The 243793-nt window shown below is 47.6% G+C and overlaps 9 protein-coding genes across 14 annotated transcripts; 6 read left to right on the forward strand and 3 right to left on the reverse strand.

Annotated features, from left to right (window-relative positions):
• The first annotated feature begins 1882 nt into the window (after nucleotides 1-1882).
• LOC102450081 (olfactory receptor 10Q1-like) lies at nucleotides 1883-3592 on the forward strand. The gene has a single exon (XM_006120892.3). The coding sequence runs from the start codon at nucleotides 1883-1885 to the stop codon at nucleotides 2837-2839; it is 957 nt and encodes a 318-aa protein (XP_006120954.3). The 3' UTR covers nucleotides 2840-3592.
• Nucleotides 3593-18353: 14761 nt separating this feature from the next.
• LOC102449836 (olfactory receptor 11L1-like) lies at nucleotides 18354-19304 on the reverse strand. Its single transcript, XM_006120891.3, has one exon. The coding sequence runs from the start codon at nucleotides 19293-19295 to the stop codon at nucleotides 18354-18356; it is 942 nt and encodes a 313-aa protein (XP_006120953.3). The 5' UTR covers nucleotides 19296-19304.
• A 21474-nt stretch (nucleotides 19305-40778) lies between these two features.
• On the forward strand, nucleotides 40779-45834 carry LOC142829358 (uncharacterized). Its single transcript, XM_075928953.2, is given in 5 exon segments — nucleotides 40779-40969; nucleotides 41186-41315; nucleotides 41976-42092; nucleotides 43813-45662; nucleotides 45665-45834. Coding segments are annotated over 5 exon segments (2142 nt in total). The 5' UTR covers nucleotides 40779-40945; the 3' UTR covers nucleotides 45686-45834.
• A 6983-nt stretch (nucleotides 45835-52817) lies between these two features.
• LOC102446922 (uncharacterized) lies at nucleotides 52818-60131 on the forward strand. Of its 2 annotated transcripts, none has more exons than XM_089778918.1 (4): nucleotides 52818-52985; nucleotides 53169-53298; nucleotides 54005-54121; nucleotides 55627-60131. In XM_089778918.1, the coding sequence occupies exons 1-4, from the start codon at nucleotides 52962-52964 to the stop codon at nucleotides 57909-57911; spliced, it is 2556 nt and encodes an 851-aa protein (XP_089635044.1). In that variant the 5' UTR covers nucleotides 52818-52961; the 3' UTR covers nucleotides 57912-60131. The 2 variants fall into 2 exon arrangements, with proteins under 2 accessions (XP_089635044.1, XP_089635045.1); XM_089778919.1 differs by having other exon boundaries at nucleotides 53172-53298.
• Nucleotides 60132-63776: 3645 nt separating this feature from the next.
• On the reverse strand, nucleotides 63777-97709 carry LOC106731292 (uncharacterized). Its single transcript, XM_075929067.2, is given in 7 exon segments — nucleotides 63777-64700; nucleotides 64703-65485; nucleotides 79232-79858; nucleotides 79861-80469; nucleotides 91378-92550; nucleotides 94312-94431; nucleotides 97177-97709. Coding segments are annotated over 6 exon segments (3495 nt in total). The 5' UTR covers nucleotides 94400-94431; nucleotides 97177-97709; the 3' UTR covers nucleotides 63777-64485.
• On the forward strand, nucleotides 71465-77540 carry TACO1 (translational activator of cytochrome c oxidase I). The gene is made up of 5 exons (XM_075929106.2): nucleotides 71465-71936; nucleotides 72543-72649; nucleotides 73689-73822; nucleotides 74818-74995; nucleotides 75748-77540. Exons 1-5 carry the CDS (start codon nucleotides 71675-71677, stop codon nucleotides 75946-75948), a joined length of 882 nt encoding a protein of 293 aa, XP_075785221.2. The 5' UTR covers nucleotides 71465-71674; the 3' UTR covers nucleotides 75949-77540.
• LOC149524388 (uncharacterized) lies at nucleotides 83705-88610 on the forward strand. The gene is made up of 3 exons (XM_089778943.1): nucleotides 83705-84013; nucleotides 84646-84748; nucleotides 85265-88610. Exons 2-3 carry the CDS (start codon nucleotides 84670-84672, stop codon nucleotides 86629-86631), a joined length of 1446 nt encoding a protein of 481 aa, XP_089635069.1. The 5' UTR covers nucleotides 83705-84013; nucleotides 84646-84669; the 3' UTR covers nucleotides 86632-88610.
• Nucleotides 97710-98351: 642 nt separating the features above from the next.
• Nucleotides 98352-101311, reverse strand: FYRD1 (FYRN and FYRC domains INO80 complex interactor 1). Its single transcript, XM_075929071.2, has 2 exons — nucleotides 101183-101311; nucleotides 98352-99943 (listed from the first exon to the last, which is right to left on the reverse strand). The coding sequence occupies exon 2, from the start codon at nucleotides 99902-99904 to the stop codon at nucleotides 98819-98821; it is 1086 nt and encodes a 361-aa protein (XP_075785186.2). The 5' UTR covers nucleotides 99905-99943; nucleotides 101183-101311; the 3' UTR covers nucleotides 98352-98818.
• An 11271-nt stretch (nucleotides 101312-112582) lies between these two features.
• LOC102448644 (E3 ubiquitin-protein ligase rnf213-alpha-like) lies at nucleotides 112583-243243 on the forward strand. Of its 5 annotated transcripts, none has more exons than XM_075928855.2 (73): nucleotides 112583-113024; nucleotides 115978-116097; nucleotides 119324-119457; nucleotides 121607-121691; nucleotides 122202-122338; nucleotides 124480-124576; nucleotides 126773-126850; nucleotides 128032-128103; nucleotides 128525-128634; nucleotides 130787-130966; nucleotides 135857-135920; nucleotides 138364-138403; nucleotides 140283-140462; nucleotides 142464-142684; nucleotides 144190-144443; nucleotides 145686-145906; nucleotides 150799-150993; nucleotides 154572-154770; nucleotides 156446-156519; nucleotides 158222-158417; nucleotides 161750-161872; nucleotides 161999-162097; nucleotides 168180-168308; nucleotides 169126-169330; nucleotides 170392-170571; nucleotides 172648-172779; nucleotides 174941-175524; nucleotides 176901-177066; nucleotides 178100-178317; nucleotides 180455-180592; nucleotides 181531-181722; nucleotides 183730-185200; nucleotides 186784-186977; nucleotides 187607-187762; nucleotides 188835-192467; nucleotides 196657-196790; nucleotides 196905-197000; nucleotides 201394-201509; nucleotides 202978-203109; nucleotides 204401-204465; nucleotides 205817-205967; nucleotides 207550-207691; nucleotides 208526-208699; nucleotides 210638-210771; nucleotides 212297-212454; nucleotides 213063-213266; nucleotides 214359-214552; nucleotides 215551-215671; nucleotides 216596-216696; nucleotides 218028-218201; nucleotides 218309-218484; nucleotides 218771-218867; nucleotides 218961-219075; nucleotides 220332-220518; nucleotides 221815-222020; nucleotides 223393-223494; nucleotides 223922-224137; nucleotides 224422-224503; nucleotides 225151-225185; nucleotides 225812-225906; nucleotides 227205-227355; nucleotides 227521-227686; nucleotides 228741-228832; nucleotides 229841-230089; nucleotides 230537-230678; nucleotides 231975-232058; nucleotides 232858-233026; nucleotides 234161-234356; nucleotides 235587-235664; nucleotides 236182-236382; nucleotides 237370-237459; nucleotides 238725-238885; nucleotides 240458-243243. In XM_075928855.2, exons 2-73 carry the CDS (start codon nucleotides 115992-115994, stop codon nucleotides 240624-240626), a joined length of 15618 nt encoding a protein of 5205 aa, XP_075784970.2. In that variant the 5' UTR covers nucleotides 112583-113024; nucleotides 115978-115991; the 3' UTR covers nucleotides 240627-243243. The 5 variants fall into 5 exon arrangements, with proteins under 5 accessions (XP_075784970.2, XP_006120949.3, XP_075784968.2 ...); XM_075928853.2 differs by having other exon boundaries at nucleotides 112584-113024; nucleotides 135854-135920; XM_075928854.2 differs by having other exon boundaries at nucleotides 112585-113024; nucleotides 130790-130966; nucleotides 135854-135920.
• Nucleotides 243244-243793: the final 550 nt, after the last annotated feature.

Consider the following 243793-nt stretch of genomic DNA (forward strand, 5'->3'; position numbering starts at 1 on the left):
GTTATGTAAGAAAACAAATCAACATTTGAAAGTTGTACTTTCATGATAAAGAGATTGCACTACAATACTTGTCTGAGATTAATTGAAAAATACTAGTTCTTTTGTTTGTCATTTTTACAGTGCAAATATTTGTTTTCAAAAGCAACATAAAGCAAGCACTGCACGCTTTCTTTTTCTGTGTTGTAATGGAAGTCAGTATATTTGAAAAAGTAGGAAAACATTCAAAAAATTTTGGTACATTTCAATTGGTATTCCATTGTTTAAACAGAGCAACTAATCACAATTAATTTTTAAAAGCACAATTAATTTTTTTAGTTAACTGTGCTTAATCAATGGCCCTAGAAAAACAATATGTGGACGGACCACTTTGAATCTAGATGCCTCTGACAGGGAAAATTTATTGAAAGTTAGAAAAGTGACGAGTTAATAGGGGTCATTATGATCTGTGTGTTTTGTAGAAGTTAGTTATAAAAAAGTTTAGATAATGGAGTGTATTTGGGAGTAGTCTTTGGGAGCTATCCAGAGAGAGAGATGTTTTCCTGACATCTTTGGTCTCCAGCAGGGAGGTGTTTGACCAGCAGTTTGTTCTGCCATTGATTACTCATTATCATATAGGTAAATATCTAGAATATTCTAACCTATGGCTTATAGCTGTGTGTGTTTATATGTAATAACCTGGAGTGTTAGACAAGAGCATGCTTATTTGCATTACTCCTCAGAAGGTAGAATTGCTTAAATCCATCAACTTATTCTTTATTCCACCTGGAGTGAAATAGTTAAGTTGCCCCTGTTGAGGGTTCTAACAAGTCCAAACCATCCAACAAAGGGCCCATCACTGCCCTTGAGGGGTGGGACTGGCTGATTTCCCTAAACTCACCATGAACTCCCAGATGTAGGGTGCTTGCTCCTGGCTAGCTAGCTCCATACACCCCTCTGTCTGTCTCTGCCAGCAGTGCCTGGGCGCAACTGATCTAGAGCTCTGCTTTCCCTTCTCATGCCACATTTCCAGAGCCTCAGAGTTCCCGCAGGCTGCTGTGAGCTCGAGGGGGGCTGCGTGAGGAGAGCGGGAGCCCCATTGGAATGCCACGTGGGTCAAGTGACGGGCTGATTCCGCTCGCACTGCAGGAAGGTATCTTTGCCCGGGGTTACCTCGGCTAACTCACGCCCGGGGCGCTCCGCTGGCCTTGTAGCTCTGCCGTGGGTGGGTACAAACGCAAGCCAAGGTGGAAGAGGAAATGCCACAGCGATGGGCTCCACGTTTTCAAAAGGGACTCGTGGTTTTGGGAGTCCAGCCTTAGACACCACAAGCGGGGGAGTGATTTTTAGCAAGTCCTGCTCCTCAAAGGTATCCAGGCAACTCATTCCCATTGAAATCAATGGACGTTGGGTGCCTTTGAGGGTCTGGCCCCACCCTCTAAAAACAAGAGGTCTCCACTTAGGCTACAAAACCAACAGCTGCTTTTCAAACTCTTAGCAGTGAAAGTTTTAAGTTGCCTTATGAGAGGAGGCAATGCCACTGGGCTCATAAAGCAACGCAGGGATGAGGACCCTGGTGTGCAGGCCTTATCCCGGTTGCAGTGCCAATGTTCCCTCTAGGTGTGGACTTTTTCCATCCATGTGTGGAATAATTTTTTCTATGAGCACTGAGGTATGTGTGCATGTGCACCACCAGTAGATACAAACACCTTGCTGTGGATGCTCTGTTAATTAGCTGGGCAGCATTTGAATCTCTCCCAGGCACACAGCTTATAGGGACACTGATGCACAGGGACAGGATTCAGGGTACCCTGCACTAGGAGTGGTGCACAGAGAGCGCTGAAGGATGCAGTGAGATACACATCCCCTGGGTAACTCTTGGTTCTCTTGTTTCCTAGAAGGTGAGATGCATCTGGGGTACATGGGCCACGCCAACCAGTCACTTGTCACCGAGTTTGTGTTCCGCCCCTTTTCGTCCGTGCCAACGACACAGCAGCTCCTCTTCGTGCTCTTCCTCTTGCTCTACCTCGCCATCGTCATGAGCCACGCCTCCATCCTCTGGGTGGTCTGCACTGACTGCGCCCTCCACGCCCCCATGTACTTCTTTCTGGGCAGCCTCTCGGGGCTGGAGGTGTGCTACACCACCGTGGTGGTGCCCCAGATGCTGGCCAGTGTCTGGGATGCCCGCACCACCATCCCCGTGGCCAGCTGCGGGGTCCAGATGTTCTTCTTCGTGGCGCTGGGCAGCGCAGACTGCTTCCTGCTGGCCGTCATGGCCTACGACCGGTACGTGGCCATCCAGCACCCGCTGCGCTACGCCCTTATCATGACACGGCGGCTCTGCTGGCGGCTGCTGGCCACCTCGCTGTCCCTCGGGGGGCTGCTCTCACTGGAGCTGACGGCTTTGGTCTTCGCCCTGCCCTTCTGCAGCCGCCAGATCAACCACTTCCTGTGCGATGTGCCGCCCGTGCTGCGCTTGGCCTGCGGGGACACGCGCCTACACCAGACCGTGCTCTTCAGCGTGGGCGTGGCTGTGCTGGCCCTCCCCTTCCTCCTGATCTGCCTCTCCTACGCCCTCATCGCGGCCGCCGTGCTGCGCATCCGCTCGGCCAAGGGCCGGCGCCGGGCCTTCCACACCTGCTCCTCCCACCTCACCGTGGTGCTGCTGCAATACGGCTGCTGCGGCCTGGTCTACCTGCGCCCCAAGGCTGGTGCCGCAGAGGATGAGGACCGGCACCTCGCTCTAATCTACACCTTCGCCACGCCCCTGCTCAACCCCCTCATCTACAGCTTGAGGAACAGGGACATCAAGCAGGCCCTGAGCAGAGCCCTGCGCCGGACACTGACAGCCCAGCCTCGCTGAGGAGCCGGACGGCCCGGTCTCGGCAGCCATCTCCACCCCCTTTCCCACACACCGACCATGGGCAGACCCAGGCCATGCCGGCCGGCCACATCTCCTGCCTGCCCCTCTGGCCAGGAAAATCCAGTTTCCTCACTGAGGCTCCACACTGCAGAGGTCGCCTGTTTCTATGCCACGGACAGGCAGCAGGGGTGCCCCGGAGGATCTGGGTGTGGTACGCATGGGCTCTGAAAGGGGGCAGCCCTAGTTGCCGCAGTGCACGAGATGCAAAGCTGCAGAGGCCAAGAGGAGTCAGAAGATCAGGGTGAAAACTAGTGTCAGCCTATTGGCTGCTGGAGGGAAAGAACTCTCTGCTGCCATCTCTTGGACGATTGGAGGAAAAGATACAATGTCTGACTTCATTTGCATGTTTGTTACCCACCTTCCCAATGGAAACATTTTGGTCATTCTGATTAAAACACTATTAACTCTGGTGGGTGATGACAATGAAATGTCCTCATCTTTACTGTCGGGCAACAGGCAGTAGGACTGTACTTAATGTGCATCGAGTGAAAAGTCACCCTAACCAAAATCTTCATCTTGCACCCCGTGGGAAGGGGAAAAGGGACATTTGTCCATCAGTCAGTCACACTGGCTTTAGGGAGACTGAGGCAAAGAACTATTGCCTAGGATGATCTATTTCACTTGCTGATTAATTATTGTCATGTTTTCCCAAATTAACACTGTGTTCTTTTCCCCCTTTAATAACATTTCCTTCTTCCCATGAACAGACTCATTGCTTGTGAGAAGGGTCAAGTGAAATGCTGACTGTTGAGGGCTCCTAGGGAAGTGTCTCTCAGGTTTGTTGAGGGCTCCTAGGGAAGTGTCTCTCAGGTTTCTTATGGGGTGCTTGAGCTGATGGGTTTGTTAATTTCAAGGGGAATCCCTAGCTATTTGTACGTGCTGATTCACCATCATTGTGTGCAGAGCCATGCACTCCCTCTGCATCCGATCAAACTGCTTCTACAATTCAATAAGCACCTACCAAAAATCGAGGTAAGCAAGTGCAGTGAGCAAAACTTCCCACTCGCAGGAGACAGTCCCAGTTATGACAATCTTGCAGCCCACTGAGATGAAGGAGGGTCACTCATGCAGCCCACTCACTAGCCTCAGTTCCCCATCACGGTGTCACTTCCAGATAGCAATTGCAGGGAATTGTCCCAGGCTGAAGGAGCAACCGCTGCTTACTTGGCACCCTGGCTAATAAAATACACCACAAATAATTCCCTGTCTCTGGCATCATGTGTTACTAAAGCCTGTGACAAAGGTGTCTGGTCTGTAGCGGCATGCATGTCAGCGCAGCAATGTGCCCTTTGGTGCACCACAGTAGCTGAAACTGTTAAAAGGGGCAACTAATATTGGGATTTCTCTAATTTTTGCCATCCATGAGCAGAATAAATTTTATTACACACACTGAGGCAAGTGCAGATGTGCACCACCAATAAAAACACACACTGCTGGTGGGGGCACTCTGCTAATCAGCTGGGCGGCATTTGACTCCTGGGTGGCCACCCAAGCACCCCGCTTACAGGGACCACTGGTTCCTATGTGTCTGGCCACCCAAATGGTGCTGGGCCTGATTTTCAGAAGCGCTCAGCTCCCGCAGTGCCCAAGGACAGTGAATGAAGTTTCTTTTCAAGTTGGGCACGAGCCGGGGAGGCACTCAAAGTTAGTGGCTAATACATAAGAATAATAAGCGGGGGAAAGCGGGTTAATTGGTACGTCCGTCCGGTGGGAGAGTCCCAATGCTCTGACAGTTGTTTTCATCCCCATTTGGGATGAAATATGAACCCATGAAAACTGTCCACAGAACAAAAACTACCCTCCACAGCTGATTCAGAAATGTCAACCAGTTTTGTTCTGAGTTGACGCTGATCTCTCTGGTTGCCCGAACCACTGCAGTGCCGCAGGCCTAGACATGCGCGTCTGCTCAGCACACGTCATTGTCACAATATTTCTTGGAGGGAAAATCCTGAGCCACACTGTCCTGGAGCAGGGCACCAGGAAATCCTCAGATGCTCAGCGCTGGGCAGTCTGCAAACGACCCCTCACAAAGAGACACTCACAGGCAAGGCATCATGTTCATCTGCAGCAATACTGAGATGGGCCAGGCTGTCCTCTCATTGACACAAAATGTTTGCGCTCACATTGCAGCTGCCTTCCAGAACATTGGTTTGGAAGCACCTATGGGGCACAACTCTTTGTGAACGCACTTGTCAACCTAGCAGCCAAAGGTCGGTCATGATCCAGTGACTGGAAGCTGATGCAAGACAAATTCAGACTGGAAACACGGTGCAAACTTTTCCCCGGAGGGTAATGAACCAGTGGGAACATTCCCCCACTGTTGGGATGGAATCTTCATCACTGGCAATTTTAAAATCAAGGTTGGAAGTTCTTCTTGTGCTTGTTCTACCAGGAATTAAGTCAGGGAAGTTCTCTGGGCTGCGTTATGCAGGAAGTCAAATCAGGGATGGATTAAGCTCTTCATAGGACCTAGGCACTCTCATAATTGTAGGATATTTCTCCCTAATTTAAGGGCCTGTCACCTCTACACCTAATATTACCCACTTGAATTTTCACTCTTGAAAGTGTCGCATTGTGTGAAAAATTCATGGTACTTCATTCTAAAATAGCATTCATTTTGTTGTATACTACAATTGCACTTAGGATTCATCTGATAGTTCATCGACTGACAAGGAGAAATGTAAGGTGATGTTCCCACTGCTACGACTGTAAAATCCACAAAGCAATGCGTTGCACCACTGAGCTAATAAGTCAGCAACATTGTGTCTCAAGATTGTTCAACATCCTTTACAAAACAACAGTACAATGTATGACCAGCATCAGACAATTTCACCAGAAACAGTATTTAGTAGTAGCCTAGGTTTCTGAAACACAACTGTGAAATGCAAACACCGTAGGAATAAGCAATGTTCGCTCTGTTTTCTATCCTAGTGCACATAAGAAAATTCAAACCGCACCGTCAGTACAAACAAAAAACCTAGATATAAATATTTAAAACAACTCATAGGTATGGAAGACAAAAAAATTTAAAATAAGGGATAATTAACAAGAAGCAATGCTTATGATATTTATTTAATATCAAATAAAAATAAAATTAACATTACCCCAGGACTACATGTATTTGAACATCCTTTCTAACAACTCAATCTAGTGAGCACACCAAAACGTGTATTATCTGCACATAGCTCAGTTTTAAGATGCTAAAGCAATCTATGAGTCAACTGGAAACAGTCATGCTTTCCTTGCAAATATTAATACAATATTTACTTATGCGAGAAAGGAGAGAAAAAGGCATGCACTCAGGCTTATACAGTTTCTCTGGGATGTCAATTCTTAATTTGATTAATAGTGCACAAACATAGAACAGTAAAAATAGGTAATTATGCAACACAGAAAGCAAATAAAGCATGAAACGTGAAAATAGGAAGAGAAGTAAAACATCAGGTGGTTGGAGATGGGTATTTTAAGTGAATGTTTAGGATCACGGTGCAAGTGAAACAGAGATCTGTAAACACAGATAAAAGTTATCCTTGTTTGAAACTCTCACATTGTGTGTGTCACAAACTCAAAGAGTAGCTCTAGAGCAGCACTTTAACACATGGCTTCAGAGTTTGTAGACAGATCCATTTTTTAAAGAGCTTGCAAATACGGTCTTCATCCTACAACACACCTAGCATGCCCATTGTCTCATAAGAGCCAGAACTATATCATATAGAAAAGATCTGGCCTTAATGCTCATCCCCCTAAAATTTTAAAATGTAATGGAAATTGCTTCTCTGGAATCCAACTCTAATTGAAAGGCCAAACAAATAAACAGGTTCCATGGCAAAGTTTGTCCAGTTTTAACAATTTACCATGTATTAATTAGTAACACAAGATATTTAAAAAAAAAAAAAGATCAGCTATCTATAACACTTCAAAAAAAATCTGTTAAAGAACTTTTCTTTCCATACCGTAAGCCATTAACACCTATGTAAACTTTCTTTGAAATGTAATCATGCAAATGTCATGAGCTAGGCCTATCCACGTAATCCTTATCTACAAAAGCAACCTGACTGCTTTACAACAGAAAAACACCAATACAAATGAAGTCAGATCCTGCATTAAGATCTGCTAATGCAGAATCTCTCCACCTTCTTCATTTGTCTGCTCTGGATCGGTCTCCCTCCAAACAAACTAATTTTTAGCTCAGGCTAACCTCTCCAGGCAGATTGCCTCCTGTTGACAAACTCAACATGGCCAAAAGCAAACTCTTTATCTTTCTCTCCTGATACAAGGTGAAAAATATTTTGGTCTTGAACTGCTGAGGCATCACTGTTTTGTGTTTGTTCTATAAATCCAACTGTGGGTGCTACATTATTCTGTCCCGCATCATATTTTCCTGGCATATTTAAGATCTTGTAATTATGTCACCAATCAGTTGGTATTTAATACCAATCCCTCCTAGGGTTGCCAGGTGTCCAGTTTTGAACCAGACACTCCAGTATTTGAGCTTTCTGTTTGGGAAACAAGTCCCCATCTCCCATATAGCCTCATGCCCCCATACTCCAGCATATCAGCACACCACCCCCTCATACAACCTGCTTCTCCACCCCACCCCCAGACCAGGAGAGAGTCCTATATCTCTCTCTCGCACCAGCAGTTGCAGCCCAGATAGGCGTGAGTCAGGGCACCCAACAAATTTCCCCTACCTCACCACACAGATGCCAACACCCACCCTCTTTCCCCCACCTACATACCCCATGCAGTCTGCTCCCCTTCAGGCCCAGCAGGCTGGAGAATGCTGGATTTCTCACATTAATCTGCAGCCAAACCCAGCTGCTGTAACCACACCAATTCTCTCCTCTCCAGACCTAGCCAGAATGTTCCAAACTCCTTCTCCCCCTCCTCCCACAGCCACTTATCACCCCCCCCCTCCTCCTTATATCCCCTTCCTACCAGCTAGAAGAGGCAAACTCCATCTCCAGCATGGAACTGCTGCTGCTGAGGGAGAAATACCCCTTCTCCAGTAAGTCAGTTCCTGGGCGGGGCTCATTAAGCAACTGCCAGGCCACACTGCTGCCCAGCTTACAGAGAACCCTGGTAATTAGGTGGCGAAAGGTTGTTTATTTAGACCTGATAATAAAGTGATAAAATAATACTTGGAAAGGCTTGTTTTTTAAGAAAAAGAAATATCAAAAACAGGTAAGATATCATTTTAATGTTTTATTACACAATAGAGTTAAGAGTGTGTTGTTTAATATCAAGTTTATTTTTTTTTCATTTTCAGGGTACTTTTGAATTGGATTGAAGGTGTCAGACAGCTGTAAGAGGACGCATGATTCTGGGTATGTGAAGGTAAAGAAAAAGGGGAAAAAGTAACAAGCTTTAAAAAGACGAAGGGTTCTCTGCTGAATTTCATGAGAAAAGATAGGAGTGACAGTGCAAGCTCTCCCATCGATCCATCTACATCAGACTTGGAAAACAAGGCTGCAGAACAGGTTGAAGCAGATGTCACTGGAAATGGTGTTGAACCTTCAAGATCAAGTGAGGAACAAGCAAGGGTCAGACAGGCTCTTTCAGAAGTGGCCATGCCAATACCAGCAGAAGATGTGAAGAAAACAGAGACACCAAAGAAAACATCAGATTTTGCCACAACATTAAAATACAGTTGTGATCCAGCTGAGTGGGAAATCACCCCATATTTCAAAAATATTGTGCAGGAAATACACCTTCCCTGAATTTGGATTCTGACTTCTCATTGCAGGGTAGACAAAACAGTCAATAGAAAAGATATGCACGCAAAGAATATTTTTTCAGGAGACTGGCAAACAGGGAAACTGTCCAAAGAGAATGGCTTATTTGTTCTCCCTCGGTTGGTAAAGTGTATTGCTACATTTTTGCAAACTATTTTGTGTCAGTGAGTACTCTAATCAATTTATAACAGGCTTTGATGATTGGAAATATTCAGTCACTAGAATTACTTCTCATGAGTAGTGGAAGGATCATCTTGGTAAAGATGTTAAGGACTAGTTGACTCCCCTAATCTTGCTGCCTCTATCAGATAGAGGTGACAAAGCGGGGGGAGGGGGAAGAGGGGTACTTCAAAGCGGCTCTGTGTAGCGCTGCCACTTTGAAGCACCGTGGTGGTGTTTCAGAGCAGCACTGCATGGAGCCTGGGGCAGCTTCCTGTGGCGCTTCCACTTTGAAACACCAAGGGGGGAGTTTCAAAGGGGCAGCACTGCACAGCTGATCCCCAGCTCAGCTATATGGAGCTGTCCCTTTGAAACGTTGCTGCGGCATCTCAAAGTGGCAGCGCTGCACAGCTGAGCTCAGGCTCTGTATGGCGCTGCCCCTTTGAAACGCTGCCCTGAGATTTCAAAGGGGCAGCACCGCATGGAGCCCAAGGTCAGCTCTGTGTGGTGCTGCTTTGAAACGCCAAGGTGGCTTTTCAAAGCAGGAGCACCGCACAGAGCCCGGGGTCAGCTGGAGACAACTGATCCTGGGCTCCGCACGGCATTTCTGTGGAACCCAGGAGTCCCCAGTTGACCCTGGGCTCTCTGTGGCATTTCAAAGCGGCAGCGTAGCATGGAGCCCAAGGTCAACTGGGGGCTCTGAGTCCCCCGCTGACTCCAGGCTGGCACTTCCGCTTTGAAATGCACAAGAGCCCCCACTGGGGACTCTTGTACATTTGAAAGCTGGCACCTGCATGTAGCCCAGAGTCAGCAGGACTTTCGCTGGCCTCAGGCTGCACACAGAGTTCCGCATTCCTCCTTTGAAATGTACAAGAGCCCCAGTGGGGGCTCTTGTGCATTTCAAAGCGGAAGCGCCGGCTTGAAGCCTGGGGTCAGTGGGGGACTCAGAGTCTAGTGAATGAATTGTTAGTTAACATCCCTACATCTTGGCTCACTGTCCGCCAGAACTGACACAGAACTGGAGAAGACAAAGGAAAGATCGTGTAAATACTAGATTGAAGTCTTCAAGTTGCTGTAATAAGATTCCTTGCTGAATGGGGACTAGCCTTTCCTGGGGACACTGAAGTGCACAGCTACCCTAACAACGGAAACTTGGTTGCACTGAACTTCAAGCACCATTTGATCCATTTCTCTCAGAACACATTCAAAGATGTGGCAATCCAGGAAGAGGGAACGTGCCTTGTCTTTTGTTAACTATATGCGATGAATGTATTGATATTCTGGGATCCAAAGTTATGGCGCAGATAATATCTGAAAGCAAGATAGCAAAGTATTATGGAATCAATATTGGTTCAGCCCCTGATATTAGTCACACTGATCAGCTTACAGTGGTGTTTCATTATGTATTCAGAGATGGAAATGTGGTTGAGCGATTTCTTCAGTTCATTCCCATTGAATAACATGATGGAAAATACTAATTCGGTCTTTTTCAGGACTCTCTCAAATTTCATGGTATTGGTATTGCAAGCTGCAGGTCACAGTCATATGACAATGCCAGCTATATGAGTGGCATTTATTCAGGAGTTCAAGTTGAAGTTTGGCTGAATGGGTTCCATGTGCTACCTATTGTCTGAATTTGGAGGCAGCAGTCAGATTTTTGGGGATTTTGCAGGCACTCTTTACGTTCTTTTCATCTTCATCCCAGAGATGGTCTAGATTAGTAAATAATATGAAGCAAAAAACCTATGTTGTGCAAAGCATATCAGAAACAAGATGGGCAGCACGGAGCAATGCCGCCAGAACACTTTATATGAACTTAGTCTTTGTTATCTCCCTCTGGGATCTCATATTTTAAATTTTTATATATATTTGTATTGTCGGGTTTTTTTGTAAGCCGCTTTGAATACTTTAAATAGAAAGGCGGGGTAAAATATTTAAATACATAAATAAATAAAATAGTCTTTGATAGACACAGCTGAAAGTGATCAACAACCACCAGCAACTATCCATGAGGCAAGGTCACTGACCAAGAAGCTGGATCAGTTTGAGTCGGCTTTGATGTGCATTATTTGGAATGACATACTACAAAAGACTAATCTTGTGAACAGAGCTCTATGGGAGCCTGGTATTGAGTTGCACACTGTCGTGAATTTATAAGATGGACTTTTAGCACACTTTTGAGATACCTGTGATAAATTTCACATGTTTGAGGCAACTACAAAAGCTCTCACACCATCCAACTACAATGAGACCACACAACGCAAACGATTGAGAGAGCAATTTTTTGATGAAGTTTGTATGGCTAACACTGTCTCGGATTGGAGTGCCAGGGACAAATTTCACACACAGTGCTTCTATCCTATCATGGATAAACGTATTGGTGAGATGGTCAGATGAAGAGCAGCATATGCCACATTGAATGAAAGGTTCAGTTTTCTTGTGGATAGATCAATGTCCAGTGCTGAAGTTGCCTCTAGAGCAGCAGTGGGCAATAATTTTTGGTGGGCGGCCACTCCAATATTTTGGAAAGTGGCCAAGGGCCACACTTTTCTGTGGAGGAGATGTGGTGAGGTCTAGGGTGGAAGTTGGGTGCAGAAGGGTGCATGGGATAAGGGACTGGGGTGCAGGAGACAGTGTGAGATCTGAGAGAGTGTTTGGGTGAAGGAAAGGAGGCTGTAACCTAGGTCAGGGGATTGGGGTGTAGGGTCAGAGAGGGAGCATGGGTGCAGTAGAGGATTCTGGCCTGGGGGAATGGTGTAGGAGAGGGTACAGGGTCTGAGAGGGAGTTGTCACCTGCGGCAGGGTGGTGCAGGAAGTTTGGATGGAGACCTGTGGGAGGGAGTTGGGATGCGGGAGGAGCAGGGGTGCCAGAGGCAGGCTCTAGCTGGGAGGGGCTTACCTAAGCCAACAGCCCTGCAGCACCCCCCAGGCAGGCTGGACTTCCTGCCTGCTGCAGCCCCAGATCACTTTAAACTGCAGGATTGTTCCCTCCATGTGGAAGAGACTTATGCTGCTCCCATCCCGCAAGCCAATCTCTCAGCTCCTATTGGCTGGCTGTTTCCAGACAATAGGAGCTGAGAGACTGGCTGGGGTCAATTCCTATTGGCTGGTTGTTTCCAGCCTATAGCAGTTGAGGATTGGGCTGGGAGATCACACAAAGCTTCTCCCTCCCTGCAGAGCAGAGAGCCTGAGGGTCCCGACAGGGTGGTCCGTGGGTGCATCTGGTGGCTTGGTGGGCCGGATCCAGCCCCTGAGCCATATTTTGCCCAGCACTGCTCTAGAGCAAGGGCATTAGTTCGAGATCTGATGGATAGATATCGACATGCATTCACAGATGAATTTCAGTTCTCACATATGTCTGCAGAGGAGAAATCTGCGGCAGCAGTGATCAGAGCACAAATTGCAGACACGTTGGTGACAAGTTTTCCAAATGTCAGTGTTGCTTTCAGAATGTATCTCGCCATCTTGGGAACAAAGTGAAGGGGAGCGCTCTTTTTCAAAGAAAAAAGAACTGTCTTCGGTCTGCCATGGGACAGAAACGACTCTCTTCCCTTGCACTTCGCTCGACTGAAAGTGAGCGTTTGAGAGAAACGACATTAGATGATGTAATCTGTGATTTTGCTAACAAAAGGAGTCGCACAGTAAATATTTAATTGTATGTTATTCCTGTGTGGTGTTTGTTGTCTTCAACATTTACATGTGTATTCTAATAAAAAATAGCAAATTATTGTGTGATTTAGCAGTTTTCTTTTCTTATTTTGAGTCATTTATGCTTTGTATAGGCCCTACATTTTTCATAGGCCCTAGGCACTGTGCCTAGTGAATGAGTGCTCTGGCCCTGCCCTAGGCCAGTCTCTCACCAGCTGTCCACTCGGAGCTGTCCATGGTGCTGCTCCAATTCACCTCTAGCACTCTGATTTGCAGCTGTCCTAGGCACATTCTGTTCTAGGGAAATTCTGCTCTTCCTCCTCTTCCTGTCTCACAGTTTCATCCCCTGGCTGAAGAATTGCACCGTTGCCCACAGGGTCTAAGGAAGGGATCTCAAACTCACGGCCTGCCAGCCATCTGCGGGCCCAAGCATATTCACAATTCAGGCCAGGAGTCGGCATGCCTGTCCCCACAAGCCCTGCCCCTTCACCCCCACTGCCCCATCCTTTCCCCCCATTGCACCCCATCAGCTTTGGTGATTACCAGGGGGCCTGGTGCAGGGAAGCAGCAGCAGTTGGGACCCCCTGCACTCCCCACAGCAGTGGGAGCCATGGGGAAGAGGAGCAAGTGTGTGCACATAGTGCAGTGGGGGGCCCCACTGCTGCTCCCACCTGGTTCCAGGTCCCCCCTCAATAATCCCCCAGGCAGCATCCCTTGGCGGATAGGGTGGGGAGGTGGTGGTGGTGAAGGCTTGGGGGATGGGTACAAGCACTCTCCCCCAGGCAACCAACCTCCATGCCAGACTGTAGATACATCTCATTGATCTCTGTATTAATCATTTTCTCATTTTTATTTTAACTTTGTATCAAGTCCTTTTAGCATTGTAATAAGTCTTTAGCTTTGTTTTATTAAGTCCTTTTATATAGAAACTTTGTATACTTTCATAGAGAACACAGAAACTTGGTATTAAGTCTTTTTATGTCGAAACCTTGTATCCTGTAGACTTTGTACTCCCTTTTACTTAATTGATTGTCCTGTTGAGTGAACGAGGTGTGAATGGATAAGGCATGAAAGGCAAGCACCTCTGGGCACTTGAAAAGGTTGGAGGGGGTGAAAGCCAGATCCAAGAACAATGGCACCTGTGAAGTAGGCTCACTGAAAGAACACTGGACGCCTTGTGAGTCAGCAGCAAGTGCCTGCTTTTGGAAGCCCCCTCTTTGAAGAAGAATGTGGCAGCTTTGAGACACCACCCAAATGAAGGTGTCACAGATGTCTAACTGCATATGCAGTTAGATAACCGGTCATCTGAAGAAGTGGGCTGTGCCCACGAAAGCTCATGAACATGTTTTCTTAGTCTTTAAAGTGCTACCAGACTATTTGTTGTTTTTTAAGTTTTTCCTGTTACAGACTAACTTGGCTATCCCTCTGAAACTTATGCATATGATGGCTCTCACAGATGTTGCATATGCATGTGATGACTAGTGGAGATCTGCAGGAGAGGGAAGACACTATAAATCTAAGGCATCTTGCAGAGGGACCCCGGGTTTTCATCTTGTGAACATGGGAGCACCGATCCAGATCGGCAGAAGCCCGGCTCCACCCCTCCCCCACCTAACTCACCCGTCCAGTGCAGTTAGGGGGAGCAACTATTGGTAACAACAAGGCTATGTCTAGACTGCAATGTTTGTGAGGAAAAAGCTATGCAAAATGTGCTCCACATTTTGTGTAGCTTTTTCCGCTTTTTTTTCCCCCAGAAGAGGCTTTTCTGCCATTTGATCCCATCTTTCAGAGGAGCCCTTATGCCTCATGAAATGAGATATACAGGTCTCCCCGGAAGTGCGTTTGCTCTTCCGCGAAAAAAAGCGGAAGAGCAAATGTGTTCCTTGGACATGGTGGGGTTTTTGCGGGATACCGCAAAAACCCTGTAGTCTAGACGTAGCCCAAGATGGGGTGTGATTGTGTGACAAGTGTTGATTGATATATGTGCTATCAGTAAATGTGATGTTCTACCTTTTCCCCCTGAAAAGATCCTGTGCAGTACTTTTAAGTACAACAAAGACCCCGCCCCTCCTCCATTAATATCAAGCAGCCCTTGACCACTTTCCAAATTCTTGGAGTGCCCCTCCCTACCCAAAATTATTGCCCACCCCATTCTGCAGGTTGGATTAACTATATAGGTGTTTTCATTAATTCCCCACTAGTGAGTCGTGATGCCACAGATAAGTAAGCCAGAAGTACTCAGGTCCATAAATCACTTAATACAAGGCACATGCCAATAGAGTCTACAACATAATAGTCTTTGATGTTCCATCTGTATAAGGTCTCACTCACTCACAGCTCTCTCCCACCAGTTAACCTCTTCATCCCCTGCCAGGCAGCAACACAGGGAGGTTAAAGTTCTCCCCACCTCTCTCCACATTATAGACAACAATATTCCTATTGTTTTCATAAAACTAGCTCAGATTTTCCCATTTCTCCATAGAGGGGGGCTGTAAGGGAGATGAGTGTTTCCATTGTTCTCAGTCAGGGAAACTGAGGCACAATGCAGCAACCACTTGACCAAAGGCACAGATGTCAATAGCATCAGCCAGCTTAGAACTCAGACTGATGCCTGACTCACCTCTTTCATCCACAAGGATTTTTAAACGCTAGCACACTCATCCACCCACTCCATCATGAGCAGGTGACAAAAATCCTCCTTGTGAAATGAGATAGGTATTTCTCAATATATTATGATCTGTCTGTGCACATGTGGCCCCCAGCACAAAACCAGTTGGAAGCTCTAGATAAGTCCGTAAAATAATCAATAGTAATAATTAATAACAGAAAAGTTCTGCTCTTAGAAAGGAAGGGGGACACTTTTTTAAATACATTAAGCACATTGGCTTTATTGCCTGACCTCCATCCCCACCTGGACAGTTCAGTCAGAAGAGCATCAGACTTTTAATCTGAGGGTTGGATTCACGGTCCAGGTCCAGCTGTAGCTTTTGCCATTAAGCTTGATGATTTAAAGGTTTGTTCTAGCCTAAAGTTCTAAGAAAACTCTCTGGAAATGAGTCCCAGATGGTGAGTCGGCACCATGAAGATCAATCCATTCTGCAGAGAGACAGTTGGCTTGCCCGTTCCTGATCTGACTAATGGGAGGTGATGAGGTTCAGGTCAGGACAGTAAAGGCAGCCCTGCAGAGACACCATTTCAAATTTTGGTTGGGGGGAGTAACTTTAGCCATGATTCCAGGGGCTATTTGGGCACCTGAAAACTCTAGTTTTCTGGCAGACAATTTAACAGTTACCTAACATAAGCACTGTATCTAAGTCCTATATAAAAGAAAGGCAAATATTAGACACACTCGGCTCTAATAATAGCAGGTTCTGATATGTTGTGGCAAGCCATTTAAGGGACAGATTTACATGTTTAATGTATATTCTTACTTTGTTACTAACTCTGCGGAGAGAGAAAGAGAGACCCTATCAGAAGTCTTGGGTTCTATCTCAGCTCTAGGAGGTGAGTGGGGTCTAGTGGGTTACAGCAGGGGCATTTACATCTGGGTTCTAAGTAAGAACTGCAGAATGGCCCTCCTGGGTCAGACCAAAGGTCTATCTGGAATAGCTCCTTATCTTCCGATAGCAAATGCCGGGTGCTTCGGAGGGAATGAACACAACAGGCAATTACTGAGTGAATTATCCCGTCACTCATTCCCAGCTTCTGGCAAACAGAGGGAGGGACATGCAGGGCATGGTATTGGATCTCTGCCTACTAATAGCCATCGAGGGACCTATTCTCCATGAACTTCTCATTATCCTCTGGCAAAGAGTTCCACAGGTTGGCTGTGAAGAAATACTTTCTGTTGTTTGCTTTAAATCTTCAGCTTATTAATGTCATTGAGTGACACCCAGTTCTTGTGTTGTTTGAAAGAGTAAATAACACTTCCTTTATTCAGTTTTTCCACATCACTTATGATTTTATAGACTTCTGACATATTTCCCCCTTAATCATCTCTTTTCCAAACTGAAAAGTCCCAGTATTTTTAGTATCTTCTCATATGGAATGTGTTCATGACTCCTAATAATTTCTGTTGCCCTTCTCTGAACCTTTTCCAAATCCAATATATCTTTGTTGAGATGATTTGATCAAATCTGCACAGCATTTCATATGTGGGATACCGTGGATTTATTCAGAGGCACTATGATATTTTCTATCTTATTATCTATCCCTTACCTAAGTCCCAATAACGTTAGGTTTTCTTTTCTTTCTTTTTTGGACAGCTAGCCACAATGACTCTTTATTGATGGGCTCGGCTAATTTAGACCCCATCATTTTGTATGTATATTTGGGATTATATTTTTCCTCTGTGCATTACTCTGCACTTTTTCAACACTGAATTCCATCTGCCATTGTGTTGCCCAGTCACCCAGTTTTGTGAGATCCCTTTGTAACGCTGGGAAGACTGCTTTGGGCTTAACTATCTTGAATACATTTTGTATCATTTCCAAATTTTGCCAGTTCACCATTTACCCTTTTTTTCAGACCATTTATGAATGCGTTGAACAGCACAGGTCCCAGTACAGACCTCTTGGGGACACCTCTATTTACTTCTCTCCATTTTCACCAGTTATTCCCACCCTTCGGTTCCCATTCGGGGAGATGATACTCGTCAGCCTAGGAAGGCAGTTCATCTAGGGGAAGGAAAACCCTGATTTTAAACCTCCGCTGCCTTGCGGCTATATTCTTCCATGGAAAAGGCTTCAGGAGTAAACCTCGAGGAAAAATCCGGAGTCGGAGTCCCTAAGACAGTTCGACGCTGCTTGCAGCCTCGCTCTGGCAACTCCTGCGACGGCGCCGATGCCAAACTGTAGCAGCCCTGCTGTTCCTTTGGATCCATCAACGACGTGGAGAGGGGGGACCCGCTACGTGGGCAATAGCCTGTTCCTCCATATTACATCGCCCTGGCTAGTATCCGACGATGGCAGTGTACAACGCCTGCGTCATCAGCACCCTGCTGTACGGGAGCGAGACATGGACCACATACGCGAGACAAGAGCGGAGACTGAACGCCTTCCATCTACGAGGTCTGCGCCGCATCCTGGGTATTACCTGGCAAGACAAAGTCTCCAACCTCGAAGTTCTGACTCGAGCCGGCTTCCCCAGCATGTACACCATGCTCTGACAACGTCGCCTGCGTTGGCTTGGCCATGTACGCCGCATGGAGGACGGGAGGATCCCAAAGGACATCCTCTACGGGGAACTGGCATCTGGGAAGAGAACCACAGGGCGCCCGAACCTGCGATTTAAAGATGTCGTGAAGAGGGACATGAAAGCTATCGACATAAACACGCAGTCCTGGGAAGACCTCGCAGCAGACTGCCCAAAGTGGAGGGGCACCCTGACCACACAGCTCAAGTCAGGCGAAACGAACATGATGCGTGCATCAGAAGAAAAGTGAGCCCGCAGGAAGTTACGCAACAACAACAGCCAGGGAACCACCTATAGCTGCGACTTCTGCGGCAAAGAATGCCTGTCCCGGATTGGCCTTTTCAGCCACCAACGACGCTGTCCACGACGCTGTCCCAGACAATTCTACACGAACCAAGATGAGAACTAGGATACGTCATCCATGGTCAACTGACCGACGGAGGCCAACACGGTTCCCATTTTATGACTGGAGTGCCTGACAATGCTTTCAGGATCCTTAGTTTACTTGAATGACAAACCTTTTGTTACTTTAATTACCCTGCCTCTGTTTATAAACAAACTCCCTGCCAGAAAGGCTGAATTGCTCCCAGCTTCTGAATTCATCATGTATCACATGCACGCTGTGCTGCAGTTCAGGGCTCTGTCTCTGGCTAGGCTAAGTGAGTAGACCTGGGGTACAAAATTCAGGAGGGGGAGGGGTGCTATGGCCTCCAGTCCTCCTAAATGGTGCTGCCTGCAGCCTTCACTCTCCTCAAGGCCTTCACCAGGGCTCTCTTAAAGTCCCTGTTCCTCAGGGTATAGATGAAGGGGTTCAGCAGTGGGATGATAATGGCATAGAAGATCGACACCATTTTGTCCATGTCAGAGGCCCGGCCAGATCCTGGACGAACATACATGAATATGACTGTGCCATAGAAGATGGTGACGACGGTGAGGTGGCTGGTGCACGTGGAGAACGCTTTGTGTCGGCCCGTGGCCGACGGGATACGGCAGATGGTAGAGATGATCAGGGTGTAGGAGGTGAGGGTCAGGAGAAAGGAGCTGAGCACCACCACCGCCGACACCAAGAAAACCGAGATGTTGGCCACCTGAGTGTCCCCGGTTGACAGCCTCAGCAGGGGCCCCGTGTCACAGAAGAAGTGGTTGATGTGGTTGGTGCCGGAGAAGGGCAGTTGGGAGATGAAGGCTGTGGGCAGGAAGGGAGTAAGGAAGCCACTCACCCAGGAGCCAAAAGCCAGCCGGGCACAGGCCTGGCCATCCATGAGCACTGGGTAGCGCAGCGGGTGGCAGATGGCCAGGTACCGATCATAGGCCATGGTAGCCAGGAGGAAGAACTCCGTGGAGCCAAAGAAGAAGAAGAAGTACATCTGGGTGATGCAGGCGTGGAAGGAGATGGCACGATGGCCGTGGTGGAAATCTCCCAGCAGCCGGGGCACTGTGACTGAGGTGTAGCAGATCTCCAGAAAGGAGAAATGGCTGAGGAAGAAATACATGGGAGTGCGCAGGCTGGCCTCCTGCTGGGAGAGGGCAATGATCACCATGTTGCCGAGCAGCATGAAGAGGTAGATGGCCAGGAAGATGGCGAAGGAGAGGAGCTGAAGCTCCGGTGAAAGAGTGAAGCCCAGCAGGAGGAATTCAGTGACAGAAGTTTGGTTGTCCATGCTCACGTTGGCCAACAGTGTAGCTTTCAGAGGAACAGCGAGCAACACTGGATTAAGGTGTAAGAAACTATGCTACAGCTGAGGAACTCGCAATACGAGGGGCCTTTAAAAAAGAAAAAACTGACTCCATTTCACATTGTATCAAAATCATTTGATAATAAAAGAGAGATTGAAGTTGGAAATTTTCATTCAACTATCACAAAAATATACACCTCTGGTTACACAGACACCTTTCCCCCATCCTTCCTCTTCACTAATTGTTCAATTATTGACAGGCGGGTGGTCAGGGGTGGGAAAAAACCCAATAATTGCACTTCTAAAATTAGCATTTCTATGAGTCAGTCTGATACCAGTCTCCTAAGGGCAGTGTTTTGTTGGCCAACTGCTAGTGGTAAAATTGTCACTGTGGCGTCATGGTTTATTTAAATAAATAAGCAATCTCATTGCTGATAAAATTGGGAAAAATGTGAGGTCGGAGGCAGCAGTGTCATGAAGCAGCCTTGCCAAGCTCAAACTTGTATGGGATTTGTTCTAGGAGTGACGTCATGTCCTTCTTCGCTGGTAATAGCCAAACGGCTGCCATCTTTTGTTTACCATCCAGCAGGCTCAGTTCTATAGTGCCTTCATTCCTGTTTTTCTTCGTTTTCCTAAGTGTTCGTGTGGTCGTTCTTCTTTTGATCTGTACAGACATAAAATTGTGTATTTCAGTGCACATGCCACTTTCTGTTTCATGCACTGTCTATGCGTTACATGAATGAGCGTGCAGGTGACCATCTTCTGGGCTTGGCTTGAGTGGAGCTTGAAGAGGATACATTTGTATTGGCTTCCTCCTCCCCCTGCCATGAGTTTCAGGAGCCTCCACTGTATTTTAATTGTATGACAAAAGAAAAATCCCAACAATTCATTGTTTCATAATGAAAATTAAATGGGAATAATATTTTATATATAGTCTGGATAAACTTTGTATTGCCCTAACAAACTTAATCAAACTTTTTTTCCCATTTATTCATATGAAAATGAAGATCATTTTCCTTAATCATGGTATAAAATTATGATATCCTCTCGTTTTGCTGTGAGACCATGAAAGCTTTCATGTTCAATGTCCAAGCTTTCAAAGCACGTTCAAGCTTTCATGTTCAAAGTCAATGTCTTTTCTGTAAAAATACAGAGTTTATTTTTTATGGTATGGGGCCTTTTGTACCATCCAATAGAGCTACAGCTGATTGAAACCAGCTGGGATTGGGTCAGTAGACGCATAGTTAATGGTATAACCATGGAGGATGGTGAGGAATTGTTTAGGAAGCCCTAAGGATGACACATATCTAGGATTATAGGCTGAATCTGAGGGAAGGAAAATGTAAGCAGATGAACAGGGATATTTCCTGATACCCTGGACAGCCAGCCTGTGTAACACAGAAGCCCTGGGAATCTCCTTCCTTGAATAATTTAAAACAAACTGCACAGGCATTGCAAGGAACATGCATGCAGGGTATGTTTGTTCTGCAACTAGAAATCTGCAGCTGGCCCTGTTGTAGGAAGAGAGCCTGAGACGTAAGCTCCTGTGTCAGAGCCTGGGATGAAATAGGAGCTACTCACAGTATCTGGCAAGAACAAGGCTGATATCCTCCAGCAATACACACTGCTAAGAAACACTAGGCACTGAGCCCTCTCACAAACATACCCAGTTATCAGGTGGTTCCAGAGCATCCGCATCGCAAGGGCAGTACAAAAACATTCCCCACGGGTCACAGGAACACACCCACCCCTTTGAAAAGATATGATCAGGAAGACAGTACGTAACAGGGATGCTTTGATCAAACCAACATGTACAAAGTGATGGGTGATAATGAGCCATGTCAGGAGGCAGGAACCACATCAAACTTGGTACTATCAAGTCATAGCTCTGGTCGATTCAAAATGGTATTTTTCATCAAATAAACAATTCCTTTGCCCAAGAGAGACACAAGGCTACGTACACTGTAGCCCCCAGGTTAGCATCAGATATTGAGTTGGAGGAAGAAAGACGTTTATGTTTCTAGCACCTTCTGCTGTTTCCGATGTCCACTGAAGCTATATCTAGACTGCAGAGTTTTTCCGGGATACTGTGTCAAAGGAACGCATCCACTTTTTCGGATCAGTTTCCGAAAAAGCGGGTGCGGTCTTTTGGAAGCCCTGGATTCCTCATTTTATGAGGAATAAGGGCTCTTCTGAAAGAAGAGGTTTTTCCAATATTTGGCCCCGTGTAGACGGGCCAAATGTTTGAAAAGCCTCTTCTGAAAAAACAAGTGGAAAAAGGTACATAAATTGCTGTTCGCAATTTGCGTATCTTTTTCCAAAGAAACTGGCAGTGTAGACACAGCCTGAGTGATGAACTCAAGGGGTTTGATCTCATTAATGTAGCAAAGGGAAGTATAAGGAATGCCTTGATTACATTTCCCTGTTTAAATCTGTGGAATAAACATTTGGTAACAATCTCTTCAATTTAGCAGACAAAGCAAATGTCCAATGGTTACAAGTTGAATTTCAATTCAGACCAACAATAAGGCATAAAAAATGAGGATAATAAACCATTGGAACAATTTACCAAGGTTTGAAGTGGATTCTCCATAATTGGCATTTAAAAAAAATCAAGATTAGATATTTTTCTAGACAATAAGCTCTAGTTCAAAAGAAAATTTTTCTGGGTAAGTTCTATGACCAATGTGGGACTGAGGTCAGTGTAGAGGATCATAATGGTGCCTTCTGGCCTTCGAATCTATGAATTTCAAGACACTAGAGCTTCCCTATTGCTCAACAGGGACTGAGCCCAATCCTGCGAGGTGCTGAGCATTCTCAAAATGTCCAGCAGCCGATGAGCATTAACAGCATTCAGCACCGTGTAGCTATCTACATGGATTTGGGAGAGAGAAGCTCAGATTGCAAAGGGAAGAGTTTGGGGGAGACACCAGGAAGTTAGCCTGTGTGCCTATGGCTGGAATGCTAGCTGCAGTTTCAGCATCTCTGTAAATGTACTCCTAATAAATAGTTGGTTTCGTTTTAGTAATATGTATTGTATAAAAAGAATAATAAAAGTTTAGGGCTGTTGAAGAGAAGAGAAGAGAAGAGAAGAGAAGAGAAGAGAAGAGAAGAGAAGAGAAGAGAAGAGAAGAGAAGAGAAGAGAAGAGAAGAGAAGAGAAGAGAAGAGAAGAGAAGAGAAGAGAAGAGAAGAGAAGAGAAGAGAAGAGAAGAGAAGAGAAGAGAAGAGAAGAGAAGAGAAGAGAAGAGAAGAGAAGAGGGACATGTCATGAGATATGTAATAATGAATGATCTTGAGAAGGTGGATCAGGTTTTTCTATTCACTTCCTAGCACCATAGTTCCAGTAACATGGTATTTATATAGTGCTGAAACTTGCAGATTTATTCAAATCTTTACTGTCTAAACTCCAGAAGTTTCCATAAACAGCTGTCTTAGAAAAAAAAGAAATCTCGGTATGAAATGGCCAGAAATGATTACAAACTAAGAACTATGGAGAAGGACAAAACAAACTGACAGGACAGGAAATTATGGAAACTAGGTGATTGGGCAACAAAATGGCAAATGAATTTTAATGTTGATAAATGCAAATTAATGCACATTGGAAAAAATACCTCCAGCTATACATACAAAATGATAGGGACTAATTTAGCTACAACCACTCAAGAGAGAGATCGTGGAGTCATTGTGGATAGTTCTCTGAAAGCATCCACTCAATGTGCAGCGGCAGTAAAAAAGGCAAACAGTGTTAGGAATCAGTTAAAATGGGAGAGAGAATAAGACAGAGAACATCTTATTGCTTCTATATAAAGCCATGGTACACCCACATCTTGAATACTGCGTACATTGGCCTTTCAAAAGGACAACAAAAATGACTGGGGTTTGGAACGGGTCCCATATGAAGAGAGATTACAAAGACTGGGATTTTTCAGCTTGGAAAAGACAGGATACTGGGCTAGATGGACCTTTGGTCTGACCTAGTACGGCCGTTCTTATGTTCTAATATGGAGATGGCTGGGACATACACAGAGGAATGATCTGAATAACACAATAAGGCAGGTATTCGACTGGGAACCCCAGGGAAAGAGGTGACCAGATAGACCAGCAATAGCATGGAAATGCACAGTGAAGCAAAACTGAAAGCTATCAAAATGGCTTGGGAAGGAGCTAAGACTACGGCAGGAGACTGGCAAAGAGAGAAGGGTATATGACCATGTGTGGTGGGGGAGTGAATGGGACTGCACAAATTTACATCAGCTGAGAATTTCATGTGAGAATTTTAAACACCGGGTCAGCTTTTCAAAACTTCTCCCTCCTTCCCAGTAACTTCCACGGATCTCAACAGGACTCGGGGCCAGATTTCCCCTGGTGCGTAGGCGACTAATGGTGCGCTTGGGCGCCTAGGAGGATTTTCAGAAGTGCATAAGCAGGCTAAGCACCGAATCTTCACTCTTGGCTCTCACACCAGGAAACTTGCAAATAAATGCCTGATGTGGATCAAAAGTTAGGGCGGGAAGGTTGGGGGCTCAGCAGAAGCTTTGCAACGGTTGTCCAAACTCAGGCCTCGCTATAGACTCCCGGTGACAACTGCTGTACTTCATGAACAAAGCTGCATGGTGAGATGAGAAAGCAGAACTATCCCCCGTTCCTCAGTCCCATGCCTAACTGCAAGACCGTCACTCCTACACGGAGACGCAACCCCTGCAAACACAGATAGTCCATACTGCACCTGCCAAACTTCCCTCCGTTCACTAAGAAAGGGATCACTCCCAAATCATGTTCCTCCCCAGGCCACATTCCTCTGGAAGAAGGAAAGATGCTCGCTTGTGTCTGGCTCTTCTAGAACCAGCTGCCAGATGCTTAGCAGCATTCCTGGACCTGAGCGAGTGGTTGGACATGCGTCTCCACACCCAGGGCTAGAACCGAGGTCCCATCTGCAGACACCGCACCAGACAGAAGGACACAGCAGCAGCTCCATTAAAATCTGTTAGAAACTGCTCCACTTTTAACTCCATCCAGAGACCTCGGGGAGCCCTGTTTTGCTGTCCGTGTGACAGAGCCCCAAAACAATTATCTTCTTGCTGACTAATTGGAAGGTAGAGCTTGTTCTTCCATACCAAGGGACTATTTTACAGGCTGGGCATGGTGGCTTAGGAGTCAACGCAACGGGGGGAGACCAGAAATAAAGCTACTTTCCTTTTGGAAATATTTTCAGCCCCCTAAAACATTTGTTCCCTCAGTAAAAGCCTCCATGGAGTTGGCACTTAAAGCCAAATGTTATCCTGGATTGCCCCTTCAGTGGCTGCCCTAGGACACAGGTGAAGACAAAAAGCAGCCCTAATAAGTATTGCATCTTGCTGCCCATCACCGCAGTCTGTGCGCCGCCATGTAAAATTAATTAACAGAGAAGTCTCTGGTCAATTTCATGGAGTTGCTGGCTCTTCTTCCTTTCTAGGATTAAAAACCACCAAGGGTGGTTGGTGAAGGCCCAGCTGGGGAAGGCAAGCCCCAGCCCCGTCCCTTCCACACAAGGCCTTGCTCCTTCCACAACCACCCCCATGTGGAGCCAAGCCCGGCCTCCACTCCAGATTACTGCTCCCAGCCCTGAACACCTCCAGGCACATAGTGTCTCTCATCCCAGGGGGTGGCGCTGCCACAGCTTTTCTGGGCGGTCGGAGAGCACAGGCAGTTTGGGGAAGGCAATGCCTTCTCTTGCCTGTGTTACCCGCTGCCCGAGAGTCTGCCTGGGATGGGATTTTTGCTTTGGAATCTGTCCTGGGGAGGAGGTCAAGATGAATTCTGCTTGAGTTCTAGCTACCGGCCTGGCCCGTATCACCGCAGCGCCCCAGCACTGCACCCATCGTTCATGTACGTACCTCACAACACGCCTGTCGGACAGGGGCAATGCTGCTATCCCCAGTGTACAGGTGGGGAAGTGTGGAACAGAGAAAACACTAAAGCCCAGACCCTCAAAGCCATTAAAACACCAGTTTCTATAGGAGTTAGGCACCTAAATTGCCTTTGATGATCTGGACCAAGGTGACTTGCCAAAGGCACACACAGGAAATCAGTGAATTGAACCTGGATCTTCCACCACCACTGCTAGGATGGTTCTCACCTTATATTACTACTGGCCCAGCTTTCTGTTCCTCTGTAGAATTAACGGGGGGAGGGAGTGTATCTGAGTACTTTGTAGTTAGCTACAGCAACTTACTATGTTCCGTTGTGTTCGGGAGACGTGAGTGTGTGACATCTGGGCCCAAGCCCTGAGTAGCCCTGCACTTTCTAAGTGGCCCCATGATAGAGAAGAGTTCATTTTAAAAAAGGGGGAGGAATTACGAATTGTATCCGCCACACATCTTCCTTTAAACCTATTGGGAGAGCAGATGATGAGCTGTCTGCTAGGTTAGCCCCTCGGTCCAGAGATGGTAAACGCGGGGATCGAAGTGAAGGCTCTGGATAAAGAGAGGCAAGTACCCAGCACTGCTCTCTAGGCTGTGTGGAGAAGGAACAACTGCATAGGGGCAGGCTAGCAGTCTCTGGTGGAGCACTGTTTCCTTGTTACAGAGAGAGCTGCGGAGGACAGGCTGCTGGGATAGCCAGGGGAATGGAGGGACTATCTTAGTGAAGAGGAGATTCAAAGAGCTTGTCTTGTGTAGCCTAGAAAAGATGGGGGGGGGGGAGGAAACACCTGATTGCTCTCTATAAATACACAAGAGCAGGGAGAAGAGCGATGAAGTTAAAAACCAATGCTGACACCAGAACAACTGGATTAAAACAGGCCATGAGTAAATTCAGGCTGGAAAATAGAAGGTTTCTAGAGAAACAAGGTGGGTGAGGTAATATCTTTTACTGGACCAACGTCTGCTGGCTAGTCTCGGAGGGGTGGCTGTGTTAATCTGTATCTGTAAAAACAACGAGGAATCCTGTGGCATCTTAAAGACTAACAGTTTTATTTGAGCATAACCCTTTGTGAGTAACAACTACTTCATCAGATGCATAGAGTAGAAATCGCAGAGGTTAATATGTATTAACCTATCAAAAGGAGGGAGTTACTTATCAAGTGTAGGATCAGTTACTTATCAAGGAGGCCAATTCAGTCAGAGTGCATGTGGCTCTCTCTCAGCAGTTGACAGCGAGGTGTGAATGCTGAGAAGGAAAATTGTCTTTGTAATGAGATAACCATTCTAAATCCTTATTCAGTCCTAATTTGATCATGTTAAATTTGCAAATGAATTGTAGCTCTGCTGTTTCTCTTTGTAGTCTATTTTTTAAGATTTTTTGTAAAAGGATGACTACTTTCAAATCTGTTCAGAAGCTCCAGGAGGTAGCTGAGTTAGTCTGTTACAGAAAAAAACAACAAATGGTCTGGTAGCTCCGGTCATCTGAAGCAGTGGGCTGTGCCCACAAAAACTCATGATACCATCTACATGTTCTGTTAGTCTATAAAGTGCTAACTTTTTTTTGGTGGTTTTTTTAAAATCTGTTTTTGAGTGTTCCTGGATGTTGAAGAGTTCTCCTAGTGTTTTTGTATGTTACCATCAGTGTTCCTGCTAACATTTTTCTGTCTTTGGGCAGGTTGAATTTCTTATGTGCAATACCAATATTGAGGTATCCATAGGTGTGGAAGAAAATATATTAAAACAAGGGATAGTTAACAAGGAGCAATGCTTAGGATATCTAATATGAAATCAAAGAAAAAAGAAAATTAACACTACCCTTGGAGTACATGTATCATCATCCTTTCTAACAACTCAAGCTAATAAACACACCAAAATGCATATTATCCACACATAGCTCAGCTTTAAGACGTTAAACAAATCTATGACTCAACTAGAAATAGTCATGCTCTCCTTGCAAATATTAGTACAATATTTACTGACACTGGAAAGAAGAGTAAAAGGCATTCACTAAGGCTTATACAGTTTCTCTGGGGGATGTTTAGGATCCATGCTATACAAAAACAAGTGAAACAGAGACCTGTAAAAACAGATAAAAGTTATCCTGGTTTGAAACTTTGACCTTGTGTGTGTCACCAACTCAAAGAATAGAAGCCCCAGAACAAATTAACATATGGGTTCAGGGTTTGTAGATAGATGCATGTTTCAAAGAGCTTGCAAATAAGGTTTCATCCTACAAAACAGCTAGCATCACGCCTAATACTTGTTACTTCTGACTCATAAGAACCAGAACTATACCATATAGAAAGATCTGGCCTTAATGCAATACAATATACCATGTATATTGTACATATACCATGTAGTAACACAGGATTTTAAAAAAAAATCAAGATCAGAATTTTAGATATCGGCAACACCCCAAAAAATCTGCTAAAAGAATCTTTTTCTTTCTTACCTTAAGCCATTGACACCCATGTAAACTTTATTTGAAATGTAGTCGTGCAAATGCCGTGGCACACACACACACACCTCGTGAAGCCTGCTTTTCCTTCCTTCCCTCCAACCCAGCCGGAGAGGACTGCAATCTGGACTGCAGCAAGTGAGTCAGGACACCCCAAACAAACTCCCCATTGCCTCCACCTCACTGCATAGATGCCAGCACCCAACAACCCCCTCTCCCCTCTCCATGCAATCTAAAATCCTGTTTCTCAGACTTGCAGACACCAGCCATCTAGCTGGCAGTCAGGATACAGCACAAACCCTCCACCTCTCTCCTGTCTCACCCCAAGACACAAAGCACAAACTCTCCAATTCCACCTCACCCCAGTGCTAGCACCTTACCCCCTCCCTATTTTCCCCACATACCCCATGCAATCAGCTTCCCCCCCTCTTTCCTTCCCAGACCAGGAAGCATGAAAAGAGAGCTGGGTTCCTGCTTCTGCCTCCCTTTCTTCTGGCACAGACAGGACTCCCCAAACTCCCTTGCACTCCGACTTCCTCCCAGCCAATTACTCCCTCCCTCCTCCTCTCCCCAAACTTCCCTACCCTACAACTCTCCCCCAACCACTTATTCCCTCTTTATCTCTCCTCCCTACCTGCTCTGGGAGCTCTCCCATTTTAAGCAGGCAGCTCTGGGACACAACCTTCCCCTCGCCGGTCAGCTGAGCTCCCTGACTGCCCAGGAGCTCTGAGCCTCTGTGCAAGGCTCATTAAGCAGCTTCATGGTCACCCAGCAGTGCAGCTTACAGGGAACGTAGCTCCAGACCCAGTGCCAGCATGGAGGTAGCTCCCAGACGCTCTCAGTTGACTCCCACTTCTCCCTGGGTACAGGGAGTGTTTCATTCCCATATTGCTAGACCTTTCTATGTAGGATTAGAAAGGACCTCCTAGGTCATCACGGCCAGTCTCCTTTCATGTAACTCTGTTCACAACTAACACTAATTAGGTTGCTTACTCACCTTTCTCCTCCTGCAAGGCTGTTCCAGAGCTTCCCTCCCAGGCGTGTCCTTACAAATGATGGGGCCCTACGCAACTGAGGGCCCCACCCATGCAGCTTCTGCCGGGAGCTGGGTGCTGCCTTTCCCCACTCCCTATGTGGCTGATGATAGCCTAGGCTTCGGGGCTTCCCTCTTTCCCCTTCCCTGTGCTGCTCCCCTTTCACAGCTTCTGCCAGGGTTTGGGGGTGTCCTTGGGGCCAGAGCAGAGCTGCAGAGGCTGGGGATCCTCTCTGTCTCCAGTCTGGTAGTAGGGAGCTGTCACTAGCTGGCTGCTGCTGCTGACGAAGAGGAACACATGAGGGCTGAGAGAGGGGGCAGGAAGAAGCCCTGTTGCAGACAGGAGATAGCAGCGGGGAGGAAGGGTTGGAAAGCAACCAGCAGAAATGGTCAGGGCCATCCTCGGGCACACACTGCTGCATAGGGGCACCTAAAAAAAATTTGGTGCCCCAATTTTTCAGGTGCCCTACATAGATGCATATTTATTGTATGCCTAGAGATGGCCCTGCTCTCTCCATGAGCATACAGTATAGGCAGATAGAAACCTTGTGTGCAGTGTTGTTGTAGCCATGTTGGCCCCAGGATAGGGGAGAAATAAGATGGGTGAAATAGCATCTTCTGTTGGCCCAACATCTACTGGTGAGAGAAGCAAGATTTGGAGCTTACACCCTTTGGCTTCAAAAGGGCAACATTTTAAATTATTCACCTACATGACTGCACAGAAACTCGTCCATTAATGAAGTCCCATGTCACCCATGTCTCTATCCCGGCCATAGAATTTGGCATCACAAATTTGCCCATTTGCCATGTAGAACTTTCCTTGCCAGAATGCAGGATAACCAAAAACCAACAATTAATTGGGTTAAGGATCTGAGCAGCACCAGGTAAATCTTCTAGTGATTTATATGAAAAGTTTTAGCCTGCCCCCCCCAAAATGGCCTTAAAAACCAACAAAAAAAACCAACCCAGAACCTTTTGTGACTTGAAAATTCACATTTTGGGGGAGGTAGCTTGGAGATTTCAGGAAATGCATGAAGGCTTCATCATAGAAAGTTATTCTTAGCAAACTTTTTGTGACTTGAAAATTCACATTTTGGGGGAGGTAGCTTGGAGATTTCAGGAAACGTATGAAGGCTTCATCATAGAAAGTTATTCTTAGCATCATGTAGAGGAGCTGAATCCTCAGTTTTTCTCCACATCCCCTACCCTATATTTGGAAAAAAATGAGACCCAAACAAGAGTCCAGGATTTCTGTGATCGGTGTCTGAAACAGTAGATGACATTCTCAGCAAGGCAGAATCCACTGAATATGGCACCTGGACCTTTTTCCAGTTTGCTCTGCAGCACAAGCTGCTGGAGGAGATGATCTGTGAAAGCTGTGTGAAGTAGATGATCAACCATGAAGAATCTGTCCAAACCTGGTTTCAGAGACATATGATGGATCATCACAGGGAGACTAAGAGTCTGGGAGAGCTGGAGAAATAGATTGGATCTACAACAGTAAAGAAAGTGAGGGACGTTCTGGAAAACTCCAAAAATAAAAAAATACCACAAGCCTTTAGCATTTTTAAACAGCGTTTGTGAAGGGCTGCAGCAGGACCCAGTCCTTTCCAGGGACAGTTTACAGCAAAACCAGATTAGTTTTGTGCTGATGATGAAACCCTTTCTTCTGGATCTGGATCAAGAAATCTTACCCCAGTGTGGTGGGCTGGATATGCATGAGTCATGACAAACTCTCCAACCTGTCATTCAAACCCTAGGGTGAATCTTTAAGCGAGTGGTTTGGCTGTGGGAGGCAGTGTCTGTTTCGTAAAGGCCCCCATGAAGCTGGAGGCAGTGACCACCAAAAGCATTTTGCACCTATGCGTCCTCCCCCACCCCACAAGGATGAAGCCATGTCAGCGATCTCGACACACAAAAACTGAAGTGGTTTCTAAGCACGTGTTCCAAAATTCAGAGAGAAAAGGGAAATTTCCACCCTACAAAAATCATCACATCTATTACCAAGACTGGCATATTCAGCTAGAACCCAGCACGGAGGCTTCTGATTACTGGACACTTATTTTTCAGAAGTTCAGTCACCAGTTAACTAAAAGTTTTAATGCCAACCCAGGAGGTTTCCCCAAGGGGTGGGAGGAATATAACCAAAACACAGGCGCACGAGGGCCTATATAGGAAGTCTTTAACATTAAATAAAAACATGGTGAGAGCCTGTTGAAAGGGAATATATTTAAATGTCCTTAATTTTTAAAAAAACACCATATTAAAATAATATATTCTGTACTGTGTTGCTTTAAGTCTTAGAACCCCATGTTCATTTTGTAGCTTCCAAATGGAACTGGAACTAAACCATCCAAAGGGAGGAGGGAGCGCTCTGTGGTTTGAGCATTGGCCTGTTAAACCCAGGGTTATGAGTTCAATCCTTGAGGAGGCCATTTAGGAATCTGGGGCAAAATCTGTCAGGGATGGTACTCAGTCCTACTGTGAAGGCAGGGGACTGGACTCAATGACCTTGCAAGGTCCATTCTAGGAGATAGGCATCTCCATTCACTTTTTTAAAAAAAAGTGTCCAAAGACAATTACAGTTACTGCTAGGAACATAAGAAATGCTACACTTGACCAGAGGAGAGAGGGCAATTGAGTGTAATATCCTATCTCTGAGAATGGCCAATACCAGAAACTCCATAAAAAGGTTCAAGGAACCCTGAATGAACTAGAAGGAGCATGAAGTCATGCAACGCTAGACAAATGAGCATACAGCAGAAAGCCCATGGAAAGTGGCTTGTGCAGGTGGGTTACTAACCGGATCTGCCCCAGCAGATGTTCAGGGCATAGCCTCACATGTCTGACGCCACCTGGGATGTCACAAAGTGTTTTACACAGGGATACTGGAGTTTTCCAAAGTTGCAATCGGCCTCAGATGGAATACATCACTATTCACACATTACACTACTGGAATAATCTTTGTACAAAATATACCTCATAAGATATAATTTCAAACCTAATAACTCACTGGCCTGTATTATCATAGTGAAATGTATGTAGCAACTTTGTATCTACAATTATGAACATACGCAGAAATCATGGGTCTGGGGAATGGAGTAAAACTTTCTCAAAAAAACAAAGGGAAATCATGTCTCACTAATCTACTAGAGTTCTTTGAGGGGGTCATCAAACACATGGACAAGGGGGATCCAGTGGATATAGTGTACTTAGATTTCCAGAAAGCCTTTGATAAGATCCCTTACCGAAGGCTCTTAAGTAAAGTAAATTGTCATGGGATAAGAGGGAAAGTCCTTTCGTGGATCGGTTAAAAGACAGGAAACAAAGGGTAGGAGTAAATTTTCAGAATGGAGAGAGGTAACTAGTAGTATCCTCTAACCGTCTGTCCTGGAACCAATCCTATTCAACTTATTTATAAATGATCTGGAGAAACAGTGAGGAGGAAACATTTGCAGATGATACTAAACTGCTCAAGATAGTTAAGACCAAAGCAGACTGTGAAGAACTTCAAAAAGATCTCACCAAACTAAGTGACTGAACAACAAAATGGCATATGAAATTTAATGTTGATAAATGTGAAGTAAATCACCTATCAACTGATTGTTCCTTGGAAAGAAAAGCCTTCGGGAACAAACAGATCTGCATCTCAGTATGAAAACCCTTCCACAACAAAGTTCATGTATCCCCAGTTGGCTGAGGAAAACTTTATCTATGGGTCACTGAGAAAAATGCATTTCAAAGGGTTATTGAGCTATGAAAGAATGGAGCAAAGACACTCTTTGATATTTCTACCTGTTCACTTCTCTTTTTCACCTAGAAGGACAAAACAACTCCACACTTCTTGGAAATGAGGAACCGTTACTGGGACCAATCCAATTCAACATATTAATAAATTATCTGGAGAAAGGGGCAAACAGCGAAGTGGCGAAAATGGCAGATGGCACTGCTCAAGATAGTTTAGTCCAAAACTGACTCTAAAGAACTTCAAAAGGATCTCACAAAACTGGGTAACTGGGCAACAAAATGGTAAATGAATTTTAATGCTGATAAATGCACATATTAAAAAAACTTAATCCCAACTATGCCTATAAAATGATGGGGTCCAAATTAGCTGTTGCCACTCAAGAGAGGTCTTGGAGTCACTGTGGTTAGTTTTCTGAAAATATCCACTCAGTGTGCAGCAGCAGTCAAAAAAATAAGCAGAATGTTAGGAATCACTAAAAATGGGATAAAGAATAAGACAGAGAACAGGCCCGTAGACAGGGGTGGGTGTGAAAGCCAGGAGCAGCACGCTGCCTGAGCCTCCTTCCCCCAAGCTCTGGCTGGCCGGGAGAAGAATGGGGCTGATTTCCCTGCTTACTTGCAGGACAACAGAGGGTGCATTCACACCCTTATGGTCCACATTTACAAAAAAAAGCACATCCCTCCCCCCAGAAATTCCTGTGTACTGAGCCTGGAGAATATCTTATTGCCACTATATAAACCCATGGTACATTGATATCTTGAATACTAAGTGCAGATGTGGTTACCTTATCTCAAAAAAAGATACGTTGGCATTGAAGAAAGTTCCCAAAAGGGTAAGAAAAATTATTAGGGGTTTGAAACGGCTGCTATATGAGGAGAGATTAATAAAACTGGGATTTTTCAGCCTGGAAAAGAGATGACTGAGGGGAGATATAGGTCTATAAAATCATGACTGGTGTGGAGAAAGTGAATAAGGAAAAGTTATTTACCTGTTCCCATAAAACAAGAACTAGGGGTCACCAAATGAAATTAATAGGTAGCAGGTTAAAAACAAAACAAAAAAGGAAGTATTTCTTCACACAGTCAACCTGTGGAACTCTTTGCCAGAGGATGTTGTGAAGGCCAGGACTTTTAACAGGTTTCAAAAAAGAACTAGATAAATGCACAGAGGATAGGTCTATCAATGGCTATTAGCCAAGATGGGGGGGAACTGTGTCCCTAGCTTCTGTTTGTCAGAAGCTTGGAACGGGGCAACAAAGGAGGTTCATTCCCTCTGGGCCACCTGGCTTTGGCCACTGTTGGCAGACAGGATACTGAGCTAGATGGATCTTTGGTCTGACCCAGTATGGCTGTTCCTATGTTCTTAACGCATATCCTGAGTGGATGTTCCAAGATTCTGCCACGAGTACAGGTCATTTCCTGATTGGCCCACGCCAGCTTTGGCCAGCAGCGTGACGTTGCTCAGCATGTCATGTCCTGAAGTAAAAAGGTCTGCAGGAAGGAGATAGGCACAACTTTTGCCTCCCCCCGTTACGAATTTCAGAAACTGGTTTCGGAGAACACAAAAACCAAGTATATTAACTACAGAAGATGGATTCAAGTTACTATAAGAGATAGCAAACAGATCCAAAGAGATTACCTGTCAAATAAAATAAACTCAAGCTAAATTTAATATGCTAAAGAAACTGGCTTTAAACATCAATTTCTCACCTTAAATGTTATTTTAGGAAGATTGCAGAGGTTCTTGATGGCAAATGGCTTTTGCCTGCAATTTACAACTTCACATGTTTCTTTCACAGGCAAGACTGCTTTCCAGCCTGGGCTCATCTCTTCTTTCCCACTCCCATCTTTGTTAGATTTTCACAGCAGTCTTCTTGGGCGGGGAGTCAATGAAGAATAAACACTGATTATGTCAATCCCCTGACTTAAGTACGTTTCACATATGGCCAGAATCCTTTGTCTTCCAGTGAGATTCCACCCCTCATCAATGGAAAAATGGTAATTTTATCAGAGGTTTCAGAGGAATAGCTGTGTTTGTCTGTTTCAGCAAAATCAAGGAATCCGGTGGCATTTTAAAGACTAACACATTTATTAGGGCATTAAGGCATAAGCTTTCCTGAGACACAACTCACTTCCTCAGATGCTTGAAGAAAAAAGAAAAGAAAAAAAGAAAGAATACAGAGATGGGAGTATGACATCAGTGCTAATTAAATCAGAGTGGATGTAGAATGTAGATCATCTCCAACAGTGACGAGAAAGGGAAAGTATCTGAAGGGGAAATTACCTATTGTCATGTGAGAACCACTCCGTGTTTCTATTTAAACCTTTTTTCCGGGTGTCAAATTTGCATATGAATTCCAGTTCACAGTTTCTGACTTACAAGCTGCCATTCTTAGGCAAAAACCCCCCAAAATATAAAAAACAGACTGCAACAAGAAACTGCTGTGCTGGAATTCATATACAAATTTGACACACTGAAAAAGATTTAAATATTAATCACATTATACATTACAGTAGTCTCAGAGGGGTACCATGTTAGTCTGTTACTTTAAAAAAGAGTAGGCCTGTGGCACCTTAGAGACTAACACAAATATATAGTATCATGACTTTTCATGGGTAAAACCCACTTCATCAGATGAGCTGGAGTGGAAGTTACAGAAACCAAGTTATTTATAACAGCAAAAAAAAAAAAAAAAAAAAAAAAAAAGTACCCGTCAACTGTAGACCAGTGTTCATGAGGCTAATTGAGTGGGCTGGAAGTGTCCCATTCTTAGATGCTAAGGTAAAAATGCAATTGTTAAAGACAGAAGATGGCTTTATAATGTGGAATCCAGTTAATGTCTTTGTTCAAGCCCAGGGAAACAGTGTAAAATTTGTAGATGAATAACAATTCCATACTCTCTCTCTCTCTCTCTTTCTCTCATTCTCTCTCATTGGCTCGTGAAATTCCTTTGTATAAGAATGGCTACTTTTAAATCCATGAGTGAGTGATCAGGTAGGTTAAAATATTCCCCTACAGGTTCATGTGTGTTACCATTTCTCATGTCTGATTTGTGTCCATTTACCCTTTGTCGTAGAGACTGTCCAGTGTGGCAAATATACATAGCAGAGGGGCATTGCTGGCACTTGATGGCTTCAAGCATGCACACATGAAGTTAAAGAAATGATAAAGAAGGTGGGACTGTAAAGAAATGTAAAACCACGATAATTGGAGATAAGGATTTAAATATCAAAATCAACGATGAACAGCCAGAGAGGGTCGATTGATTCAAATATCTTGGAAACACAATAAGACAAGATGGTACATGCTCTGAGGAAATACGTATAAGGATCAGCAAAGTGAACACATTCTTGAGCAAATTTATGCCCTAATACATTTGTTAGTCTTTGAAACCTGGCAACTTGTAAATGATACACAGTCAATATTCCTAACTTCAGATACCAAAGTGATACATGCATACAAACAGGATAATCATATCTAGTAAACTGTAACCTTTCCAATTAAACCTCACATCTTGCATAAAATACATCTTAGATATGTTATAATCATGTAACAGCAATATTTCTATGAAGAATATGGGACGTAGTGTCATGGTCACCTTTTACAAAACTATGCAATAGCAGACAGAGGTTGTCCTAAAAGAGAGCTACACATGAAGCAGCTCTGGATTGCACTTCCAAACTAAACCTCTGATATGATCTTTGGAAACTCTAATGAGAATATCAGCACTTAATAATTACGTCTGGAATCAGGTATAATTTAGCGATATTTAATTATTTTCTCTGGACATCTGAATCCACTCTCTCTGCTGGATTTACAAGGAACGTTTGGCCCTCTTGGGCATCGCAAGTATTCGAAAGCATATGCTAACCCTCTTGGTGACTTGGATGTCTCTCTTCTGGTACCTGCGATATCACAGAATGCTGAACCCACATGGCCCCCACAGTGCACCAACATTTTTATGGCCCCTGACTATAAGACAGGTCCAACAAGGGGAAAATAACAGAACACCACTGGCTCTCACCACTGGTTTTCACCTACAGCCCCCAGCTAAAACCTCTCCAGCACATCATGAATCTACAACCAATTGTGGAAAATGACCCCTCACTCTCACAGACCTTGGGAGACAAGCCCGTCCTCGCCTACAGACCGTCCACTCAACCTGAAACAAATACGCACCAGCAGCCCCACACCACACCACAGAAACTCTACCCAGGCACTAAAACCTGCAAAAAACCCTGTTGCCAACTCTGTCTGCGTATCTACTCAAGCGATACCATTATAGGACTTAACCACATCAGATACACCATCAAGTGCTGTCCCCTGATACTTCTGTATTTACACCATTTGATGTATATTTGTGCCTAGTAAGTTGTTTTGTAGTGATATTAAGGCTGTTGGCAAAAAAGCAGGAAAAGAGCTTGATCAGGTGATTACTAATCTGCCTGGATACCAGAGGGTATAAAAGCCCTCAGCGCGAACACTGAGCCGCTGTACTCTGTGGGGACAGACCACGTCCATATTCATGGCCTTGGACCAAGACCCTCTGAGAGAGCCTGAAAATATCTCAACTGCCGTGACAAACTGACTTACCTGATCCATTAGCAGCAGTGTCTGAGTTCCTCCTGTACCATTTCACCAGGTGCGGCTGTAGATCCGGATCCAGTTCTAGACTATCAGATCTTGGTGACCTGAGGAAAACTTACCTGTTACGTGTAGGGTATTTTAACCATCATCTGTGAGGGAAAAGGGGTACTGGGCTTTGTATCTAACAAACACAAAACCACCAAGCTGTTTTCCTTGTTAATTAAAATAAACACCCGTGAGTTTATTTTACAGTCACTCTCTCTCCATTCCTGTCAGTGACCAAACAGGTGATTTGGGGAATCCTGAACCTGCAGGATTATTAACAGGGGTTCTTTTATTATTTTAATTTTGAATTTCCCCTCATGACACTGCTCATTCACCTGCACATCTACTAATGTGATATATGTCATCATGCGCCAGCAATGCTCCTCTGCCATCAACATTCGCCAGACAGTCTCTGCACAAAAGAATAAATGGACACAAATCAGACATCAAGAATGGTAACATACAAAAACCAGTTGGAGAACACTTCAGTCTCCTTGGATACTCAGTAAGAGATTTACAAGTGGCCATCCTTCCACAACGAAACTTGAAAAACAGACTTCAAAGAGAAACTGCAGAACTGCAATTCATATGCAAATTTGACACTATTAATCTGGGTTTGAATAGAGATTTGGAATGGGCTCATTACAAAAGCAATTTTCCTCTCCTTTGATTTTTACACCTCCCCCACTAACTGCCGGGAATGGGCTACATCCACCCTGACTGAATTCAGGGTTTGAACTGACTGTAACTATTACAGACTAAGATAAGATCTAATGCAGGATGATTATCCCCAGATCTGCTACTGCAGGGTTCTTACACTCTCTGGCGCTGGAAACAGGACACTGGAGTGGACACACCTCTGCTCTGTGTCAGTCTGGCAATTCCCTAAAAATAACACAAGTGATTTGCCTCAGGTCACAAAGTGAGGAACAGAAACCAAGAGCCCTGTATCCCAACCTAGCACTGTAGCCACAAGCCTATCCTGGCTCCCTCATTCAAGGCACCTAATGCCCCTAGCATGGCCTTGCCTAGCCTCACCCAGAGAATGCAGCAAAGCCACAGCTTATGAGTCCCTCTACTCCATGAGCTGGGCTGCCAGGCCCCAGACCCGAACACCTACCTTGATGGCTCTCTCAGGCTCATTCTACACTACAGAGTTTTTTCACAAAAACTTGTGGAGCGTCCATACCTCAAGCACGTTTTCGCACAGGTAAAATGAAAAAACAGAGGGGTTTTTTCCGGTGTAGGTATTCCTCCTTCTACGAGGAATAACTCCTTTTTGCGCAAGAGTTCTAAGGTGTGTGTGGATGGGGAACAGGGTTTTTTTGCGCAAAAAGAAGCAATTGAAAAAAGCACAGGTGCCCTGGTGGCCATTCTGTAAATAGCAATCAGTTTCCTTTCAAGAGAGCGTCCATGCTTTTGTGTGTGGACATGCTCTTAAGCAAGAAATTTTTGCGGAAGAGTCCCAGCTGCCTGAGGGGAGGTTCTGTGGGACAGAGGCAAGGTCCAGCGGAGGAAGGATGATGTTCGGGTGCTTTGTTTATGTATGATGTAATTGTTCCACAGTCTTAAAATTAAATGTTATGATGGTGTTTATGTTAGTAATTGGAGCAACTAAGATGGAGTCTGTGACCCTTGACCTAGGAATCCATATTGGATCTCCTCAGGCACTGACTGCTCAGTGACCGGCCTAAACCGGGTTTTCCCGCCAAGCGATCATGAGGGTTCCATTCTGCTCAGACTTTTCCCGCCTTAGTGACTTTATAAGGGCTGCGTTGCCTCAGCTTCAGGGCTGTCCGCCCTAGTGGCAGCAGCGCATGGGCCCGTCTGCTCTACCACCGGACAACGAGGGACAAATACAGCAGCGCCTGCAGCGGAGGAAGAAGAAGAGGATTTTACCATCCTCACCCATTCACTACCTGCTTGTACTGTCACCAGCCTGCGATTCCTCTTCACCCACTTGTCCAGGGCAGGACATCATGGGACTCCCCAGTGTTCCTCCCCAAGATCGCAAATCAGCCTGTGGATAGCAGGTCCTGGGCACCTCCACTAGCACCACTGCCAGTCTGCAGGAGAGAAGGGTCACTGTACTTAGGGGTGTTATTCCCATTTTAATCACAGAGTTTGATTTAGTGGGTCTGGGCTTTGAGCCCCGTTTGTTGCTGTCACTATCACCAGTTTGTTTATGTCGGTCTCAGCTGCATTTCCCCATTTCTCCCTTTTGTAATCAATCGCTCAGTAACCCCTTACGTTGTTTGCACCTGAACATCGCCTCCGCTTCATTGCACCCACACCGGCGGGAGGAGACAGGATCTACTTCAGCACTTAATTAATTCACAGGTGACAGACACTGTTGGGGCGCTGGTCCTGTGTTTCTGGCAAGGGCACCAAGCGGCATTTGTAACCGTGTTTGCTACTGACACCCTGGAGGTAGCAATGAGAAGGGGAGAGACACTATCCCACGGACCAGCATCCACTGCTCCAGCAGCCAGGGAGGATGCTGGCCTCGGTAACAGAGGTTATGGGGTGCTGGGGTTAAGGGCAACAGGGTCAGAGCTAGTGGTCACTGCTGGGCTCGCAGGGATCTGTAGCCATAGTCTCTTGTTGGGACTGGGCCTTATCAGGTGCTGAGAAGTTTCTATAGTGCCCCCTCTAGCTGTGGTAGGACCTGTGGGGCACTGGGAAGTGGCAGGGCTCTGTAGCACTCCCTCCTGCTGGGGCTGTCACAGTAGCTCTCTCTCCTCCCCCCCAATACCTTTCACTGTGCAGCAGCATTGGCTAACTTCTGGAAGAGCCAGGTCCTTGATGTGCCTAACCTTAGACCACTTGTCGTGGTTGGCAGGGTGGTGGCACTTGAGCTGGGGAGGGTGGGGGGAGCAGGGGCAGTCAGCTTGGATACCAACTCCCTTAGCACCAGCCTGCAGGCCAGAATGTGGCATCTGTATGGGGCAGCTGCCTTCTGCCCCATGCAAATACCTCGTGAGCTCCTATAGGACTCACATGCTGCTCAGCACCCCGAAACCCACACAGCCTGCCAAGTGGGAGTTCCTGTAACGCTCATACAGCCACAGCCCCCCTCTAACACACCCACCCCCATGCCACAGCCACCCAGGCTGGGATCCCCTGTAACACACACACCAACACCATGCAGCCCAACCCTTCAGACTGCTGCGCAGCCGAGCCTGGGCCCAGGCGAGCCTATAGATGCACCAGACTCCTGGGCATGGAAGGGCCCGGCTCCAGGCTCTCAGAAGGGAAGGGGCGAGGCCAGAGCAGACAGCTCTCAGAACCGCTGCAGCGCGCAGGGCTCCGGGGGTGATTTAAAGGGACAAGGGCTCCATTGCAACAGTAGCCGAAGCCCAGAGCCCCAGGCCCCATTGAATCATCGGGTCCAGGGGCAGTGGATCCCCCCCCCCCCCAGCCCCATCGGCGGGGCTGCCTGGGTCCTCTTAGTCCCACCAGTCCCCACCCCCTTCCCAGGGCCGGAGAGAACCCAGCCCCCTCCCCCCCAGCCAGCGCCCCAAGCCCGCGCGGGGCCCCGCTCGCAGCCCGGGGCCGGGGAGCTGGCTGCCCCCTGACGGGCCCCCCGGGCACCAGCGGCAGCGCGCGCCCCCGGCGGCCGGACGCGGGACCCAGGCGGCCGGGGCTGGGCCCGTCCCCCTCCCCTGCTGGCGGCGGCGCAGGCGCGGGGCGCGAGGAGCCGGGCGAGCGGCGCGGCGGGGCTGGAGCAGGTGCTGCCCGGCGCGTCCCGCAGCGCCCCGCGAGCGGCCTCCCCGGGGCGGCGCGGCCCCTGGTCCCGGCCCGGCGCGCGGGCGGCTCCCGGGTGCAGCCCCGGCGCGCGCGGGGGAGGCGCTGCCCGGCCATGGCTGCAGCGGGGCCGGCGCAGGTAGGAGGCTGCGGGTCCCTCCCGCGGGGGTGGGTCCCTCGTGCGCGGGGCGGGGGCAGCAGCGGGGGGCTGGCGGGGAGGTCCCGGCAGAACAGAGCAGCCGGAGGCGGCCTGGCTGGGGGGGGGCCCGGGCTGGGGGCTGCGGGCGGGGCGGGGGCGCAGGCTCCTGTTCCCGGCCCGGGGCGGCGGGCGCTGAGTGCGGGTCGCTTGTGCCAGCAGCCCCCGGTGGCGTTCGAGGACGTGGCTCTGTATTTCACCCGGGCGGAGTGGGAGCTCCTGTCCCCGCCGGAGAAGCAGCTGTACCGGGAGCAGATGCTGAGGAATTACCGGGCCCTGGTTTCCCTGGGTAAGGACCAAGTTCCCTTTCACTCACTGCAGTAAAACATCGGGGTGCTCAGCTGCCATGTGGCACCCAGAGGCAGCAAAGTCAGCCCTTTGCAGGGCCGCTTCCTGTTAAAGGACAAATCAGGGGTAAAGCCAGGGGCTCAGTTGAGTGTGATTTGCATTAGGTACCTCTGTCCTAGCACAGAGGTGGTTGCAAACAGCCCATGAGCAGCAACCTCTCCTAGGAATCCCTGCACAGCCACTGAGGGCAACAACTGGGCCTCAGGAATTGACTTTAGTTAGGTAAATAAGGCAGGGAGAAAACTCTCTTGCTGCTCATAACCACTCCCCATCTCTGCCAAAAGAATGAAAAACATTAATTTTACTGCAATACAGTGGAACAATGTTTGTTCCAGAAACAAAAGAACTGGTACCGCCACTCATCAACACCTTCAATGACTCCGCTCCCAAGGTATATTGGGAAGGGTCATCGATAGATGTTGCTGCGTCAGAGTATGATGGGGAAAAATCTTTTCTAAAGAAGGTTTACTTCATTATTCTTCTGTTTGGGATGTCTTGTGGGATGTCTGAAGCACTGACAGACACACCCTGACTGAGGTAAATATGTAAGTCCCTGCCACCAAACTTTAGTAATGAAACTGATTCTTTCCTTCCCAAACAGGCTATTCAGGTTCCAAACCAGACTTAATCCACCAGATCGAATTAGGGGAGGCAGAGCTCTGGGTCAGGGATGCTGAGGACTCCAGGAAAAGTTCCAGGCTTGAGAGCCCCATCTCAGGTGAGTCATAATCATCCAGTCCCTTCTGATTTATCCAGGAGGAGAGGGCTACTTGATGTAGAACAGAGGTTCCCAATCTTTTCCAGATGGGGACCCATTTTGACAACTCAGGAAGACTTGGTGACCCAAGGCAATTCAAAAACAGGGGAAGGAGAAGAGAGAGGGTAAAGCCACCTGGGGAGACACTTGGTGACCCTTTTGAAATGTAATGGCGACCCATATTTGGGTCCCCTGATGTAGAAGCAAAGGCAGAGCAAGATGCTTTGGCTGGGAGCAAAAGGGAGACAAATTCAGATTGGGAATTAGAGGCCCTTGTTTATATAGGAGGGGAATTCGCCACTGCAACAGCTCTCCGACTGTGAGATGGATTCTCACTCACTGGGAGTTTATCAGTGGAGATATGCGCCTTCTCACATTCCGATCCCCTCAGCTTCCTCCCCACCTCTGCCACAGATTGTCCAAGCTCAGAATGAATTTTGTTACGAGTAGCAGTATGGAGGTGATATGTTGCATAGTATGCCCATTGATGTGAAAAGGAAGTTCATTCTGTACATAGATATAAAAAAAGTAGAGGGAACACTGTTGACTTTTCATCCGCTTATCCTCTTATCCCGCCTCTTGAGGATTTTAGTTTAGTTCTAGTTTTTCACAAAGAATGACACACAGGGCCCAGGGTGAATGACTTGAAAAGGAATTCATAGAAAAGGAATAAACTATGTTGTTCTAAGCAGCTTTAAACCAGTCTCACTGCGTCCCCTTGAAGGGTGGGTAGTGCCTCAGCTGAACTAGTTTAGAACCAATATAGTTAAAACAGCACAACAGCTGGTGAAAAGGCCTCACGCTATAAAAGAAGAGAGTGTAGAACCAGCACCTTGTAAGGTTCAGTTGGGGCTGGTCCTGCTTTGAGTAGGGGGTTGGACTAAATAGGTGGCCTCCTGGGGTCCCAACCCTGATCTTCCATGACAATAAAAACCTCTGATAGAAATAAAATGAAAATCAGACTGAAAACAAACCGTGGACCCATTTTGATCAGTGTTAGCACTTAGGGCCCCAGTCCTGGATCAGGACCCCGTTGTTCCAGGTGCTGCCCGTTGGCTGAATGAGTTAGAATTTAAGCATCAAAGGAGACCCAAGAGGTGCATGGTGCACGTTGGAGTGGGCGCTAGGCACTGCACAACCAATGTAGGGTAGAACCATGTGAGCCAGGCTGCAGACTTGTCACAGCACCTCCTTGTATGAACAGTTCTGGAGCAGTTGCTGTAAATATAGTGAAAGTCACGGGCCACTACATTTACTGGGACTGCACCATGATTTTTAATAAACCAGCCTTCCTCCTTGCACCAACCATTCAGCACCTCCCCCCAGTGCTGCAACCCAGCCCCAGCCTGGGGCAGAGGAGTTGAGGTGGGCCAGGTAGGATCTGGGTGGCAATGTCATTCACTGAAGAGTGGCCCGCTTTCCCCACCATCATGACAGGAAGTGGATGGTGGGGGGCAGATCTGAGGGGCCGTGTAACCCTGCAGGCCAGTTGTCAGTGCCCAGAGCGAGGTGTTGCGTCCAGCCCTGTGAGACAGGAGCCACCTTTGCAGGATGAGGCATCCAGCCAAAAAAATGTCCCAGACAGATGAGGCAATTGCATCACCCGGGACACTTTTTCCTCCTTGACAAATCTGTAGCCTTAATGGTGAGCTAACACTGTGGTGGCTTCTGCTCTCTCCAGCAGGGCCCGGCATCCTGGGAGGAACGAGGACACCATTGGAATACGGGGAGAGCGTAACAGGAAAGCAGGCTCCCACATTCCTCATGGGGATCCACGGACAGGACAGAGTCCATCCTCTGGACAGTTTCAGCCAGAGACCAGACCTGGCTACACACCAGAGACGCCCCATGGACTGGCGTCCCCACAGCTGCATCGACTGTGGCAAGAGATTCAGCAACCCCTTCGCACTGACCCAGCACCAGCGCGCGCACACGGGGGAGCAGCCTCATGACTGTGCTGACTGCGGCAAGGGCTTTGCAGAGAGCTCAGAGCTGGGAAAACATAAGTGCACTTCTGCCGGGCAGCGCCTCCAGTGCTCTGCCAAATCTGGTAGGCGTTTCCACAATGCCAACTTAGTGACGCAGAATCGGCGTGTGCGCACCAGGAAGCATCTGCATCTCTGCACCCAATGTGGTAAGAGCTTTACAGACAGCTCAAAGCTGAGAATACACCAGCGCACGCACACCGGGGAGCGGCCGTACCACTGTGCCGACTGCGGCAAGGGCTTTGCACAGATTGGACATCTCCGATCTCACCAGCGCACGCACACTGGGGAGCGGCCGTACCACTGTGCTGACTGTGGCAAGACCTTTGTCCAGACTGCACATCTGAGATTACACCGGCGCATACACACTGGGGAACGGCCATACCGCTGTGCTGTCTGCGGCAAAGACTTTGCAGACAGTTCAAGCCTGAGAGTGCACCAGCGCACGCACACTGGAGAGCGTCCCTATCTGTGCACCGACTGCGGTAGGGGCTTTCCAGATACATCAAGCCTGAGAGCGCACCAGTGCAAGCACACCGGGGAGCGGCCACACCGTTGCATTGATTGCGGCAAGAGTTATGTGCAGAAATCAAGCCTGAGAGTACATCAGCGCACACACACCGGGGAGAGGCCGCATCACTGCACCGACTGTGGCAAGAGCTTTACAGATGCATCAAGCCTGAAAGCGCACCAGCGCACACACACCAGGGAGCCACTGCACCACTGCACCGACTGCGGCAAGAGCTTTACACACAAACGAAGTCTGAAAGTGCACCAGCGCTTGCACACTGGGGAGTGGCCTCACCACTGTCCTCATTGTGACAAGGGTTTTTCACAGATCTCTCAGCTTAGAGAGCACCAGTGCATGCACACCGGGGAACGGCCACATCACTGCACTGATTGTGGCAAGAGCTTTGCACATAGCTCCAGTCTGAGATTGCACCAGCATGCACACACCGGGGAACGGCCGCACCACTGCACTGACTGCGGCAAGAGCTTTGCACATAATCGAAGTCTGAGATTGCACCAGCGCGTGCACACCGGGGAGTGGCTGCACAACTGCACCGACTGTGGTAAGAGCTTTAGAGATGCATCAAGCCTGAGAGTGCACCAGCGTGTGCACACTGGAGAGCGGCCACATCACTGCACTGACTGCAGCAAGAGCTTTAGAGATGCATCAAGCCTGAGAGTGCACCAGCGTGTGCACACTGGAGAGCGGCCGCATCAATGCACCGACTGTGGTAAGAGCTTTAGAGACGCATCAAGCCTGAGAGTGCACCAGCGTGTGCACACTGGGGAGCGGCCACATCACTGCACTGACTGCGGCAAGAGCTTTGTATGTAGATCAAGCCTGAGAGTGCACCAGCGCACGCACACGGGGGAGCGGCCACACCACTGTGCTCACTGCAACAAGAGTTTCACGCAGAGCTCAAGCCTGAGAACGCACCAGCGAATGCACACTGGGGAACGACCATACCAGTGCACTGATTGTGGCAAGAGCTTTGCAGCTACATCGGGTCTGAGATCACACCAGCGCACGCACACCGGGGAGCGGCTGCTCCACTCTGATTATTATGGCAAGAGCTTCAGCCAGGCCTTTATGCTGAGCTACCATCAGTGCATGCACACTGAGGCCTGGAGCGGCCATTCCAATGCACTGTCTGCAGGAACGACTTTGCAAATAGCTCACTCCTCACAGTGCACCAGTGCTCTTGCACCAGGGAGTGACCGTACAGCTGTGCTGACTTGGGCAAGCGCTTTTCTCAATTGGGCTGTCTTACCTGGCACAAGATCATGTGCACTGCCAGGGCCTGAGGGGCTTCTGGCAGCTACTGAGCCTGCAACAACATGGTTCTGTCCCCATGATGCCCAGCAGAGACTGTGGAGCAGAGAAGGGGACTTAGCTGAGCAGTGTGGAGAAGAGCAGACGGGCGGGGGGACTTTAGAGCACATGGTCACAACCTACTCCGGTAGGGACTCCCTGCTTGTAGCTGGGATCCAGCCAGATCTCTCTCTCTCCCATACACACACAGCTAGCAAGGATGCAGCCAAAATCCACACCCCACTTCCCCATTTAGATGGGAACCAGCCAAGAAAGCTTCCCCACACACCTGCCACGGTTCCCACCGGTGAGTGACAACTAGAGGTGGCATTTGCAGCCCTATCTCAGCCTGGATGGGGCTGAGGGACAGGGTGGGGACAGCCCAGTTCATGTGGTTGACGGAAGACTCAGGAACTGCTCATTCCATCTATTTTAAATAGAAATGTGTAGAATGTATAACACGTGTGTTTAATCAGGTGTCTCTTTTCTATTAAAGAAGCTGATGCATTCAGAGGGCATATGGAGAAGCCCATGTGAAATGTAAATCTTTAAGATGAACCAACCACAATATTGTACGGCCTCACTGACCACGCGGCCTGATGAAATACGTGACTGGCAGGTGCACAGAGTTTCCCAGGGCTCCTGAAGGAATTCTACACCAAAAAATTCTCAGTATTTTAAAATTCTGCATGTTTTAGTTGTAAAAATATAGTACAATATAATTACACTACTTTCAATTGTTTTGCTAATTTACTTCAAAATACCTATCCACAACTATACAAACAACAGAACAGATTGAGGAAGTAATTTTTCACAAATAGATTCCTGATGCCTAACTGGTTCGGTCACAGAGATTCTTGAGACTGTCACTTGATGGGCTGATCAAACCCCTCAGCCAGAGCCTCTGGTCTCCCCAAGCAGAGGCACAGGGCTGGGGGGTCACAGCCCACAGCACAGTAATACAGACACTTAGGCTACGTCTACACTGCAGGCTTTTTGCGCAAGAACGGCTGTTCTTGTGCAGAAACTTGCAGAGCGTCTACACTGCACACGCATTCTTGCGCAAGTAAATTTATAGTACAGCGTCGGAAAACGGGGCTTCTTCCGGAAGAGTCATTCCTCTCCCCACAAGGAATAAGCCCTCTTGCACAAGAGCACTTATACAAGAAGGCAGTGTAGACAGGCAACGTGAATTTCTTGTGCAAGAAAGCCCTATGGCTAACAGAGCTTTCTCACACAAGAGAGCGTCCACACTGCCATGGATGCTGTTGCGCAAAAGCACGTGGCAGTCTGGACGTGCTCTTGTGGAAGACCTTTTGCACAAGAACTCTTGCGCAAAACAGTTCTTGCGCAAGAAGCTGCCAGTGTAGACATAGCCTTAGAGTACCTTAGATCTGGGAAGGCTCAGTCACAGGGACTTGACACAGTGCCCAGGTGCACAGCCCCAAATAGGAACTAAACCTCTTAATAAATCCATCTTTCTCTGTATAAAGTTTATACAGAGTGAGCTCAGACGTTGTTCTTCCCCCTTTTCCAAAGGAAGAAATGATTTCCCCCCTCCCCAGAAAATAGTTATTTCCAGTGGGTTTATTAATAAACAGAAAGTGATTGATACATATTTTAGAGTGTGTCTGTCTGTCTGTCTCCATTTGTTCAACAACAACTCCTAAACCAGAGTTTCTCAAAGGGGTCCACGGATCCACTCTTGAGAAACCTGCTAGTTGGCCGCTGTGGTTTGTTTATTTACCAGCTTTGCAGCCATGGAGCCTGGCAGCTCCCATTGGCTCCAGTTCGCCGTTTGCAGCCATGGGGAGCTGCGGGAAGCAATATGGGCCTGCCCCCCCCTTCCTGGACCCCAACTCCCTCCCAAACCCCACACCTCCTCCTGTCCTGAGCATGCTCCCACACTGCCAGCCCCTTAGCTCCAGCATGGAGCCCCGGCTACACCCCAGATGCTCCAGTCTGACTCCAGAGCTTGCACATCTTAGCTAGAGCCCTCACCCCCTCCTGCATCCTCCCTACTTCAACCTACAGTCCCCTCCTGCACTCTAACACCTCGTTTTTGACCCCACCCCAGAGCATAGGGAGCCCCACAAAATCTAATAGTCCCAACCCCCAAAATGTGTTTATCTGGCCTTGGAAGGGAGTGGGGAGTAGTGAATACAAGAGGGCCCAGGCCAAGTTATGCTGCCAGTGAGTGTCACAGTAAAAGATGAGTTGGGCTGTGTGATGTGTTGGGGTGTTTCAAGAGACCACACCCCAGGCAGTGTATGGGTGTCAGAGAGGTCTGTGTGTTACAGGCAAGGTGCAGGACTGGAGCAGTTTCTATACTGGGGGTGCTGAGAGCCAGTGACCCAACCTGGTAACCCCTGTACGTACTGGACACCACTTCCAGCCAGAGGCTGCCGCAGCACCCCTAGTTCCAGCATCTGTGGTTACAGGAGAGAGAGAGAGAGAGTGAGTGAGTGTGTGTTACACAAGGTCTAACCCAGATCATAACTAGTGTGTGTTTCAGGAGCTCACACCCCTACCCCTGCCTAGCACCCTGGCAAGGGCAGCTGCCCCATACACATGCCATGTCCTATCCTCAGTGCTCGTGCCCCTGCTGGCCACCCCTGCCCTCTGAGCCAGACTGTACCACACCAATACCATCTACTCTGGCCACAACGAAAGGTCTAAGATCAAAGGCCTGTGGGATGCAGCCGGTTCTTCCACGTTCACCATGCTGCGCTTTGCCACAAAAGCTACAGTGGGGAAAGAAGGGATGGTTTATGTGCATGGCACAGCCCCAGCCAGAGGGGGTACTACAGAGCCCTGCCAGCCCCCACAAGGACTTCCAAGCTCCCCAGCACCCCTTGCACCCACATGCAGCCAAAGGGGGTGCTATGGAGCCTCCCAGCCCACCCTTCAGCTCCAGCACTGACTCTGCTGACCCTATCCCCAGCACCCCTAACCTGTTACCCAAGGCCAGCATCCATCATGGTTGCTGGAACAGAGGATTCTGGACTGTGCGGTAGTGACTCCCCTTCTCATCCTTTTTCCACTGGATCATTCCTCTGTCCCACAGCACCTCCCTTCAGGCTGCTGGGTCTCTGTCTAGCAGCTGCTTTGCTAGAGGTGGGAGAGCTCAGTCCCTGTGGGTCAGATGGTTGGAGGTAACAGCTAACAGTGGCTGAAGAAGGGAAGCGGATTGGGGCATGGAGGGTTACCAAGGGCCTCAGAACACATGGGTTCTACCTCTGCAGGGAGGGGAGCATAAAGGTTAAGTTCTTGGTTTGATTTTGATGTCAGTTCTGTTCACAAGGTAAAATGTGTGACTTGGAGGGGTGGAGACAGTGTAGCCAAAATGTAGCATTTAGTGTGGTACAAGAACATAAGTATAATAATAGTAATAAGTCCTATATAATGGTTTGCTTATATCGTTATACGTCTGGTATGCTTCTATTTCACCCTGATTAGACAATGTTGGCGGTAAGGTCTTCCTTCTTGTTAGTATTACAAATTAAGTGCAGACAAAGCAGTGTCCTTTAGCAACTGTAATAATCCTTTCTAAAATGTAATCCCATCTGAAACTCCCTGCAAAATCATTGAACAGGAAATTCTCTGTAACTTGTTTGGTGTGAAAGTCTCGGGGAGGGCAGGGGGGTTGCCTTGGGAGTCTCTAAGGAGCTACAGGACTATTCCCTGTTTGGTGAGTGGTGGATGGGTGTATCGTGAATAAGTGTGAAAGCCATCACCAATGCAAATGGTCAAGAAGTGAGAACCTCGAAGACAACCAGGAAGCATCTGTTGTGCTCTGTACTAGGCAGGGGGACACCCCGGGAGAGAGAGACAAACGAGACAAGGATGGCTTGATAACTGTGGAAAACTTGACATTAACACCACATAAGGATGAATGACTGCAGCATGACACTATAATACCCATAGACAACAGGGAACTTACATATATAAAATGGGGGGCTTTAGCCAGGGGCTAAAGGGGTTTGGTCCTACAAGCTTCAGAGGAGCCTCGAATCACAATCCACAGATTGATTTGAGCTAGGATACTCTAGTAACTATAAGACTATCTACAGGGTGTGCGTGCGTGTGTGTGAGAGAGAAAATGAATGCATATGCTGCCTTTTATGCTGTATTTTCAATAAACACAGCCCATTGCTCTTTTCCCCAAAAGAGATCCTGTGTGCTTCTTCTGTGAAGAAAGGCTGTGAAGTACCATCCTGGATTCAGGGGCTCTCCATCACGCTGCAGAGCCCAAGTGTCTGGCCTGAGCCCCACAAACCCCTCAGCTACCACTTGTCTCCCTGATGCTCTGGGGGAGCAGGCAGCTAATGGGGGGGACCTTTCCGCTAGGCGCTTTTGAATTTGTTGGGAGCTGAAGGCGCATCTCTGAGGAGGGGGAGTGTGCAAGGGTGCTGAAGTTTGAGCTCACCTGTATTTCATACTTTGAGATGTGCTTAAAATACAAGTCCTAGATCCAGGGGCGGGTCTTAACTGCAAGAGTTTGGCACCTTCCAGGTTTGCCTCTGGGGCAGGAAGTTTGTGTATAGAGAATAGCAGAGTGATTTAAGATAACAAAAGTAATCAAAAGCTTCAGAGGTGTAGCTGAGTTAATCTATAACTGGAAAAACTTTAGTCTAGCAACACCTAAAAGACTAACAAAACAAGATGGTATCATGAGCTTTAGTGGGTACAACCCACTTCTTCAGACGAAACTAATCAAGTAACTGAAAGGATTGTTAGATGATCATGAAAACATTGCCAGGTATTCCACTTTAAATAGAGGGAAAAACCTGCATTAGGACCCTGCAGTTCAACTTACTCATAAATGATCTTGGAAAAACAGTGAGGTGGCAACATTTGCAGATGATACAAAATTACTCAAAATAGTTAAGTCCAAAACTGACTCAAGAGTTACAAAGGGATCTCACAAAACTCAGCAACTGGGCAACACATAGGCAGACAGAATTCAATGTTGATACCTGCAGAGTCATACACATGGAAAAATACAATCCCAACTATATATTATACAAAAATGATGGGGTCTAAAATAGCTGTTGCCACTAAAGCAAGTGATCTGGGAATCCTTGTGGATAGTTCCCTGAAAACATCTGCTCAAAGTGCAGTGGCAATCTAAAAAGCTAATAGAATATTGGGGTTCATTAGGAAAGGAATAGTTAATGAGACAAAATAGATGGCCTCTATATAAAGTCATGGCATGAATACCTGGTTCCCCACGATTAGGGGCAAGGAGCAGCTTCCATATGAGGAGAAATTAACAAGACTGGGACTTTTCAGCTTGGAAAAGAAATGACTGAAAGGTGGGAGGATATGTTAGAGGGCTAGACAGTCATGAATGGTGTGGACTAATAGAATGAGGAAATGTTATTTATTCCTTCACTAACAAAATAAGAAGCTCACCCAATGAAATGTATAGACAACAGATTTAAAACAAATAAAACTCATTACTTCTTCATGGCCAGCCTATGGAACTGTTTGCCAGAAGCTGGGAATGGGTGACAGGGATGGATCATTTGTTGATTGCCTCTTCTGTTCATGCCTTCTGAAGCACCTGGCATTGGCCACTGTCAGAAGACAGGACACTGGGCTAGAAGAACCATTGGTCTGACCCAGCCTGGCCGTTCCCAAACTTGTGGTTCCCAAACTTTTCAGCATCACACCCCCTTTCTGATTTTTGAGAAACCCTTTCCTCCCCCTAAAAAAAATAGCAGCAAAACTTGTTGAGAAAAAAAAGGGAACTGACCAGGGACCAAAAAAAAAAGCAGCAAAACTTGGGGGGGGGGGCTGGGTCTCCTCATGCCCCCCTGGAATTTCTTCAAGCCCCCCCAGGAGGACATGCCCCCCCCCAGTTTGGGAACCCATGTTATATACAGACCAAATGTATCTGTCCCCTGCTGTAACCCACTAGACCGGGGTGGTGAACCTCAGGCCCGGGGGCTGAATGCTGTCCCCAGCTTGCCTGGATCCAACTCCCAAGGCTCAGGCCCCCCTGCATTGGGGAGCTTGTGCTGGTGCTCCAAACCCCCTGCTATCCCACCACAGGACTGGAGCACACAAAATATACTAGGCCAGGCATTCCTAGGCTCTGGTGTGTGAGAAAAATGGGAGTGTCTCTCCTTCTCAACTGGGCGCCATGTCAGTGAGGAGTTTTTTTGTGTGGCCCTCGACTGATTTTTCTGAGGGTCAGCGGCCCCCACCCAAAAAAGGTTCCCCATCTCGTAAATAACAACTATGCAAATAAAATGTTATCTGTCTGCTAACCCACTCACCCCGTCTTATCACTGTGCATTCTTCTACCTCCAACCCCAGAACCCTCTGTCCCTGTCCAGCCAACCCTGGTACCCTGACTCTCTGTATTATTAAACCTGCCAAACCCATCATCTGCTATCCCCTAGATCCCACTAACCCCCCATTACCTCACAAGTCTTGCCAAGCTTTGAGTTCCCCTGACCAGGACTGGCCTTACCATGAGCCGAACTGAGGCGGCCGCCGCAAGTGCCAGACTGTGGGGGAGCTCACTAGGACCCAGAGAATTTAGATCTTTCAAAGTTTTGGCCCAAGCGAGGCGGTATGGGGGGCTGTAACTGTTACCCCCTTTGTCCCTCCCTGAGTGGGGTCAAAACCCTGCACAGGGGCTGGCAACACCCCCCCAGCTAAACTCCAGCTTCTCTCCCCGCAGCCTGATTTCTCCCCTCCAGCCCCTCTTCTGCCTCATTCCCCCCCAGGCCAGTAAATTCCTGCCCCTGCTCATTCCCCACTGAGCCCCTTTCTCGTGCTTGCAAAGAGCCGGGAGCAGCGCCTGGATGCAGTGAGGGCAGCAGCCACAGTAGCTGCTACTGAGCATGCTCCGAGCGGGTGCGCAGGCGCAGTACGCCCCAAGTAGCGCATTGAGAGACGGAGCCGAGGGCGGGGCTTCCCCGGGGCAGCGCAGCGCCTGGTCCCTGCCCGGCCGCAGGCGGCTCCCGGGTGCAGCCCCGGCGCGCGCGGGGGAGGCGCTGCCCGGCCATGGCTGCAGCGGGGCCGGCGCAGGTAGGAGGCTGCGGGTCCCTCCCGGGGCGGGGGCAGCAGCGGGGGCGGGGGGCACGTCCCCGGGGGAGGTCCCGTCTGGGCAGAGCAGACCGGGGGCGGCCGGGCAGGGGGGCCTGGGCGGGGGTGCAGGCGCCTGTTCCCGGCCCGGGGCGGCGGGCGCTGAGTGCGGGTCGCTTGTACCAGCAGCCCCCGGTGGCGTTCGAGGACGTGGCTCTGTATTTCACCCGGGCGGAGTGGGAGCTCCTGTCCCCGCCGGAGAAGCAGCTGTACCGGGAGCAGATGCTGAGGAATTACCGGGCCCTGGTTTCCCTGGGTAAGGATCAAGTTCCCTTTCCTAAAAGCGGTGCAGTGTCTGGGTCCTCTCCAAGCTTCAGCTGCCAGGTGTGGCTGCAGCCCAGTGATGGCAAATGTCAAATGCCAGGCTGGCTCCCTGCGAACACACAGCTCAGGGCTGCAGAGCCTGGGGTTAACTTTTGTGTGACTTGCATTATGTACCTTAGTCCTGGCACAGAGGTGGTTGCAAACAGCCTACCAGCAGCGGGAATCCCTGTCCAGCCACCCAGAGCAGCAGCTTTGACTCAGGAATTAATTTGGGCAACTAAGGCAGAGAAACAATTATCCTACTGCTTGCAACAGCTCCACACCGACCCCAAAAGAATGGCAAACAGTGTTAATGTAGCCACCATACAGTTGACCAATGTTTGCACCCTAAACAAAAGATCTGATAGGTCTGTAACGGCCCCACCTGTCAACATCTGCCATGTCTCAGCCCCCCAGAAAGTATCAAGAAGGGTCATAGACATTACTGCTTCAGAGTATGGCCTGAACTGAGAGGGTGGGAGATGAGAAGAAATCTCCTCTAAGGGATTTATTTCATTAATCTCCTGCTTGGGGTCTCTTGTGGTATCATCTGAAGCAGCACCAGACATATGCTGACTGAGATCAGTGTATTTTGGTGCTGGGCTGTCCCCTGCCCCCAAAACTGTAGTAATAAAATTGATTTCCCCCCCTTCAAACAGGCTATTCAGATTCCACACCGGATTTAATCCAGCAGATTGAGCTAGGGGAGGCAGAGCTCTGGATCCGGGATGCTGAGGATTCCATGGAAAGCTCCTTACCTGAAAGTCCCTCCTCTGGTGAGTCATAATCTAGTCCCTTCTGATTTACCTAGTGGCTAGGAGAGGGAAACAAACAGAGCAAGATGCTCTGGCTGGGAGCAAAAGGGAGACCAATTCAGATTGGGAATTAGGGGGCAGCGTTTATCTAGGAGGGGAATTCACCACTGCAAGAACTCCCCTAGAGACAGGATGGGTTCTCCCTTCCTGGGATTCTGTTGGTGGAGATGGGGCATCTGTGTCTCAAAGCTTTGCTCTTGCTCAGTCATAAATTACTGGTTGGAGGCAGGAATAACACAGTGAGTTGTCTGGGCTTGAGGTCTATGAATCCTGGAAATGTAGGCCAAGACATCTAGTCCAGACGCCTGCAGCGAGGCCATAGGTGCTGGAACTAGAGCTGCAGCGTTGCCTGGCTTGCAGTCGGGATGTTAGCCTACAGTCATTCAAATGATTAACCAATAAGGGTGGATTTATTCGTTGATCCAAATGACTACATGCACACACAGACATGCCCTTGCTGCCTCTGTATCCTAGAAAAGGACTCACTCCCCACAGAGGAATAAACTATGTTGTTCTAAGCAACTTTAAACCAGTCTCACTGCGTCCCCGTGAAGGGAAGCTCAAACCAATATAGTTAAAACAGCACAACAGCTGGTGAAGAGGCCTCACGCTATAGAAGAAGAGAGTGTAGAACCAGCAACATGTACAGTTCAGTTGGGGTTGGCCCTGCTTTGAGGAAGGGGTTGGACTAACTAGGTGGCCTCCTGCGTTTCCAAACCTGATCTTTGGTGACTCTAGGACAATAAAAACCTCTGATTGAAAACAAACCATGGACCCATTTTGAACAGAGCACTTAGGGCCCAAGTCCTGGATCAGGGCCCCATTGTTCCAGGTGCTGCCTGTTTGCTGGACGAGTTAGAACTTAGGCATCAAAGGAGACCCAAGAGGTGCATGGCACTCATTGGAGTGGGCGCTAGGTGCTGCACAACCACTGTAGGGTAGAACCATGTGAGCCAGGCTGCAGGCTTATCGGGACATTTTGTATGAACAGTTCTGGAGCAGTTGCTGTAAATATAGTGAAAGTCACGGGCCACTACATTTACTGGGACTGCACCATGATTTTTAATAAACCAGCCTTCCTCCTCACACCAACCATTCAGCACTTCCCCCCAGTGCTGCAACCCAACCCCAGCCTGGGGCAGAGGAGTTGCAGGGTAGTAGGGAGCTAGATAGGATCTGGGTGGCAATGCTATTCACTGAGGCAGGCCACTCTTCCCCCACCATCATGACAGAGAGCAGGAGGCAGATCTTAGTGGCCGTATAACCCTGCAGGTCAGTTAGTGCCCAGTGCGAGGTGTTGGGTCCAGCCCTGTGAGACAGGAGCCACCCTTGCAGGGTGAAGCATCCAGCCAAAAAAATGTCCTGGATACATGAGGCAATTGCATCACCCGGGGCATTTTTTCCTCCTTGACAAATCTGTAGCCTTAATGGTGAGCTAACACTGTGGTGGCTTCTGCTCTCTCCAGCAGGGCCCGGCATCCTGGGAGGAACAAGGACACCATTGGAATACGGGGAGAGCGTAACAGGAAAGCAGGCTTCCACATCCCTCATGGGGATCCATGCACAGGACACAGTCTATCCCCTGGACAGTTTCAGCCAGAGACCAGACCTGGCTACACACCAGACACACCCCATGGACTGGCGTCCCCACTGCTGCATCGACTGTGGCAAGAGATTCAGCAACCCCTTCGCACTGACCCAGCACCAGTGCACACACACGGGGGAGCAGCCTCATGACTGTGTTGACTGCGGCAAGGGCTTTGCAGAGAGCTCAGAGCTGGGAAAACATAAGTGCACTTCCGCCGGGCAGCGCCTCCAGTGCTCTGCCAAATCTGGTAGGCGTTTCCACAATGCCAACTTAGTGACGCAGAATCGGCCTGTGCATACTAGGAAGCATCTGCATCGCTGCACCCAATGTGGCAAGGACTTTACAGACAGCTCAAAGCTGAGAATACACCAGCGCACGCACACCGGGGAGCGGCCGTACCACTGTGCCGACTGTGGCAAGGGCTTTGCACAGATTGGACATCTCCGATCTCACCAGCGCACGCACACTGGGGAGCGGCCGTACCACTGTGCCGACTGCGGCAAGACCTTTGTCCAGACTGCACACCTGAGATCACACCAGCGCACGCATACTGGGGAGCGGCCGTACCGCTGTGCTGTCTGCGGCAAAGACTTTGCAGACAGCTCAAGCCTGAGAGTGCACCAGCGCACGCACACCGGGGAGCGGCCGTACCTGTGCACCGACTGTGGCAAGAGCTTTGTACATCTCTCACATCTGAGAATGCACCAGCTCGGGCACACTGGGGAGCGGCCGTATCACTGTGGTGATTGTGGCAAGAGCTTCATCCATGCCAGTATGCTGTCGAACCATCAGCACACGCACACTGGGGAGCGGCCACATCACTGCGCTGACTGCGGCAAGGGCTTTGCACATAAATCGAGCCTGAGAGCTCACCAGCGCGTGCACACTGGGGAGTGGCCGCACCACTGTGCTGACTGTGGCAAGGGCTTTGCACAGATCTCACAGCTGAGAATGCACCAGCGCACGCACACCGGGGAGCGGCCGTACTGCTGCACCAAGTGCAGCAAGAGCTTTGCACATAGGGCAAGTCTGAGAGTGCACCAGTGTGCTCGCATTGGGGAGCGGCCGCACCGCTGTGATGATTGTGGCAAGAGCTTCAGCCAAGCCCACATGCTGACCCACCATCAGCGCACGCACACCGGGGAGCAGCTGTACCGCTGTGCTGACTGTGGAAAGACGTTTCGCAATGCCAACAAGCTGACCCAGCACCAGTGCACTCACAGTGAGGAGCAGGCACATCACTGTGCTGACTGCGGGAAGGGATTTTCACTAATTTCATACCTGAGAGCACACCAGTGCATGCACACTGGGGAGTGGCCACACCACTGTGCTCACTGCGGTAAGGGCTTTGCACAGATCTCACAGCTGAGAGTGCACCAGCGCACGCACACTGGGGAGCGGCCGCACCAGTGCACAGTCTGCAGCAAGAGCTTTGCACATAGGTCAAGCCTGAGAGTGCACCAGCGCACGCACACTGGGGAGCGGCCGCACCACTGCACTGACTGCGGCAAGAACTTTACAGATACTTCAAGCCTGAGAGTGCACCAGCGCGTGCACACTGGGGAGCGGCCGCATCAGTGCACCGATTGCAGCAAGAACTTTGCACATAGATCAAGCCTGATTGCGCACCAGTGCATGCACACTGGGGAGCGGCCGCATCAGTGCACCGATTGCAGCAAGAACTTTGCACATAGATCAAGCCTGAAAGCGCACCAATGCGCACACACTGGGGAGCGGCCGCACCACTGCACCAATTGTGGCAAGAGCTTTGCACATAGAGCAAGTCTGAGAGCACACCAATGCGTGCACACTGGGGAGCGGCCATATAGCTGTCACGACTGCAACAAGAGCTTCAGCAGTGCTAGTGCAGCCACTGACCATCAGCGTGCACACACCGTGGACTGGAGCGGCCAGTCCAGTGCTCTGTCTGGAGGAACAACTTTGCACACAGCTCACACCTCAAAATGCGCGAGTGCTCTCGGACCGGGGAGCGGCTGTACAGCTGTGCTGATTGTGGCAAGCTCTTTTCTCAATTGGGCTGCCCCGCCCAGCACCGGGTCACATGCACCGCTGCTCCCGACAGGGCCAGAGGGGCTTTTGGCAGCCAGTGAGCCTGATACAGCGCCGGCAAATGCAGAACAGGGAGTGGCTCTGTCTCCCTGATGCCCAGTAGAGATTGTGTGGCAGGGAAGGGGACTTGGCTGAGCAGTGTGGGGAAGAGCAGACAAATGGGAGGACTTTAGAGCACATAGTCACAGTCTGTTTTATTAAGGACCCTCTGTGGGGTTCCCTTGTAGCAGGGATCCAGCCAGCTCGTGCTCTCTCTCTGCTTCCCCCTGTCCCCCATTTAGCTAGGATGCAGCAAAATACACACTCTGCTTCCCCATCGAGACGCAGCCAGCCAGGAACATCCCCCCCCCCCCCCCCTACCATGTTTCCAGTCAGTGAATTACCTCTAGAGGTGGGATTTGCAGCCCTGTCTCATTCTGGGTGGGGCAGGACAACCCAGTTCATGTAGTTGGATGAAGGCTCAAGAACTGCTTGTTGCATAAATGGAACAGAAATGTGATTCAAGAGCTATGTACATAACGTGTAACAAGTGTGTTAACCACGTGTCTCTTTACTATTAAAGAAACCGATACATTCAAAGGACCTGTGGAGAAGCCAATGTGAAATGTAAAATCTTTAAGATGAACCAACCAACATGTTCTAAGGCCTAATTGACCATGAGGCCAGATGAACTATAACTCCTGGGGGAATTCTATACGAAAAAACACCCTAACGTTCTGCATGCAATATAATTTGTCAAAATAATACAATATCATTACACTCTGGCAGGTAACAATGATTTACACTGGGTTTATTAAACAAAAAGGTGATTGTATCAAGTATAAGAGTAGGATTTAAGTGGTTGTAAGGGATAACAGACAGATCAAAGTAAGTTACTAAGCTAAATAAAACATGCCAGCTAAGCTTAATAGAACTTGTTACATGTGATTTCTCACTGTAACAGTATTTTAATTATCTTTCTCAGATGCTAGTTTGGGCCTAATCTTTCTGCCTTTAAGAATGTAAGAGTAGTCATACTGGGTCAAACACAAGGTCCATCTAGCCCAGTACTCTGTCTTCTGGCAGTGGCCAATGCTACATATACCAGAAGGAATGAACAGAATAGGCAATCAGGTGGTCCATCCGCTGTTGACCATTCCCAGGTTGACAAACAGAGGCTAGGGACACCATTCCGGTTAATGGCATTGATGGACCTATTCTCCATAAATTTTTCTACTACTTTTTCGATCTCTGTTATAGTCGTGGCCTTGATGAAGACATCCTCGGGTAAGGATGTCCACAGATTTGACAGTGTGTTGTGTGAAGAAACACTTCCTTTTGTTTGTTTTAAAGCTGCTACCTATTAACTGCATTGGGTGACTCCTAGTTCTTGTATTATGGGAAAGAGTAAACTCTTTATTCACTTTTGCCACACCAGTCATGATTTTATAGACTTCTATCATATTCTCCCCCCAGCTATCCCAATTTCCAAGCTGAAAAGTCCCAGTCTCATTAATCTCTCTTCATATGGCAGCTGATCCATGTCTCTATTTTTGTTGCCCTTTTTTGATTTTTTCCCAGTGCCAAGATATCTTTTTTTGAGATGACATGACCACTGCTGCATGCAATGTTCGAGATGAGTGTACATCGCTCTATATATTTTAGAATGTCTGTGAATCCATCTGTAAGTCTGTCCAAGAAGTCCCACATAATTAGGGATCAGCTGCAGAGTGGGAGGATGGCTGGAGCCCGCCCACAGAATTACCCCCTCCTCCCATACACACACACAGGCTGCAAGACGGGGTCATTTCCCCATGCAAGGCCCCCCTTGGAGCAGCTGTAGGCTGGGGGCCAGCAACAGGCAGGGGGCTTTCTTCCCCACCCAGGCTGCAGAGGGGTGAGGGAGAACCACCAGCAGGCTGGAGAGTGGCTCACAGAGCCCCAACCTGACAAGCATGCAGACCTGGAGCTCCTGTCCAAGGAAGAGCCGCCCTCCAGGGAGTACTTTGGGAGGAGCTGTTGGCTGGGGAACACTGCCATGGCCTTCTGGGGTTGTGTTCATGTACGTGGCTGACAATTCTGTACTTTACTATAGTTACAACCAATTTGCCTGACGTTAAGACTTACTGGCCTGTAAATGCCAGGATCGCCAACCCTTTTTAAAATCTGGCATCACGTGAGCCATTCTCCTGTCATTTGGTACAGAAGAGGATTTAAAGGATAGACTACAAACCCCATCACAATTTTGCATTTGAGCACTTTCAGACCTCTCGGGTGAATGCCATCTGGTCCTGGTGACTTATTACTGTTTATCTCTTTGTTCCAAAACCTAGTGGGGATTAAATACATTCTGTTGTGAATCACTGTTCATCATTTCATAATGTTAATGGTTGGTTTTATACACTGCGATCATGACTTTGTGGAACCAAAATGGAGTCCAGAAACTGTGACCCTAAATTATTGTTATTGCATCAGCCACAAAGGGCCTTTCGGTCTGGAGGGTGCCGGCTAGAACCAGATCAATCTGATTCTTCCCGCCAGAGAGCAGCCGAGGGTTCCATCTCCTCAGCGTTTTTTCCCGCCAAAGACTCTATATAAGGCTCTGCGCGGCGGCAATGGTTGCTGGCCAGCTCAGTGAGGGTGCGGGCTGGGGCTATGTTCACGTGCTGCCGTTAGCCACCATTAGGGGTGTATGCTGGTTGGATCTCCTGGTGGCTCAGGCTATTGCTCTGGAAAACATCACTTTTTCCATCGCGGAGGAGGAAGAGACGTCTACTGACCATCTATATACTGCGAGGTGGAAGGAAGCCGGTGTGCCCCATTGCAGCGCTCTGCCGTGAAACTGCAATGGGGCACTTAGCTGCACAGGGAGAGGCAAGGCCTTCCCAGCTAGGCTTCCTGCAGGCTGCCGTGCTAGAATCAGGTGGCCTGGCATGTTAGAGGAGCTGCCTAGGGAGCATCTGGGTCTGCCCCAGCCTGGAGCCCCCCATTTTAAGGGGTGGGAGCCTGCAGCTGCACTTACTCTAGTTGCTGTTTTTTAAAATTTTTGTTGACTAGGGAGCGAGGGAAAATTCACAGCCTGCTCTTGCTCCTGGCTGCCCAGAGGAGGAAGGTGCTGTGTAAGGGAGTGTGAAAATGGTATTTCCCCAGGATGATCCTCTTGTTTATACACCACCTTGTTCTTACTAGATATTTTAGAAACGTGCATCTGTCTGCCAGCCTGGGAGCCCATTTGTTCCAGAACTCTCATATGGTAAGAGCTAGGACTGCCACATTGGGTACACAGCTTCCTCTGATCGTAACGTAAAGCAAGGGCAGGGTTTGGTTGTGCCAGGATCATGGGATGTGCCTGGAATGGATTGTTTCACATCACATGGAAAGGGGGGGGGAGATAGTAGGGACTGTTATACTCATAGACTTTAAGGTCAGAAGGGACCATTATGATCATCTAGTCTGACCCCCTGCTCAGTGCAGGCCACAGAATCTCACCCACCCCCTCCTAGAATAATCCTCTCACCTATATCTCAGATATTGAAGCCTTCAAATACTTTGAAGACCCCAAGATGCAGAGAACCCTCCAGCTGTGATCTGTACCCCATGCTACAGAGGAAGGCGAAAAACCTCCAGGGCCTCTGCCAATCTACCCTGGAGGAAAATTCCTTCCCCACCCCAAATATGGCGATCAGCTAAACCCTGAGCATGTGGGCAAGACACCCAGTCACCAGTGACCAGAGGGGTCTGGCCCCGGGGAGAAGCCAGTGGATGGGGTGTACAGCTCCTTTGCTCCAGACTGATCCCAGGGAGAAGCTAGTGGCTGGGAAGCAGGGCCCCCATCCCCAGGCTAGCCAAAGGGTGAAGCTGGAGGACAGGGTGCATGGGCCCCCTTGCCCTAGGGACAAGCCACCAAATGCAATGCACAGTCCCTCCCCACCCCCGATCCCAAGGAGAAGCCAGTGGTCACCCTCAACTCCTCTCCTGAGCCCCCCTTCTAACCTCCTGCCCTGACTCCCACATCACTACCCCCATCCTGAGCCCCTGCTCACTTCCTGCTCTGACTCCTGCTCCCCCCACTCCATGCTTGGAAGGACCCCAAACAATGCTGGGTAAGTCTCCTAGTTACATAGTGAATTACAGATACGTAGGGTATATCTGAATATTCAAACTAGTGGCGACTGCCCTGGGCTAAGGGAGCCCCACAAAAGTTCTGCACCCAAAACATGCTTGAGGCATTGGTATGCAGCTCCCTAAATCCCCTACATTAATCTGGCTCTGGACGCGGTTCAAAGTTCTGGTGCTCCTGCTGTAGTGTCATTTTCAGAAATCAGAAAGTTGGCAACGCTCTCCCGTGATCAACAGGAGAAAACAGGCTGCTGAGAGGTAGCCATGCAAGTCTGTTTCAGTAAAAAGAACAAGGAGTCTGGTGGCACTTTGAAGACGCACACATGCATTAGGGTATAAACTTTCATGGAGCTCCTTGCCTCTGATGAAAGGGGGGGGGGAGGAAGGATACAGCTAGAGGAGCAACACATCAGTGCTAACTAAATCAGAGTGGATGTGGCTTATCTCCCCCAGGGATGAGATGGGGAGACTACTTGAATGAGAAATTACCTATTGAAATGAGAGCCCCTCTTCATGAGTCTATTTAGACCTTGGTTCAGGGTGACAGATTTGCATATGAATATAATGAAAACACGAAGGCTGTGTCTAGACTAGACAGTTTTTCAGGAAAATCAGCTGCTTTTCCGGAAAAACTTGCCAGCTGTCTACACTGGCCGCTTGAATTTCCGCAAAAGCACTGACTTCCTACTGTAAGAAATCAGTGCTTTTTGCGGAAATACTATGCTGCTCCTGTTCGGGCAAAAGTCCCTTTTGCGCAAAAGGGCCAGTGTAGACAGCTCAGATTTGTTTTCTGCAAAAAAAGCCCCGATCGCGAAAATGGCGATCGGGGCTTTTTTGCACAAAAGCACGTCTAGATTGGCCACGGACGCTTTTCTGCAAAAAGTGCTTTTGCGGAAAAGCGTCCGTGCCAATCTAGACGCTCTGTTCCGAAAATGCTTTTAACGGAAAACTTTTCCATTAAAAGCATTTCCGGAAAATCATGCCAGTCTAGACGTAGTCTAACAGCGCTACACTCCTCTGTCCCAGGGTTTGACTATTCCCTACACTTCAATGATATCATCAGTAGTGTTAGTTCATATGTGACTCTCCTGGAGAAATTCCAGGCTACTGGGTAAGCCCCAGAGTCATGTGCCCCACAGTTATTTTTCACCATAGAATAATTTTGATAGGGCACCTATTGTAATTGCCCCTTTTGCCCACAAGGGGGTGCTGTGGCACCAGAATAGGAGGACTCTGGCTTAGGGTACGTCTAGACTACAGGCTTTTGTTGACAGAAGTTTTGTCGACAGATACTGTCGACAAAGCTTCTGTCGACAAAGAGCATCTAGACTACATTCAGTTCTGTCGACAAAGCAAGCTGCTTTGTCGACAAAACCCTGTAGTCTAGACACAACCCTAGATGCAATAACACCTTCTGTCGACAGAACTCTGTCGACAGAAGGCGTTATGCCTCGTAAAATGAGGTTTACCAGCATCGACAAAACTGCTGAGTTCTGTCGACGTTATGTCGACAGAACTCAGCGATAGTGTAGACGCAGGTAGTTTTGTCAACAAAAGTCCACTTTTGTCGACAAAACTCTGTAGTCTAGACACACCCTTACTGTGAGAGCAGCCAGGCACAGAGAAAGGGGGAGGAGAGGCTGCATTGTCCACAGCACCCTACCTGCGGGACCAGGTGTTGCACTGGTTCTGAGGGCTGCAGGAAATCCATTTCTACACGGTAGTTTAAATGAATTAGTGCTCAAAGTTTTGTATTTCTAAGAATCTGCGTGTGAAAAACTCCATCTGCCATCTTTTTGGTTGTCTGCGCTGTTACAAACGTAGTTGCTGGCGGAAGCTTGAAATAAATTACCAAAATAATTGAAATTAGCATAATTATATTGTGTTATTTTGACAAAATATGCAGAACTGTCAAATCTGGTATGTAGAATTTTTAATTTTTAGGTGCGGAATTCCCCCAGGACCAAGTAAAGGGAAACTTTCTGAGCACCTGCCTATCATGCAGTCCTGGGGACGTCCTGGTTGGGTCCCACCTAGACACAGGGGCTGTGTCTACACTGGGCCACTTATTCCGGAAAAGCAGCCGCTTTTCTGGAATAAGCTGCGAGCTGTCTACACTGGCCCCTTGAATTTCCGGAAAAGTACTGATGATCTATTGTAAAATTGCCAGTGTTTTTCCGGAAAAACTATGCTGCTCCCACTCGGGCAAAAGTCCTTTTTCCGGAAAACTGTTTCAGAAAAGGGCCAGTGTAGACAGCCCAGTAGTCTTTTCCGGAAAAAAGCCCCGATCGCAAAAATGACGATCGGGGCTTTTTTCCAGAAAAGCGCGTCTACATTGGCCACAGACGCTTTTCCCGGAAAAAGGGCTTTTCTGGAAAAGCATCCTGCCAATGTAGATGCTCTTTTTCCGGAAATACTTATAACGGAAAAGGGTGCCAGTGTAGACGTAGCCAGGGGGTTCCTAATGGATCATGTTGTGACCATGTGCTCTAAATCCTTCCCCAACATCTGCTCTGCCCCACGCTGCTCTGCCAAGTCCCCTTCCTTCTCCCATAGTTTCTGCCAGGCATCAGAGGGACAGGACCCCTCCCTGATGTGCACTTGCAGGCACTGTGCCAGGCTCACTGGCTGATTGAAGCCCCTCAGGTCCTGGCACTGGTGTGAGTGACCCAGTGCCAGGGGTGGCTGCCCAACTGACAGCTGTGCGCGTGTGCTGACATGTGGTCAGTGAAATGGTGCTGCTGAAGCTTTTGCCGCAGTCATGACGGCTGCACGGCTGCTCCTTGCGTGCGTGCGCTGGTGACTTCTCAGGTATGAAATCTGTGCAAAGCCCTTTCTGCAGTCTGCACAGCGATACGGCCGCTCCCCGGTGTGCGTGCGCTGGTGGTGGGTCAGCGTACTGGCGTGGCTGAAGCTCTTGCCACAATCGTCACAGCGGTATGGCCGCTCCCCGGTGTGTGTGCGCCGGTGTACTCTCAGGTGAGAAATTTGTACAAAGCCCTTGCCGCAGTCGGCACAGCGGTATGGCCGCTCCCCAGTGTGCGTGCGCTGGTGCATCTGCAAGTCTGCAATCCGTGGAAACCCCTTGGCGCACTCCGCACAGCGGTATGGCCGCTCCCGGGTATGCGTGCGCTGGTGGTTGCTGAGCGTACCGGCATGGCTGAAGCCCTTCCCACAGTCAGCACAGCGGTACGGCCGCTCTCCCGTGTGCGTGCGCTGGTGTGCTCTCAGGGCTGACGACTGTCGGAAGTTCCTGCCGCAGTCGGTACAGCAGTGCGGCCGCTCCCCGGTGTGCGTGCGCTGATGCACTCTCAGCTTGTAGCTGTCTGCAAAGCCCTTGCCGCAGTCCACACAGCGGTGCGGCCGCTCCCCGGTGTGTGCGCGCTGGTGTCTCCTCAGCTTGTAGTTGTCTGCAAAGCCCTTGCCACAGTCAGGACAGCCATATGGCCGCTCCCTGGTGTGAATGCGCTGGTGCTGAGTCAGTGTGGATGTGTTACTGAACCTCTTGTCACAGTCTGTACAGTGGTAAGGATTCTGCCCCCTGTGGAGTATCTGGTGTGTAGCCAGGTCTGGTCTCCAGCTGAGTTTACTTCGAGGATGGACTTTGTCCTCTGCATGGCTCCCCATGAGGGATGTGGGATGCAGCTTTCCTTCTGTGCTCTCCCTACGTTCAGACAGTGCCCTTGTTCTTTCTGGGATCTCAGGCCCTGCTGGAGAAAGCGGAGAACACCCGGTGTTAGCTCACGGTTAGGGGTCACTAGCATTTTAGAGGACAGGATTGGAATTTGAAAGAACCTTGAAAAATTGGAAAAATGGTCAGAATTAAATAGGATGAAATTCAGTTAGATCATCAGCAAAGTGTTACACTTAGATAGGAATAATCCATTACACAAATACAGAATGATAAATGACTGCCAAGGGAGGATACTGGAGAAAATCATCTGGGGTTATAATGGATCTCAAATGAACAATGGAATAGTGTTGCAAATATCATTCTGGGATGTATTAGCAGCCACATTGCAAGCAAGCTGCAAGAAGGAATTCTTCTACTCTACTCAGCACTGAGTTGGCCTCAATTCTGGGCAGCACACTTGAAGAAGGATATAGACAAGTTGGGGAGGGTCACAAGAGAGCAAGAAGAATGATTACATAGATAGATTAAAAATTACAAAGAGTAGAGTGATAAACTGCTCTCTTTATGCACTGAGGCCAGGACAAGAAAGTAACGAGCTTAAATTGCGGCAAGGGAGATTTACATTGGATATTAGAAAAAACTTTTGAACTCTAAAGATAGTTAAACACCAGAACAAATGACCAAGAGAGGTTGCAGAATCTCCAATCCTGGAGGTTACTGTGAACAGGTTAGACAGATACGTGACAGGGATAGTTTAGGTCAGTGTTTCTCAACCTGTGGTACAAGTACCCTTCGGGGTACTCTAGAGAAGGGGGGGGGTATGTCAACACAATTGAAATTGGGAGAAAACTGAATTTTTGTTTTCAGTTTTACAGCGCTTTATTATTTTTGTACTTTTTACACTCAAAAATGTCATCGCCTGTCAGGCTATGATTAAGTTGTTTAAACAAATGTGTTGCAATAGTAGAAAAAAAATGTGTGTCTGAAAACTGTAGGTACTGGGGGTATTTAGAATTAAAATATATATATATATATAAAAAATACAATTTTGCCCAAGTATTTTTCTGACCCTCAAAGGTTGGTGATATTATTTCCATAGTTCTTCCTTACTTGGGTCTTTCCCCTTCTTCGGGGTTTGGAAACTTTTGCATGTTTTACGCGGTCTCTCGGGGGCTCATCTCTTGGTACTGGGGTATGTCTGTGCACTACTTCTAAATCATTTAGTTTCCAATATTCCCCATACGCTACTCCCTGTTAAGGCTGTTAGCCATAATTTCAGGCTTTGGTTTCCTTCCTTATTTTCTATTCCTTGCCATACCATCTACGCTGTTTATCTATGGTTATCATTGCTCGATCCCCTATATACTTAAATTGGATCAGCTCTCTGTGGTGCTGTTAATTGTTGTTGGGCTATTGTTGTGGGTTGATAAAACAGGAAAGAGATTCCTATGGCTGCAGCTTGTACATCTTCCTTCGTCTTTATGGAGCCCTCCGTTATGGCCCCTCCTTGCCCTGTGGCTGCTATTAATACGGGTACAGCGGCTGGTAAAGTTAATGGCCAGTCTTGGTTTCCTCGTATGGCACTCATTTTCATTAGACCGCCCAAGTACCCGGGATTTCCTGTTAATATGGTCAGTTCCGCTTGTGAGATTAACTCATTCATGTTTTCCATTAACAACCTTCCTACCCACAAAATCGGGTTTTCTCCTGATCCCCTTCGGGTTCGACTTATAAGATCATTCATTTCTATTCGGGTCCTATCCCTAACTTCAGTACTGGCCGTTGGTGGCCCTCCTCCTCTCTGTTTATATACTGTTTGTGTTATTGGGCGGGTCTCGATTGGGTCACTCCCTGATCCTATATCTTCTCCTATTCTTAACCCACATGTACATTCTTCCGTGCATATTCCTTCCGTTAGCATATCCCATGGGTACACACCCCCTTTGGCTACTTTTTTCCTTTCCCCCTTTTGATTTTCCTCTATGACTGATTCAGGATAAGGAGGGGGTGTGGCTACTGGTTTTATCATTTCTTTTTTTCTGTTATTTCTCCTCTTTCTCTCGCTCCTGACTTTCCTTTTTTAATAAGGCTTGTAGGGTATTTACTGTGCCTTCTAATCTAGTTATTGTATTTCCGGCTTTTATTAACGAGTCCCAAAGTACACAGACCCTTTTATTTGGATCCCATTTGTCGGCTGTTAATTTTTTCTTTCCTCTAGCATATCTTATAAGGTCCTCTAGTACCTCTCTCATCAATTTGTCAGTTGTTTGACTTGGCATTTTAAATATTTTCGGTATGGATCTGTCATATCAGCTGTTCTTTCTAATATGTTTTGTAGTTTTTTTATAATCTGTTTCTTTATATTGGGTTTTTTGCGTTACGTCTGGTAATGGTACTTTGCAATCTTTTAACTTCCATTTCACTGGATCATTATTAGCCATTAAACATCTCAACCCTGAATGTGTTACGTATAGGTAGGGTATATGTATGATTTTCTTCCGCTATTGATACTACTGCTCCTATTTTGAGCATGTGTTCTTCACCCTCATCCTTATGATATAACCAGTGGTTGAGAGGTTCTGTACCTTCCATCTTGTTTAACCCATCAAAGGGGCACCCTCTGTTCTCGTCAAATCCTGTTCGTTTTGCCATTTTGGTAACCGGTGTTTGGTTCTTTAAAGGATTTGATACCACAGACAGAGGAATACTTCCCTTTGGGGTTAACCAATGTGGAAGAATGTTGTCCTCACTCTGCGTCTGTTAGCAACAGGTGAGAGGCGGTTTATTGTCTTACAGTTGCAAGGGAAGCTGCAGCTAGCACATCTTTGAATACAAACAGTAAAGAGCCAGTATTATACTGTAACTTTCCCTTTATATACACCAATGGCTAACAAGTATTTCTTAGTTCCTCCCAGATGCTACCTTATCTTCAAGGTTCCTGCTGGAGTCAGCATTCCATCCTTATCTCCGTATGGAGGCGAGAGACGAAAGCAGTGCTTCTTACAGTTCTCGCGTTGTCAGACTCAGACTTAGCCTGAGTCTTGCTCTGCTACTGACACCCTAAGATGGCTGCGCACAAATCTTTGCTTCCACACCAAAGACTTTATTTCTATTTACTTTTATAATTAATTTTTCATTTAAATCAATTCACTATCTTTAATTGTTTAAGACAGCGTAACATACAAATAAAGAGTAGAAAAAGCAGTACAACTAAGACGAGAACAATAACCCCTCCTACAGCTATACCCTCCTAAGTTACCTTTGAACAGTTTGTGGAGTTATCAGACATACCTATATAATACTTATATTAAGACCGATAGAAGCGCTGTTTAATTCAGGAGAGATTCTTTTCTTTATGTCTTTCCTTTTGGATTTTTTGTTGCAACTTATGACCAGTGTTCCCCTTTCAGAGCTTACGAGCGGCAGCGAGATTCAGCACTGGGGAGGAAGCCCTGGTTGATCAAACCTGGCTTTTTTGGATTTGCAACCCATCTGCTTTTGGTCTGTTTAGTTCAACCTTTAATACCCTGTTTCGGTATCTTTCCTCTCACCTGACTATGCTGACGTTAGTTTTTGTTGTCTCATTCTGCCTTTTTAGACGTTGTATTTTACTTTTGTCTACTTCTTATTTGGGGTTATCAGCACTTTGTTGCTTTTGCTGTTTTTGTTACTTTTACTTCCCTAAAAGCAGGGTTATTATTGGACATCCAATCAAATTCTGGTTTTTCGTTTACATCTCCTCTATCTTGTGTGGAGGCACAGGGAATTGGTATGCAGCCATTTCAGGTTTGTTAGCAGTGAAGCAAGAGTCAAGCTAATTCTGACTCTTGACAACGGGAAAGCTGAAATAAGACACTGCCTTCGCCTCCATACGGAGATAAGGATAGAATGCTGACTCTGGCAGGGACCTTGAGATAAGGAGCATCTGGGTGGAACTAAAATAACTGTTAGCCATTGGTGTTTGTAATAGGAAGGAGACTAATTGTTTGTTGTTATTATATGTAATGGACAGTATATAAACTTCTTCATAATTGCTTGTATTCGAAGATCTGCCTCGGGGGGCTTACCCCCCCTTCCCCGATCCGAACCAGTTTTTCCCTTGCTGCAGCTCGTAATAAAACTGCCTCTGGCTACTTGTTGCTTACAAACGCAGAGCGAAGGCTTGTTTTCTTCCACACTTGACAATAGTGCCTTCCTTTTACACTTACAACTAAATTAGTGCTCATTTGACATACACAGGCCAGGCCCTAAAATATCCTTTTCATAAAGGAATACTTTATAAAAAAAAAGGTTGTGGAATATTGGTTTAGGTCATACTTAGCCCTGGCACAGTGCTGGGGACTGGATTTGATCACCTACCTATTTCCCTTTTAATCCTACCTTTCTAGGATTCATAGATATGAAGCCCAAAAAAGCCCATTGTGCCCATTCTGCTTGGCTTCCTGCCTAATCCAAGCCAAAGAATCTCCCCTAGCCATTCCTGCCTGCAGCACAGTAACTCCTGACAGAGTTAGAGCAGAACTTTGAGAGAGATAGGTCCCATCTCCACAGACAGACTCCCACGGAGGGAGCTCTCCCAATACTTCATTCCCCTCTACATAAACCCTGGTCCTTAACTCCCAGCCTCAATGTAACTCCCTTCTGCTTCCCACCCATGGAGCTCACTCTGCCTTTGCCTGCTACATTAATGAACCATCCGCTAGCAGATCTGTAAATCAGAAGGGACTGGATTATTAGAACTCACCTGAGGAGGGGCTCTCAGGCCCTGATCTTTCTCTGGAGTCCTCGGCATCCTGGATCCAGAGTTCTGCCTGCCCTCGCTCGATCAGGTGGATTAAATCTGGTGTGGAACTTGAATAGCCTGTTTGGGGGAAAAATCAGTTTTATTTCTAAAGTTTTGGTGGCAGGGACTCATACATTTGTGCAGCCCAGCACAACAGGGCCCCATTCTTGGTTAGGGTGCGTCTGTCACTCCTTCAGACGATACCACAAGCGATTCCCAAACGGGAGACTAATAAAATAAACCTTCCTTAGAAATGTCTTTCCACCTCCAAACAGGTCAGTTCAGGCTGTACTATGAAGAAGCAATTTGTATGATCCTTCTTGATAGTCTTAGGGAGATCTACCAGTTCTTTTGCTGGGGTTCAAACATTGCTCAATTGTATGGTGGTTATGTGAATGACGTTCTTCATTGTTTTCGGGGCGGTGGGGAGCTGTTACAAGCAGCAGGAGACATTTCTCCCTGCCTGATTTGCCTGAGTCAATTCCTGAGTCAAAGTTGCTGCTCCCAGTGGCTGTGCAGGGATTCCTGGAAGAGGTTGTTGCTCATGGGCTATGTGCGACCACTTCTGTGCCAGGACTGAGGAACATAATGCAACTAAACAAGTCACAGTAAAATTACCCCCAGGCGCCGTAGCCCTGATTTCTCTTAACAGGAAGCCGCCCTGAAAGGGGCTGACATTGGCCACCACTTGGCCACTCGGTGGCACAGATCAGTCGAGGTGTCCAGACAGCCGGGACGTGTTAGTGCAGTGAGTGAAAGGGAACTTGGTCCTTACCCAGGGAAACCAGGGCCCGGTAATTCCTCAGCATCTGCTCCCGGTACAGCTGCTTCTCCGGCGGGGACAGGAGCTCCCACTCCGCCCGGGTGAAATACAGAGCCACGTCCTCGAACGCCACCGGGGGCTGCTGGCACAAGCGACCCGCACTCAGCGCCCGCCGCCCCGGGCCGGGAACAGGCGCTTGCGGCCCCCCCGCCCCAGGGACGCGCCCCCCGCCCCGGGCAGCCCCGCAGCCTCCTACCTGCGCCGGCCCCGCTGCAGCCATGGCCGGGCAGCGCGCTCCGGGCCGGGACCCCGGGGAGGCTCCGCCCCGCGCCTGCGCCGCCTCCAGCAGCTGGGCGGCTCCAGCGCCTGCACCTTCCGGCCCGGCCGCCCGGGTCCCGCGCTGCAGCTGGGGCGCAGGAGCCCGTCGGGGGGCAGGGTTGGGGCTGTGAGCGGGGCCCCGGGGCGCTGGCTGGGGCCGGACTCCTGGCTCTCTCCCGGGCCGGGCCGGGCCGGGTGTGCGCGGGCAGCACAGGAGCCGCCCCCCAGCTGTGCAACCGGGGGGCGGGCTGCAGAGGCCCATGGCCCTGCCCCGCGCCGTGGGGAGGGCCGCTGCCCCGCACCGCTGCCGCCTCCTGGCCTCGCTGCTGGTGCTGAAGGAGCTGGCGCCCTGCCTGGCCGGCCCCGCCAGCTACCCGCCTGGCCGGGCCCTGCACGCGTCGGGTGCCACCCCCGCCGGCCACAACAAATGGTCCAAGGTCAAACACGTCAAGGGCCCGCGGGATGCTGAGCGCTGCCGGCTCTTCCAGAAGCTCACCATGCTGCTGCGCTTTGCCGTGAGAGGTACGGGGGGGGGCACAGCCCCCGTGCTTGACACAGCCCCCCAGGACCCCAGGGGTCTGCCACAACCAGAGGGGGCGCTACAGTTCCTGCCTGCCCAACTTTGACCCCTAGCACTGACTCTGTTGCTCCTAACTCCAGCACCCCCTAATCTCTGTTACCTGAGGCCAGCATCCCCCCTGGCTGCTGGAGCAGAAGATGCTGGTCTGCGGGGTAGTGTCTCGCCCCTTCTCATCCTTCCTCCACTGGACCTTTGCTCTGTCCCACAGCACCTCCTCCTAGGTGACTGGGTCCCCCCCCCCAGCAGCTGCTTCACGTAAGAGGGGGGCAGACAAGTCACTGTGGTTCATGCGGCCTGGGGTAACAGTTCATGGTGGCTGAAGAGAGGAAGGGCCTTGGGACAGGTGGTTTGGGGCAGAAAGGGTCACCAAAGGCCTCAGGACGCCTGGGTCCCATTGCCAGCTCTGGAAGGGTGGGTGGGAACAGGGGTGTGTGAGAATCTGGGAGGGGGCTGGAGGTTTATAGCGGTGGGGGCTGGGAGCCAGGACTGCCTTGGAAGGGGATCGCCACCGTGTCTCCCTGTGACTGCTGCTTTCTGTCCTGCTGCAGAGGGGGGACCCAACCCTGATCTCAACACCAACCTGGCCAACATCATCGAGCAGTGCCGGAGCAAGAGCATGCCCAAAGCATCCATTGAGGCGGCCATCAAGGGAGTTGTAAGTGGCCGCATCCTGCCAGCCCAGCTCGTGGGACAGAGGGACTCATTGGCCAGGCCCGGCGGTGCCAAGGGCTGTTGGGAGCCTTGAAGGAGGGAGCCAGGCTGGGCTTGTGGCTTGACGAAGGGGAACAGCCAGCAATGTTCCTATATGAATGGGGGGGGGGGGCAGGGGGAGCTTCAGCCCCTCCCTAAAGGGCGCCTGAGGGTTGGGAGTCTTGGGGCTGGGGCACTTCTGGATGGGGAGGGGGCGCACCGAGCCAGCCCCTTTCCTCTGCCTGGTGATTCTGTTTCTTTTCTGTACGGTTTTATGAGAAGCAATCCCATTCCAGGCACATTCTCTTGTCCTGGCACAACCAAACCCTGCCCTTGCTTTAAGTTAGGAGAAGAGGAAGCTGTCTACTGAATTTGGTGGTTCTAGCTCTTACCATTTAGAAGGAATTCTTGAACAGACAGACAAACTCCCTCAAACATACAGTAGATTAATATCTGAGCACAAAGACAGTGTGCGTTACTACTGCCCGGCCAAAGGGGTTTGCTAGTTCAATGAGAAGAGATAGCTAAGCGTGTTGCAGAGTATGGTGGGGTATAACACTCGAGCATGTGCTGGAAGGCTGCCTGCCTCATCTCTCAAGCCATGGTCAAGCAACCAGTTGGGAGGGGCAAGGGAGGACTGGCTGAGAGGCATAGGAAAAGCCTGCACATTCTCACTCCTTAACCCTCCCATGGAATACAAAAGGGGTGGGACGAAGACCCCAGATTTGTGACCCTCCGATACAGAACATGAGCATAAATGGTAAGGGGTAGGAGCAGGGTTGTGCACTGTAGGTCTGGTTGGGCCTGCTAAGGGGGAGGAGGTGGGAATAGGGAACAGGGACATGGATAAAGGCTCTGTGGTGTCAGAGCCATGGTTACGCTGGCTTGAAACTAACCCCAATGCCTGCACTTTGGACCAGGGCAGGGAGTGAAGGGGAAGTGCCCTGGCACCTCCCAAGACATGAGCCCAGCCACAGAGCTGAATCTGCCCCTTCCCGCTGCAGGGCAAAGGGAAGAACTCCTTGTACCTGCTCTATGAAGCCAGAGGCCCTGGCGGGTCTGCGCTGCTCATAGAAGTGCTGACGGACAACGCCAAGCGAGCCTACCAGGAGATCCGGCTCATCCTGAGCCGCAGCGGGTCAGTTCTTCTCTGCCGGGCCTGACGATCCTGCATTTCCTCACACAAGGGCCCTTCCTGTGCGCCATCCAGTGACCAAACCCGACACGTCTGGGTCTTAAAACATGAGTGTTTAGTGGTGGAGATGAACACACTGCAGGAATGCAAGGGCTGTAGCTGGCTACGGCCTTCTCTGCAGCTTTGCCAGAAGTAGGAGATATGAGAGATGCAATCTACGTGGGGGCCAAGGCTGTCTACAGGAGGCTGTAATAACTCAACCCCAGGCTTCATTTATCAAAAGCACCCAAGTGGTTTAGGAGCCATAGTCCCATTTTCAAAAGTGATGTGAGGCCTTTTAGGAGCCTACATCTTAGATAATTAATGGGATTCAGGCTCCTATGTCATGTAGATGCTTTGGAAAATGTTAGGGAAATGCTTTGGAAAATGCTGAAGGGAGATGAATTCATGTTGGGAATAAGAGTTTACCAGGGGAGGGAATTGATTCTTGGGACAGCTCCCCTCAGGATGAGGTGGAGTCTCCATCGCTGGGAGTCTGTCAGTGGAGATGGGGCGACCCTTTCTCAGAGCTCCTCTCTAGCTCAGCCAGGAGTCACTGGCCCAGGGCCAGGAATCCAGGTTTTGGGTGGGAGGGGGGGCGGGAGGGGAGATTCTCTGGTCTGGGTTAGACAAGAGGCAGGGTTGGATGGGCACCATGGCCCTTTGATGAATTCACAGAATCATAGAACCAGACAGGACCTTGAGAGGTCATCAAGTCCAGTCCCCTGCCCTCACAGCAGGACCAAGCACCAGCTAGACCATCCCTGGCAGGCATCTGTCTTCAATACACCGAGAGCCTTCAAGTTCTCTCAGTGAGGCAGATGAATTGTTCTTGTGGCTTTTTGAGCCCTTCCCTGCTCCTGCGAAACATGGAGCCCTTGGACTAGCATCCTGGACTGGTCTCTCATGCTGGATAGACATGACCCCCTCTCTCTTGGTGTCCCCTTTCTCCCGCGCAGCGCACAGATGTGTGAGGGGGCCCGGCACAGCTTCGACAAGAAGGGGGTGATCACGGTCAGCGGGCGAGACTCGCAGCAGAGGCCCGTGGCCCTGGAGCAGGCCCTGGAGCTGGCGATCGAGGCCGGGGCCCAGGATGTGTGGGAAGAAGAGGATGAGGAGGAGCGGGCGGTTCTGAAGGTGGGTGTGTGACGCGGCTCCCTGACTCACATCGTGGCAGGTCCACGGTGGCCCTTGCCACAGGGCAGACTGCTGGGGGACCGTGGGACTGCAGAGCGGGAGATACTGGCAGCCAATGGGGGGCAGCCGCCAGCTGATGTAACTGCTCAGGCACCAATCAGGATGTTAATCTGGCTATGGGGCAGGTCTGGTTGGTTCTGAGCCCACCCAGGTGAAGGGAGAGATATGTGAGGGTCTGGTGGGTGCAGATCTGCCCAGGGAAGGGAGGAATTCTGGAGAGCTGGCCCTGCTCTGGCCCGGGGAGAGGCAGATACGTGAGGGTCTGGCTGGTGCATCTCTGGCTCGGGGGATTATACACAGGATAGTTGGGAGGGTTCACTTAGCCTTTGTCCTTGGGAATGCTAGGGAAGCATAAGGAGGTTGGAAAAAGCCTCCCTCGGGGTCTGCCCTGGGCATCACACACTGCTCTGTCCCATTCCCTGCCTCCCCAGGGGGACGGTGTGGGAGAGAGCTGCCCCCAGGCCCTGCATTGCTGCCTCTGTGCCTGGAGTGGGAGGGTAAATCTCTGGGAGCCGCAGGGCAGGCACAGGTTGAATGGGGGTCACACAGTGAGGTAGATGGTAGCCAGCACCCGGCATTGAAGAGGCAGGACCCACACTGCATTCAGGGGGCACCCGCACGACTGTGCTGCGGCCGGGGGGGACAGGCAGGCAAGCTCGCAGCCACTCACAGCCCCTGTCCTCTCCCCTCAGTTTGTGTGTGAGGTGGCCTCGCTGCACCAGGTGCGGGCGAAGTTGGACGCGCGGGGGCTGCAGTCGCTGTCCGCTGCCCTGGAGTTCATCCCCAACACCAGGGTGCAGCTCTCGGAGGAGGCGATGGAGCAGGCGTCCCAGCTGCTGGCCACCCTGGGCGACAGCCAGGAGGTGATGCGGGTCTACGACAACATCGAGTAGGGGCCAGCGCTGGTGAAGACCTGCCTGGCTAGCAGGTGACAAGGCCTCGTCCTGGCCTAAGATCAGCCCGTATAGAGGGCGGTGGGTGTACGGTGGACAGCTCGGCCTGAGAGGCTCCTGTACGGACAGTAACCAGTGTGTGGTTCCCAGCCTGGTCTAGTTCCTTGGATCAGGAGCCCATGGGGCAACCAGTTCAGGCCTTTACCTCATCCAGCCTGGGACTGGGCCCCAGAGCTCCATTTGGTTTCGAACTCAGCACCCTCAGGCACGGGGCGTGTTCTCCAAGGCGCCTTATGGCTCTTAGGTTCGTCCCCTGGGATTTATGGCCTGAATGGCTCAACTCCCCTCATGAATCGGATCCAGCGGCTTCCCCGTGTGATGCGCTGGCACGTTCCCCTGACCCCGCCTCTCTCCCGCTGTGGTGGGCGGAGGGAGCGTCCGCTGCGTCCATACAGCACCGCGCACCTCGTGGATGAAGAGTAACACTGTGCCAAGGCCACGACAGCCTACAGACTTAAACCCCTCCTGCCCCCCAGTCTGTGACCCCGTGTGCCCTGCCCTCCAAATGCATTGCCCAAGGTGGGCTGCCTTTCCCTTCCACTGCTTAATAAATGTTGCTTGACGGTGCTGGGGAGACTCCCTCCATAGAACTCGGCGGTTGCCATGGTGTTGCTGCAGCCATTTTGAATGCAACCAAGAAGGGAAGAGGACCCAAGGAGGAGGCCTTTGGGAGGAAAAGTGGAAATAGGGATTAGGGAAGTAGGAGGCCTGCACACCACTCCAGCAAGTGCTACCACGCGCCGCAGGGCCAGCCTGTCCCACGGTGGGACCGCCCTTTGCGCTTCAGGTAGCCACCGCCGATCTAGGCCTGGGGTTAGTCACGGTCACAGAATGGAGCTTGACCAGGGGCATAGGCCTCTAAAATGGGTAGGATGAGGCTCTACTCCATGCAAAAAAGCAGTGTTAGCCTTCATCTCCAAGTGCAAGAGTGAGGTGAAACGTGGTGTTTTTCTCCTGTCACTGGCCCCAGCGGGTGTCACGTCCCGATGGAGCTTTGGGACCGGCACTGAAGATAAATCCTGCATCCAAATAGGACTGCCAATGGGCCACAGGAATCAGAGTGCCCCCTGCTGAGCCCTCACCCCACTCCATAGCCTTCCCCCCCCCCGTCCAGCACCACACGGGGTTACTAGGCTGAGCACCACTCTCCTTGCCTTCCAGGCTGTGTATTGTGTGTGTCTCTGGAAGCAGGCCAGGCTCAAAGGTCAGGCAGCCATGTAGGGGTGGCTGCATCTGCTGCCGCCTTGGATCCCTGCCACTGCATGTGCGCCTGGACCCTGCCCACGGGCCAAGCTAGCGTCAGTGTGGTATATGGGGTCCCACAGCAGGGGACCCACTGGCGAGCAGCTGGTGGTGTCCTTCCCTAGCTCCACCCTCAAAACAAGCTTGTGTTTAAAGACAGACTATACGCTGCGCCTTTTCAGCCACTGAAGATGTGGCTTATTGGCCATGGATGGGAATTCCTTGGACTTTAACCTCACTTACAGTGTTTGTGCCACTCTGTTTTAGTTAATAAGACAGATATAATGTGGGCTTTCGTGTCATGTCAATGCTCCTTGACCCTGGGCATTTTCCAAAGTTGAGTTGATTATGAAGACACAAACTATGCCCAGGCTATGGAAAAACTGGTATTTTGTTCTGAGTTTTCCCTTCGGTTTATTTGAAAAATCCCATCACAAAACAAAGGTTAAAAATATAAATAGAAGGAATGCAACATTGCCTTCACGGTCAGTCATCTCGATACAGGCTCCCCAGCTCAGAGCCTGGTAGAGGTTAGCCAGTGTGTTATTCACAACACAAATATGGGACGTGAGACTCTAACTCCCATTCCAGTGAGGGTATGTCTGCACCGCACCGTAACTCGAAATAAGAGACGCAAATTAAAAATACAAATACAGCTGATCTCTCCTAATGTTAATTTGTTAACTGAGTAATCGGGGTTTTACAGCCCTAGTTTAAATGTTTTGATTCTAGTGTTTCAAAGTTTTTTGCTCTCCCATTGCAAATCTACACAGGGAAGCTCCCAGCCAATGGGTTTCTTTCTGTCTTTGTAAGATTAAAGAACCCTCAGAAATTGAGGGAGATGAATCTATGTGACTAGTAAAGTGGACTATGGGATAATGCATCACAAGACCATCTGTTTGAAGTGTCCGGTTCACATCTAACTGGGTGCAACCATAGGTTGGGTTGGCTGGGAAATGCACGTTACAGATTGAACCTCACCGGTCCAGCACTTTCTGGTCTGGCAACCATGGTCCAGCATGGTTTTAGCTAGCTGGATGTCCACTTATCATGGGTGTTGCCAAGTTTCCCATGGTCCCATAAAGTTTGTTTCCAGCCACCAGTCCTAGCTCTCAGTGTTTTGTGCTGTTATTTAGCTCTCATTTACCCCTAAGTGTCTTCCCAGAGCCCAGTTAGCAGTGGACATGTTGGTGATGCTGCTAGATAATATTGACCTCCTGTGGTCCAGCAAATTCTCAGGTTCAGCACCAGTCTGGTCCCAGGCATGCTAGACTAGAGAGGTTCAACCTGTGTAGCCATTATTGAAAAGAGCCAGTTGGAACTTTTCTGGTGGCAGTGTCTGTGTCTAAAAAAGCCATTTTACTGCAGCGGCAATTTCATTGCATGGAAATGCAGCAATTGCAATAAAATGTCATTTAGGAAAAAAGAAAAGGGAACAAGATGCCTTGAACTTTAGCGGAACATTTTGGATTTTCCATTGCCAATGTTTCCTTTCAGTTGGTAAATTGCCTGTTTCCTATGTTTTACAAATTGTATATTATGTTATATAATTAGTCTAACCCAGAACAAATTATTTCGATACACATGGGATGATTTCGCCCTTACCCCCTGCCATGGGATTTTGCTTTAGGGGAAGTTTTGAATTTGTTTCTTTTCATTCTATTTTGGAATGGATGCCGCCTCCCCCCCCATGACAGAATTCCCCATTAAATGAAAATCAAGATCCCGCCCAGATCGCTCACTGTGTCTCTGCTTTAGCCCTAGCAGGAGATTCAGGTGAATTTCCCACTCTGTATAACCCTCTGCGGCCTGCTGTAGGCTGGGCAATATATTGTGCTCAGTAATTTCCATCATTTCTCTGAGTTAGCACAAACAAAGGAGGCTCATGATGCCAGACATATAGCTCCCTCCAGGGAGCACTGTTGTGTAAGTATGGTGGAGGGTTGCAAGGTTGCGTGGGTCCTTTGGTGCTGCAGATAGCCTGAGCTCTGCCAGAAGCTCTTGCCGCATTGGTGGCAGCGGTAGGGTTTTTCCCCAGTGTGGATGCGCTGGTGGGTCAGCAGACTGGAGTTCTGGCTGAAGGCCTTGCCACACTGCGGGCATTTGTATGGGCGCTCGCCAGTGTGGGTGGTCTGATGCTGGATGTAGGTGGAACTCTCGCTGAAGCCCTTGCCACATTGGTGGCAGAGGTAGGGTCGCTCCCCAGTGTGAGTTCGCCAGTGGGTAACCAGATGGGAGCTGCGCCTGAAGGCACGCCCACAGTCTGGACACTTGTAGGGCCACTCTTTGGTGTGTAATGCCTGGTTAGTGATGAGGTTGGAGCTCTGGCTGAAGGCCTTGCCACACTCGTGGCAGTAGTAGGATCTCTCATCTGTGTGGGCCCGGCAGTGCTGGGCCAGATCCGAGCTCTGCCTAAAGCACTTCCCGCACTCCCTGCACTGGTACGGCTTCTCGCCAGTGTGGATGCGGAGGTGCTGGGCCAAGGTGGAGCCCTGCGTGAAGCTGCGTCCGCACTCGGGACACTGGTACGGCTTCACCAGGTGCACGCCTCGGTGCTTGAGCAGGGACGAGCACTCCACGAAGACCCGCCCACACTGGGAGCACTTGTGGGCTTGACCCCCGCATGCATCCGCTGGTGGGTCAGCAGGTTGGTGTTCTGGCTGAAAGCGCGGCCGCACTGGGCACAGCAGTAGGGCTTCTCGCCCCTGTGGATGCGCCGGTGCGTGGTCAGGTTGGAGCTCTGGGTGAAGCGCTTGCCGCAGTCGGTGCACTGGTAGGGGCGCTCGCCACGGTGAATGCGCTGGTGCTGGCACAGGGCTGAACTCCAGCTGAAGCGCTTGTCGCAGTCGGGGCACTGGTAAGGGCGCTCCCCGGTGTGCGTAATCTGGTGCTGCCGCAGGTGAGAGCTCTGCCCGAAGGTCTTGCTGCACTCGCTGCACCGGAATGGCTTCTCGGCGGGCTGGTGGGTGGAGGGGAGATCTCTAAGCATCCCACTCTGCTGAGGGGAATGGGTGAGATCCCCAAACTCCTCTTCTTGGTGGCCTCCAAAGGGCTTCTTGTCCTGCTGGGGGAGAGAAGTGGGATCCCTGAGGACCTTGTCCCCACAGCCACTGGCGTCTGCCAGGTTCTCCCAGAGCGGGAAGGGGCACAGGAAGCTAGGGGCAGAATGCAACGTCCCTACAGTGTCGGCACCTTCCTTGCTCAGCATCCAGTCAACAGCTGGAATGAAGAGACAGTCCAGATGAGAGAGACATCCTGAGTCACTCTGTTGTTATAACTTCTATGGCTGGAGCATCTACAAATGGGAGGGTTCGGGGCTTGGGGTGCTGGCCTGGGAGCCAGGAGATCTGGGTTCAATATTCTGCTCTGAAACCGACTGAGTCATGCTGGTGAATCTCCCCAGGCCTCATTTTCCCATCCTTAGCCTGATCCTTCCTGGCCTCAAAGTGGGGTTGGGCAGCTAGGCTAAATGACTGTGAGGTGCGCAGACCTGACACTGGTCAGCCCAGATAAATAACATGGGGATAGGGCCCCATCATGCCAGGCGCTGTACAGATTCACAGCGACAGAGATCAGGGCCCTGCACAGACATGCAGTAAGGACGTGGAACTGAGAAGAGCTTTGTTACCAGTTTCAAGGGGGTCCCCTTTCATGTCACAAAGCAGCTCAGGTGAAGTCTTGAGGTCTCCCCCTTTGCCTCCTGAGATACAGGCTGGGGCTGGTCCAGCTGGGAATCAGAAGATTCCCATAATGCCCCAGGGGATGCCATCTTCTCCAGGTCACTGCTTTTACCCGGACCTGAGAAAGAGCCAAATGCGTCACCATGGAGGCAGGGCCAGGGACTTAGTGGCTAGCTAGTGTATCATGCTCTGCTTAGACTGGAGGTTAAGGAGCCCCTCTGCTCTTAGGAATCCTTTCTCTGGGTGGCTGCTTACGCTGGGATCACGTCTTAACCTTCTCTCGAGTCAGCTAAACCCATTGAGAGCTTCCCTTCCGTACCTCACTATTGGCAGGCTTGACAGAACTTTTTTTTTTTAAATAATTTTGATGGATCACATCTGTTTGGTTTGAAGCAACTTTTTTCAATATTTATTTAAATTTTTGCAGTTGCAGAAAATGATAGGGGGTCCAATGACGGGGCAAGATGTCAGACCATAATTATTTGATGACAACAGATTTTGAGATTAAAAAGCTAAAGCTTTATATTTGCTAAAACACTAATGATCAATGTCACTGTCAAAATACACAAGGCCTGTAGCCTGAGATCAAACTCTAGTTAGTTCTCAAGCAGCATGTTTCTTGCCTTACCTATCTGTACATTTTTTTTATTACAATGGAAATTTTTTCCCATCTGTGGGTGTGTGTGGATGGTGACACTGACATTCATCGACATTTATCAACACACCTAATCCTGACTAGCTTAACTAGAAAGCAGGTTTTCTAGCTCTCAGATAGCTGCTGTAGCTCTTCTTTAAACCCTTCTCCAATCATGGGAGAGCTTTGCTTTGCCACCAAAGGCCCAACTACTGCTCCCACTTTCCTGGGATGTTCCCCAGTAGACTTTTGTGAGAATAGTGCTGGGACACCAATAGACAAGATACCAGCTCAAGCCAAGGGTCCTAGGCTTCACTAAACACTGACAAATGCAGAGCTGGAAACCAGACTAGTTTGCCTGTGTGTTTGCATTGCTACAATAGCTATTAGCTGCCTAGAAATGTGTTCGGTGTATGGACTTTATGATACCTTGCTTCAGGCATTGATCTCACTTGTGATATCTGTACCCTCTGTTATAAAGTGATAGTTAAGTGTGTGCTCTGCAACGATTCAAGTGTTTGCTATGAAACCGGAAATCCCGAGTCGGGAGACAAGCATTACCTTACCCCAAGAGGCATCATCTTCCGTCCAACCATAGGAGGCCAAAGACAAAGTGTTGTGGAGAGGAACATCAGTGAACAAAAGACATTGTTGATCATTTCCCCCTCACACAAAGTGCAGAACAGGCTTGTCCCAGTGTAACTCACCCACCTACTGGGTGAGGTGCACAGTCTTGTGGAGTGGTACTTACAGGCTACGTCTACACTGGCCCCTTTTCCGGAAGGGGCATGTAAATTTCACCTATCGTAGTAGGGAAATCCGCGGGGGATTTAAATATCCCCTGCGGCATTTAAATAAAAATGTCCGCCGCTTTTTTCCGGCTTTTAAAAAAGCCGGAAAAGAGCGTCTACACTGGCCCCGATCCTCCGGAAAAAGCGCCCTTTTCCAGAGGCTCTTATTCCTACTTTGAAGGACCAGCAACTGTCACAACAATGCAACAGGTGTTCGTTGTGACCAAGGGAGCCAACTTTGAAGTAGGAATAAGAGCCTCCGGAAAGGGGCGCTTTTTCCGGAGGATCGGGGCCAGTGTAGACGCTCTTTTCCGGCTTTTTTAAAAGCCGGAAAAAAGCGGCGGACATTTTTATTTAAATGCCGCGGGGGATATTTAAATCCCCCGCGGATTTCCCTACTACGATAGGTGAAATTTACATGCCCCTTCCGGAAAAGGGGCCAGTGTAGACGTAGCCACAGAGAGAAAGAATGAGTGTGCTCTACAGCTTTAGCTGAGCGCCAGCTGGCTTTTAGTTCAAGTGTTAGGTTACATCTACGCTGCAACACTATTTCGAAGTAACTAGCGCTATTCTGAAATAATTTAGTCTGCATCTACCCAGCAATCAGTTATTTTGAAATAGTGTCAAAATACTGTCAATTTGGAGGACTTCTTACTCCGACTCCTGTAACCCTCATTGTACAAGGAGTAAGGGAAGTTGGAGGAAAAGTGGCTTGTTTTGAAATAAGTGCTGTGTAGATGCTCCTGACTGCAAAATAAGCTATTTCGAAATAAGCTATGCAATTGACTTAGCTCAATTTGCATAGCTTATTTCCAGTTAATCCCTGCAGTGTAGACACACCCTGGCTCATGCACAGAGGTCCCAGTTGCGCCCCTGTCACACCAGCAGAGTTTGAATTCTGGGGAGAAGGGAATAAAATCCCTGTCAAGAAGATTTGTCACACTGTGCTGTATGGAACCAGGAGAGAGCAATATTGCTGAGTTTAAGCAAGCCACTTAGCACCAAGGGACTTCATATTACCATGGCTTTTGCTAATTTTTGGAACCTAAGACTGTAAATCTTGTGTGGGGGAACGTTACCTGCTTTAACTTGGTGAATAACCCTCTTGTCGATTTTTTAAAATGTTAATCAAACTTTCATTACTTACAGGCTTGGCTACAAGTGTGGTCTTGGGCCTAAAGTGCGCTAACACTGGGGCAAGGCCTTTGGGGCTGCCAGTCACTTGAATATTGTTGTGACTCTTGCTGGGACAGACCGGGGATCACAAGAGCAGGGTTGCTGGGTGGCGAGCGAGACCGGCCTGCCCAGGGCGCCTGAGTTCCCCTTTGATGCTTGCTTGGTGAGGGGTGATCCCAGAACACGCCATGGCTTTGGGGCTTGTGCCTTGGTTCGCATCACTCCGCCCTGCGCCTGGCACCCCCGGGCCGCTCCCACCGGCGCGGCGCGCGTCCCTGCCCATCAGCTGGCTGCGACCTGTGCGGGTCCTGGCCCCGCCCGCAGCCAGAGGGAAAGGCCGGGCAGGAGGGGGTTAACCCCGCCGCCTTTCTCCTCCCAGCCCGCAGCCGGAGACGCCGGGACGGGGACGATATAACTGGAGGGACCTTCCTGCGCCCGCCCCGACCGACGCCCGGCTCCCGGCCTGCGGGTGCGCGCAGCCGGTGAGTCCGCGGGGGCAGCCCCGGGGCCCGGCGGGCGGGGAGAGGCAGGAATCGCCGCCTGCAGAAAGCGGCCCCAAGGGCGGCGGGGTGTGAGCCCAGAGAACCCCCCCCCCCGTCCCTACCCAGCTGGGTCTATAGACAAGATGTTGCCCCCGCTCCCCTCGCCCTGGCTGGGGCAGCGTCCTCACTAGAGACCTGTCTGGTTCCAGCCCCTGGAGCTGGGGGCATGTCTGCACCCCTGGGCACAGCTGCCTCCAAGCAGCGGGAGGGGGGTTTCCATCCACGCAGGTAAGGGGCAGTAGCTCTGTCCCGGGACCTGTTCTTCCACTGACCTCTGGCCACATCTGTATTGGGCCCTGTTACCCTGCAGCCAGGCGTAGATCAGCCCCCAGGCTGTGGAGGCTGGTTCCACTGGCCCCACAGCTCCCTCCTTTGGCCCCCATCACCTGCCCCATTCGCTGCATCCACCCAGGTGTTTTGCCTTCTGGACTCACCTGCTGGGCGGGTGAATGGCTTGGTCCCTTCCGCCATGTACCGCAATCAGCTGTTCCTCCAGATGTTCAAACTCACAGAGCATCCTTTGTGACAGCTGTTTCACCCTGCCCCACTCTCCCCACTGCTCTATTTCCCAGCCCCAAGCCAGCCGGGAGAGCCAGATGGAGCCGGAGGTAGAGCCGTGCCCGCGGGATCCGGGGTGCTCCAGTGACAGCTGCGGCCCGCCAGGAACATTGGCAGGTGAGAGACAGACACTTCCTAGTGAACCCCAGCTCCCCAAGATGTCCTGAGCTCTCATCAAAATTGGCACCGGAACCAGCAATTGTCACAACAATGCAACAGGTGTTCGTTGTGACCAAGGGAGCCAACAGCCTCTGCAGGCTCTGGGGCAAATTGGGATTTGGGGGAGAGAGGGCTGCTCTGTGCTCCCGGGACGGGTGCCCCTTGCCCCAGCCCGCAGAGCTGCGTTGAGTGCCACACTAGCAATTTCAAGGATCCTGGGCTCTAGGAGCAACTGCTCACCCACTCGCTCCCAGCTGCTGTCTCTGTAAACATTTATCCGTTTACACTGACATTCCTTCCTCATAAGCCCCTATGGGAGCTGCTCTCTGGACTCCCTGTTCTGGATTCCAGTCCTTCTCCATGCTTGGGCGTTGTGCTAGGACAGTGGTTCTCGGCCAGCCCTGTCTCTTGGGTGGGGGTTGGAAGACTGCTTTTCAGCCCAGCAAGGGATGATCCATTTCCATGTCGTTCCAGCTGGTGACGGGGCGCAGAGAGGGGACGAGGAGCGGAGTCCTGGCCTGGAGGATGGGGTGCTGTCGGAAGGGTCCGAGTGGGAGTTGTCCCCCAGCCCTGATCCAGAGTGGCTGCTCATGACGCTTCCCACCGCCAACTCAGGGAAGCCCTATGCCTGCGGGGACTGCGGCAAAGCCTTCACCTGGCCCTCGCACCTGGTGCAGCACCGGCGCATGCACACGGGCGAGCGCCCTTACCGCTGCGCCGACTGCGGCAAAGGCTTCGCCGACAGCTCGTCCCTTGTTAAGCACGGCCGGACCCACACAGGGGAGCGGCCCTACACCTGCCCCCAGTGTGGCAAAGGCTTTGTGGACAGCTCGTCGCTCACCAAGCATGCCCGTACCCACACGGGCGAGCGCCCCTACTGTTGCCCCAGCTGTGGGCGTGGCTTTGCCGACAGCTCCCGGCTGGCCCAGCACCGACGTATCCATGCTGGAGAGCGGCCTTACTGCTGCCCTGACTGTGGAAGGGCATTTGGCCGCCGAGCGCACCTGATTGAGCACCGGTACACGCACACTGGCGAGAAACCCCACCGCTGCCACCAGTGTGGCAAAGGGTTCAGCCAGAGCTCCAACCTGACGCAGCACCAGAAGACCCACCTGGCGGAGAAGCCTTACATCTGCCCGCAGTGTGGGAAGGGCTTCTGCCTGCGCTCCCAGCTGGTCAAGCACCAGCGGCTGCACAGCCCTGACAACCCCCACCGCTGTCCTCAGTGCCACAAGGGCTTTGTAGACCGCTCGCCTCTCCTCAAGCACCTGAGGATCCACACTGGGGAGCGACCCTTCCGATGCACTGAGTGTGGGAAGGCTTTCAGCATGAGTTCACACCTCACGCAGCACCAGAGAGTCCACACTGGAGAGAAACCCCACCGCTGCCACCAATGTGGCAAGGCATTTGCCCAGAGCTCCAACCTGACACAACATCTACGCACTCATACTGGGGAGCGCCCATACAAGTGCCCCAAATGTGGCCGGGCCTTCAGCGATAGCTCCAGCTTCTTGCGGCACCAGCGGCTGCACAGTGGGGAGCGACCCTACTGCTGCCACCAATGTGGCAAGAGCTTCGCTGATGGCAAGGTGCTGCGCAAGCACCAAATGACCCATAGCGGTGAGCGGCCCTTTGCCTGTGGGCAGTGTGGCCGTGCCTTTGCCCAGAGCTCCAATCTGGTGCAGCACCAGGCCATCCACACTGGGGAGCGGCCTCACCGCTGCCACCAGTGTGGAAAAGGGTTCTGCTTTCCCTCGCAGCTGGCGCAGCACCGGAAGCTTCATGCTACTATTATTGTGGTGGATGATGCTGATGATGAACTTTCCCCGCCTGCCAATTAAGCCCTTCCAGAACCTGGCTTCCCTGAGTGGGGTTTGAACCTGGGACTCCCCTGTTGCTTGAGTTGCAGGGCCAAGGGTGACACAGACTTGTAATCCTTTTTCCAGCCACAAGAGGAGGATAAAGGGCAGGTCTAGTGCTAGAGCTAACCAAGGGACAGACAAATAGTTTCACTAAGTCAATCTGAATGAGACACATTTTTATCTTTTCATTGACATTGTTTGTGATATTGTTCCAAAAAAGTCATGTGGCTATAGGAAAATTTCAGCTTTTTAAAATGTTATTTTCTGATCCTGATGGTGTGGGAGAAAATTTGGGAAAAATTACTCCAAGTGGCTCAGAACTATGAGTAAATAGATTCTTACATTTATGGTTTTCAACATCTCAGGATGTTTTAAAGCCATGTTTATACTGGGGACTCACTTGGGCTCTTTGATTGCTTACAGTGGCTGTGCTGCTGAGGTTACATTTTGGAAGCCTTTGTGAACCCAGTCCTAATGGCATTGATGGTATTTGTTCACGTGTTTCGGTTGTGAAGGATTTACGAATTTACCAGAGGCTGAAATTCACAGCTAGGATTCTGAGGCTCAGGTGTAAGTCATTGGTTTAATACATGTGGCCACATCTTCCTCTGGTGCACAGTCCTGGCTACTGCAACATCCAATTGATCACTCACAGCTGGGGGAGTTACCCATGTTCCCTGTAAGCTATGCACTTGGGCAGCTACCCAGGAGAGAGTCAGGTAGTAGATTAGTAGAGCACCCACAGATGGCAGCATGTGTTTCCACTGGTGGTTCAAAACTGCACATGCCTCAGTGCATACAACAAACTTTATTCCATACATGGATGAAAAAAAATTAGAGGGAGCACCCTGGAATTATCCCTTTAGCTCAAGGTTGCATGGGATGATGCATTTGGGTTGGGATTGGGTCTGACAGACTAGAGCTGGTCAGGAACTATGTATTTCCCCATGGATTGTTTTTAATCAAAACTTGGTTGGGAATGTCTGATTTCCTTGACATTTTTCCTCTGAACCAAATGTTCAGAGTTTTTGTCAACAAACCTAAAGTTGAGAAAATGTTGGTTGACCAGCTTTGGAAGAGAGTCATATGCCCTTACTGTTTCCAATCTTGTAACAATCATCTTTGGGGGCAGAGATCCCATGGATTGGATACACAAGAATAAACAGTGTGTCACAGTGGACTTGGCTCCTTGCTTTTCAAGCCCTTTTGCAATTGTCACCTTATTGCTTCTATTTGAATGAAACCTACATGGTGTTACATGTAATATGAAGATTAACATTTTCTTCCATTCTTTTCCCAAAATGTGTATGTATTTTTTTTTTTAGCAAACAAACACTTAAAATAGTACTGAGGAAAGATTAGAAATAATAAACTACATGTTTTGTTTGTTTTATTTGTTAAAACACATAGCAAGAAATAGAAACCAAGGAAAGACTTTTTCCCAGACAAAAAATGTTAACTACAAGATTCTAACAACAGTACCACAAATTAAAGGTATCCATTAATAACTGTAAGTTTGTCCTTAGTTAGTGTTTTGTTAGAGTGAACTATGCTTGTTAGGACTTTACCACTTGGATTTGGATGTTAGGTTTTAGGCTACCCAGCGGGATTTTTAAAGGATTAAATTAATTAGAGTGAATTGACATGTTGAAAGTAAAACATTTTTCTGGCCAAAAAATTAAGTTTAGTGACAAATGGAGTTTTTCCTCATGAAAACATTATTTTCAACAACAAAACTGGTGATTACAGCTTCTGTTTAATTTCAAATTGGATTTTTGCTTTGCTCTTTTTCCATCAAACACACTTTTTGTCCCATTTCAACTTTCACCCATCATTTGCTGTGGGGGAAAAAAGGAAGAGGGGAGAAGTAATTCCAAACCCTGAAATTGAAAACTTTTTTTGAAAATCCAGACCAAAGTTGTAATTTAAATAAAATCAATTTTTCTTTCTTTCTTTCTTTCTTTCTTTCTTTCTTTCTTTCTTTCTTTCTTTCTTTCTTTCTTTCTTTCTTTCTTTCTTTCTTTCTTTCTTTCTTTCTTTCTTTCTTTCTTTCTCAAAAAATGAAATGTTTTATGGTGAAACATTTCACTATTTAAACCAGTTCTACATCTGATTTCCTGAGGGAATTTCAAGATCATTTGTATGCTGGAAATCTGCCCCAATTCAAGACCCAGCTGCACCAATAGAAGTGACTTCCATAGTTTTCCCTAGAGGTTTACATTGGGACAGATACACGATGAGCAGCTGGAATAAGCACACATCCAGTTTAGACAATAGCTAGGTTAACATCTTTCCTGACCTCCATAACCATATTTATTAGGCACCACTTTAGAGGCACCTATGAAGATCTTCTCAGATGCATCCAGGACCTAGCTGCTGCTTGTGAAGTGCTGATAGAAGCTATGATGCTTTCAGCATTGGACCTGTGTAGCATAAAAAGTGACCCATTTTGGACATCTTTAAAAGGGCCTGATTCTGAATATGATGTTGAGCATCTTTTCTCCCCAAAGGAAGGCTGGTAAAGGTATCTAGCTGGAGAACATGCTCTTCCCCCCCAAATCTCCAGTCACTTCTGAAAATCTTCACAGATTTTGTTTGCATTTGTTGGCCAGAGTTTTCTGTAAGCTGAGCGCTTGGGAGGGCATCCAGGAGAGATTCAAATACCTCCCAGATGATTAGCAGAGTGTCCACAGCCAATAGCATGTGTTTCTACTGTGGTGCACATCCACACATGTGTCAGTGTATGTAACAAAATTTATTCTGTCCTCAGATGGAAAAAAAATTAGAGGGAACCTTGAAGAATGGTCCCGCATTTAACTGTATTAAAACACATGTTCAGTCGAACCCTGGGTTGTCTAGCAGTAAGCACAGATGACACTCAGATGACCTTTGCTATTCCTGGCCTTCCTAATGAACAGCTGGGTGCCTTTTAGGCAAGTCACTGTGGCCCTGAGCCGCCAAAGTCTCTATGCACCCAACTTCCTTGGATTTCTAAGAAAGTTAGGTGGGAGCCAGAGACTCCCCCAGATCACCACTTCCCTATTAAAAAACAGGTTAAGAGACCCTTGAGGCTGCAGGGGTAAGTCAGCTGTTCCCCTGAAATTGAGAGTGACAGCTGATTTCCCACAGCGAGGGAGCAGGCCCTCTGTTTCCAAGAGAGTCAAAATGGAAGGAGTTGCCCAAAGTCCATGGGAAGTGCCCTTCACTCAGGGAATCTCTTCCTGCGCCCATCCCCAGTGGGGCTCTGCTGTGAGCTTTGTGACTCGCTTGGGAGAGAGGATCTGAGTGCCCGGGCTCAGGAGCAGCCAGCTACCATCTGGCCCAGAGGCCTCTGGGTTCGAGGGCTTTGGAGTGCAGGCAGTGGTGCAAGAACATTTGTAAAAAATGAGGGAGGGCTAAGCCCTCTTACCCATGTCACCCCACCCCAAGCTGAGGCTGGGAGCAAACCTTCAGCACATGCAGCCAGCAGCAAAGGCCCTCAGCATACAGGACTCAAACTGGGACCCCAGCATGCAGGGCCCCTGCGGCATGGGGTGGCAGACGGAAATCTGGTACATGGGGCAGCAACAGAGCCCCCAGCATGTGAGGCCAGCAGCTGGGAACTCAGGCGCAAGGTCGGGAGCCCGGGGAAAGACCTATTGTGCAGGGTCCTTCCAGACATCAGAGCTAACCCTGGAGAGCCAACGTCTGATGAGCCTGCAGCCGGTGCCCGAGCCACAGTGACTCCAAGGGGAGCAATGTTTAGGACAACGTGAAAAGCGCGAGTAGGATGAATATGGCTCAGCATGCAGCTTCAGAGCTCAGTGTCGGCCCGCCCCACACTGGACTTGGTAACAACAAACCCCACAGCAATGGGGGAGGGGCGGGGTTTTCGTTTTTAGTCTCAATAAAGCTGGTACCCAATCCGCTGCCAGTGGCACAGACCCCTGGTCGAAGTGCAGTGCTGAGGGCTGGTCCTGCCCGCCTGACGCTGGTCTACACAGCAATGAAGGGCAGCTATCCTGGAGTGGGATTGCCCCAGGGGCGCCTCTGAGCCCTGAGAGAGAAGCTGACTGTTCCTCTCTTCCTCGGGACAATGACAGGAGAGGGCTCCGCCCCAGCAGGCCTGGCTAAGCTGGCAGTCATGGCGGGAGACGTATTTGGGAGGCAGCGCCTCCAGCTGGGCAGGGAATTCAGCACCATGGCAGGGAACAGGGCTGATGTGGCAGGATGCAGGAGCTGTCTTCCCTGAGGCCATCTGATCCTGCTCCTCGACTCAGGGCTGCCGAGAGACCAGCCACCAGTCACTTGCTCCTGCCTTGTCCCCTCACCAGCTCAGCTTATGCCCACCACGGCCCCAGCCAACACTCTCAGCCTTCGGCTCCACCTCGGCCTACGCCTGCCATGGCCACAGCCCCAGCCTCCACCTCGGCCTATACCTGCCATGGCCACAGCCCCAGCCTCCACCTCGGCCTATACCTGCCATGACCATAGCTCCAGCCCCAGCTCCAGGCTCTACCTTGGCCTGCACCTGCCACAGTCAACACCCCCAGCCTTTGGCACCACCTCAGCCTACACCTGCCATGGCAACAGCCCAAGCCTTTGGCTCCACCTCGGCCTACACCTGCTATGGCAACAGCCCCAGCCTTTGGCTCCACCTTGGCCTACACCTGCCATGGCAACACCCCCAGCCAACACCCCCCCGGCCTTCAGCTCCACCTTAACCCATGCCCCAGCAGTCCTAGCTGTGTCCTGCCCACCCCAGCAAGTGAGAATCTCCAGAGTTAGTGGCCGCCAGCCCCTGGTGGTGAGTCCTCTGGTGCCTGGCCAGGTTGGAGCTGACCCGGAAGGTGCGGCCGCAGTCCTGGCACGGGTAGGGCCGCTCCCCGGTGTGGATCCTCTGGTGCCGGAGGAAGTTGGAGCTGCCAGCGAAGGCCCGGCCGCACTCCAGGCAGCAGTAGGGGCGCTCCCCAGTGTGGGTGCGGCAATGCTCAGCGAAGGCGCTGCTCTGCCCGAACCTCTTGCCACACTCGGGGCAGCAGTGGGGCTTCTCACCAGCATGGCTCCGGCGGTGCCGGGCCAGGGAGGAGACACTGGCAAAGACGGCCCCACACTCAGCACACTTGTAGGGTCGCTCCCCGGTGTGACTCCTCAGGTGCTTGACTAATGCAGCCTGGAGCCGGAAGCGCTTGTCACATTCGGGGCAGCCATGAGGTCGCTCACCACGGTGGATCAGCTGGTGCCGGCTGAGGTGGGTAGCTCGGGTGAAGGCCTGGCTGCACTGGTGACAGCGGTAGGGGCGCTCCCCGGTGTGGGTTCGCTGGTGCTCCACCAGCAGGGAGCTGCGGTCAAAACTGCGCCCACACTGGGCACATGTGAACGGCCGCTCTCCCGAGTGGCTGCGCTGGTGGATGGTCAGGAGTGAGCGACTGGCAAAGCTTTTCCCACATTGGTGGCAGTAGTGGGATCTCTGTCCTGCCGCATGCATTCTGCGGTGCCTAGCCAGCCCCAAGCTCCCTGGGAAACTCTCCCCACACTCAGGGCAGCACCAGGGCCCCTCGCCCACAGCATGGAGGCTCTGGTGCCGGAACAAGTTGGAGCTCTGAGTGAACCGTTTCCCACACTGGGTGCAGCAAAAGGGACGCTCGCCCGTGTGGATCCGCTGGTGCTTTGTCAGATTCGACTTGCGGCTGAAGCCCTTCCCACATGTGGGGCAGGCGATGGGGTTTGAGGTGCCACCCACTGACACGCCGCTCATGTCCCTCGCCCTGCAAATGGAGCCCAGAGGTGTGGGATCCTGCCGCCCTTCCACCCAGCCATCGCCCCGCTTGGGTCTACAGGCCACGTTCCCTTCGCATCCGGCTGCTTCCGCTGCACACTGCGAAGTCTCTTCCTTGCCTCTCTTCAGGATCCCGCCACCTGTAGGACGAGCCAGAGAGGAGTCACTCCTGCACTAACACCTAGAGGAGAGTTCCTGGGGCGGATTGAGAGTGGCTTGGATTAATCTATGGCATTAATCTAGATGTTTTTCTGCTTAATGCATAGAGGGCCACTGCAGCATCTATTGGGTTAATTCAGTAGTTAATAGCCCAGGTAAGAGCTCCTGAGACATACACACACCACTGGCTATCTCTGCCCTCCCACCCCTGGTGGGCCCGACCCACCTTCCAAGAGCTTAGCTCCAGATCCTCAAAGGATCTGCCAACTCCTAACTTCCCCTGGAATCAACGGGGCCCTTTGAGGCTCTCTGTCTGAATCATGAAATTAAGGGAGAAGCGGTGGATGTTGAATACCTAGACTTTAGTAAGGCGTTTGATACGGTCTCTCGATATTCTTATCAATAAACTAGGCACATACAACTTAGATGGGGCTACTATAAGGTGGGTGCATAACTGGCTGGATAACTGTACTCAGAGAGTAGTTATTTATGGTCCACAATCCTGCTGGAAAGGTATAACTAATGGTGTTCCGCAGGGGTCTGTTTTGGGACTGGCTCTGTTCAATATCGTCATCAACGATTTAGATATTGGCATAGAAAGTACGCTTATTAAGTTTGCAGATGATACCAAGCTGGGAGGGGTTGCAACTGCTCTGGAGGATAGAGTCATAATTCAAAATGATCTGGACATATTGGAGAAATGGTCTGAGGTAAACAGGATGAAGTTTAATAAAGACAAATGTAAAGTGCTCCACTTAGGAAGGAACAATCAGTTTCACACATACAGAATGGGAAGCAACTGTCTAGGAAGGAGTACGGCAAAAAGGGATCTAGGGGTTATAGTGGACCACAAGCTGAATATGAGTCAGCAGTGTGATGCTGTTGCAAAAAAAGCAAACATGATTCTGGGATGCATTAACAGGTGTGTTGTGAGCAAGACACAAAAAGTCATTCTTCCGCTCTACTCTGTGCTGGTTAGGCCTCAGTTGGAATATTGTGTCCAGTTCTGAGCACCACATTTCAAGGTGTGGAGAAATTGGAGAGGGTCCAGAGAAGAGCAACAAGAATGATGAAAGGTCTAGAGAACATGACCTATGAAGGAAGGCTGAAAGAATTGGGTTTGTTTAGTTTAGAAAAGAGAAGACTGAGGGGGGACATGATAGCCATTTTCAAGTATCTAAAAGGGTGTCATAAGGAGGAGGGAGAAAACTTGTTCATCTTGGCCTCTCAGGATAGAACAAGGAGCAATGGGCTTAAACTGCAGCAAGGGAGGTTTAAGTTGGACATTAGGAAAAAGTTCCTAACTGTCAGGGTGGTTAAACACTGGAATAAATTGCCCAGGCAGGTTGTGGAATCCCCATCTCTGGAGATATTTAAGAGTAGGTTAGATAAATGTCTATCAGGGATGGTCTAGACAGTATTTGGTCCTGCCATGGGGGCAGGAGACTGGACTCAATGACCTCTCGAGGTCCCTTCCAGTCCTAGTATTCTATGATTCTATGAAATGGGGAGGCGGGGACAGTCAAAAGCCTGAAAGAGGAGGGCTTACAGAGACACACACAATCCCAACAAATCCGTGTGGGGTTATTTTTTGTTTGCATGATGGTTAAGGGAGAAAAACTGCCTCCCTGGGTCTCCAGCACGAGGTGGGTGTCAGCTGTGCTCTAGTGACTAGTCCCTCGTTCCCTGCCAGACTGAAAGCAAGGGAAGGTCCCTCTCAGATAGTCTCCGAGTACCCTCACCTTCCTGGGCGCCTCTCGGCAGCTCTTGCTCATTGGAGCCCTGGGGATCTGGGACTTGCAGCTGTTCCCACTGCTCCAAGTGAGACATGAGGTCGGGTTTGGGAACGGGGAGTCCTGCCCCTGGAACAGCACAGAGGAGGGATCGGAGATTATCACAGCACTGAGAACGTCTGACTGTCACCTGCAACCGCAGCACCTAGAAGCCCCAGCAGAGATCAGGGGCCCACTGCACCAGACACAGCACGCACCCCCAGTGACCAAGCTGGCAGCCCTGTGGCCTGGGGGCTGTATGGGCACGCAGTGGAAGATACTCCCTTCCCTGAACACCTTCCTGAGGACCAAAGAGAACATCACATAAAAATGGCCAGGCTGGGTCAGACCAAAGGTCCATCTAGCCCAGTGTCCTGTCTGCCTACAGTGGCCAATACCAGATGCCCCTGAGGGAATGAACAGAACAGGGAATCCTCAATTGATCCCTCTCTGGTCGCCCATTCCCAGCTTCTGACAAACAGAGGCTAGGGACACCGTTCCTGCCCATCCCGGCTAATAGAGGAAAGGTGATTTGCCCAAAGTCCGTAGCAGAACCAGGAATCAAAGCCAGGAGTCTGTAGCTCTTGCCCCGCACCTAGCCAGTGCCTGTATCACACATCTGGTCCAATAAAAGTAGGGCTGTTAACTAATTGCAATTAACACAAGCGATCAATGCAAACCAAATTAACTCAATTAAAAAATAATCACAGTTTTAATTGCACAGTAAAACATCAAATGTTTTATTAAAGTTCATTATGAATATTTTGGATGTTTTCCTGTATTTTCAAATATACTGATTCCAATTACAACACAGAATACAAAGTGTCCAGTGCACTCTTTATATCATTTATTATTACATATATTTGCACAGTAAAAAAGGCAAACAAAATAAATCATTTTTTTCAGTTTACCTCATACAATTACTATAATGCAATCTCCTTATTTTGAAAATGCAGCTTACAAAGGTAGAATCATTATTATTGCTCTGAAGCATACAAGTCAAAGCATGAAGGAACATACAACTGTTTACCATTTCTGGCACATAAATACTTTGCAACACTGACTACAGCAGTATCACATGAACACCAATATCTCACTTTCAGGTAACATTGTAAATAAGAAGCTGGCAGCAATATCTCCTGTAAATATAAACTAACTTGTTTGTGTTCATGATTGGCTGAACAAGAATTAGGACTGAGTGGACTTGTGGGCTCTAAAGCAGGCGTGGTGAACCTCAGGCCCAGGGCTAGATGCAGCCCTCGGCTTGTCTGGATCCGTCTCCCAAGGCTCAGGGCCCTCCACAGCACTGAGGAGTCCACTCTGGTGCACAAAATCTAGTAGCATGCCCACCCCCCTGGCTCTGGTGTGCAAGGGGAACATGTGGAATATTTTTCTCCTTCTTGGTTGGGGGCAACAGTGTTTTTTTTCCTGCTTCTCACTTGTGTGTGGCCCCCAACTAACTTTTCTGTGGGTCAGTGACCCCCAACCCAAAAAAGGTTCCCTACCAGTGCATGAAAGTTTGACATTGTTTTGTTTGGGGTGCAGTTTATGTAAAAAAAAATTTACATTTGTAAGTTGCACTTTCGCAATAAAGAGATTGCATTACAGTTCAGTATAAAGTGAGCACTGTATACTTTGTATTCTGTGATGTAATTGAAATCCATATGATCAAAAATCTAGGAAAAAAATCCCAAAATATTTATAAGAAGCTTAATTGCTATTCTGCTAGAGTATGACTACACTGCATGGCTATTTTGGGATACTTGAGGTATCCCAAAATAGCTACCCCATGTCTTAAAAAGCCACCTGTTATTTTGAAATATTTTCCAAATAATGGGTGTGTTATTTCGGCATCCCAGTAACCCTCATTCCACGAGGATTAAGGGATGTCTTGAAATAGTGCTTTATTTTGAAATTTGGCAATGTGTAGACGTGCCAAATTTCAATAAGCTATTTTGAAATAGATCTGAAATAAGATGTGCAATTTGCACAGTGCAAATTGTGTCTTATTTTGAGTTTAGGGTACAGTGTAGACTCACCCTTTTTCTTTACCAGTGTGATTAAAACTGTGATTAATCATAACCATTTAAAAAAATCTCACGGTTGTGATTTTTAAAATCGCTTGTTAACCCTAAACAAAAGTTATTACCTCACCCACCTTGTCTCTCTAATATCCTAAGACCAGAACAAGTAACATGATGTTTTGCTAAGCTGGCATTGCTTGGGCAGAGGATGCCCTGGGCGTCGTTAATGAGATGGGCATCTGTTTTTAGGTTTTAAGGGATAAACACCAACAAATCCCCACCATATGAAGAAAAGAAATCAAACACGGAAAAGGGCTATAAGGGTTTGTCTAGATCAGCGGTCCCCAACACGGTGCCCCAGGGCACCACGGCACTCACCGGGGCATTTATGTGTGCCCACCTAGTGACCGGGCTGGCCCGAGCCCTTCTTGCACCCTGGACGCCCGGCACATGCGCGGCACCCGTCCCGGGCACACAACGCATGCGCAGTGCTGCCCCCGGGCACGCGGAACATGCTCGGTCCCACCCCTGGGTGCCTGGCAGCCCCAAAAGTTGGGGACCACTGGTCTAGATACATGCACAACAGGAAGGTGAAGGCTGAAGTGAACTGACTTGTGGATGTGGACCCTGCTGGTGCGCACTAGAAGCTCCCTAGTGCGCTCTAACATAGCCCTGTTCGAAACAGTGTTAGAAAGCAGCACACCAGGAGCCACAGCAAAGAGATTACTCATTGCAATAGGGACAAAGAGAAAGGCTGGACTCCCCTCCCCTCCATTTTGGCCTATCTACACTGAGCTCGAAAATTGTTTACCCCAAAAGTCCGCCAGAAACCAGCCAGCCTCCTCCGCGCCTGGGTTCCCGCGCCGCTTCCTCTCCCCAGCCCCGGTCAGCCCACCCCGCGGATCATCGCTGGCACAGCTACCGGGGCCAGGCAGGGGCTCCCCGCAGCACCGCACGGGGGAGCCAGCAGCGCGGATCCCGGGGTCCCGGCCGCGGCTGGGCTCCGATCCCCGCGGGCCCTGCGGCCGCTTCTTCCAGGCGGCGATTTCCTGCAGCTCCAGCTGTTTGTGTCCCGCCGCTCGCAGCGCCCCGCCGCCGGTCTCCCGCAGCTGCAGGCGGGACTTGCCCTGCGCACACGCGGGGGGGAGCTGGGGACCCAGGTGTCCGGGGCTGGCACAGGAAGGTGCCTCCGCTATCCAGTTCCCCTCCCTGCTTCAGGATCCGCGCCAGGAGCTTGCTGGTCTTAACCCCTTCTTGCCCCGGCTCGCGGGGGAAACACGGAGGGAGATTCCTGGTGCGGGGATTTGGGGCATCAAACCAGTACCTTGGAGGCAGCCCGTGGGTTATGGCTGTCCCAGCTGGGAAGGGAACCCAGCCCCCTGCTGTAACCAATTAGACACCCCCCCAGAACCCAGGAGTCCTGACTCTTCCCCCCAATCTCCCCCACAGCCAGGAACAGCCTGGACAGCTAAGCCAGGGCCTGCCTGCCATGGGGCTTCTGATGGAATGGGAAGCCCACTTGGGGAGGGGCCGTGCCAGCTGCAGAGAAGCAAGGCACCAGGTTATATGTGGGGGAGAGGGGCAGCTCTGAGGGCATGGGTCAGGCTGGCACAGAGCTCTGGCACATCTACTCTGAAAGGCAGCGAGTGTATGTGAGACCCAGGTCTAAGCCTGCTCCAAAGCAGGAAGGGGCTGTTTGTGCCCCAGTTGGAGGAGTGGTTCGGACAGCCCCAGGATGCTGAGGAGTGGGGGGGTTAAGCTGCCCCATCCTGTACAATCCATCTGTCCAAACCCCACTGCTATATGCTGAGGGGCCCCCCACATGGCTGAACACACAGGGGTGAGGACCCAGCTGTGGCTTGCCCTGCTAGCAAGGGATAAGCCAGGGAAGGGCCCCAGGCATGAGGCAGGGGGAACCTCACTCATCTGGCTGCCCCTCTGCCCTCCCTTCCACACCCAGGAAAGGAAGCACAGAGAGCTCAGAGCCTGGCTACCAGCATCACCTTTATTAGGGACCAGAGCATTCATGCAGGGTGGGGACAGGCCCACCCTGGACCCAGCTGTCCAGGGTCCCACAGACAGCACCCTCAACTGGGCCAGCTGTGCTGGGGGGGCAGGGGTAGGGAGGGAGAGCTCAGTGGGAGAAGCCAGAGGGAGGCCCACCCTGGGAGAGCCAATGAGGAGGTGGGTGGGACATGCTGTGTTGCTGACAGAGGGGAAGCACAGTGGCCTAGGGATGCCCTGGATGGGGAGCTCAGTGGGAGGAACCACAGCAAGTGGGGGGGGGGGGGCTCAGTGGGAGGAGCCCTGGGAGCCAGCTACACTGGAGAACTCTGTATAGGCCGGAATGAAGGGGGCAGGGGGGGAAGAGCTGCAGAGGGTGTGATGGGGAGATAGTGGGGAGGGGGAGGGGTCTTTGCAGAACACACCAGGGAGGAGGGGGAGACAGAGTCTCAGTCGTCAGAGCCATCAGGGCTGCCTGGGCCAGGGGATGCAGGCGGGCGGCTCAGGAACACGTCCCCATAAGAGCGGGGGGAGGTGAAGGCCTGGGCAGGGGTCAGCCCCAGCCCATGCCCCCCAACCCCGCTCCCCCCACGGTCCCGTTCCTCCTCCTCCTGTGCTCGGCGGCGGAAGGACTGGAAGTCGATGGCGGCGCAGTTGTCGGGCAGTCCCTGGGGCACCTGCCCGTCACCGGGGCGACACACCTCAAAGCGCACCCAGCGATAGGCCCCGCACTTGCGGGCCCCGGGGCAGCTCTGGATCAGGTTGTGCACAGCTGGGTGGGAGAAGCCGAAGAAGTCAGCCCCAGCTGGCTCCAGCTCAGGGTAGAGCCGCCCCCGGGCGGCGCTGATGGCCGCTAGCAGCTGGGAGTGGCAGGTGTCGACCGTGAGGCCTGCCAGGGCACTGCTCGGTTCATCCTCAGGCACGATCTCAAAACGGGGGCCCATCCCGCCGTCTTTGATCTGGCAGGTGTAGAGGCAGCGCTGGTCAGGGCGCCGCATGCTGGCATAGACCCGGGTGCTGCAGAAGCCCACGGGGTAGATGGCTCCTTCATCATGGAAACCAGGCCGGTCAGCCACGATCTCCCCCAAGCTGTAGACCGTCAGCCCCCCCAGCGCGATGGGGAAGACAGGCCGACCGGAGGGATCCAGCGGGACCGGCTGCACCAGCCGCCGCACCCCCCTGTCTGGCGCTACCCGCCGCTTGGCTGCCCGCCCGTTCTCCTTGCCCTTCTTGGGTCGCTTCCCTGCAGGCGCAGGTTCCTCCGGGCCAGGCGTTGGTGCCACGCTGTACCCTGCCGAGATGCCTCCTGACGGCATTGCCGGGCTCTCCTCCTCAGCCGCCAGCGCCTGCAGCTGCAGCAGCTTGGTAAGGAGGAAGCGGCGTTCCTCTCTCGCCCGCAGGAATTTCTCCTCCAGCCGGGCGATCTCATCGCACAGCGCAGCGTTCTCGAACACCATGGCCTTGGCTGCCTGGCGCAGCCGGCTGTACTTCAGCCGGTACTTTTCATTCTGGCTCTTCCTTGACACCTTCTTCATCCTCAGCTCCCCACGCCTGGAGCGAGACCCTGTTCAGACCTGCAGGAGCAGAGAGCCCGGGCACCATCACCGCCATGGGCGCACACAGAGATCTGCTCACGCCATGAGCGCTGTGACTTTTCCCTTCCCGGCGCTCCCTCCCGCCATAAGCTCTGTGCCTGCAAAGGCCCCTGGCCTCTGCCGCCCAGCACATTTAATAAATGTTGAGGCCAGAAGAAAGGCCCGTTGTGTCCCCCACCAGGCCCAGCTTCCCATCCTGCCTGAATTAGCAACATTGCAATTGCAGGGGGTTGTTGCTTTGCATGTCCTGGGCTCTATATAATGAAGTGAAAGAGCATTACAGTGTTTGACTAGGTGCACCGCATCTCTCTATGTATGGTCCCCATATAACTACCGCTCTATCATTATATATAATACATTTCCCTGTATAGACAAGCCCAGGATTGCCAGACCTCCAATCGTTCTTGCAGGGCTTCTTTGAACCCTTAGCAATTTGGCAACATCCTGTTTGAAGTGTGGACGCCAGAACCGGGCGCCTTTTCCAGTAAGGGAATCACCAAAGCCCCGCACAGAGGCAAAAGAGACAGGTGCCTGTGGGGAGCAGGGATGCAAGGGGAAGGGCATCTAAAGGCTATGCCCCTTTTAGCAATTAAAATTTTGGCAAGGGGCAGCGCACCCCCGAGTGCTACCACGAGTCACCTGTGCACAGAAGTAACACCTTTCTACTGCTAGTCCATGTTCAGACAGCCTGGGATGGTGTTACTCCCTCCCAGCTACACCCTGACCCTAGGGAGTGGCCAGAAGCAGGAATTACTGGGGCTTCCATCCCAAGTCACTATTGCCACTGTCTGACGTGCTCTGACTTGGCATGAGGCTGGGGGGAGGCATGGGGCCTTTGAGGGTGGGGGGCTGCTTTGACCTAGCCCCAGAGGGACTGGTTGGTTGCATAGGCGCAGGAGCTGGGGGTGCTGCATCGCCCCATGGCTCCCAGCCTAGTGCTTGGGATCACAGCTACTGCTTCAGCGGGATCTGCTGCTGACCCGAGGTCCCAGTTATGGGCCCGCACACAGAAGGGGGGCGGGGATCTGCTGCCAGCCCCGGGCCCCGCAGCTTCAGCTGGGGAAGGGGGGGGCAGGGTTGGGGGTGCCACCCCCCACTTTTACACATGCTCCCGCGCCCCTAGTGGGGGCGGCCCCACGAGCCCCTCCCCGGCTCCTCGCTGCGCCGCTTCCTCCACGCAGCGAGTCCTGCCGCCGGCTCTGCCCGCGCCCCACTCACCGCCCGGCGCCTCCCGTACGCAGCGGCCCCGCTGGCTGGGCCCGGCACAGGAAGGTCCCTCGGTTATTCCGGTCCCGCCCCGCCCCCTGGAGCCATTTCTAGCTCCTCGGCCGGGAGCCCGCCCCAAACGGGGCAGCGCAGGCAGCGGGGGATGCTCCTGTTCTGCATAATATGGCTGGGTTGGGGGGACCTTTCTCCTATCGGGGCCACTAGCCTACAGAAAAGCAAGCAGCCAGGGGCTACGCACAGTCCCACAGGGAGGCTTGGGGCTCTGGGTGGGGGTCAGGGTGCGGGAGGGGATAGGGCAGGAGGTCGGGGTGAGTGGGAGGTGCAGGCTCTGTTGGGTCAGGGAGGGGGCAGGGTTGGGGTGCAGGCTGAGGCTTAGGGTGCTGGCCCTGGGAGTTTGAGTGCAGGAGGGGGCTCAGGGTGTGCAGGATCTGCCAAGGAGTTAGAGTGGGGGAAGGGGTTGGGGCAGGGGGGTTGGGGTGCCAGACTGGTGCTTGCCTCAGGTGATTCCTAGTCACTGGTGCAGCAGGGCTAAGGCAGGCTCCCTGCCTCTTGTGCAGGCCCCAGAAGCCACATCCAGGCCCTGTGTGGAGGGGCCAGGTGGCTCTGTGTGGTGCTCACCTGTGCCACCCCCACAGGTCCCATGGGCTGTGGTTCCTTGCCAATGGCACTGGGGAGAGGCGAGGAGCTTCCTTTATTACCTTTTTGCTTAGAGGCTGCAGGAACATTGCAGCAAGCCAGCTCCTGTGAGTCCAGCCCCCCGCATCCAGGCTCAGGATTTCCAATAGGATCAACTTAAAAAACAACAAATGGTCTGGCAGCACTTTCTAGACTAACAAAACATGTAGATGGGATCATGAGCTTTCGTGGGCACAGCCCACTTCTTCAGATAACTGGAGTTGCTCATGATACTATCTACATGTTTCGTTAGTCTGTAAAGTGCTACCAGACCATTTGGGTTTTAAGTTTATCCTGTACAGACTAACTCTGCTATCCCCTGAAGATTTCCAGTAGATTTGCCCTGGGCTGGATTAAATGAAGCAACAGCCCAGATACAGGCCACAAGTTCCCCAGCACTAGTATATGGGCAGTTGCTGAGTGAGGAATTTGCAGTGATAATCCATAGATTCCAAGGGTGGAAAGAACCAGTGTGATCATCTTGTCTGACGTTCTGCCGAACACAGGCCAGAGACCTGTCCCTAAATCATTCCTAGAGCAATTCTTTGAGAAGGGCACCCAATCTGTTACTCTGTAATTAATTTAGCCGTAACCTTCTCTTCGTGAAGCTAAATATCTGGAGCTCTGAGTCTATCACTCAGGGTGGATTTGATTTAAATAAAATTGATTTAAATCACTAATTAGGAAGACTCGAGTTAATCATGGTTTTCTACATAAAAATGTACTCTTGTTGGTTGTCACAACCTTAATTTATATTCTTCACAATTCAGAGATAAATGTAGGTTTCATTTTTAGAAGATACACAGTATACCATTTTTAAACAGTGATTTATTCTGAAAACTTTTCAGATTAGTTTTACAGCTATATTAGAAAATGAATGACTGTTTGGTTATTTTATTTACGGAAGGTAATTGAAATAGTTTGCCTCTCAATGACTTCATAAATACCTATCTCCAATTCAACAGGTTAATCATTAATATTTGTAGGATTTTCTTGCCATGCTATATTAGGAAGAGGACATCGCCACACAGATATTTAAATTAAATATTTTCTAAACAAAAGTTAAATTGACTGTGTCAGCCAGGTCAACATGAGAAGCTTAAAATATTGACTTCTATTTATTGAACTTTTTGGAAATTTTCCTTTTTGAGAGAAAGGTAAGGGATTGACTCTGTGATCACAAATGTGCAGAGAGACAAAAGAGTTGAGGTCTATTATTTCTCATCTCTATATCATTATCTATTTAAAAACATTTCTGTTATTAACAAACATCTTATCTCTGGAGACACAAATCCAGTTTGAGAACTGCAAAACTGAGCATCTGTGATGGTATCTTCTAGATAGACTGAGCACTGTGTCCCATGGAGTTGATAGAAAGATTAATTTAAATAATCTGTTCGGAAGCCTCTGGAATCCCATAAGATTGGGACCCTAATCCATTAACTATTGGAACTCATTTACAAAACTTTTCTGAAACATTACATGAATTAGAATCTCTAATCCCTCTTCCATGATGAGAGATCTTTGAGCTATGATTTATCTTAATTAAAACTATCTTTACATAGGCTTTTCCCACAAAAAGTATTTTATCAAATCGTCTGATCTAAATAAAAAAAATCTTTTTTATTTTAAAAAATTGATTTTTACCCACCGAGTTATCACTATAAGGCAGGTGGTCTACTCCTTTAATCATTTTCCTAGCACTTCTCTGAAACCTTTACAATTTATCAACATCTTTCTTGAATGCTGGACACCAGAAAGGACAGTTTTCCAGCAGTGACAGCACAGTTTATCAAGCAATCCAGCTTGCTGTGAATCAGTGAGCCGTCCTTTGCATTATTTACCATTCCCCCAATTTTTGTGTCATCTACAATCCTTACCAGTGATGGATGACTTTATGTCTCTTTTCAGGTCATTCATAAAAATGTTCAATAGCGTATCACCAAGAACCGATATAGTGTGGGACCCCACTAATGAACCAAATTTTGTAGTCTCATAAAAATTACATCTGGTTAGTTTGATAGGATTTTCCATAAATCCATGTTGATTGGTATTAATTACACTACTATTCTTTAATTCTTTATTAATCGAGTCCTATATCAGGTACTCCATTATCTTGCATAGGATCGAGACTGACTCCTATATATTGTCCAGTATCTCATTTACCCTTTCTAAATACTTCCAATCATCTGCAATTTTCCCAGTATTCCAAGATGTATTGAAAATCAACATTAATAGTCCAGCAAGCTCCTCAGCAAGCTCTTTTAAACCTTTTGGATGCAAGTTATGTACAAACCCCTTGATATAAAAATATCTGACATTAGTAACTATGTTCTAACTTCTTCTTGAGATACTAGTGGCATGGAAAATATGTTATCAAATGAGATGACTATATCATCTATTTTTCCCCAGATCAGAAGAGAAATTTTTCTTGAACACTTGGCATTTCTGCATTATTATTGCATAATTTTACCATTTCACCTAGTTATGGACCAATTCCATTGTCAGGATTCTTTTTGTTCCTAATATACTTTTAAAAGCCCTTCTATTTTCCGTAACTCTGCTGGTCATATATTTTTTCCTTGCATTTTTCCTTTGCTTCCTTAACCAGTTTTCTACAATTCCTTGCTTCTGATTTATATTCATCCCTATAAATTTCTCCTTCCATTTGTTAAAAACTTCCCCCATTTTCTACAGTTGTCTTCACTTCCTTTCTAAACCAGATCAGTTTTTTAACCAATGTGGCTTTCTTCTTCAATTGTGGGACTTTGGCTTTTTAGGCATCAAATAGAGTGTTATTAAACAATTCCCAATTATCAATCATATATTTTCTGTTTAAGTTTTTCCTCCCAGCTGATTTGGTTAACAGAGGGAAACTCCATCATGTCCCAGCGCCCTGGGAATCCAGCACACATGACTCCACCCCTCCCTCCGTCGAGGAGACCACGTCAGGTTAGTTGTTGGGAATCCTGCTTAGTGAAACACTCGGGGCTTGTTAGGTGTTTTGGAGAATGTCCCAGGACATGGAACCCAAATGGGGAGCTAGAGGACAGCTGGGCACGCTTTGTGGGCAGTACATGGATCTGTACAGCTCAGCCTGGAGTTATGGGGCAGATGCAGGAATTGCTAGGGCAGCTTCTCTGCCCTGGGTTAGGCGGGAGGCCAGACTGTATGGGTCTGAATGGCTCTGTTGGCCTTGACATCTATGAACATCTATGGACTCTGCAGAATTCAATGGTCTGAGCTAATAGAGGGAAGGCCTGGAAATGACAGGGAAATTGATCTCTGCCTGTGTGTGTGAATGCGAGTGCCTGAGGGTCTGTCTGAGTGCATGTGTGTAATGGTATCAGAATTAAATATAAGTACATGAGCACATGTGCGTCATGGCGCGTGAGCGTGTCAGGCTGTGTGCATGTGAGGGTACAGCGGCATGTTGGACTGTGCCAGTGTTACAGTGGGCCTGTTGGTGTGTGCACATTGACAAGTCTCAGGGGGTTGCCATGTTAGTCTGTATCCACAAAAACAATGAGGAGTCCTGTGGCACTTTGAAGGCCAACAAATTTATTATGCCCAAATATCTGTTAATCTTTAAGATGCTATGGGACTCCTTGGAGTGTGCATATGTGTCAGCATGTGCGTGTGTGAAGATACATCAGTATCTTGGCTTGTGTCGGTGTTATGGTGGGTGTGTCGGGGTCTGAGTGTCTGTGTGTCAGCATGTGGGCGTACACAGATACACCAACATTTTGGCCTGCACTGGTGTTAAAGCAAGTGTGTCAGGGTCTGCATGTCAGCCCTCCGTGCGCGTGCCATGCACCAGCATGGTGCTGCAATGTGTGTGCCACTGAGTGTGTCAGTGGTGGGGTGCTGGGAGATGGAGGTAGCAGATCCCCTCCCTCCCCAGCCAAGGCAGCTGCACGGGTTCCACAGATGGGCTGGGCTGGGGCAGGCCCTTTGCACAGAGCCCCACCCCTGCCCCTCTGTTACCTGCTCTCGGGCACTTGATGGGTCCTGCCACAGCCTTGGGCCAGCGGCCGCTGCCTGGCAGCTCCCGTCTGGATGCAGCAGCAGGGCCGGAAGCTTGCCCGGGACAGCCGAGCTGAGCTGGAGGAGCCTGGACCTGGACCAGAGCCCTCTGGTGGCTGCAGCTGCTGAGCCTCCCCCAGCTCCCTTAGGACAGACACAGGGCATGGGGTGGCCACCGGATGCCTCCCTGCGTTGGAACGGCCTGGGAAGTTGGGGGTCCAGTTTAAGTGCCCCATGCAGGGAGGGAACGGGAGGGGGACAGGAGTGGGGCAGGGAGGCACAGGAGATGGGAGATGTTGCAGCACCCCCATGTTTTACATGGGCTCCCAGCTGCTGCAGGCCCCGTGCCCAGGGTCCCCACTGCTACCCGGGGCTCTACTGCTGGCCCTGTGCCCAGGGTCCCGGCTGCCACCCACAGCTCTGCTACTGGCCCTGTGCCCCCGGCTATTACCCAGGGCTCCGCTGCTGGGCCTGTGCCTGGGGTCCCAGCTGCCAGCAGGGGTAGGGGTAGCAGGTTTGTAGAAATGTTGGTGATGCCCGGAATGAATCCAAGTCCCTCCCTGGCACCTGCCTAAGGCTCTGGGAGGGAGCAAAGTGCGGGAGAGGGTTTAGGATGTAGGTTGTAAGATAGAGGTTGGGTTCTGAGTGCAGGCTCGGCTGGGGCAGTGAATTGGGGACCGGAGGAGATGGGGTACGTATGGGAGGAGTATGGGGGGGTGCAATGCTTACTTGGGACACCCCCTCTCGCAGCCATTGGAAGTAAATGGATCAGAAGTAAATGGATGAGAATCTATAGTCTGAGCTATGCAGGCAGCTGTATGGGTGGAAAACATGGCTGGGTGGGACCACATTGGAATATGGAGAAGAGGCGTCAGAACCAAGTGATGCCAAAATGTTGCATTTGGATCTGTTTTTGTGTGTTGCACTTTGAAAGGAGAATTGCTAATTGGTTGATTTCTTCAGAGCTCTTCCTGAGTCACTCATCCATATCAGCAGAACAGATAAGGTGTTAAAATTTATCTACTCTCTTCAAATGGATGAAACTTGCCTCATTCATTTTTCACTTTGGAGTGAAAGCTCTTGCAATTTGATCGTGTGTTTCATAGCACCTGGTGTTTTTATTAAAGACCCAGGCATTGGAGTCATCAGGAAAAAGCACTGGACTCCTATTCCCAACTCTGCCATTGATCTTCTGGGTGGCCTTGGGCAAGTTACTTTCCTGCCTAAGCCTCAGTTTCCCCATCTGTAAAGTGGGGATAATTATACTTCCCTTCTTTGTAAAGTGCTTTGAGATCCACTTATGGAATGTATAGTATTATTAGCTTATTCTTTTTAATAAATAAATACATCTCTATCTGTCTTGTTTGTGGAGAATAGGTTGATGACCTCTGAAAGCTTCAACCCCCCAACAGGCAATTAGAAAGAACCCAAAGTCCTGGGGTTTTATTATGTTTAAAACATCTCATGATTTTTAGATTAATCTCAGGGTTTTTTTTGAACCCCAGGGAGTTGGTAATACAGTGAATTTCCAAAATGAAGTGACCATCTGAGCCTGGCTCAGTTATTTGATCAGAAAAATGCGGCAGTGTTGAAGGACAACCCCTTCGCTGCTCTCCATAAGTAGGGCTGAGTCTCATGGCCTGCCTGGAGTGGTACTTCAGAAAACCTGCTCACATGCAGCACTCACTGCAGGGCTGTCCCTAGACTTTTTGATGCCCTGTGCAGCCCCCTGTGGGAGTGGGTGCTCCTTGAGGGGTGGGGGAAACCTTCCACCGGGGGAGCTGCGCTCAGGGCTGAGGGACTGTGGGAACAGGAGCTGTGGGGGCCAGGCCCAGAGCTGGCTGGGGACAGGAGCGGGGCTGGGATGCAGCAGGGGTTGAGCCTAACCTCAAACTCACTAGCAGTGGCGGGAAGTAGAAGAACCCAACCTCAGGCTGCCCCTTTCCGCTGACTCCCAGCCACGTTGCACACTCATCAGCGGCAGGAAGTGGTGCAACTCAGCTATGAGCTGGCACAGCAGAGTGGGTTGGGTCTTGCTGCTTCCCACTGCCAGTGTGTGTGTGTGTGTGTGTGTGTTTGTGTGTGTGTGTGTGTTGGGGGGGGCATCATTTGAGCTCCCTGCCTCAGGTGTCAAAATGTTGTGGGCTGGCCTTAGGCGGGAAGAGGTGGGCAGTGTTAAGGAGAAAGGGGTGGAGTGTGGATAGGATAGGAGTGGAACAGGGAGGGACTGGGGATGTTCAAGGCTCTGCACCACTCTTGGTACGGCCCTGCTCAGCGCTGCTCGCAGGCAGGCTGGCTGGGGAACGGGACTGGCCGTCAGAGCTGGTGCCACCCATTCGCAGCACACAGCTTCCTAGGGCACCACGACATTTGGGGCATGTCTGTGTATTTTGCATATTGGCAGGGTTGGCCTTGACTCACTCCAATTAGCCACCACACACCTAACTGCACGGGAAACCCACAGTAAACGAGTAACAGAAAAGGAACTGGGCCATCCTATTGTTTATAAAAGGCAGCAGAAGAGGGAGAAAGATTGGCTAAACACCAAGGCTATGTCTACACTGGCGGGTTGTTGCGCCAGAAGTATGCAAATGAGGCTAATGTGGAATATCACTGAGCCTCATTTGCATACCTAATGAGCTGCCATTTTTGTGGAAGAGGCTCTTGTGCTAGAAGGAGCTGTCTACACTGCCCCTTCCTGCGCAAGAAAAACCCTCTTGTGCAATGCCGCTACGCTGATTATTTTCAGGAATAATGGCGTTGCGCAAGAGGGTTTTTCTTGCGCAAGAAGGGGCAGTGTAGACAGCGCCTTCTAGCACAAGAGCCTCTTCTGCAAAAATGATGGCTCATTAGGAATGCAAATGAGGCTCAGTGATATTCTACGCTTAGCCTCATTTGCATACTTCTGGCGCAACAACCCACCAGTGTAGACATAGCCTAATTGTCCTAGGGAGAGGAGCCCTGAGAAGAGGATCAAATGTTTATCAGTGAGGGGGGAATTAACTGCTGGAACGGTTTGCCAAAGGTCCAGGTGATTTCTCAAATGCAGTTTGGCCGTTTAGTAAAGCTCTGCTCTAGGAACCATTTTCGGGACGTTCTCTGGCCAGTGTCTGACCATGGAATCCAATATGGCTGCTGGGGTTGGCGGGCTGGTGAGACGGAAGGTTCTAGAAAGAGGAGGAAACGTCCAGCCCTGGACAGTGATGGTGGGATGAGGCTGCCAGCCCCTCTCTGGACGTGCTTTGGGGTGGCTGAAAGGAGCAAACTCCAACATCAAGGCCGCTTCCTCATCCCTCGTCCTGGAGTCCACTTCACCCTGGGCCACGGGCCTGCTTCGTGATGCCCTTGGAAGGTGCCCGGGCAGACCAGGCCAGAGGGAAGGACGTGACATCGCCACCTGCACCGCTTCTGCTAAATCCCGCCCCACACCTGGGATGTGAGGGCAGGGGCGAGGTGTGGGGCAGAGACATGAGGGGTCACTTCCCCCAAACTGTGGGCGGGAGAGGCCGGCCAGCAACCGGTGAACACTGGGGTGAAGGGCTGGTGCCCGCAGGAGGGATCTGGCCCCCTGCTCTCCCCGGCAGTGGCAGGGGAAGCGGAGCAAGGTGGCCCCAGAGGCTCTGCTTTCCTGGCGCGCTGTTCAGGGGCGGGACTGCCCCACACTCCCCGATGGGAAGCGGAGCAACATGGCTGGGGGAGCAAAACAAGCTGGAGCTGCCTTGCTTTGCCTCCCCCCACCGCTTCCAGTGAATGCGAGGGGAGGGGTGTTGGACCCCTGCTGACCGTGTCAGGCCCCCAGCCCTGCTAGTTCCCAGGGCAACCGTGAAGAGGTAGGGAGTGGAGGAAGGGTAGGGAGGGATGAACAGGGATGGGGAGAGGCAGGGCCTGGGGCAGATGAGGGTTGTCCTTGCCCTTGCTTGGGCAAGGGAGTGGGGACTTACGGCTGGTGACCCCCCTCCCCAGTTCTCCCTCACCAGTTGTCCCTTTGTGAGGGCATGTTGCCTTGTTTCATATCTGCTTCCCTTTCGGCTCTCAGTGTACTAAGAGTGTGGATGAGTCATCAAGAAAAAACACCATTCCCCAAACAGGAAGTCTGAGCAGATAAGAAGCTGAAAACAGTTTGTCTTCTAGCAAAGTCACTCAAAGTACAATGCTGGGCTTTTTAGAGAAGGAGCTGTGTTAGTCTGTCTCCGCAAAAGCAACAAGGGGCCCTGTGGCACCTAAAAGTCTAACAAAATTACTTGGGCCGAAGCTTTCATGGGCTGGATTTGGGCAAAAGCTTTTGTGGGCTAGAGCCCGGGTTCTAGCTCATGAAAGCTTTGGCCCACATAATTTTGTTAGTCTTTAAGGTGCCACAGGACTCCTTAATGCCGGGCTTGTGCTTTTCCAGCCATGATGTTAAAAGTGTGCATCAGTGCCAGAGAGAGAAACCGCATTTTCTGCCTTTTGACCTTTCCCTCAGTACCAGTTGGTCTTGTTTTGTATGAATGGGAACAGAATCTGACTCCCTCAGCAGCAATATCCGGCCAGAGCACTGAAGCTGATGCTCCCCTCCTCCCTTTCCGGAAAAGGACAGTTAATACCACTGTGAATTAGGGCATTTCCCAGAGAGAAAACTCTTCTGTAAGAGAAAGGGCATGAGGGAGGGTGTTACAAGGAAAACCTTGCTGCTTTACATTTCACCTTTTTCTTTTCAATGTGTCTTTGATCAGAGCTTATGTCTTTTTCTCTCTTTTTTCTTTCAGAGGAAGCCATAAATGGCAGTCACCAGAAATAACTTGACAGGAAACTGCAGCCCCCATCCAAGGTTTAACATTCCAATAGTAAACAGAGGAAATACTGCCAACCCAGTTCAGTTGTCTTCAGCTAGGGGTGACACGGGTGTCCCCGCCTTTTTTTCTTTCTGAGCCCCCACCCATGCTGTAAAAGCTTTGCAGCCTGGTTTCCCCTCATGCCATAAAAGATGTTTCTCTGCATATGTAGTAGGTGGAAAGCCAGGGCCAGCCTTAGTAGACTAAGCAAGCCAGGCAATTGCCAGAGGTCTCACACCATGGGAAGATACGTGACCACTTCAGACCTGGGGCAGGTAGAATGATGAAGGCCCTTTCCCCTGTGAACTGAAGAGAGATTACCTCAGGCTAATCAGAGACACCTGAGTCCAATTAAGGGGCCCTGCTGACAGTTAAAAACCCCTCTTCCAATGAGAAAGGGAGGGGAAGCAAGGTTTGGGCTGCTGCCCCAGTAAACGCTGGTTGGGGGGAAGGGGTTAGAGTCAGAAGCTGACATAAGTGAGTGCTCTGGGGGGAGCAGGGAACTATATGGCTGTGTCTATACTGGCATGATCTCACGCAAAAGCGGCTGCTCTTGTGCAAAAATTTGCTGCCTGTCTACACTGGTTCTTGCACAAGTACACTGATGTTCCAATGTATGAAATCAGGGCTTCTTGCGCCAGAACTCTGATGCTCCCGCTCAAGAATAAGCCCTTTTGTGCAATTGTTCTTGCGCAAGAGGCCAGTGTAGACAGGTTAACGTGGCCATCAGCACTTTCTTGTGCAAGAGAGCATCTACACTGGCATGGATGTTCTTGTGCAAAAGCACATCTTGTGCAAAGGCACATGCCAGTGTAGATGCTCTCTTCTGGAAGACTTTTTGCAAAAGAGTCTTCTGCAAAAGAGTTTTTGCGTGAGAACGTGCCAGTGTAGACGTAGCCTATGTGTTTGTGGTGTGGGCCTCCCTGAGGCTCACCTGTTCAATACTGTAAAACCCCCAAGTTAAGAATGAAAAGCCTGGGTAGGGGGAAGGTATTGTCTTCCCAAAGGACCTCCTGAGGCCTAGCCCATGCTCTACCTGTAGTAGTCCCTTCCTGCTGCTTCTGGAGTTTGTGGCAGGCATGCTGGGGGCTGTGTGTGCTCCTGGGACCGCTGCAGTAGCTCGGGGCTGGGGCTGGACTGGAGGTTCAGCTTAGTGAGTGCTAGGGCTGGTGGGGACCATGGTGCTTCGGTGCTCCAAGATGGAGGTGGTTGGGGCTGCTTTACCAGTTCTGCTCTCAGATACCCTGGAGGTGGTTGGGGCTGTGCTGATCAGCAACTATGGCTCCAGAAGCAACAATGGGGGCTACTAGGGGTGCAAGGTCCCGTACCCACAATGGGGTGGGTGAGCACAGAAGGGGAACTAGCCATAGTCTGCCTCCCCAGTCAGGCATTCTCTTACTGTCCCTGACTAAAAATTTGTGGGTTGGTCTGATTTATTCTTCTGTTTCACCCCTGCCAGAGGGAGAAATGCTGAGGCTGACAAAGGGGGAAGAGAGAAGTGCCTTGCTACTCTATGCTGATTTAGATTAATAGCAGAGCTTTAGGAAAATGACATAATTGCTCAATAACAGCTCCTGGTATGAAAGTCTAGAATAAAGCTGTGTGAATATTTAAGTTTTGGGTTGCTGGCCATACGAAGAAGAACAAACACACAGATTTATAACAGAGCTATTTCAAATAACAAAGTTGACACATTTCATTTTGGACAAATTGAAACACCTCATTTGAATTCTTTTGGATTTTTTTTAAATTCTGTGTTCCCCCCCTTTCCCCTGGAGACATTTCATACATTCCACACACATTTTCAAAATGTTTCAAGGGGCCTGAATCTGCCTCTTTTCAATCCAATCATTTTGTCCAGTGAGACACAAAATCTAATCTGGGCTGTGCAGATGCTAATTTCAGGCACCAACTACAGCTGCTTTGTTAAGGCTGGAAAGGAAGAGATTTAAACAACAGTTTTTTGGAATGGCTAGTGACATGGACAACTCCAGTTTCTTAGGATTTCCGGATGTATTGGTTATACTGTAACCTCCTTGACTTCAGCAGACTGAGCTCCACTTTTATCTTGAATCAAGAAGTATGTGAAAACCTGGTGCATTCGACTCTGGCACAGACTAGACCCTTTACTGAATTACTTTCATTTTCAAAACGAAGAGTTATTTATCTACCATTTACAAGAAACCGAGAACAAAGAAATCACGTGTGTTGGGAAGGCAGTTCAAACACAATATATATAGGAAGACAAAAAACAGATGTTATTTCCTGGTAAGGATAGCACCATGCGCAGAAATCTTTATGGCTACAGAATCTGAGACAAGGTAGGATAAAAGAGTGTTAAGACTTTTTGAACTACTAAATCTTGCATGAGTAACTCAGCTGGTTTGTGATTGGACTTCTGACTGAGTAGAGATGTCAGGATGTCCCTGTCTTTCCTCTGCATGTGCCATATTATGATGAAATTACAATTACATTTTCAGTCTTGGTGAAATTGCATTTGATTGTGACAGACGTGGAGGATTACCTATTCTAGAAAAGTAATAGAGATGTAGCCGGGTTACTCTGGTCTAACTGAAACAAAAGACAGGACTATGCAACACTTGAAAGACTAACAAGATGGTTTATTAGGTGATGAGCTTTCGTGGGCCAGATCCACTTCCTCATATTGATCTGAGGAAATGGGTCTGTCCCACGAAAGATCATCACCTAATAAACCATTTTGTTAAGTCTTTAAAGTGCTGCATGGTCCTGTCTTTTGTTTCAGCTATTTTAGAAAGTTCTTTTCTCAATGCTGATTCTCAGGAATTACGATACATTGTGGTATAAATTCTAATTTATGCCTTGACAGAGATGGACCTCCTTGTTATTGACATTAGTTTTTAACTGGGATAATGACATTTACTTGAGAGTCAGGCTAGATTTATCATACTGGTGTCACTGAGATCAGAATTTGCTCCAACTTCATTACAGTCAGCAGCTGACTCCAGGAAAGCTGAGATCAGGTGCTGGCCTCACTGCTGTCGGTGAATGACTCAGCCTTTATCCTGAAATCACTGAGAGGAGAATCAGGTCTAATACGGGTATTCATATCACATTGCTGTGATACCTGGTGTGCTGTTTGAGTGGACTCCCCTTGCCCTTTACCTTGTGCCACCTTTAACACCAGTGTAGAATGTGGTTAGAGAACGGCTCAGGGGCTCAGGAATTTGATTTAAGGCTATTTCTCTGCTATATAATAAGGGGTCTGGTAGCACCTTTGGTGAGTTGAAAACCACTTCATCAGCTGCATGAAAGGAAAGAAAAATCAACAGATGGCAGGGATACAGAGATGGGAGTGTTACATCAGAGCTAATTCAACCAGGGTGGATGTGGATAAGAAGGTGAGGATACCTAAAGTAGAAAATTATTATGGTAATGACAGCGAGCATTCTCATGGTGGCCTTAGAGACTAACAAACGTATTAGGTCATGAGGTTTTGTGGTAATGAGGGAGCTATTCCCAATCTCTGTTCAGACCCATTCTGATGATGTCAAATTTTCATTTGAATTCCAGCTCAGTCATTTCATGCTGCAATCTGGTTTTGAATGGTTTTTTGCCCTGGTATATGTTGATAATTGGTATTTGATGCTGATAAGGCTTAATTTTTTGAACAAGATCTATGTCATTAAATTATTGTCTGAGCCACCACTTTTCTGACCCTTTGCCATTTCCCACAAATGTGGAAACTTATAAATCTTTAAAAATTTCTGAAACATTTAATTTTGCACATACATTTGCAGTGAAAATTTAAATAGATAAAAATATTGATATTACCCATCGGAATTACATACAAAAATTCTGCCAGACCCAGTGATAAACATATAAAGATACATTACATGTCAGTAAGACCTATTCTGTGTCATGGATAGACTTGGGCCAGATGATATTAGGTACTGCCCAGACACAGATAGGAGGTGGTATATGAAATAACATGATTTCCTTCAGCTGACTATAAGTTCAGGCCTCCTACTTAATGAGCCAATCAGTGTTAGGTATAAAACCACACAGAAAAGAAAGTGAATGAATAAAGTTATTGTAGATTTTTTTTTAAAAAGGCATAAAACAAACCAAGAGACCAGAAAGTTAAAGGAACAGGAGGGAAGGAAAGAGAGGGCTGGGATGGGAGGTGGGAAGAAAGAACATTTCTGTTCACATTTGCTAGGGGTTAATAACATCTACAAATTAAATGCAATGTTGAGCTTGAAAATTGTGTGCATGTGTTTGCCTGATCAGAGCCTATATGCATTGTGCATAATGCATTAAGAGTATTAACTGCATGAAAAAGAACATAAACTATTACCAGGTGATGGTCAGTGTTTCAAATTCTATATACTGTAGGGCTACGTCTAGACTGGCATGATTTTCCGGAAATGCTTTTAACTGAAAAGTTTTCCGTTAAAAGCATTTCTGGAACAGAGTGTCTAGATTGGCACAGATGCTTTTCCTCAAAAGCACTTTTTGCAGAAAAGCGTCCGTGCCAATCTAGACGCGCTTTTCCGCAAAAAAGCTCCGATCACCATTTTCGCAATCGGGGCTTTTTTGCGGAAAACAAATCTGAGCTGTCTACACTGGCCCTTTTGCGCAAAAGTTTTGCGCAAAAGGACTTTTGCCCGAATGGGAACAGCAAAGTATTTCCGCAAGAACACTGACAATCTTACATGAGATCGTCAGTGCTTTTGCAGAAATTCAAGCGGCCAAGTGTAGACAGCTGGCAAGTTTTTCCGGAAAAGTGGCTGATTTTCCGGAAAAACTGGCCAGTCTAGACACAGCCTAGCTGATTATCAGAGTGCCCTCAACTAGGTTTTGTGTTTCTATTAGTGGTGCACATTCTCATGTCTCGGTGCACATAAAACTTATTCCACACAGGGATAGAAAGAATCTACATATGGATGGAGGAGCTTAGAGGGAACAATGGTAATGTCTCACCTTACAGTCCATCTTTTTCTGCTGTCTTTCTCATGAGGAGAATAGTTTTGCATTTAGTGAAAATTATTTGCTTGTTTATGCACTACTACTACTTTCATTTAAAAACAAAGCCAGCTTCTATTACTCGTCATCGGGAAGGAAAGCTACGAAACATTATCCCCAAAAGGCTCAAAAACCAGGAGGCAAAGGAAAAAAAGACTCCAAAATATTATTTTTATAAAGCCTTGTGATTTTTAAAGCCAATCTCGTGATCTTTTGGTGTCTGTCTCATGCATCCCTGCTAATTCAGCTCTTCGGTTGGCATTCTAGGATAAGCCATAATAATGGAACGCGCAGAATGTCAGAGCAAATGTCTGGAAGGAGAGGCACTCTGTCTGGAAAGTCAGCAAGCTCTGAAGGGCCCTGATGAGTCCCAAAGTCAGACGGAAGGTAACATAAAGCATTCTGTGTATTAACGGTGGGTTGAACATTCAATATCAGTGACTCATTGGATTTGCAGAACAGGAAGTTTTACCACCAGAGAACCTGGGAAAGTCCAAACAAACACTGAATAAAAGTAAAAAACCAGGAGGCAACGGAAACCTAGCATTGTTATTTTGTAAAATCTCATTATTTTCTCTTTTTACCTGTAAAGGAAAAGGTTTTTGAAAGGAAAGACTTATTATGCTTTTTTAACTGTAAAGGAGTGGGGTGGGGAGGGGGGGGAATGTGAAAAGTCTTTCCCCTAAAAAAACCCCAGACAAACCCTTTCTCATGCTTTATAGTTATTTTCCAAACTGAAAAAAACAAAATAAAATAAAATAAAATAAAAAGAGGGTTCCTTCTCCACACACTCGGTGCCTCTCACTCTTAAACGTTTCTTCCCTTCTTTCAGTGGCAATAAAAGGGAAGGAAAACACCAGTAAATCCCCTAAAGAAAAATGTTCAGTTTCCAAAATCTTTAATAAACTAACATTTTTATACTAAAATTATATAAACTGTTGATTCAATATGAACAAACATTTTGACAAGTTTTGTAAGAAAATTGAACATTTTCATTTCCTTGTGAAAAATTTCACTTTTGACTAAACATTTCAATATAGGTTTTTTGACCCATTCTAATCTTAAATCTTTTTAAAATAGATTCACAGGAGTTGATTTTTTTTTCTGGTATAGAGGAAAAACCCAAAGACCTTCATTTCCACTGTGCAGGCTTGTATAATTTAAGCTGAAGGAGCAACTGTGTGTAGCGCCCCCTCCACCTGGTTACCTTCTTCAATGCCAATCTGCTTACAGGTTTTGATGGACAGGTCTGGGTTCTTCTGGATCCCGCCACCCACTCAACTTTATTTTTTCCGATGGATTTATTTGGCGGTGCCTCCACCCCCCTCACTCCTTCCTTGCAGGGTCACCAGGGCAGCTTGGGAGGAAAATTCTACCCCAGGGGAATCCCCATGTACTTGCCAGATAGTTGGAGACTCCCAGAAAATAACATTAACACATACACTATAATAAACACAATTATATTAAACAGGAGACAAATATAACATAACAGGGTAAAACACTATTTTTAGGGTCACCGGTGCCCAGCAACTGTAAGATCAGTGTCCCATTGGTACGCGTACTTTGTTGGGGCCCTTGATGACTTATGACCACAGATTTCTTCTCTGCAGTGGTTTAGCAGTGGGGCTGACTGGGTCCAGTACAGCCCAAAGGACTCACAAGGTGGTAAATCCCTCCACAGGTTTAATATGCAGCAGGTTATAAAATCCTCAAACAAATTTCCTGACTGACTAACTAAAAGATGGTGCACTCACACACTCCATGAATGAGCCTCAGGTTGAGAGATGACTCAGTCACTGCAGAGGGGCTGGTCTCTTCTGGCAGGCATCCTCTTCAGGCAGGAATCAGGCTGCTTCAGTCCCAGAATTTCCCCTCACCACAAAGGGGTGCAGGGCTCAAGGTGCAGGCCCCACAACTGCACCAAAATTCAAACTATAACCTCCTATCCCAGCATTCAGACCCACACAGCAGGCAGCAGCCCTGAACTAGCAGATCGAGCCGAGCTGACCATGCGGTGACTAGTCTCACCCAGGGAGCCTGAGAGCCAACTCAGCCTGGCTGGGGAAGCCTCCCAGCAAACTCCACAACTGGGAATCAACAGTGGAGACATAAAACCCAGCTGAGGGATCCTGCCTTCAGGTCCCTAGAGGCCAGTTCTCAGGGGGAACCCTGCATGCAGGCCTGGGGCTTACTAGCTCCCCACACAGCCAGCCCTCCCCTTGCCCTGGCTGGGTCCAGACTCCTCAAACAATGGCTCTTCCTTCCCCTCCTGAACTCCCTGGGAGGGGCATCTCACTTCCTATGGGTTGCCGGGCAGACTCTGCCCCTGGTAGGGAGGGGGAGCCAAGGCAAACTCAGTGTGGCACTCCCAGAGCTGCCAGCAGACAGAGCCCCAGGAATCTAGGTAATCTCCTTGGGGGTTACATGTCTTAGTTGAAAGATGTTTTTTCCTCTCTGTCAGCTAGCTTTTCAAAGACATCGATGTTAGGTGCCTAAGTGTACGTCTAGACAGTGGAGCTATTTTGGGGTACCGGAGGTATCCTGAAATAGCTATTCCACATCTTTTACATACACCTGTTATTTCAAAATATCTTTTGAAATAACAAGCACGCTATTCCGGCATCCCTGTAACTCTTGTTCCATGAGGGTTAAGGGATGTTTTGAAATAGCACATTATTTCAATATTTGGCGCTGTCTATACCGTGCCAAATTTTGAAATAAGGTATTTTGAGGGAAGGATACAGTCTAGCACCCTAGCTGTAATTTGCACCTATGAAAATGTCCCTTTAAATAATTAAAGCATTAGAAAGTGACATGGTATACATAGCCACTGTGGCCAGACGTCATTGTTTTTTTAGAGCAGTTCGATTTGACAGAATTATCAAATTAAGACTCTGACCCAGGTTATGGTCGTCTTTCTTTCCTTCGGACTTGCTTTCTGTGTTCTCAATGCTTTACCAATTGCTATGAATGTCATATTTTCCCAAACTGCATTAAAATATTTAGAAAATGTGTATGAAGCCACTGTAAACCCATTCTTACATGTTGGAATGTCTACTGACTTTTCCACTCCACTTAATTATTATTAATCATGATTATTACTATCATTAATAATAACACCACACACATTGGGCTTGTCTACACTGGCCCCTTTTCCGAAAGGGGCATGGTAATTTCAGAGATTGTAATAGGGAAATCCGCGGGGGATTTAAATATCCCCCGCGGCATTTAAATAAAAACGTCCGCCGCTTTTTTCCGGCTTTTAGAAAAGCCGGAAAAGAGCGTCTACACTGGCCCCGATCCTCCGGAAAAAGCGCCCTTTTCTGGAGGATCTTATTCCTACTTTAAAGTAGGAATTTGGGTCGCATTGTGTTTCATGCTGCGCAGATCTATGCAAAGAGACTAACCTTATTTTGAGGAGATAATGTACTGAAAAAAATATATTTCCTCATGTTACTCAACAGTGGAGTAAAATAGGGGAAAGGCTTTTCCTGTGATAGAAACTACAGCGAGTCTCATTCTTAGATGGTCATTTAAATGAACACTAGGAATTTGCTGTTATGCTCAGTGAACGAATGCTGTTTTTCTGTTTTGGATTTTTTTTTCATACCAGGAGCTCAGTCTTTAACACTAGATAAAAATGAACCAAGCCTTCTAAGTTCAGGACTTTCAGAAGGTGCCACTGCTGATCAAGATCCAGGACCCGGACACTGGCTTCCAGCTGAAGATGCTGAAGTGGCCAACAAGGTGAGCCTTTTGCTTCCTTCGGATCAGTGGGAACTGAGTCTAGCTTTATGGTTGGTCAGGAATCTTCCAGTGAAGTGGTTTGTGGTCAGAAACTGCTGATTTGTTGAAACTGAAATTTGGCAATGAATTTTTGCCAAAACACTGGCCTGGTTTTCTGTCAGCTTGCCTGGTGGGGGCCTGGCATTCCAGGATCCATGGGCTTAGGGCAAGGGTGGGCAAAAAGACTGTGGCAGTTCCCCAGGGTTAGCCCTTGATGGGCTGACAACACTATATTTACTTGCACCTCACCTGGTACGGGTACTTGCAGCTCCTGTTGGCTGTGGATTGCTGTTCCCGGCCAATGGGAGTTGCGGGAAGTGGCACAGATGGGGACATCGCTTCTTACAGCTCCCATTGGCCAGGAATGGTGATCTGCAGCCAACGGGAGCTGCCATGGGAGGTGGGAGAACTGAGGACTGGGGGACGCAACCCTGCAGCCCCGCCTCTTTCACCTGCAGCCAATCCCCCCCACTGCAAGGACAGGTCTCCAGCTCCCCGTGTGGCCTCCCCGGCCCAGGAGCATGAGGAAGAGAGGCAGCACACAGTCCCGGTTTCCCCAGACTCAGCGTGGCTGAAGCCTGGGAGCCATGCTGGAGTAGAGGGCGGAGTGTGGGTGGAGCCATGCCTGGCAGTTAGGGAAGGCAGTGTCTTCCCCTGCCTCTTATACTCACCACCCATGGGAGCTGCAAAGTAAATACGGAGGTGCAGGTAAATACAGTGGCAGCAGCTCACCAGGGGCTAACCCTGCTGAACTGGATCTGGCCTGTGGGCCGGTATTTGCCCACCGTTGGTTTAGGGCAAGCTCATCAGATGGACTGACAGAGATCCAAAGGCTTCCAGGCTTTCTGCCATAGAAACCCTGAACTTGGCAGCCCTGAAATCTGGCTGGATCTGGTGCTCTCAGGCCTTGCCACTCTGCAGCAGGGGACTCTCCTGATTGCAAGGGACTCCCAGGGCACAGAGCCCCTTGAGATGTAGGTGGTAGCCAAGGGAGTCCCCTGGAGGCAGGGCAGCCAGCTGCTCCATTTTGTTTTGAGAAATTCCAACTGGAACATTTTGATTTTTCTGAAGTAATTTCATTTATTTTGCTGTGGGAAATTTTGAAACATCTAGGATATGTCATCACTTTTCCAACTCTCTCTACTTTTCCAACTTCACTTTCCCAACCCCCTCTACTATTTAGCACCTCATAAAGGCCTGATCTAAAGTCCCAAGGAAATTATGAAGACTTCCATGGGCCGTTGCTCAGGCCCTAAATGGGCTAATTTTCAGAAGCATCCGGTGCTCAGCAGCTCCCAGGACTAGACCTGCTGGCTAACACTGGTGGTAATCCTTCCAAACTTTTTTTTCTTTTTGATGGAAAATTTGGTTTTTGAATAACCCAAAATTTCCTGAAAAGTGTCCACTTTCCTCAAAATCTTTTGTTTTTTTTGCAAGAAATATTCAGTGTTTAATAGATATTGACCAAACTTGTGTAGGTTTTTGGCAATTTGGGGACAAAATTATTACAGATTTTGGCTAAAATGATTTTGGTTTGTGGAGGTGTTGCACTGAGAATGTTTGACGGGCCTAGCAGCTTTTTGACAAATACTTGCTTTTTCTCTGTGAAAAACCTCTCCCGTTTTCCAGCTCAGTACATCTGACAATCAGTCCACTAATTTAATTGCCTAAATATGGATGTACAAGGCTAGCATTAGTAGAGCCCAGCAAAGATACAAAATTGATATCCACCTCTGAATCCACAAAAATGAGCCGCAGAGATCTGCATTCCATCCATGGATGGATGTGGATACTCATGCATATAAAGTGGATATCTGCAAACCCTAACCCTAACTCTAACCCTAAAATTTGTGTCTGTATCCCTATCTGCAAAAATGAGCTGTGGATATGAAGCAAATATCCGCGGATTTGTAGGGCTCTGAATATTAGCCTCCTCTTTTTGAAAATCTTAGCTATAACTCAGCAGTTCTGGTCAGTTGACCTGTTTCTCCCTTTGGTTAGCAGAAGAGTTGTTCGTGCAGTTACTCACACACTGTATTTTGCCTTATTCAAGTCTCTGCTGCATTCAAAGAGTCACCCCATTCATTCTTTGATTAACTTCATTTTCAAGGAATGCCAGGACAGAGATACAGAACTAGTCATTGGAGAAGCAGAGACACAGGAACAGAAAGAGGGTAACACACTAGTTTGTACAGGTAACTTTTTAATTTCCCTGTGTTATTTTTTAGAGCTGGTTGAAAATTTTAGACAGAACAATTTCCAGGCAGTTTTGTCCAAACTGAAATATCTCATAAAGAAAATGTCAGAATGTTTTGGTTTCATAATGTTTTGACTTTTATATTCAATATTAAATTTAATATCACGTGTATAGTATTTAATAATATGTAGATGTGATATTTAATGTTTTAATAATATGTAAAAATCAAAATCAAATTAATCAAAATGACCCAATTGAAATAATACATTTCAGTGTTCCTGAAAAGAAAAAAAATGGCATTTTCATATTTTAGGAAAACACCCCAAACTATGTAATAAATTTCAGTTCACTTTCTAATGTTTCACAGTATGATTAAAACTGCAAGTAATCATGATTAATTTTAATCATGATTCTTTTTAATCATGTTAATTAAGTGTGATTGACAGCCCTATTTTTGTTGTTTATTGTTAATGTTAATGTTATTTTTATTAATATTTGGTTTAACCAGGCTCTGGCAATATAGAACCAGAAAAAAATGAAGGAAATGAGGAAAATGAAGGAAACCCCCTGTGTCCAGGACCTTTGAAAGATGTCCTGTCTACGCAGGAATCAGAACCTGGATCCCAGCTACAGGCAAAAGCAGAGGTAGGAGTGTCATTTCCATATTTATGTTTTCAGTCAGTTACTCCAGAATTTAGGAGGCAAGTCACAGTTGTCAGAATGTTTCCCAACCCAGGGAAAAACAAAATTTCAGGATGTCTAAGGAATGGAATGGAGAATAACAGGGATATTTTGGTGCCAATGTTACACTCTCCCAAGGATAGAGTGTTCAATTCTGGTCGCCCCATCTCAATGGATGCAGGTTGGCACCCATCCAATTTTCTCTTTGACAGGCTGGGTTTCGGTTTTTATGTCCAGTGCCATTTTATAAGCTCTGAAGTCTGTTATTTTTAAATTTGGGGTGGGAGAAGAGGCAGAGAAGAGGGTGGGACTTTGAGAAAGAGGCCAAAGAGAAAGCAGGGCCTTAGGGGAAAAGGTGGAGCAGGAGGTGGGACCTGGGGGAAGTTATCCCATAGCTGTCCACACTGGAGTCCCTTCTTGTCGAAGAGCTATCGCTGACAATTGGTGGAGAGTCTAGAGGGCTGAGTGGATCATTAGTCTGACTCATGCAGACTGTAAGCCTGTAGGGGTTGGGAAGGGGTGCCTCTCCTCCTCTGGGTCAGCAGGCGAGCCAGTATGCTTGCCACAAGAGAAACAAAATACAGGACTATGTAGCACTTTAAAGACTAACAAGATGGTTTATTAGATGATGAGCTTTCGTGGGCCAGACCCACTTCCTCAGATCAAAGGGGCACAAGAGGGCACTGTTATATGGTTGATCAAGCTGCATGACAGGGCATTTGATCAGTGTCACAGAACAAAAGATCCACAAGAGCCCGAATACACCTTTAACAAGTTTTATTACAATTCAGGAGCAGTTTTAAAAGTGATATATATATCTAGTAATTAGCAATTAAAAGGCAGGTTAAAAGCAATGTTTAAATTGAATAGTTAACAGTCTGTCTAATCCTTAACCCACTTTAGCAGCCTAATTCTTAATCCAGTTGTAACACACACTCTCACAAACACATTCACACATACCACTCACCCTCTGGGGCTGGCCAAACCCCAGGTAATGTTGATTAATTTGATTGAGGCAGAAGTCCGACATGTGCGTCATCCCAATATGCCGAATTGATGGACTCCAGCTCCTGTGGCAAAATGGTATGGTATATATCCCCTCGGCAAGGGACAGTTCGAGTGGGGATGATGTCCGATGATCTTACCACCTGCAGGTGTGCTTACGGCCGATCTTGGATCATCCTGCTTACAACATCCAATTCTGCTTGCCTAGCTATGAGCGATAAGCAATGGAGTGTCCTTGGTCGAGTTCTTCCCTCGCTGACTCCTTTTATTTGGGAACTTTGCCTCCTTTGTGCAGTTTTATTTCTTTCAGCACACACAGTCTTTTTTCACACAGTCCTTTTTTTCAATCCACCGGTGCACTGACTCAGACCCTAGTATGGCCTCTTACAGTTCACTTACTGTTAATTCACTAATGCCAACCACTCACATGATTCGTGACATGCTGTCTGGGCTCTCCCTGGCCTGACACAGCAAAACATTACCCTTTATTTGGGGCAGATGGTAAAGCTTGCTCAAGGTTTCTGCAAGCTCCAGGTCTCAGAGAGCTCCTAAGGGGTGCAGACAATTGTTTTGCCTTCAGATTTCTGTATAGGCATGAATGTCACCTCAGTTGAGTGCCTGTTACAGCACACAGAGGAGTAGCCATCTTAGTCTGTTACTGAAAAACTTAAAAAACAACGAATAGTCCTGCAGCACCTTAGAGTCTAACAAAACATGCAGATGGGATCATGAGCTTTTGTGGTCCTGAGTTATAGCAGGGAGTTTTGTGAGCATGTGCCACCAAATGGGACAGTCTCTACAACAAAGGATCAATGGGCACAAATGTGATATCCGAAGTGGTAACACACAGAAACGTGTTGGGGAACATTTTAATTTGTCCAGGCACTCACTAATGGATCTAAAAGTGACTATATTATTACAAAGCAATTTCAAAAACCAGCTGGACAGAGAAGCACAGAAACTTAGAGCTGGAAGGGACCTCAAGGGGCCATCTAGCATGGATACCTGATCTGAAGCAGGACACATTTGGCCTTTCTTAGGAGAGATCTTTCTGGGCTGTACTGCCATTATTTTCTAGCTTGTAACTTTCCTTTTCAAAGGGGCATGGGAACACCAGCTCAGACAGCACCCCTGCCACCTCAAAGAAAGATGATGATCAGCCAGACAACTCCTGGGTGATGATAGACGACAGCGCAGGTAACCAGCTTCAAACAATTGGTTTAAGAATCTTTGTTGAGAATTTCTTGATCTAAAAAAACACCCACTCCTTTCCTATCAATCCTACTCTCCTGTAATGTTAAACCAGTTCATTTTGCAGACCAAAGGGGCATGTCTTCTAGCCTTGTGTGTTGTCTGTACAGGGAGCAAAATTAACACCCAGGGCTCTTAAAACAACTTCTGACTCTTATCACCTGCCTGCCCCCAGTGCCAGACTGAGCCATACTTACACCCCAGGCAGCAGGCGTGCAGCGCATGCACGGCCCTGCCCTGGGGCGCATGGCACCCTTTGCCACTTCAATCAGGTGCCCCCCATAGGTAGGTGCCCTAGGTAGTTGCCCAGCTAGCCCCCCCCTTAATCCGGCCCTGGCTTCCCCAAAGTGCTTGACAAAGGGGAGTGTGCAACAAGGAATGGTTAGCAGCAGCTCCCTGGGCACTGATGTCGCTACAGGGTGAAGAAGGCTGCAGGCTCTGCTATGAGCAATTACACACTGCTGGTTGGGGGAGGCAGAGAGAAGTTTTCTTGACACCTTAAATCAGGGGTTCCTAAACTTTTTGACACAGGGACCAGTAAATCCATTCATGAACTTTTGGAGGACTGGTAACATTAATTTGCATATTTGCATATTCATTTATCAAATTATGAATATTCAAATAAGTTGTTTCTGGTCCTCCCAAAGCTCCCAGTGCCAGCTTTAGCACAGATTTTGATATGGTCACCCACAATATTCTTGCCAGCAAGTTAAGGAATATGGATTGGATAATGGACTGTAAGACAGACAGAAAGCTGGTTAGACCAGGGTTTCCCAAACATTTACTTTAGTTGGAACCCTTTTTTTCTGTACTGTTTTCTGCAGCCCAAAAATATAAACACATAAAAAACAAACTGAGAAAATACCAGACATAGAACATATCTTGTATTTTCTCATTAGGTAAGTTTTATTATTACTAGATGTATCAGTTTGTAGTTGCGAACTGCCTGGCTGGTAAATATGCTCAGGCTGCATGAGTGTGTCTACCAGCCAGACAGTTCACAACTACTTGAGGAAGGGGGGGGCACAGTAGAATTCCTGGGCCGGACTCACTCGTGCTTTGCGGGGGGCAGTGCCCCGAGAGCCGCATATAGCCAGGTCAGTCCCACTCCCCGCCAGCTGATTCGCTCCCCCTTCTGTATTGGTCACATGGCCTTAGCTCCTGTCTGAGTTTACAAGCATCCCTTTTGCAAGCAGCTGATTTTCCTCCAACAAGCTCCCTCTCTGTCATAGCTTCAAGCTCTTGTCACTTCTTTGTGTTCTTTTCTAATTCCAGGCTGGTCTGTCATCTTGATCCCCACCTGCTTATCCACTCAAACCCTCCCAAGGGTCAGAGTTAACACTGTGGCTGTGTCTAGACTGGCAAGTTTTTCCGCAAAATCATCTGCTTTTGTGGAAAAACTTGCTGGCTGTCTACACTGGCCGCTTGAACTTCCGGAAAAGCACTGACGATCTCATGTAAGATCGTCAGTGCTTTTCCGGAAATACTATGTTGCTCCCGTTCGGGCAAAAGTCTTTTTCCGAAAGGCTTTTGCGCAAAAGGGCCAGTGTAAACAGCACAGTACTGTTTTCCGAAAAAAGGCCCGATCGCGAAAATGGCGATCGGGGCTTTTTTGCGGAAAAGCGCATCTAGATTGGCCACAGATGCTTTTCCGCAAAAAGTGCTTTTGCAGAAAAGCATCCTGCCAATCTAGACGTGCTTTTCTGAAAATGCTTTTCATGGAAAACTTTTCCGTTAAAAGCATTTTCGGAAAATCATGCCAGTGTAGACGTAGCCGCCGTGTTTGGCTGGCAAACCCCCTTCCAGTCAGGGTTGTGCAAAGTAGCAGGGAGGGGCAAGTGAGCTGTCTTGCCAGCTCCACAGAGGTCAGTACCATCATCCCCATTTTACAGGTGGGAAAACTGAGGCATAGGAAAGTGAAGTGACGTGCCATAGGTCATTCAATGGCCAAATCAGGTGTAGCATTCAGTGGTGACTCTTACCATCTAAGCTGCTCTGGCCCCCAGGAGATAAGTATATTGAGGCTTACTCCATGGATTGAAAATGGCTCAGTTGGGGAGAATCCTCCGCTAGCCCCTTTCATTTTTTGCTTAAGCCCTTCCCATGATCATCTCAGTAACGCTGCCTTCCCCTGCCTTTCAGATGGTGAAGCCGGAGAGGCTCCCGAAGAAGCAATGGATATCCAGACAGAAGAGCAAACTGCATCATCTTCATGCCAAGGTAAAACCCCACATAATGGCTCAGCTTCTACTCTCTTGTCCTGGACACTTTGTGCCACTCAATACAGTGGAGCCTGGCCCATGCTGGCCAGCCGGGAGATCCCCTGTGCAGAGCTGCCAGATGAATCCCACTTGCATCTGGCACAGGAAGTGGAGAACAAGCAGTGTGAGTGAGCCGAGCTCCAGGGACACCAGAGGTTCTTTAGCTACCCTTGCAGGGCTCTGTTGTTATTCTGTAGCGTGACTGCTCTCCCATGAGACAGGCCACCGTGGCTTTCAGAGACTACATGGTGAATGGTAGGGAAGAAACGTGGGGGTGGATCACTAGAGACTAGCGCATGGACGCAGCCTGAGGTAACCACTATGCTGTGTTCAAAATCCCCGGCACCAAGTTCAGAGGCTGGGTTGCAAGGCTGTGCCTACCCATATGCAAAATATGCACCCATGTAGGGCACCAGGAAATATGGGGGCACCAAATTGTCCCAAATTGCATGGTGGCCCAGGCAGCTGCATGTGGCAATGCTGGCTTTGCTAGTCCCATCCTCTTGCTGACCCCCCCTCCATAGGTTGCACTCAGTAGGGCCATCCCTGGGGGAGGTTTGCAGCGCCCAAGACACCCTTCCACTCCATCCACACCCTGCCCCCACTCCATCCCTTCCCCTAGTGACATGGCTTAGGGGATTAGTGGGGGCCTGGTGCTGGCAGTAGGGGTTGGGCCACCCCTTGCACTCAGCAGCAGTGGCTGGAAGTGCAGCGGCAGAGTACCAGCCTCCTCCACACCCCTGGCTCCCAGCCATGTTGCTCCACTCCCCGCTGCTACCAGTGCATGTCGGGGGCAATTCCCCTCCCTTTCCCCAAGCTTCTTCCCCTGAGGGACGCATCTGAGAGCTGGGGGATCAGAGTGGGCTGGCCCAGGTCACCCCACTTCCCACTGCCACCAGTGAGTGTGAGCTCGAGGACTTCCACCTCTCTGCTTTGCTCCTGCCCGCTGCATCTCTGGGCCTGCCCCCTGCAACTCCTGCCCCAACAGCCTTGAATGTGCCCCCCTCCTAGGCTGGATAAGGCACCAGAATGTCTCGGGATGGCCCTGCTGGGTCAGCCAACTCAGGCTGTGGGACTAAAAATTGCAAGGTAGCTGCCGGAACCTGGATCTCTAAACCCACCTTCTTTGTCTGGTCTCAGAGCCCAGAATTCAGTCCGAGCCTGATCCCATGCCCTGCAATGTTATAGCCTCGCAGCATGAGCCTGCGCAAGGTGAGCAGTCAGGGGAGGGGGTGGAAAGAGGGGGCAGAGAAGGGGACTTGAGGGAAGGGGTGGTGGCAAACAATTTTCAGTTTTCCAGAAGGTTGAGTTAGGAGGGGGCCAGGTACATGGACAGAAAGGAGACGTGAGAGGGGACATGGGAGGGAAGGGAGGCTGGTTTGGGACAGGGCAGGGGATAAGAGGGTAAGTGGGGCAGTTGTGTAATGAAACAGGTGAAGAGACTGTGAGGAGGGGAGGGTTGGAGCAAGTAGCCAATCAGAGAACGTCCTGTCAGAACGTTAGAAAACCTATCGGGTCCCTCACTCGCAGTGTGCTGCAGGCCATCTCAGGACAGGAGGGGCGCCAGGCCTGTGTGAAGGATGCTGGGATGTGTAAAAACCGATGATCTTCACTTGTTTGTGTTTGCATCCAGAGCGGAGAACTTCAGGACTGCACCAAGCCGAAATACATCCGCTGAGTTCAGCAGGGGAGCTGGGGTCTGGATCCCAGCCACAGAGCCATGCCAGTGGAGTAGCGGACAAGGTGGGTATTTTATTTAACCCAATCAGCATCAGTTGCGTGTAGTCATTCCAGCAATTAGACTGCAGGCCGGCTTGGCTGGTGCCACAGAGTAGTACCCTCGAGCAAGTTCTAGTTCATGTCTGACCAGCAAACTTTTGTACTTTAGGCCAAGAGGCTCTAAAATCACAGGGACTATTTTGATCACCTAAGTCTGATAACTCAGGCCAGAGAACCACACCCAACCTCATGCCAGGGATGAATACGACACCACTTTCTGTTCCCCTCAAGTGAATGCTAAAGGGCTGGGTTGTTTACAAACCTGGGCCCAGATTCTCTCATGGGGATGCTGCACTGGTATCCCCTTACTCAGGGAGAGGCCTGTGGGCCAGTGGGCTGGGAAGGGAGAGTTATTCAGCTGCTCTTAAGAGAGCCCCTACATGGAGGGAATCCAGAGCACACTCTAGAATTGAGCCTTTTAAATTGTTTTCATTTTAAATGGTAAAAGGCTCTAGATTAATGAATCTGCGCCAACATGTGCTGTTATTTGTGATAATTTCTTTCAGCTAGTGCTGCTCAGAATATTTCCATTAAATGGTGTTTTGATGGAAGATTGGGAGGTTTTCGGTGAAATGAAGCAGCACATTGGCACTACATTTCAAACCTGTATTTACAGTTGCTGGGCCTGGGTCTCACATGACCATGCAAAAATGTCCATACTGCACAACGCAGACTTTCTGACTTGGCTCTGTGGCTTGACTTGCATATGACAGGGCTTAGAGCTGAGACATGATGGGATTCAGGTTTTGATCCATCTCCTAGCAGAGTCTGGAATGCTGCCTTATCTGAGTTGGTCTGATGTTGTGTGAACGGAAGGGGGATTAGGCTTAAACCTGATTCAAAGTCTGGTTTCTGTGTGCAGTATAGACATACCCGAGCTGGTCAGTCAAACATTCTGGTCCCCAAATATTAAATGTCTACTTCTGAAAATTAGGGCCCATATCTGCAAAGCGTATTTATCTCTGACTATAGGTTTTAATAGTTGTAGAATCCCCAAGTACTACCACCCAAAGACACTGTACAACATAATAAAAGCCGCTTTGATACCTGAAGCCTTCATGTGAGAAACCAGTAACTCACAATTCACAAGCTCATCCATTTCCAATGTGCCCATCTAGTCTTGCCTCTGGCATAAACCCAGCCAAAGAATCTCTCTCAGTCATTTCTGCCTCCAACTCTATTATTCCTGGCTCAGCTAGAGAAGATCAACCCAGTCCTGCAGGCCAAGAAAACAGCCAAGTTTTATAATCCCTGACAGCCAATGGATCTGGAGGCATGCAGTGAGTTGCAAGGTTATGAATTCCTTGCAGAAAATATCCTGTCTATTAAATCAGGGGCCTCCTACCTCAGATGCCTTTGCTGGTCATAGCTATAGCGGTATCCCATGGGGAGAAAGCAGAATTTTCATCTGGATGGTCTCCAGCCATTTAAGGCTTTCTGGGACACAACTAACCTCTCAAACTGCACGGCCAATCAGAAACCAGTGCTGACCTTGGAGCCTGGTCATAGGGGCCTATCTGTGATGCATGGAGTATCACCATCTGCTTTGTCTTGACTTTAGGAGCAGAACTGAGCAAAAACCTGATTTTTTTCCCCTCATGTTTGCGATGAACCAAAAAAAATTTGAAGAAAATGAATGTTGAGTGGAAGGAGTCTTCATTTCATTTTGGGCTGGGGTAGGGTGTGTTTAATTTTTTTTAATTAGCTACATTTCAAAACAGATCACCATTTGGAAAGGAAATCTCAAAGCGCTTTATTTCAAAGCAGTCAAACTGCAACGTGCCCTGGTGAAAAGTTGAAATGGTTTGTTTTCAAATAGCCAGAAATGAACTATTTCAAGGTCTTCAAATTCTTTCTCCATTTTTTTCACCAGCCAAATTTTAGATTGATCTAATTATTTGAAAGTTCTGTTGCTTCTAAAATGTGGTTTTTGGCAAACACGTTATTGCTCTATGAAATGTGCCCAGCTCAAATTACGAGGATTCTTAAATTGTAACTCCATGAAAAACACCTTGGATTGCGGTCATCTAGTTGTGACAAAGTTGTGATGACTGTAGTAAGCATCATAGCCCAGTGGAAAGGTTACATCCTTTAATAAAATCATGTATCCCCTAAGAAGAGGTCTGTGCCATCGCTGGGAGAAGAAACCAGAATTCAGCAGCTCTCTGAGCATCATCCGGAGTCACCAAAGAAGGAGACAGACCTCCTTAGAGGCTCTGCTTCCCAGCCAAAGGAAGTGAAAAAGACACGGGGTGATAAACATTCAAATCAACCATATGAAGCCTCTAAGCCACAGGTAAATGGGAAATCTATATAAAATTTCAATAATCTGGTAAATAAAGAAGCTAAGTTCTGTCATGGATTGGATCTTGTCTAAAAGAAAGACAACAAAGAAAAGTTAAACAGACCATTCCTAGTGCATAAGGTAGCATCCCTTTAACTCAGGGGTCTCCAGCCTTTTTAAGCTTTTTGAATTTAAGTGCAATCCAAGATCTACCTCAAACCCAAATGCCCTTGCTGGGCCGCCTTTGGACCCCTTTTCCGAGGCTCCATCCCTACTCATTCTGTCCTCCCTCCTTCCCCCATTCTCCCTCACTTTCACCAGGCTGGGGCAGAGGGCTGGGGTGCAGACTGTGGTCTTAGATTAAGTGTGAGAGGGGCTCTGAGCTGAACCTGGGCAATGCAGTTAGGATGTAAGAGGGAGTTCTAGGGGCAGGCATCTGGGAGGGCATTTGGATACAGGGGTACTCAGAGCTGGGGCAGGGGGTTGGGTTGCTGGAGGGAATTCATGACTAGGATAGGGTTTCAGGATGTGGGCTCCAACTGGGCACTGTTTACCTCAGGTGGCTCCTGGGTGGTGGTGCAGTGGGGCTAAGACAGGTTCACCCCTGTCCTGGCCCTGCACCACTCCCAAAAGCAGCCAGCTAACTCCATCGCAAGTCCTGTTGTGCTCCCCCTCTGCTCTATGGAGATAGGATACAGGGGGGAAGGGGGGCACCTTGACATCAGCACCTTCCTCACCCTCCCTTGCTCTGCGCAGCAAGCAGGAGGCTCCTTAGGGGACAACTCCAAGGCAAAGGGCAGCAGATGTGCAGCAGTGGGAAGAGGGGCAGCTGAAGTGCCAGCCCTTGATAGCCTCTTGGCCAAACCAGTTAGGATCATTACCTGTCAAGTGGCTCAAAGATCTACCAATAGAGCCTGATCTACTAGTTGGTGACCATTGCGTCAACTAGTATGTGAGCTGTTAGCTGGGAGAAAAGATAAGGCTGTAGAGGGGTCCCCTAACAATACTAGACCCTCTGTTGGAGTCCTGTGACAGCCAGTATCTATCGTTTGGTGGCGTGTTTTAATTAATCAAAGGGCCCAGTTTATGTGAACTGAACAATACCCAATCTATTAGGAGTAAATTTACAAAAGAGGGGATTCAAGGGGTAATAATAATAAGAAACAAATACTGAATGGTACAGTAATCAGTCCCCATTGCACGGTAAGTATAACAAAAGTTTATAGCAACTTTTGTGATGGTTCCCAGAGGGTCGCTCAGGACCTCAACCTCTCAGCTCACTGAGAGCTGTGACAGAGGAACATTGAGGAGTCCTCTTCCTCGCTGAAGGTCAGGGTGGCTGGTGATGGAGTCTTCCTATGGCTGCAGCAGCTCTCTTGCCACAGAGTCTGATGACATGTAGGGAAACCCCTCTGTGCCCCCTGCCTCTAGGATGGGCAGCCCCGAATTATCCAGCTGTCAGCCTTTTGTGCTGTCTAAAGCGGTAAACCCCTGCTAGGGAGACCCCGCAGCGTCTGCCCCTGCTAGGGAGACCCCGCAGCGTCCGCCCCTGCTAGGGAGACCCTGTAGGATGTGCTTCTGAGGTAAATCCAGTTTGGACTGGAACTTGTTTACCTCTTTTCTGCCAGAAAGCGGGAAAATCATGGTCCGACGGACCTGGGGCAAGCGGCTTATCTCCCATTTTGATTTACAAAATGGATGACTGTTGTTCCATTTTGATTTTAACAGGAGCACATCACAAACCAAACATACATTACAAATTGGACATTTAACCTTTTAGGATTTTACCCTTAACAATCCCCTCCTTGAAGGATGATGTCTGCAAGGATATAATCCTTCACTGCAAACCATCACTGCTAGGGTCCTTTGATCAAACACAAATTTTACCTTTCTTGATTCTTTGTTTTTACAGGTTTACAATATATACCAATGGTCCCCAACCTTTTGGGGCTGCCAGGTGCCTAGGGGTGGGGCTGCCAGGCCCTGATCACTCAGCGGGTGCACATAAGTGCCCCAGTGAGTGTCATGGCGCCTGCGGGCACTGCGTTGGGGACCACTGATATATACATCCAGTTAATACAATGACGTACAATAGCATTAACCCTTGAATGAACAATAGTACAACGAGTGTAATAGGATTACCCTTCTGCAGCCTTATTTTTTCTCCCACCTAACAGAGCCGCTCCCTATGTTCTGTGTTTTAGAAGCTGCCAGGGACCACCTGGAACAGCCATGTGCATGTTGCTGGACCTTGTCTTTGCACGTTCAGTGAACACAGTTCACGGGGAGTGAATATGGTTTTTTTTTTCTGGTTCCCTGGAAATTCTGAAAAATTGAAAAACAATTGTTTTGTGTCAAACCAAAATCAACATTTTTCAAATTTTGGGGTGAATCAAAAAGTTGAAAACATTGCCGTTGCGGGTTGTACTTAACGCTTTGTTTCATTTGCATTTTAAGCATTTAAAAATGGATTTTATTTGTTAAAAAAATTAAGGCAATTTCAGAAGTAAAATTAAAAAATTGAAACATTTTTGTGTTGAATATATGAAAATGAAACAATATTTTATATATGAAGTGTTTTTCAATTGAAAAACATGGTAAAATCTACATGAATTTGCTAAATGTTTTGGCATAATTGAATCTGCATATTTTATCTGACAAATGTTTCCGTAGAAAACTTGCCCAGCTCTCTTTGGGTATGTCTACATTACCCTCCTAGTTCGAACTAGGAGGGTAATGTAGGCATACCGCACTTGCAAATGAAGCCCGGGATTTGAATTTCCCGGGCTTCATTTGCATAAGCGGGGCGCCGCCATTTTTAAAACCCCGCTCGTTCGAACCCCGTGCAGCGCGGCTACACGGGGCACGAACTAGGTAGTTCGAACTAGGCTTCCTAGTTCGAACTACCGTTACTCCTCATTCCACGAGGAGTAACGGTAGTTCGAACTAGGAAGCCTAGTTCGAACTACCTAGTTCGTGCCCCGTGTAGCCGCGCTGCACGGGGTTCGAACGAGCGGGGTTTTAAAAATGGCGGCGCCCCGCTTATGCAGATGAAGCCCGGGAAATTCAAATCCCGGGCTTCATTGCAAGTGCGGTATGCCTACATTACCCCGCTAGTTCGAACTAGCGGGGTAGTGTAGACATACCCTTTGAGCTCAGCTATGTCCAGGGGGAGGGGGAAGGGGGAAGGGATTCTCCATATTGCTGTGTAAAGTGCAAGAGACACAATTCACAATGTGGCCATAGCTTAACTCTGGAGATGTCAGAAGGGATTGTAGGAGGAAATTGTGGTTTAAATTATTAAGTAAATATCTGGAAAGGGGGCTAAGCAGGAAGGGAGAAAAATTTTGCAGAAGCTTGTGAAGAAAATCAAGATGAAGAATTTTACAGGGAATGTTCTGATGCCTTTGTATAAATCAGAGCAGTGGCCCCACCTGGATCCTGTGTATAGTGCTGGGACAACCCATTTGATATGGGATATTGCAGAATTAGGGCAGATCTACACAAAATACAGTGGTGGCACAGTCACACGAGTGTGAAGATGCTACTATGCGAACAGGAGAGCTTCTCCTATTAGCTCAGCCAGTCCATTTCTGTGAGATGCGCTGTGGCTACATGGATGGGAGAAGTCTCCTGTTGACTTAGTGCAGTCCACACCAGAGGCTGGATATAAATTTTCACATCCCTGAATGACTCAGTTATACTGATGTAAGTTTATAGTGTAGACCTGGCCTCACAGAGGTTCACAGGAGGGTGATGGGGATGATCAAGGGCCAGGAAATGCACTCCTATGAAGAGAGCTTGAAATGTCTGGACTGGTTCCTTTAGCAGGGAGATGGATAAGAGGGCATGGGATAAAAGCCTGCTCTGAGTGATTAAGAAAAGCGAGATTGATCCCTTCTCTTTTCCATGCCTCCCAACAAAAGAACAAGACAACATTCCGTGACACTGAACGTGAGCAATTCAGAACTAAGCAAAGGAAATACTTAATCACACACGGTGTAATTAGCCGGTGGAACTCTCTGCAACAATCTATCACTGTAGCCAAAGGCTTAGAGAGATTCAAAGAACAATTGGACTTTTAAAAAGATAATGAAAACATCAGCAGGTACTTCAGATGGAGGCACAATATATAATAGAATTAAATTTGCACCAGCTATTCTCTAAGTGCCTCTGGCAAAGAAGACATTTCCTCTTTTTTGTCCACAACAACCCCCAGGAACTATCCTATAATTTAGGAGCATACAAACTGCCAGATAGATTCAGACCCAAGCTCCATCTAGCCCAGTCTCTGACAATTTCCAGCACCAGCTACTTCATAGGAACTACTAAAAGCCCCCCGTAGCATCCCAGGGGATATGTGGGATAATCTCTCCCCGAGTGCTCAAGTTCTTCCTTGTCTCTGATAGCAAGAAATTGGCTTAATTCCTGTGGCAGTGAGTTCCACAGACTAATCACTTACTGTGTGAAAAAGTATTTTTTAAATCAGTTTTGAATGTTCCCCCTTGCAGGTTCCCTGTGTGTTCCTCTGTTCCTGTATGATGGGATGGGGAGAATAGATGTGACCAATCTCCTTTCTCCAACCCAGTCAGAATTTTATAAATTAAGAGTCCCATAACTTTTACCCTCAGGGCTTCTTCAGGATTCAAGCCCTGCCCTCCAGCCCCACAATGAAAGCCAGATCCCTAAGACACTCTTTTTACTGGGTCGTTTGTGTGTCTCCTTTTCAGTTAATGCAGAGATGATGCTCCTTGCAGGCATGCATTCCCTGCTGCATTGAGGCACAGAGCAAGGCTAATGCGTTCCTTCAGTCTCAGTTACATCATAGGGCCAGGCTGATGTTAAAAGGTATCCACTCTGGTGCTCTAATGGGTCTGTTTTAAAACTTCCTTTTCAAAGAAGCCGTTCCCTGGCAGTGCAGTGAGAGGGGAGCCTGTGGAGCAGAAGGGGAAACGCCGTGCAGCAGGTAACCATTCTGTTATTTCAGCATGAGCTTGTCCATGTGTCCTTGGCCCACAGCTCTTTGAGGTCATTCTCAGTGACCCAGAAGGAAAGAGTCCCTGCTGAAGATGACTCACCAATCAGTGGGCGGTGGGGATTGCTGGGGGTGGAATATTCCACACAGCATTCAAGATCAGCTGGGCCCATGGGAACATGTATTTTCAGACAGCCCAGGGGCAAGGTCCAGGAATCAAGACCACAGGGCACGCATGCAGGGCTGTATCCTTGAAAGGAAGGGCTCTGCCCAGGAAGGACATAGAGGTCCTGTGGAAACCTGCTGAACAGGAACTCCCTGTGTGATGGTGAGCCAAAGGTGCAATGCGATCCCTGGAGATAGAAACGGTGGACAGTCAAGTAGGAGAAGCGAGAAAGTGCTACTTCTGCTTATGGCATTAAGGAGATTACTACTACAGACTGTGGGCAGGTCGGCCCCACAAATGTACTGCTTCTAGGGAAGTGACAGGAGAGAGCCCTGCCATCTACTTAATAAAGCCACCTCTGCCAGAGGCGATAGCTAAGTTGGTGGGAACTCTCCTGTACTCTATCTACATGCTTAGGTCAGCGTACCTCTGTCCCACAGAGGCAGGGATTATTGATACCTCTAATCACCGACTTCTACCAAAGTAATTTTGTAGCGTAGATCAGGGCTGTGTTCAGTTCTGGTGTCCACACTGGTGGTAGCCAGCTGTTAACATTTCAGAAAAAAAGCTGCAAGAATGATTCAGGATCTGGAAAAAAAAAACCTTGTAGTGAGAGATTCAGAAGTTCAGTCTATTTGGTTCATCCCAACGAAGGTTAACAGGTGACTTGATCTCATGAGCTACGAATACCTACCTGGGAAGGCGATTTCTGATAGTGGATGTCTCTTAAATCTAGTACAAGGCTACACAACACATGGCCCGTGGGCCATATGCAGCCCGTGTCCCCTTTGTGGCCGGTGGTGCAGTTTGGGTTTCCATGGGGCTGAACACACAGCCCATGGGTGGGAGCCAAAACAAAAAAGTAGTCACTATAATGGATTTCTGTTGATATGCATTTTGGTAGTTAAATTCCTGGACTGTCATTTCCCATTAAAAGTGCTGTCATATGCGTGGAAATCGGGTAAGTACTGCATTTTATTAATATCAGCAGAACTGACTTAAATGGGGCCCATGTGTTGTGTCATCTTGCCTTAGTCTTCGTATTCATGTCTGTCAGTGTAAAAGAAGCTATTTGCATATATATTTGCATGTATGTGCAACCACACTGAAGTTGCAGTCCTTGGCATGTGAGTATCATTGTGGTCCCCGGGGCTTCCAAAGTTGAGTAGCCCTGATGTAGTAGATCTAGGCAGGACATGACCCAATGGCTGGGAGCTGAAGTGAGAAGAACACAGCCTGAAAATAAGAGGCCAAGGTTTAACAGAGATGGGACTCATGGAACAATTCACTTAGAGCAGGTGATTGGTTCTCCATTACCTGGGGTCTGCACCCTGCTGGCATTCAGATCTGTTATTAAAAATCTGCCCTGTTCTCCCCTAAAGTCTGCTGAACTGAAACATTCCTGCTTGGAGACCCAGGAAGCTATTCACAGACATATGGCTGTAGCCTGGTTCTTACATGGACATCCATTAATATGGAGCCTCGCAACTGGCGCCCATAGGGAGGGGATCTCTGTTACGAGGCAAGACAGTGTTGGTCTCCAGTGGACTCACATGTGGTGTGGGTAGGCATCTCAATCATGCTGTACCGAGAGGTTCAGAACTAAGAGATCCTTTCCATGTCTTCTCTTGGGGTGCCTGTGCCTACCATGATGGAGCAATGGGATCTCTTCTTCCAGACTGCGCCTTTCTCACAGTGACCCCTGCTCTGTTCATCTGCTCTCCAAATGGACTTCGGTGTTAGCTGAGAGTTGGAACAAAATATTTTAATGGGACTTTTTTTTCTTTCAATTTTACCGTAAGAAAGAAAACTTTAACTGCTGCAAATGTGACGGCCAATACATCAGGGATGTAACCAGAGCCTTCCAGAGCTAAAAGCACATGGTGCTATGGCTTGAGCTAAAGAACCAACTCTGCATGAATGGGGCCACAACAGGCTCCTATCCTCTGTGGATCAGGCACAAAGGGGACCTCTCATTCAGAGGTGGATAGTCCAGTAGCTAAAGAAATGGAGTTGGGTGAAGAGGTAACAGGCTGGTTGGAGCAGCAGATGGCAAATGCATTCTATTGACTGAGAATGAGCTAAGGTGTAGCAAAGTCTTCTGAGACGCTTCCATCTGTGGCCAGTCCTCATTTTTTTAATGAATGGGCAACTTCTGAGCTGTAAATGTGTACATTTGAAGTTCATTTTCTTTGTTTTCAGCATGTGCAAATTTTCCTCAGCCTTTACGAATTTAACTGAAAGCTCTTTACTTTATAAAAATTGCAGATCCGAAGGGAAACGAAGAAACCTCGACATCTGAGCGCAGGTTTGTGGCATGGTTCAGAAATGGATGTTGTGAAGCAGACTCAGTGCATAGAAGCGAGTAAAAGAAGCAGATGCTGTAGCAGGGATTTTCTGGAAAATCAAGGAAGCCTAAGAGTCAAGAGCCATGTAGGCCTAGTGTACACAAACCCCTGCCGTTGACCCAATCTGTGTCACTTCAGCTAGGTGAAGCTGATGTATTTAGCGCAGCAACTTGTGTGCGGTAAGGTCGGGGGCAGAGGGAGCTGCTCTCCTATTGATGCCAGCTACTTCTCTTGTCTTGGTGGAGTACCAGTGTTGATGGGAAGGTGCTCAGAGATTGATTTATTGTGTCAACAGACATGATGAATCAACAGCTGGTGGATTGATCGCTGCAACATCAATACCTGGCGTAGTGGTAACAAGCCCTTAGTGAGTGCTCTCCATGCTGCTATTGTTACTTGAGCCAGCACTGATCTCACCCTTATGCTAGCTATAGCAGAACTAGCTTGGGTACACCTATCCGAGCTGCCATCACACCTCATGACAGCTGCATAGACATGGCCTGTCTGCCTTCCTTTGGTGCAGCAGGCTGCACATTGGCACCCCAAACCCTAGCTGAGGTGGCTGGGTGCTACTGTAACATAAATGTTCACTCATGGATTGCCAATGGGAGAGGCAAAAGGGGCAACTGCTCTGAGGTCTGGTGATACAAAAAAGCCCGGAGCTCCTGACTGCTGTTGCTACTACTGTGGCAGTGGTGGCAGCTGGAGCCCAGGGCCCTTTAAACTTCTGCCGGAGCGGTACATGGCATGCTCTGGGAAGCACCGAGGGCTTGCTGGTCCCTGATTCCCCCCCACATCCCTTCTACACACACACTCCAACTCGCTGCCCTGAACCCTCAACTCTGACTCCTGCATCCCCCACCTCAAGCCCCTGCCCTGAGCCCGCCCCCACTCTAACCCCCTTCCCTGTGTCCCCCACACTCCACACTTAAATTTCATATAAGTACTGTCCTATCATAACTCCCTCCCTGCTGTGAGGGCCCCTTCTTGACAAGTTGCAATACGACAGTACCTGTAAGAAATATAAATTACTTTCACCCCTGAATTCAAAGACAAAACCAGACCCACTGGCTGGTTGATGAAAGGAGACATATTGAGGCTGGGAATAAGGGCCCCTTTTTCAGCAGAGAGAGGAATGAATTATTGGATCAGGTGTCCTAGGCACTGGGTGAATTCGCCCTCATTGGGAGTCGGACAGTGGAGATGAGGCAGTTGTTTTTGGGTTAGAGGCATGAATGGCTAGGGGAGCTTCTTTGGCCTGGATTATGCTGAGGAATATGGGATGTGCCAAAAAAGCTCCCCATGGCAGAACTGCAGCTACGCTTTACTTTCACTTTCTAAATGGCGCGCAATTAGCACAGCACTGGAGCATGAGTATGCAAATGAAGCCTGGGATATTTAAATCCTGGGCTCATTTGCACTTCCAAAGTGCTTGATTTGCATCCCTCTGCCGGCAGAGGGATGCAGTCTAGGCATAGCCCAAGAGCCAATCTGCCATTCAGCTGCGTTCACTGTGTGAGTTGCTCCGGCCTTACCCCTTGAATAGTCATTTACTGCTGTGTACCCTGAGTGCAGAATAGGTAGGACATGGTCCCACACCTAGCTGCTAGCCTTTTCCACCTGCTTTGTGCTCTCACAAGAAGATAGACCAAGGTTGCTTACTGTGGACAGGAGACCTGGAAGTCCCACTTCCCTGCCTTACTCCGAACCATCTCTCCTCTACTTAGGACAAGATGAGGAGAGTGGGGGGCCTAGATGTTGAGAGATTTTATGTCCAGGGTCTGCATGGAACATGTCACAGAGATGATCTTATGGGTTTTTTTTGTTTTTTTTCTCTAGTATTTTATTGGCGAATCCATATTTTTCAAGCACAAGATGCCCAGTGGAGGACATGATGACTCTGGAGTTTGTTGCCGTATGGTCTAAAAAATGTGTGTGTTATGAAGAGTTAAAAAAGATGGTTGTGGCAGCTTACCTTAGTCCTGGGAGATACCAAGAAATAGCTAGGATGAAAAAAAGGTACAACGATGCCAGAGATGGATTTCACTGACGGGGTCATATGAGCTTTCAGGGAGAAGGAGGCAGACTGTGATAATTTACTATATATTTGAAAGAGTTTGTGTGTCTGTCTGTGAGTCTGTTTATTCAAAACCACCTTCTAAGTTAAGGCCACCAAATTGAGTATGCAGCTTCCTCTTATTATAACTTAAAGCAAGGTTAGGACAATGGGATGTGCCTGGAAAATGGAAAGGAGGGGTCTGGTAGCAGGAATAGTTCTACTGTAGAATGACCACAGGAGGGCAGCAAGAGTCCAGAGATGGGGTCCGGGACAGCTATAACCCCATTAAGGTAGAATGGGCCCTTTAAGCTGCTGTCAGAGTGCTGTGTCATGTGCTCTGGGCAACTCTGAGGGGGGCGTTCCTCGGCTGGTTGCCCCCGGCCTGACCACTTTTACTTGAAGCACTGTCCTTTACATAAGAACACAAGAATGGTCATACTGAGACAGACCAAAGGTCCATCTAGCTCAGTAACCTGTCTGACAGCAGTGGCCAATACCAGATGCCCCAAAGGGAGTGAATAGAAACAAATAATCATCAAGTGGTCCCTCTCCTGTCATCTATTCCCAGCCTCTGACAAACAGAGGCCAGGAACACCATTCCTACCCATCCTGGCTAATAGCCATTGATGGACTTAACCTCTATGAATGTATCTAGTTCATTTTTGAACCCTGTTAAAGTCCTGGTCTGCACAGGGTCTTTCAGGGAGTGTGGAACCAACTTCTCCTCCCTGGAGGTTGTGGGCTCCCTTGGGTCCAAGGTGCCTCATGTCAGCCCCACTTCTCCCCAAACTGAGGTGCTTCCTTTCTGACAGCTTTGGCTCAGGTGGGCTAATCGAGGCCACATGTTCAAAGTGCCAGGAAAGCCAGAGTCCAGGAAATACTGATGGTTCGAGGGGAAATTGATGCAACTACATAGGAGTTAGGTGGATTCTCCATCACTCCGCCTCTGTTGATGGAGATGCAGCGTCTCTTTCTCAAAGCTTTGCTTTAGCTCACCCAGAAGTTTCTTGGCCTGATGCAGGAATTGCTGGGCAAGAGTCTCTGGTCTGGGTTATACGGGAAGTTGGGCTGATGGGCTTTGATATCTAGGAATTAGTGTGGGATAATTCTAACAGCTTGACCCTTAAGCGCTATATTTCAGCCACCTTGCACAGGGTGAATAAGGAAGGTTTTTGGCCTAAGTGCCCAAACAACCCTACCAGTGAAAGAGGGAGACCACATAAGAAAGAAACAGCAGCAGCTGAAGAAAGACAGATGTAAAAAAGCAGAAATAAAATAATTATTTGGGTTGCTCCAAATGCCTCCAGGATTGGCACAAAACAGGCCTTGGGATCAGGGACTCGCTCAGAGAAGCCTTGGGGCAGACAGTGGGGACTGGGCCTTCACGTTTGTCACAAGGTTTCAAACATGGTGGATTTTTGACCATTTGTACATTATTTTGCTTATTCCATTTTTCTAAGAGGTAGGGAGCTGGTATGGGGTGTGTGTGTCCGAACTTCTCCCTCCTAAGTTCTTATCTGACATGTTTGTTCTCTTAGAGCATGTCCTCCAGCCAGTCCCTTCAGCCTACTCCACCTCTTTCGTAGGTGTGTTTGGAAATGCAAATATGGCTGTGGTGATCACCAGGGCTGTCCCTTTGGGGGTGCATGAGCAGGGCCTTGGACAGACCCCCATCCCAGGCCTCACCCCACCTCTTCACACCCCTACCCCACCACTCTGCCCCTTTCCCCAAGTCCCACCCCTTCTCCATCCCCACCCCATATCTTTCCACCCCTCTGCTGTGCTCCTTCCTGCCCCCATTTTACCCCTTCCTCCAGTGACGTGACATGGAGGATTACCAGGGTAATGGCAGCAGGCAGCCATCTTGATCTGTGCTATTTTTTGCAACATGACAAACAGGCAGGGGAGGCTGAAGGCACTGGCCATATTTACAGTGTTTCCGTATTGTTTTAATTTCCTAGGTTTGACACTGACAAGGGGCTACTAATCGTTGGCCAAGTAACAGTCCCTGTTTTGGATCTACAAAGCAAACAACCTATCTATTATAAATATGGGGTTGTGGACACCTACAGCGAAATTAGAGAAATTAGATTAGAGCATATTTATAAATCAGATCGACAAAATGAAAAGGCTGACTTCCATCGAGTTCTCACTGTGCCCGTATCAGCCATGAAAACTGAAGGTAAGACTCACGTTTTGCAGAGTGGTAAAAGATGATGGGAGTTGCCGACTGGCAGATTCTCCAAGTCTAAGTACAAGTGTATCTGATTGTGACAACATTGGCTTCCAAGGAATCATGGCTGATTGACAGCCACAGCGACTTGGGCAGCTGGCCAGTCTGCAGGGAGCGTTCTAGCTCAGAGTCTTCGTGGCCATTGCTGGGCGTTCCTGAGATTGTCAGCTCTTTGGAGCAGGGGACTGACGATTCTGTGTTTGTACAGCACCTAGCACAATGGGGTCTTGCTCCATTATTAGGGTTCCTAGGCACTACCATAATATACCCAATGAATATTACAGTGCCTAATGCAGTGGGGTCATGGTCAGTAATGAGTGGTGCTTTCAGGAGTTTCTACAACATTAATCATTAGAACAGGTTGGAAAATGGGGCTTTTGTCCCCAGCCCTGGACACAGAGATGTGTCAGCCGGAGTTTGGACTAGGGATGGCTGGGGGAGTCTCTCTGATATGCTGTACCAACTAAAAATAACTTGCTGGTGTGGCATACTGGTCCCGGCCCAGCCCATCTGCACCACTGCCCAATCCTTTGGGTAAGCATTTTTCTAGAAGGGGTAGGGGTCACAGGTTTAGGAATATTTTGAAGAAGTTGTCTGGCTTGTGTTATACAGGAGATCAAACTCAAGGATCACAGCAGGCCCTTTTGGCCTGGCAATCCATGAATTGACAACTTCCTGAGCTGCAGCTAACTCCCTTCCCTGTGTTAGTCCCACAATGGGAGCTGGGACCTGGGAAGGAGAAGCAGCTATGGCCTGGCCATCTCCTCTAGACTCCAGGTCCACCTGTGGCATCTGCACTGTTCTGTCCTGGGCTCTGTGCTTCCAAAAGGAGTTTGACCAAGTGGAGAGGGCTCAGAGCAGAGCTATGAGAACAATCTGAGCTCTGGGAAAAGCTGCCTTAGAGGGAGAGATTGAAGGGTCCTGATCTATTTTGTTTCTCCAAGAGAAGGCTCAGAGGTGACACGTTACTGGTCTACAAGTGTCTATGTGGGGAAAAGATTTCTGAGAGGAGAGGGTGATTTGGTTTCACAAAGAACGGCAGAGCAGGATCCAGTGGCTGGGAGTTTGTGGGAGACTAATTCAGGGGGAATTAGGGGCCTGTGTTTACCAGGGGGGTGAACGAGCCCCTGGGCGAGCTCCCCTAGAGGGGGTATGGTTTCCCTTTCTCAAAACATCACTGTTGCTCAGCCAGGAGTTACTAGGCCACAGGCAAGAATCACAGGGAAGATTCTCCAGCCTGGGGTTGGCAGGAAGCTGAGCTGGATGGGCACAGAGGATGCTGCCAGCCTCAGAATCTATTAACTGCATGGCACATGCAGCTCTATAAAGTGGCAAATGAAAAGGTTAATTCAGTGATAGACTGTGCACTGCTTGCTCCTGCACTCTGTCCCCGGGCAAGTTTGAAGGGCCCCAGGCATTTATCTGAAGCTTGACAAATGTTTCTTTCTCCCTAGGGGTGTGGACCCAGTTTGATGGCCTCTGCCAGTCCCAGTTTGGCTCTGTACCAATGGGAAAATCCAAGGAGATGGCTAGCAACCTGATCCTGCAGTTCCTGGAGGAGGAGCTTCTCCGAGACCTTTCTCACCGGAAGGGCTTTGGGGATGTGGAAAGGAAGCTCAACTGCTACAAGGAGTGCTTCCAAACCAGCACCATTGGGGATGCAGTGCGAAAAGTAAATGATTGTGACACTGACACTGATGTGTTAAAGGTGAGTGATCAAATCCCAGCTCTTATCCCACCACAGAGCCGCGGTGGCTGGAAGGGCCCCCAGTGAACTTCTCTGGAGGTAACTCTGTGTCCACATGGTGCATGACAATCCTCAGAGATGCATTCAGAACTCAGTGTTAGATTTGCTGTTCTTTCCCTCTCCAGTCTTGGGGCCTGCTCTGAAGTCCATTGGAGTTATAGGAGTTTTTCAATAGACTCTGTGGGCTGTGGAGGAGATCCCAATGACCCACTGTAACTCCTGTTGAAGTTGCAGGACTCCTATCTGCTTTCATTGGAGCTGGATTGGGCTGCCCCGGGATCATTTTGCCAGCTCTTGGAGCTGATTTCCAGAGTCTGTTCTCAGACGCTGGGACCTACAAGCTGCGTCTGTGAAAGGTTGGCTTTAGATTTGGCAAAATTTCATGCATCATGGCAAGGGCTGCAGATGTGTTATGGTGTTTGCCAAAAGTCATGGAGCGGTCGTGGTGAATGTAAATGTCACAGGGTTAGTGTCTCCTCCATGAATTTAAATGAACCATGCCCTTTTCTACTCTAGTGATAGAAATGTAGCCGTGTTAGTCTGGTGTAGCTGAAACAAAAAACAGGATTATGTAGCACTTTAAAGACTAACAAGATGCTTTATTAGGCGATGAGCTTTCGTGGGCCAGACCCACTTCCTCAGATCAAATAGTGGAAGAAAATTGGCATGGCCATATATACCAAAGGATACAATCAAAAAAATGAACACATATGAAAAGGACAAATCAAATTTCAGAACAGAAAGAGGATGAGGGGGGAGGTAAATGTCTGTGAGCTAATGATATTAGAGGTGATAATTGGGGACGCTATCTTTGGAATGGGTAAGATCATTAATGTCCTTGTTAAGACCATCTGCACTGTGCTGCAGGGGGATGTGAGAGTGTGGGGTGAAGGGTGACCTGGCGGATTAGCAGGGGGGCTCGGCACTGGCACTAGGGGTTGAGTCCATTCCTGCACTTAACAGTGGTGTTGTGAACGGGGGTGACCTGGCTCCAGCCTGATCCACACCACCAGCTCCCAGTATCACTTGTGGGAGAGGGCGTTGGAGAAAGGGTAGAGTCAGGAGGAGAAGGAGCAAGCAGGGACAAGAAGTGGTAGGGCATGGAGCAAAGGAGGAGGGGACTGTCCCAGACCTATACTCTCTAAGGATGTACCTGCTGATGCTTCTAGTACAATGCAAAACATTATTACTTTGTTTGTCTAGGTCTTTGATTACATCGGCACATTCATTGAAAATGTGCTCAAAAACGTCAGATTTCCGCAGACTACGATTTCAGTGATGGATGTTCTCCTCTTTGCACTATACACAGTATTTCACCACAGTATCTATTTAAGCCCAGCGGCCAAAAGCAAAATTGAACAATTGGCCCAAAATGTGGACATGCAGAATGGCAAATTCTCAAATCTGAATGAAGAAAGAAAAAGGTAACATCTCTCTAACTCCCCTCCCCCACATGCATTCACCTGAACTCTGTCTGTGGTTTTAAAAGTGACAGTTTCTGCCTTTTAAAAGCTGTGTATTGACATGTTTGCAATGTTTGCGATGCACACAAATCAAAAAGTAGGAGACCTTATTTTTCATAGAATCATAAAATACTAGGACTGGAAGTATCAGAGGGGTAGCCGTGTTAGTCTGGATCTGCAAAAGCAGCGAGGAGTCCTGTGGCACCTTATAGACTAACTGAAGTGTAGGGGCATAAGCATTCGTGGGCAAAGACCCACTTCGTAGATCTGACGAAGTGGGTCTTTGCCCATGAAAGCGTATGCCCCTACACTTCAGTTAGTCTATAAGGTGCCACAGGACTCCTTGCCACTAGGACTGGAAGGGACCTCGAGAGGTCATCGAGTCCAGTCTCTTGTCCCCATGGCAGGACCAAATACTGTCTAGACCATCCCTGATAGACATTTATCTAACCTACTCTTAAATATCTCCAGAGATGGGGATTCCACAACCTCCCTTGGCAATTTATTCCAGTGTTTGACTACCCTGACAGTTAGGAACTTTTTCCTAATGTCCAACCTAAACCTCCCTTGCTGCAGTTTAAGCCCATTGCTTCTCGTCCTATCCTCAAGGCCAAGGAGAACAATTTTTCTCCCTCCTCCTTGTGACACCCTTTTACATACCTGAAAACTGCTATCATGTCCCCCCTCAATCTTGTCTTTTCTAAACTAAACAAACCCAATTCTTTCAGCCTTCCTTCATAGGTCATGTTCTCTAGACCTTTAATCATTCTTGTTGCTCTTCTCTGGACCCTCTCCAATTTCTCCACATCTTTTTTGAAATGCGGTGCCCAGAACTGGACACAATACTCCAGCTGAGGCCTAACCGGCGCAGAGTAGAGTGGAAGAATGACTTCTTGTGTCTTACTCACAACACACCTGTTAATACATCCCAGAATCATGTTTGCTTTTTTTGCAACAGCATCACACTGCTGACTCATACTTAGCTTATGGTCCACTATAACCCCTAGATCCCTTTCTGCTGTACTCCTTCCTAGACAGTTGCTTCCCATTCTGTACGTGTGAAACTGATTGTTCCTTCCTAAGTGGAGCACTTTGCATTTGTCTTTGTTAAACTTCATCCTGTTTACCTCAGACCATTTCTCCAATATGTCCAGATCATTTTGAATTATGACCCTATCCTCCAGTGCAGTCGCAACCCCTCCTAGCTTGGTATCATCTGCAAACTTAATAAGCGTACTTTCTATGCCACTATCTAAATCGTTGATGAAGATATTGAACAGAGTGGGTCCCAAAACGGACCCCTGCGGAACCCCACTAGTTATACCTTTCCAACAGGATTGTGAACCATTAATAACTACTCTTTGAGTACGGTTATCCAGCCAGTTATGCACCCCATCTAAGTCGTATTTGCCTGGTTTATTGATAAGAATATCATGTAAACCGTATCAAACGCCTTACTAAAGTCTAGGTATACCACATCCACCGCTTCTCCCTTATCCACAAGACTCGTTATCCTATCAAAGAAAGCTATCAGATTGGTTGGACATGATTTATTCTTTACAAATCCATGCTGGCTGTTCCCTATCACCTTGCCACCTTCCAAGTGTTTACAGATGATTTCCTTAATTACTTGCTCCATTATCTTCCCTGGCACAGAAGTTAAACTAACTGGTCTGTAGTTTCCTGAGTTGTTCTTATTTCCCTTTTTATAAATGGGCACTATATTTGCCCTTTTCCAGTCTTCTGGAATCTCTCTTGTCTCTCATGATTTTCCAAAGATGCTTTTTATGGATTTCATTATATATAATAGGGGCGCAGCATGGAAACCCTTTTCCAAGTTAACCCTAGGGTGACAATTACTATGGCTTTATTATTTGTATTGCAGTAGTACCTAAAGACAGTGATCCCAAAGGCTAAGATCAAATTTAGGGGCAGCTGGGTGGCAGATAATGAGAGTGCCAGTCCTTCTCTAATGCTAGACAGGTGGAAACACAGGCTAGCCATCAGATCTGACAGTCCTAGAGCCAATGGGAACAGGGCTAGTGCTTCCAAGGAAGAGGTCTCAAGTTGGTTCATAGGAAATAACTTCTAATTTTCCCCAGGCATGCTCAAACCTCACTCAGCCCCAGAACCGCTCCAACTCCACCCCCTTCCTCAAGCCCCCACCCACCCTACCTCATCTTTTCCCACCCTGGCCCTGCTCCTATATTATTCCTTCCCCCAAGACCTCACCCCTGCCCCTCCTCTACAGGCTGCACCCCATCCCTGCTTCTTCCCCTCCCTCCCAGCATCTCCTGCATGCTGCCCAGCCACTGCTCTGTGGTAGCAGAGGCACTGGGAGAAAGGGGGAGCAGTTGATTGGGAGGTGGGTAAGAGTAGTTGGCTGTCAGTAGAGCACCCACAGAGTCAATGCCTATGAGTTGGCTATTAGTGGTACTACCCCCAGATCAATGAAAACTCTGGCAGGGATGCCCCATCTGCAGGAAGGTGACTGACACACAAACACCCAAACCTTAGTTTTCTGGGATAGTTTTTAGGTGCAGGATTCTTTACCCTGTGATTTGTAGAATGCCCATTGAATACCAGCAAGATGGACATATAGGTGTGAGTGGAGAGACATCTGCCAGATCTCAAGCTACCACAAATCGTATTGTCAGAAAACATGGGACAATAAATTTACATCTGGAAAATTTCATGCAACAAAAAGTTCTGAAAAATTTCAATTAGGGAATGTCACAAGGGAAAACATTAGTGTTTTTGGATGGAAACAAAATGTCTTTACAGTTTGAAGTGACACTTTCCCCTTTAAAAAGTCAAGTGGAAACAAAATTTTCTTTTTGAATTGACATTTTAACTTCAGATGTCATTTTGAGGGTAAGGGTGCATCTAGACTGCAGGAGTTTTTTTCGGAAAAACATCTGTTTTTCTGAAAAACAAACTTTGCTTACATCCACACTGTAATCACATTCTTTTGGGGAAAAAAATCAAAGGAACAAAAGGTTTTTTTCTGACATTGGTAAACCTCTTTCTAAGAGGAAGAATGCCTTTTCCGAGAGAGCTCTTGCGGAAAAAGGTGTGTGTGGAATCGGAAGAGGGAATTCTTTTGAAGAAAGGAAAAAGCAGAGGTGCAGTAGTGTCCGTTCCATCCGTTGTAATCAAAAGCTTAAATGCAGGATAGTGTCCAGTCAATATGAATGCTATCTTTCGAAAAAGCAGGTTGCTTTTTTGCTGTGCTTTTGCTGTGTGGATGCTCTTTTGAAAAAACTTCTTTCGAAAAATCATTTCTGGAAAAGCTTCTTTCAAAAGAAGCTTGCAGTCTAGACATACCCTAAAGGTTGATTCCAAGAAAATTGGTTTCAAAATGTCATAGCTGGGTAAGCCTTGAGGAAAAATTTCTCATGCTAAACCCCTGTTATAACAGGAAGAATTGGATCAGGGGACTTGGTTTCAGCTTTCCCTCATCATTCATGAGTGTCTTAACCACCAGACTGTAGAACAGGGGTGGGCAATCATTTTTGATGGGGGGGAACAGTTGGCAAGCCCTCCAACCCCACTCCTAGCCCCACTCCTCCTTCTACTGAGGCCCCACCCCACACAGGAGCCAACCTGTGTCCCTGCCTCTCCCACCACAGAGAGGAGAGTGGGTGGGTGTGAACGTCTCCAGCCTCCCTAGCCCCAGAGCATGTGAATGGCAGGTGGCATGTTGCTCCAGCCTCCCTGACCAGGAGCACTGATAGGCATTCTGTGGGCGGATTGTGGGCGGGGCCAGGCTGGCGGTTTGGAAAGACTGGGCCTACCCCCACCTCACATATTGCACACCCATGGTGTGGGGTAGGGTTGCCAGGTGTCCAGTATTGAACTGGACAACCTGGTATTTGCGCCTTCTGTCTGGTAAACAAATAGTGAAAATACCAGACATCTAAAATGTCTGGTATTTTCTCCTTTTGCTGGGGCCCAACTTGGTGCCCAATGGAAGGTTGCTCAACAACTTTTTCTGTGCCCCCCCCTTTCCTGTTTTCTTTTTTTTTTTCTTGACAACTTTTTCTTGGTGCTTTTTTTTTTTGTGGCCTGGTATTTTCGGTGAAACTATCTGGCAACCCTAGTGTGGGGTACAGGAGAGGGAGTTTGGGCAGAGGAGGGGGTTGAGACCCAGGGTAGGGACTTAGGGTGCAGGGTCAGGGAAGGGTATGGGTGCAAGAGAGGATTCTGGCCTGGAAGACGGGTGCAAGAGGGTCTGGAAAGGAGTTATGAACCGGGGGGGAGGGGCTGTCACTGGGGGAGCCCAGGGTTTCCATCCCTGGGGCTGATGGACCAGCCTGGAAGCTGATGGTTAGGGTGGGTTAACAGATAAGACTAATGCTTTACATCCCTGTTCCAGAGCGAGGATGAAAATGTGGGTCCCTTGCCTCACAGGTGACAGCCTTCACCACTGGATTAAAGGCTATAAAAAGGCAGCATGTTTTCCCTTGACTGTTTTGTGACTAGCACTTTAACATGCTTCAGAACAAGCTGTGTGGGGTTGAGCGCCAGGTTTTGTTTGACTCCAAATGGGCTTTTCAGATTTGTTGATTTTTTTTTTTATTTTTCTGATGTGGTTCAGTCTGAACCAAAGCTTTTTTCCCTCCAATATTTTGGAATAAAACCACCAATTATTCATACGCTACTCAGAACAACTTAGCCCTGGGTCCCTATTTGTACAGGCACATGTACAACTTTGCCCTGCTGTCCAGCCATTCAGCTCACATCTGAAGCTCAAGCTGGTTAAGAGCCGCACTGAGGTAATTGGGGATTCGGTTTGTCTGAACTCAAGGAATTGTTTGTTTGCTTAACATTTTGCATCCCTGCCCTTCCAGGAGGTGTGTTTCAGCTCTGAAGCATGTTTGCATCCAAGTCTCCAAAGACTCTAAGAGCACCTGTTGGATCTGGCTGCTTCCTTTGCTGTACGCAGTTCAAAGGGAAGCCTTCGAACAGGCTGGGGACCCTTTAACTTCACAAGAAGTACAGTCACTGCCTTTCGATCAGCTGAGGAAGGATGAAGAGAAGCAAGCGTGAGTCTGCAAGAGAAATAAAATGAAAGAACATAGTCATTCTTTTGTCTAGTAAAATTGAATATTGCTGTTTGTGGCATAATGATTTGGAAACACTTGGTTTGCTGGCACCAAGTGGAGCTGTACCAAAGAAGACTGTGTGGCCTGGTGGTTAGAGCTACTAGCCTGAATCCCAGAACACCTGGAACATGAGGAAATGATGGGGACTCTCTTGCAAAGCAGTCTGATTCATAGAGACCAGGGTCAGGAAAGGCCACTGTATAACAAACTCATGTATAACATAGGCCACAGGACTTCCCTGATTAATGCCTGTTTGAACTGGAGCTGATTTTAAAAATTGTCATTGATGGAGAATCCACCACAACCCTTGGTAAATGGTTCCAACAGATAATTTCACAGTTAAACATCTACACCTTATTTCTAGTCAGAGATCTACAGATGAAAAGTACTGCATAAGAGCTTGGGTTTATTATCTAGACTGCTCTCCTTTTTCGACAGAATGTGGTGGTAGTGTAGACGCAGGTATAGTTTTGTCAAAAAGGCAACTTTTGTCGACAAAACCCAGTAGTCTAGACAGACCCTGGGCTCCTTCTGTATTTATATTTTCTGAGTTTATTTAATTCATTGACTTATAAAAAAAACAGTAGTAAAGAAAGCAGAAGTAGTCATGCCACGGTTCAGACTGTGGTAGAATTCAGATTAACAGGAAAAAAAGAGCAAATTTGTAACTCTGAGCTCTATTTGCATGTTGAATCATGAATTGACAGAGAGAATAATGAGAAAGAAAATAATCATCCCTGGTCAATTGTCTCTCTTTTTTTTTCAGTTCAGCAGAGTTTCACAGACACATGGGCCATGTGCAAGTTAGATATGATGGGTGTAGGACAGTGGTCCCCAACCTTTTGGGGCTGCTGGGTACCCGGGGGCAGGGCCTCATGTGCGCCATGTGCCCAAGGCCGGGGTGGCACGTGCGCCCGGGGCCCAGGGTGTAAGAATGGGTTGGGCTGGCCCTGGTCAGTTGGTGGGTGCACAAAAGTGCCCCAGCAGGTGCCATGGCACACACGGGCACCACATTGGGGACCACTGATGTAGGAGAAAGAAAGAATTTGAAGCATGGGACTGGTGCTTGAACCAAAGTGAACAAGACTTACACTATTATAACAGACCAGCTATGTCAAAAGCAAATGGTTGCCTGAAAGTCAGTGTCTCTCGGCACTAGAACTGCCAGCACTGCTAAAAGCACAATAAGCATGTAAACACATTCTGTCAGGACTATACAGGACAACCAGCTGAGAACATGATAAAATAGTTGGAAACAACAAGAATGAAAGCATAACGCTGGGTAGTGAATGCTTTGGAGGAAAGTACAAGGGGAGGTATCAAGTGCGTCATTAACGCGTAAGATGATCCGTAGAGTGTGTATCATAGTTTGTTCATTTCTGTCTGTAAATGTTGGGGTTAACCTCACTTTACACTTTGGCTGGCCTGGGGACAGTAGTGAAATCCATACTATAGATTGAGCTGCATCTATTGTCCCGGGTACAAATACATAGGGGCTCGTAGGCCATCTGGCTGCCAACACCTATTAGTGTACTCCGTTCAACAATAAACCTGACTCAGGTGCCTTTGTACCTTATCTGAGTCTGTGGTCTGTGGGGGCTCTCATGAAGTCTATTGTGCTAGCTACCTGCAATATGAGGGAGCATATGAATATATACTCAGCTGAATGTTTATCATCACTGACGGAGCAGAATGCCACACCAGTGAAGCCTGACTTTACTGTCTCATTGTCCTGAACTACTACAATGAGTTGTTGATATAACTACAACTGATCATGTCGAAGGTCATTAAGTCATAAGAACTATGAAGTCACTGTTAAGGTTTGGCAGAGAAAGGGGCCAAGGAGCATCTATGTTATGCATTTGATGATTTTGGATTTTAGAGCTGAAATCTAGTAGAAGAAATTTGCCAATATTGGAGTGGAGTTTCAATAGAATAACCCTTTTGATTCAGTCCAGAGAGTGTTAGATTATTAATTTTGAGAAATTCAGGACGGTTCAAAAAAGAGCCAGAAGAATTATTAAAGGATTGTAAAGGCCTTATAATGAGAGATTCCAGGAGTTCAATCTATTTATCTTAACAAAGAGGAGGATCTGAGGTGACTTGATCACAGTCTACATAAATATCTGCATGGAGAGCAACAATTTGAGATTTGGGGACTCTCCAGTCTAGCAGAGAAAGGTTATGTCTACACTTGCTTGGCACTGCTGCAATCAATGCAGTGATTGTCGATTTAGTGAGTCTGGTGGAGACCCACTAAATTGATGGAAGAATACTCCACCTACCCGAGAAGTGTAAGAGAAGTCGATGGGTGATGCTCTCCCACTGATACAGTGCCGTGCAGCCCCTATGGTAAGTGGATCTAACAACATCGACTTCAGTTATGCTATTCACGTAATGGAAGTTGCACAAGTTTTTATCGATTTACCGTGGTAGCATAGACCAGCCCAAAAGTATAACAAGATCCAATGGCTGGATGCTGAAGCAAGACAATGTCAGACTAGAAGTAGCATACATTTTGAATAGTAAAGGTATTTAATCACTGGAAAAATGTATCAAGAGCTGTGGTGGATTCTCAACCAGTGGCAATTTATAAATCAGGACAGGATGTTTTTCTAAAACATGTGCTTAATTAAAAAAAGGAATTATTTCAAGGAGGTCCTGTGGTCTGTGTTATATGGGAGCTCAGACTCAATAATCACATTGGGCCTTCCAGCCTTAGAATTTATGAATCTGTTAATCAATATTTTTAATACTAGGTTCCTTTTCAGGCATGGACATTCCTAGCTGGGTGTGGGACCTGGGACAACTCCCCCTTCCACCGTGTGCCCTGCCTTGCCTCTTTCTGTCCCTGCTCTGCTCCTGCTCTGTCCCTACCCTGACTGTTTCTGCTCCTGCTTTAGCACATCTCTTCCCACCCCTGCCACTGGCCTCCACAGCTCCCAGGCCCCATGTCCCCTGAGACAGAGCAGAGCAGGAGCTAGCGGCATTGCTGCTGGCCCCTGCATCACCCAAGCCCCGTGTCCTCCTGAAGTGCAGTACCCCCTAAAGTGCCTGGGGCAATTACTCGGACCCCTCCAGTGGATGGGACAGCTCTGCTTTCAGGTCTACTTTTACTTTAGTGTTTCTCAAGTAGTTATTCTTAACCAATTCACAGGCTGATGAATTCACCAAGACCCACTTTGGTGTTTACTCAGTAGTTGTGTAACTACTGAAATATTACATTGTAGACATATAGAAAACGGAACGTGCTGTCTTACAAGTGACTGACATAAAGAGCATTGAGTTCAAGCAGCTATAGCACAGAACAGTGCAGGTCACCATCCCTCCTGAAGAGGCCCAATTCATTGTCGGCCCAATGTTTGTTTTCCTTTGTGAGCCACTAGAAAGCAATGGCGTTGAGGAGAGGATGACTCGTCCTCCTGGATCACGATAGTGTAATTAAAAAAAAAACCCATAGCCAGTCCCTTCCCAAGTGCAGACGTTTATTAACATACAGCTCTATCCCACTTGTACAGGACTGTTCTGGCGATGATAAAAGCCCATCAGGCCTTCATTGGGAGCTGTGCTCCCCTGGCAGAGAAAGTCACTGAGATGCTTGCCCTGAAGAATTTTTGTCGAGAGCCTGTTCCTCACGTTGAGATGCCTGTGCAACTTCTCTTGAGCAGCATCTACCAGCGGATCATCCATTGCCTAGCAAAGGGTCAAGGAATAAAGGTAAAGTTCACAGACAAGCACATTAATGCAGCTCCCTCACATTCATCTTCATTTCCTAAGGCATATTTTCTAGCTGGTCAGAAAACCTTTGTTTTTCCTCTGACAAATTTCACTTAAAACAAAATAAAAGAAGGGGTCAAATACTGGGGGACAGGGATCTAAGGGGCACTGGGATAGACCAGGCCTGCCAGTGAGGGGAAGAGCAACGGAGACCCTTTAAACTGCTGCTGGAACACTGCACGGTGTGCTCTGGGCAACACTGAGGAGTGGGGGATGGGGAGGAGGAGCATTGCAGTTCATGTGGCGCTAAGGGCTGCCTAGCCCTAGTCCCGCCCCTTCTACCTGAGGCCCTTACCCTTCCAGGGGCAAGGAGCAGGCTCCCCTTCTTTGCTCAGGGGCTTGGCGAGGCCATCAGCCCCACTGGAATTGAATCTAGGAATTGTAGGAGAGTGAGTGATGAGAGGGATATGGGTGGGGAACCTAACCTGTTATATTTACATATTAGACCTGAAAATTTAGACAAAAACATGAAAAAATAATTTAATCAAAATTCTTATAAGAAAATGTGACTGTTCATTCAAAAACCAAACCCCCAAATACTGTTTTTTTCGAGTTTTCATCCACTGAGCCCCAAATTTTTTTCATCACAAAATGGCCAGAATCCCATATGTTAGGGATGTGTGTATTGCTTCTTGATGCACAGTTAGAATTAAAAGCAGACACGTTGGGTGAAAATATCATTGAGTCAAAACCCCAACTTTCCATTGGAAAAAATGCTGAAGGAAAACCCTAGTAATTTCCAGCAAGGCCTTAGTGAAAGGCTTTGCTTAGGCTTTGTTGCTGGTCTCCCAACCTGATCATTTCCATCACAGCTTGTCTAACTGAAGAACACTGGGCTCAATTCCCACCAGTAAACATAATCAGGCTTGGAGCGGTGCTGTCACACCAGTGTAATGAAAATATGGCCACTGATTTCAATGGCAGCTGGATCAGGATTCCTGGTGAATATTTTGAACACGGGGGACATGATAAGAACATAGGAACAGCTCCAAAGGTCCATGGAGCCCAGTATCCTGTCTTCTGACAGTGTCCAATGCCAGGTGTTTCACAAGGCATGAACAGAAGAGGCCATCATTAAATGAGTCATCCCCTGTTGCCCATTCCTGTCCTCTGACAAACAGAGGTTAGGGAGACCATTCCTGCCCATCCTGACAGACACCCATTTAGGTTATAATCTTGGACTTCACAACATCTTCTGGGAAGGAGTTCCACAGGCTGACTGTGCGTTGTGTGAAGAAGTACTTCTTTTTGTTTGTTTTAAAGCTGCTGCCTATCAATTTCATTTAGTGACCCTTAGTTTTTGGATTATGGGAAGGATTAAATAACTCTTCTTTTTTCACTTTTTCCAAACCAGTCTTAATCTTTAGGTGTGACTCACAATGTGCAAAGTCCAGGAGGACAAAAGTGACGAAGGCTCATTGAAAATGAAACTGTTTTTCAAGAAAATTTGGGTTTTCAACAAAAGTCTATTTTGTTTTTCCTTTTGTAAAAAATGTTTTCACCTGAAATCAGTCTGTCTTTCTTTGTTTCTTTGTGTCTCTCTGTCTCTGGAAAAGAAATTTAATTTTTGATGAGTTCTAACATTGACTCATTTCCATGTTATTCACTCTTTCAGCCCTCTCAGGAAATGGATGTCAATCTAGTTTTGGAGGACATTGCCAGAAGGACAAAGGCTTGGCTTGGTACCAGGTGACTATTTTACACCCACATTTCTTCACAAGGTATCAAGGAGATAGAAAGCAGCTACTGGCATCCTGGGGAGAAGCAGGAGGAGGTGATGGTGCCTTGCTGCCCATGGAGCTGGTGTGGTGGGGCCTAGTAGACAATTTCCTGAAAGTCCCCAGCACTTGGCAGTCCCTAAGCCTGCTCCAAACAGGGGCTGATTAGTTACTGCTCCATAGGAATTTTGGACCCAGCTCCTGGGCCTGCAGGTGCCTCTGGGCCCAACAGAACTGTGATCCACTGATCCCTGTGAGACACTCCTGTGTCTAGAGAAGACAGGGGCCAGGAGGTGAGGATTCAGACAGGACCCTGACTGCTCTCTGCTGCTTTTGTGTTTGATTGTGGTCCTACACTGCTGTGAGGTGTGATCTGAGACATCCCATAATCCTTAGCACTCGCTGACTCCCGCCCACCATCGGGGCGCTGACAGCTTAGGTGGGCCTCTGGGAAAGGTGTGGGGGAAGCCAGCTCAGCGCTTGGCTTGGGAGGCCTTGAATGAGAGGGGAGAGGCTGAGGCAGCCAGCCCTCAGCTCTGCCCTGACCACAGCACTGGGTTCCCCTCCCTTCATAGCCTTGCAGTGCTCTGGCAGAGAGAAAAGGGGTCTGGGGCTTTGGCTGCAGTAGCAGTGGTGGCAGCTGGGAGCCCTGGGCCCCTTTAAATCACCAGGCTCTGGGGCAAGTGCCCCCTTTCTCTTCCCGCCCCCTGTTGGCGGGCCTGCTGCATTATTCTGAGCACTTGCTAGTAGGAGCAGAGGATCATGGCTATAGGAGCTGTGTGTAACTTGGCACTCAACCAGGTCCTGAATGACTCACACTAGGCCCTCAGAGACAGAGGCATTGACTTACCTCTGACCCCAACTGACCTCTCTCTAGCTCATGTACGAAACTGGCCCCGTTGCTTTCATGTCTGGGCACCTCACAGTCACTGATGTGTTTATCCAGGTGGGCAAATCACTTAGGGTATGTCTACACTACCCCGCTAGTTCGAACTAGTGGGGGTAATGTAGTCATCCGCAGTTGCAAATGAAGCCCGGGATTTGAATTTCCCGGGCTTCATTTGCATGAAGCCGGCCGGCGCCATTTTTAAATGCCGGTTAGTTTGAACCCCGTGCCGCGCGGCTACACACGGCACAGAGTAGCTAGTTCGGATTAGGAAGTGGAACGAGGAGTACAGCTAGTTTGGATTAGAAAGCCTAATCCGAACTAGCTACTCCGTGCCGCGTGTAGCTGCGCGGCACGGTGTTCGAACTAGCCGGCATTTAAAAATGGCGCCGGCAAGCTTCATGCAAATGAAGCCCGGGAAATTCAAATCCCGGGCTTCATTTGCAACTGCGGATGACTACATTACCCCCACTAGTTCAAACTAGCGGGGTAGTGTAGACATACCCTCAGTCTCTCTGGGCCCCACTTCTCCTTCAGTAAGCCGTCTTTCCTTTGTGTGTTTGGACGATGACTCTGAAGAGGCAGGGACGGTCTCTCACTGTATGTCTGGGCAGTGCCAAGCACAACGAGGCTCTGATCTCTGTCACTATGCGTCTGTGCAGCACTTGGCTAGCCTACTAGTTGTCCCAGATTTTTATTAATTTTTAAATGACGTTTTAAAGTTAAAATGTCAAAAATGACTGAAGAGTGGGCTTTTCGAAACTGCTTCCTTTGCTGTAACCCACAGACCTCTGACAGGAAAAGCAGAGAGTGTTCTGCAGCCAAAGGAGTTGAACGATATCTTGCAGTGCCTTAATTTAACCTTCGTTTTGGTCACAACTTGCTTGAGACACCCAAAGAAAATACCGTTCACCCCAGCGATGACCTCTCTGCAGATTTTTGGATTGTTCTCTGGTACAGAAGGTTTACTGCAAACCAAAAAGGTAAAATTAACATTTTAAGCTATTGATGAGGAATTTTCTCTAAATGTTCTAAGTTTTCTTTCAGGAAGCTTGTAGCTTTGTTAGCAGCCACAAAGTTTGCTGTGCCAAAAATGCCCATTGGTGACACTAGGAATTGTCACTAAGGTGTCACACGTGACATGGCAGCAAACCCGCATTAGCCTTCTCAGCTAAAACTGGTCAGAGTAGGATAATTGATGAAAGTGTGGCAAACATGCCAGAATCCTCCAAAGCTGTGTCTACAGCAGGGCACACCCGCTGGCAAAACAGTGCTAGCACTGGTGGAATCTTGTTATACAATTTCCCAGTGGGCATCAGTGGGCCAAATCTTCATCTGGTGTAAATTATCACAGCTCCATTGACTTCCAGCCAGCAAATGACCACATGCCCCATGCTGCAGAGAAAGGGAAAAAAAGTCCCAGGGCTTTTGTCATTGTGACCTGAGGGGAAATTCCTTCCTGACCTCAAATATGGTAGCACATTAGACCATGAGCGTGGGGATGAGACTCACCAGCCAGTCAGGTCCCCAAACTCCCCTGGTTTTTGTTCCCTTTCAAAGAGGCTCCTGTGCCTCTGGCTGGCAGGTTGCCTGCCTTTATAGACCTGATGGTGTGGGAAGCCCTGCCCCTCAATGGAGGTTCAGCTGTGATCATAGGCATTGCTTCTCTCAGAGCACGCCACCCCCACTTTGCTAACTAAGAACAAAGCAGTGATGGTCTCAAACACTCTCAAGCACTGCCCCTCAGGAACAGGGATTTGTTTGTTTAAAGCAACCTTCGGGCAGTAGGGGTGCAGAGAGTGCTGCAGCAACCCAAGTTTTGGGCATCCCAGCCATATGCTCCTGGCTGCCAGGCCTGCTGTTTTCCCAGGGCTCCACTTCAGGCCTTGGGTCCCACTTGGCTGCCTTCCCCATGCCCGTGCTCAGCGGCCAGCTCTGGGATCCACTTGACTATTGGCTCTGCCACCATGTCCTGCATGCAGGGTGCCAGCTGCCAGCCCCAGCTCTAAGAGGCTGTGGGGGGTGCACACAGAGGTAAAAGGGGGTGCAGCTCAGCACCCCCACTCCAAAAATTGTTTCCGTGCCAGTTTGCCACCACCGGTTTTTGGACTTACACCGAACATGTCTCAGCCAGAGCAGAGCATTGGCCCCTCTGGCTCAGATGTTTGCAGTTCAGTTGCTGGAAGGAAAGGGGCACAATCCATTGCACAGGCCCACTCCTGGCACCCAACTTTACTCATCTGGCTCTGGGAAACAATTGCCTAGTTTGTTTTCTGCACTGAGTCCAGGCTCAAAGAAGTTTTAATTTTTACATATGTATGTGTTAGAGACAGACTTCAAATGGGGGGCAGGATGAAGGGAATGAACCTTCCCCAACTTTCACCCATGAAGTAAACACCTCCTGTCATGGGTCACCCCCCATTCCAGGAGGCCCTGCTCCGATCCGGGGCATATGTCTGGTCTCCAAAATAGCCTGCCCCTATCTGCGGGGAAATATGGCCCTCTGGCCAAGTCTTAAGGTCCCATATGGCTTCCTGGTCAAGCCTGAAAGTCTAATGCCCCTGTCTTCGGGGAAATACCTCCTCTTGGCCAAGGCTCCAAGTCCAATCTGCCCCCCCCCCCCCCCGTCTTAGGGGAAATACAGCCTCCTGGCCAACTCTCAAGTCTAATCCCCCCGTCTAAGCGGAAATACGGCCTCCTGGCCAAGTCTTTTAGATGCGGGCCTTGCAGCCTAGTCCTTACAGGATTCTCCACCCTCCAGGGAGCTGGGAAGCAGGGGTAAGGGCCCAATCAGTGGCAGGTGGCTCCCACCATTGGCTCGGCGGGGAGTCCTTCCCGAAACTCGCCGGGCCTTTTCCAGTCCCCCACCCTGTGGCACTTCCTACCCCCTTCCCACAGCTGGCAGCGGTCCCACCTGTTGGCGTGAGTCGGGCAGCAATAGCAGTGGTTCCCCACCTGGCGTCTGGTGCAGCAGCGGCGGGTGCAGCGCCTGTGTTCAGGGAGGCTGTATGGTGGCTCCGGCGTTGGGGTCAGGTTCAGCCTGGGCCTGGCAGAGGCGAGATCAGCCAGCCCAGCATCCCTCTCTCGGGCTGCAGTGGGTGGACTTGGGCGGTCATGGCCTAGCTCCTCCTCCTTCAGAGGTCAGCCCCAACTGAGCAGTTCTGCAGCCCTTTATACCTGGGCTGCACTGGGAGCATGCCCAGCAAGCCTGCAGGGGTCAGGCCCTCTCAGCCCACTGGGCCAGGTGAATTCCCTGGGCTTGAGTGCAGGGCGGTGCTGCCCCGTCACACCTCCCATGTCTGACTCCAAAATGAGATGAAATTAAAAATGTAAGAGCAGTCATACTGGGTCAGAGCAATGGTTGATCTAGCCCAGTATCCTGTCTGCTGACCATGGCCAGGGCCAGGTGCTTCAAAAGGAATTAACAGAACGGGCAGTCATCAAGTGGTTCCTCCTGTTATCCAGTCCCTTCATCTAGCAGTCAGAGGTTTAGGAACACCTAGAGCATGAATTACTTTCCATGACCATCATTGGCTAATAGCCATTGATGGACCTCTTCTGCATTAACTTAGCTAATTCTTTTAAAAAAACAATTATATTTTTTCCTTCATGATATCCTCTGGCATCAAGTTCTGCATTGGGTGACCCTTGGTTCTTGTGGTATAATAACACATCTTCACTCACTTTCTTCATGCAGTTTTATAGATTTCTATCATATCCTTCCTTAGTTGTCTCTTTTCCAAACTGAAAAGTGGGCTCCAGCCTACGAAAGCTTATGCCCAAACAAATTAGTTAGTCTTTAAGATTCCGCAGGACTCCTCACTGTTTTTGCTAAATCAAGTTTTGGATTGTTTAGAAATATATTCTCTGGTTCAAACAGGAGTTATTTGAGGGACAATGGATCCTTCTGACCTTTGAATCTATGAATCAGTGGAACACCCTTTGTTCATAATTTGAAAGTTTTGTTAGAGCTTATAAGGCCTTAGATGAATTACTTTATTTTCAATGAAATTTAGATTTTGAGGCACAAGATGGGAACCCTAAAAAAAGTGCTCAGTGAATCACTTAAATATGGCCTATTTGTCTCTTGGTTTTCTTTATTTTCTCTTTTAGCTTCCAGAGCTACTTAAATTTGTCATTTCCCTAGCCATCTGATAATGAGTTCTGCACAACCAAATGTTCTAATGACCTGATATTTAGGATATGGAATAACAGTGAATCTTGAAATTGGTGAATTGTTTTTCATTTACTGTCTATAAAGGAGACAAAAAGCTGAGTTTGTCTCTTCTGTGACTTGCTCCTTTTTATCTCCAAGGATTTTCAGAACTTTAAGAAGACGAGTGGACTCAAGGAATTTATGATTGTAGCAGAATCGTGGATCATGGAATTATTGCCCAAACCACATGACCAGGAAAAAGCCTTTTTTCATGATATTGATGTGAGTAAAAAATAAAAACAAACAAACAAACAAAATGCAACAACTCCCCCCTCACCAGTGAAATTGTTTTTTGTTGTTATTGTTGCTTTTAAAAATAGTCAACTAACAGGTTTGTTCTGTTCCTAGAGATGGCAGCAGCTCTCTGCCGCTAGGCTATTTTGTGATGAGTGGACCTGTGACTGGCGAAAACTTAATACATTTTTGTTTTTGAAGTGGATAAAAAAGGTGAGTTGACTAATGACAAATCAGAAAGATGGTCTTGGCCTCAGAGAACTTAAATGCAGACACAGACAGACGGGAAAGTGTAAAGCACCAGTGATTATTATGGGAGGAATAAAGAACAGTAGCAGCAAACCAGTTCGATGAGTGACCACCCACAGCATCAGTTGTTTTTAAGGAGAGATTTAGAGGGAGGTGGAGTGTAAAAGAGGTGAGACAGAGTTAGGACCAGCAGTGAAGGTCCTTGAAAGTAGAGTTAGGAACATTTTTGGACAAAACTTTTTTACCTAAAAAAGCTAATTAAGTGTCATCAAAACCATTTTGCAAACTTGTGATGATTTCACTAAATTGTTTTGGTGAGTTGGAAACAAAACCAAATAGAACCCACCCCAACATTTTGTTTTGGCATTCATCAAATGTCATTGACTTTTGAAATGTCACTTTTTACTTAGGAATATCCTTTGATTTTATTTTTTTTTAAAATAGTTAAAAAGCTTGGAATCAAAATGAAATGTAAAATGAAATGTTTGACCCCCTCCCAAACCGATTTTGTTCCTGATTTTTTTTTTGAATTATCAGCAAACCAAATGATACTGATCCATTATGATGCTATAGGCATCATAGCATCTGCTATGTTTAAGGAAATGTTTAGAAGAAGAAAGATGAGAGGCAGGGAGCATGCCAGCAGTGCAGACAAGTACTGTGTGCTTGATATGATGGGGTATGTCTACATTACAGCGTTTTTTGAAATATCTTATTTTGAAATAATGCGTCTACACACAAAATGCATTTTGAAATATCTTTTTGAGTCCACACTGATTGGATGCTGAATCGCATTTAAGGTCAGCCAGAACTGGTTCTGGCAGGGCATCAGGTCAGAAGTTTCCTTGTGGTCAGGGTGGCTCGCAGGTCACCCTAGGAAGGGCTGGAGGCCCCCTATTTCGAAATAAGCGTCTACACAGCGCTTATTTCGAAATAGTAATTTTGAAATTGGTGCTATTCCTTGTGGAATGAGGTTTACCAATTTCGAAATAAGCTCTCCACTATTTCAAATTAATTTTGAAATAGCAGTTGGCTTGTGTAGATGCTAGGAAAGTTATTTCAAAATAACTTTGCTGTGTAGACATAGAGTGGAGAAAATGCCACAGAGAGGGATGTTGTGATCGGAGTGATTAAGCGCCCCATTGGCTAACTGCACTTTCTGGTTTAAAAGTCTCTGGTGACTCAGCTCTCTGGCTGAGACACTCCCCCCTCCCCCCTGTGTGCAGAGAACACAAACTCTTTCAGGTGTACACATCTAACAGGGGCCCATCTCAGTGCTGCTATAGTGTCCCTCAGTCTGTTCCCCACTCTGGAAGAGAGTGGTGCCCCAGGGCTTCCTTCCTAGAGGCAACATCTTTGCCCTTATCTCAGGGCTTCATGTCAGAATCCCATCATAGTCCAGTCTTCACTAAGATCACCACAGTGAACTGTCTGTGGTGCTACTGCTTTCTTAGGCAGCCAGCCTCCCAGGCTGCCCACCTTGAGGTCTGTTACCCAGGTCTTTTTATAGGGCCCTCCTGGCCTTTGATTGGCTGTTTCCTCTGCTGCTGCTCTAGCCTGGTTGGAGGACTTCTCTATTGCCTTGTCTGTAGCAGGACCACAAGGCTTCCAGCAGAAGGCCTTGAGGACCACACCATCACAACATGATGCTGGGGTAAATGAACCATTGGATGCCTGGAAGAATTCTGCACCACTGTGCAATGCAGAATTTTGCAGAAATTAATTAGTTTTGCACAGAATTGCCTTCCTCCCCCCAAAATAGATTGCAGTTTTGCTGACTGCCACCAGGGGCTGCTGGGCCCAGCTTGCACATAGAAGACACAGTTATAGAGAGGGGGAAGGAGTTAGAGGGTTCTTCTTTGAACGATATCCCCATGGGTGTTAGTCTCATAGCCCCATCCTGGTCGTGCCAGACCTGGTATCCATACCTACACAAGATAGCAGTTCAGTCTCCTTACTCGCTGCCACGCCAATGCGACCTTCTGTCCCAGAACTATGGGAAGTTGTTGCATCCACAACCCAATACTCTCCACCTCCAGCCGTGGCTACTCTGTGGTTCACAGAATTAGAAGAACAATGTTCTCAAGGGGTGAAAGACATTCTCCTTTATAGCAGGAGACCATTTACATGGAAAACTTACCTACAGAAGTGGGCCTGCTTCTCTCAGTGGTGCCAGGGAACAAGGTAGAACTGCAGATGTCCCCACTGAACATCATCCTAGATTACGTCCTAAATCTTAAGACATTGGGGCTTTCACTCTTGTCTCCAAGGGTCTACCTTTCTGCAATAACAGCCTTTCAGACCCCAGCGGATGGTTTCTCTGTATTCCAACATCCTACCACCAAAAGGTTCCGTAAGGGCCTCCACAACGTATTCCTACTTCCTTTATGGGACCTGAATCTTGTTTTGGATTGTTTGACCAGGACCCCCTTTGAACCATCGCACTGTTGAACTACTCTTCTTCTTTATGAAGGTCTGTTTTCTACTAGCTGTTACTTCAATAAGGAGAGTTGGGGAATTTGGGACCCTTATGGCCAAACCCCCATACATGTTTTTAACGGAAGACAGAGTCATGCTGAGACCTCAGCCAGCATTCTTACCAAAAGTCTGTACACCATTCCACAATAGGTGAATGAACTCATTGTGCTACCTTCCTTTTTCCTGAAGCCACACACCTCACTGCGAGATGCTGCCCCTCTCGATATCCGACGAGCATTGGCTTTCTTTCTGGACAGAACACAAGCATTTCGGATATCTCAAAGACTTTTTATTTGCATCCAGAATGCTCAAGAGGCGCATCCAGTTCATCCTGGCATATCTCAAAGTGAATATCGACATGCATAGTTAAGAGTCATACCAACAAACCATTGCAACGCCCACCAAGAGCACATTTTAATTGGGCTACAGCGGCTTCCACAGCCTTCTTGAACAACATCCCGCTAATAGACATTTATCGAGCTGTGACATGGTCATAAGACCACACTTTCTCTAAACATTATGCCATACTGCCTCAACTTGCTTTTGATTCAGCAGTGGCTACCGCAGTTTTGTCCACTGCCAAACAGTGACTCCGGCTCCCTCCCTCCATATTGGATATTGCTATATAGACACCTACAGTGGAGCACCCATGGGGACATCACTCGAAGAAGAAAAGGGAGTTACTCACTTCGTGCAGTAATGACTGTTCTTCGAGATGTGTGTCTCTGTGGGTCCTCAACGACCCTCCCTTCCTCCCCTCTGCTTGGAGTCTCATTACTCAGGTGTGGACAATGAACTGAAAGGGAGAGGTTGAGCCATGCAAGCTACACGCTCGGGCTGGAGCAGTGCGAGACGTCTCGTCTGCATGCGTGGCTAAAGGGGAAACTGCTTTGCAGGGCTCCATTCTGCAGCTCTGTGCGACCCATCACTTACAGTGGAGAACCCATGGGGGGACACATCTCGAGGAACAGTCGTTACTGCATGAAGTGAGTAACTCCCTTTTCCTGCTGCAGTTCTCAGCCTGCCCTGAGGGAAGGAGATAGCGGTATATGGGAAACTCCACACTGGCCTGGCAATGATCATTAGGCTGGTTGTCCCTCTGGATCCCTTTGCCTTGAGGCATAGAGGGTTGGTGACTCCAGGGGCCATAGCTGGGCTCTGGGATGTGCAGCTGTGGGTATAGGCAAGGGGGACTCTACAGCTGGACTCTGGTGGGAAAGAGGGTGTCAGTGTTTTGGCTGGCAGCTGGATCGGAGGAATTTTTGGTGTCTGGTCACCCAGATGGGTTCTGTGCAAGGGAGAAGGCAGAAAAACAGGAAGTGGGTTGTTGTAGGGCTTCTTTAACTCTCAACTCCTGGAATTGGAACTCTGATAACACCATCCTTGCCGCCATGGTTGTAGAAGCTCCTTACACCAATATTCCACATGAAGATGGACTACAAGTGATTAGAAACACTATCCCAGATGTTGCCATGGCAAATCTGGTGGCAGATCTTTGTAATTTTGTTTTTACCCACAATTATTTCCATTCTGGGGACAATTTATACCTCCAGATCAGCGGCACAGGTATGGGTATCCGCATGACCCCGCAGTATGCTAACATCTTTATGGCTGACTTAGAACAACGTTTCCTCAATTCTCGTCCCCTATTGCACCTCCTTTACTTACACTATATCTATGACATCTTTATCATTTGGACCCATGATCTAGAAATGCTGGATGAATTCCACAGACATTTTAACAATCTGCACCCCACTATCAGTCTCAACTTAGACCATTCGACACGAGAGATCCCTTTTGCTGGACACCACAGTACAAATTACTGATGGCAAAATCAATACCACTCTCTACATGAAGCCCACTGACTGCTACACTTACTTACATGCCTCCAGCTCCCATCCAGGACACACTATACGATCCATCATCTATAGTCAAGCCCTTAGGTACAACCGCATCTGCTCTAATCCTACTGACAGAGACCAAAAACGTCAAGATCTCTACCAAGCATTCGTAAAACTCAACTACCCACCATGGGAAGTGAAAAAACAGATTGGAAGGGCCAGATGAATACCCAGAAACCAGCTACTTCCAGATAGGTCCAAGAAAATCAACAATAGAACACCACTTGTCATCACCAATAGCCCCCAACTCAAACCTCTCCAATGCATTATCAGTAACCTAAAACCTATACTGGAACATGATGTTACACTCCGAGAGGCTCTGGGTGACAGACCTGTACTCTCTTAGGGTATGTCTACACTAGCTCGTTAATTCGTGGAATGAGGAGTAACAGTTAATTCAAACTAAGGACTTAGTTCGAATTAACGTTTCAGTGCAGCGTGTAGCCGTGGGGCAGTGAGTTCGGGCTAGTGAAATTTCAAAATGGCGACCAGACAGGAACATGCAAATAAAGCCCAGGATATTTAAATCCTGGGCTTCATTTGCAACTCTGGTCGCCTCATTTGCCTACCTAGCTCAAATTAATGAGCTAATGTAGACATACCCCTATAGACAACCACCTAATCTCAGAAAGATTCTCACTAACAACTACAGGGCATACCACAATAAAACTAACCCTGGAACTTTCCCTTGCAACAAACCCTGTTGCCAGCTTTGTCTGCATATTTACTCTGGGGACACCAACGCTGTACCTAACCATGTCAGTTATATGATCAAGGGCTCATATTCCTGTACATCCAGCAATGTGATATATGCCATTATGTGCCAACTATGCCCCTCTGCAATGTATATTGAACAAACTGGTGAGTCACTTAGCCAAAGAATTAATGCTCACAGATCAGACATCAAAAATCTCCACACACACAAACCTGTCAGCCAGCATTTCAATCAAATTGGTCATTCTCTTAAAGACCTGACAACATGCATCTTACAACAAAGAGACTTTAACACCAGATTACAAAGATTGACCTCAGAACTTTATTTATGCTAAAATTTGACACGTTGTGAATGGGCCTTCATTGAGATGATACTTTTCTTACACATTACAAAGACCACCTCCTCACCTTTTGATATTCGTGACCTTAGATTAAACACTTAATTGACCCTTACAATAAGCAATTTCCTCCTTCCTTGTCACTTCCCCCTTTCCCCCCACTATGTAGTTGAATTGTCAATTTGTAAAATTTTTTTACTTTCATTGTGTCCCTCTGTTATAAAATGGTCATGCCTAATCACTTTCAGAATATGATCTGAAGAAGGGGGTCTGCCTCACGAAAGCTTATCACCTCATAAACTATTTTGTTAGTCTTTAAAGTGCTACATGACTGCTTTTTTGTATTATTACAGAGGTACTTCCTGATAGGTATTTTGAAATAGATTGCCCAAATAACAGAAACAGGTTGGATTATGTAGTGTTATTTTGACAGGTAAAATTTGCAGAATTTTAAAATATCATGTGCAGAATTTTTAATTTTTTTGGCTCAGAATTCCCTCAGGAGTACTTCTGGTTTGACTCAGAGTGGCTGTTCTTATGTTCCTTTTTCATTCCTCTGGTACGTTAAGAAATGTTTTCCTGACGTTTGCATAACATATATTTCCTTCATCCTAGGTGAACGCTAAGCACCTGTTTGATCACTACTTGACTTTCATTAACATTGCCAAGTACCGAGATACAGAACTGGAAAACTGCTTTTCGCAACACATCATTCAAAGTATCCGAGAACTGACAAAAACCAAGGTATAGAGGAGTCTCTCATTCCTCCTGTATAGGGACTGCCTGATGCTAATTGAACAGAGGGGCTAAAAGCCAGGAAATTCTGAGCTCTGTTCCCCGCTCTGTCATGCTGGATGGCTTTGTGCATGTTTATTATACCATTGGTTACTCTTTATATGAGGGGAACACGTACTAATTGATTATAAAGGGTTACTAAATTAGTAATAGGTGTATAAGTAGAGCTGAACAATTTGGGGTGGCAAAGAATTGTTTTTATTTGTTTACCCCAAATCTATTTTTTGGAGCTCCAGAAATTCAGAATTTTCGGTTGCAACAAATTGTTTTAGGGAAACACTGAAAAAATCATTTTGACTTTTCAAATAAATTGCGACTTTTAATTTTAAAACAGGAGCTCATTTTGAAATCTGGACAATTTAAATAAAAACATTCACAACAAAGAAACAAACCATCCCATGCCAAAAGCCAAATCAAAATGAAAAACTCAAAACCAGTGCCTGTTCAGGTTAACTAAAATGATTTGATTGAGTTAAATCACAAAGCCATTTAAAAATTAAATGTGGAGTCACCCAGATAAATTTGGTTTGATTCAAAATAGCATTTTCTGAGTTTTAAAATCAACAAGAAACTTAATAAACAAAAGGGCCCCTAAACCCAAAAATCCATTATTCTCAAAGCTCTAGTTATGACATGTTACAGACAAATCTTGGCAGAAGAGGGATACTTTTAAGCTATCTCTTTTTCTCCCTCTCTCTCTCTCTCTCTTTCTGTTCCTCTGTAAAATGTCTCTACCCATGTAGTTAGAAAATACTCTTTCTTACAGAAGTCATCACTGAAAGAAATTCTTCCAAAATTTTCAACGACGAGCAAGCCAATTCGTGCACAAATTCTATCTATTACCATTGAAAATATGTGGACAGAAGAACTGAAGCAGCTAGAGAATACTAACCAGTTTGAAATGAACACAGCCAATGTTCTCAAATGGCTACTCACTTCCTCCATGGGCTATGATATTATCTCGGCTGTCCGTGAGTTTCTATATGGATGTTTTGTGCTAGGGACCTCAGAATGGTTTCAGCTTTTTGGGATCATAACTAGGCTAGGGTTGAAAAGGAGTTGATGGGGTTCCAATCCCAATAAGGACCTATCTCCAGATGTAGGTGCCTTAAATATTTTTGAACATCTGGCCCTGGGAGACTTGGGACTAAAGCTGGGTAAAATTTTTCAGACACAACTTTTTTAGGCTGCAAAACATTCAGATTCAGCAACAGCTAAACATTTTATGAATTTGTGTCAATTTCACCAAATTGTTTGGTGTTGGGAGGAGAGATTGGTGGGGTAGGACAAGGAAAAAATTTGAAATGTTTTCTTTTGATCTTTTTAAAAAATGTTTCAGTTTGTGAGTTTGAAATAACTGTTTTTGTTCATGGTTTTGCCATGAAATAATTTTTTTTTCAACTTTTTGAGTCACCAAAAGTTTTTAAAAAATCAATGTCAGGTCTTCTCAAAACGATTCCTCTGCTATTTTTTTTTTTTTTTTTTTTGGTATGAACATTTAGAGGAAGCAGGTATAATAGGCAGGGGGTGGCATTGTCTTCTCAAACTGCCAGTCTAGCCTCACCCATTTTCCACCTCCAGAACGCCTACTGTGGGCATACTGGAGGTGGAATGTTGCTGCCTCAAAGTGCCCACTTTCATCCTCTTTCAGGGCCAGGGCTGGGGTCACATGCCACCATTCCTCCCTGTGGTATTGGGACCAAGGAGGCTGGGGTTGTGCGCTGCCTCACCTCCCCATGGTGCTGGGATGGGAGGTGGGCTTGGCTCCTGTGGACGGGGCTGGACAGAAGAGCCAGAGCTGGGGGCAGGGCTTGGGGCTTGTCTCTCCTAGCCTTCTCTTCACCTACCACTTATGGAAAACTGGTACATCTATTATACGTCGAGTTTATTGCAGCTGAATTATCCCAATGAAGTTAAAGAAGTAAAAACAGTTAACTTATTCTGTGGTTCATTGTTAAAACAGAGAAGGAAACCCTAGTGCATATTCTGAAATTGTTCCCAGTATCTCACTATATTTTTTTGTATTTTGCAGAACAATCGAAGCCCAAGGTTCAAAGTCTAATCAGTAAAGATGCACATCTGCTGCTTTCCAAAGTGTACGAGTTGTTCTCCTTTGTGGGTCACAGTTTATTTTCTGGAGATATCCCATTCAACATGCTACCTGACATTCTTGATCACACATGTGCATTTTCTGAGATGATAAAACTCACTGGTGAGTTTGCAGATTCATACTTTTATCCCCCCAAAATTACCTTAAGCATATTATTTTTATGAGACATCATCAGAAAAGAAAAATGAATATAAAATGCAAAATAATACTTTACTACAATTTCTATAGACCATAAAACCAATTATCAATTATAATGATCAATTATGTATTTTAGAGAGTTTGTTTGTCTGTTTTGCTCAAGATCTCCTCCTGAACAGTAAGGGTATGTCTACACAGCAACATTATTTCGAAATAACTAGCATTATTTTAAAATAATTATGTCTACACAGCAGGCAGTTATTTCGAAATAATGTTGAAATATTGTCATACTGGAGGATTTCTTACTCCGACTCCTGTAACTCTCATTGTATGAGGAGTAAGGGAAGTCACAGGGGGTATGTCTACACTACCCCGCTAGTTCGAACTAGCGGGGTAATGTATGCATACCGCACTTGCTAAGAAGCCCGGGATTTGAATTTCCCGGGCTTCATTAGCATAAGCGGGGAGCCGCCATTTTTAAATCCCCGCTGCTTCGAACCCCGTGTAGCGCGGCTACACGGGGCTCGAACTAGGTAGTTCGGACTAGGGTCCTATTCCGAACTACCGGTACTCCTCGTGAAACGAGGTGTACCGGTAGTTCGGAATAGGCACCCTAGTCCGAACTACCTAGTTCGAGCCCCGTGTAGCCGCGCTACACGGGGTTCGAAGCAGCGGGGATTTAAAAATGGCGGCTCCCCGCTTATGCTAATGAAGCCCGGGAAATTCAAATCCCGCTTCATTAGCAAGTGCGGTATGCATACATTACCCTCCTAGTTCGAACTAGGAGGGTAGTGTAGACATACCCTGGGAGAGTGCTCTATTTCAAAATAAGTGCTGTGCAGATGCTCCCAATTTTGAAATAAGCTATTTTGAAATAAGCTATGCAATTCACGTAGCTCAATTTGCATAGCTTATTTCAAGTTAAAACTGGCTGTGTAGACTCACCCTAAGAGCTAGGATCACCAAATTCAATATACAGCTTTCTCTTCTCCTAACTTAAAGCTAAGTAAGGATTTGGTTGTGCCAGGAAAATACTTCTCATAAAACCAAAGAGAAAGGAGACAGAATCACCAAAACAAGTACAGTCCTCAAAATTGACATAATTGAGTAAATGGTGAAAGAGACTGAAGCAAGATGAGCCAGAAAAATAGGATGGACATGAAATAGGATTGCTTTTCAATAAATCTTACAGTGAAGAGATAAAATGGTGAAATTTGGAGTAGCGCTCTGTTTTGGCACAGCAAAATCAATGCTTAAGGTTTGAAAACTTGGAGACAAGGTTATTGGAGATTACACTGAATATGATTCTTATTTGTTAAAACATAGTGAATGATAACAGTTTATAAGGATTAAGAAAAAATACACTTGATGTAATTTCCATTTAAAAAATGACTAAAAAATTAAATAGAAAAGTTTTAATAACCCCTTTTAAAAAGAAATCTGAAATAAAAATTAACTTCATCAAAATAACACTGTATTTTTGAAAAATACAATAATTTAAATAAAGCATGTACTTTTTTCCTTTTATTTTTTTTTAAATCTCAGTTGAATTAAGGACCTGAGCAAATCTTCTAGTTAATAATGAATAAATTATTCAGAAGTGGAGTGTTAAAATATCATGGGTGGGGTAATTGAAAACAATTGTGTTAAATGTGATGGACTGAATTTTAAATTAAAATACTCCCTTCTTAATGTACATCTGGTAGCAGTTGGGTATTAGCAGCATCCTTACCATTTATTTTACAAACTCAGTTGCATGCAAAACATTTACAATATTCCGTTGTAGCTGTTAATGCTGATTATATCAGGAGCTCCGCTGCCTCATGCTGCTTGCAAAACTTTTGTCTGGTTAGTAAAAAGCTGAGGGACAAAAGATCTCTGACAAGCTCTTCCCACAAAATAAGCCCCACCCTCACTTCTCAGTACTCTTATCTGAGGCTCTTTGCAAAGGCAGATATTTGCTGCTGTATCAATGAAATTCAGGGCAACTTCCCCATAAGGCAACGATTGTCTTAAAAATCCTTAGTGTTTCTTTTTCAGAGCCGTCTTTCTCTCCATATATAACGGAAGTACTGGATGTCAGAAGAAAGGAGTATGAGCAGCTGAAAAAACGGACAGAACAAAGACGAGCATTTCTGCATCTGTGCGCCTGCATCATGGACATCATAAACGGTACCGTCTTGTTCTGTTCTCTTGCAGTACACAATGGAATTTCTTAACATGCTTACTGGATGGGAGGACTGTATCCTGCAAAGCAGTGGCACTAGAGAGGGGTTGGTGTCCTGATGGAAACAGAGCCATCCGTACCCACACGCAAAATGCACAGTAATGTAGGGCACCCAAAAATTTAGGGCACCACTGGGTCTAAAGTGATAGAAATGTAGCTGTTAGTCTGGGGTAGTTGAAGCAAAATGCAGGACAATGTAGCACTTTAAAGACTAAGCTACATTGTCCTGCATCTGGGTCTAAAGTGTCTACCTAAACACCTACTCCTATCCCTCCTCTGCAGCTCTGCTTCCTCTGGGAGAGGATCTAGTTAACATAAAAGTGACTAAGCCCAGAGTGATTAGCAGCACATCAAACCTGTGAAAGCCATTCTGGAGGCAATTACGCCATTTCACAGGCATTTTCCAGCTCCAGGTACATCCTGCCAGTTTCTTAATTGACTGTGTTAGTTGATAGGACCTTAGTTTAAAATCTGCTTTAAAATATTTCATTTGTGTGTAACTGAAGATTATAAAATCACAACTCTAAAAAGTTATTCCCCCGCCATCTGCGATCCGGCATAGGGGCTCCAGTTTCATAGTAAGGCAAAATACATTTTTTGATCTGAGGAAGTGGGTCTGGCCCACGAAAGCTCATAATAAACCATCTTGTTAGTCTTTAAAGTGCTACATAGTCCTGTATAAATCCTACAGATATCCCTGGATGGAACTCAGCTAAACTTGAGCTCCCAGTACCATTCTGTGGCTAAGAGGGCAAATATAGTCCTGGATTGTGAGCAGGGGACATGGAGTAGGAACAGGGAGATGATATTACCTCGGTATAGGGCACTGGGGAGGCCATTACTGGATATTCTGTGTCCAGTTCTGAAGTCAGTACTTCCAAAGGGACGTTGCCCACCTGAAAGGTTTCAGAAGAGTTACAAGAGAGCTCAGCCTACTTGGTGTATCCAAGAGAAGGTGAAGCCGTGATGTGATCCTGGTCTATAAGGACCAACACAAGGAAGGAATTGCTGGGAGTGGAAGGTTCTTTAACCTCCCTCCAGACAAAATCAAAGCCAGAGCCACTGGCTGGGAACTGAAGGGAGACAAATTCAGACTGGGAATAAAGGGCCACTATTTACCAGGGAGGGGAAATCACCATTGGAACAACTCCCCTGCGGGTGGGGTGGATTCTCCATCACTGCGAGCCTGTCAGTAGAGATGGGGCATCTCTTCCCCAAAGCTCCACTCTAGATCAGACAGGCGTTAGTAGGCCAGAGGCAGGAGTCACTAAGGAAAATTCTGTGGCTTGGGTTGTGCTGGAGGCTGGATACGAAGATCCGAATAATTCTTGGTTCACTCCATGAATCTACTTTACAGCTAGACTGAAAATTTTCCTCTGTGAAGGGGTTACACTTGGGGCAGTTCCTCCATTCAGGATGATTGTCACAGGCTCTCTGCAGACTCAGGCAGATGTTGGGGCAGTTGTTACACATGGGTCACATTTAGAAGATTGTCTTTGTGACCCTACGAATTTCCTAATATTTGAATATCTGATTTTGCAACTTCAGCATTCTTTCAGTCTAGCTCTGTCTTTAATTACATTCCTAATATTTAGTATCCTACCCCTGTGATTCTGCTACACAAACACTTAGCTGCTATCCTAGATAACCACATTATTATTTTGAAAGGCTCTGTGAATTATGAATGTTCATATAAAATCTAAAAAGTAGTAGTCCTATGGCACCTTAGAAACTATCACAAATATAGAGAATCATGAGTTTTCGTGGGTAAAACCAATGCTCTCCAATCTGTCTGAAGTGGTTTTTAGCCACGAAGCCTCACGATTCTCTATATTTTTGTTAGTCTCTAAGGTGCCACAGGACTATTTGTTGTTTTTAAAGTTACAGACTGACATGGCTTCCCCTCAGAGACCATATAAAATCTAGTTGCCATGGTCATTTAAAGGGCAAACATTTTTCTACAAGACCTGCTCTAGTTCCCACAGGATTATTTTGAGAGGTTCTGTGGCCTGTGTTATCCTGATGGTCAGACCAGATAATCTTAGTTATTCTTTCTGGAATCTGTTAATTACATGTTAATTAATCTTTGTCCCCCACACTATTTAGTTGACATAGGTGCCATGAAACAAGGTGTTGCCATGAGACAGAGCATGAAGGATCAGATGCTGGTGGAGAAATATTCCTGTTGTGGAAAGGAGAGAAGTGAGAGTCTGCAGTCGCACCCGCTCGCTAAATACGACAGCATGGTTAGAAAAGTTCATACCCTACAGGAAAGCCAATTCTTCCGGAAACTGTGGAAGCTGAAAGCGGAACTTGCCAAGGCCAGTTTCCCAGATAAAACTCTTCTTTCTCTGGATGACATACAGGAGAACATTTACATCCCAGCCCTGGCCAATTTTCGAGACACTTATCTGACCCTTAAAGATTTTTCCATCCGCCTTGGTGACATTGAGAGACATTTTGGAAATCTGCTAATGGATGAAGAGATACTCAGAGAGGAATTTAAAATCATGGGGCGGAGCGAGGGAGAACCTGGCAGCAGGTCTGAGTGGGTCCAGGCTGCGGTGGTTAAGATTAATAACTACTTGAAACTCTCCACGGTGGTGAAGACAGCCAAAATGATAGACGAGCTACGGCAGAACCTGGGGTTTGGTGGAGATTTTCAGCTCCTTGATGACCTCACCAAATATGTACGTACGACTCTCATAAATACCATTAGAGTCATGGGTTAGACAAATGCAGGCTCCTTTGACACATCAACTCATTTTGATCTCAGTTAATCAGGCAAAAGCCTGGAAAACAGTGGAGTTCTTCCCGGGATCTAAAAATGGCATAAGCAAGATTTATTTTTCAATTATTTTTATAGCATGTAGCTACTAGATGCCCTTACCTGAGATCAGACCCCTGTCAAGCCGGGCACAGGCTGGACAGTGACAGAGATCAAGGCTAGATGTTGCACAGACTTTTAGTCCTAGATTCACAAAACTACTTAAATTTTAGGTGCCTAGAAAATCACAGAAACAACAGCACAATCCCCATAGCCTGGGTTAAATGCTTAGTCTCCTTATATAACGAGTGGCGAGAGAAAGGCTCCTATAAATGAGGAGCTACCTTGAGTAGCCAATGAAAGATGTCTACCACAGGGGTGTGTCTGTCCCTGTCCCTCTCTCAGATAGATGCGTTAATGAGAGCAGCATGGAGTCACCTATGTCTACTGGGGATTCACAGCTGGGAACGCTCTTTGGTGTTCAATGCCGAAGGCATATTTGCAATGATTTTAGTCATATTAATAAGAAGGAGTATGAGTTGGAACCAATTCAGTTAATTTGGCACAGAGTCCTGTTCTTGGACATGAGTGAAACAAGTCAAAAATCACTTTAGCTAACTCAGCTTTCACCATTTTTATTTCAAAATAAGTCTGTCCACACATAGACTTCCACCCCTATAATAAAATCAGCTCTAAGAACCTGATTTAGTTAAACAAGTGGCTCCCAACCTTTCGAGCATATTCAATCTATTAAAATTTCAAGGATCAAGGAAAATAAAAGAAAAATAAAAGTAAGGATCGGGTCCACTGTGTTGGCTTGATCTTTTTAAACTTTACGTGGACCCCCTGCAGTACTGTCACGGGCCACCAGGGGTCTCCAGACCAGATGTTGGGAACCACTGAATAAAACCAATGCCTGTTTGTGTGTAGACCAGTCCTAAATATCCACAACAGTAAATCCAATCATGTCTGACAGACCGTTTTAGACCCCCACAGGATTATATTATTAACTATTGCCAGCTTGAGGGAGCAGAATCAAAACAGTGTAGTGGGAGTGACATGGACTTTAATTTTGGATTTCCTGGTTTTCAGAGGTTCACATTGCAGTTTGGCAAGGGTGCAAAGCAGAACTGAGTGACCTTAACTCTTCATTAATAATGTTTGGGGGGCAAGGAGAGTCTTTTTCTCTGTATTTGTATAGCTCCTAGTGCAACATAAACAGTAAGTTAGTTAATTAAAACAAATGTTTGTTTCATTTCTGGGCTAAGAAACACAGTTCCTTATTCTGCATTTTAACAGGAAGACGAAGACTTCAAGGATAAGACTCTTGGTTATATGACCGATGATATTGCAAAGGTTAAAGATACTCTGAGTAACATCCCTGAGGGTGTGCTTGACTTCTTAAAGGAACTTCTTGAGTGTTCAAAGAAAGACTTTACTACTTGGATCACAAACGTCATAAAAGGTGAACTTTATTCCAGTATTTATAAGCTAAGTAAGAACTGAGAGCCAATGATGTAATCCTTACTTGCTTGAGTTCATATGTCATATTGTGGGTCGGAGATAAGTTTTTTATTGTAATTGCACACGGTAAGTGTTCATATGCATGAATTGTAACAGTTAAACAATAATGCTGAAAATCCCCTATTTGGTTTTTCATGGTCTTTCTAAAGATCAGATTATGTTAAAGATAATTTTGCAGTTCTGTTTTCTCATAAGGGTTCTATTCAATATTTCTGTGACTGTAACTAGAAAAAAATCAAGACATTTCTGCAGCAATTTACTTCTTTTTTTAGTAAAGAAGAGTGAGATGAGACTGTGGAATGCATGGCCACAGGGTGTCCACTGCACATTTATGCATATAGTGAAGAACAGTTGGACCAGCATGGGTTTAGTGTAGGGAGTTATGAAACAAGCAAAATATTTTTCTCCCACATATGTCATCAGATGTCTAGTAACAGGGCGCTTTGTAAAGTTAATAGGAAAAATGTTACATGTTGCACTTGTAATAAGCACATTAAGTGCTGAATTGCCAGAGAAGATTTCTGTACAGTTGGTGGAAATAACTAGTGATATTTGAAAAATGATGAGTTTTTTTCCCCATCAGGTAAAATAAATATCAACTTCAAAAATTGGGAAACATCTTGATTTTTGGCTGAAAACTGCCAAAAATCTAAAAAAAAAGAAAAAAAATCCCCGAGTTTGTTTTTCCAAACAGAAATCTAAAAACGCCAAGGAAAGTGGAGACTTTCCATTAAAAAAAGGTATTTAGTCAAAATGCCTTTATTTAAAAAAAAAGTGTTGATGGAAAATTTCTGACCACTCTTAGATTTGAGATTTTATTCATTTAATTTAATTGGCATGTCCAAAGGGAGCATCAATAGGGATTTTTCAGCATTGGAGGGCTAAGACTTTGTAACTTTTGATTAACACTGTAGATTCTTGAATGTTTGTATTTGGTTTGATTTACATTCATTGTTGGATTTTTCTTCTTGCAGACAAAACGGAACTTCCTACATTTGTGGAGCTGGCATCCATTTCTGCAGGAGAAAATGACATGGACATTGACAAAGTGAGGTTCTTCAGGGATGCTGTGTCTGCCTCTGTTCCCATCTTATTCGACCTGACTCCTGAATCAGGGTTTGATGATTTTTCCTCAGCTCTGAGTCCCATCAGAGATGCTGTAGCAAATGACAATAACCTTCCAAAGAAGCTAGTAAGTTTTGCTTGGGTTTTTTCCCCTCAAAATAAATGTCTTAAAGGTACATTGTGATTTGAGTTGATGTAACCCAGGTACCTTCTGGGTATGCATCTGACGAAGTGGGTCTTTGCCCACGAAAGCTTATGCTCCTACACTTCAGTTAGTCTATAAGGTGCCACAGGACTCCTCATCGCTTGTCCTATCTAGTGGCACTTAAGCCACTTACAGAGAGAAAGTCTTCTACAGCCTTAGCTGTGAGGCAGCTGGCTTTTAGCTCAAGCTGTAGAGGCTCATGCACTAAGCTCCAGAGGTCCCAGGCTTGGTTCTGCCTGTTAACGTTACATTTGTTCTTCATGGAATTTTAGAACAAGTAACTTCAGATGAAATCTAGATGAAATTATTACAAGATGGGTGCATAACGGATTGAAAGACCATGCCCCCAAAGTAGTTATCAGTGGTCCAGTGTCATAGTAGGAGGATGTCTCTAATGGGGTCCTGTGGGTTCAGTACTGTTCAATATTTTCAATAATGACTTTGATAACGGAGTTAAAATGTACAGAGGATACCAAGCTGGAAGAGGTTTTAAGGACTTTGGAGGATAGGGTTAGCATTCAAAATGACCTTGACACATTGGAGAATTGGTCTGACATCCATAAGATAAAATTCAGTCAAGAGAAGTGCAAAGAACTACACTTTTAGGTAGGAAGAATCAAATGTGCATCTACAAAACTGGGAATAACTAGCAATACAGTAGTACTGCTGGAAAGGATGTAGGCGTTATAGTGAATCACAAACTGAGAGTGAGTCAACCATTGAGGCAGTAGCAAAAAAAGCTAGTATCTTTTGGGGGTGTATTAACAGGAGAGTTGTATTGTGAGACACGGGAGGTCATTGTTTTGCTCTACTTGGCACTGGTGAGGTCTCACCTGGAGTACTGTGTCCAGTCCTGGGCGCCCTTTAGGAGAGAGATGGACAAATTGGAGAATTCCAGAGGACAGCAGCAAAATGACAAAAGGGTTAGAAAAACTGATCTGCATAGTGAGTGGAGACCTGGGTACATATTGTCACAGTGAGAAAAACAAAAAATTCAATTTTGGTTTGCACGTAACTACGTTTTTTTATTTGGATTTTTCAGTTTGCTGCCCCTCCCTTCTCTTTTAACCAGAAAAAAAAAACAATTATTCATTCAGCTTTAGTTCTAAGTGCTTACATTTGAAAATGGCAGTAATGTATTTGGTCCCTTCAAAATGGTACCCTGGCTCTCCACACAGTTTTTGTTCTGTATAATTGTTTGTCATAGGTGTGATTATTTTTTTACCAAAATAGTTAACTCAGGCCATGTCTACACTAGACCTGGCAGCTTGACTTAAGGAATGCAACTCCTGCTACGTATTCTATATAGCTGGAGTTGGCTTACCTTAAGCCGAGCTTGGTGGCATCCCCACAGTAGGAGGCCGAAGGAAGCAAATGTTCCCATCAGCTTCCCTAACTCTTACTCCTTGCAAGACCAGGACTACCAGATGCTGCTGGGAACACCTGAGAGTTCAATTTATTAAGACTTAACTAAACTTGCTAAATCAAACTCCGGAAGATCAATTGGAACGCCGCTGTTCTTCCAGGTAGTGAAGAGAAGGCCTCAGGGCAGCCGTTAGCGTGGACATGATTATACTAGTGCTCTACGCCAGTATAGCTCATTCCTCTTCCAATACGGGAGTAACTAGGCTTGCATAAGCACAATTTCATCAATTTACCTGTGTTCACACTAGGAGAATGGTAGCTTTAAGGTGGTGAAACCCTTTTTAAAAAATTATAAATACTGAAAAGAGAAAACTCTGGCAGAGAGCTAAGCTGAGGTGAAGGAAAAAGAGGAGTCTAATAGTTATATATAATGTTACCTCAGTATTCCACTGGCCCCGTGACCAAAATGTACCAATCTATCATTTCTGCTTTTTAGAGTGCCTGCATGCCGCCTCCTCCTTGTCCGTCTTTGCAGATGGGAATGTTGTTAATACTTTCTCTCAGGGAGGCTGCAGGGGGAGCAAATACCACAGGAACTGGGGGACTATCGGTATCTCAGCAAGTGATACTGTAGTGTTCTGGTGTTTAGCTGTATTCCTTCCTCTGGAACTAATACACTGATTTATTTTAATAGAAAGATTCCTGTCACAACAGAGAGTGGCTGCAAATGGTCCATGATTGTCATGGCTCTGTGGAGCGTTCCTCAATGTCTCAGGCCAGGGCCATCAATGGCAAAGGGATTTTTGTCATCTCCACACCTCAGAAATTCAAGGTAAAGTTCATCCGCGTTCTATACAAGGGCCCACATTTTTCAAGGTGTCTTTGGCTGCCCAATTTGACCTGAGAGAGGCTTAGTTTTGAAGAGTTGGGGATGTAGGATAAAGGAAAGCGCTGCCAACATGGGAGGCTGTCCTTTACATTTGAGAAGTCTCCTCATCCTGCTTGCAGGCTATAGGGAAGCCTGTAATTGGAGTCAGTCTGGAAAGAGCCAGCCTGGAACAAGGTGGAGTGAGTCGTGCCTCTCTGCCTTAAAGAGCAGCCTGTTTTCTCTCACTCTCTTTCAGTCATAGGAGCCGCGTGTGCTATTGTCCTGAATAGTCAGAAATAAAAATAGTGTCATGATGCAAATGTCCATCAAGAGTATTTATTTACTTAATTTCTCTGTGTGTGCTGAGAACATAACAGGAGCTCAGCACTGCCTGAAAATCAGCTTCCTTTAGAAGGGGACAGATTGGGCCCCCAAAATCACAAGTCACTGACTCTACGGACTAAGCATCATTCTTTTCCTCCATTCAGGCCTGGTTCATACTAGAAGCCCGAGACCTAAGAGTTGGAATCTGGCCATGCTTATGAGAAGTGACTATTGATTTTGAATGTTCAATCTGAAATAGCGGGCTTGGATAGTGCTAAAAATCAGGCTCCTTTAAGATGTTTCAAATTGATCCCAAAAAAATCAAAGAACCCCAAATAATCCATTACTTTTGCATATATTTGGTTCTTTGTACATAATACCTTCTGAGATCTAGAATGATTCTTCCCCCTTTACTGTCTTGCACTGATAAGATGAAATGAGTAAATGTCTAAGATTAAAACCCTTGCAGAATAACAGATTCTGAAATGCTTTATATTGGCTTTGATGGGTGCACATGTTGGTCCCACAGAATTATGGCACTGCAGCATTTATCTTTCTTAACTCTGTTCCCCCTCCAGCCGTCTCTCGATACTTGCATTTCACTGCAACTGCCAGGGGATATCACTGAAAAGGCTGCTCAAGGAGATCAGCAAGACAAGATGGAGTCTAGAACATACAGCCTGGCTCAGCTGACTGAGCTGCAAAACAAGCTCATGCTGATAGCCACAAAGGCCGAGCAGGGGAGAGAAGAGGTGAACAGATTCCTAGAGGTAAACCCCAATCTGTGCATTAACACGTTCGTCTGAACCTTCTCCCGCCATCCCGACCATACCAACTTTTTTTTCTTTTAAACCGTTAGACATTGTGGCAATGAACAGAAAATAGCAGGAAATATCTAAACAAAATGTTTCAATTTGTGAGGAATTGACTTTTGGGGTTTTTCTGTGAGGGGATTGACCAAAAGAATTGGATGAATTTGACAGGAATCCATAAAAGATTTTTTTTTTGTTGACCTGATTTTTTTCGTGAAAAAACTTCAACCCAAATGTTTCTTCTCCCAGTTGTCATAGGGCGAGCAAAGCGGGCAGTTGCTCTGGCACCCGGTGATTTAAAAGGATCAGAGCCTTGGGCCCTTTAAATCACTGCTGGAGCTCTTCCCATTGCACTCAGGGGGGTGCTGAGGGTTCCTGTCCTAGCTGTGCCTCCTTCCTTCTGATGTTCCCCCTCTTCCAGGGGGGAGGGGCAGGAGCCTGAGGGGCCCCCGCATTGATGAGGGCCTGGTGAAGTCTGATGCCAGCCCTAGTTGTCCCTAACTCAGTTGTATAGTCTATGCTCAGCATCTACCAAAGTTTGGCCCTAAAAAGATAGGCTCTTGGCTATGTGAGAAGCATAGTCATGCTGTGTTGAGATCGGACGAGATTCTTGAATGGAGGAGGTAGAAAAACAATTTTCCCTATGGAAATTTTCAACAAAAACAGGAGGGAGAATTGTTTTCATTGAAAATGTTCAGGGAAAAGTTTGACTTTTGGGTGAAAATTCTAATACCAAAAATTTCCAGCTGAAAACTCAACTGTTTTGAGTCTAAAATATGACAGTATGTTTAATCAGTAGGTCTTTCAACTCACATTGTTTACCATATTTTTATCTGGACCACTCTCCTTTGAGGAAGGACAGTTTCCCCCATTGGGCAGAGGGGAGCTTAGAGACTGAATGACTTGACTATGGTCACAGTGAAAGTCTGAGGGACACCAGAGAATTGAGCCTGGATCTATTAAGTCTTAGGCTATTGCCCAAACCATTAGATGATCGTCTGTGTCAAACTGCCACTGCAGCTGTCTCATGGGAGTTGTTGTTAGAGTGTCTCATATTCCCATTCTTCTCTATAGGCTTGGCTCCCTTGCTGGCCTTCATCTCCCATGATGCAGTATGGTCTCTACCCATGGCAAGGAGAAATAGTTGCATCATGGAAGCTGGCTACCCAGGGTATGTCTAGACTACATGCCTCTGGCAACAGAGGCATGTAGATTAGGCTACCCGGCATAGGAAAATGAAGCGGTGATTTAAATAATCGCCGCTTCATTTAAATTAAAATGGCTGCCACGCTGAGCCAATCAGTTGTTTGGCGGCACAGTGCGGTAGTCTGGACGCTCCATGGTCGACATCAAAGGCATTTGTCGACCGCCCCGGTATGCCTTGTGGGATGAGGTTTACCAGGGCAGTCGACAAATGCCTTTGAAGTTGACCACGGAGTGTCTGGACTACTGCGCTGTGCCGCCAAACAGTTGATCAGCACAGCGCGGCAGCCATTTTAATTTAAATGAAGCGGCGATTATTTAAATCGCCGCTTCATTTTCCTATGCTGGGTAGCCTAATCTACATGCCTCTTTCATCAGAGGCATGTGGTCTAGACATACCCCCAGTGAGGAGCCCAGCCCATGGAGAAGAATGGGAGCAGGAGACAATGACCAAACTACCACTCCCATGAGGCACTATAGAAGGCTAGCAAAATACAAATATTGTGATATCCAGATACTAAGTATTTTTATGAAAAATCAAAATATTCTACAGAAAGCAGGTCCTTTTCATGTCCGAGTTCTGGTTATCTGATGTAAAAAGAGAGAGGCCCAAGGTGAATCCCCACTTAATCAATTATTCAGATTACCCAGGTCAAGTTGTAAAGCTCTTCAAAAGAAAGTATAACAAGCATGGTGCCTCAATGATTTTGAAAACAAGCTGTGTTCTATACATTCTGCTTTTCCATTGTGTATTTGACCCAGATCCTGGAAAAAATTGAAATGCTTGGGAAGCTCTACTTGCAACTTCTCAGTGTTGGCAATATCCTTTTCATTGATTGGAAAGCTGAAGTTTATTGTGACCCCGAACACAGAGTAACAATCTACGCTGAGTTTGGAATAGCCGGGATCCTTGTTCAGAGCAACAAGCCCATCCTGGAAGAGTTAGACGGCATGTGCAAAGTCATGGAGCATTGCCTGGTAGAATGGAAGAAATATCTAGAGACTCAAAGAAACACTTACAGCCACCTGAACATGTTCACTGCACGCCAGCTCTTCTACTTGTGTAGCAAGTTAGCTCAACTGCATGAAGGAGACACAGAGCCACAGGTTCTCAATATGCTTTCTGTTTTCAAGCATGATGTCACAGAAAGGGATGTCAGAGAGGCATTAAGAAGAGCACTTGAAACTCCTGCAGAATCAGTTGATATTGCCGAGAGAGATGATCAGGCGGTGTCCTGGAATGACTACATTGTTAAATTCCCTCAGCTCATCCAAGGCCTGGTTGAGTCTGGGTATAACGAATCAGTGGGCAAGGCAGCTCTGCAATTTCACCTGCCAAACGCAGCCATTACAGAACAAATGCTCATGGAATTCGCCTTGGATTATGCCGATGAAGCAGAAAAGATTGAAGACCTGAGCGAATTGTATGACAAGCAGAGAGAAGCCTTTTTGCAGACCTCCATGAAGTTTAAGAACAGGAACAGAGACGTGGATCCATCTGCTTTCCAAAGCCTTGCAAAAGATGAACTGGCCACTTCTTTTGAGAGTTTGCCATCTATCCACGCCAAGGTGGACTTGCTGTGGAACGCTTACTGCAGTAAACTCACTGGGCTGGTGTCGGACAAGTACATCAGCCTGGATGTTTTCGGCGAAATGCTGAAACACCTGACATCTCCTGAAACCGCCCTCATTGAGAGGAATTTACCAGTAGGTTTGGAGCCAGGAAAGCCTTACCTTGTGGCATGTAAAGAGGAGCAGATGTTAGTCTCCTTGCTAACGGTCTACAGGCACTCCGAGGGGGCACCTCTTCCAACGTATGATGAGGTGCTGGTCTGTACCTCTGACACAGAGGAAGAAGACATTGAGCTGATTGTGAGGAGAGCTCTTTCCCCAGATTCCAAGCACAAAAAGATCTACTGCTTGCTTGGCGCAGAAAAATTAGTTTACAGAGTCTCCAAACGGCTGGAGTCCCTCTTCTTCCACTTTGTGCAATCGTCCAGCATTGCCGATTACAGGTTTATTATCTTCTGTGATGCCAAAGCTCACAGTTCCTATGTTATGACGGCCTTCGACACATACAAAGTCTCCCTTTCCTGTGATTCGGAAGTAGAAATTCAGAAATACCTGAAGACGCATCTGAGAGTGCCCAGTGGGGTGGCACCTGTTGCTCAAGTCTTCAAAGAACCCTTTCAGCAGAACTTGAAGTTTGTATTTTCTGAGCGAGCTGGCATGGGTAGGTTTCAGTTGAGATCGAATCACTTGCCCTGATGAGTATGAATGGAATTCAGATTAAGGACTAGGTTCTGACCCTTAGGGCCTGTGAGATGGAGCAGAATCCACCTTCCCTGTCCCAGCTCCTCTGGCAGTGCCCCACTGTGAATAGAGAGACCCATGGCTAACATAGCGGGGTCAAGGTCTAGCTCAGGGGTGGGCAATAATTTTTGGCTAAGGGCCACTTCAAAAATGTTTGAAGTGGCCCCGGGCCACCCAAGGCCTAAAACAGAAAAGGCAGGGCCAGGATGCTTCCGGGCTTCCCCACCCCCAGACCATGATTGGTCTGGGGGTGGGGAAGCCCCTTTTTCTCCGCCTTCCCACTAAGCACCCATGCCCCTAGCATGGTGGGAAGAGGCTTGGGGTCTGGGGGCAGGGGAAGTGCACAAAGTTTCCTCTGCCCTGCTAGGAGCATGTAGCACTTTGAAGTGCCACGCGCTTCTGGCAGAGCAGGAGGAGACTTCACGCGCTGCCCCGCCCCCAAGTCCTGATTGGCTTGGGGGCAGGGGAGCATGCAAAGCCTCCTCCCACCCTGTGAGGAGCGTGCAGCACTTTGAAGTGCTGTGACCTCCTCACAGGGCAGGGGTAGGGCAGAGGAAACTTCGCATGCTCCTCCCACCCCTAAGGCCAATCAGGGCTTGGGGGCGGGGGAGCATGTGAAGTCTCTTTCTGCCCTGCCAGGAGCACACGGCACTTCAAAGTACTATGTGCTCCTGGCAGGGCAGAGGAAACTGGTGGGGGAATGGTGAGGCCTCTGTGGGCTGGATCAACCCACTTGGCAGGCTGGATCTGGCCCGTGGAGGCCCTTTTGCCCATCCCTGGCATAGCTGGAGGTATAGCCATGGGTACATTTCCCTGTGAAGCTCCTGAGTATTTTTAGACACCATTAGTCAAATAGTCTCTTGGCTCTGGAGTTTCAGGGGTAGCACAGGAGGCGGCTGAAGGGAATCTCTGTCGGAACGGAGCTGATGATCTGCCCTCAGTTTTAGTTCTTTATGCTCTTGAGTAAAAGGGTGGGGATTCAGAACCTGAACCAGCACTACTGTCACTAGGCCTTTGCCATTTGGAAAGCTGAAGGTACAGCAAGTTGTGCCAGGCCTGACCTATGGAGCAAAGGTGCCATTTCTCCAGGGTAGCAGCTTCCTTTAGCTCCCCAGCTAAAGAAAAATGACACAAAAAGGTCAGATCTTCTGCCTGTGTGCATGAGCGTAGCTCTAGTGATGCCAATGGCGCTACACCCATTCACCATTGACTCCACGTGACTTATGTCCACTTACACTAGTTGGAGATCTGGCCCATTGATGCCAGGGGAGCAATGGCTGATTGTTGTCAGTTGTGGATCTGGCCCTTTGATGCCAATGGATCTGTGGCTGATTGACACCACTTGGGGATTTGGTCCATTGATGCCTATGGGTCTACATCTGATTGACACCAGCTGGGAATCTGGCCTTCTATGTTTCAGGTGCCGAACTGGAAACATAAAGGCAGAATATGAGAAGGCTGAGCACTGTTGAAATTGAATTGTGGACTTTTCTCTCATTTCAGGGAAATCTTTATTTGTAGCAAATACCATCAGACAAGCCCAAACCCGACCAGAGAATGAAGGGCTGAGCCACAAAACCATTAGGCTGACGGAGTCAGAAATAGATTTTGGATTTCTCCTGGAGGAGCTTCGTTCACTGGAACAGAAACCAACGGAGCCAAGGCCCAGGATCTTCCACATTGATGTAACCCCTGTGGTAAGTGTCTTGTCTGAGCTCAGTCTCCATGGCAGGATATACAGAGAGGATGGATTTTCCCGTTTGGAGCGTGACTTCAGTGTCCGGTAGTAGATTGTCAGTTCTGGAAAGTAGTTAGTCCCAGTTTCTGTAACAAAGAGTTAAATTGTGAACAGGGGTGGCACAAAAATGTAATTTTCTTTCCCAAAGCTCTACCACATACCAGATGCTTCCCATCCACTAGTGACAACAGAAGAAGATGATGCTCACAGTATATTTTAATTCTGCATCACTGGGCAGTGTCTCAGCACCTGATACCCTTTCACCATGCCAGCAAATCTCTTTGGATTTCCATTATCTCTATTGTCTGTGACAGCCCAGCATTTACTGTCACATCAGCAGGGCAACCATACAATGGGTTAAATCCTTGACTGCTGTAAATCAGTGTAGTATGCTTGAAGTCAGTGGAGCTACGCCTGTTTCCCATGAGCTGAGGTTCTGCCTGAGTCGTACTTTCATGGAGCATCTTTTCTCTCTTGTTGATTTATTGGGTCTTCAGTAACTCAGAAAGTTTACTAACAACGGGAGGCAGTGAGTAGTTGACATTTCTATGAAGCAAAACTGACCCAATCCTGCATCTTTCTTGACAGGTCTCGAAAGGTCTTTACAAGTTTCTGGTTGAGTTGTGCATTCTCAGACACATCCAAAGCCCCGATGGCATGGTCTGGAAGTGCCGAGAGTCCCACCTTTATTTGATTGAATACCTGGTGAGAGGAAAAGGCATAAGCAGCACACGAAAACAAGAGGTACTCACCAAGCGATATGCACAATGAATGGCAGGTTTTCTTTGGAACGTAGCAATGTGCGTGTGATAGCAGCATGTTAAAATTCAAAGGAAGAAGGCCTTGATGGAACTACAAATCTTCAACCAGTATGGTACTGTCCAAACATAGAGAAAACACGTTGTTGGTACTAGGGCTACTTGGAAAAGGAAACTTCCAATCTGCTGTTTCAACTTTTCATCCTAACTTTGGAAAGTTCTGAAAAGTTACAATTCTGAAAGAACAGAATGAAAAATGGCAACATTTTTGATCAAAAGAAAGCATTCAGATATGTTAATATGATTTTTTTTTCATTTTAATATTACCACATCAAAACAATTTTTGATGTGTGATTCAAAACTAAAAAAGTTTTTGTTTTTTTAATAGAAAATTGAAAAATGTAATCAAAATCAGCCCTTTCCAGTGGATCATTTCAATGAAACCACGTTTTCTGTTGGGAAATTTTTTCAGTCAAAAAAATTTTGCCAACTCTAGTCAGTATCCAGAGGAGCATTAGGTTGGCCATGTTGTATGTTAAAGTTAAGGAACCTGCTTTGAATCATGTGAAGCTAGTTATATTTATATGCTGCTGCCATTCTTATCTAATAATGTACAAATGACAACAGAAGATACGAACCAGAGTTCCCTCTAAGCTGCACGGCAACACAGAGCCCCACAGCTGATTAATCAGCCTTGCCCAGTCAGAGGCTCAGGGCTCTGTGCATGGAGCTCACTGACTGGGCGGGGCTGATTAATCACCCATGAAGCTGTGCTGCCACACAGCTTAGAGGGAACACTGGTACGGACCAGTGGACGATCAGGCCCCAAGATTGGTACTTAGCTTGTTTAGAGTATCGCTTTTACGCAGAATCGAAGTTTTGGCTGTATCAATGAATGATTTGAGTAACATGATCCTACCTTATCCCAATTTGTTTCTGCTCTACTTACTAAGCCATGTCCCCGTGAATAATATTGGTGTCAATTGGTGGAGGATTTTTTTCAGTTTAGGTAACTTCAGTGTTTATACATCTCTAACCCCTTGTCATTTGGCTTTTAGATGACCAGCGAAATGGAGAAGGGATCTGTAGATCTCCTGCCAGCTGTGAAATGCCTAACACCAATGGAAGTACAAGAGATGCTTAAAAATAACAGTTCTGCAGCTCCTGCTGAAATGGAACAACAGCTGCTGGACAATGACATATTCAGGGCTGATGCCTTCCAACGGTCATATCAGTACATCAGTAGATACCAGCAAGGGGGAGATCTGGACAGCTTTTGTTTCACTCCAGGGAGTGTTGAAGGGACAAAGGAAGAGTGTTTGAGGCTCTTGTTAGATTCCTGTGGGAGAAAAAACCCTTCCTGGACTGAGCTCAGCAACTTCACACGCTTCCTAAACCTCCAGCTGATGAAGTGTGAAAACTCAGTGTTCTGCAGCAAAGACTTATTGGAAGAGGGATTTAAAGGTTTTAAAAAGTTTGTGATAAAATTTATGATCACCATGTCCAAGGACTTTGCTTTGCCTTCCCTGGTCATGGCAGATGAAAGCTCACCCAGTGAAGATGACAAAATGGAGGATAGTGTATTGAGAGGGTACCAGTTACGACGCAAGTGGGAGCAAGAGTCTCACCCCTATATCATCTTCCATGCTGACAACCATTCCATGGAGTTCTTGGGTTTCCACATCAATCAGAGTTTTGATGCTGTGGATGCACATTCTCAGGCTGTGCTAGAAGAGAAGGTTATTGACCAAGGTTTAAAGCAGATCCTTGAGGCTCAGGGAGTCCCTTTCAATAAGAAGTTTGAAGATCTGTCCAGACAAAAGCAGCTAGAAACACTCCACAACGTGTTTGGTGTGAGAAGCTCCCAAGGCCCAGATGAAACCTACCAAGACCCAGATGAAACTTACCAATTGACCCTGGACAACACCATGAAAATGCTGGCCATTCACCTCAGGTTCCAGTGTGGGATCCCTGTGATCGTCATGGGTGAAACGGGCTGTGGGAAGACCAAGTTGGTGCAGTTCATGTGCAGCTTGCAAAGAGCAGGGAGGGAAGTTGAGAATATGAGGCTGGTGCGTGTTCATGGGGGCACCAGCTCCAAAATCATCCACCAGAAAGTCAAGGAAGCCATCGAGCTGGCACGCATCAATGAAGAGAAGCACAACATGGACACAGTGCTCTTCTTTGACGAAGCCAACACCACCGAAGCTGTGTTTGCAATTAAAGAGGTGTTGTGTGACCAGAGTGTGAATGGAGAGCCAATCTCCACCACTCGCTTGAAAGTTGTGGCTGCTTGTAACCCTTACAAAAGACACACCAAGGAAACCATTGAGAAGCTAGAGAAAGCCGGCTTAGGATACAGAGTTCGGAGTGAAGACACCTTAGAAAAGTTGGGCTACATCCCTTTGAGGCAGCTGGTGTATCGGGTGCAGCCTCTTCCACCGAGCATGTTGCCTCTTGTGTGGGACTTTGGGGAACTAAACGAAAAGACACAGAGTCTGTACATCAGACAGATTGTGAAATCCATCGTGAAAGACATTCTTCCCGAAGAGAACATGGATATTTTCACCTCCGTCATTTCCACCTCCCAGAAGTTTTTAAGAGAAAAGAAAGAGGAATGCAGAATCGCCAGTCTCCGGGACATAGAGCGCTGCATGGGGGTGCTGCTGTGGTTTTATAAGTTACGAGATCTGCTTTTTCCTCTTATCGATGAAAAGAAGAGAAAGGCTCAATGTTCCGAGGACTGTGACCCATCCATTCATGCCCTTGCCAGGGGGTTTGAGAAAGATCAGTTATTTGCATTAAACGAAGCCCAAAGATCCCTGGTTCTTGCAGTTGGAGTTTGCTATTATGTATCTCTTGAGAAGCGCCAAGATTATCTGAAAGAGGTAGCGACATGCTTCTCTGTGCCTGAATCCCTGCTTCAGCTAGAGATTGTACTTTGCCAAGAGGTGTTCCTGGATAACCTCTCTGTCCCCAAGACCACAGCACGGAACGATGCCCTAAGGGAAAACATCTTCATGATGGTCATATGCATGGACCTGAGAGTGCCGCTCTTCCTCGTAGGGAAGCCAGGTAGCTCCAAATCCCTGTCCAAAACCATAGCTGCTGATGCAATGCAGGGCAGATTGTCCAAAACAGACTTGTTCAAGCGGTGCAAGCAAGTCCAGCTGGTGTCATTCCAGTGCAGCCCTCACTCCAAGCCGGAAGGAATCATCTCCACTTTCAAACAATGTGCACAGTTCCAGAGGGATCAGAAACTGGAGGAGTTTGCCTCAGTGGTCATCCTGGATGAGATAGGCCTTGCAGAAGACTCACCGGAGATGCCTCTGAAGACACTGCACCCTCTCCTTGAAGATGGTTGCGTTGATGATGAAAAACCAGAACCGTACAAAAAAGTGGGCTTTGTTGGCATTTCGAACTGGGCCCTGGACCCTGCTAAAATGAACCGAGGCCTCCTCGTGTTCCGTACTGACCTCAACAAAGAAGAGCTGGTGAAGACGGCCAAAGGGATCTGTGCCGATGAACGGCACATGACCAAGATTGAGCATTTGTTCCCCTTTCTGGCTGAGTTCTATTGTGAGGTATTGAATAAACAACCCATGGAATTTTTTGGGCTGCGTGACTTTTATGGCCTCATCAAAATGATACTGTCCTACGCCAAGGACAGGAAAAGCATCTCCCAAGAAGAAAAGCTTGTTGCAAAAGCAATTCTGAGAAACTTTGGAGGATCAAAAGATCTGAATCCTTTAGAGGTATTCAAACAGTACTCACCCATATCTCTGCCTCCCTACTTGGAAACCAGCCATACTGTTAATTTGTTAAAGGAAAATTTAGACAAGAAACAGACAGGGTTTGTATCTAGATACTTGTTGCTATTAACAACAAACCATGCAGCTTTCCAGATTCTACAGATGAACAAGCTGATGGACATAGAGAACTGTGACATTATCTTTGGCTCGGGTTTCCCACGGGATGAAGAATATTCCCAGGTATGCCGGTCCGTTAACAGAGTGAAAATCTGCATGGAGACAGGGAGGTCTGTCATTCTCTTAAATGTTCACAACCTGTACGAGAGCCTTTACGATGCGCTGAACCAATGCTTCGTCAAGTTAGGTGGAAGCTATTACGTCGACCTTGGCCTGGGGACTCACAGGGTGAAATGCCGTGTGAAGGAGGAGTTTAGATTGATAGTGATTGAGGAGAAGAATGTGGTTTACACGCAATTCCCCAGCCCGCTGTTGAACAGGCTGGAGAAGCACTGCTTGGATATGAACACCATCCTACACTGGGAGCAGAATGAGCTGAGGAAGGAACTAGACGAATGGGCCAGGATGTTTGTCACTATCGAGAACACGGATTTCTGCTGCACAAGGCTGGCAGACATGGCTCCCCGGGAACGGGATGTTTTCATTGGTTTCAGTGATGACACTTCTGCCACCGTCGTTCTGCAGTGCTCAGTGAGCGGCCTTCAGGGAACCATCCTGTCCAATGGCGAGTCAATCCTCGCAGCTTCTAAAAGCAAACTCCTTGAGTGCGCAACCCCCGACTCCATCCTACGTCTCAAATATTCTCCGCTGGAGGATGCAGAGCAGATTCAGGAGCTGTACTTCGGGAAGCAGAAGCACAATGGGCTGGTTGACATTCTGAGGGGGGCGGTGAATCAAGAGTCATGTGAACTGTTCTTGGAGGTGAGGTGATTTATTTCAAGTTTGTTACAATGGGCTTGATTCTCAGAGGTGTCGGGCAACCAGAACACCAGCTGATTTCCATCCTAGCTGTTGGTGCGCAGCGCCCTGAAAATACAGCTTTAGACTAAGACTGCTAAAGATTATGATTTATCCTTTGTGTTGAGGTAGCACAGATACACCTCAGTCATGAGTGGAGTAGGGATGCTAAATTTCGATTAATCAGCTAATTGAGTAGTCGATGGAATTTCCATTGACTACTCAATTAGTCTATAAAGGGGGCACTCACTATCCCACTGCACCTCTCCCTTGGATATTTCAAAGGAAGAGAGGAAGTGAGTTGCCTCTGCCTCTGTGCCTTTGAAATGCACAGGAATCGCCTGCAGCTCTTGTATGTTTCAAAGGGCATGAGGCAGCGGGAACCCGTGCCGGGGGTGGGGATGGGGAGCAAAGCAGTCTCCGCTCACACGGGTACCCCTCTGTGCCTCTTCCTTTGCAATGTACAAGAGCCGTGGGCAGCTCTTGTACATTGCAAAGGGAGAGGAGCAGCAGTGAGACCGGCATGAGCAGGACTGTTTCAGTCCCTGCTCACACCATTTCCTCATGGCCCCCTGCCTCCCCTGACCCACACAGAGATGGTGCTTGGGGAGCAGGGAACGGGCTTTTAAGCTGGCTCCCCCCAACACCGGCTTGTGCTCCCCCCACCTTGCTGCCTATCTCTGATAGAGGTAGCGGGGGAGGGGGCAGCATTTGCTTATCAGGTAGTCGAGTAGTTACTTAAATCCCTAGTCTGGAGCCCCATTATTCTAGGCAGTGTACAAATGGATTGGGGTGAAACTCATCCATAGTCCTGGCCTCCCTTTCCAGGAGCAAACTTTTTAATTGTGTGGGGAGGGTTGGAGGAACCCAGGCTTGCCCACTATTCTGGATTCCAGCCCAGAGATTCTTGGTAGCGGCATCTGACGAGGCTTTTCCTCTAGCTCCAGTACAGCAGCTTTTTCTCTGGGCCACTTTCCCAAACGCGCACTTAGTACCTTCTCCCCGGTACCTGACTGACTCTTTCCTGCTTCAGCACCAACACTCTTTCCTTTTTCAGGTCTCAGTTTCCCAGCAGCACATTTCCTCCTCTCAGTCCTTCTCTTCTCCTTCCCCCTCCCTTACATGAGGGGAAACCTTTTCAAGTAGTGCAGCAGGCTTTCATTGGCTGCAGGTGCCTGATTAGCCTGCTTCCTCAGGCAAGCTCTTAATTAGCCTCAGGTGCCTGCCTGGCTTGATTACATGGGAGCAGTCTCTGGCAGTTCTCTCGGGAAACAGAAAACCATTCACCCAGCTCCCGGCATGTCTGCCTGCCCCCAAACCATTATATCCAGTTGCCCTGGGTCTGTCACAATAGGTAGGTTTTTGCTAAGTGCCTATATGCTGAGCAGCATGTGCATCTTACCCAGCTATCCCAACCTGTCCCCTCCAGCCTTTTTCATTGGCCCACAGCCTGTTGAAGTCTGCGAGAGTCATTATTATTGTGGCCATTGCAAGGAAACTCTTCTGATCCACGAATGTTTGGTGTTGCAGCCCCAAAGAGTGGTCTTATCACAATCCAGATGGCAAGACTCTGGAGGGGGCGTGTTTCACAACAGGGCTCCCTCTTCTCCCAATCTGTGCTTACTCCAGTGCCCCAGTTGAGGGAGCTAGCGGGTGCTGTGCTGTAGGGAGTGGGCTGGGGGCCCTATAGGGCACATTCTGCCCTCTCAGGCAGTGCTGAGTCCAATGCCCCAGAGCAGTGCTAGGAAGTGCTGTGCTGAGGAAAATGGGGTGGTTTGTGGCTTTCTTTCTTCAACAAAAAGTCAACGTTTCCCACGAGAGGGAGTAAAAAACATTTTTATATCAGTCCTATTGGGCAGCCATTCAAACGTCCTGTCAAGGAATTAGAGGTGTTGCAGTTTCCCTATATCTTTACAGTACAGATTGAACGTCTCTAGTCCAGCACCCTTGGCACCTGATGGGTTCCGAATGAGAGAATTTTCTGGACCATGGGAGGTCGATATTATCTAGCAGCATCACCAACACTTGCACAGCTTACTGGTCTGTTAGAGGACATCGAGGGGTAAATTAGAGTATGTCTACACTACAGCACTAATTTGAACTTACGTAGTTCGAATTAGTTAATTCGAACTAAGCTAATTCGAATTAGCGCAGCTAGACTTAAAAACTAGTTCGAATTAGCGTTTTGCTAATTTGAACTAGCATGTCCACACTGAGTGGACCCTGAACCGGGGTTAAGGATGGCCGGAAGCAGTGCCGGCAGGGCATCAGAATGGGACTTAGAGCGTGGAGCTGCTGTCTCAGGCTAGCCGAGGGCTGTGCTTAAAGGGTCCCAACCCCCACCCCGGACAGACAGTTCTCAGGGGTTCCCCGCTTGCAAAGCAGTCCTGGCTTGGAGTGCCCTGAGTGCCCACACTCGGCACATCACAGCACTCGGCCATCAGCCTGGCTGCACTTGCCGCAGGCTGCCATCCGGGGGGATCAATCGAGGGGCTGCAGGAGAGCTTCCACCCCGAGGAGCCCGCAGAGCCACCCCAGTCCTCCCCATCGGGGGCTCGTACCCCATTCCTCCCTCACCTCCTTCCACTTACCCCTCCCTAGCCCCCCTTCCTGATGTACAAAATAAAGGACAAGTATGTTCAAAAATAGAAACTCTCTTTATTGAACAGAACTTGGGGACACTGGGAAAAGGAGGTGGGAGAGGGGAGGAGAGAGGGCGGGAGAGGGGAGGGCAACTAAAATGATCAGGGGTTTGGAACAGTTCCCATATGAAGAGAGGCTAAAGAGACTGGGACTTTTCAGCTTAGAAAAGAGGAGACTGAGGGGGGATATGATAGAGGTCTATAAAAGCATGAGTGGTGCGGAGAGGGTGCATAAAGAAAAGTTCTTCATTAGTTCCCATAATAGAAGGACTAGAGGACACCAAATGAAATGAATGGGTAGCAAGCTTCAAACTAATAACAGAAAGTTCTTCACAAAGCAAAGAGTCAACCTGTGGAACTCCTTGCTGCAGGAGGCTGTGAAGGCTACAACTATAACAGAGTTTAAAGAGAAGTGAGATAAAGTCATGGAGGTTGGGTCCATAGAGTGCTATTAGCCAGGGGGTAGAAATGGTATCCCTGGCCTCTGTTTGTGGAAGGCTGGAGATGGATGGCACGAGACAAATGGCTTGGTCATTGTTTCAGTCCATCCCCTCCAGGGTCCTTAGTGTTGGCCACTGTCGGCAGACAGGCTACTGGGCTAGATGGACCTTTGGTCTGACCCAGTACGGCCATTCTAAGCTCAGGGCTCAGGGTCGGGGGTCTCACTGGACCACCCTGATTTTCATGCACACCTGCTCCTGGGTGGCCAGGCTGGCAGCTCTCCTGCCCTAGACGGCCACTTTCCTGTGCCTAGTGCGGAGGTCATGGATGAGGTCCACAATGTCCGCACTAGACCAGGTGGGCGCCCGCCTCTTGCGGACCTGGGCAGGCTCCTAGGAGCTGCCAGCCTGGTCCCGGGAAGAGGCGGAGGGCTGGGTGGCAGCGGGTGGCTGGCTCGAGCCGTGCCAGATGCAGGGTCTGCTGGCTGGGTGCTGGCAGGCTTGCACCTGGCACGGGCACCGTAGCCAGCCCGTGCCCCTTTAAGGGCTCCGGGACCAGGAGGGGGGCAGAAGAGTTTCCCTGGTAGTGCCCAGAGTGGCCACCAGGGAAAGCTGGGGAGGGCTAGCCTCCCACTAGTTCGAATTAAGTGGCTACACAGCCCTTAATTCGAACTAGTTAATTCGAACTAAGCGTTAGTCCTCGTGGAATGAGGTTTACCTAGTTCGAATTAAGCGCACCGCTAGTTCGAATTAAGTTCGAACTAGCGGTTTGCATGTGTAGCACCTATCAAAGTTAATTCGAACTAACGTCTGTTAGTTTGAATTAACTTTGTAGTGTAGACATACCCTTAGAGCTAAATAACAGCACAGAGCACTGAGAGCCAGGACTGGTGGCTGTAAACAAACTTTATGGGCCCATGGACAAGTTGACCACACTCGTGAAAAGTGGACATGTATAAAATCATTCCAGATGACAGATATTTCTGGATGAGAGAGTTCTGGATCAGAGACGTTCAACCTGTAGTAAAATCAGGCACAAAAATCTTGCCTAAATTGTCGTCTTTTTCATAGGTGTCCACACATGCAAAACTCCTGAACCAGAGAGATTTGGAAGTGGTGAGAAAGAGACTGAACCTCCAAACTAAAATCCGCTGTCTTTTCCTAAGCCAGTTTGACACAGAACATGCGTTCCGCCAGGAACTGAGGTAACAAAGTGCTTTTGGTCCTACTTTTGTTGTTGTTCTTTAATCTTGTATGTGGTTTTTTCCATGTCTCCCATGTGACTTCTTTAAAGAGATTTTTTTTTTCATCACGTGCAGTAAGTTTTTCAGAGAAGCAACAGAAGAGAAGCTGCTTTTTGTCCAGTTCAACTTTGAGGAGCCACAGAGCAGCAAGAGGCTTCTTGCCTGTGCAAAGTAAGCAGCTTTTCTTGTCATGTATCAGGGCCCAAGACAGCAGTGGAGTTAAGCCTGGGCTTAAGTGGTTTGTTGAATCCGGGCCTTATAAAATAACCATGGTGCTTCTGTGCTACAGGTTGCACCTCCTTGGCCCAGCACTCTTGGGACCTGACTGGTCCTGATCAGGGAATCTGCTGGACCAGAGCAGGTCAGTGCCAGCCCCTCTGCTGCCCTCACCTGCCGGACTCCTCTCTAACAGCCGCAGAAGGGCTGGTATTGACCAAGTGGGAAGGATGGGGGTAAGTTCGGGGTAAGAGGCAGGGTGGGTGTGGAGCCCCACAGGGCTGCACTCCTAACCCCCGGCCATGGGTCTCCACAGCCTCTCTGCCTCTGCCCCCGAGTGCCCCCTGTCCCGGCTCTCCTCTCACCCTTGTTGAGTGCGAGTGCCTCAGATGAGTGATGTGCGGCACTCCGGAAGGTCTGGGAGGGCAGGGGAGGAGGTGCTGAGTGCTGGGCCTGGCTTTTCCCAGTGAGTGCTCCAGCCTGGGAGCATTCACAGGGATGCCGGACCACAGATGTTGCTGGGCTACAGAGTCCTGGCTGTGGCGGTCAAACCTGTCGTGTAGATCTCCCTGCTGATGGAACCCAGCATTAAACAAAATCAGATTCTCCGATAATCCAATTGTTTTGGGAGCCAGGGCTTGGAGAAAAATCACCTGTTTGCATCAGCTCTTGCCCATAGCGAAGAGCAGGGGTGGCTGAGTGTGCTGGGTTCACCCCGTGTCATGGCAAGAAATCAAAAGCAGGCTCAGGAATTATTTGTGTTGCAGTTCCCCTCAATCTTCACAATAGCTAAATCAGGCACAAAAATCTTGCTCAAGGCTGGTCTAAAACTTAGATCATCTTAGACACAACACTTAAAGGTGAGAAACTTACACCCTATGGGATGTAGTTTAACCAACTGAAGCCCCAGTGTAGACTGTCCTGGGTTGCTGGAAGAATGCTTCTGTTGGCCTAGCTACTGCCTCATGGGAAGGCATATGACCTACAGCAACAGGCGAACCTCTCCTGTTGCTATAGTGAGTGTCTACACTGAAATGCTACATCAGTGCAGCTGCAGTGTTGCCGTGCAGACACAGCCTTACTCTCAGAAGTTACGGTGGTGAATGGACACAAGGTGAAATCCTGTCTTTATTGAAGTCAAAGGGAGCTCTGCCATTGACTTCAAGATATCAGGGTTTCACCCAGAGGGAAGAGATGGATGTAGAGACAGATAATATGTCTTATGGCTTGATCATGGCCAAAGGGACCTACATGGGGAGGAGATTCCTGAAAGCAAAAAAGGCAGAATAAGATCCATTTTCTCAGGGCTGAAATGAGGCAAATTGGGTACGTCTACACTACAGCGCTAATTCGAACTAAGCTAATTCGAACTAACGCGTCTAGAACTAAAAACTAGTTCGAATTAGCATTTTGCTAATTCAAACTAGCATGTCCACATTAAGTGGACCCTGAACCGGGCTTAAGGATGGCTGGAAGCAGTGCCGGGAGGGCATCAGAGGAGGACTTAGAGCGTGGAGCTGCTGTCTCAGGCTAGCCGAGGGCTGCGCTTAAAGGGTCCCGACCCCCACCCCGGACAGACAGTTCTCAGGGGTGCCCCACTTGCAAAGCAGTCCTGGCTTGGAGTGCCCTGAGTGCCCACACTGGGCACATCACAGCACTCGGCCATCAGACCAGCTGCACTTGCCGCAGGCTGCCATCTGGGGAGAGGGGGCAATTGGGGGGCTGCAGGAGAGCTTTCACCCCCCAGAAGCCCGCAGAGCCAGCCCAGTCCTCCCCATCGGGGGCTCGTACCCCATTCCTCCCTCACCTCCTTCCACTTACCCTTCCCTAGCCCCTTTTCTTGATGTACAAAATAAAGGACAATTGTGTTCAAAAATGGAATCTGTCTTTATTGAACAAAACTGGGGGGGACTGGGAAAAAGAGGTGGGAGAGGGGAAGAGAGAGGCTGGGAGAGGGGAGGGCAACTAAAATGATCAGGGGTTGGGAACAGGTCCCATATAAAGAGAGGCTAAAGAGACTGGGACTTTTCAGCTTAGAAAAGAGGAGACGGAGGGGGGACAGGATAGAGGTCTCTAAAAGCATGAGTGGGGTGGAGAGGATGCATACAGAAAAGTTCTTCATTAGTTCCCATAAAGAAGGACTAGAGGACACCAAAGGAAAGGAATGGGTAGCAGGCTTCAAACTAGTAACAGAAAGTTGTTCTTCACAAAGCAAAGAGTCAACCTGTGGAACTCCTTGCTGCAGGAGGCTGTGAAGGCTAGAACTAGAACAGAGTTTAAAGGGACATGAGATCAAGTCATGGAGGTTGGGTCCATGGAGTGCTATTAGCCAGGGGGTAGGAGTGGTGTCCCTGCCCAAGGTTTGTGAAAGGCTGGAGAGGGATGGCACGAGACAAATGGCTTGGTCACTGTCTTCAGACCATCCCCTCCAGGGTCCCTAGGGTTGGCCGCTGTCGGCAGACAGGCTACTGAGCTAGATGGACCTTTGGTCTGACCCAGGACGGCCATTGTAAGCTCAGGGCTCAGGGTCGGGGGTCTCAGTGGATCCCCTTGATTTTCATGCACACCTGCTCCTGGGTGGCCAGGCTGGCAGCTCTCCTGCCCTAGACGGCCACTTTCCTGTGCCTAGTGCGGAGATCGTGGACGAGGTCCACGATGTCCGCTCTAGACCAGGCGGGTGCCCGCCTCTTGCGGTCCCGGGCAAGCTCCCGGGAGCCGCCAGCCTGGTCCCGGGAAGAGGGGGAGGGCTGGGGGGCATCGGGTGGGTGGCTCGATGCGTGCCAGGTGCAGGGTCTGCTGGCTGGGTGCTGGCAGGCTTGCACCTGGCACAGGCACCGTAGCCAGCCCGTGCCCCTTTAAGGGCTCCGGGGCCGGAAGGGGGGCAGACGAGTTTCCCTGGTGTTGGCCAGAGTGGCCACCAGGGAAACCTGGGGAGGGCTAGCCTCCCACTAGTTCGAATTAAGGGTCTACACAGCCCTTAATTCGAACTAGTAAGTTCGAACTAGGCTTAATCCTCGTAAAATGAGGTTTTCCTAGTTCGAACTAAGCGCTCCGCTAGTTCGAATTAAGTTCGAACTAGCGGAGCGCTAGTGTAGCACCTATGAAAGTTAGTTCGAACTAACATCCGTTAGTTCGAACTAACTCTGTAGTGTAGACATACCCATTCAGACTTGAACTAAGGTGCAAATTGTTGACAGGGAGAGACAATAATGAGGGCGCTACCAAATTCACAGTCCATTTTGGTCAATTTCACAGTCATAGGATTTTTAAAATAGTACACTGAATTATTTCAGACATTTAAATCTGCAATTTCTCAGTGTTGTTACTGTAGGGGTCTTAACTCTAAGGGTACGTCTAAACTACATGCCTCCATCGACGGAGGCATGTAGATTAGCCAGATCGGCAGAGGGAAATGAAGCCGTGATTAAAATAATCGCGGCTTCATTTAAATTTAAATGGCTGCCCCGCTCTGCCGATCAGCTGTTTGTCGGCAGATCGGGGCAGTCTGGACGCGACGCGTCGACAAAGAAGCCTTTCTTGATCGGCACAGGTAAACCTGGTTTCATGAGGCATACCTGTGCCGATCAAGAAAGGCTTCTTTGTCGGCGCGTCGCATCCAGACTGCCCCGATCTGCCGACAAACAGCTGATCGGCAGAGCGGGGCAGCCATTTAAATTTAAATGAAGCAGCGATTATTTTAATCGCGGCTTCATTTCCCTCTTCCGATCTGGCTAATCTACATGCCTCCGTCGATGGAGGCATGTAGTCTAGACACACCCTAAATGGGGGAGGGGGTCAGAAGGGTATTCTAGGGGCAGGGTGATATTGCCGCCCTTACTGCTGGTAATGGTGCTGCCTTCAGAGCTGGGGCCCTGGGAACCCAGCTCTGAGGGCAGAGTCGCTCCCTGCCAGCAGCAGTGCAGATGTGATGGTGGCAGCACCATCCCATGCCACCCTGACTTCTGCTCTGCTGCCTTCAGAGCCAGGCCATTGGCCAACAGCTTTCAGTCTGAGTCACTCAGCTCTGAAGGCAGCGCATGGCAATACCATGGACCCCCATTCTATACTCCTGTGAATTTAGAAGGATTTCTAGACATAACTGTTGGAACAGCTCCCCTAGGGATGGGGTGACTTCTCCATCTCTGGGAGTCTGTAAAGCAGGGCTGGGTGTTTCTTTCTAAAAGCTCCACTCTAACTCTCACAAGAAGCTATTAGTCCAGATGCAGGAATCACTTACAAGAGGTTCCTTTGCCTGTGCTCTGCAGGAGGTCAGACTAGCTGGTTAGGATGGTCCCTACTGACCTGAAGATCCATGAAGCTCTGAATCTTATTTCTGCTGTGTTTTCAGGTACTGTATCGTGGATGAGAGAAGGAAACCTGAAACCATCGGTCCATCCCATGTCGTCATCATAACCAAAGTCCCAAGGATCCTTGGGGGCTGCAGCTACCTGGCATTCAGTGCTAGTAAGAATATGTCTTTATTTGGAAAGACTTGAAAGAAGAGGAAAGCAAGAGGGATCATTAGCATTTGAATAATTTTAACAGTCGTTAACTGTCTTAATCACTGTTGTAGGTTTGGCATTTTCTGTAGCATGTCAGATCCAGATTTTTTAATTCCCATTTTCAAAAGTGATTTAGGCACTTAGAAGCCAATGCCCTATTGACTATCAATGGTGTTTAGGCTCTTAGGATGCATCTATACTGCACCATAGCTCAAAATAAGATATGCAGTTTGAGCTATGCAAATTGTGTATCTTATTTTGAAACAGTTTATTTCGTAAAGTGCCAAATTTCAAAATAACCCGCTATTCTGAAATGTCCCTTACTCCTTGTGGAATGAGGTTTACAAGGACATCGGAATAGCGAGCATGTTCCATTTCGGAATAACAGGCTTGCTGTTAAGACGTGGGATAGCTATTTTGGGATACCGAGGTACCCTGAAATAGTGCTGCAGTATAGCCTTAGGTGTTCAAATCACTTTTGAAATTGAGACATAGCATTGCAACTCCTACCTGATTTAGAAGCCTGAGCACAGCAACAATTCAATCATTTTTAAATATCGGGGCCAAAGTGATTTAGAAACACAGATTTTGTTTCAGTGGAACATGCGTGTTCCTAAGTCACAGGAGGGAGAGCTGTCAAAATTCAACCAAAACCTGGAATTCAACAATAACAATAATTTTTCCAAGGAAAATGTTCTCTTTGTTGGCAATTCCCCACCCGTTTTTCATCAGCATTTGAAGTTCTGATGAAAAATGTCACAAACGTAAAAAAATCAAAACAAAAGTATCTGTGGCTCTGCTTGAGAGCGCACGTCAGGAAAGGCTGGTGGTGCTGGATGTTCCAGAAAGTGAGCTTTTCCCCACATGATGAAAGCCGCATGCCCACAGAGTGGGGGGAGCATATGACACTGGAAAGCAGTGACTCTGCAAGGATCAAGGGGTTGTAGTGGTCATAGCAGCTCAATGGAAGCTCATAGTGTCGTGCTTTAGCGACAAGAATTAATGCAATGCTTGCGTGTATAAACAGGAGTAGTGAGTAGCAGTCACAACATGATTTTCCCTCTGTCTGGTATCGGTGAGGCAAACGCTCGAATATTGCATCCAAGTGTGATATTTAAATTTTTAAAAGGATGCTACAAAATTGGTGAAGCTGCAAAGAAGCATCACAAAAACGATGGGAAGGCTGGAGAAAACACAGTGAGAGACTTAACTGCTAGAACAAACTACCAAGGGAAGTGGTGGATTCTGCATCCCTTGATGTCTTCAGACCCAGACTACTCACATTATTAGGTTTTATGCAGGGGTTACTTGGTGCGGTCTAATGGGATGTGTTATATAGGAGGTCAAACTGATGATCTAGTGGCCCCTTCTGGCCTTAAACTCTGTGACTCAGTGACATTTTCTGCTGTATTCTCTTTCTGCCTCCCCAGACGAATGGCACGCTGTTCACTTGGATGACCTACTGCCACCTGAGACCTTCCCAGCCAATCTGGGACAGCTCTCCAAACTGACAGTGGCTGAGATGTTCGTGCACAGCACCCAGCAACAGGGCAGCAACACAAGTAACCAACTCCTTGTTCTTCAACCCCTCTCTGGGTGTTGCTTTGCCTTCTGCCATTTCCCTGTCCCAGACAGGGTTGTACCATTGGAGGATTGAGGTTTACTTACGTCAGAGTGCACTGTAAAACCACTGTGCACATGGAGCTGGGTTTCATCCATGCTCCCTTTTAGGGCACAGTTTTGAGTTAAGCTACAGACCCACACACAGAGAAGTGAGAGAGGGGAGAGAATCCCGTAATGCTCCTGCCTGGGTCATCTGGCCCCTGGATCCACTTGCACAGGAATCAGACACAGAACTGGGTTTACTGTGGCAGAAACAGTGCTGTCACACTGGGCCCACCCTTTGAACGGGCTGTGCCTCAGTGGGTCACAACCGAGAAATACAGGCCGTCCTTGCTACAAGTCCAAGGTACGTTCCAAAAAACTTGGACTTATAGCAAAACAACTTGAAGTGGGGAATTTTTTTTCCCGTGGCTGACTTCCATTTGCATATTTTTTTAAAAATCCGGGTATATATTCAATATTCATAACTTGGGATGCAAAGATGATACCCGCATACAAGCTGCATAATCATGTCGAACAGATTGTACCTTGATGCCTTACATGACATATATTCTATAAGATTTGTTGCAACTGTGTGTAGCCACCATGATAAGCCCCAGCAGAGGCTTTCTCCTTCTTGGGATGAGGGGAACTGGTGGAGGCTGTCTCCTGGGCAAAGGGCTGTACTTATTCAGGTCTGGTGGCAAGCAAGATGGTGGATCTCCAGCCCCAATGCCCACTCTCTTGGTGGTTCAGGTGCCGCCAGTGGTCACTCTGCAGTATAGCTCTCCCCTATGCTCACTGTCACCAGTGCTGACTGTGACCCTCACATCCCTCCTCTCTCTGCCTCCTCCCTTTCATATCATGGAAAATAGTCCCATTCCCAGCACTTCCTGTTTTCCTCATAGAACCAGACCCTGGCCTTGCTTTAAGATAGGAGAAGAGGAGGCTGCATCCCAAATTTGGTGGTCCTAGCTCTTACCGTTTAGGAGGAGTTCTTGAACAAAGAGACTGACAGATGGACAGACAAAGAGATGCACATTTCTAAAATATGTAGATAGATTGTAGAGTTGAATACACTTACAGGCTTACAACCACAGCCAGTAACCGTCTATGTGACCCTTCTGCTAGCATGTTCAAACTTTGCAATGGATCCATTCTCCCATTTTCCACCCCGCTCCATTCATTTGTTCTGTGGTGTATCTGGTTCAATACAATAGATAAATAATGTGCAATTTTTCACCACCCAAGGTTGTCCAGAGGATTCGGATGTTCTTGAAGATGCTGAAAAAGCCATTGACTTCCCAGAGGAAAAAGTACGTTTCTTATATATCTTGCCTGCATAAGTGAGTACTATCAAATCCCGTGTCAGCTTTACAAATAGAACAGATCCAAATTGGGGAGGTCCACTGGCCAAGAGTAGAAAGGTTGCAGGGAAACGTGTGTGGTGTTTTAGAGGCGATATGGGAGGCACTAGGCATAAGTTTCAGGAGGTCTGGGTTCCATTTCTGACTCTGTCACTGACTTCCTATGTGTCCTGGAGAAAGGCATCAAATGTCTTTGGGCCTCAGCCCCCCGCCTGTGACTGGAAGGGGGAATAGTGTGGCCAGCCTCATGGAGATAAAGTCATTGGTGTTTGTGAGGTGCTTAGATACTGCAGAGAGAGGGCTATGTGAGCATTACAGGAATGGCAGCCCCGAAATGCTGCGCATGCTTCCACATGTTTCCCCAAACAGCTGCAGAGTTTCCCAGGGAACAGCTCCTGTGAGCCATAAAAATGAAGAGGAAGGATGGTCTATTAGTTTGGGCAATAGCCTAGGACTTGGGAGACCTGCGTGAATTTCCTTGTTTTGCTACTGATTTCCTTCATGTCAAATAATCTCTCCATTCCCATTTGCCCATTGTCCCCAATAGAATCATAGATACTAGAACTGGAAGGGACCTCAAGAAGTCATAGAGTCCAGTCCCCTGCCCTCATGGCAGGACCAAGCACCATCTAAATCATCCTTGACGGGTGTCTGTCTAACCTGCTCTTAAATATCTCCAGAGATGGAGATTCCACAACCTCCCTAGGCAATTTATTCCAGTGTTTAATGACCCTGACAGGTAGGAAGTTTTTCCTAATGTCCAATCTAAACCTCCCTTGCTGCAGGTTAAGCCCATTGCTTCTTGTCCTATCCTCAGAGGCCCAGGAGAACAATTTTCCCCCTCTTTCTCGTAACACCCTTTTAGATGTTTGAAAACTACTATCATGTCTCCTCTCAGGATATGTCTACGCTGCAGTGGTTTTCCAGGATACCAGAGGTATCTCAGAAAATCTCTGCTGCGTCCAAGGAACACAAATGTTTTTGGAAGAGCAGACACGGGGTTTTTTTGGCATCCCTGTAAATCTCGTTTTATGAGGAAGTAGGGATGTTCCAAAAAAAAGGGGTTTTCCGACATTAAGCCCAGTGTAGACAGGCCAAATGTTGGAAAATTCTCTTCCAAAAAAAGAAGCGGAAAAAGTGCAAATTGTGGTTTGCAATTTCATGTCTTTTTCCGAAACCCTCCCCCAGCAGTGTAGACATAGCATCAGTCTTCCCTCTTCCAGACTTAAGTCCAGTTCTTTCAGCCTTCCTTCATAGTTCATGTTTTCTAGACCATTTTCCCTGGCAATTTTTTTTCCAGATGCAACTGATGGACACTGAATTCATCATCAAACAAAGTATCCAGAAAGCTGTGATCCAGCTGGAGGATAAGGAGATCAACAGCCAGCGAGCTACAAAAAGGATACAGATTCTCTGTGATGCACTTTTCCCCTCTCAGAGCAACAATATATGTGAGTATAAGCAAAAGTGTTTGCATGTGGCTGCATGTTACAAGATGTTTCAAGAACCAACTGGATGGATTAGTGGTCCAATCTGCTAGGGCAGTGGATTTCTGGATTCCTTCACAGCTCTGGATTCCAAGATTAAAAAAAAGAAAATCCCATGTAGAGATCAAATGCAAATGAAAAATGAGTGTGGTGAGGTCTTTCATGCTACTGTGCTGTCAGCAGTTGTTTTGTTCTACACAGTAATTCAAGACAATTGTGCAGTCGTTCTTAGTAATTAAATGTGATCCAGCTTTAAACAAACTAATGTGTGAATATGTCAAACAAAGTAAATGGAAGGTGCTTGTCTGATTGATCTCGTCTTCGTTACTAAAACTGAAGGAAGGAGCCACATAACTTGTCAAAGATTTACTGTGAAAAATTTCAGTGGGAAATTGTGTTTTTCACAAAACAATTTTTCTGTGAAAAGTGTGTTTTTCTTGGAAAATACTGACTTGTCATCTGAAAAATGAATAACCAACCAGCCAAACTAAAAACTTTTCAATTTGGAAGTGCTACTAAAATATCATATGAAAGCAGTAGTGGTTACATCATACCCGCATTCTCTTCTGTGGTCTGGGTTCCCAGCTGGACTACATTTCCCATGATACACTGTGACAGTAGGAATCCCATTATATATCAGAGTGCATCAGAAAGTGGAGACACCATGTTACATCGTGAGAGATGCCATTTGGCTGGGTTGCCTGGCCCACAGAGGAGAATGGAGCGATAGGGTTCGTGTCACCGGGTACTGCTTCAGCTACCCAGTATGCTTTTCTGTGTAGCTTGTTTCCATGGTCCCTAAAACACAAACAGGGCCAGGCTGTTTCCTTTTCACCACATTCCCTTATTCCTCAGTTCTCCAGCAAACACAACATGATGCAGGGATACTAAGAGGAGACTTCTACACAGCTTCTCGCCTCTGCATGGCTCAGTCTCTGAGCTCTTCCGCACACTTCCTCTTCCTCCCCTTTATATCCTCCCCATTCCTGCTCATTGCCATCAGCCCAGCAATTACCACTCGGGTTTGTCATCACAGAAAGTGCTTAACTGCTCCCAGCTGAGTCTGCAGCCTGTTCTGTGTTGAGAGCATGTTACAGTGATCCAGATGTCTCAGCCAGATGACTGTCCCCAGGTGCAGGCCAAATGCAACTTTCAGCTGTTACATCTCACTTTTTTCCTTGCATCCTTTGTCTAAGAGACTCTTAATTCCAGTGGGAGGGTCAGATTGCCTAGGCCAAAGGAAGTGTTTCACAGAAGACCAATAAGAAATGTTTTTTGAGGAGCTGCTTGGAAAACATTTCAACTTTTTGTCCAGAAACCTAACACCTGAAAACCAAGACTATTTTGGCTCCAAACTGCTGCATTTTTTTAATTTTTGACTGAAAAATGTCAAGGTTTGGGGTTTTCTGACAAAAAATAAAAAAATTGAGGCAAGCAGAAATGTTCTGCCCCACTTTTCATGTTGTTAAAAATACAATTTGCTAGTAAGAAAGTATGGACCAGCCCTACTGTGCGATACAATGATTTATTTTTCTTTTATGGCTAGTTGCTCATCATTTTATGGAAGGGTTGAAAAGGAGAATTTGTCACCTTCTACAAGAACGAGAGGCAGTGAGCCATAAGCCTAGAGAATGGATTTTCCGTCAAGCTCTGTCTAGCGAGTTTATACTTGAAGGCACTTCATTCAGGTAATGTTGTATGTTCTTGTAGAGTTGCATCCTGTTGGCCATTTGAATTTCAAATAGCTCCATTTTTTGGAATACCAAAGGGAAGTGGTACACTTTTATCATGTCACTTAGCACTTCTGTAAAAGAATCAGCTATAACCATGATATGGGTAGTTTAAGAATCTATTTACAAAATTACCCTACGTTATAAATATCCTAATTAATCACAGTGTTGGCAACAAAATCTTAAGTGATTCTTCTGGTCACTTAAAAGGTCTTGTTTGTAATAAGGATGTTAAAATGTGGTTAATTGACTAGTAGACTAGTTGATGGAATTTATATAGACTAATTCATAGGCACTTCCACGTTCCTCCTTTGAAATTTACAAGAGTCCTCTGTGTACAGCCTGGGGTCAGCAGGAAGTACTGCTGACTCTGGGCTGCACATGGTGTGCCTGCTTTGAAATGCATGAGACACCCCGGGGGGCGAGGGAGGGGGCAAATGCTTATCAAATAGTCGACTAATCTTTAACATCTGTAGTATGTAACAGAACAATATTGATCAGCTGTAGGAAATGTGTTGAACCTTTACTTTAGAGTTTGGGAAATTCACATGTATGGTATTCAGCCACTGGAGACAGCTGACTTTGAACCTGCTTTAGAGACATCACCCCGCCAATGCTAAATTTGGTCCATGTTTTGTCCTGTGTGGATGCTTTATTAAGATTGCTTGATATATATCTTAGGACCCAGGCTTGCAAAGCAATCCTCCTTTTACTAGCACACAGAATGGAACGATTGGAGGTGGAACATTGAAGGAATTATTTTATAAGACATTATTTGTCCTTGTTTTTAAGGCATGCAATCTGGATTCATTTGGAAGACATTGTAGCAAACATGTTTGCCCAAATTCTAGCAGTCATTGATGCAAACAACAACTTGGATCACATCTCTCAAGAAACTCCTGTTTCTGATCTCTGGCTCCAGATGCTTAAAGATGAATCATTTCTGAAGATTAAGTATACTAGCAAGTAAGAAACCAATAAACTCTCACAGTTAGATCTGAGTAGAAATCAGTTTCCCTTTCCTACAAAGGGTTTTTGAGATTTCAGGTCTACCCCCATCCTGAACTGGGATGAAAAATTGAAATCCTGAACATTTTGACAAACAGGGCAGCTCCACTACAAGTCACCTCAGTATACATCCGTTCCACACCAGAGCCATTTATTGACTCTTTTAGGAACTGATGCCTTATAAGTCCTCCTGTTCCCCACTCTTAAGTTGTGCAAAAAACCCCAAACAAACACCCTCCTCCCAATTTGCACAAATGGAAGTCAGCCACAAGAAAAAAAACTTCCCGCTTCGAGTTGTTTCACTTAAGTCCAAGTTTTTTGGAACATATCTTGGACTTATAGCGAGGATGGCCTGTAGTCTGAAAACAATCTTGGCTCCATCATAAAATTTAATTTAGATTTTGACCTTTTAAAAAAAAGTATTTTTAATGTAAATTAACTAAAAATGCTAAATGAAAAGCAATTTCAAATTTAAAAAGCTGATTTTTTTATAAAAAATATTAAAACAGGATGTTTTAATGGTTTTGAATTTTTTTTCCAAAAATTGTTCAAATCAAGAAGTTTCTTGAAACTGACCCAGTCACATGGTAATTTTTGAGTGAGGACTAAAGCAAAGTAGGTGTGCGTGTCTTTCGCTTTCTTATCATCCATTACCAGCTCATCTTCTCCATTGAGCAGCACACCCACACCATCCCCAGCTCTTCTCTTCTGTCCGATGTCGCTAGCATCTCTTGGTTGTTGTAACTCATTCCTTGCCTTGGCTTTCCTGATTTTGTCACTGAACTCTTCTTTGGTGACATGTTCCTCCTTCCATTTCCTGTGTGTGTGTCCCTTTAGGATTTTATTTAGCTATAAATCTCTCTGTTAGGATTATTTAATCTGCCCCGTATAATGCAGACCAGAGAATCTCATAACTCCTCTCTGGTTTGTAGTTTCAAGTGATGGGAGCATCCCCTGGGTAAACAGCCCTTTACAGTTAAACATCTATGCTTTATTTCTGAGTTTGTCTAGCTTAAGGCAGTCTCTAACTATCAGAGACCAAGTTGACACCTGAAATGGTGGCAGGTTATCTTCACTTGCTACCGCAGGTTCCTGGTACCTTCCTTGGCATCATCTGGTGCCAAGCACTGTCACACACAGCAGGCTGGGCTAGACATACCTCCTTGCTGATCTACTCTGGCAATGTCGGCATTCCTAGCTGTAGCTTCCAGTCGTAGGGGCTCCATAGTGCTAGTCATTCTTAATACTTAATTACTTGATTGTTTTCAGGTGTATTCAGACTGCTTGATATTGAAATGAGTGCAGTTGGTGATGTAAATTATTCTGCCTGTAATTTTTCTAAGCATGCTTTTCTACCTGTTTCTATGAAAGAATATTTTTGGAAATTCCAGCTGAAATATAAATGGTCAATCCCCGTAAATATGGGCAGGGACTCCTGTCTCAGACTATTATGAAGAACAAGTAGCTGAAAGCCAGTGCTGTCTCCTGGGTGTGACATTTGGGCCAAATATTCTACCATCTGTGCTGTTTCCCTTGTACAACCAATGAAATTGTTTCATACAAATTAGTTATAAAGCATGGGTGGTGATTCATTGAGTTATCTCTGATATCACAATGGTACGGCATAGTTGCAGTGGGGGAGGTCTAGGTTGGATATTAGGAAAAACTATTTCCCTAGGAGGGTGGTGAAGCACTGGGATGGGTTCCCTAGGGAGGTGGTAGAATCTCCATCCCTAGAGGTTTTTAAGTCTTGGCTTGACAAAGCCCTGGCTGGGTTGATTTAGTGGGGGTTGGTCCTGCTTTGGGCAGGGATTTGGACTAGATGACTCCTGAGGTCTCTTCCAACCCAGACTTTGTATAATTTTTATATTATATGCTTGTTTTTAAACACTCAAGGGCCCCTGACACTAAGATTTCTGTGTTATCAATGAGTGAAGACCCCAGCATTTCCGTGCTGTGTCGCTTTCCATTCAGCTGGGTTCTGAAAGCTCGTCTGGACGAGATATGGGCAACAATCCATCGGGTGAAAGGTAATTTCACACTTGCTACATCTATTAAAATTAACTGCAGTGGAAGACAATACAGGACCCATTGCTCTTCTTGCTTTTTCCAGAGTAAATCAAGATCAGGTTTACATTTACAGAAGAGCTACATGGGGAGGGAGATTTCATATCATAGGCCTCATCTCCACTTGCTGCACTGGAGATTGATCTTCTGGCATTCGATTTAGCAGGTCTAGTAAAGACCAGATAAATCAAACACTGAGGGCAGCTCCCAGTTGGTGCCGGTACTCCTCACAGTCACAAGGAGTAAGGAAAGCCAAAGTGAGGGGTTTCTCCTATTATCCTCCCACTGTGAAGATGGTGTCAAGCTCAGATTAAGGTATTCCAGCCACATCTAGAATACCCCTGGCCATAAAGAGTTCTTAAACTAGCAGAGAGAAGCAGAATGAGATACCCTTGTTGGGAGCTGAAGGGAGACAAATTCACACAGGAAAGAAGTCATACATTTTTAACAGGGAGGGAAATTAACCATTGGCACAGCTTACCTATGGATGTGGTGGAGTCTTCTTAACTTGAAATCCTGGTTGTGCGCTTAACTAAATTTTCTTCAAAAATTTAATTCAAAACAGTTTGGAGCCAGAAAAGTTTGAGAAAACTGAAATGTTTCATGAAATGCTGTTGTGTTAGATGAAATTTTGTTAGATAACAAATTGGGGAAAACTGTTTAGAAAATGTCTAAATATCTCATTTCAACTTTTTCAGGATAACGATTTCTATTTTGTTTGTTTCCAAAGGATATTGTTTTAAAGTTTATATATGAAAAATGAAGTACAAAATGGTAAAATCAGAAGAAACCATTTCAAGTGTAGTAAAATTAATAATTTTCATTGACCCAAAATATAACTCAATTTTTGTGAAAATTTTTGAGAATTTGGCTTTTTGTCATGATTTAAAAAAATGCAAAATCTTATTTTTTTTTTCATGTAATAGAAATCCACTTTCTGGCCAGCTCTAGTTTTAACTCAGACAAATGGAAGGATCAAAGAGCATAGGTCACTCTTACCAGATGGTGGACTGTATCCTGGAAATCGGTGACTGGAGAAAGGATGCTGTCGATAGATCTGGGGATCTAGGTCTCTCAGACTGGGTCTCAGACTTGCAGATCAGTGGAGTTCTGTGCTTAATCTAATGCTGCTTAAAGGATTCTTGCTGGTGGGATAAGAGTTCCTCACTGAAGATTTCTCTGTGGGACTGTCTGAGCCTTCTTGTCCTTTGCAATCCCAGTGCTTCATTCCTTGAAAGAGGAGTCACTATTGCTCAACTTACTCACCCTGCTAGAATGACCTAGAACCTCCCCCACCCAACTAGAATGACCTAGAACACTGCATCATAATTCTAACAAGAAGACATTTATAATGGAGAAAAACAGTCTCTCGTATTCCCTCCATACTTGTACTTGCTCTCCAGTCACTGGATATTAGTAATTAACAAACACTATTGATAATGATTTGCTATCATTGAATAAGCCTTTCTTCTTTCTGTGACATTCTAGATTATCCAAAGGACCCTACTGTGGACTCTGCTGAGATGTTTCAAAGCTCTGTTTTGAATATGCCAATGCCAGATGGCAATAGTTCAGAAATGGTTCAGCGTTACACCAGTGATTTTGTGAGAATGGCTTTCCCGGGGCAAGATGTCCAGGTTTATGAGGTAAATGGGTATCTGCAGAAAGGCACATTTAAATACCGTCAGGATGGGTGGATTACCAATGGTGCAGTAGGTAAATTAGACTTTTTCACGAAAAAAAAAATAGGGCCAGATCTCTAAGTGGTGTAAATTGGCCCTCACTGAATTTGAGTCCATGGAGGCAGATCCCTGTGGGGGTTAATCAACTGTAGCACAGTTGGAATCAGTGGACCAGAAGACGCAGAAAGTGTCCGATATCGTCAAAAAAAATCTCAATTTTTGTACCTTTTTTTAAATAAAAAAGATGGAACCTGAGTTTTATGGACAAAAGTTTTTGGTGTTTGATTTTTAACAGTCAAAATTTTCTCACAAAGATACAACCATTTCCTGTCCAGCTCTGTTTTTTCGATAAACCCACTTTACTGAAATACTGTTCTTGCTCTTACATTATTTCAAAGTGCTCACAACTGCACTTCAACATTTTTTGACTGGCGTTAGAATCAGTGTTGATGAAAATTTCATACATCTTTTGTTAAGCACGGCAACAACTGAGAATTTAATTCTATGGGTCAGCCACTAGCCTTGTAGTTGATGATGAGTAGAAATAATAAAAGTTTTTATTTTGTCACCAGATTTTGTCAAATGTTCTCATAACTGGTGCACAACGGCTCTGCGCCTTTTTGGCAAATGAGGATGTGAGATTTTCAGTGATCTGGCTGCACATTGAATATTTCTACCTACAAGAGAATTACCAGCTGTTCATTGACTTAGTAAAGAACGAGGAGACTTTAGCCAATGAGCTGCAGAAAGTTTATAATGAAGACACAACTAAAATGGTGAGCAAGGTTCTATTAAAAAAAAGTTTCAACCTCTGATTGTAAATGAGGAGTCATCATCGAAAGGGTGTGTTTCAGCTGGATCCCATGATCACTGCCTTTTGGACCTACGCTATAGGACATTTTTATTGATGTTTTGGAAGAAAACACAAAATCATCACTGATAAAGTTTGCAGCTGACCCAAAAATTGGGAGAGTGGTAAAAAATGATGAGAACAGTCACTGATGTTAAGTGATCTAGGTCACTTGATAAGCTAGGTGCAAGAAAACCAAATGCATTTGAATAAGGCTAAATATATATGGAGGGGAACAAGGACTATACCCCTCATACTTACAGGAGCAGGGACTCTAATCTAGGAGACAGGGATTGCAAATAAGATCTGAGAGTCATGGTGGTTAATTAGCTGACCATGAGCTCCCAGTGCCAAGCGGTGGACTAACATGATCCTGGGGAATCTGCAGTAGGAGTAAGAAGGTCGCATTACCTCTGTATTTGGCACTGGTGTGCCTGCAGCTGGAATCTTGTGTCCGGTTCTGGTACTCACATTTCCAGAGGGATACTGATAAACTGGAGAGGGGTTCAGAGAAGAGCTGCGAGAATGATGACAGGATTCGGAACCTGCCTCATAGTGACAGACTCAAGGAGCTCAACCTATTTAGCTTAACAAAGAGAAAACTAAGGAGTGAGTTTAAAAAAAAAAAGCTCTTTAAAATGACTTATACCGGCCACAGACCTGTCCATAATAACAAGCCAAACCAGGTTAAATCCAAGGCAGCTGGCTATGTAACATGCTGGCACGCTCTGACTGTCTCAGCTGCTGCTCCTGTCTTGCCATTAATAGGGTTATCTCTTCAGTTCAGATGGTCGGGGCCTTCATCGCTGATGCTTAACCACCAGAGCTCAGTCCCTGCTGATGACCGTGTGTGTGCGTACACACGTCATTCCTTCATAACCTACTCCAGTTCTGTTGCTGCAACACTTCTGCAAGCGATAGTCCTGCCCTGTCATTTTACTTCCTTTGCCCCCCCCATCCTGTATCACAAGGGCTAGTCCTGAAACCTCACCTCATTTGTTTTTAAATATCAATTCAGTTTGTAGCTCTTGATGCTGTGAGCATCCTCCTGAAGCAGCTGCAGCCCACAGAGAAGGTGCTTCTGCCGTTCAACGCCTGCCTGAGCTGGCTGAAGAGGATCAAATGCATTAAGCACACGCTGGAGCTGATCATGTTGGACGATTACCAGATGAGATTTTACCAAAACAAAGGGGAATTATTGAAAAGCGTATTGTAAGTGGTAGCACCCCCCCTCAAAATCATGTATTTTAAAGAATATAAACTTTAAAAAAATATGCAATACTCAAAACCTTTCTCTGAAAACTTTTTTCCCCAAGCAAAGAGACGGGTTTTCCTTTAAACTTTTTTTTTTCCGACAGTGTCCGATTTCCTTAGAATTTTCCAAATTTATCTTGAAAACCTTGAAATTTAAACATTTTCCAGCAGTTTCCATATGGAAATTATAAAAAAAAATTACATATTTTTTTACCCAAAACTTCAGTTACTGCAAATATTTTGCACTTTGTTTTTTCAATGAAAAGTCATCCTTTTCCATGGAGCGGGAAATACTCACCAGGGAGGGCAAAGAGCTATTGAAGCAAATGGACAGTGCTGGCACAAGAAAAAAGGGGATAAACTGAACATGGCTGAATTTAGACTGGAAATGAGAAGGTTTCAAGTTATCAGAGGGAGGAAGGTTCTGGAAGAGCCCTAAAAGGAGCGGGGGAGAGGGAAGGGCAAACACCCTAACTCGTTGGAAGATGAAGCTTGATACGTTTATGAACAGGATTATCTGACGGGTTTGCCAGTGGCAGCAGAGACTAGACTTCATGCCCCATGTTGTCCCTTCCAGTTCATGTTCCTTTTAAAACCTCAGCTGTTACTCCTTCATGGCTCTTTCTTCAGAGCTTGTTCTGTCAACCAAGGAAGAGCAAATCCCCTCAGAAATTCGGCCTGGCCCATAATTCCATGGAGGCTTTACTCACTTTACACGGGTAGCAGAGGAAAGCACAAAACATTTTCCCCCTTTGATTCCTCTTGTATTCCCTTCCCCTTCTTTTTGTAATTTGCCTTCAGCAGCCCTGACTGCAAGCCATCAGATGCTGGGGTTTTTGTGAGCCAAGGGACCTGTTTACATGCTCAGTTCCTATATCCGGGTGGCTAGATTTGTCCAGAGATGTGGGGAAGAATTATTTTTCCCAGCAGAGAAAGCAGTTCTGTTTCTTTTCCAGACACCAGTGGAATTGCACCAACATTGTCTATCTGCTCATCGATCACCTGCTACACGATGAAACGAACATGGACGAGAAACTGCTAAAGCTTGTTATGAAGCAGTTTGTCTTTCTCTGGAATGTAGGTTTATAAAAGAGCACCTCCTTGCTTTTCTGAGTGTGCATGGAATGAGAGGCTATGGCCCAAGGCCCCAGCAGTGTTAGGAAGGAGGACATCTGGGAGAAATTTTTCACATAAAATGTTTTGATTTTTAATATTTTTGGTAATAGATTATACCGAATATGTGGCTATTGCCGTGTAAAATACTATTTCCATGCTTCAAGATTTTAGTTTTCTCACAAAAACAGAGGTTTTTTTGAAGAACACAGACAAAGTTCATTAAAGTTTTTGTTGATGGAAAACTGGGTTATTGACAAAACAATAGGCTTTGACCAGTCTTCCTCAGCTGATGTGCTCAGCAATGGATATGTGTGCATAATGTTGGGAACCCAAGTTTGCAAAGTTAGGGTTCAGGTCCCTCTGAAAACCTTTGCATCCTTAATTCAGCCCTGGTGTTTCTGCGCTATGGTACAGACTTTAATTACATGATCATGTGCCATGTATTTTCTCAGACTCCTGCCTCCTCCTATGCACAAGATGAACAGTGAATGAGGAGAATGCTTAAGGCTCTGGGCTGAGACTCAGGAGACCTGGAATCTAGTCTGTGCTCTCCCACAGATTTCCTGTGTGATGTTATACAATGCTAGAGGCTGCATGCACTAAAGGGGCAGAGTATCAGAGGGGTAGTCATGTTAGTCTGAATCTGCAAAAGCGACGAGGAGTCCTGTGGCACCTTATAGACTAACGGAAGTGTTGGAACATAAGCTTTCGTGGGCAAAGACCCACGTCTTCAGATGCATGTGGGGGAAGAGTTAAGGTTGAATGGGCAATCTTGATTCTGGAATATCCTAAATTTTGAATTCTTGCTTTTCTGAATGTAATTTTTTTAACACTTCTTTTGTCATATAGAATGTAAAGAAACTGACTGTGCTTTATTTTCTGTAGTTACTGGTCAAAATTGAAGACCATAAACCAGCAAAGATTTTCGAAGTTGTGACAAAAGTGCTGAAGAGATGCAACAACAACGCTGCCACCATTTATCTTGTGTAAGTCGAGCAATCAAGCAAAAATGATCTTTGTGGGTAAATTTTCAACAAGGGCATTTTTGTCAAGCAATGTGTCTGTTAATTATGTTTGCAAGTTAGTTTATCTCCTGGCAATATTTTTGGTACTGTGGCATGCCTAACTCATCACTCAGTGCTCTGCCCAAATATATGCAAACATTTTGCCTTCTGTACCATGGGTGGGAATGATTCCCCCTCCCCTAAGCACCCTCCTATGGTGTGGCACTTCTGTTGGGCCCCTTGGACTCCTCAACAGGCTCCCGTCCCTCAAAAACATTCCTCCTTGGGGCCAATTTATTTTAAAAATCTCATGCAAAGAAGCCAAAACAAGAATCCCAAAAAATCATCCATAGCTTGCAGCACATCTAGCCCCTATAATCCCATGACATCAGATAGCACCAATCTCTGGTGTCTTACACCACACCGGGGCTTTGTCAGTCCTCTCCTGTCCTTCTACCACCTGGTGCATGGGCTTATCTAGCCCCCAGCTTACTGGGATCTGGCCCCAGTGAGCCTCGGTGATCCCACCTCAGGGACTGGACCGCAAGTGTCAGCAGCCCTGAGCCTTGACACCCTCCCCGCATCATGGGGTTGGATCTTGAGCACCAGCAACCTTCAAGCCAAGCCAGTGAGGGGTTTTCTCTTTGTTGGGAGCCAGGCCAGGGAGGTGCCCGGTTTGTTGTTTTGCTTCTCACTGGTGTGTAGTCCCCAACCAGAAAAGGGTTCCCCACTCCTTCTATCAGGAAAGCCATGGCAGCCTTCTGGGTGGAATGGGGTCCTGCTCTTCCCAGAGGCAAACCCCACCCCTACTCCCCCAGCCTTTCTGCTGGGAGAGAGTCCTCACTGGGAAGCACCCATCACTCCTCCTTTTATGCTGCCTTTCCCCACCTTTGCTGGGTGGTGATGTCAGTGGGTAAGCCCCTCCACTGCTCCCCTGGCCTTCAGCCCTCTGGCTCTGCCGCTCAGGCCTGGGAGGTCAGCCAGTGAACCTGTCTGCTTCCTCTGCCTTCAGCCTTTCCCCAGGAGCCTCCTCCCATTTCCTTCAGGGTCTTCTCTGTCCCTGCTCCTCCCTCATCCTTTGGAGCCCCAAGGGCTGCTCTGCCTTTTAATTGGCCAAACTGGAAGCACCTCTTCTGGCAGAGCCAATAGCATCTGCTTCACTTAAAGGAGCCAGCCACCCTCTGACAATCAGTTAGGTAAATTGCCATGGAGCTTGGGTCCAGCTCTGCATGTCTGTCCTTCCTTCTTCCCTCTCCGTCTGTCTGGAGAATCAGACCCTGTGAATTGCATCTTGCTTTTGCTGTGTCTTTCAGGAAGGGTGTGAACGAGTGCAAAAGCTGCCAGAAGGAGATCACTGACCCAGCTGAGCTGCCCTGTGGTCACATTTTCTGCACCCAGTGCATTCTGGAGTGGAACATCAGGCAGTGCAAGATCTGCAAGGAGAGCATCCCCGAGAATTACACACCCACCGCCTCCCAGATCACCAGGTATTGTGCGGTCACCACAATATTTATTTAGCTTCAGCCATCCTGATTCTGTCTGTGATGTGTGTTAAAATAGTGACATTTAAAAAAAAATCTTTTTCTCCCTCTAGGGAGGCAGTTGCAAGTCACAACAAATTCAGGAGAAAGTGCAACTCGTTCTTTGTGGAGTTTGTCGGTAGCTACTGTTTTGGGGACCAAATCCCCCCATCTGCAGAGATCATCGAACAGCTGATTAAATTTGTGGCCTGCAAACCATCTAACCCAGACCATCAGGAGGTTAGAAAGGGTGAGTGATATGTGTCACACAGGAACGGCTCGGTCCCAGTTGTTCAGATATCCTGAGTCAGGCCCCCAAACACATGAGGGTGACTTTAAAATCATGAGATAACAAGTCAAACAATAAATATGAGGGGGGGTTATTTGTCTTCTGGTTTTGGAGCATTTAGGGCCCAATGACACCTGCTGTGGATTTGGGTCATTGTCTTCAGTATAGCTGCAGCTGATTCACACCAGCTGGGGTCTGGTCTCATGCTCAGAAAAAAAAATTAATCCATTCTACTCTTTGGTTGAAGTGTACAAGCCAACAAGCGACTTGTCGCCCTTTGAAGAGTGCATGGATCCGAGTCCTACTGTCAAGTCTTCCCTTTTGAAAATGCTGCTCCGTTGCAGGTAGGCTCCAGTACTTCCTAGATTAATTATATTTCACTCCCAGATCTACGCTGGGTATACATAGTTTTCTAAGGGATGTCCATTCCCTCCTAGACTGGCCGATGTGAAGGAGCACCTGGAAGGCTATCTCTCCAGGATGGAGGAAATGCTAACCTTAAATCAAAGCAGCCGTGATGATTTCTATTTCATGGTCGTGCGCTGCTTTGAGGTGAGTCACACCAGTGGGGTAAGAAAGTGGGTCTTTGCCCTAGAATGCTTAGGCCCAAATAAATCTATTAGGTGCCGCATGATTCATTGTTACTTTTGTGTGTACACAAAATGACATCAATAATAATTTCATTAAAAGAATGTTTAAGGTTGCAATGTCAAGTACTCCAGTATTAGGAAGAGCAAAAATTAAGGTTACCTGTATAATCTTCACTTGTTCACCATGTGCTCTGGCAGGTGCATTGTGATTGAGTCTGCAGTTACATAGTCACATGCTCTTTTCTCCATCAAGACCCTGCCTCAATCAATGAAGGAATAGTCAATATATTTCTTCTTTATTTATTTATATTAATGTAGCACCTAAAAGACTAATCCTAGACCACAATCCCATTGTGCTCAGTGCTGTACAAACCTGTGTGGCCCCACCTTATTCTCTGCACACCATCCGAACCCTGCCCTGAATACAGAAGCATTAACTCATTAGGGTATCCGCATGCTTCACATATGAACAAATTCATCTTCAAGACACTCCTCTGAGATTAGATGAACCAAGATGCAGAGACATTCCCAACAAATTGTCAAAAGTTCCACTAATTTTGGGTGCCCAATTTTTGATCCTTAGGGCCTGACTGTCAGCGCACTGAGCATTTTGTACGTTCACAGCACAGCTCCTGTAGGCCTCAGCTTTAGCCATGACAAACATGTCAGTCCCAGGTATCTCACACTGGGCACTCAGAAAAGGAGAAACACACCATTAATAGCCAGTTCTCCTGTTTTCAGAAATAATTTTGGTATTTAGGAGCTTAAATCTCACTGAGTTTCAAAGAGACTTAGGAGGAAATTTTCACCAGTGCCTAAGTCACTTAGGAACCCAAGTCCCATAAACATTTAGTGACTTTCAACTTCTAAATCACTACAGTCCTTTTGAAAATTTTACCCATAGGGTCTTAGAAGCTAGGAAGCAAGGAGAGGGGAAGGGACAGAGAGGGGCAGAAGATGTGGAGGGATAGAACCTAAGGTGGGGAGGAGGGTCAGGGGAGAGAGACAGGAGGTTTTACAATGTTATTTTTAATCAGTGTTTCAAAATGACCAGAATAAATTTCTTTTTTGTAGCCAATAAGGTTAATGTATGGTTGGGGGCAGGGGAAGGGGCAGTTGAGTCACTAAAAAACCTGCCCAATGGACTGCATCCCCTTTACACAAAAGAACGGTCTGTTCACTACTGTACATTTAACAAAAACTCTCTCTCTTGAACAGGATTCTATGTATTCCTCCTTTCAAGAAGATGCCAGGCAGAATTCAGAGCAGTTCCTCTCCACTGCCGATCTGTCTGCTCCCAGCTCCGCTACCACCACCAGCATTGAAAACCTGCAGATGATTGCCAAGCTCCGTCTCGCCATCAGTAACGTCGCAGCCGTGCTTGGCGGCACAGAGCTGCTGGGTGGTAAGTGGAGTTTCTAATTGTCTTCCAGTCATGCTGGACAACAGGGAAGAGTGGGAAGAAACCCATATAGCTCTGTGTTGTTTGCTCCAAAGGTTGGGTTTTTTCTGAGTAATTTCTAGGGCTGATGGAAACATTTTTAGCTGAACCAGTTTTCCGTTAGAAATGCTGTTGCATCCGAGCAGAAATGTTTTGTGGGAACTTTTGGATAAACATTTTGATGGAATTTTCAACAGAAATTTGAAAATTTGAAATGGAATATTTTATTTTATTTGTTTCTTTTTCATTTAGTTTCATTTTGACTTTTACCTTTTGTTTTAACTTTATTATTTCAGTTCGTTTTTCTCAGTCTGATCTCCAGCAGAGCACAGGCCAGAGAAGCTCTCGAAGGGTATGTCTACACTTGCAGCCTAATTTGAAATAGGGCTGCAAAAGTAGGCATTTGAAATTGCAACTCAAGCCCAGGATTTAAATATCCCACACTTGATTTGCATCTTCCCGGCCGGGCACCATTTTTTGAAATTGACAAGCCCGGAATAACTGCCTGCGCCTACATGCGGAAGTGAAATGAGCATTCGAAATAAAGCCCTATTTCAAAATACCTGTTAAACTTCATTGCAGGAGGAATAACAGGTATTTCGAAATAGGGCTTTATTTCGAATGTCTGTTTCATTGCCACGTGTAGACGCGGGCAGTTATTCCGGGCTTGTCAATTTCAAAAAATGACGCCCAGCCAGGAAGATGCAAATCAATCATGGGATATTTAAATCCCGGGCTTGATTTGCAATTTCGAATGCCTACATTTGCAGCCCTATTTCAAATTAGGCTGCAAGTGTAGACATAGCCTAAGATAATTCCTTGGTCAGAGCTTTTAGAAAACATCCACTGTTGGTTTACAGGATTATATGGGAGGCTGGACACAAAGTGCCCTTTTGACCTTAAAATCAATGACTCTATACAAGTGTCTGACCTCTCTAAATGCTGTTGGCTCTATCAGACCAAACTCACTGTTCCCACAAAAGTAATGGTGGCCCCATTTAGTCCTACAGGAGGAATTTTATCCATGAAGCAATTTTCCACTGGGAGGTGCTATTGCATTTTGCCTCTGTAAATCTTCACTTCAGTCCTTACATTAACCCTTCTTTCTTGACCTTCTCCTTTTTCTCCACTTTTATTTTAAATATTATGGTAACTCTACAGCCAGGATGTCATTGAGTGTGTGGTCAGAACAATGGTGGTGAGAGGCAGCTATGTTGCATTGGTTTGGGGCTAACACAGATCTCTGCTTTGCAACTGCAGAGGAGAATACAGGGGCCAGCGCTGAAATTGCAGAGATACAGGTCCAGCTTGTGAATTCCATGAAAAATCTGGTTCAAAAGGCCCAGACGCCGTGGCCTCAAATATTCCTTATTAGAAATCTTTGTAATTTCTATGGGCTGAACATGATGCAGAAGATTCTTCGGCGAGAGCAGTGGATTTTACCCAGAGGAATTGAGACTTCACAGGTAAACAGCTTCCAAAGGCAACAGAATTTTATGTTTAGAGAAATAGTGTGAATGGTTTGCACCTTTTTTCAAGGGGATGGTTAATTTAAGAACATCTGTATTCATCTGAGAGCATTTTGTCCTTGGTGAGCAAAAACTGCACTAACCCACAGGCTGAATCTACACTGGCATGATTTTGCACAAATACTTTTAACGGAAAAGCTTGTGCCTTTGCGCAAGAGATGTGCTTTTGCACAAAAGCATCCATGCCAGTGTAGATGCTCTCTTGCGCAAGAAAGCTCTGATGGTCATTTTAGCCATCGGGCTTTCTTCTGCAAGCAATTAACGTTGTATTCTTGCGCAAGAGGGCTTATCCCTGAGCGGGAGCATCAGAATATTTGCACAAGAGCCACTGATTTTGTACATTACAAAGTCAGTGTTCTTGCGCAAATACTCACGGCCAGTGTAGACAGGTGGCAAGATTTTGAATCTTGCCAATGTAGACACAGCCACAGAGTTTGGGAGACAGTCTTGTTGCGCTTAGGGTTTTACTTGCAGAATTAGTTAGACTGAGAGCTCTTTGTGGCAGGGACTGTCTCTCGGTACATGTCTGTGCGGTGCCTCACACAATGAGACACTGGTCTCCGTTACTGTGGGCAGGTTTATACTTAAAACCCAGCACTGGCCCCACTGCAGTGCTTTAATGAAGATACTCTATGCTGGTGTAGTTAATCCACCTCCCCGACAGGTGGTAGTGACATCTCTTGGAAAGGGTCTCCCGCTTGCTGACATAACTCTGTCTAAGTGGGGATTTGTTTGCCAGAACTATGTCGCTCAGTGATGTCAGTCATTGCAGCATCTGGCACTACGGGCCCCAGTCTAGACACTGCCATAATAAATTATGAAACAATACATAAGAATAATAATCAATAATAAAACACATGAAAAACATTTATTAGCCTTCCAATGAAACTGCTCTGACGGGATTCTTTAGCTCCCTCTTGATGTAAAACGACAAGCCTTAACTAAGGCTATGTTTAGACTGCAGCACTTTTCCGGGATGCCGGCAGTATCCCAAAAAAGCAATGCCATATCCAAGGAACGCATCCGCTTTTCCAAAAATGTTTTTCAGAAAAGCGGATGCGTTCTTTCGGCATCCCTGTAAACCTTGTTTTACGAGGAAGAAGGGATGGTTCGAAAGAGGAGGCTTTTCCGAAATTTGGTGCCATGTAGACGTGCCGAATTTCGGAAAAGTCTCTTCTGACAGAAAAGCAGAAAAAGATACACAAATTGTCATTTGCAATTTGCGTATCTTTTTCCGACTTACCTTTGTGTATAGACATAGCCTATGACATAAACAGCTTCTTTATAACAAAAGTGTTTCTTTCCCTAGGACATGCAAATCGGCTCCAATACTCTGCTGATGCTCGTGACTCTAGACAGGGCAAGAGGCCACATTAAAAACACAGACTCCGAAGGAGCCCAGCAGCTAACAGTGAGTGTCTATTTTAATAGGACATGGCTCGGTGATTCTGTCTGGGTCAAATTCACCCCAGTGCAGGGAGCCACAGTATTTGCACCTGCTTAGGATCTGCCACATAGCACCTGAATGGGACTTAATTCATGTCTGACAGTTATAGGGAATGTGCCTTTAAGGTCTGAGCTGCCCAGACACCGGGTCAGGTGGGGTGCTGTGACTCTCCTGTTATTTAGAACCAGGCATAGAACAAAGCAGATCTCTTTGCAGGCTTGTATGCTCTGAGCAGTCACCTCACACCTCACCTTTGCCTTGGGCTGGCTCCTCTGCACAGGGGTGAATCTCACCCTGATAATGAAACGCGCCAAAGATCAGGCTGGCCTGCTGGAGTGAAATGGGCGAAGTGGAGCCCATCAGACCCTCTGTTCTATTTGCTTGCCGGTAGATCATCACAAAGCACATGGAGAGGCTCCTGCAGGCACCGCCACCCTCAGAAGAATCCGAGGAGAACAAATTGGAAAAGCTCATGAGTGATGTTGGCAGCCACGAAAACGCAGCCTTGCTGGAAGTGGTGCTGCACACGGCTCTCACGCTGGCCCTGTCCCAGAACCCGCTCACCGAGCTCTTCAGAGCCATCTGCTTCCAGCCCAGTGCTGTCCAGGTGAATCTGAAGCAGAGAGAGCGCATCCCTCCTCAGCCCCTGCCGCTCTGTGAAGTCCGTTCCCTGCCCCCTTTGCACCACCTGCCAAGACCGAGCACCCACCGGGGGCCATTTCTGTCTGTCCAGCTGCTTTTGGGGTAGAGAGAACTTATGATCTGCCCCTGTAAATTCATGAAGTGGCCCCCCTGTGAAAATGATTGCCCACCCCATTCTAGCCACAACCCCCTCATTCCGCTCTGCCCCGGTGCTGTAGTAAAGGTGCCTAACTCTGGTTTGTTTACAAGGGGACCTACCTTCCCACCATGCCGAGCGACGTGCTCTTTGACGTGACGAATTGGAAAATCACTAGTGAAGAGAAACTCTGGAGTAAGTCTCAGAAAAACTTTATAGCGCTATTCTCCCTGGCTGTAAAAACCAGTTAAAAATATAACTGTGGAAAATCCTAGTAATTACTCGCTTAAACACACTGCGGGCCTCACAGTATTAAGCTTATACTCCAGAGTAGCACAGCTGGCTTCTCTAGAGTGGGGCTGGCAGCTGGAGCCAATGTGTGCCAGGAGCTGGCTTATGCGATCAGCTGGCTCCTGGCCCTGTACCCAGGGAACTGGCTGAGCCGCCTGCAGGCTCTGCAGTATAAGCTTTACACTGCAGAGCCCTCAGCACAGAGCTCCCCGGGAGCAGGGCTAGGAGCGGGCGAGTAACCGTAATGGTGCTTTTCAGTTAACTGTCTGAATAGTTACACTCTTACATCCTAGCTTCAAGCCAGCTCTGTCCCTCCAGGCAGGTCCTTTCCGACTGGCCAGAAATCGGGTGTAGAATGTTCTTTAACAAGATCATTTTTTACAAGCAGGAAATTTGGGGCCAGGTCCCTGGGGGTCAGATCCCAGCAGGGGCGAATCGGGCGTCGCTCCATAGGTGTCTGTGGAGCTATGGCGGTCCCCCCAGCTGAGGTTTGGGACTGCTGGGTTTGTGACTGTGCCGGTAGCTGATGGGTCTGATTCCCTCTCCCACAGGATGCCAGTGCGGGCAGATCTGGCGCATTGAAAATGTAAGTATCTCTTCATAGCTGCTGCTGGCTGTGGGTTTATCCTCAGCCTCTTGCTGTGTCTCTGTGTCTCTGTGACGTACGTGTGGGACTTCTCAGGGGAGGGCGATTGCTGCTGAGACATGGCTCCAGAGGCCCACACTGACTCCAAACCCCATCTCCCTACATAGAAACATGCACTCCCATTGCACCTAAACCTCCACCGCAGGGCTGGCCTGATGTCTGGGCCGGAGATTGTCACTGCTGTGCATCCAAGCTAGTCTGTGGTACCAGGGTTTCATCATAGCTGTGTTGATTCAGTAGTACTTTTAACACACAGGAGCAGGCTCCACAGACATTTGGTGCGTGTATATTCACACCCGACTTCCCCCGCACGACAAGCCCTAACTCCACCCAGCTATTCAGAGAAATGTGATCCTGCTCACAAGGCCGTTGTGTTGCACGCTTGCCCTCTCTCCTGTTCCTTGCTCTGAACATTTCTGCCACCAGTGGTTTGTGCAAAGTCTGTTACTTGCTCAGCTGCCCAGAGCGATGCTGTCCGGCTGGCAGTAGCGCAAACCATGCTACAGCTGTTGCCTTGCTGGCTCTTTAACAAGTGTCTAACGCTGATATTATTCCTGTGACAACAGTGCGGACGGCCTGTGGAAGTTAACAGATGCCTGTGCGGCTCCGAGGTCGGTGGGATCAGTTACAAACCCGTGGAGGGATTTGAGAAAGTAGACATGTAAGTTTAAAATCGAGTGGTACGGAAAAGGAACGAATGAGACTGTGTCAAGTGAACCCCACACAGCTGTCTGGACGTTGTTTACTGGGGGAACTATAGGTGCGGTTTTCCAGTCCTTTTCCCCACCCCAGTGTGATCCCACACGCACTGTAGTTATGAACTGGGTTGGGTAAAACACCAAATAAATACAGGTATTGTGGGAATCATACAATCATAGAATCCTAGAACTGGGAGGGACTTTGAGAGGTTGAGTCCAGTCCCCTGCCCTCAAGGCAGGACCAAGCACCATCTAGATCAGTGGTCCACAACCTTTTGTGGCTGCCGAGCGTCCAGGGGCAGGGCTGCTCACATGCCAGGTGTCCGGGGGTGGGGCCACTCATGCGCCGCGCTTCTGGAAGTGGGGCCATGCATGCACCACAAGCCCGGGGCAGGGGCTGCCCACGCGCCCTGCGCCCAGGACCGGCACTGCACATGTATCGTGCGCCGGGGGTAGGGGCCGCCCACGCGCCCTGAGCCCAGGGCCGGTACCGTGCATGTGCCGCGCACACAGGGTAGGGGGCCACTCATGTGCCCTGAGCCCAGGGCCGGCACCTTGCATGTGCCGCATGCCCGGGGCAGGGGCTGCCCTTGCACCACACGCCCGGGGCTGGCACCACGCATGTGCCGTGTGCCCGGGGCAGGGGCCGCCCATGCACCCTGAGCCCAGGGCTGGCACTGCGCATGTGCCGGGGGCGGGGCCAGCCCAGGTGTTTCGGCGGGCACACATAAATGCCCCAGCGGGCGCCATGGCGCCCACGGGCACCGTGTTGGAGACCACTGATCTAGATCATACCTGACAAGTGTCTGTCTAACCTGCTCTTAAATATCTCCAGTGATGGCGATTCCACAACCTCCCTAGGCAATTTATTCCAGTGTTTAACCACCCTGGCAGGTAAAAAAATTTTCCTAATGTCCAACCTAAACCTCCCTTGCTGCAGTTTAAGCCCATTGCTGCTTGTCCTATCATCAGAGGCCAAGGAGAACAATTTTTCTTCCTGTCCTTATAACTCCCTTTTAGATACTTGAAAACCTCTATCATGTCCCCTCTCTGTTTTCTCCTTTCCAAATTAAACAAGCCGAGTTCTTTTCAGTCTTCCCTCAAAGCTCCTGGTCTCTAGACCTTTCATCATTCTCGTTGCTTTTCTCTGAATGTTCTCCAATTTCTCCACATCTGTCTAGAAATGAGGGGCCCATTTTGAAATGTGGGGGGAAAGTCTGACCGCTGTGACTCTCAGATAAGTTGTGGTCTCTTACTACAGCACGAAGGATAAAACGGAGACAGGCTACGTGCTGGGGAGTCCGACCTCACGGAACAACGAGCCGGAGAGGGACTTGCCTGCAGCCTCAGTCTGCATGGCCAGGGCGCTGCTCCATTCTGCCATGCTCCTGGGGACTCTTACAGACAGACAGGTAGGAAAGCCAATGTCCCTGCACAACGTCTATCCTAACTGCTCCATGCTGTACACCTCTAGCAGGCTTTGGCTAAGTCACATATGGCCTTTATGGAGGTGTCTGTACCTGTCAGAGGAGAAATGCTCCCATGGAGCTAAGCCATGGAAATTCTTTGCCTTCTAGTCCATTTTGGAGCTAATGAAAGTGAAGCCCCAGGATGCCGAAAAGTTCTTCTGTGACCACCTGGGGAAAGACATCCAGTTCCTGGCCGAGTCGCTCAGTCAGAACATAGACGATGCAACAATGACAGTCCACCTGTTCCTCAGACACGTCCTTGACAGCACAGCCGGTCAGAAATGCCTCGTTTTGGAGCATGGGGGCAAACTATGGCCCATGGGCCACTCTGGCTTGCCAGATCTTGAGTCCCACCCCTGAGCTCCTGCCTGGGGAGGCTAGTTCCTGGCCCTTCCCTTTCTTTTCACCCTCCCCCAGCCTCAGCTCCCCCAGCACCTGGGTGGCACAGTTTCTGCACTGCCAGCCCTCTGCTCTGGGCGGTGGAGTCAGCAGGGGACAGAAAGAAGGGGAGTAAGGCAGGAGGTCCCAGGGGAGTGGTAAGGGGTGGGGTGCAGGGGGTCCCTCAGGGATGGTCAGGGAGTGGGGAGCGGAGTGGGGATTGGACAGGAGGTCGAGGAGGGAGGGGGAGGTTAGATGGGGGTAGAGGCTGGACCATGCCTGGCTGTTTGGGGAGGCACAGCTTCCCCCATCCTTCAATACCCCATCCTTCAATACCCCACCCTCCATACAATTTCTGAACCCAATGTGGCCCTCAGGAGAAAAAAGTTTGCCCACCCCTGGTTTAGCAGCTGTTGGGTTTTTTTGTTTTCTGGTTTTTAATTTGTGTTTTCTGTTTACTGCTGTATTTTTGACAAAGCAACAAAAAGACTAAAATTAGGTCCAAAAAGTTTACCAGCTGGGGTGGGAATGGCCCAACAGGATAACTCACATTGGGATCAGGTGGGTTCTCTCACTTGGACTCTTGCCCGTCAGACTTGGTGTCTCTCTCTAACAGATGTGCAGTAGCTCAGGGCGAGGGGACGAGCATGGTGTAGAAATCACTGGTGAGGCTCCGTGGCCAGTGTTCCACAGGGGGTCACAGCAGATGACCACAACACTGTCTTCTGGTCTAAGATTCTGCAAACCACCCAGTACCCTGATTTTTAACTGGCTAATATTTTAATGTCCTCCTGTGTCTTATAACTCAGGAATCCAGTTGCCTGGTCACACCCGTGATTCATTGTGCTACCAATGAACAACAATATTTCCTGCAACTGCTCAGCTTTAGAGCTGCTCATTATAGTATGTTGCATGGTGAAAGTTGGTGTGTAACGGTGCATTTCTTACAGACGCAAACATGGCGATTAAGTTTATGCGTGAAAAAGAAGACAGAATCTTGTGGGAAAATGGCTTCAAAGCTGTAACTCAGCCCTTCTTCCAGGTACGTGAGGGCCTGTACATGATAAATATATCACACATATAGCCAGTTGTTCACCCAGAATAAGAGAGAGCCAGCAAAGACCCACCTCGCAGGTCCATGCCACCATCTGAAACAAGAAGTCACAGAAAATATTTCTAAATGGTCCTTGTTTTGCCCCCAACAATCCCTCGGTGCTCAGATGCCCCAGTGATGGGCATGTTATAAGACCCTGGCAGAACAGCATAGACTATATTAAGCCTGGCTCATTTTTCCAGCAACAACCAGTCCATCGTGTTCAGCATGCTAGAGAGGAAATCCCTGCATGTCTGTAACCTAGTATTACACTGCCTGCCGCTCAGCTTTTCTCGGAGTTCTCCTGGCTTTTCATTATTGTTAGTAAGAGTCCAGTAGGGCCTCTGAGCTGAAACCAGGATCACGGGCTGTTGTGCTCAGCACTGCATAGAGACACACAGGAAGAGCCCCTGTGTGCTGGAGGCAGGGAGAGCGGGGGGTGAGAGTGGGGCACGGTCCCATCACTTTATACCCCCCCATAAGGGCAAGCAACAGAGGAGAGAGAGTGGAGGGGGTGGGGTCTTGGGGGGATGGGCAGTGCAGAGGCGGGGCCTACAGCAGACGGGTGGAACCATGGTTTGGGTGGCAGTGCCCACATCTTTTAGGGAGCATCCATCAGCCTTAGCGGGTGCTGCACAGACACACACACCCCACTCTGTCATGCCAGGCACTGCACAGACACTGTGAAAGTCAGTCACTGCCCTGTACAGCCCCCAGTTGACACAGACAAAGGCAAGATTATTGTCTCCTTTTTGCAGGTGAGAAGTAGGGATGCAGGGTTGTGAAACAGCTTCTCTGAGATCGCTCCGGGAGTCAGTGGCAGAGCCACGAACTGAACCCAGATCTCTAGTCGAGTGCCTTAGCCCCGCCCCATCAGTGCTGCCTCTCAGGCCCATGGGGAGAGCTGGCCCCTCCTGTAACAAGACTCGATTCCTGACCGGCCTCTCGCTTCCACAGGTGCTGGAGCAGAAACTTGCTTCTGCAAAGCAGCAGATGATCGAGGAGGGACCTCATGGTTCCAGCCTTCTCCTGAAAGTAGCCTACGGCCAGTCCCTGCCTGTCAGCCCCCAGCAGAGCAGTGGGCTGATCAGCATGCCCTGCATGTGGCGGTTTGAACAGCGGATGACAGTCCAGCGCCTGACCCATCTGGTGCAGCAAGATAATGTTGCAAACCAGTTCCCTGTGCTCCTGGAACTGCTGTCCAAGGTGCTGGGATTATCTTAATGAATGTGCACACACAAACACCACATGGGTTGGAAGCATGTGCACACACATGCATACACCTACATGCACACCCCTCCGCGCGTGTATACACATATATACACCCACATGTGCACACCCATCCCCACACACGCATACCTTTGAGTGCACCCCCCACATGCATACACCCATGTGTGCACACCCACACATGTACCAATGGCCCAGTCAAAGTTTGGGGTCTGGTGGCTGTTTCAATTGGAAGCAGACGTGGATGGAGTCTGGTACTTTCCTTAGTGCCGTTTGTCTTGTTTACAAAGTCCCTGATCCTTGAGCCCTGAGCACTCAGCTTGCTGGGAACAGCGTTTGTTGCAAGAGCAATCTGTGAGCCTGTGTCCTAGGTTTTTCCATAGTGCCCCGCCCCATGCTAAAGAGGCGCTTCCTTTTCTCCTGCAGCACCAGCACATCCGACATGTTCGGCACCTGCCCGACATTCTCACTCTGCAGCGCACTCTGATCCGCTGTTTCCAAACCGGCGAGATCCATGAAGGCAAAAGGCTTTCCGTGCGAGCGTTCCTGGAGCGCGACTGCCTCACAGGTACACGTCAGGCTTCTGGGGCTCGGGCCCAAAATCCACCCTCAGCAGAGTTCTGCTACAGTCAGTGGGGCCAGATCCCCCACTCCTCATTCCGTCGGAGCCCCCAGTACCACAGGGATCTCCTCGCAGCCAGACCTGCCAGCTGTGTGGCAGCTCTGCACTGTGGGGACAGTCCCCGGAAGCCGCAGTGCACCCCAGCATCAGTCCAACCCTATTTCCTGAGCAGCAGTGATGAAGCCCAAGGACTTATCTAGCACAGTTTTGCTGCTGTAAGCTGCATCCCCAGCGGGAGACTTTACTGGTACGGGATATTCTACACCAGCCACGTGCTGCAAGGGTAGCCCGGGCCTTGATCCTATCAAGCAAGCCACAGATTGACACTTTCACAGACTGGGCCAGGAAGAGAGAGGGGCTTTGTAGCCTGGTGTTTAGGGCACTCGCTTGGCAGAGCCAGGCTCTAGACCCCTTGCTCCTGTGAGTATTGAAGTAGTTTATATAAAGTGGAGCATGTTCCACAGGAGAGGTTGAGGGCTTGGCCCAGTGTACCCAACAGCCTGGTAGTTGGGCCGCTCTCCTGCATCTCTTGGGACCCTGGGTTCTAGTCCTGGATCTGTGTAAGACAGACGGGGGTTTGTGTGCAGGTCTCCCACAACTAGGGTGAGAGCTCAAACTGCTGGTACAAGGGCACCACCCCGGTTTCCTCTGCCTTGGGCAGGGCCTGCCTTGGAAGCTGGCTTCTGAGAATGCCTGCTGGGTGGGGCTTCTGCGATAGGTGGAGAATCAGAGACATACCAGGCTAGATGGGACCTCAGGAGGTCGCCAAGTCCAGGGTCGAGTAAACCTGGCAGGGGTTCATCCAGCATGTCCTGAACAACAACCAACCAACCAAACGACAAATGGCGGCATTCCAGCCTCTCTGGGAGCTCACGGAGGGATGGGGTGGACATGCTGGGGCCTTTACCAGTAGGAGTTTAAGTAACTTCAGAGTTAAGTGGTGATTATAAATATTTAAATTTGTTGTTCGGGTGCACAAAATGGCAGTTAGGTCCCTAAACCCCTTTGTGGCTCTAGCCATCAGAGCCTAAGTCTCTCAAAAATCAATCTTAGGCTCTCAAGAAGCTTAAGTGCTTTTCAAAATGCTACCCCACATGTGGAGATAAATCTTCTTTGATGTCACAAGGCCAATTACAATTTCAGCCAGTCTTTTTCTCTGAGGGGTATTTGTGCAAGAGGGAAACACATTTTTTTCCATGGAAAACCTCTGCTGATAAATGCCGTCTTCCCTTCCGACGTTAGATGATCAGCGTTTGGCTTTTGAGAGGGCCGTGCAGACTGTTCGGAAAGTGTGGAGCAATTTAAGGTCAAGCCCCCAGAGCTCAGGTATTTTGACTTTCCTGTTGTTTTACTTTCCTTTCTAAGTATTTTTCTATCACTAGACTCCTGCGCTGATACAAATCTCTCTCTGCCGATGCGGGTATCCACGGATAGACATCGGTATCCATTGTTCCTCAGGGCTCTGCTCCCTCTGCTATGCTGGCAGCTCTTCTCAGCCGTGCAGCTGTACCGCACCCAACCCCACTGCCAGTACGGCTGTGCAACCCCAGACAGGAGACACCTTGGCTGAGTCGGGGCTGATCACAATGTTTCTTGGGATAGAGCCCTGCGGATCAGCGGATACCAATGTCTGTCTGCAGATATCTGCGTCCGTGAGCAGACATTTGTATCCGTGCAGCTCTCAATCTATCACATACCAAACCAGCTCTCTAATAGCAACGAAGCTGAGTCTGCACCAGAGTGATAGCCTGATTCCCAGCTGTTCCCAAAGTAACCCCTATCCTGTGCAGACCGGAACAGCTGTAACCCACTCCCAGTCGTCCCAGTGACTTGACTGGGGCTGCTTACAATGTCCACAGCTCAGAAAGAACACAGCCCTGGGTGAGGAAGGGGGTGTGTCCTGAAAGGGCAGGAATAATCCCATCGCTCTGTTACATTCGCTGCTGAGCGCTGCCCCAAGTGGAAATTACTCCCTAGACTTGGGGGAACTTTTCATTTTTTTCTAATTTGGAGAATTATTTTGTGAAACACGTTTCCTTCCCCAGCCGAGTTCTACCGAAGCCATTGGACACCTGGTTCCCTAGTTTCACGTCCCGGGTGTCAAGGACTCTCTGCTTTGTTACAGAAATCAGCATCCCTGAGGAACTGCAGAGCAAGGAGATCAGTGCTGACACTGCCATCCTGGACCTCCTACCAACCACTCCATCCATCATTTCCATGGTCACCAAGTTCTTAATACAGCTGCAGAACAGCTGCATTGACACAGCTGCCAAGCTCACTAAGGAGAAGCAAAGGTATCCTTCATCCCTCACCCCCGAGGGAATCACATCGATGAAGTAACTTTAGTTACCCGTTGTCACTGCTCACAGGTCATGCCCACACTCGGCCCCTCAGCTCCTGGAGGGACCCCCACCCTCCAGTGCGGTAGCCCCTTCTCGGGGAGCCCACTCCACTCCAGTGGCAGTGAGACAGCCCTTTCTCAGGGAGTCCACTCCAGTGCGGTGACCCTCTCTTGGGGGGCCCACTCTCACCTGGGGGATCCGTCCCCGGGACGGTGCCTCTCATGGCCTTCAGCTGCCTGCCTCTGCCGTGAGCCCCCTTGGGGGGTCCCCTCTCTCTGGACCCCCGGGGCCGCCACTCCCAGAGGGAATAGCGCCCCCCTGTTCTCTAGACCAGAGCAACCAGCAGCCAGCACAAAACAGAAGGGTTTATTGAGCTTTGAACACAGCAACGGGTCTCTCAGGCCAGTAGGCCTGGGCCCTCAGAACACACATTAGCTTCCCCTGAGCTAGCTGAGCTCTGCCTGCTCTGCCCTCGGTCCCCCCAAAAAACCACCCAGTCTTCCAGCAGAGCCTCCAAAAAACCCCAGCAACAGCCCCTCCCCCATCCATTGTCTTCTCCCCAGGTAAGAGGGTCTCCCGGGCCCCTTTTCTCCACCTCCTCTCCTCCGTCCAATGTTCTCCCCTCGCTGAGGTCAGCTGGGTTTGGATGCCGGGTCCCTCTCTGCAGCCTATTGTCTGTCCTCTGGCCAGAACTGGCTGTGTCCTCCAAGCAGGGTCGGGGCCACCAGGATACCAGACACCACGGCTCCAACTTTGGGCTGTTCTCTGAAACAACAAACTCCCCCCCCCCTTGTCACATTAAATCAGTAACTGTTGGGCACTGAGGCCCCCTGTATGTAACACCCCCCTTTGAACCTCCAAAACCCCCCACTTCCTCACACCCATAAATCCACAATTCATCTTGAAACCTCAATCCTGAGCCTCCATCTCCCTTCCATTGGTATAAAACAGTCCTTTGCTCCATTGAAGAGCCAGATTCTAACCATGGTTCTGTTGGGTGGGATTGGGCAAGTCAGTTTCCTTTCACCTTGTCTCAGTTTTCCCATCTGTAAAATGGGAATAATGTTGTCCTGTCCTGTTTTCCAGGTCTGTTTCAGCAGAGGAGGTGAAGCCTTCCTCTGTATTAAGTGTTACCGAGAGCGACTTGGTCACCATGGCGCTGTTGAACTTCCAGTATGTGCTAGAGGAGGATGGAACCAAGACCACCTACTTCAACTTCCTGACGCTGCAGAGACAAGTGATTCACCGCTTCATCAGTGGGAAGCCCGTTGTGAAAGTCCAGGTGAGTTCAGGGTGACACCATGGAGTCGGTGTTTTGCCACAGCCTGCAGCACAGCCAGAATTTCACCTTCACTGCTTGTAACTCAGTGATCTGGCACCTGTGTGGAGTCATCCCCAGCCGAGCAAAAATCGGTACAGATCACAATCTAATCAGGAGGGATAGGTAGAAATAGCAGTGGGAAGTGAAAGACCTGATTTACTGTCATCTTACTCCAGATTTATGCCTGTTTAGCTCCCTGCAGTGGGGTGATACTGGTGTAAATTGCGAGTTATGCACTGGCAAATCAGTTAGGTTAGGTTAAAAAATTCAAGTGTGTCTGCATGACTTTGGAGCCTAGGACCTGTTTTTGAAAAGCGATTTAGGCACTTGGGAGAAGAGCTGGTTGTGAATTTGTTGACATAGTATTGTTGGAAAATATCAGTTCGTCAAAATCAAAACCTGTGGGAACATGCTGATTTTGACAAATTGTTCATTAAGAAAAAAAAGAAAACTGGAGAAGTGTTTTGCAAATATCAGAACATCATTTTTCCTCATTTCACCTGCTGGTTTGGAACAACTGAGTGTGAAATTGTAGTTTAATTTTTAAAAAGGTCAAAACCAGAATTAAATATTTCTTTTAAATTATCAAAACATAACATTTCAATTGACTCAAACCACATTTATTTCAGGTTTTCTGACTGAAAATGTATAAGATTTTGAGTTCCCATCTTGATTTGGAAGAGAGAATTGTTTGAACTTTCAAATTCTCACAGGACAGGAAAAATATTCCCCTCCCCCCAGCTCAGCTTAGGTGCCTAAATCCCTCTGATTTGCAGTGAGACTTGGGCTCCTAGGGCCAGATTTTGAAAGTACTTAGGCACCCAGAGGGCCTAGTGGAATTTTCAAAAGCACTGGAGCAGGATTAGATGCTTGAGTCCCCCTGAAAAACAATATGATTTAGGCACCCAAGTTACTAAATCATCTGTGACATTTGGACTCACATTCCTAAGTCACTTAGGCAGTTCTCAATACTTTAGCCTGAACTTCCATTGGTTTCAATCTGTGATTTTTAAAGATCACACCAGGCACCTTTAAAAATCTGGCCCTAAGAACCAGAGCCACTTTTCAAAATGGGCCTTTGGCTCCTAAATCCCTTAGACACATTTGAAAATTATACTCTAATTCTTGGTGTGGCTTCAGGTTTTTTTAATTGAAAAATGCGTTATAACCTAGCTATGTTTTCTTTCTCAGACAACTCCATCCATCACACTGAACAATGTGAAAACTCTACACTCCACAAAACTTAAGGTTAAAGATCAACTGCACCAGGTAAGATAAAAAACAATGTTGGGTCCCCGCCCCCAGCTCCAAAATCTTTCTCTCCCTCCCTCGCACTGTAAAAGGCTTTCACAGCCACTACAGAGTCAGAAGGTTGAGTAAATATCCAAACCTATATGATATCCACACGCTCATTAAGAGCAACACTCTAATAATCCACTTGTGTTTCAGTGCCTCCAGGGTTTGGGTGCTCAGCATGAGATGTTGGAACAGCACGAAGCAACTGTAGACTAGGCCAGGATCAAGCCCATGAGCAGGGCACCAACAGAGGGCCCCAGGACCTGGTGATTTAGAAGGACTTGGGGCTTTGGGCCTTTAAATTGCTGCCTGAGCCCTGCATGGTGCAGTCTGGGTGGCACTGAGAGCTGGCTTGGATCATACAGGGGCAGGGTGGAAACACCCAAGGCTGCGTATTTTCAAAGTTGCCTAGCACACTTGCATGCTGAGTGTAATGGGAACTGGCTGTGGGAATCCCAGAGAGCCTTTTGTCTCCTGCTGCTCTCCATAGGAGCCCCTGAGCGTGAGTCTGATGAGACGCATTATGGAAGATGCCAGGTCAGTGAGTGACATTTCCAGAGCCCTCTCCACCCTGAAAGTGGCTGCAGAGTTCCTGGCCGTGACAGGAGGGGACCCAGAGCAGCGCCTGACGGAGTATGTCAGAACCGAGCTGAAGATGGAGGCTCATGCAAAGCAGTTCAGAGACTTACCAGTAAGAGAGTAACTTGGTTTTGAATGCACAGCAATGAAAGTGAACACACACTTTTTGTTTTCATGCTTTTAACCATAGATGAATATGCAGTAGGATTGTTTTTAGACTGCTGAGAAAAAGGAGGGGTTTTCGCTAACTGAATATTTTTGCTTTCCATGGAAAATTTCAGCTCTCCTTCTAAGAAATGAGAACTTTTGGATTTCATCCAAAATGGAAAACTTTGGACAGAGAAATAAATCAATTGTCTGATTTTTTAGAAAAGGTTGAAATTCTTACCAAACATTTAATTGAAATAATCCGTGGAAGAAAACCCATTCTCTGACCAACCCTCCTGTATAGAATAGAATAGAGATGGCCAAGTTGATTAAAATGAAACATTCTGCGGGAAGTCTGCTCACCCACCTCCTAGCTCCCCATGTTTTTCAGCTCTCCACTTCCCCCTCAAGACCAGGTCACTTTTGAAAACGGAAGATTCCTAACGCACTTAGGTGCTTCTGAAAAAATTACCCTGCATTTATTTACAGGGATTCGTTTTCTTTGTTATATCTTAGCCCCTTGTGCTGGCTGCCTCTAGACACGACTACAATACTAATAAATGATGCTAATTAATAATCTGCATGGCCAGTCTCTGAAAATGCCTGCCAGGTACCAGCAGGATCCCAACTTTTCAACCCAGAGCTTGGCCACAGAGTTCTACTCAGTGAACTGCTCACTGCACTGAACTAGTTGACTAAATTGAAACAGGAAATAGTCTCTCTCTGCCTGCAAATTGCTGTTAAAAGCTGCTTTTGCACTTCAGCAAACTCTGGCTCCCAGTGTTTGGCCAGTGACTCCCACCAGCTCGGTAATCTGACATTCTTTAAAACTCTGGCAGCAGCGAGGCAGCTGCAAAATGAACACAGAATGTGCTCACTTCTGCAATGAGGATTTATGTCTCTGTGTCAGGGCTTTTCTGGGTAAATCCCTCTCTGTGTTGTTCCATCCCAGGTTGTCCCCCAAACCCAGCTGAAGCACGTCCTGTCTCTGTGGCAGATCCTGTCAGCAAAGAGGTCGGCGCTTCTTGTAGAAATGAACCAGGTAATGGAGGAAACGTGCCCCAGGGAGTGCCTGGAACGGGGCTGGGTCTCCAGCTCAGCCAGGAGTTACTGGGCCAGAGGGAGCAATCTTTGAGGAGACTCTCTGGCCTGGGTTAGGCAGGAGGCTGGGCTGGGCCGGACGGGACCCGATAGCTGCAATACTCTCAATGAATTGCAGTCGGCTGCTTGCCCACGTCTTGGTTCGTTAGGGAACACGTCCCGGAGATCAGATGGGTTTGTTGGTAACCGCAACTCAGAGTATAGAGAGACGTCTGCTGGTCTTGCCCAGACGGGAAGAAGAGCTGTGTGGTTTGAAAGCCTGTCTCTTTGAGCAACAGGAGTTGGTCCAGTAAAAACAATCACCTCTCCCACCGTGTCTCTGATATCCTGGGCCCCATGTGGCTACCAGCACTAGCATAGTACTGGAAGAAAGGCTCCATGCAGGTGGGTTCTCCCTAGTCCTGCACCCTCAGGACCTGAGTGGTCATAAACCATGGAGTTTGCTGGACATGGGGAGGTCAAAGCCCCCCCCCCCCCCGCCTTTCAGTCCTGCTCTGCTTCTGCCACTGGTCCCACTGCCTCCAGCCCAGCCAAGTCTGTGGTCCCACCACTGCTGGCCTGGCTGGGGCTGCACTCCGAACCGCCAGACGGACCTGGGCTGTGCTGCTGAATCTGTCTAGCTGGAGCTTTCTTGTCCGTCAATATGTGTGGTCCAGCAGGACGACAGATGTTGCCAGGCTGGAGAGGTTCACCCTGTACTGTACCAGTCTTTATGAAGCCACCTTGTGCTGCAGCTGTTAAAGTCACTTTCCGCAGAAGCTGTTCTCCCAGTTACGCACGGCAGCAAGTCATACGGACGGGCTGGCTGACAGGTTACAACAAAGACCCAGACCGGTTCAGGCCAGGTAACTGCTAGAAACAGCTCTACAGTCCAATGTTCTCTTGGCACAGTGTGCTGCAAGCATTGCGATACCAGGATGGAAAATGTGAGCTGGCTGGACAGACGTTATCCCAGCACTTACTGGCCAACAAAAGTGATCACAGCTTTTCCGGCCACAGGGATTACAGCGCTGGCCTGAGGTCACATGCAGAGCCACGTCCTCCCTCCCGCCCTAGGACCATCCCCGTGTCACTGGGCTACACCTACTCTGAGCCAAATGAGGGATCTCTTCCCTCAGGCCCATCCTCAGCTGCCCTGTGCCTGGGGCATCCCGCCGCATCTGTAGCACCCTGCAGCGGCCCCACTCACTGTGCTTCTCATTTCAGGATCCCTTCTTCCTGCTCGACAAGAAGTACCACACTGAGCTGAGTGAGAAGCAGAGGTCGGAGCTAACAACCGCGTTATCCACTGTCAATATGGAGTCCTTTGTCATTGAGCTGCACGAAATGATCACCGTGTCGCTGGAAAGCTATGAAAGCTCTTGGGGGTAACAGCCTCGTTCTCGTATCTGTGCAGATGCCAAGGGCCCCTCTATGAACATTTAGCTCCAGATGAAAAAAAAATTTTTTTACTTGTTGTTTGGGGCAGGCCGCACCCCTTTAGCAATTATTTCCTGTGGTGGGTAGGTGGTTTGTCTGTTTTGAGTAACGCAGGTAAAAAGCTAAAGGCAAATGTAGGTGGCAAAATAATTAATTTTAAAATCACCTGCATATGACTTGTGTGCTGCATTAAAAGGGAAAGATCAAATCATGTGGCATGTAAAAGGTCACTGTCCATGGATTCCCAGGTCCTCTCAAATCAGATAATATGCAGCTGATGCTAGTCTAGGCTAGAGAGTCTCAGGCTTCTCACCCTGCAGAACTAGAAGGGCTCTGAGAAGAGCAATGAGAGTGATCAGGTGTGTGAAGAAGCGGCTGTGAAGAGAGACTGAACAAAGTGGGATTTTTACCTGGGAAAAGAGGAAATTTGCTAATGGTCTGTAAAATACTGACCGGTCGACAGGAGTAAGGTCGGGGGCATTCACTCTTCCTGTTCCATCACACAAGAACAAGATGATGTTCAATGAAATTGAAAGGTGGGAAATTCAAATCTGGTCAAAGGAAATAGTTTTTCTTATGGCTTGTGAGTAGCCTGTGGAACTCACTGCTGCAGGAGGTCAGTGAGGCTGAGAAATTAGTGAGACTTAAACAATGGTTAGGCATTTCTATGGGTAACAAGAATATCCTTTGTTAATTATAAAAATTCCAGCAGGGATATTAAATCTCATTCTTTAGGTAAGAGATGGAGTTTTGATATCTTCTGTTCCTTATGGACTCTTAATGCCTTGTTTTCTTCCTCAGAATTATGTCCAATACTGGATAATTTCACCCACCTCTGTTTAAGTACACACCATTTTGCTTAAAAATTGATGGGAGGAAATGTTACCTCTTGTCTGACACCTCTTGAATATTCACTGAGACTTTAGAAACTATACACATTGGGCTTTTTTTAATGACAAATTTAACTTTAGACTAAATGTACATTTTCTCGGGAAGCACCTACCTTCCTCAAAAACTCTAGTTTAGAAAACCAACAGTTTGGGGACACTTTTCAGCAGCATTGAGTTGAAAATGTTTACTTCTTATTTGCTGAAAAAACAAATTATTCAGGGATGGGAAGCCTCATTGTACATACCAAAAAGTCAAAACTTTCTGCAGAAAAATACCTCCCTTTATTTCAGCTAAGTGATGAGCAGTGTGCAAAGGGAGCTGAAGGAACTGGGTGTGTCTGTCAGACTTGACACTAAGGCCACATCTATACTTCCAGGAAGATCGACACTCCAGTCGATCTTCTTGCATTCAATTTAGAAGGTCTGGTAAAAGACCTCTTGACTCCAGAGAGTTTCTCCCATCATCCTCCCGCTGTGGGGCCACCCCAGAAAATTGATGCAAACTATGTTCAAAACATGTAGTTGGAGTTGTGTATCTTGCATTGATTTTCTCTGTCAGTGTAGACCTGGCCTTAGTCTTTGCGAACCAGCGTCCTATCCATTTACAGTCTTCTTTTCTTTTATGAACAGGATAGTGGAGACCTTTAAAGAATATTTAGAAAATGAGGGAAAAGAGATTCACATTGAGAAACTGACCAGCGCTGAGAGCCAAGACCTTACGCTGGAGAACGTCATTTCAGTGTGGAAAACTGCCGTGCTGATCAGCAAAACCTTCGCCCACTCGTACGTTCAAGAGTGAAGGGTCTATGAACTGTTTCCTGTGGATTCCAAAATAAGTTGCTGCATCTACTGTAGAATCCACAGTGCTTTAGGGAGAGGTGTTTCCTTGAGAAGTGAATCTCATCGCATCACTAGGCCTGGGTATCACCTGAATGAAAACAAGCCGTCAGTCGGATTGAAGTGGTGCCCTGGCTGGGAGACATGAGTTTGAGATGTTATGGGCGTGACCAGCTGTGCTAATGTTGCCATGCGCATTGCTCTCTGCAAGTTGGTGAATTTCAATGAAAGAAACAATTTCTCAGAGCTGCTTTTTAAGCCTTATGTATATAACCCACCTTTAGGCATTACGCCAGCTGTCTCCCTCCTGCCAATGGTTGAACCACAGAGGATGAAAATTCCATTTCAGTGGCTTATTTCTGTTTATCTTAATCCAGTTTGTTAGCCTTAACCTGGACTAAAGCTGTCCACACAGGAATTGAAACCAATTTAACATAAGCAGTTTAAAAATGACATCACTGCAAGTTTCTCGTGTGGACAGGGTCAAACCTGAATCAGCTTAAATTAGATATACAAAAAAATCACATTTAATCCCTTTTAAACCAAAATCTGAGGCCTGGTCTGCAATATGGCGTCAGGATGACGTAAGGCAGCTTCCGATGTGCATCTGCACACTAAAGTTGTAAGTCTCCCATTCCACCAATCTAATAACTCCACCTCCACGAGAGGCATAGCAGGTCAATGCAGTTAGGGTGATGCAGAGTCCATGCAGACACTGTGTTACTTACATCCCCGGGTAGCTGTCAGCCATGGGATGAGGGAGCTCCAGTTGTCAGCTCCACATGGCACTCATTGCCCCACACTCCAGCTGTCACCCTGCCAGAAGCAGGATAGTGTGGACGCCAACAGGCTATTTAATGGCTGAGATAGCCTTAGGTTGACCTAACTGAAGTCAACCTAAGTTTGTAGTGTAGATATGCCCTCTAGAGTGTTTACATAAGGAATGCTTAAATCTGTTTAGCAGCCTGTTAGTTCAATCAATGTGACCTGTGTGTGAACTGAGTCTGGGTTTTGTGTGTGTGTGTTTTTTAAAGAACTTCAGAGGGGTAGCTAAGTTAGTCTGTACAGGATAAACTTTAAAAAACCAACAGATTGTCTGGTAGCACTTTAAAGACTAATTTCTGCATCTGAAGAAGTGGGCTGTGCCCATGAAAGCTCACGATACCATCTATGGCTGTGTCTAGACTGTCCAGTTTTTCCGGAAAATCAGCCACTTTTCCGGAAAAACTTGCCAACTGTCTACACCGGCTGCTTGAATTTCTGCAAGAACACTGACTTCCTACTGTAAGAAATCAGTGCTTCTTGTGGAAATACTGTTCTGCTCCTGTTCAGGCAGAAGTCCCTTTTGCACAAAGCTTTTGTGCAAAAGGGCCAGTGTAGACAGCTCAGATTTGTTTTCCGCAAAAAAGCCCCAATCGCGAAAATAGCGATTGGGGCTTTTTTGCGGAAAAGTGTCCGTGCCAATCTAGACACTCTGTTCCGAAAATGCTTTTAACGGAAAACTTTTCCGTTAAAAGCATTTGCGGAAAATCATGCCAGTCTAGACGCAGCCAACATGTTTTGTTAATCTATAAAGTGCTACCAGACTGTGTTGTTTTTAAAGAAGACTGCCTTGTTAGTGAAAAGAGGTCAAAAAGCTCACCCTGTCCAGGGGAGTATCCACCTGGTTTAGGCTCCTCAAAACCTCCGCTGCTTTTGAAAATGGCACAGAAGCTCCTCAGTGACTCCGGCATGTTTGAATATGTTACTGTTATTTTTTTGCACTATGAGAGCATCTTAATGAAGGTCTGTAATGAGATGTGTGATGTTGGACTCATTAGTCCTTATGGAACTATGCTTATGAATGGGAATGTGCCTAACATGAATATGCTTTATGCAAAATGCTACATGTAATCTCTCACTGGAAAGCTTGTGATCCCCTGGATGTGTCTGCGTGTATCATTATTGTATCTGAAATTAGGAATAGTGACTGTAGATTTATTACCAATGTGTTCATGGTGGGAAAAGCCTACTTCCAGCCCAAGAGGAACAATGAAGAAGCCAGACACAGAGCTTGTAGCCCATTAGTAAAAGACAACCGAGTGGGAGGAGAACCGTCTTCCTCCAGATGTGCTACAAAGACGTGTCCATGTTGCCTGATGCTGGAATCCAGCTTGAATTTGTACCTTTCCACGGAGGTGTTAGGGAATCAAAGGCTTCCTGCCCTATGGAAATTCTATATAAAGGAAGGGAAGTAAACAATGACTCTTCAGCTGGCTTTAGGGACTGCCACACCACCCTGAAAGGGTACTTGAAAATACTTGGAAACGAAAGGACTGTAATGAGAGGTAGAGAACTGCTTGGATCCAGGCCAGAAAGGATTCCTCTGTCCTGAGAAACCCTTTACTGAAATAAAAACTGGGGTGAGAAATTATGATTTGTAACAAGTTCTCTTAATGTATTAGGTTTAGCTGGCCTGTTTTGTTTTATTTTGCTTAGTAACTTTCTTTGCTCTGTCTGCTGTTGCTTGCAACCACTTAGCTCCTACTTCTTATATTTAATAAAATCACTTCTGTTCATTAATAAGCCCAGTGTAAATAATTATCTGGGGTGGGTGGGATGATAGCTGAGCATATTTCTCATTGACACAGGTGGCAAACAAGTTATGAGCTTGCTCTGTATTAAACTCTATACAGAGTAAAGCAGATTTATCTGGGGCTTTGGGCCCATTGTGTGCTGGGCCAAGTCCCCCTTTGACTGAGCCTTCCCAGAGCTGTTCTGATCTCAGGCTGTGTCTAGACTGGCAAGTTTTTCCGCAAAAATCATCTGCTTTTGCGGAAAAACTTGCCAGCTGTCTACACTGGCCGCTTGAATTTCCGGAAAAGCACTGATGATCTCATGTAAGATTGTCAGTGCTTTTCCGGAAATACTATGCTGCTCCCCTTCGGGCAAAAGTCTTTTTCCAAAAGACTTTAGCGCAAAAGGGCCAGTGTAGACAGCACAGTACTGTTTTCCGCAAAAAAGCCCCAATCGCGAAAATGGCGATTGGGGCTTTTTTGCAGAAAAGCGTGTCTAGATTGGCCACAGACGCTTTTCCGCAAAAAGCTTTTGCGGAAAAGCATCCTGCCAATCTAGACGCGCTTTTCCGAA

Source organism: Pelodiscus sinensis, chromosome 5, assembly GCF_052426305.1.
Source record: "Pelodiscus sinensis isolate ZL-2025 chromosome 5, ASM5242630v1, whole genome shotgun sequence".
NCBI classification, from domain to species: Eukaryota; Metazoa; Chordata; order Testudines; family Trionychidae; genus Pelodiscus; species Pelodiscus sinensis.

Bases quoted from the DNA above. Each gene is read 5' to 3' on its own strand.
- LOC102450081 (XM_006120892.3), top strand. From the start codon at position 1,883: ATGCATCTGGGGTACATGGGCCACGCCAACCAGTCACTTGTCACCGAG.
- LOC102449836 (XM_006120891.3), bottom strand. From the start codon at position 19,295: ATGGACAACCAAACTTCTGTCACTGAATTCCTCCTGCTGGGCTTCACT.
- LOC102446922 (XM_089778918.1), top strand. From the start codon at position 52,962: ATGGCTGCAGCGGGGCCGGCGCAG. The intron at 52,986-53,168 runs GTAGGAGGCTGC...CGCTTGTACCAG, and splicing joins CTGCAGCGGGGCCGGCGCAG to CAGCCCCCGGTGGCGTTCGA. The intron at 53,299-54,004 runs GTAAGGATCAAG...CCCTTCAAACAG, and splicing joins CCGGGCCCTGGTTTCCCTGG to GCTATTCAGATTCCACACCG.
- TACO1 (XM_075929106.2), top strand. From the start codon at position 71,675: ATGGCCCTGCCCCGCGCCGTGGGGAGGGCCGCTGCCCCGCACCGCTGC. The intron at 72,650-73,688 runs GTAAGTGGCCGC...TTCCCGCTGCAG, and splicing joins AGGCGGCCATCAAGGGAGTT to GGCAAAGGGAAGAACTCCTT. The intron at 73,823-74,817 runs GTCAGTTCTTCT...TCTCCCGCGCAG, and splicing joins CTCATCCTGAGCCGCAGCGG to CGCACAGATGTGTGAGGGGG.
- LOC149524388 (XM_089778943.1), top strand. From the start codon at position 84,670: ATGGAGCCGGAGGTAGAGCCGTGCCCGCGGGATCCGGGGTGCTCCAGT. The intron at 84,749-85,264 runs GTGAGAGACAGA...ATGTCGTTCCAG, and splicing joins CCCGCCAGGAACATTGGCAG to CTGGTGACGGGGCGCAGAGA.
- FYRD1 (XM_075929071.2), bottom strand. From the start codon at position 99,904: ATGAAGAAGGTGTCAAGGAAGAGCCAGAATGAAAAGTACCGGCTGAAG.
- LOC102448644 (XM_075928853.2), top strand. From the start codon at position 115,992: ATGGAACGCGCAGAATGTCAGAGCAAATGTCTGGAAGGAGAGGCACTC. The intron at 116,098-119,323 runs GTAACATAAAGC...TTTTCATACCAG, and splicing joins GTCCCAAAGTCAGACGGAAG to GAGCTCAGTCTTTAACACTA. The intron at 218,202-218,308 runs GTATTGTGCGGT...TTCTCCCTCTAG, and splicing joins ACCGCCTCCCAGATCACCAG to GGAGGCAGTTGCAAGTCACA.